The sequence below is a fragment of the Phaenicophaeus curvirostris genome, chromosome 27, assembly GCF_032191515.1.
Source record: "Phaenicophaeus curvirostris isolate KB17595 chromosome 27, BPBGC_Pcur_1.0, whole genome shotgun sequence".
NCBI classification, from domain to species: Eukaryota; Metazoa; Chordata; class Aves; order Cuculiformes; family Cuculidae; genus Phaenicophaeus; species Phaenicophaeus curvirostris.
In genome coordinates this window covers 1936486-2165000 of record NC_091418.1, presented here as the reverse complement: position 1 = coordinate 2165000, position 228515 = coordinate 1936486, and the positions used below count along the sequence as shown (strand labels likewise).

The window sequence follows — 228515 nt, the reverse complement described above, 5'->3', positions numbered from 1 at the left end:
GGGGGGGCAGAGCCTCCCCCCCCAGCGCCGGGAGCGCCGGAACCGGCAGCCAAAGAAGGGAGCGGGGGCGGCACCGGATCCAGCCCTTGTTTGGTGCTTCCCCTCGGCTGCCCCCCCCGCAGCATCCCGGGGAGGGGGGAATGGGGGAATGGGGGAGCGGGGGGGGCAAGAGGAGGGTGGGAGGCAATAGGGGGGTGGGGGGACAAGAAGGGGATGGGGTAATTGAGGGAGCAAGGGGGCAATGGGGGGGCAATGGGGTGATGGGGGTAAGGGAGGGATGGGGGCAACTGGGGGATGGGGGGTAATGGGAGGATGGGGGTAATTGGGGGAGCAAGGGGGTAATAGGGGGATGGGGTAATTGGGGAGCAAGGGGGCAATAGGGGGGCAATAGGGTGATGGGGGTAATGGGAGGATGGGGGGATGGAGGGGCAAGAGGGGGATGGGGGGTAATGGGAGCATGGGGGGTAATAGGGGGATGGGGTAATTAAGGGAGCAAGGGGGCAATAGGGGGATGGGGGGTAATGGGAGGATGGGGGGTAATGGGAGGATGGGGGGCAATAGGGGATGGGGGACAATAGGGGGATGGGAGCAATAAAGGGATGGGGGGCAATAGGGGGTAATGGGATGGGACAATAGGGGAATGAGGAGGTAATAGGGGGATGGGGGGGTAATAGGGAAATGGGGGGCAATAGAGGAATGGGGTAATGGGAGGATGGGGGCAATTGGGGGAGCAAGGGGGGCAATGGGGGGCAATTGGGGGATGGGGGTGAGGAGAGCAAGGCAGGAGGGGGCAGTAGGGGGACAGGGGGCAAAGGAGGGATGGAGGGCAACAAGGGGAGCAAGGGGTGAGGGGGGCAATAGAGGGATGGGGCAATAGAGGGATGGGGCAATAGGGGGGTATAAATAGAGGGGGGTGTCAAAGTAAAGAAGTGTCTTGCAAAGAGGAGGGGATAAGGGTGCTGTGAATGGGGGGGCTCTGCAAAGGATGAGGGGCTTTGCTCAAGGTGGGGGCTCTGCACAGGATAGGGAGGGACACACTCTGCGAAGGATGGGGGCTGCTCTAAGGATAGCGAGGTCCTGGGGTGGACGGATGGACAGACAGACAGATGGACTCAGTGCCAGTGCAATCAATGGGAGGGGGGGGGCTGAAGTGGGTAAGAGCACGCAAACCACCCCCCCTCTCCCACACAGACCCCTGGGGGGGGTGCTCACTCCCCCCCTCCTGCTCCATGCACCCCCCCCCACTTTACATCCCCTCATCCCAACCTCCCACCCTGTGGCCTTGCAGGATGCAATTCCCTGGGGTTTGCAGCCCCAGCCCCTCCCGTGTCCCTCCCCCCCACCCCCCCCCCCCGTGTCCCCCCCCCGCGCAGTGCCCTGTCCCCTCCAGCTGCAGCGCTCCCGGAGCAGGGATTTCATTCCCATTGCCAAGCCGGCCCTGCAGGAATTGGGTAAGTGGAGCTCTTGCAACACAGCATTTTTCCATACATTTCGCTCTATAACTCGGAGGGTTTTAAAGATAGCATCAGTTGGCACACTTAGCACGAAACCACCTAATTACTGACGCCTTGGAAGTGCCAAACTTTTTTTTTAAAAGTGGGGGGGGGGGGGGGAAAGGTGGGGTTAAAAATCACAGGCGACCAACAAGTGCTACCTGCTGGAAAGCCCTGAGCTCCACAGGAGGGGGCAGCTCGCTGCGAGCCTCCCCCCTCCAGCTCGAGGAGGGGATTTGAAGCTCCTGCAGCTCCCGCTGTGCCTCAGTTTCCCCGCCAGCCCCTGGTTGCTGTGATTTTCCCTGCATACCGCCCCCCCCCCAGCTCTGCTTTTTCTTGGATGCAGGAGGGATTGGGGGGGGGGTGTTCCCCCCTCCAGTCTTGCTCTTCAGGGTGGATTCTAGCTGCGAGCATCCTCGGGGGGATGCAGCCCAGGCTGTTCTGGGGAGAATTGCGCAGGGGAGACCCCTGCCTGGGGCCTGGTATGGGGTGCAGGGTACCTGCTGCAAAGAACCAGTGCCCTGTGCCCGATTCCTGGTGCCCGGTGCCCAATGCCCAGTTCCTAGTGCCCTATGCCTGGTGCCCAGTGGCTGTTCCCAGTGCTTTATGCCCTGTTCCTGCTGTCCGGTGCCTGTCCCCAGTTCCCAATGCCTGCCCCCTATGCCCATTTCCCAGTGCATAGTCCATGGTGCCCTGTGCCCGTTCCCGGTGGCCGGTGCCTGGTTTCCAGTACAGGGGTCCAGGTGCTCCGTGCTCAGTGCCCGTTACCTGTTCCCGGTGCCCAGAGCAAGGTTCCCATGCCCAGTCCCAGTGCCCATTCCCTGTTCCCAGAGCAAGGTTCCCATGCCCAGTGCCTAGCACCAGTGCCCATTCACTATCCCCATTGCTGCTGCAAGCTTCCCAGTGACTAGTGCCCAGTGCCCATTCACTGGTGCCCGGTGCCTGCTGCCCATTCCCTGTCCCCATTTTCCGGTGCCCGTTTCCCAGTGCCCATTCCCTGTCCCCCTATCCCGGTGCCCTTATCCCGGTGCCAGTTTCCCAGTGACCGTTTCCTGGTGCCCATTTCCCTGTCCCCATTCCCGGTGCCCAGTGCCCATTTCCCGTTCCCCGGTGCCCCTATCCCTGTCTCCATTTCCTGCCCGTTTCCCATTCCCTGTTTCCCGGTGCCCGTTTCCTCGTGCCCGTTTCCCGTTCCCCGTATCCCGGTGCCGGTTTCCCGGTGCCCCTATCCCTATCCCCGTTTCCCGGTGCTCATTTCCCTGTCCCCCTTTCCCGGTGCCCCTTTCCTAGTGCCCGTTTCCCACTGCCTGTTTCCCGTTCCCCGTATCCCGGTGCCCGGTTTCCCGGTGCCCGTTTCCCAGTGCCCATTCCCGGTCCCCGTTTCCCGGTCCCCGTTTCCCGGTCCCCGTTTCCCGGTCCCCGTTTCCCAGTGCCCGTATCCCGGTGCCCCTATCCCTGTCCCCGTTTCCCGGTGCCCCTATCCCGGTGCCCATTTCCTAGTGCCCGTTTCCCTGTCCCCATATCCCGGTGCCGGTTTCCCAGGGCCCCTATCCCGATGCCCCTACCCGGAGCCCATTCCCTGTCCCCTTTTCCCGTTCCCCCCTATCCCCGTTTCCCGTTCCCCCCTATCCCGTTCCCCATCCCCTCGCTCCCCTCTCGGCGCTCCATTGTGCGGAGCCTCCATTGTGACGCGCGGGCCCCGGCTCGGCTTTGTCTGTCCATATATGGGCAGCTACGTCACGGAGCGCTCCCCTCGCCGCATAAAGGGGCCGCGGAGTCCCCGGCGGAGCAGTCGGGCGGCTGCGAGGGAACCTGCGAGCGTGGAGACTGAGGGAGGGAGCGAGCGAGAGAGCGAGAGGAGGGGTTAAATCCTCCCCCCCACTTCATCATCATCATCATCATCATCACCACCACCATCCAAGCTTTCTACAATCCCCCCCCCACCCCCGCTTCAACAACCCCTCGAGGAAACCCCACCGAGGAGGCACCCCCTGCCTCCCACCTCCTCCTCCTCCTCATCCCGCCCCCGCCCCAACTTTTTTTTTTTTATTTTTTATTTTTTTTATTATTTTTTTTTCCCCCATTTTGCATGATTCCCCCGGCTCGGAGCTGCCGCTCGGATGTTGTTTCCCCGGGAGCTGAGCTCGGAGCCCTCGCGTTGAGCCGCCAGCCTCCTCCTCCTCCTCCTCCAGTGCTATGACAGGCAAACTCCTGGAGAAGCTGCCGGGGACCATGAACACTTTGATGAACCAATTGCCTGACAACCTGTACCCAGAGGAGATCCCCAACTCCTTGAACCTTTTCTCCAGCGGCGGCAGCGACTCGGTGCCTCACTACAACCAGATGGCTGCAGGTAAAGGGGAAAAAGCGGGGGGGGGGGGGGGGGTAGGAAAAATGGGGAGACAGGGAAATGGGGGGGGGCGAGGATGCTGCGGGTAGGGTGATTCGGAAAGAAGGGAAGCGCTGGGGCTGGGGAGCCTCATCCCATCCCACCCACCCCCCCCGCACCCACCCACCCACCCACCGCTTCTTTTTCTCCCCTCGCCGCGATCGCAGCGCCGCTTGCGGAGCCGCCGCAGGTACCGGGGGGGGGGGTGGTGGGGGGTGGTGGAGGGCAAAGGGGGGGCTTTCGAAGGGGCAACCGAGGCGGGGAAGGGCAGCAACCCCTCCCCTCGGGGGTGCGAAGGGACCCCCTGCCCGCCCCCGCGTGCGGGGGAGCCGCGGGCACGCGTGGCATCGCCCCCTCCCCCCCAATTTCCATTCCCGCAGCCCCCGGGACGCGGCGCTGAGTTTCCCGGAGCGCTGGGTTGGGGATTAGGGGAGAGGGGGGTCTGGGCTGCTGGGGGGCACAGGTGAAGCCCTGTGTCCCCGCTCCCTCGAGGAGCCTCGGAGGGCTAAAAGTGCCCCCCCCCCCCCCCAATTCTCCCCTTCCCCCCGTGTCTCTCCTCGCCCGGGGCTCGGCGCAGGGAAGGTGGCGAGTCCCTAACGGAGCCGGTGGCCACAGCGGGCGGCGGTGCCGGGGGCTGGACGGGGAGGAAGCCTTACCTGTACCCGCAGGTACCTCCTTCCTCCGTTCCCAGGCCGGGGGGGGGGGGGGGCGCGGCCGCGGGGTCCCGAGCGCGTCTGCGTTTTTCCCCCCTCCTCATCCTCCCCGCATCCCCGCAGCGAGCAGAGCGGGGAGGGGGGAAAAGCAGCGAGACGGGTGGGATCGGGGAACCCCCCCCAGAGCATCCCCGCTGGCCCCTTCCCCTCCCATCTCACCCTACCCCGCTTCTCTCCCGCTTTCCAGATAATGTTATGGACATTGGCTTAGCGAACGAAAAGGCCGGTCAGGAATTGTCCTCGTACTCGGGGACTTTTCAACCCGCCCCGGGGAACAAGACTGTCACCTACCTTGGGAAATTCGCTTTCGACTCGCCCTCCAACTGGTGCCAGGACAACATCATCAGCTTGATGAGCGCGGGCATCCTGGGGGTGCCGCCGTCCTCGGGGGCGCTCACCGGCACGCAGAGCTCGGCGGGCAGCATGGGGCCCCCGCAGGGCGAGGTGGACCAGATGTACCCCGCGCTGCCGCCCTACTCCTCCTGCAGTGACCTCTACCCGGAGCCCGTCTCCTTCCACGACCCCCAGAGCAACCCCGGCCTCACCTACTCGCCCCAGGATTACCAGGCGGCCAAACCCGCTTTGGACAGCAACCTCTTCCCCATGATCCCAGACTATAACCTCTACCACCACCCCAACGACATGGGCGCCATCACGGAGCACAAACCCTTCCAGAGCTTGGACCCCATCCGCGTCAACCCGCCCCCCATCACCCCGCTGGAGACCATCAAGGCCTTCAAGGACAAGCAGATCCACCCCGGTTTCGGGGGGCTGCCGCAGCCGCCGCTCACCCTCAAGCCCATCCGACCCCGCAAGTACCCCAACCGGCCCAGCAAGACGCCTCTCCACGAGCGACCCCACGCTTGCCCCGCCGAGGGCTGCGACCGCCGCTTCTCGCGCTCCGACGAGCTCACCCGCCACCTCCGCATCCACACGGGCCACAAGCCCTTCCAGTGCCGCATCTGCATGCGGAGCTTCAGCCGCAGCGACCACCTCACCACCCACATCCGCACCCACACCGGCGAGAAGCCCTTCGCCTGCGAGTTCTGCGGCCGCAAGTTCGCCCGCTCCGACGAGCGCAAGCGGCACGCCAAGATCCACCTCAAGCAGAAGGAGAAGAAGGCTGAGAAGGGCTCGGCCGGGCAGCCCCCTGCCGCGCCCCCCAACGCCGCCGTCGCCGCCACCGCCTCGCCCCCCGTCGCCCTCGCCCCGGCCGTCACCACGTGCGCTTGAGGGACCGCGGCGCGGTGACACCCCCTCTCCTCTCCTGCCCTCCGCACCCTTTTGGGGGGGCCCCCAGGGTGGCCTCGCCCCCCGGGTTCTGTGCTGCACGGGTCCAACCCTGCCCGCGCCCGGATTGACCGGGTCCCAGCTGCCCGCGCCCGGATCCCGCCTGCACTTGGATCGACAGCATCCGCACTGCCTGGATCCAGCGCCCGCGCTGACCGGGTCCGGATTACCCACACCCGGCTCACCCGGATTCCAGTCGCTCGCACCCGGCTCACTTGGATCCCAGTTGCCCGCACCCGGATTGCCCGCATCCCAGTTGCCCACACCCGGATTACCCGCACCCGGCTCCCCGGGATCCCAGTTGCCCGCACCCGGATTACCCACGCCGAGCTCACTGGGATGCCAGTTGCCTGCTCCCAGTTAACCCCCAGACGGCTCCCCGGGAGCCCCGTTGCCCACACCCGGATTACCCAGACCTGGCTCGACTGGATCCCTTCTCCGGTGCTCGGATCCCTGCACCTGGATTACCCGCCCTGCCCGGATCCTGGCTGCCTCAATCCGGATTGTCCAGACCTGGATTGCCTGGATCCGGCTTTCCCAGCTCCGGATCCCAGCTGCCCGCATCCCCTGGGACCAGCCTGCTCGCACCCGGCTTGTTCCTTATCCGGGTTGCACGTTCCAGGGATCCCGGCCGATCTGGATCCCAGGAAGCCAGATCCCACCTGGCTGGTTTCCCAGAGCTGGCCTGGGCAGGATCAGGCCCTTCTGGATCCCACCCTCCTGTATCCCGAGGGGTTGGGCTGAGCAGGATGAGACCTTCCTTGATCCCACCTCTCCAATTCCCTGGGGGCTGCGTTGGGTAGGATGGGGCCTTCTGGGTCCCACCTGCCTGGTTCCCTAGGGACTGGGCTGAGCAGGATGGGACCAGCCAGGTTCTCCAGGGGCTTGACTGAGCAGGATGGGACCCTCCTGGATCTCACCAGCCTGGTTCTCCAGAGCTGAGCAGGATGGGACCCTGCTGGATCTCACCAGCCTGGCTCTCTAGGGCTGAGCAGGATGGGACCCTCCTGGATCTCACCAGCCTGGTTCTCCAGAGCTGAGCAGGATAAGACCCTGCTGGATCTCACCAGCCTGGCTCTCCAGGGCTGGGCAGGATGGGACCCTCCTGGATCTCACCAGCCTGGTTCTCCAGAGCTGAGCAGGCTGGGACCCTGCTGGATCTCACCAGCCTGGCTCTCCAGGGCTGGGCAGGCTGGGACCCTCCAGGATCTCACCAGCCTGGTTCTCCAGAGCTGAGCAGGATAAGACCCTCCTGGATCCCACTCCCTGGCTCCCCAGGTCCCTGGCTCTTCCCGGTCCAGCTGGGGATGGATGGATGGAGCCTCCTTGCTCCCCTCTGCCCCGCTGGCTCCGGCTCCATCCCTGGTGCCCCCTCCCCAGCCCTGGTCCCCAGGCAGAGGTAAGCGAGGCTGGGATCCCCGACCCGGCGGGTGGGCGGCTCTGCGGGTCTCCTCAACTTCGGGGAGCGACGTCCGGCACCAGCTTTGGGCTTTGGGTTTCTTTATTTCTTTTCTCTTTTTTTTTTTTATTTTTTCCTCCCCCCCAGCAGAAGGGAAATTCTTTACAGAAATGCAGAACAACAACAACAAAAAAAACACCCAGTATTTTGCTGAATACTTTTTATAATGTGAGATATTTTTATTTTATTTTATTCGGTCACTTTAAAGCAACCAACTACAGAGGAGAAAAAAAAATAATCAATTAGTCCTCTATTTTATTTTATTTTATTTTTTCTTTCTCCTTCTGGTATGTGCATGTCATTGCATGACTGCTCTGATTTTTTTCTTCTTTTGTTTTAATCCGACTGTGCTCAGACATTTAAGCGAAACGAAGCAAAAATCATAATAATGACTTTAAAAAAAATAATCTTTGTTGCCAAAAGGTCGTGCTATCCAGGTTTGATGTCTGCATGTGATTAAAAAAAATAAAATGCAAAAAAAACGCATTAAAAACCTATAAAAAAAAATAAAGAGAAGAGAAAGAATGCAGTTTAATTTATGTGAACTGAAAGGAATAAGACAAAAAAAATACAAAATACAAAACATAAACCACACAAACCTAAGGGAATGATATTTTTTGAAAGACTTTTGTATAAAGTTGAGTACTTAGAGAAAAAAAAAAAAAGGAAAAAAAACCCCATACCAGATGTAATATATTTTGTGGATGTTTTTATTTCTTGGATTTATAGTACCTTATACTAAGGTTCAAAAGAAACAAAAAATGAGGATGCTTGATATTGTGAAAAGGTGATAATTTTCACACACATTTCATTTGCTCATTCGTCACGTCGTTAATGCAAATCTGATCGTTAATGCAAACGGCATTTTTAAGGGAAACCAAGCCGAACTATGGAACCGATGTCTTGTTGTACCATTTGCACTGTGAGCAAATGCTAATGCAGTAAATATATCGTGTTTGCTGACAATCAAACGCCGGAGTAAATATCTTTCTTTTTACCTTAAAAAAAAAAAGACCCATTTGGGGTCAGAAACCCCCTTGAACCGCACGTTGTGGTGAAACGTTGAGGTCGGTGGGCGCTGCGCCTCTTCTTAAGCGACTTGGAAACCTCTTTGTACAATTTTTGACCCTCCTCGTGTCGTGTTTTCTGCGTATTTTGCTAGTTTGGGTCTTAAAAATAGGCAACTCTTCTCAGTTCCCCCTGCTCTTCGCAGGACGCCGCGGCGAGACCAACTGGGTGACCTCGAAGGCGACCACCTCCGTCCTCGCGTCCCCAATTCCCCGCTGCGTCCTTGCATCGCCCTTGACCTCGCGTCTTCTTTTTGGCCGCGTTGACCCCCCCCCCCCCCGTTTTGCCGTCGGCTTTTGCCGGGTTGCGTCTGTCGGAGGAGGATGATGATGGGTGGAAAGAGGATCTTGCGTCGCTTCAGCCGGTAATGCTGCCGCGCCGCCCGAACCACCCCGGGGACAGAGCCGAGAGGGGATTTTTGCTGGAATGGGGAGCTCGGGTTAAAAATAAGACACCGGCTTGAAGAGCCGGCGCTTGTACAGGCACGAGGGATGGTGGGAGAAGGAGTAGGATGAGGCGCTTGGCTGTCTGGAGCTGGTGTAAGGGTGGTGGCTCATAATGGTTAACTCCTTCCCCAGGGATGGGGCTGAAGCCCTGGCTCTTCTGGAGTTGGGATGATGGTCTGAGATGGTTAATTCTATCCCCAAGGATGGGGCTGAAGCCCTGGCTCTCCTGGAGTTGGGATGATGGTCTGAGATGGTTAATTCTATCCCCAAGGATGGGGCTGGAGCCCTGGCTCTCCTGGAGTTGGGATGATGGTCTGAGATGGTTAATTCTATCCCCAAGGATGGGGCTGGAGCCCTGGCTCTCCTGGAGTTGGGATGATGGTCTGAGATGGTTAATTCTATCCCCAAGGATGGGGCTTGGAGCTCTGGCTCTCCTGGAATTGGGATGATGGTCTGAGATGGTTAATTCTATCCCCAAGAATGGGGCTGGAGCTCTGGCTCTCCCAGAGTTGGGATGGTGGTTTGCGATGTTTAATTCTATCCCCACGGATGGGGCTGGAGCCCTGGCTCTCCTGGAGCTGGGTTGATGCTGGAGGTGAAGGTTGGAGGATGCTGATGGTTTGGGGGTGTCTTGGTCTGTGCTGGGCTGGAGCACGAGCATCCCATGAGCCTCCCCTTTCCCAAGGGCCTCTCAGCACTGCTGGTGGTTGGCAGTGGCATCATGGTCTTTCCTGGCGTGCCTGGGGTGTTGAGGAACCAACACTTGTCAAATGTCCCATCTTCCAATTTGCATCCGCAGCCGGTTCCTGGAGAAGCTGCAGCTCCCACCAGGTCAGGGCAGCTCTGCCCATCTACGGAGCTTCACTGAGAGCTCTGGCATGGAGGGGCTTTAATTCCAGAGAGAACGTGGGGGCAGACGGTGATGGAGAAAGTGCCTGGCGATGCCTGGCCCAGCCAGGGACAGCATCTCGTGGTGTTGGGGAATCGGCTCTGGAGCACCCGGGCGTTGTGTTAGTGGGCTCTCGTATCTCCAAGTGGATTCCCCGGTGGTTGAGCCTTCAGTGCCTGTTAAGATGAGGCTGGAGCAGCTGTCGGATTCATTGTGGGGCTTGAGGGGCGGCAGAGACAGCGTCTGGTGTCGAGGTGACCCAGGACTCCCTTTCCTTTGGTCCTTCCCTTCCCTCGGTTCTCCAAGTACCTCGGAGGTCCTGCAGCCATCCGGGGCTGCGTGTCGGTTTTGGAGCCACTGGTCCTTTCAGTGTCCCCTCGTGCAGCTCGGACAGGTCGAGGTGGATGGGTAGGAGCCGGAGCTGCCACGTACGCAGCCGATGATGGCATGGGGAGAGCCATGACAGCCCCCAGCATCTCCTCAGGGTGCTGTGGTGGTGGTTGTGCCCGTCTCCACTGGTGGCGTCTGCTGGAAGACGCTGGAGATGGTGGGCGTGGGCCGGCAAAGGAGCTGCCGCGGCAAGGAGCCACCCAAGGTTGCTCCAATGCTTTGGGCTCCTTCACTGTGGGTGAGGAGGAGGAGGAGAGGAACCCACCGGGCATCAACGGGACACCGTGGCCTTGGTACTGGGCTGAGGACCTGCTCTGCCACCCAGCTGCAGGCATCCCACCACCCCCTGCGCGGAGCAGGAAGGTGAGGAGCACCCTTGGGTGGCAAAACGCATGGAGTGCGTGCAGCACCTTGCACGAAAATGTTGGTTGCTACGGAAACACGGCACTTTCCATCCCTGTTCTGGGCTATCTGTGTTCTGGGGAGGAGGGAAGGGCTTGCCAGTCACGTACCAGCTCAACACAACTTGCTGCCTCTCCCTTCTTGATGGCGCTTCTGGGTTCCTGAGGAAGCCACCAACACCTCGCTCCTCTATGCTGAGGGTCTTCAGGGCTTTGCGAGCCATTGTGGAAATCCAAGAGCTCTCCACAGGATGGGATTTGCTTCTTGAGGAGGAGCACCAAGAGCTGAGATCTTGTCCTTGCAGTTGGGAGCGACGAGGACCTGCATCCAGGAGCTCCTGGTTGCCAGCTGGCAGCTCTCGACGTGACAGATGTTGGTGGGAACCCTCCCTAATTTTCTCAGCTGCTGGTTCAGCCTCTCCTGCTGCCCTGGCAGAAGACATCTCCTCCAGAAGGTGTGGATGGTTTCTGGATTGCCTGACCCTTATCTAATGCTGATGTCACACAGATCTGTCCTCATTGCTGGCCAGGGTGGCCGGTCCAGCCTCCTTTTGGAAGAGGGTTTCAGATGAAGGGCCTAGACCTGCTTCCCTCAGCACATTCCCCGAGGCAGGGCCTCCATGGAAGATGCTCCCCGTGGCCATCAGGATGCCAGGACCTGCTTATCCCACCTCTGCCTCACCATGTCCCCTGCCTCCCAAGATGCCACCATCCTACCCATGGTGGGGATGGTGGCCAGGAGCAGCAGCGTGTTGTAGAATCACAGGATGGTTTGGTTTGGAAGGGACCTCAAAGCCCATCCCACCATGGGCAGGGACACCTCCCACCGGATCAAGCTGCTCAAGGCCCAGTGAGCAAACCCTTCCCAGCATGGCCATCAGCCTCATTCCATCCTTCCTCTTCCTCCCTATCCTGCCTGCGCCCTGGCCAGGGGCGGTGCAGTGAGCTCCTCCCTCCTCCCTCTCCTCTCCGTCTTCTCCACCACCCCACCAGCACCCCAAACCCATCCCTTTCCCCCATGCCACAGCCCCTCTCCATCCCGGAGCTGCCGATCCCAGCTCCCTCTCCCCATCCCGACCCCAACCTGGTGCTGGAGGAGGGGTCTGGTCCCCATTCCCGCTGCCCCCACCTCGTCCCTTTTGGGCTAATCTCCTGTCCTCACCGGTGTCGGTGACACCTTCCCAGTTTAGCATCATCCTCCCTGCCTGTAATTACCGCCCTGTTTACCTCCACCCGCTAATTGATAAAGCCCAGCCCTGGCACGCAGCCCGGGTCCCCTCCCCGTGCGGTGGCACGTGTTGGTACCAGCCTGGTGGCACCGGCACCGAGCCGAGGATGTCACCCTCGAGCTACAATGGGAAGGTCCAGGAGCATCCACGTGTCCAGGGGCAGCCAAGGGTTCAGGGGCTCCCAGGGGTCCAGGGACACCCAAGGGTCAAGGGGTATCTAGGTGTCCAGGGACACCCAACGGTCCAGGGGAATTCAGGGGTTCAGGGTTATCCAGATGTCCAAGAGCACCCAGGGGTCCAGGGGCACCCAGAGCTGAAGGGGGTGTTTGTCATTGTGTGGTCTTGGCTGGTGGTGGATGATGGTGGCTACTGGGGATGAGGGGTTTTGGGTGGCCAAAATGGCTTTGCTGCCCAGCCACTTGGAGCTAAATCTGGGTGATTTCACCCCAAAATTGGGTGCTTCTACCCCAAAGCTTGGTTCTCCGAAGGTGCTGCACATCCCTTCCCTGGGTCTCCATGGCTGGGACAGTGTCCTTCAGGGGTGTCCTGGCCACCCCTCTTGTGTCCTTGCCCGCCTTGGGGGGGTTCTCAGCCCTCCCCCTCCACTCGCCCACCCCAGGGGGTTCCTGGCCACCTCCACCACCCCTCGCCCACCCCAGGAGTGGGTGAAGCCACCCAGCGGTTTGGGGCTCTCACTCCTCCTGTGACATCACGCATGACAGGTTAAGGCTCTCTCTCTCCTCCCATGACATCACGTGATGGCTGGTTCTCCACTGATGTCACACGGCTCCCTCTCCACCCGTGACATCACACGACGGGTTAAGGCTCCCATTCCTCCTGTGAGGTCACACGTGGCTCCTGCTTTTCCTGTGACATCATGGGGCGGGTTAAGGCTCCCATCCCTCTCATGACATCACATGTGGCTCCATCTCCTCCTGTGATGTCACGTGATGGGTTAAGGCTCCTCTTATTCCTCCTGTGATGTCACACGTGGCTCCGTCTCCTCCTGTGACGTCATGCGATGGGTTGAGGCTCCCATCCCTCCCGTGATGTCACACATGGCTCCGTCTCCTCCTGTGACATCATGCGATGGGTTGAGGCTCCCATCCCTCCTGTGATGTCACACATGGCTCCGTCTCCTGTGACGTCATGCGATGGGTTGAGGCTCCCATCCCTCCCGTGACGTCATGTGGTGGCTGGTTCTCCTGTGACATCACGCGGCTCCCTCTCCTCCCATGGTGTCATGTGATGGATCAAGGCTCCCTCTCCTCCCGTGATGTCACGCGTGGCTCCCCTTCCTCCCGTGATGCGATGGGTTAAGGCTCCCGTTCCTCCTATGATGTTGTGTGGCAGGTAAGGGCTCCTGTGCCTCCCTGACATCACACACCATCACCAGGTTGGACAAGACCTCTCAGATCATCGAGTCCAGCCATTCCTATCAGCCACATGTCTCTGAGGCGGCTCCCCCACCTCCCTGGGCAGCCTGTTCCAGAGCCTCATGACCCTTTCGGTGAAAAATTTCTTTCTGATGTGCAGCCTGAACCTCCCCTGGGGGAGCTTGAGGCCATTCCCCTTGTCCCTGTCCCCTGGGAGAAGATCCCAGCTCCCCCCTCCCCAGAGCCCCCCCTCAGGTAGCTGCAGAGAGGAACAAGGTCTCCCCTCAGGGCTCCTCCCCTCACGGGGTCACGTGGCTCCCTAGTTCCCGCCCGTGGCGTCCCGCGGCGGGCCGAGGCTCCGCCCCCTCTCCCGTGACGTCACGCTCCGCCGGGCCGGCAGGGGGCGCTGCGGCGGGGGGCGGGGCGGGAGCGGCCGACGATGAGCTGGTGAGAGCGGCCGGGACGGGGGCGCCGGGGCCGGGGGCACCGAGCCGGGGCCGGGGGACACCGAGCCGGGGCCTGGGCTGGGCACCGAGCTGGGCCCACTGCTAGCTACCGAGCTGGACCCAGTGCTGGCCACTGAGCTGGGCCTGGGCTAGCCACCAAGTAGGCCACCATGCTGGCCCAGCTTGGCCCCAGTGCTAGCCACCGAGCTGGGGCTGGGGTGGACACCAAGCTAGGCCAGTGCTGGCCACCAGGCAGGCCCCCATGATGGCCACTGAGCAAGGCCAGACTGGCCCAGCTTGGCCCCAGTGCCGGCCACCAAGCTGGGCCAGGGCTAGCCACCGAGCTGGGCCTGGGGTGGACACCGAGCTGGGGCGCTGCTAGCCACCGAGCTGGGCCCCGGTGCTAGCCACCAAGCAGGGCCACCATGCTGGCCACTGAGCAAGGCCGGAGCTGGCCCAGCTTGGCCCCGGTGCTAGCCACCAAGCTGGGGCTGGGGTGGCCACCGAGCTTGGCCGCTGCTAGCCACCGAGCTGGGCCTGGGGTGGACACCGAGCTGGGGCGCTGCTAGCCACCGAGCTGGGCCTGGGGTGGACACCGAGCTGGGGCGCTGCTAGCCACCGAGCTGGGCCTGGGGTGGACACCAAGCAGGCCCCCATGATGGCCACTGAGCAAGGCCAGACTGGCCCAGCTTGGCCCCAGTGCTAGCCACCGAGCTGGGACAGGGCTGGCCAGTGAGCTGGGTCGCTGCTAGCCACCAAGCAGGGACAAGGGCTGGGCACCAAGCTGGGCCAGGGCAAGCCACCAAGTGGGCCACCATGCTGGCCGCTGAGCAAGGCCGGAGCTGGCCCAGCTTGGCCGCAGTGCTGGCCACCGGGAGGGCCTCTGTACTGGCCCCTGTGCTGGCCACTGAGCTTGGCCAGTACTGCCCACCAAGCTGGGACTGGGGCGGGCCCCCATGCTGGCCGCTGAGCAGACCCAAGTGCTGGCCACCAAGCAGGGCTTGGTATTAGTCCCAGCTTGGCCCCAGTGGTGGCCACTGAACAGGCCTCGTTGCTGGTCCCAGCTTGGCCCCAGCAGCAGTGTCCCCGGCTGTCACCCCAGGACCCCAGGGGGAGCCCCCTGCCCTCCCATCACCCACGTGCGACCCAAAGGTCCCCTCTAAGCCCACCTGTAAAACCACTTCAATGCTGTTAAAGCAAAGCTTTCTTGTTAAAAAAAAAAAAGGAGTTCCCAGGAATGTTTGATTCGGATCCCATGGCACCTTTGCTGCTTTTCCCCGTCCCGTGTTTGTGTGAGGAGTTAATGTTGCCCGGGGCAGGGGGTTTCTCAGCCTGGATCGGGCACCGTTAGGAAAGGTGAAGGGTGGGATGAGTTACGGTGAAAAAGGGAGCAAAAGGCTTTCCCCTTGCGTGGTGATCTCAGGTTGGGTTCGCCAGCGCAGGCACCTGGTGAAAATAGGAGATTGTTGGGGCTGGGAGTGGGGTTATTTCTGCTCTTTGCGTCCTTCAATGATAAAAAAATATAAGCTTATCCACCAGGTCTGGTTTGGTTCAGCTTTGCTCGCCTCGGAGCAGCCGTGGTTCTAGACAGCGTTGGGTAGCGAGAGTTGGAGCTGCGTTTTGCGTTCGGAAAGCTCCAGCCAGTGGGCAAGACCTGCTCTGCTCTCCTGGTCCAGGAGGAGCCGCAGAACCCAAACTAAGAAATAACAATTCTCTTCGCTTGCTGGATGTGGAATAATTAGAGTGCGGAGTGGCATCGCTTCCCCTCTGTGCTTTCCAGTGTCCTCCAGCCACACTGTCCCTGCAGAACCTCGTAGCTTATGGCATCTGGTGGCTTCTTGACACCGCACGTGGCGTTTATGGAGAGAGTGAGTGTTTTCGCCTTTTGCTGGGAAGGAATAAAAGGTCAGTGCCGGAAGGAGAGGGGGACTCGATGCTCTGCTGGAATCTCAATCTCCTTTTCTTCTCCGGCAGCGTCAGCCCTCGACGTGGCACGGCTCGGACCCCCCGGGGCTGCGGCACCGTGGCAGGGACACAATGGCTCTCAGTTCAGCCTTGCTGGTCCTGCCAACCCTCCCGAGCGATAATTCACGCAGCCGCCCGTCCTGGCTGAATCGCCCTATTGACAGCGGGGCCGGAGGTCAGTGGGGCCGGGCGAGGCGTGACGTCCGCCCCGCTGCCCCAGCCAGGGGTTACGCTCCCACCAGCACCGGTGGCGCGAGGAACCGATTGTACCGGGGTCGTGTCCCGCTCCTCAAACGTCAGAGCGAAGTGTGGTCAGCCCCGGTGCCAGAGCTCTGCCGTCCCCATGGAGGGAACGAGCTGTGTTCCAGCCTGGTGGGGCACGAGGTTGCTTTGACCACCAGCACGTGTTTTTCTAGCTTCCATGCGTGTCTCTCTCCAACAATGGGCACCGTTAGACCCAGAGCAACGAAGCTGGGGAAGGGGCTGGAGAACAAGAGGAGCGGCTGAGAGAGCTGGGGGTGTTTAGTCTGGAGAAGAGGAGGCTGAGGGGAGACCTCATTGCTCTCTGCAACTCCCTGAGAGGAGGTTGTGGAGAGGAGGGAGCTGGGCTCTTCTCCCAAGGGACAGGGGACAGGACGAGAGGGAATGGCCTCAAGCTCCGCCAGGGGAGGGTCAGACTACATATCAGAAAGAATTTTTTCACGGAAGGGTCACTGGGCACTGGCAAAGGCTTCCCAGGGAGGGGGTTGAGTCCCCTTCCCTGGAGGGGTTTAAGGGACGGGTGGACGAGGTGCTGAGGGATATGGGTTAGTGATGGATGGGAATGGTTGGACTCAATGATCCAGTGGGTCTTTTCCAATCTGGTGATGCTATGATTCTATGATTAATTAAACCCCCTTTTGGCAGAGATCAGCTGTCGTGGCCGGTCGAGAGGATGGAGCTCCATCCTCGGCTCTCCTACAGATCACGCTGGGGAAGGAGAACCTGACTCTGCCTCCAGTTCTGCTTCTGTACACTCGTTACCTTAATCTTCTGCGAAGACTTGTAGAGGTTAAATGGCAAGGAGACCCTTTGCACGCGGGATGGTAGATTCCTAGAGTTGTTCGTGGTTAATCCTTTGCCTTCCCTCACTCTTGGAGGGTCAGGGCTCTGCGCCACATCCAGACAGGGAACGCGGCCGTGCCCCCTGCGCCAACATGGGAAAGCTTTGCTCCAGAGAGCAAATCCAGAGGCTGGATTAAAATTCCAAATTCCTGACTCCTGCGCCTTGGCAACTAGGCAGTGCTGTCTTTCTAGGCTAAGCTTTATTTAGAGCAGGAGTAGGCTTGTTTTGGGAAACAGCCTCACAGAGACAAATAAGAGGTTTTCTAAATCGCAGTGGAGCTTGGTGGCTTCCTTTAGGCTTCACCCTCTGGATTGGGGTCTCTTGGATGCGTTCGCATCCCTCTCTTCATCCTGTGGCCATGTTTTTGAGGAGAGAGGGGAAAATACTCCAGCGATTACCTTCACCATCGCTCCTTTTAAAAAAGTAAAGGGAAAGAGTGATGTCTTTGCTGCATCACCACCCTCAGTTGCTGCAAGCGTCTGATTTATGACCGTCTAAAGGATTTTTTAAGGTTCATGGAACGGCATGAACCCAAACACTGTTACAGCTTGTAACCCGACTCCCAAATTCCTCATTTTTGGCTTCCCAGCTCCTGCAGGTGATTTTACAAAACGGGAAGGGGCAGTTAGCAGTGCGACAGCTCAATATCCGAGTGCTGCCTCTCGGCACCGCTGCAACAGCTGGTATTTACTGGGAGAAAAAGATATGTTAAGCAAATGTTGATAGCGAGGGAGCACGATGCACGTGTTTTCTGGTTGCAGTGCAGCGTGTGATGGGTCTGCACGAGGGGCTGCTGCTGCCCGACCGTGAAACCATATGTGTCTTGGCAGGGAGCTCTCCCTAAGTGTGCTCACAGCCCAGAAACCAACCGTATCGCGGACTGCATCCAGAGCCACACGAGCAGCAGGGCAAGGAGGGAGTTTGACCCTCTGCTCCGCTCTGGTGAGACCCACCTGGAGCCCTGGGTCCAGTTCTGGAGTGCTCAGCACAGGGAGGACATGGAGCTGTTGGAGCGAGGCCAGAGGAGGCCATGGAGATGATCCGAGGGCTGGAGAACTTGTGCTATGAGGCCAGGCTGAGAGAGTTGGGGTTGTTCAGCCTGAAGAAGAGAAGGCTGCGGAGAGACCTTAGAGCAGCTTCAGTGCTGAAAGGGGCTCCAGGAAAGCTGGGGAGGGGCTCTTGATCGGGAAGGGCAGGGATAGGATGAGGGGAACGGTTTTGAGCTACAAGAGGAGAGATTGAGGTGAGATCTTAGGCAGAAATGTTTTGCCGTGAGGGTGGGGAGGCCCTGGCCCAGGTTGCCCAGAGCAGGGGTGGCTGCCCCGTCCCTGGAGGGGTTCAAGGCCAGGTTGGATGGGGCTTGGAGCCCCTGATCCAGTGGGAGGTGTCCCTGCCCGTGGCAGGGGTGGGACTGGATGGGTTTTGAGGTCCTTTCCAACCCAATCCATTCCCTGATTCTAAGTGGACAGAGAAGCTAGCATCCGTTTCAAGTTGGGAGTGGAACTGTGTTGCTGTGTGATATTTAACTCTCCAGGTCTTTATTGATGCAATGCAGAGTTAATGTCTTTTCCGAAATGTGTGGTGGTGGAGGTGAAGAGGAGCTGCCTGTCTCAACAAGGAGGGTTGGCCGGATGGACTTATCCCTGCTGGCAAGGGAAGAGGAGCATGCAGGGAGGTGGCAGGCATAGCTGGGCTGCAGCGTAAGAGCAGGGTTGTTGGTTATTCACTTTGTTTCCCGTACGCTGTGGCCACGCTGGGCAGGTGCGGTGCAAACACATCCAAAGGCGCCGGGTTCTTTCCAGTGAATCAATATTGATATTTTCCAGAGCTCAAATCCCAGTCCCCTTGTGGTCAATGCCAACACTTCCCCTTCGCTCTGGGTTTCAACGAAACCAGGATTTGGAGATGAGCACGGGATAAAATTAGATTGGATGAAGCAACCGGATACCAAAGCGGTGAGTGAGGTGCACCCAGCTCCCAAACACCTCCCTGCACGGCCCTGCCACACGCGTGGCACCCGTGCAAGGTGCTTTGCGCATCCAAAAGGGATTATTTGAGTGAAACCGAAACGCTGGCCTGCCCTTCCACAAGTTGGGCAGTGCTGGCAGCTCAGCTCGCTCCAGCATCGTCATCTGGGGAGCTCCTGGCCCGGGTTATCCAAAGAATTCATGGATGCCCCATCCCTGGAGGGGTTCAAGGCCAGATTGGATGGGGCTTGGAGCCCCTGATCCAGTGGGAGGTGTCCCTGCCCCTGGCACGGGGTGGAACTGGATGATCTTTAAGATCCCGTCCCACCTCAAACTATTCCATGATCCCATCCTGCACTTCAGTGGGAGATGGCAGCGCCTGGCGTGGTCCTCGGAGCGCGATTAGCACGTGGTTATTTCTTAATTATTATTTTTTCCACCTTCTTTGTACAGGTAGATAGAAATCAGTGTTAGAGTTGAGCCACAACCGTGTTTCACAACCATGCTTAAAATGGATATTTTTGTAGCATAGTCAGGGCCTAAAACAGCCTTGCAAAACTCTGCTCGCCCACGCGCCTGGCGTGAGTAATTTTCTTTTGATGGGTGAGTAAAATATCATTATTTTTTTTTCATGCTCATCTTGGAATGGGTGGGAGAGCCGATTCTGACATTATTTTTGATTTGCTTAACACTGACACCGTGCTTGGCTCCGTGCAGGATGCAGAGATGGGAGCAGCACCCTGCTCCAAAAAGCTGTATGGGATGTAGGGATGGGAGCAGCGCCCTGCTCCAAAAAGCTCTGTGCAGGCTGCAGAGATCAGAGCAGAGCTCTTTATGGGATGCAGGGATGTGAGCAGCGTCCTGCTCCAAATTGCTCTGTATGGGATGCAGGGATGCGAGCAGCACCCTGCTCCAAAGATCTGTGCAGGATGCTGCTCTGAGTAGCTTGCCATCCATGGGCACGGTCTCTCCAATCCTGGAGCAGGGGAAGTTGCTGACCTAAACCAGCATAAAATGACTGTTTAACCTTTTTTCCTCTCCCCTGCCGCAGGGGCTGACATCCATTTGTGCTTTAATGCCTACAATTCCATAGGGATGGGGCTGAAATGCAGGTGGGAGCACCCGCCTGCTGGACTGGATGCCTTGATTTCCACGGGACCTCATCCCGGCATCGCGCCTCTCCCTGCCTCTCACCACCCTGTGACCTCTCATCTCCAACTGAAGAGAAAACCCAAAGCAGAATTTGGCGCAGATCCTCCCTCGACATAAGCTGTTTGTGATCCGTTTGGATAATTTTTTCCCTTTTTTTTTTTTTTTTTTTGCCTCCGCGCTGTGTTTGGAGCTGTTGCTATGAGTTCCTGCGAGGCGGGGGGGAGCGGGGTGGGACGATGCATGCAGTTTCCATGGACACGATGGAGTACAGCGAGGCATCCGGAGCGATGCTCGAGATGAATCCCTAACCCGCGGCTGCCTTCTTGCCTTTCTCACCTGGACGGGGCTTGGATCCCACCCTCTTGGCTCCGGGACGGCCCCCACAGCTGTGAATTTGCAGGTTTTGGTGATGTTTAGGAAGCCCAGAGTCAGGAGAGTTGTGGTTTGGTGGCTGGGGCTGGTTTTCTCAGGGCTGGTTTCCTCAGGGTTGGTTCTCTCCACATGCACGTGCCCAGCACCGCGCGCTCTGCCAGCCGTCACCGCCGTGGAGCCTGTGCAGGGTGCCTCCAGCGTTCGTTAGGACTCCGGAACGCTAATGAGATAATTAGTCTTGCTTCATCACCTACCGATGGTGGTCGCAGCTGACCTTGAACTTCCAGGGTGCTCTGGCTTTCCTGTATCACATCACGGAAAACGCGCTTAAAGGCACTTCATAACTGATGAGAAAGTGCAAGTTGTTCTCTCCAGGCTCGCATCCTTCCTCGGATGCTCCTGACCTTCCTGTTGATGTTCCAGGAATGCTTTGATGTCTCCCGGAGAGCAGCCAGTCCCGTGAGCAAACAGGACTCCAGGATGCAGTTAGACCTCGAGCTGAGCTCTGTCCCAAAGCCGGAGCTTAGCACAGTTTGCCACAGAGCAGAGGAAACTGTCCTAGGAGGAATTTCTGGGGCCAGTTTTTGGAGAATTAGGTATAAAGGGATGAGTTTGTAGAAGCCCTCGGCACACCATGTGCCAAAATCTGTGGGGCAGACAGGCTGGATGGGCTGGAGACCGTGCGGGAGGCTGGGTGTCATCCCGGCTGCAGGCAGAGAGGGGTTTCTTTCCAGTGAAAGAACTGAGATTTTTGGTGGAAATTCCAAGACTGAAAAGCTCTGGCTGGGATCCAGGCTGTGCTGGCTTGGGTTTCGTTGAGAGAAGGGGGAAAAAAAGCACTGAAACTTTCCACGGGAAGCGGGCCCTGTTCACAAGACATGGGTTTGGTGGTTGTTGGTGATGGTGTTCCCGATAAAAACTGGTCATTGCCACCAGTTCCTACCACACCGAGACCTGCAGGTGCCTGGCAAGCGCTGCCCGCGGCGGAGAAGTTGATTTTTGGGGAGGTGTGGTTGCCAGAGTTGCTTTTCATAGAATCACAGAATGGTTTGGGTTGGAAGGGACTCTAAAGCCCGTGCAGTTCCAACCCACTTGCCATGGGGGGTTCTCGGAATTGTTTAGGTTGGAAAAGACCTTTAATATGGTGATTCTGTGATCATTGAGTCCAATTGCATCTCGCAAAGGAATCGTGGAACGGTTTGAGTTGGAAGGGACCTTTAAGCCCATCCAGTTCTGGCTCGTCTGTCCATCTGTCCGTCCTTCCTTCAACATCCCCAGGGGCAGCAGGTTATCAGCTGTGGGTGAAAATGCTTGGAGCTTATCTGTGAAGGGTTTTCTGGGGTCTGGTTAGAGGTTGTAGAGCAATTAAAGGATCGCATCGGGTGATTATTTATCCTCTGAACGCCAGCGGGGCTCCCCAGCCTCCCCGCTACCTGCTCTGGGGAGCGGATGGAGCCGAGGTGCGATCTCCTGCTTGGTTCGACAGCAAAAGAGCCATCGCCTCCCTAAAGGAGGAATTCTTGAGCTCGATCCAGGCTGACAATTCCTGGTGGGGAGTGGGAGGGGGAGCTCCGTGTTTGAAACTCCCCGCAGACCTCGCTGAGCCGTCTTCTCCCCCTGCCTCCGAGGTTTGTTTGCAACTCTCCTGTGCATCCAGAGGAGGATGAGCCGCTTTGGTGTGCGGGCCCCGCGTTTGCACATGGAAAAGCCAAGTAAATATATGACATTGCTGGGAAAACTTCAGAGCAAATGAGCCACAGCTTCTCCCACCTTCCCCTCCCTGGGGTTCCTGAGCATCCCCAAGTAGAAGCTTTGCAGGATTCTCTCCGCCCACACTTTTTTTCCCTTCTTAAAGCTTTTCCCACCCCCTCCCTGCAGTGCTTCGTCCTCCTCCCTTCCAGCTGAACCCCACCGTGTTCCCAAACTCCGGGTGACCTCGCGGGGTGGGGGGACGTGGATGGCCAGGATGCACCCCCAGCCCCGCGGCGCAGGGGGAGACCGGGCTGGGAACGTTCCGGCTGTGACTCAGCGCGCTCGTGCTCTTCAGGAACAGGATTTCAAGGGATTTCACACCCCAAACACAACCCCAGCTTTCTCTCGCTCAGCAGAAATGAGACATCAAACAAAAAAAGGCACCGATCCTTGGTTTTCTTGCGGTGTGTTTAGACCCGGGCTCAGCTTAAGGTGACGCTGAATCCGTGCTGCGCAGGTAACCCAAAAGATTCTAACTGCGTGTACTGATAAGACGAGGGGGAATGGCTTTAAATTGGAAGAGGGAAGATTTAGATTGGACATCAGGAAGAAATTCTTCACGATAAGGCTGGGGAGGCCCTGGAACAGGGCATCTGCCTCATCCCTGGAGGGGTTCAAGGCCAGGCTGGATGGGGCTTGGAGCCCCTGATCCAGTGGGAGGTGTCCCTGGGTGGAACTGGATGGACTTTGAGGTCCCTTCCAACCCAAACTATTCCATCATTCTATGATTTCTCTCTGACTTTGTTGCATCACACCCATCGTACATTTTCTAAGTGGAAACACTCCACGAAGGTGCAAGCATTCCCAGTGCTGGCAGCAGCTTTCAGGGTGAATCCGTTTGTTTTAAAAGCTCCGATAAGATACCAACCTCTCAGCTCTTTTTCTTCCTTACTGCTTTTATTCCTGTTTATGCATCTTGCTTCTCCCCCCCTGCTCATATTAAAAGGCAAAGGTTCAGAAAGCGGGAAGATTACCCCAAATTGTGAAATAGCACCAACAACAGCAAAATTGGTGAACAGACATTGCTTGCGCGAGGTGATTTTGTAGAGGTTTCACCCAGACAGACATAATTAGCCAACTGGCATCACGATGCTAATAGAGATATTTACTGCTTCAAAGATTGTTCCCAGTGTTGTGAAGCGTTCTGGTGGTTTCCTTTTGTTCTGGAAGAAAGTAACTAGGTTTTTTTTTCCCTGCTTCCCATCTGCAGGGATGGGACAGGAGCCCTGAGCTCCCTTCCCTTCGGCTGCTGCCCGTGCTGCCAGCTCGGTGGCACCGACTGATGCCAATTCATGGCTTTGCCCTGCATGTTCCTGCATCCCTCTTCTATTACTGGAGTCATGGAATGGTTTGGGTTGGAAGGAACCTCCAAGCCCATCCAGTCCCACCCCTGCCATGGGCAGGGACACCTCCCACTGGATCAGGGGCTCCAAGCCCCATCCAACCTGGCCTTGAACCCCTCCAGGGATGGGGCAGCCACCCCTGCTCTGGGCAACCTGGGCCAGGGCCTCCCCACCCTCACAGCCAAACATTTCTGCCTAAGATCTCATCTCAATCTCCCCTCTTCCAGCTGAAAACCATTCTCCCTTATCCTATCCCTGCCCTCCCTGATCAGGAGCCCCTCCCCAGCTTTCCTGGAGCCCCTTTAAGTAATGGAAGCTGCTCTAAGGTCTCTCTGGAACCTTCTCTTCCCCAGCTCTCTCAGCCTGTCCTCATACAGGAGGTTCTCCAGCCCTTGCGCCATCTCCGTGGTCTCCTCTAGACTCGCTCCAACAGCTTCATGCCCTTCCTGTGCTGAGTCTGAATGAATCCTGTGTGGAATCGCCTTTATTTAACCCAGCTTCCCAGTGGACGATGAGATCCCTTTTCCAAAGAACCCACGGGGTTTGGCAGAGAAGGGTGAGGGGCAGACTTTTTGCAGGTAATACTTTAATCACCCTTTTAATTGTGCTTTCCCACTAGCAACCAGCCTAGCTCCAGCTTGAACCCCGTGCTTTGCCCTGTGCTGCTGGAAATCACCCGGCACCCACCGTGGCTTATCGTACAAGCTGGTTTTTTCCTCGCCGGGGTAAAAAACATATCTTTTTCTCCTCCTTCCACCAAGATAGGTTGATGGCATCACTTCCAAAAACATCGAGTGATGGCACCTGGCTGCAGCTGGGACAGCCTGTGCCTCTGCGACTAAGGGCGAGGCCTCAGCTGAGTTTATATTTGACCCATGTAGGAAAACACAAAGAAATAAATCCTTATATTTTTTTCCTTTCTTCCTGTAAGGCACCACACAGCCGGTTATTGACAGGATAATTATACACCAGAGCAGTGTTTGTTTATAAAAGAAGTGTGATTCACGGCTGCCAGGCCTGCCACAGGACTTGGAAAGGGTTAACAACCTCAAATTATATCAAGAACCATAAACAGGAAGTTTTCCAGAAACATTTAAATTTAAACCTGGTGACTCAGGTTGGCTTTGTGCTTCCTGAACTGCTTGGGAGAGGTGTAGGGGTCGCAGCCCCAGTTTTTTACACCAGTGGTTTGCAAACAGAGGTGAAGATGGGCAGAAGGGAGTCTGGGATGAGTGGATAATCCTGGGTTGGCTTTGTCCACGTGGATGGCATGTAAGCACTTTCTCCTTGCATCATGTGGTGTTGCTCCTCACTGGAATCTGGGCAGGCTGGATCCATGGGTTGAGGCTCTGCAGAGGGATCTGGGCAGGCTGGATCCATGGGTCGAGGCTCTGCAGAGGGATCTGGACAGGCTGGATCCATGGGTCGAGGCTCTGCAGAGGGATCTGGGCAGGCTGGATCCATGGGTTGAGGCTCTGCAGAGGGATCTGGGCAGGCTGGATCCATGGGTTGAGGCTCTGCAGAGGGATCTGGGCAGGCTGGATCCATGGGTTGAGGCTCTGCAGAGGGATCTGGGCAGGCTGGATCCATGGGTTGAGGCTCTGCAGAGGGATCTGGGCAGGCTGGATCCATGGGTTGAGGCTCTGCAGAAGGATCTGGGCAGGCTGGATCCATGGGTTGAGGCTCTGCAGAAGGATCTGGGCAGGCTGGATCCATGGGTTGAGGCTCTGCAGAGGGATCTGGACAGGCTGGATCCATGGGTTGAGGCCAGTGGGATGGGGTTCAACAAGCCCCATCCAACCTGGCCTAGAGCACCTCCAGGGACGGAGCAGCCACCACTGCTCTGGGCAACCTGGGCCAGGGCCTCCCCACCCTTATTGTGAAGAATTTCTCTGTAATGTCTAATCTAAGTCTTTCCCCTTCCAATTTAAAGCCATTCTCCTTTGTCATGTAACTTCATGCCCTTGGAAAATGTCCCCCCCCACTTTCCTGGAGCCCCTTTCAGCACTGGAAGCTGCTCTAAGGTCTCCCTGGCGCCTTCTCTTCTCCGACCATGTGTTGTGTAGTTTATTCTGAGTACTCTTCACCTCTGAGCCAGTTTGCGTGGGGAAAATCATTCAGGTAACCCAGATTTTACACGCAACCATATTAAAGGTTTTAAGAATGAAGGCTGTTCCGCTGGCAGGTGAAGCCGCTCCTACAGCTGTTGTAGCAGAGGAATCCTTTGAAGCGGCTCCCGGCTCCAGACACCCGAGTTGTTGCTTTTTTTAATATCCTCTTTCTAAATATTTACAGGGTTTGTTATTTATTTATTTTTATCCTTTTTTTTTTTTCCTTTTCTTTTCCCCTCCCCTTCGGGTTTCTTTTTAAACACCAAGTGTTCTTCAACCGGTTGCTTTGCCAAGGAGCATCCGTTGTGTTTCTTTGCCTTGCTGGGACGGTGGGGAGAGGCACATGGAGATGGAGATGTTGGCCTTGGGGGAGACGCTGGCTTTCAGAGATTGGGACCAAAAGGGGTGCAGGAGCCCCAGGAGAAACCCTGTTCACCCCAAAACCCATCGCCGAGGAGGCGACGCGCGGGGCTGAGCTGTTCGAAGCTCGCTTACACGTTCCCTCTTCTCTCTTTTCCAGGATACCGTTCAAGATCGGGCAGCCCAAGAAACAGATTGTACCCAAGACAGTGAGTAAACCAGTTCCCCCTTTTTAGCTCCAGCCTTTGATCATGTGGCTGATGAGTCAAGCCGGCACTTTGACTCGTCCCATTTTGCGTGTGCGCGCGCGTGGGAGGGAGATGGGAGCGAGCAGAACCTGTTGCCGCGTGTGACCAGCGCTCGGTTCCTCGTGTGAGGAGCGAGGGGGAGCCCCAACCGGGGAGAGTATTTTGGTTTGGGATCTGTTTCATTTTGTTGGAGGGAATGGGGGGAGGATGATGAGGGAAAGAGCTCTTCTGATCTGGCACAGTTTTCCTCGGAGATGGCTGATCGGGCTTCCTTCCTTCCTTCTTTCAGCAATGGCTTGTTTGTTCATCCTTTCTGAGCAGATGGAGGAGGAGGAGTGGTTCAGATCGCTGAATATAACCGTTTCCAAAGAAAGGCTTATAAGCTGAGATGCTTAGTGCTCGGGCGTGAATTAATTTGTGCTGCACAGCATTTGCTTTAAAAGCAAATTAAAAAAGCATTTTGTCTTCTCGTGCGTTTGAGACTCCTACCCCGAGCGCTGGGGCTCGCAGCTGGCAGTGGTATTTTCCCTCCTTAAGCAGATGGGCTTTGCCTTTTGTCCCGTGCAAAAGAAAAAGCTGTGGGACCTCCCAGTCCCTGCAAACTCACCTGCATCCCTGCTCTAAAATAAGGGCTCCAACGGCAAGTGAGGAGGACGCCTCGTCTTTATAACGGTGACCTAATCCCTTGAACAGCCTAACATCTCTGATCCTTCCTCTCTGGGCCACTCACCGCGGCTAATTCCTCAGGATGCGTGGGCACTCGTTTACGGGGCAGTTTCTCCTTGGGACATGACATTTTCCCCCTGGAGGCAAAGGGCTAAATCCGCCACTCCCTTACAGCTTGATTGTCGTGTTTTATTTTAGAGGATTTGGTAGTTGACTGCTGCCGGAGAGCAGCAATTTGCTGTGACGGCTCCAAACTGTCAGTACAGAATTTAAGCCAGGCAGGCGATGAAGATAAAATCCCTCAATGGTTTTTACATCTCTTCAGCCGCCCCTTTTCCGGGGTGACCAGCTGGCAGAAGGTGCTGCTGTCTGCATTCCCCCAGGAGAAGCAGCCCACCAGCCTCAGGTCTTCACACCTATTCATATTCACTTCAGGAGCCTCTGCACTGTCTTGGTCCATGAGATTTTGCCTCTCATTATCTTTGGTGGTGTTTCCAACACCAGTGTTCTTCCAGGCTGTCCCCTGCTCTGCTGGGATGTGTTCCTGCCCATGGCAGGGCGTTGGAACTGGGTGATCTTTAAGGTCCCTTCCAACCCAAACCATTCTATGATTCTATGAAGAAGCAACTGCTCTGCAGCTCTGAGTGCCTTGGCCAGCATTCTTGGATGTCTCCACCCCACCCGTTCTCACATCTGAGTTGACTGTGTTTTCTCTCTTGCCAGCACTTGCTGATTTCCCTCTGCTCCTGCCGCATTCAGTGTTGCAAGAGGTTTGTCTCAAAGACCTCGTCTTCCCTGTGCTGCTGAAATCGGCCATCCCTGAGCTGCAGCAGGAGCTTGAGCTCAGTGCAGATGAACGGTTGCACCTTTGAGAGCTCGAGCTGCTGGTATGTGCTGTTCTGAGGCAGTTGGCAGGCATTGGTTTTATATATATATGTGTGTATTAAATAGAACAGCTCAGAATATCCAGCAGGCAGAGCTTCATTGAGCAGCGCGAGTGCTTCCAGGCCCTTTCCCTTTCCTTTCCTTCCTTCCACCTCTTCCTCAGCTCCCCCAAGAAGAACAATGAGTTTCTGTGTCAATGACTTGGGGTCGGATGTTGGTGTTTGACTGGCTTCTACTTGCCCTGTGTTGATGATGATGTTGATGATGATGATGATGATGCTTTCTAGGCAGCAGCTACGTGAAAAGCCAAAGCCAGGAAGCCTAAAGCTTTGCAGCCTCACAGCGAGTGCAAAGTGCAGCTCTTCAAAGAAGAACAAACGGCAGGAAACCTCTGATCTCCCCTGGGATGAGGCGTTCGGCATCGCAGTGTGGAAGCGATGGGGCCGCTTTGTAGCTGGCGCGAGCCGGAGGGCCCTGGCTTTACCTTCCGCTTGCAGGCTGAGATGCTCCATCTGTGGAGGCTTTGGGGAGCAGCGGTAGCAGCCGAGGGCTGTGATGTTCCAGATGTTGGCCTGGGGAAGCCGGGCAGGAAGTGGGAAGGTGCGGCATCTCCAGGGCTGCAGCCCAAGCCGAGCAGAAGGGAAGTGGTTGCGGGTACAGGATCTCCCACTCGCAGAGATCGGACCACAAAAGAGGAGGGGGGAAGGGAAAAAAGAAAGGCATGATTAGGATCTAACTTCTTTGACGCTCTGTGAGGCTTCGAGTGGAACACGGGAGAGGGAAGGATCACGGGAGAGGGCAGGATCGCTTTGCTGAGAAAGGCTCTGCTCACCAGCAAGCCTTTTTTTTGTTTCCCTTGATGAAACGATGCTGGGGCTGGTGTCAAATCTAGGCTGGCAGTAGTACTGAAAAGCAAATTGCCTGGGCCGCAGAGGGAATTAGTCATGATTCCCTATGCCCACTCGCTTCTGATCCTTTGAAGAAGGGCACGGTGTCAGCTGTGGTTTAGTTCTTCAGGTAGAAGGAAACCCCCGTAGAAAATACCGGCTGGTGAACTGAAGTGATCTCCCGCCCCCCCCGAGACGTGTCTCTGCTTTGTTTCCACCTTAACCTGGGCAAATCCAATTCCAGACAACATAATCTCTCCTCTCCTCTCCCCTGAAAAGAGCAGCTGTCACCGGGCTCACCGAGAGGCCTGGGGTCGGGTGGGAGGATCTGCTGCACGGAGAGGACCCGCTGTCAGTGGAGCCGCAGAGGACACGGGAACACAGCCCAATTAAACTAATGCCCAGCGATAGGAGTTAAACCTGTTAGAATTATATCTCTCTGCAGAATGTTTATTGCTCAAATCCAATGCGACGACGAAGCCTCTTACGGCGGCGATGTTCTTCCCTCCCCCAGGACAGCTTCGCTCCGAGCAGAGGTTACGCTGGAACCAGAGCTGCGCTTGTCTTCCCAGCTCTCTCGCAGCTCTAGCTCGCTGTAGTTCATCTGCGTCCCCCCGAGGTTGTACCCTGCTCTTCACCGGGGCTCAGGTTATCCGAGCCGGCAGGTAGATGGGAAGAAGAGCCAGCCGCGCATCCCCACGGGGCACAGAGCCAGGTTGGCAGCCAGGGGAGTCAGCCGGCTCTTGGGATGAAGCAGCCCCGCGCGCAGCCCCTTGCATCACCCAGTTTTTACCCCTTCCTCCCTGCCTCCCTCTGGCCTGGGCTGACTCAGAAGGCTGCCTTCCTCCTCCTCGCTGCTGACCTTGGGTGAGTCAGCTTGGCAGGGAGCAGAGACCTGAGCCGTGGGCCCGCGCGCTGCCAAGCCTCCTTGCCTTGACTCATCCCAGCAGCTCTGCCTTCCCCGGGGATGCTGGACAAAGGAGCTCCATGAGCAAAAGGATTCCACTGCAGCTGCCGGCCGGCAGCGCCTTTCCACTGGGCTCCAGTGGTGAGCTGGAAATCCCACATAATGGAGTAAATCTCGCCGAAATGGTGGGATGATGCTAGTTAAATCATTTTGCTCCTTTGAACTTCAGTAACCGGCCTCTGCGGTTTGGAGGTGCGACCTTTTCCCTTTTAGCGTGCTGTCTAAGCAGCCTGTCTTGAAGACGTCCTTGCTAGACGAGGATTTGGAGAGCTTGCCGAGTGGTGAAGCCCACAAAGACCCAGTTCCACCTGCGCTCTTCAGCTTTGCTTTGGCTCAGGGTTCCATAGGCAGGCACTGAGGGAATATTCCCCCACATATAGAGCCATAGAATGGGACCCTAGAGATCATCCAGTTCTCCTCTTGCTTGATGAGATGGCAAAAAAGTTCCAGCTTATAGAAGAATTTCTTATTATACGCGTTTATTTCTTTTGGAGAGGAGGAAGCGTGTGCTTTCCTCTTGTTCCCAAGCCCCACAAAGAGGCTGAGACCACTGGAACATGTAGAAATCAGCTAGTCCTCCTCCTCCAGGAAAAGAAATTAACCTCAGGGGAAGAAGAAGGTTCATCATAGTCCCTTATTTCCATCTCTTTGTAGTGTTGGCTTTGGTCTTGCTTTGTTGCCTTGTAACCATGGTGTCGATTATGATATCGCCTTTAAAACAGGAGGGTTGTTCTCGAGGTGGAAGGCCTGGTGTTTGCAAACACAAATAACTGGGTGCAAAAGAAGAGCGTAATATTATTTCAATGCTTTTCTTTTTTCCATAGTTCTTTATGTAGATTTAAATAAAAACCCGGAGACGAGCAATTTTTGCCTTAACTTGCCCAGAAACATTCGATACAGAAACACGTTTTGATTTTGAGTTTTCCAAGAGAGGCAGCGGAGAAGGGGGATTATTTTAATATTACCGCAACTGCCCTTCAGGATATTGTAATTTTCTTGCCTGTACTTCTTGTTCTCGTTCCTTTTAACGTGATAATCCTATCCAGAGCCTTTAGCCGTGAGTGTCGGAGACGTGTGGTTATTGATGATCGCGACTGGGAGCGGGAATTACTGTGGACTCTGCAAAATGTGCTCAGCTTACTCTCAGCTTGTCCTCTTCGCGCTCCTCTGCTCCTCCGGTCGCTGCCACCTCTAAATCTGCACGGTGTGAACACGTGAGAGCGGGATTTGTCCGTCTAGTGGGTGCTCTGGGCTGGTTGTGTTGTATATCTGGGCTCCTGCGATGCAAACGAGAGCAGCGCTGGCTGGGAGGGCTCCATCAGCCTGCAGACTGTGATGACTGGGAGCCAGTTGCTACTGTGGGCGTGAAAAATAAGAGCAATCCTTGGGCAGCTGTCTCTGCATCGATGGCATCGGAGACGTGAGTCAGGCTGGGCAGCTCGAGTGCCGCCTCGTAGATCCACCTCGATCCGATGTAGAAAGCACCCAGGGAAGCTGAGTTGGGGGGTTTAGGGAAGCTTGGGAGTCCTGGAGGGTTCACATCACCCGGTGGGTCGCGGGGTGGGGAATCCTAGAATCGTGAAATGGTTTGGGTTGGAAGGGACCTCAAAGCCCAGCCAGTTCCCCACCCCTGCCATGGGCAGGAACACCTCCCACTGGATCAGGGGCTCCAAGCCCCATCCAACCTGGCCTTGAACCCTGCCCGTGGCAGGGGATGGAACTGGATGGGCTTTGAGTTCCCTTCCAACCCAAACCATTCCATGATTCTACAGTTCTCGGAGGATGGCAGAACAGAGACAAGGAAGAACTTCCCCAACGTGTAGAGGGCCTGGAGAAGGATCCCACCGGCCTCCAAAGGACATACTTTTGAGCCGTGCCCAGCCCTCTGTGGTTTGCAACCAAAACAATTCACACATAAGGCGTATAAATAGAGTGCAATACTCCCTGGTTATTTTAGCAGCCGGAACAGCCATGGGAATCGAGGGTGATTTTTACTACGTGCTGGTTACCTGACCTCCAGGCACCAGCTGCCGTGGATTTCTGCAGAGCTGTGAACCAGGCAGGAGCCGCGAGCTGCCCCCACGCTGCTCCATGCCTGGACCATTTTTAGCAGCACGAAAAGGGAGCCGGAGCTCGCTGGAGGGATTTTTTTTCCTCGGCAGGGAGAAGCCAACCTGCATCCCCCGGATGGTGGGAGCTGATGGTGTGGACAGCTGGCCGTGGGGCTGGGACCCGGCACGCGTGCTGCCTGCCACCAAATCGCGTTGGGAGCATCGTTGCGGAGCGTCTGAATCCCATTTTCAATATCTGAAAGTGCAGAGCGAAAAAGGTATTCAGGAAAAGAAGCTTCAAGAAAACTGGGATTACTGCACTCTGCCTTAAAATAGCCGTTTTGATTGAAAAGCAAATGTCCTGATTAATTGTTCTCGTTTCCCATAACGCTGTTCCTTCCAAGCAGAGTTTGAAATCCTGAGGACAGCCTGAAGATTTGCAACGAACCTTTGGAATCCTTCTAGTCCTGGCTGCTTGCAACCCTTTGCATTTCCTTAATAGCGTGGTAGCTTGACAACACAAATGAACCCAGTTTTGATCCCATGACAACAAAAGCGCATGTATTTGGCTGGTCAATTGAAATCCATTTGCTTGTTTGGTCGACAAGGTGTGGAATGAATGTTTAAGCGGGTGTTAAAACGGTCGGCATGGAAGGAAAATTCCTTAAAATATCTTGTATTGCTGGAGGTTTGCTGCCAGATAGCAAGTAGGAGGAAGCAGTCATTGATGTAGCATCAGGAGAAGGGTGTTTTTCAGCTCCGTGCTGGTTTCTCCTCCCTTTCCAAGGTGCCGCAGTCCACTTGGACCGCGGCTCTGGCTGAAGTGTTTCATCAGAGGGAGGTCTTGCAGGAATAAGGAGCGTATTGAGGAGGCAAATAACAGATTGGAGGGCTCAGTCGTGGCTGGAAGGGTTTGAGGAGACAAAACCCATCCTTGAAGGTGGGTGGGGGTCAGGCAGGCCCACCGCAGGTCTCCACGCAGCTGGAGGAGAAGCAGCTTCTTGGTTTCTGGGCCGATGGTGCCTTTGGAAGAGAAAGTGGGCTCGTCCCCTGCCAGCAGAGAGCTGAGCTGTGGGCGCTAAGTTGCGATCTCTCTGCTTTGAAGGCATTCCCATTGCTTCTGTCAGCTTCCAATTCATGTGCTGGAGCACATCCTTGGAATGAGCTGGCACGGTTGGTGCCGGTGTCTTTTGCTCCAAGAGGAAAAAAAAAACCAAAACCAGGACTTCATTTCCATTTGAAGCGTAACTCCCGTTGTAGCTGCAGCTCCCGCTTCCCCGGGCTCACACCGGCATTTCCTAAGGACACGTCTCCCTGCATGGGTGGTTGCTGCTCCAGTAGAATCATACATGGGTTTGTGTTGGAAGGGACCTCAAAGCTCGTCCAGTTCCACCCAGGGACACCTCCCACTGGATCAGGGGCTCCAAGCCCCATCCAACCTGGCCTTGAACCCCTCCAGGGATGGGGCAGCCACCCCTGCTCTGGGCAACCTGGGTCAGGACCTCATCCCCCTCACAGCAAAGCATTTCTGCCTAAGATCTCTCAATCTCCCCTCTTTCAGCTGAAAACCATTCCCCTTCATCCTATCCCTGCCCTCCCTGATCAAGAATCCCTCCCCAGTCCCTTTGAGCTGATTTCCATCTCTTCTGTCCACAGGTGGAGAGAGACTTTGAAAGGGAATATGGAAAGCTTCAGCAGTGAGTATCAACCACACTGGTAAAACCAGAAGAGCAGCATACTTCTCTCTTGTGCCCTCTTACTGCATCTTCCAAAGAAACTTCATCCAGTTCCGCTCTTCCCAGCCCTGTAATTTCTAATTCTTCAGGGTTTCTCTGGTGGCTGGGGGTTCAAAGGTGTCCTAAGAAATATTTCCAGTGGGATTGAGGTTTGCAGGTTGTGGCAGCTCTAAAGTAAAGAGTGTAAATTGCCAGGAAGCCGTGTGGTCACCACACAGCTCAACGCCTCGCGGACAAATCCTGCTTTTACCCCCTTGACTGTGTCACGTATGCTCATGCTTTATAATTCAGAAGCATTTGGCTTTACCATTCATGGTAAGCGTGAGGATTTGAGAAGATATGTGACTGGGAATAAGGGCTGGAGCACCTCTGCTGTGACGCCAGGCTGAGAGAGTTGGGGTTGTTCAGCCTGGAGAAAAGAAGGCTCCAGGGAGACCTTAGAGCAGCTTCCAGGACTGAAAGGGGCTCCGGGAAAGCTGGGGAGGGACTTTATAGAAGGGCATGGAGTGATAGGATGAGAGGGAAAGGCTTTAAATTGGAGGGGGGAAGATTTAGATGGGGCATAAGGAAGAAATTCTTCCCACTGAGGGTGGGGAGGCCCTGGTCCGGGTTGCCTAGAGAAGTGGTGGCTGCCCCATCCCTGGAGCGGTTCAAGGCCAGGTTGGATGGGGCTTGGAGCCCCTGATCCAGTGGGAGGTGTCCCTGGGTGGGACTGGATGGGCTTGGAGGATCCTTCCAAGCCAAACCATTCTGTGATTTTGTGATTCGATGACTTTGAATAAGTGATCACCAACTTGGAAAGGTTGAAAACCATCAGAAAACAAGCAGAAAAGGTTGGGCAGCGCTGAACTGCACAGAGCCTCGCCTGGATATTTTTAACTCACAACAGAAGCCAGCATATTCAGCCCGTAAATGATTTGTTGCGTGTGTGATACACTTGGGTTTGTTTCCTTCCAAGATTCCGATTTTGCCTTGTTCTTCCATCTTTCAGATTGGAAGATCAGACCAAAAAACTTCAGAAGGATATGAAGAAAAGCACAGATGCAGACTTGGGTATGTGACTGTAGGATACATAGACTGTGAACTTGGCCACAAAGAGATGAAGTGACTTTCTCAAGATCACATGAGTAATCTGTGACAAGCCTGCAAAACAAATCTAGCTCTCAGTCCCACTCAGTTTGCTTAGTTACAAGGCCATCTGCGTGAGGGCTGCCGAGCCGTATCTCAACCAAGGGAACAGAAAGTGTGTTATGGGCTTAGTCCCCGTCTCCTCAGCTGCGGCTTGCTGCGTGTGGCCTTGGACAAGTCACTTTTCTGTTCTTTGCCTCAGTTTCTGCCACCAAAAAATAAGAGTAGCTATTCCACTTCTCGTCTTAAGCAGGCAGGAGGAATCTCCAGCTGAGTCTGTTGTGTCAAGTAATATCTATTCACCTCCTTCAGGCCAGGCTGCCTGAAGCCAAAGGAAGGTGGGACAAGGCTTTAGGGGGTCTGCAGAGCACCGAGTAGACATTGCTGTCTATGTTTAATGTATGAACTGCTGACATAGCAGCTCTTTTTTTGGGAATGACCCAGCTCGTTCCCTTCCTTTGGCTTGACTTCGTGGCAGTGGGCAATGTAGGAAGCAATAAATAAGTCATCTCTGCATGGGGTGACATCTGCCCTTCAGGTGTCCCACCCCAAGGCATGGGAGCCCCAATCCACCCTGGTCCTAGTAGGAAACTGGTGTGACCACAGCATGTGGTGCAGGCTTTAAATGAACCCAGGAGAGAGAATGTAGGGAGGGGCTCTTGGTCAGGGAGGGCAGGGATAGGATGAGGAGGAACGGTTTTCAGCTGAAAGAGGAGAAATGGAGATGAGATCTTCGTGAGAAATGTTCTCCTGTGAGGGTGGGGAGGCCGTGGCCCACGTTTCCCAGAGCTGCCCCATCCCTGGAGGTGTTCAAGGCCAGGTTGGAGCAACCTGATCTAGTGGGAGGTGTTCCTGGGTGGAACTGGCTGGGCTTTGAGGTCCCTTCCAACCCAAACCATTCCATGGTTCTATGAAGATGGAGCCATCTGTCGCAGGGGAGCTGATAGAAGTGGATTCGGTGAGTGCGGGTTCTTGAACCGCGCAGGGCAGCCTGCGGGAACGTGCAGCAAGGAGCTGTTTTAAACCCAGATGGTTTTTCTCAGCATGTGGTTTGGAGTCGTCCCTGTTTGCCGCGGGCCCCCACCGCTCCGCAGCCAAGGCAGATGCAGCAGCGCAAACAGGTGTGGGCTGGCCGGGGCCAACACTCATCCCCGGGGGTGTTGGGTTCACCGAGGGGCAGGGGAGTGGGAAGGAGCCTCACCGGGCGCTTCGCCAGCGGGAGGGCTGACAAATTTGGGGCTTCCCATGACACGGGCTCTCACCTGTGTGTTTGTCTGCGTGCGTGCTCGGATATTGCCAGACGTAAACACGGCTCCTGGCTCTGCTTCTCCCACCCTTCCGCTCCCTGCGTGTGCTCGGACAGGGAGAGCGATGGGAAAGGTGCTGCCAGGGCTCGTATCCAGGGGGAAAACTGCCCTTTCAGGGGACTTTGGTCATTGTTAGGGATCCTTGGGTAAGTTTTTCCTCGTTAAGGATTCCCCTCCCCTCCCTTGCAGTGGGCGTTGTTTATGTGGAGCATTTCAAGTCCCAGAGGAGCTGTGGGAGGACTTTCTTTTTCCGTTCTGCTACATGGCAGAGTCACAAATGAGCCTTGGCCAGATCCACTAAGATCTGATTTCTCATTTAAAGGCATGAAATCAGGAGTGTAAGGGGAGGTTTTGAATGCGGTCTGCTCGAGGGATGGCTGAAGGAGAAGGAGGTAGATCCAATCGACCCTCGAGGACTGCGTTCCTCACCTGGCAGTGCCCGTTCCTGAGCTCTGCTTGCTCAGCCAACATCCAGCCCCCGTATCCAAGGAGGAGGGCAGTGTATCAGCATTGTTGTGTCCTCCTGAGCCTCTTATTTCTTCCACTGTGCCGTGGGGGTTGATTATTCATTGCCTGCAAACACTCCCGAGCAAACTGGACCTGGTGGCTCCAGTCTCCACCTTCTGCCAAGAAAGACTCGGCTTGAAATGAGGCCGATTCCTCCGTCTGATTGAAATGCTCCTGCGAGGCTCGGCCACTGCCCTGGGAACAGGGTATGGGTTATTAGCAGCACTCTAGCCCCCTTCCCCACCCTCTTCCAAAGAAAAGATGATCTTAAGGAGGCAGGATGATGTTCTTTAATTGGAGACAGAAGCTCTCCTTTTGAAATGAGGTGCAAGTGACCTGCTGGATCACCGTGGCTCGGTTTTGCTTTCTGGAGCATGGCTCTACTCTGTTCCTTCGATCGTGGTGCAAACAAGCAGCAACTCTAAAGTCACCTCTTTTAGGTGGAGGCACGTCCCGTGGGCTTTGTGTGCAGAGTGTGGTTCAGCTCCTCCTGAAACCCTCCCCAAGGGGCAGGTGATGGTTCCATCTCCTGCGTTCCATCTGCCACATCCCCTCTCCCACCTCCCACATCCCTGTTGACTTTCACGATGGGGTTCACCACCAGGCACGTGGAGGTGGGACCAGGGGCTGCCTTCCCAAGCTCCTGTCTCCCTACGCACCATTGGGGATGCGACGCGAGCCAGGGTCTGCAGAGCTGCCTTGGGAACCACAAAACCTGCCGTGTTTGCTTTCTCAGAGCCGTACGGCTGAGGGAAGTGCCCGAAAAGCCCTGTTTTTAGCCTGGTGGTCTGACCCCGCAGCTCCCCGCGCTGTAGCACGTGTTCCGTTCTCTCCTTGGGAAGGAAACTCATTTTCCTTCCAGCTGAAGCAGTTCTGCCATTCTTAACTCCGTCCTGTTTTGGCACAAATCCTTCCTCAGATGTGGTCACCCATATGGATTAGATCCCATCTGTTTAAAGGTTTAAATGCCTAAACCCTTCATGTTTGGATAATAGGCGGATACAGTAGCTTTGTTATTCTGTAGTTAGTGTCTCGTTCAACATCGAGTTTCCCAGCTCTTCAGCTTCTGAGCTCTCTGTATAATTGTGCGTAACCTTTAAATCAGAATGGTTAACCCCTTGATTTATGATCTTAAGCCCCATTATTCAGCCGATTTTAACTTTTAATATCTGAGTGAGTGCAGTAGGAGCCTTTCCAAAGCTCATCCGTAGCACGGCTCAAGCATCTGGCTTTCTGATCTTAAACTGGAATAACTTCCAGCAACAGCGCTGACGAAAAAGAACATTTTATTTTAGTACCCAGGATTTTTTTTATTTTTTTTGTCACTTCTTTATTCGCATTTATATTGATGCTTTGCCTTTTTATTCCTCTTCTTTTCCATTCTCTGCCTTGGGCCTGTAGGGATAGGACAAGGGGGAATGGCTTTAAATTGGAGGGGGGAGGATTGAGATTAGGCACCTCTGCTATAAGACAGGCTGGAGTTGTTCAGCCTAGAGAAGAAAAGGCTCTGGGGAGACCTTGGAGCAGCTTCCAGGACTGAAAGAGGCTCCAGGAAAGCTGGGGAGGGGCTCTCGATCAGGGAGGGCAGGGACAGGATGAGGGAGAATGGCTTTAAGTTGGAAGAGGGGAGATTAGATTAGACATTAGGAAGAAATTCTTCGTGATGAGGGTGGGGAGGTCCTAGCCTAGGTTGCTCCAAGAAGTGGAGGTGTTCAAGGCCAGGTTGGATGGGGCTTGGAGCAACCTGATCCAGTGGGAGGTGTCACTGGGTGGAACTGGATGGGTTTTGAGGTACCTTCCAACCCAAACCCATCCATGATTCCTCCTCTTTTCTGCTGGTCCTGCCATAGGAATTTAATTTCACCTTTGAAAACCAAGTGTGTGGATAGGGAGAGAGATGAAAACAAGAAGTGCTGGGCGAGACAGGAACTGAAGCACGTCAGAGTGTGACCTGAGGGTTCTGGATTCCGTGTTTGGAAGAGACTTCACCCTTTGCCTTTTCCCCTGGCTTGCAGGTTGGTCTCCACAGGCCAAAAATTCACATTTCTCGAGGGAAAGTGCTCAGCCAGCTTGTGTCACTGCTGCGTGTGTAGCGCCTATTTTGAGAGGATAAGCGAAACCTCCTCTTCCAGTCCTGTCAGTCTGGTCCTGAAGCACTAAATCCACTTCAAATATATATTTTTGTAAAGCTGTTTGAAAGACTTAATGGACTGTGATTTTGCTCATTGTGGAAGAGCTGTAGTGAGACTGAGAGTGACACTTAATAGTCTGTCGAGAAAAGATGTATGAAAAAAAATCCATCTACATCTCTTGTTTTTTAAGAGAACGGTGCTTTTGTTAGCTTCATATTATTTCTGGCAACATCACAAGCTGTACATCGGAGTTGTTCATGCTTAACTTATATAAAAACAGTTCTCTGGGTGTTTATGTGAATGAATTGAATCACAGAATCAAGGAAGGGACCTCCAAGCCCATCCAGTTCCATCTCTGTTTTCCTTTCCATGTTCCTGTTGTCCGCAGCTATGTCTAAGTCGGCTGTCAAGATCTCCTCGGACCTGCTGTCTAACCCGCTGTGTGAACAGGATCCCAGCTTTCTGGAGATGGTGATGGCCTTCGACACAGCCATGAAGAGGATGGACTCTTTCAACCAGGAGAAGGTGAGTTTGGCTCAAGACAGGGACACCAGGGTGTGCTGAGGTGCTTTTGGTATCATAAAATTATTGAGGTTGGAAAAGAGCTCTAAGCTCATCCAGTCCAGCCATCAGCCCAACCCCACTGTGCCTGCTAAACCACATCACAAAGTGCTATGTCTACACATCTTTTGAACGCCTCCAGGGATGGAGACTCCAGCACTGCTCTGGGCAACTTGATCCAGTGCTTCACCACTCTCTCGGTGAAGAAATTTTTCCCAATATCCAATCTAAACCTCTCCTGGTGCAACTCGAGGCCATTTCCTCTCATCCTATCCCTTCTTATTTGGGAGAAGAGCTCAGCACCCACCTCACCACAACCTCCTCTCTAGGAGCTGCAGAGAGCGATGAGGTCTCCCCTCAGCCTCCTCTTCTCCAGGCTAAAGAGCCCCAGGTCCCTCAGCCGCTCCCACAACCCCTGAGCTCCAGCCCCTTCCCCAGCTCTTGTTCCCTTTCTCTGGACACACTCCAGCCCCTTGATGTCCCCCAAACTCAACCCAGAACTTGAGATGTGGCCTCACCAGCATGAAGTCCAGGGGACGATCCCTTCCCTACTCCTACTGGCCACACCATGGCTGATCCAAGCAAGGTGCTGTTGGCCTTCTTGGCCACCTGGACTACTGCTGGCTCATGTTCAGCTGCTGTTAACCAGCACCTCCAGGTCCTTTTTCACCAGTCAGCTTCTCAGCCCCAAGCTTGTATCTCTTTTTCCCTGTTTGTCATCGTCTCCGAGATGCTTCCTAGATAAGTTTCTCTGTAATCACTCTCCTGACCCTGGTTGCACTGGGGACTGCAGCTCATCCTGAACACACGGGAGAGGGTTGCTGTATTTTGGTTAAAGGATGTTGTGGTTGAGCGCACGAGCCCGCATCATTCCACAGTGGGCGCTGTGCAAACATACATCGTTGTGCAAACAGGCTTTTTCAACGAGACCGACATCTAATCATCCCTTTTGCTTTCAACAGGTGAATCAGATCCAAAAGACAGTCATAGAGCCTTTGAAAAAGTAAGTACCAGCATCGCTGGATGAGCCATATTGGGGGTTTGTCATAACTGTGTGCTTGAGGGATGCGCGTCATCGAAAGAGATGCTGCCTGCGTGGAAATCAGCACTTCCCGAGGAGCCAGTGATCCCTGTGACGGGGCAGCGTCCTCCTTGCTTTACAGCCAGGACACGGAGAGCTGGGGTGGTTTAGCAAAGGGTGAAGACCTCTTGTGTCTTAGCCTACCAGATGTCTTGATCTGCGCTTTAAAGAACACCTGAGGTGAGCGACACTGAATGCATTAAAGCTTCTCTCCCTTTAGATGATGGTTTCCACCAACGCTTTGCTCCGTCCAGCAGAGGTTAAGGTTGGATATTATGGAAAACGTCTTCACTGAGAGAGTGGTGAAGCCTTGGACCAGGCTGCCCAGGGCAGGGGTGGAGTCTCCATCCCTGGAGGGGCTCAAAGAACGCGTAGATGTGGTGCTTCAGGGCATGGTTTAGCAGGCACCGTGGGGTTGGGCTGGATGAGCTGAGAGGTCTTTTCCAACCTTAATGATTCCATGATTCTATAGGGAAAAGTTGATCAAGGACCATTCCTGCAGGCAGCAGGCACGGGCAGTGCCAGCCAGCCCAGGGCGGTGGGTGTTCAGGTGTTTGAGCAAAAGGCTCTTCCTTTTGGAAGTCTTCTAAGTAAATAAAGTAGAAAGTTGCTTTTAGTGAAAGTACTTTCATGTTTATAATTAATATATTCACACAGGCAAGAAAGAGATGTTAGAGAGACATTAGAGGCAGCGCGCAGGTAGGATGCGTGGACAGAAACGCCTCAGCATCCCCTGTCCCGAGGTGGGAACTGATCCAGGACGTCTCATGGAAACCTCTGCAGGAGAAGGTTCAGCCCACACGTGCTCTGCACAGGGAGGTCCATGATGGGGGAGAGGCATTAGGGAGTCCAGCCTCTCTCCAAACCATTCTTGGAAGCAAAACCTCATCCAAGAGCGAGCTCCAGGGCTGTCGGCAGCACGGTTATCGTAGCAGGTTGCCCTATTTCGCTCGCCGGTGCCGCGCGGTGCGTCAGTGCTCCCTCAAACCTCGGCACCGCGGCGATTTTGTCACCTCGGGCTTATCTGGTGCAATTCCCCTCCGTCTACGCAGTTTCCTCCGGCGTTACCGGTGTCACAGCCTGAGCCCCCGTAGCGTTTAAGGAGCTCTGCACTTGCTGTACCAAATGTCTTCTGAACCCCTCAGCTTTGCTGTTTTGTTACCAGAACTGAGCAAGGGAGCGAAAAGAAAACCAAATGACTTTAATCTGACAGTAAGTGTTGCAAATTGCCGAATTGCAATTTCCGTTCAGCTTTGACACAGGCTGTGCGGTTGTGGGGATTTTTTTTTTTAGTAAAGTTGTTGTTTCTGCCCAAAATCTGAAAGTAAAGTCTTATCCATCGCTTAGCGCAGGAGGTTCGACCCTGTCTCTATCCAGGGTGTTTGGTGACTCAACTTTTACCTTGGTCGTCGCTCCACGACCAAAAACTCTTGATTATTTAGGTTAAAAAAGGGGATGAGGGAAGAAAGGAAGGAGGGAAGGAAGGAAGGAAGGAAGGAAGGAAGGAAGGAAGAAAAAAGGGAAGGAAACGGGGGAGAAGGGGAGAAAGGGGGGAAGGAAGGAAGGAAGAAAGCGAGGAAGGGTGAAAGGAAGGAAGGAAGGGAGAAAAAAGGGAAGGATGAGGGGCAGAAAGAAGGGATGGAAGAGAAAGAAAGAAAAAGAAAGGAAGTAAGAAAGAAAGGAAGAATGAATGAACTCCCCAGCTTGTGCTGTGGAATTGTGTTGCTTATTATTTAGATTGTCCTTATGAAAGATACATTAACTTGTTCTTCCAGCATTCTGTTAAAATTGGAAGCAGGGCTTGTGTCTCTGAAAGCTTCGTAGATTGGGTGGGGATTTTTTTTTCTCCTCCCTGACTTGTGTTAGTTGATGAAATGAGGGATAACACCTTTCCCTGCTGATCTTGCCCTGCGCAACTTGAGACCCCACCTCACCACAACCTCCTTCCCGGGAGCTGCAGAGAGCGATGAGGTCTCCCCTCAGCCTCCTCTTCTCCAAACAGCCCCAGATCCCTCAGCTGCTCTGAGAACCCTTGTTCTCCAGCCCCTTCCCCAGCTCCGTTCCCTTCTCCAAACGCCCTCCAGCCCCTCAATGTCCTTCTTGGAGTGAGGGAAAGGTTGGGGAAACAGTGGAGTCTCGCAGGACGTGGAGCAGTTGGATTGTTCCTCCTTGGCCCCAGTGCTGTGGGGAAGTTTCATCTCTCAAGGTGTGATGCTCAGCTCGCTGGTTATCAGCTCCACTCTTGGTTTCACGTCAGGGTGTTTCCTTCAGCAGCCTGGCTGCTTTCCAGGCTTGGCAATTCTCTCCAACTTCCTCTATTTCCATTGGACTCGAATATGGGGGGGTTCCCCCCCTTCCTGCCCTTTGGCACCTGCAAACAGTTGCTGTGTGCTCTTAACCAGCTTATGTTTCATGCTCGGAGAGGCTGCATCTCCACCGCTGAGTGAAAAATGTTCCCTTTCCTCCCCTCTTTCTGCTCTCTCCGCAAACCGAGGTAGGAGCCCGGCCGAGCCGTGCAGCCAGCAACGTTTCTAAGGAGCCCAAGGGTCCATTTTGAGGCTAATGAGATGCAGGAGAGAAATGCAGAGCTTGCACCTCCCCTTGTCCTGCTGGCGGATAAACCCCAGCAAAATTTTAAGGATAAAAGTTTCAGCTTAATGAAAGCTGCCTTGAGGAGCTCTTCTTCTTTCCAGTTAGGTATCGCTTCCCCTCGCTGTCCTCCCCAGCCTCTCCCAAACTTGCTTTGACCTAGAAAAAGGCTTTTTTATTTTTTTTCTCCAACAGCTGCGCTTTATTACATCTTCACTGGTGGTCTTTTCTAGTTTATTAACCAAAGAAACAGATAAGTAGAGCCCAGGCAATTATCGTTAGTGGGAACGGATTGTAATCAGAGGCACATGGGCAGTAAAATCTCCGTTTGGTTGTCCAGGGATTGTAGTTTTCAGACAAATGTTGGAGAAATTGTTAGACCATCTAGAAGAAAAGGTAGTAGATTCAGGGTTTAGAGGGGGTTTTAGATTTAGAGGGAGGTCGAGGCTCTTTTTGTTTAAACTCTTGTGCTTCTGGGGGTGTGGGGTTTCTCCGAGTTTGGCTTTTTGAGCCCCTTGGCTGGGAATCGCTCATTGACCGAAGTTCTAATGGGAATATTGCGTATTTTGGTGTGTGGGTTGGGTGAGGAGCTGGGGGAGGTCGGGAGGGCTCAGCTCTCCTCTCTGGGAGGTGCCTGCAGAAATCACACTGGATTTTATAGAATGCTAGAATCACCAGGTTGGAAAAGACTTATTGGATCGTCGAGTCCAACCATTCCCATCCATCACTAACCCATGTCCCTCAGCACCTCGTCCACCCGTCCCTTAAACCCCTCCAGGGAAGGTGACTCAACCCCCTCCCTGGGCAGCCTCCCTTTCCGTGAAAAATTTCTTCTTAATGTCCAGCCTGACCCTCCCCTGGTGGAGCTTGAGGCCATCTGGGGCAAAGGGGCAGGAAACCACCTGGCTTTTCATTCACTGTTCCAGTTCTTCCCTCTGGTTTGGGTGAGGAGCGAGGGGTGTTGGTTAATCAGGGATGGTTGATGGGCTTTGCGAGGTCACCTCGCTGTTCCGTACCGTGTGGCGGCGTTTAAGGAAGGAAGCAGCTTAAATAAGCCAGGTGGTTCGGAGATTCCTGGGCTTTAATGCCTTTTGCGTTTGGAGCCGATTTTCCTTGCCACAGGGGCTCGAGTTAACAAACTCGGGCTGTCTGAACCTCCCTGAGCTTCAGGATGTCCTGGTGGCCGGGACACGGCACCATCTTCAGCGTAATCCCGCTCCTGGAGCCGAGGAGCTGGTGGTGGGCAGGGAGAAGCTTTGGCAGGGGCAGCACAGCGGGGCTGGGTGGCGTCAGCCAGGGTTGGGAGGTCACAGAGGTGCAATCCAGGAGCCGTTCTCAGCGGGTTGGTGTCTAAATTCCATTAGAGCTGGGTGTCATCTGATTGACAGACTGGGAGAGTTGGGCTTGTTCAGCCTGGAGAAGAGGAGGCTTCAGGGAAAGCTCAGAGCAGCTTCCAGCACTGAAAGGAGCTCCAGGAAAGCTGGGGAGGGGCTTTATAGAAGGGCATGGAGTGATAAGATGATGGGGAATGGCTTGAAACGTGAAGGGAGAAGATTCAGACCGGACATTAGGAAGAAATTTTCCACAATGAGGGTGGGGAGACCCTGGCCCAGGTGTCTCCAAGAAGTGGTGGCTGCCCCATCCCTGGAGGGGTTCAAGGCCAGGTTGGATGGGGCTTGGAGCCCCTGATCCAGTGGGAGGTGTCCCTGGGTGGGACTGGGTGGGCTTTGAGGTCCCTTCCAACCCAACCCATTCTACAATTCAATGATCTGCTGGTGATAGCGCCCCGTGTGTGGCATCCATGGAGCAGGGGGGGGTCTTCTTCTTAACCCTCGAGCTGCGTTTCAGCAGATAACCCGCCTGCGAGCAGCCCCAGAGGTGCTGGCCACCGGAAGCAGGAAAAGCTGCTTTCATGTCCTTAACGAGCCCCTAATGAGGATTTCGTGCACAAAGCTAGCCACATGGCTCCCTGGCCCCCTCCTGTCACGCACGGGACTCGGCCTAATCCCCCAGCTCGCTCCTTTTTTGTACCGGCATCTTCATTTTCTCTTCCTTTGCACTCTGGTCGGAAGGGCTGGTTTTAATTTCCCCCTTCCTGGTGGGTGGACGGGGCCACGACGGACGTGTGGGCACGGGCTGAGGAACGGCAGGCATCCCCCAACATAGCCCAGCTGCTTCGGCACCGCGCTGAGCCTCTCCAAACACCCTCCTCACCCCCTCCAACATCACTTTCTTTTCCATCTCATGCCCCCCAACTCAATTACGACTTTTTCTCTTGTCCGTGGAGCCTGCCTGCTTCATTTTTGCTTTCTTTTGTCTAAGCCGTTGTCCCTAAAATCATTCATAGAATCCTGGAATGATTTGGGTTGGAAGGGACCTCCAAGCCCATCCAGTTCCACCACCTCCCACTGGATCAGGGGCTCCAAGCCCCATCCAACCTGGCCTTGAACACCTGCAGGGACGGGGCAGCCGCCGCTTCTCAGGGCCTCCCCATCCTCATTGTGAACAATTTCTTCCTAATGTCCCATCTAAATCTTCCCCCTTCCAATTTAAAGCCATTCTCCCACATCCTATCACTCCGTGCCCTTCTATAAAGTCCCTCCCCAGCTTTCTTGGAGTCTCTTTCAGCACTGGAAGCTGCTGTAAGGTTTCCTCGTAGCCTTCTCTTCTCCAGGCTGAGCAACCCCGACTCTTTCAGCCTGTCCTCACAGCAGAGGTGCTCCAGCCCTCAGATCATCTCTGTGGCTTCCTCTGAACTTCATTCCAACACTTCCATCTCCTTCTTTTGTTGGGGATTCCAGAACTGGACACAGGACTCTAGGAGGGGTCTCGTGAGAGCAGAGCAGAGAGGGAGAATCCCCTCCCTTGTCCTGCTGGCCACACTTCTTTTAGTGCAGCCCAGGATATGATTGACCTTTTCATCCATGCTTCCTCCTGAGGTTACCTTGCTCCACGTGCGGGAGGAGCGGATGGATGAAACAACAAGAGTTTGACGTTTCCCTGGTCCTGCTAAAATGGGTTTTGTTGTTCAGAGTGGCTGATGCTGTTTGGATGTTGCTCCCCACCCTTGACACTAACGACAATCCCCATCCCTTCTCTGCTGGCAGCCAAAGGTTTCGGAAAAGATATGAGATGCTCGCAGGGCTTGAGAGCCTCAGGGCTGTGTTTGTGGATGGCAGGAGCTTTTGGAGGGTTTGTAGATGGTCTCTCTGCCAGCCTTTCCACGAGGAGCATTTGTAAATAACATGCATGAGATAGTTGTGAAGACACTGGGGTGACACGTGAAATGGAGCAATTTGTTAAGTCATCCGAATCACTTGGCAGTGCTGGGAGCCCGTATCTCCCTTTTTACCCCCCCGGCACTTGGCTGGAGGTCCTATTTCTGTGCCTACATGGAGAAAAACCCGAGCAGGACTTCAACATGGGCAGGAAACCCCTTTCTCTCTGAACTCCACAGGGAATTTCAGAGCTGCTGGGTTAATAGGGAATTCATCCAGAGTAATTCCTTCAGGAGCTGGTGGCAGCTTCACCTCCATCCAGATGACTCCAAGGAAGGAGCATCTTTCTCTGCTTGAGCTGAGCTAATCCTGCGTGAAAATTAAACGAGGTGACTCACGGGGAGAGCTCGGTCGGCACAAGGAGAGCTTAGTCTGCACGGGGAGAGCTTGATCAGCATGCTGGTGGTGGCTGGAGGAGCCAAGGCTGGCCTGGTCCTGCCTGGTGGTGAAAGATGGATGCACCCAGATAACATCAGCTACCACGTGGGGTTTGCAAATGGCTTCAAAATCCCAAAAACCACTTCGCTTCTTGGTTGCAGCTGCTCAGGAGAAACTCAAATGGGTTCAGTTTTGCTGCTCACTGCTGCTGCAGTGGTGGCTGCCCCATCCCTGGAGGGGTTCAAGGCCAGGTTGGATGGGGCTTGGAGCCCCTGATCCAGTGGGAGGTGTCCCTGCCCATGGCAGAGCGTTGAAACTACCTGGGTTTTGAGGTCCCTTCCCACCCAAACCTTTCTGTGATGCTGTGTTAGTGGCAGCTGGTGGTGCTGAGCCGCGCTCCCCTCTCTGAAATGCAGCAAATATTCTCTGTGTTGAAAGTCCTTCTGAGCCAGGAGCCGCTGTGCCTACACAGAAACAGCCTCGTCAGATCCAGCACTGTAGATATTGTTTTAAAGCGCTGCCAGAGCGCAGTGTCCTTCCATTACGGGCTACGAAATTGCACCAAGTTGATATTAGGAACAAAAAAAAAAAATAGGATGAGGAAAATCAAGCCTTTTTCCTTTTTAAAACCAGATTTAACTTCAAAGTAAATGGAAACTGTGTCGCTGATTGTCTTCTCCGTTCTCAGTTGCTGCGTTTCTGAGCTAAAGGCTTCTCTCTTCCCCTGCGGTAGTGAGTTTGTAAGATGTAAGTGGCTGCGTGCTAATTCTCTGGTGTCTCGTGGCTCTTTTAATGTACCAGCACTGGGGAAGTGCTGAGAGTGTGCGAGAGAAAGGGCTCAGGAGCTGGGCCATCAGAAAACCGCTCTTTAAAAGCTGCTGTTGGGTACTGACACACGGCTGAGCAGTTTGGAGGCATCTTCTTAGAGTCATGGAATGCTTTGGGTTGGAAGGGACCGTAAAACCCATCCAGTTCTAACCCCCTTCTAACACCTTCGTAAGTGTTTTCCAAGAGTTAACACGTGGGCAGTGGTGGAGGGGACAGCCAGGGCTCAGATTTTGGTGCACAACCTCCCTGTAGCCCTGGGAAAAGAGGATTTCCCAGCCCCAGGGCTTCTCTTCCAGCATTTCCCAGGCCCAGGGGTGCCTCGTGGATGAGCAGCTCTGTGTGGAGGAGCAGCTCTGCTCACCTCCATCATCCTTAGTGAGTCATAAAGTGCTCCTGGCCCAGTTTTGGCTGCGATGCTGAGAGGTAAGAAGGTTGTGTGCTGTTCCCAAACTGCATCGGGGAGATGAGATAAAGCTGGGAGCTGCTGGGATGGTGGGATCAGAGCATCACAGAATGGTCTGAGTTGGAAAGGACCTCAAAGCCCAGCCAGTCCCACCCCCTGCCATGGGCAGGGACACCTCCCGCTGCATCAGGGGCTCCAAGCCCCATCCAACCTGCCCTTGAACCCCTCCAGGGATGGGGCAGCCACCCCTGCTCTGGGCAACCTGGGCCAGGGCCTCCTCACCCTCTCAGGAGAACTTTTCTCCCTAAGATCTCATCTCAATCTCTCCTCTTTCAGCTCAAAACCCTTCCCCCTCATCCCATCCCTGCGCTCCCAGATCAGGATCCTTCCTTCCCATTGCCAACTCATTAATAATTGAGAGAAACCTCCGTAGAAGTTACCGACGTTGGCAAAGAACTTTTGTACTGGGGCGACCTCTCAACCTGGGTTCCCTTCTCCTCCTCCAGACAGTCCTTACTGCCCATCCCAACCTCCCTACCCTTCTCTCAGCGTATTTTTGGACCTTATGTAGAGGGAAGAGATATTTTAGCAGCAGCCCATCGCCTTGGAGATGGCAAATCTGCGGCCAGGCCGTGTGAGCCACTGAGATATTTAAATATAATGGGGAGCCACGCGAAGGTTACCATAAAAAGCAATGTCAGGGCAGCAGCATCTGATCTGCTCGCGGGCAGCTGGGCAGCCGGGTGACGCTGGGCGAGCTCCCTGATGACTTTTACAGGTTGCTCCTCGTGCCTTGTTGCAAAAAGCTCGATCAGAAGGAGAATATCAATGTGGGAGCCGTGCAGAGACCAGCCCCTGGTTATCCTCAGCCAGCCGGATCGCAAGAACACATCCCCGGGTCGCCGTCTTGATGAGGGATGTTTGAATATAAATGCTTGAACATCAATATTTCCCATTCCCTTCCCTTCTGGCATTTGCCCTTGGCACACTGGGAAGGCTCAGGGACAAAAGGTTCGCCTCTACATCCACATTAACACCCTCCAGAGCAAGCATCGCATCGGAAAATGGGGTTTTAATAGGGCTTGGAGTGGCTACTGCCCATGGTTTTGCTTGAACCCTCTGTATTAACCCAGCATCGAAAGCAAATATCAGTCATAAAGTAGGATTTGTGCTTTTCTTTTCACTAATGTGCCCCCCAACCTGGATCGTAGGGGTGTTTTGTTTCGATTTGAAGAGATCAGAAAGCTGTTTGCTTGTGAAAATCATCGTCAGGCTGTGCAGACACATGTTTTATGAGCAGTTCCTGGCCGTGGTCCTCCCTAAATGACCTTATAACGTGGCGGTTAAATTAATAGTGTGACCCATTTCATACGAGCCCATAGCCCAGCGCCACCAGTATAATTCAATTTACTGACATTTAGGAGGCTCCAGTTTCTGGCTTTCCCTGTTTCTGTCGTGTTCAAAAATACTCCCTCTTGTCTTCGCCGTCAGATGTTTGTGTTTCCTCGATTTGTAACACATTTTAATAATATGAATCTTCCTGTAGCCTGGCTAATTGTTGGCTCCTGCTGCTCCTCGCAGGGGGGTGCAGAGCTCCTCTTCAGCCAGGCTTTGCAACCCTCAAAATTGCCCCAAAAGCTCAGGTTTTTGCAGTGAAGTTTTATTTTCCGCTTGATATTTGTCGCTTCCTGGACTTTAGATTCAACTTCTCCCCTTGCTCTTTGCTTTTCCAAACACGGGATTGGGAAATCCCACATTAGCCAGTTCTATATAGGGAGAAAAGCTGGGTTTTTTCCCTTTTTGTTTGGCTTTGAGGGGTTGACAGCTTTATTTTGTGCAGCCTCTTCCATCCCCCATCCCAGATAAGGCAGCTCTGCCTGTTCTCGACTACGGCAGCTGGAAGAGAAGGGGGAAAACTGTTAGAAATAAAGAACTAATAGGAAAAGCATAAAGGCTGGCAGGAGAGCTCAGAAGCAGGTTTGGGACCTTCAAAGTGCTTCACCCAGCCTTTGCAACATTGGCATGGATTTAATTATTATTATTGTTTAAAAACACACCCTTCAACAAGTGGATTGACCCACAAAACCTTCCAGCTGTGCTGTGCAACCCCGTATCCTGGTTTTGTGAATCTTATCTTGAACTTAATGCTTTCTTCCAGCCTCCTGCAGGATCGCAAGGAAGGCTTTGGAACAGGCTTTGTTTAAAACCTTGGATAATTTTGCTCTGAATCCTCAGGTGCTGCATCCGACCAAGATATCTCACCTCAAACCCTCTTTCCCATCCTTTCTCCAGGTTCAGCAGCGTCTTCCCCAGCCTGAACATGGCCGTGAAGAGACGGGAGCAAACGCTGCAGGACTACAAGCGCCTGCAGTCCAAGGTGGAGAAATATGAGGAGAAGGAGAGGACCGGCCCCGTCCTTGCCAAGCTGCACCAGGTACCGAGATGCCCGTGGATGCAAAACCCGGGATGGCTTGGGAAGAGCTTTCCCCTTGGCTTTTGACATCCATGCCAAGCCCCTGTGAGGTAGAACATTGTGGCAGGATGTCTTCTATCGCTGTAGAATCACCACGTAGGGCCCTTGATAACAAAAATGTGAATTACAGCGCTCAGCAAAGCCGGTTTTCCAAACTAAAGTGGGATAAAAGCCAGGGGAGCTGGGGATGTTTGGAGGAGCAGCCAGCAATGAAGCTGGTGCGCTGGGGATTTAGGATCATAGACTCGTTCAGGCTGGAAAAGACCTCAGAACTCATCCAGTCCAACCCCACCGTGTTAAACCATGTCCTGAAGTGCCATATCTACATGTTTTTTTAACCCCTCTAGAAATAATAGAGAGGGCAGAGGCCTCTTTCCTCTCACTTTGGGGCAGCTCTGCCAGATCACGCTGTGTTATTCATAAAATAATGGTTGGAAGAGACCTTTGAGATCATCGAGTCCAACCATCCCTGTCCACCACTAAACCATCCCTAGGCACCTCATCTACCCAGCTTTTAAACCCCTCCAGGGATGGAGATTCCACCACTGCCCTGGGCCGCCTGGTCCAATGCTTGAGAACCCTTTCGGTGAGAAAATCTTTCCTAATATCCGATGTAAACCCCCCTGGCACAACTCGAGGACTTTTCCTCACGTCCTGACCCTTATTACTTGGGAGAAGAAGGTTTCCCCGTGCCCTGTGTGGCTCGGCGAGCAGCTGGATGGGAAAGGGAAGATCAGAGCATTCCGGGGCTTTCTGTTTGCCACCTGTTACAAGAATTCGCCTTGGATAATTGCAGTAATTGGTTAACGCCGAGCTTTGCCGACTTCCTTTCTCTCTTCCAAATATTAGTGAAATCATGATTTTTTTTTTTTAATTCAATCCTCGCTAGCGTTTCTCCCCGAAGCCGTCGTTCCCGCAGAACAGGGCTTGATCCTTTAAGGAACAAGTTGACTTTGTCAGAGTCAAAAGAACATGTATTTTCTGATGACTTTCCCCACGAAAAATGAAGTTTTGTGTTAAAGAATGGCCCTATCAGCCTTAACAAAAGAGACCTCCGATTTAATAGTAAGCAGCTTACTTAGCTTAGCCTCGCTGACTAAAGCTGTGGCTGGAAAAATGGGAATGCTTTTGTCCTGGTGATTAAGCAGGTTTGAGTTGTTTAATTTTTTTCCCTTAATGAACTTCTGTGTGATCTAATTCCCCCCAAGAAAGATCTTAACCAGTCGCTGAGCGAGTTTAAACGCCTGCAGGAGCCTTAAGCAGTCCTGAACCTGAAATATCCGAGAGATCCTCCGGTTCAGTGGGAAATAGAATCACAGAATCATAGAATCATGGAATGGTTTGAGTTGGAAGGGACCTCAAAGCCCATCCAGTTCCACCCAGGCACACCTCCCACTGGATCAGGGGCTCCACGCCCCATCCAACCTGGCCTTGAACCCCTCCAGGGATGGAGCAGCCACCCCTGCTCTGGGCAACCTGGGCCACTGTCTCTTCATCCTAAGATCTCATCTCAATCTCCCCTTGCAGCTAAAATGCATTCCCTCTTGTCTTGTCCCTGCCCTCCCTGATCCAGAGCCCCTCCCCAGCTTTCCTGGAGCCCCTTGCAGCACTGGAAGCTGCTCTAAGGTCTCCTCAGAGCCTTCTCTTCTCCAGGCTGAACAACCCTAATTCTCAGCCCATCCTCGTGGCAGACGTGCTCCGCCATCTCATCCAGGTATTTTTATTGAGCTGCAAATTCGTGTCTTTCCTTCCGAGCTCTTTGCTCCAAGTCTTCTGCTCTCAAGTGGCCCACAAGAGCTCCACCCCAGGAGTTTAAACACTGATGAATTTGCTCGCAGACCTACTTAAGCCTGAGATGATTTAAGGCTTTGCCAGCCTGGAGCTTTGCCCGTGCCAGCCCAGGGAGTGGGACCGGCGCCGCGGCTGGGCTTGGCTTGCCGGCGTTCTCCCACATCCCCCTCCCGTCGGAATGGCACTGGGATTAAGTGGCAGACTTGAACCTGTCTAATATTTCACAGCCCACCCCCTCCTGCCCTTTTCCACGCCATCTCAGAGACATTTCCCTTTCTCCCCACGCTTCTGTTTAAAGAAGCCAGTTGGACGTGCTGAGCTGAAGGTCACAGGCGAAAATGATGGTGGGGACAGGATCCTCTTGGGAATCGTGGGGTGAGGGGATACAGACGTGGCCAGAGATGTTCTCCAGCCTGGCTAAGCTTTGGCGTTGGTTTTTGTTCCTGTTCTTCTGGAGAGGAGAAGACTGGCTGGCTTGTGATCTCTGCGGCAGTGTCTCTATGTGTCCCATGGCTTTCCAGGGTCAGAGCATGGGTCCCACCAGGCTCCATTAGCTGGTCACTTAGGTCCCACCTGGTTCCATTTGCTGATCACTCAGGTCCCACCTGGTTCCATTTTGCTGATCACTCAGGTCCCACCAGGCCTTATTAGCTGATCACTTGGGTCCCATCAGGCTTTATTAGCTGGTCATTTAGGTCCCACTGGGTTGTGTTTGCTGCTCACTTGGGACCCACCAGGCTCTGTTGGCTGGTCGCATGGGTCCCACAAGGCTCCATTAGATGGTCACTTGGATCTGACCAGGCTCCATTAGCCAGTTTGTGGTTGTCCTCAGGCCAAAGCTGAGCGATCTGCTGCCCTGGGGTGTCCTCTGTGCAGGGTCCTCCAAGGGGAGGTGCTTTCCCAGGTGTCTGACTCTCCATCCTCTCTCTTTTCCCAGGCCCGTGAAGAGCTGAGGCCAGTGAAGGAGGACTTTGAGGCCAAAAACAAGCAGCTGCTGGAGGAAATGCCCAAGTTTTATAGCAGCCGCATCGATTACTTCAAGCCCAGCTTCGAGTCACTGGTCCGGGCACAGGTGAGACGCGGGCCCCTCTCTGCTTGACACTGCCCACCATCGCTGCTGGGCAGAGAATCAGAGAATCATGGCATGGTTCTGCTTGGAAGGGGCCTCAAAGCCCATCCAGTTCCACCCCTGCCACGGGCAGGGACACCTCCCACTGGATCAGGGGCTCCAAGCCCCATCCAGCCTGGCCTTGAACCCTTCCAGGGATGGAGCAGCCACCACTGCTCTGGGCAGCCTGCGCCAGGGCCTCCCCACCCTCACAGCAAAACGTTTCTTCCTAAGATCTCATCTCCATCTCCCCTCTTTCAGCTCAAAACCTTTTCCATCATCGTGTCCCTGCTCTCCCTGATCCAGAGCCCCTCCCCAGCTTTCCCAGGTTGTCTGTATAACAAAGTTCAGGCCCTGGTTATGCATCAGCCACTGGCGTTTGATGGTTTTACCCATCTGGATACATTATCTCTTGGTGCTGATAGTCCTTACAGGGTTGGATCTTGTTTGAGATCATGGCTCAGGGCTCATCTTAAGGCTCAATCTGGCTCTTGGTGACCAAAGCTGGTGTGTGCTGGCAGAGATCAAGGCAGCTGGTGTGTAATCTCCACGCCAAGGCTTTGCAGGAAGAGGTGGCCTAAATAAACCACAGCCTGCTTTGATTTCCATCCTCCAGCTTCCTTTTGTGCCTTGCTGCCACTCCTCCTCTATCTTCCTTCTCCTCTCACCCTTTTTTTTTAGGGCTAGAAAGGAACATTATTGGGGTCTAACCTAGCTTTGAACTGTTGGCATCCCGGCCACACGTTGTGTCCTGGCTCGTGGGATGGTCCAGTGCCAGGAGGTGGCTGAAGCCACGTGCTGCTCCTCCCGTGGGTGTTTTCCTCTGGCATTTCTGGGCAGGGAGCTGCTGCGGTGCCACCGGTGAGGTGGCTGCAAGGAGGGTGCGAAGAGCACGTGTTCCATCTCACCTCCGACTCGGGGAAGGGCCTCTCTGCAGAGCTGCCAGCGCGTTGTCTGCAGGGCTGATTCACCTACCAGATGGTGCCGATGCACCCTGCGCCGCCTCGCTGGGTGCTGGGGATGCTGCGCTCGCTGTTCCCTTAGCAATCAGGCGCGCGGGGCTCCCTGTTCCAGCCACGAAATAACCAGACTCCCTGGAGCCACCGCAAAGTCCCTTCCCCCTGCAAACCCTCTCCAGCCGCTGGCTGGGAGCAGGTCGTTTGGATGAAACCTTGAAACCCAAATGCCTTGTCTGGGCGTTCGGGAGCTGTTGGCAGTTTCCTTAGAGAGCGGCTTTGCCCCTCTGTCCTTGGCCACGATGTCCTCGCTGCGCTCGTGCTGGCTCCGCGCTGCCAGCTGGCTCCTGCCTCGGCTTGGCGGGCGCTCGGGGCGAGCGCGGGGGCATCGGGGTGCTGTCGCCAGGGCTGTTTACGAGTCATTTGCGTTCATCCCCTCCTCTCCCTTGGAAATCCTCTCTTCTCTTTCTTGGCTGCCTGCCCTGCCTCTCTTCAGGTGAGGGATTTGTTAAGAAAGGCGAGGAAAAGCTTGTTTTTAATACCCAAGAGACAGCGTCGTAACAAAGCTGATGCATCTCCCGGAGGCTAAACTAAAGCTGGTCCCAGATGGATGTGTCACATCCCACCCTCCCCACCGACCTAGATGGGAGCTGCAGCCTGTTTCCCAGCCCCGGTCGCATCCTTCCACCCCCAGAGAGGGATGCCCAGGCAGGACAGCATCTCCACTGACTCCCCAACGACTCGTTTGAGCGGAGGCTGAGCTCAGGCCGTGTTCCCCATCTTCAGGAGCTCTTACCTGGGGGCTGCGTGGCGTTTTCCCCATCGCTGGTGGCAGAAAGGAGAAGGAAAAGAAAAAGAACTTCCCCAGAGTAATTTAATGCACCAGTGGGGAGCCAGGAATCGGACCCGGGAGCCCTGAGTCACCTGCGGGGACCTCGGCAGCCGAGGAGCTGTGGTGGTGAGACCAGGAGCATCCCTATCCCAGCATCTCAGGTGGGAGGTGTGTGAATGGGGACGGGCTGTGCTGCCTCCCCCCACCAGCCCCATTCATCCCACCACCCGCTTCCCAGGTTCTCTCCCTCCCTCGGTGCCTCATTGAGCATCTCAGGGGTTTCGCGTTACTCAGTGGAATTTTTTTCGGCCTCTTCTGTGCGTTCCTTGAGGAAGGATGGGGCTTGAGTGCGTGTCCCTCAAGGAAAGGGGCAGACGGGGACGTGGAGCCTGGGGTTGGCTCTGCTGGGTGGGGCTGTGACTCCACGATCGCTTCTCCCCAGATCAAACCCACCATTTAAAGGCAGCCCAAGTGCAAAAACTGTGTCGTTTTTCCCTGGTTTTTGGTCCTGGTGAAAACTGGGAGTTAAAACGGGAGACAAGCGTGTGACAAGTGGCACCGGCCAGCATGACGATGAGCTGAGAACAGACCAGCTGCCTTGCTGGGAACAATCCGTGCCGTGGCGAAGGGAAGGACCCCCTGCTTCTAACCAGCTCCAGAGCAGCAGCTTTATGGCTTTGACCCAACAAGACCCTCCGAGCCCTTCTCGCCGGGTGGCTGGGTTCCCATGGCACAACTTGGCCACGAGCCGTGGTGCCGGGTGGCTCCTGACGGCGTGACATGCCCGGAGCTCGCAGGGGCTCTAACATTCAACACCAAATACTTCTGCCCACCCACATACCCCGGGGCTGAGCCAACGGAGGCAAATATTTCCCTGCCTGGGGACTTTGAAGTGGCCACATAAAAGATGAAAGGGGGAGATTTGGAGCTCCGTCACTGCTGCGAGCGCGTGAACGCTTCTTTACCACCTTGCGCTTTATTTTCCAGCTAGAAAACATGATCCTGCGCTGGGTTTTAATGAAACAGGGAGACAGATGGGGCTTGCGAGGCAGGACGAGCCGTGGGGCGGCTGGGGGAGCCTCGGTGGTCCAGCCCTGGCAGCGCCCCTGGGCTTTTGTTTTGTGGAGGGCTGACACAAACACACCCCGTGCTGCTGCCCGGCTGCGGCACCGTAAACACAATCTATAGAAAATGAGGAGAACACGGTGTCCCAAAACAGAATTAGTTCAAGACAGGTGGACTCGGGGCCGTTGGCTCGCTCTCAAAGGCGAGTTGGAGATGGGATTTGATGGGCTGGGGATGGAGCATATGGTATCCATAGCTGGAAAAGTACTGAGCTGCAGGCGGCCGTGGGGCTGGTGACTGTGGGGCGAGCTGCCTGCGATGCCGCGGGTTCCACGCTGCCCGTGCCCCTCGGGATGGGCTGCATCCCCCTCCTCGGAGAAACAGCAATGGTTTTCACCCATATGCCTGTGGGATCTCGTTGATAAAGCACGGGAGACTCGGCTGGCTGCCTACTAGTTAGGCACTGGGTCCTACTGGGGGAGAACAATATCCCCAAGGAGACCAGCTGGGCCCCGGGGACCTGGTGTCTCCTTCAGGATGGGCTCAGCGGCTGCAGCGCGTGGGTGGTAGGGGGGCAGCGACCAAAATCTTTCCTCTGCTTTGCCCGTTCCATGCGGAGATGCTGGTGTGCCCAGGATTTGGGGAGCAATCCTTGGGGAGCAACAGCTCCATCCCGAAGAGATCGAGGCTTCAACATGCCAGTGCCTTTTCTGTGCCGCAGAGTGAGGGATCCAAGCCCATCTGATGCCAGGGTGGGGATGAGGGACATGGAAGGCTCCTCCAGGGCTCTGGTCCCCGGCTTCGCGGCCCTCCCTCCAGCCGGGGATGCTCCCCTGTGGCATCACCGAGGGATTATGGAGGTGGTGGGTGTGCTCGGCGTCTCCTGCGTGCATGGGCCTGGGGCTGCAGGGAATGCAGGAGTGTGCTTTGGCGAGGGGGTTGCAATGGGACGAGCAGGGGGCTCTTGGCCCGTTCGGCCCCACCGCCACGCAGCGGGCTTCGTTAGTCACTGTGTAAATGAGCAGCGATGCTGAATCACCACCCAGCACCCCCTGAGATAGGGGATGCAGGCGGGTGGCTCCCCAGCAGCTCCCCTCAAAAAAGAAGCATCGTTTTGAGCAGGATTAGGGGAGCCAGTCTCCATGGAGACTTGTGTGTGCGTCTCCATCCCGGAATGGAACTGCTGGGGCTGGTCGCAGGTGCCCAGAGAGCATCACCTGTGCCGCTCCGCAAATCAGGGCCGAGAGCAGCACGTTCCCATCCCTCCCCACCAGATTCCGAGCATCCCTGGGCCAAGCATCATCCTCAGGGACGTGGCTCGGACTCTGCCCCCCTCATGCAGCACCACGGCTCGCTGGCACCCAGCGCCTGTGCCCATGCAGGCATCCTGGTGCCATCTGCCGGCGCTGACCCCCTGGCTCCCACTCTGCGAAGCGCTGCTCGCGTTAATTGGCAGCGCTAATTAGCACGTTATTAAAACCCCCCTCCCCCCTGCTGGAGGCAGGGTAGGGCGCTGCCAGGCACGATGCCCGCCGAGCAGGGACCTGTTGCAGAGCCTGGTGGCACCGGTGCCAGGCTGGGCAGAGCCTGGCTGCGGCACGGGGCTGGTGGCACTGGGGGCCAGCAGCAGCTCTGTGTGTGCATCTCCCCAGATGGGAAGTGAAGAGAGAAGGGCAGCGTGTTATTAAAATGTGTTGAGTTGTAATAATCCAAGGGGGTGGTATTAACACATGGGAGGAAGCTATTTTAGCAACAGAGATGCTAACGCTCGAGGCTGGCCAAGCTCTTGGCTCCCACCGCGATGTGGGGAAGGAGACCCCCCCAGCTCCACTCCTCACCCCCTTCTTTCTCTCCTCCCCATCGCAGGTTGTTTACTACACGGAGATGCACAAGATCTTTGGTGACCTGACAGCACAGATCGACCGGCCCGGCTTGAGCGATGAGCAGCGGGAGCGGGAGAACGAGGCCAAGCTGAGCGAGCTGCGGGCATTGTCCATCGTGGCCGACGACTGAGCGCCGCAGCGGGATGGGGAAGGAGCTGAGGAGCCCCCAAGCCTGGCTGCTCCCCATCTCCTCCTTCCGAGGGATGGACTTGGGGAGGTTTAGCCCTTTGCCCTGAGCTCTGCGTTCCTGCCAGGACAAGGTAGAGGCTGGGGTGGGGATGGGGGGTGCAGCAGGGCTCCCCCCTCAAGCCAGACAGTTCCTTGCAGCCAGGCTTTGCAGGGGAGCAGGGAAGGGAGCCGTCCTGCTTAGCTGGAAACGCTGAAATGCACCAGCACCCTTCAGCACTCCCACCCCAGGCTCCTTGTGCTGGGCCCTTTGTTTTGTGCCTTAGGTAGCCCAGTAGCCCCTACTGGGGGAGGGTAAAAGCATCCAAATTCTACTTTTTGAGGCATCAGGAAGGACAATGAAAGGGCTGTGCTTCCCGCACAGAGCATCAAGTGATGCTGTGCTCTAAGTCCATCCCATTTTAAGCGTCTGGGTACTCACCGAGGTGGTAGTAGGCAAGCTGAGATTCCAGGGCTGAGGAAGGCAGGGACGTGTGAGAGGGAAATGCAGCCCATCGGGGAGAAAAATCCAGGGAAAAGGGGAGGCTGCACAGCCGGATTGGGCCACAGCCATCCTTCAGCACCCAAGGTGCTTCCAATAAAGTTTTTGGCAGTGGTTGGATCTGTGAGCAGGCGGGTGTGCGGTGCCAGCCCGAGCTGCTGCCGCCCTCTGCTGCCACCAGCAGCCACTGCTGCTCGGGGGGGCACGGAGGATGCTCCCCTCGAGAGCTCACACAGCTCCGATGATCCCCTTTCCGGCAGCCACTGCCACCTGGGGGGACACAGGATGCTCCCCTGGGGGCTGGCCTCCCTCCGATCCCCTTTTCTGCAGCCACTGCAGCTCAGGGAACCACAGAGGATGCTCCTCTCGTGGGCTGGCATCACTCTGCTCCCCTTTCCTGCAGCCACTGCAGCTCAGGGAACCACAGAGGATGCTCCCCTTGTGAGCTCGCACAGCTCTGCTCCCCATCCACAGGCACTGTGGGGTTGGAGGTGTCATTTTAAGGAAGGTGTCAGGGAGTTGAAAGGGATTGAAGAACCCCTGGAGCAGCACAGAAAAGAAATGGCACAAGACATACAATTTTACAGTCGAATACCGTGAATTTGGTCACAAGTTGGCACAGTGCAGCATCTGGAGAGGCTGAAGGAGCCCTTCCTGCTGCTCTCCATGTCCTGGAACCAGTTATGGGGCTGGCGTGGTGTGGAACTGGAGCCCACCAGGGGCACGGCCGCAGCCTGGGGTGCAGTGGGCACCCCCTGTTCATGTCCCTCCATCCCAAACAAACCAGCCCGTCTCCCACCTCTGCATCCAGCTCAGAGTATCGCGAGAACCCACGCAAACACAAAGTTCCTGACCTTAGAGGTTTTCCATTAAATGCAAAGAACCTGTCAGAGCAAACCCTGCCCAGCTCTGCAGGGAGATCCAGTTCAGAAACAGCTCACGGGGACCCTGCCACCATCAATGATTCCACGATGTGATGTCCAAGCAGGCAGACTTCGCTCTCTGCTGGTGGAGATCAGTTGGATATCGGTTCTTTATCTAGAAAAAGAGGAGAGGGGTTGACCTGCAGCTCACAAAGACAGCACTCCACATCCCAGCACATCTCACCCTGGCTTACCCAGCTCGCCCTCCAGCATGTGGATTTTGCTCTCCAGGTAGAGCTGGTGGCTCCGCTTTCTCCAGCATCTGTCCCAGGTGGAGCACTGTGACGTTGTGGGAGACCTGGGCAGGGGCAGGAGGCAGCAGAGGGAGGTTTCCTGGGACAAGAACCACATGGTCTGGAGAAGGAGAAGCTCCACCATTCCCCGCAGCATCCCTACGCCTACCAAAGATCTCTTTATCCTAGGATGAGGATTGCACCAGGGACACCAGGTTCCCCCTTAGCTACATACCTAACGTCTGCTCAGCCTCCTTCACTGTTCTGGAAGCCCTTTCTGGCTCTGGGTTCCTGGCCTCTACCAGCTCTTCCTTCAGCAAGACCAGCAGCGCCTTGTAGTGCTTGTAGCCAAAATCCTGCTGCAGCATCTCCTGGAAGAGCTCAGCAACCATCACGACCACCTGCCCATCGCTGTTGTGCTGAGCCTACTTGAAGAACAGCTTCTCGCACCACCTACTGCACTCCAGCAGTGTTGGAGAGCTGCCTGGCCAGGTTGGGATGGACCATGAGGGCTGGATCCACAGGGAATTCAGGCTCTGATGGTAGCTCCATGCCTCCTGTGGCAGACACGTGCTGCTCAAGGGCCTCCATCTGCTAAAAAACCCTGTTGAGACAGGATTGGAAAAAGAAGGTCCTGTCAATGGGAGCAGGACCTCACCTTCTCCAAAACACAGACCTGTCCAAGCACCCAGAGCCATGGAATTATCTTTTGGGACATCTGAGCTGGCACCCAGCATTGCCGTGCTCAGCAAAGCCTCACCATCGTGGGCTTCTCCAGTGATGGAAGCAGCGAGGGTCCTTTCTCCACCTTGGGCTGGCACCTCCTGCACCTCCAGGGAGTCCTGCTCAGATGTCCAGCAGGAAAATCACCACCACCTCCCACCAGTGCCTGAACTGGCCAAACTGGAGCCTGCAGCGCAGCAGGGAATGGGGTTGAGGTCCATCCCAGGAAGCCCAGGAGAAAGCGTGGAGCAGGACTCCCATAAAGCCTTCCCTCTGCCAGCGGGGAGGCTGCAAGGAGTGAAGAGGACAAGACCAGAGCCCTGACAGGACATGGAAAGGCTGGTGAGGCCATTCACAGGGACGCAGAGCAACGTCTTGGCCCCAAAGCATCCCCTGCCCAGCCCTCTCCTGGATCCCGCAGAGTCACAAGCGGAGCCAAACCTCCTCCCCCTGCACCCAGCACTGAGAACTTCATCTCCCCTCAGCTGTTCCTTCCCAACCGCATCACATGCCGGGCCAGGTTTAAGCAAAATAAACTCCGTTGCCATGGTTATGCGGAGCAGAGATGCTATATTTAAGCGCCACGCGAGGAGCTGAGCCCGTGCACCACGCGATTCCACGGGGGATGCGTGGGGAGCCGAACTCTGGCAGACCCTGCATGGCTTTTCGAGTGGGAGAAGATGCTGAGCAGCTCCCATGTGCTGCCTCCTGCGCCACGGCCTGGAGATGCTGCACTGCTTGCAGCTGGATTAAGTCCCACCTGGGCTCTCCAGGTCATTGCTCGATAAGAGCCGGCAATGTGCCTTCGCAGCCCAGAAACCCAACTGTGTCCTGGGCTGCACCCAGAGCAGCGTGGCCAGCAGGGTGAGGGAGGGGATTCTGCCCCTCTGCTCCTCTCTTGGGAGACCTCAGCTGGAGTGTTGTGTCCAGTTCTGGAATCCTCAACATAAGACGGAGATGGAGCTGTTGGAATGGGTCCAGAGGAGGCTACAAGGATGATCGGAGGGCTGGAGCACCTCCCATACGAGGACAGGCTGAGAGAGTTGGGCTTGCTCAGCCTGGAGAAGAGAAAGGCTCTGAGGAGACCTTATAGCAAACTTCCAGCAACAGAAGGGGCTACAAGAAAGCTGAGGAGGGACTATTCATAAAGGCTTGTGGTGATAGGATGAGGGGGAACAGTTATAAACTGGAGAGAGGCAGATTTAGGCTCGATATAAGGAAGAATTTCTTCACCATGAGAGTGGTGAGACAGTGGAATAATGAGAGTGGTGGCTGCCCCATCCCTGGAGGGGTTCAAGGCCAGGTTGGATGGGGCTTGGAGCCCCTGATCCAGTGGGAGGTGTCCCTGCCCATGGCAGGGGTGGGACTGGATGATCTTTAAGGTCCCTTCCAACCCAAACTATTCTGTGATTCTCCTAAATCCACCTTCTGTCCCTTGTGGATCCTGCAAGGCTGCCAGGCTCATCCCAGCAACCTCCCTGCTCCCTCCAGTCCCAGCAGCTCATCCCCCAATCCCTGCTGCTTAGCAAAGCCCGGCTCCTGCTCTGTGCCACCAGCTCCTCCTGCTGTCCCTGTGCTCAAGAGGAATTGCACTCAATGGAATCCTAACCTGATCATTCCCAGCGCTGCAAACTCTGCTCTCAGCCAGAAAGCTGCTCCCTTTGCCAGGGTTGAGTCTCTGCTCCAGCAGGGATGCACGCTGCGCTCTTTCCGCACCGAGCTGGGGAGGAGAATTCCATCCAGCATAGGAAAAGTGGATAATAAGCGGTTTCTCACACCACCCACAAGATCCCAGTTATTGGGGAGAGCTCGCAGAAAGGGAAAATTAACTCTACAATGTGGCATGCTCTCAGCCTTGGTTTCTGAAACACCGTTAAGTGAAGCCCATGTGCACTCATACTTCCGAAAAGCAGCAGGAAGGGGTGGCACCACTCAAAGATGACCAAGCTGGTGGCACTCAACTCCAAAACAGAGCCAGAAGGGATGGTGCTACTCTGAGACGCCCAAGTTGGTGGCACTCGCCTCCAAAAAGTGGTGGGATGCCACCCAGAGATGCCCAAGACTGGACTTTCCTCCTCCTCACCTTGGCACTGAAAGCATATCAGCATCATCTGGAGTGGCTTCAGCATCCTCCTGGGGGTCAGGATGCAGCTGGGGTACCACAGCAAGCAAGGGGGAAGGTGCCCAGCCCAGATGGAGGTGGTGGAAGCTGCAGAGATGCTCTAAGCATCTCCCTGGCGTCACAGAAGGAGCTGGAGGCAGAGAACCACACTGAGAGCATTTGAATTCGCTCTGAGCAGGCTCACCCAGAAGCAAATCCCCACACACGTGGTTGTGGGAGCTGAACTGGCTGCCCCGAGACTTCAAGAAACCAGAGAGATCCTCTCAGACCATAAATATCGCCCCAAACCCATCACTGTGTGGCCAAAGCACCCAGTAGGGAAGGGCCCCGTGTCCCAGAGTCTGGCCCAGGTGAGTGTTTAGCTCTCCAAAAGGCACAGGGGGTGCAGGGCAGCAAGGAGGGGGCTGCCCAGGTGCCAAACACGCATCTTCCCCATCCACCTGAGCTGCTCCTGCCCTTTGCTTTCCACCCCAGGGGAGCAGATGAGGGTGATGGGAAGAGCTCCACGGCTGGAAAGGGGTGAGCAGCATCATAAAACCCGGTGGCATCACCCAGGAGTAGTAGGTTTGCTCCGGAAAACAAACACCTAGAGCATCATCACACTGTGCTGGCATCCAGGTCCCTGGCAGAGACCCCCAGTCCCCTCTCGGAGCCCGGATCCGTCATCAAAGCTGAGCACTCACCTTTCCCAGCAGGAGCAGGGTGGGATGCAGCAAGGCTGGAGCAGGCGCTGAGCTCCGAGGAGGCGCAGGGATGGCGGGTGGGAACGGGATGTGCCGCTGGGGAAGGAAAAACCGAGTCACAGCAGGAGATCGTCGGGAATCGGGAGGAGGGATGGAGGGGAGAAGGGGCTACCTGGTCAGAGAGAGCTCCTCCATCAGCACCTTCATCTGTGGTACCCAGCCCTTCATCACGCAGACCCGACGACACTGTGAGGGGCTCCAGCATCCCCCAAGACCCTCTATGAGCATCCCCTGCCCACCCACCTCAGCAAAGGGCTCTTCTTTTTTGGGGGGGACACAGCTTTGCCCCACTCTGAGGCAGGAGGGCCCCCCCAGAGGGGGCTTGGGGGGGGGCTGCAGCCGCTTGATCCGGGCCATGGGCTGGGAGCCGAGCAGACAAAAGGGTCGGAAAAGCTGTCGGAAGTGATGCAGCCGTGACGTGTCCTCGCGTGACATCACGGCGCAACAAGCACATCACCTCGCAAAGAGCAGCGAAAAGACTTTATTGTGGGAGGGGGTGGGGGGGGAAAAAAGGGGACCGGCCCCAGGTCGGTGTGACATCACGTGGCGGGGTGCGACGCGCAAGGTTCGGCTCCTCCATCCAGGGGCGATGGCCGGAGTGGGACCCCCAGCCCCTACCTGCACCGGCCGCCCCGCAGCGAGCGGCGCGTCAGGCGGGTGAGCAGCACCTTCACCCGCCCCCAGTGCGAGCGCCCGTCCTGCGGGGAGACACGGGCATCAGCCGGGGGGCCCTCGGGATCTGCACCCGCCACCCCCCTGCGTCTCTCATCCCTACCTTGTCCGCTGTCGGGGCACCCACCGCACTCTCGGAGGGGTCCAGCAGGCTGGGAGAACTGGCCGAGTGCCCCCACGTCCTCTGGCACGGCTCGGGGTCCGGCGCTGCACGGGGTGGGAAGAAGATGATGTGGAAGTTTGGCTGCACACGGCCCTGCATCCATCCCTGCATCCCACTCCACATCCCATCCCCATCCATCCCTGGATCCCATCCCCATCTGCCCCTGGATCCCACCCCTGCATCCCATCTCCATCCATCCCTGCATCCCATCACCATCCGCCCCTGGATCCCATCCCCATCCGTCCCTGGATCCCATCCCCATCCGTCCCTGGATCCCATCCCCATCCGTCCCTGGATCCCATCCCCATCCGTCCCTGGATCCCACCCCTGCATCCCATCTCCATCCATCCCTGCATCCCATCACCATCCATCCCTAGATCCCATCCCCATCTGCCCCTGGATCCCACCCCACATCCCATCCCTGCCGTCCTGCCCCATCCCGTCCCCATCACCCTATCCCATCTCCTCCCATCCCATCCTGTCCCATCCCCATCATCCTGTCCCATCCCGTCCCCACCATCCCATCCCATCCCGTCCTGTCCCCCCTCACCTGGAGTTTGGCTGTCGGAGCAGGAGCGCGGTCGGAACCGCTCAGCCCTCCACGTGGCCGTATCCTTCCCCGCTGGCTCCCGGACGGGCTGTGGGTGCAAAGATACATCTTGAGCCCCTGATCCAGAGGGAGGTGTCCCTGCCCATGCCAGGGGGTGGAACTGGATGGGCTTTGAGGCCCCTTCCAACCCAACCCATTCCATAATTCTATGCGAGGTGTGAGCCGGGCCATCTCCATCCTCACCACCACCGCCCCGCAGCCTCGCGGCCCTCACCGTGGTGTCGGGGCGGGTGCGCCGGGCACCCACCGCCTGCTGCCGGAGGAGCCGGTTGTCCTGCTGCAGCCGGGCCAAGCGCTCCAACATCTGGCAGACGTGCTCCAGGTACCGCAGCCCCTGCCCCGGCACGGGCAGCGCCGCCTCCGGCACAGCCTGCGGGCAAGCCGGGGGCTTGAGGGCTACCAGGCCACCGAGCCCCGCTAGCCACAGCCACCCGCTTCTCCGGCACGCACCGATGCGTTGGGATCCTCCACGTTGGGTTCCTCTGGTTCCTGAGGTTCCCGCGGTTCGGCCGTGTTGGCGCTGGGGCGGCTGAGCTGGCGCTGGCACCGCTGCCTCCGGCTCCGCTGCGCCGCCTGCACCAGCTTCTTGCTGGCCGAGCGGCTACGGGGCGGCCGGGAGGGCTCGGGGTCCGGATCCTCTCTTGGGTTGGTCTTCTCCGGTGGGAAACCATCAAGGGAGAAGCTGCTCTCCGAGCTCAACGGGGTGGAAGGCGAGTGCTCGTGGCTCGCCATCTCCACCCCGGAGTCCTCAGACTCTGACTTGAGGAGCCGCCCGCTTGCCGAGGGGCTTCTAGGGGAGCGGGGGATTCGGGGGGGTCCCCAGGAGCTCAGCCCCCCCTGGGGCTGCTGAGGGGGGTCCTGCAGCCGGCGGTAGACGCTGGTGGAAGTGAGCACCACGCAGCTCTCCACTGTCTCCCAGGGACCATCTGAGGGGCGAGAGAGGTCCGATGGGGTCGGAAAGGGCAGGGTCCTTGCTGCCCCACATGCCCAGGCGTGGGGCTGCCCCCCTTCCCAGCCCCCCAAGCTGCCCCATAGCACCTCCAGCCATGCCGGAGGTCTCTCCCTGCTTCCGCAGAGCATTTCAGCCCCTCTGCCTGGGTGCCGCTCTCCAGAGGGGTCCCTGCCCTGTGCCAGGGATGCTCGTCCCATTGTCAATGCTCCCCAGGAACGCAGCTGATCTCCTGGGGAGCTCCTGGGGTCCTCACCCCAGCCTGGCCGGGGCTGCTCATGGTTCACCCCACCCCATCTGACCCCGGACACAGCAGGACTGTGGGGTCCATCCCCTTCACGCTGCAGGACGACTCCAGGGACCACCAGCTCCTCCTCTTGTCCCCAGAGCATTGGGAGCATCACCAGCTGGGGTGTCCCAACCATCACCTGCACCCTCAGATGGGACATGGAGCAGCAGCGAGGTCTTGACCCTCCTTGTACAGGACCTCACCTCCCTTCCCATCCCAATCGTGGCAGAGCAGCTGAAGGGTGAATTTTTAGGACCCTCCTAGCACTCAATGCAAGGCGCAGAGCTGCCCACCGCCCCACAAGCCCCTCTTTGGGGGCTCCCCCCCCAGTTTTCACACTCACAGCAGCTGAACCTCCTTTTCCAGACGGCGCGGGAGCCACCCCACATTGCCGTGAGCCGGAGCCGACTGCCGGGCGCGCGTCCGGGCGCGCGTCCCGGCGCTCCCTTTTAGAGCCACCCCAGCCGGTGACGGGCCCTGTTTCCAGAGGCGCCTCATTACAGGACTGGTTCCCAACTGGTTCCTTGCTGGGATCGGTGATACTGGCTGAGCCGGTGGTTTAGGGCTCCCTCCCACCTCAACCGGGAAGGCGAGAGGGTTTCTTGGGCACCAGGAGGCTCCAGGCAGACAACCGGGTGCCGGATGGATCTCACCACTTGCAGGAAATCCCATTTGGGGCTTGGGATGAACTCATCAGCCCAGGGTCCCCGGTGTTCCCAAATCTGGCTGGAGCCACTCGCCATCACGGGCTGGTGGCCACAGGGCACGAGATCCCAGGGCACTGGGAGGCTCCAGGCGGACAGCCAGGTGCTGGATGGATCCCACCACTTGTGGGAAACCCCACTGAAAGTTTGGGAAGAACTCATCGGCCACAGTTCCCGGTGCTCCCAAATCCCTGTCTGCGTGCCGGAGCCACTCGCGGCACATCCATCACGGGCTGGTGGCTGCACGGCACCGAGAGGCTCCCAGCAAACAACCAGGTCCCACATGGATCCCACCACCCTCTTAAAGCTTGGGGTTAACTCATCAGCCAAGGGTCCCAAACCCATTCCCACGAGCAGGAATGGCTGGAGCCCCTCACCGCGCCTCCTTCACGGGCTGGTGGCCACCGGGAGGTCGCCGCCGGCCAGCGGACGATCCCAGCGGACAATCCAAGCCTTCAGCGCCTGCATGAATCCCAGCAATGCCGTGGGGTGCCCTCTCCGCCCCGGCACCGCCGGCTGCCCCGCTCCCACGCGATTCGTTTCCATGGGCCGTGCCGGATGGAACCCCCCAAGGCCACCTCTTTCCATCCCATCACGGTGCTTGTCCCACCACCGTGGGGGGCTCGGAGCCCCACCGGAATGGGGAACCCCCACCGGAATGGGGGAACCCCTCCAGGAGAGCTCAAACCTCCCCGAGGGCCCCTCAAATCCAACCCTCCGGGTGACTCCCCGGCTTCGCTGTTGGGGTTCTCAGCACAGCCTGGGTTGGGGGGCGCACAGAGAGGGGCCACAGGTTGCTGGGACCCCAAATCCCCACGGGGGGACCCCACGGGCTCAGCCCCGGCACTGGGATAGACCCGGAGCCCCGACACTGGGAAGCAAAGACTGGTTTGAATTCCCAGCGCCCTGGGACTCCCCCACGGGGAGCAGGGAGGGGGCAAAACCGAGGGATTCGGGTCCCCCCCCAGCACAGACACCACAAATTAGGGGGTTCCAGGGACCTCCAGGACCCCCTGGAGCACAAGCAGCGATAATTAGGGGGTGCCAGGACCTCCAGGTCCCGTCTCAAACACAAACACCACAAACTGGGGGGTCCAGGACCCCAAAGTCCCGGTGCCAGCACAGAAACCACAAACTGGGGGTCCAGGACCCCCCAAGTCCCATCTCCAGCACAAACACCACAAACTGGGGGGGGGTCCAGGACCCCCCTCCAGCACAGACACCCCAGTTCAGGGACCCCCCAAGCACCCGCATCACCCCAGACCCCGAACTCACCGCGACGGGGAGGCTGCAGTGTGAACGCTCCACGGTGGCGAAGCATCCCGGGGGCACCGGGACTGGGGGAACTGGGAATGGGGTGGGGGAACTGGGAAGGGGGTGAGCTGGGAACTGGGAACGGGACTGGGGGAACTGGGAAGGGGGTGAGCCGGGAACTGGGAACGGGACTGGGGGAACTGGGAAGGGGGTGAGCCGGGAACTGGGAATGGGACTGGGGGAACTGGGAAGGGGGTGAACTGGGAACTGGGAACGGGACTGGGAGAACTGGGAAGGGGGTGAGCTGGGAACTGGAAACAGGACTGGGGGAACTGGGAAGGGGGTGAAGTGGGAACCGGCACCGGGACTGGGGTGAGCTGGGAACTGGGAATGGGACTAGGGGAACTGGGAAGGGGGTGAACCGACAACCGACACCAGGACTGGGGGAACTGGGAATCTTGGGAGGGAACTGGGAGCGCCGGGAGCAACCGGGGAGCGGGTGAAGCGAGAACCGGGACTGGGGGGACCGGGAATACCGGGAGGTTCGGGAGCAGCGGGAGCTCCGGGAGCGGCGGGCAGGGAGCAAGCGCCTTCCTCCCCTCCTCCTCCTCCTCCTCTTGATGGGCCGGGGCGGGGCCGCCCTGTACCCCCTCCCGTCTTGCCGTCCCCGCCCCGGAGAAGCCTTTATCCCTCTTTTTCTGCCCCAAACCCGCGGGGCCGGAGAGGGATGGGATGGGATGGGATGGGATGGGATGGGATGGGATGGGATGGGATGGGATGGGATGGGATGGGATGGGATGGGATGGGATGGGATGGGATGGGATGGGATGAGAGGAGCCCTGGGAGGGAGAACAAGAGCTGCGGGATGAGGGGAACCAAGGGGCGATGGGAGCACTGGGGTGAGGGGAGAGATGGGATGAGGGGAGCCCTGGGACAATGGGAGCGCTGGGATATGGGGAGGGATGGGATGTGGGGAGCCATGGGATGAGGGGAGTGATGGGTTGAGGAGAGCCCTGGGATTAGGGGAGTGATGGGATGAGGGGAGTGATGGGATGAGGGGGGCCCTGGGATGAGGGGGGCCCTGGGATGAGGGGAGTGATGGGATGAGGGGGGCCCTGGGATGAGGGGGGCCCTGGGATGAGGGGAGCCCTGGGATGAGGGGAGTGATGGGATGAGGGGAGTGATGGGATGAGGAGAGCCCTGGGATTAGGGGAATGATGGGATGAGGGGAGTGATGGGATGAGGGGGGGCCTGGGATTAGGGGAGGGATGGGATGTGGGGAGTGATGGGATGAGGGGAGTGATGGGATGAGGGGGGCCCTGGGATGAGGGGAGTGATGGGATGAGGGGAGCACTGGGATTAGGGGAGGGATGGGATGTGGGGAGTGATGGGACTATGGGAGCGCTGGGATATGGGGAGGGATGGAATATGGGGAGTGATGGGACAATGGGAGCACCGTGAGGGACAACAGCAACCATGGGATGAAGGGAACTATGGGGTAATGGGAGCACTGGGATGTGGGGAGTGGTGGGATGAAGGGAGCCCTGGGACAATGGGAGCCCTTGGAGAATGGGAGCCATGGGATAATGGGAGCACTGGGAGGGACAACAGGAACCCTGGGATGAGGGGGACCATAGGGCAATCGGAGCCCTGGGATAATGGGAGCACTGGGATATGGGCAGCACTGGGAGGGACAACAGGAACCACGGGGCAATGGGAGCAGTGGGATATGGGGAGCAGTGGGATATGGGGAGCACAGGGACAATGGGAGCGCTGAGACAATGGGAGTGCTGGGATAATGGGAGCACTGGGATGTGGGAGCCCTGGGATGTGGGAAGGGATGGGACGTGAGGCTGGTCCTCTGGCAGGCTGGGCCGGGAGCTGCTGATAAGAGCAAATCCCAGATAACAGCAAATCCCATCTCCGTGCAAACAGGCAGGGTGGGCACAGAGCACGATAAGAGCCCACCTGGGCCTCCCCAGGACAAAGGCCCCCGCCGGCAGCTCCCAATAAACCCCGACACCTCCCAGGGGGACCCTGACCTCCAAGGGCTTGGTGGCAGCGAGCCCGAGCCCTGACCCCCTCCCCAGGGCCGGGGGGGGGGATGCTCCCAGCTCCCCATCACTTCTGTGGGTGCAGGCAGGAGGGATGTGGGGTCTGGGGTCCCTCCTGGAAAGCTGGGGGTGAAACCCACTCTCCTCCAGCCCTGGGAGGGTGCAGGTTGCCTGCCCCCCATACAGACCAGACACGGGGCGTGGAGCAAATAATATATTATATTTATATAGAGATCTGGTTTAATCTCTCGGAGAAGCCCTTTGCAAAGTGGACAAAGCGGTGCCAGCCCCCCTCTCCAGTTCCTAAGTGCTCAAGCATCCCTGTGCGCCCCCTTCCCCCCCTTCCTCGCTCCATCCCCTCTCCCCCAAACACCTCAGCCCAGGCTGAGACCGGCCACAGCTCATCACACGCAACAACGCAGCGAAGTGCATCCCCCCTCTCCTGCCACCCACAACCTGGCGATGCCCCCAACCCAACCCTGATCCCACCGAAGCCGTGGGGCATCCTGGGGTTGGGGGGACAAGCGAGGGGGGATGCAGGCGTTGAGCTCCGCGCTGGTGCCTGGGGCTCAGGCGTTGGGGGAGACGGGGGGCGTGGCGGGGCCCCCCGGGCCCCCCTGGTAGCGCAGGCGGGCGTGTTTCTCGCAGTAGAGCTCGTCACCCGCCCAGAAGTGGCCTCGCATCTTCAGGTTGAGGCCGCAGTCGGCGCAGGCGTAGCAGGACGCGTGCCGGTAGCGGCCGTCCCGGATCCGCACCGCCTGCGTCCTGGGGGAGACGCAAGGGGTTGTCCCCCACAGCGGGGCTCCCCATATCCCATTGCTCCCACTACCTCATAGCTCCCCATATCCTACGGCTCCCATTGCCCCATGGCTCCCTATAGCCCATCACTCCCCATATCCCGTGGCTCCCCATATCCCACGGCTCCCATTGACCCATCACTCCCCATATCCGATCACTCCCCATATCCAATCACTCCCCATATCCCATCACTCCCTATATCCCATCGTTCCCCCTACCCCATCTCTCCCCATATCCTGTGGCTCCCTATATCCTGTGGCTCCCTGTATCCCATGGCTCCCTATATCTCATGGCTCCTCATATCCCATCGCTCCATATATCCCACAGCTCCCTATATCCCATGGTTCCCATGGTTCCCATTGCCCCGTGGCTCCCTATATCCCATCGCTCCCATATCCCATGGCTCCCTATAAACCATTGCTCTCCATATCCCATCTCTCCCCATATCCCATGGCTCCCTATATCCCATCTCTCCCTATATTCCATGTCTCCCCATATCCCACTGCTCTCCATATCCCATCTCTCCCCATACCCCATGTCTTCCCATATCCCATTGCTCCCCACATCCCATTGCTCCCCACATCCCATTGCTCCCTATATCCCATCGCTCCCCATATCCCATTGCTCCCTATATCCATGTCTTCCCATATCCCATTGCTCCCCACATCCCATTGCTCCCCACATCCCATTGCTCCCTATATCCCATCGCTCCCCATATACCATTGCTCCCTATATCCATGTCTTCCCATATCCCACTGCTCCCCATATCCCATGGTTCCCCATATCCCATGGCTCCCTATATCCTATGGCTCCCTATATCCCATCTCTCCCTATATCCCATGTCTTCCCATATCCCATTGCTCCCCACATCCCACCGCTCCCCATATCCCGTGGTTCCCCATACCCCCCAGCTCCCTACATCTCGTGTCTCCCACCACCCCACGGCTCCCCACATCTCTCAGCTCCAGACTCCCCACTTTTCCCCTCCAGAGCGATCCCAGGGACGGATCCTGCCGCTCGGGCCCCACTCACGCGATGGTGCTGCCGCACTTCTCGCAGACGTGCAGCTTCTGGACTCCGGCCACGGGCTTGCGGGCGCTGGGCGAGAGCCGGCTGGGAAAAGGGGCTGCAGGACCAGCTGCGGGGAGACGAGCCCATCAGCATCCCCCCAACCCAGACCCCTCCGTCGCCCCCTTTTCCCTCTCACCTCCACCCTCCTCTTCCAGAGCCTCCTGCAGCATGCGGAAGGTGCTGGATTGGCGCGGGGCCGCCCGCAGCTCCCGGTTCTCCTGCAGCATCTTGTAGACTTCGGAATCCTCCTCCAAGCGCCGCATGGCCGGCTCCGAGCCCAGGCTGGGGGACGGGACCCCCAGGAGAGGTGATTTGGGGGGGGTCCCAGCACCCGAATTCTTGGATCCGCTGGGTTGCACCCCGTCACCTGCTCCCTCCACCCTTGGGAGCTGCCCCAGCCTGCCCGGCTCTCCCAACTCTTGCCTTCTCCCAGGTGGGTTAACTCTTTGCACGGGCTCCCTCGGTGAGGGGAGCACCCGGGGAGCACCCTGGGGTGCGGAGCTCCCACGCCAGAGCGGGTGCAGGGGGCTGGGGGCTCCCCAACCTCTGTTCCTCCCATCCTGTGCAGCCATGAGCCCCCTCTGGACCTCTTGTAGGGGTCTGGAGGCTCCCTGACCCCTGTTCCCCCAACCCTGCACCAACCTGAGCCTCTTCTATACCTGTTGTAGGGGTCTGGGGGTTCCCCAAGCTGTTTCTCCTGCCCTGCAGCACCCCTGAGCCCCTCTGACTCTGTTTAGGGGTCTGGGAGCTCCCCAACCTCCGTTCCTCCAACCCTGCACAGCCCTCAGCCCCCCCTGGACCTGTTGCATGGGGTCTGGGGGCTCCCCAACCTCTGTTCCCCCAACCCTGCACCACCCTGAGCCTCTTATGTACCTGTCACAGGGATGCAGGGGGCTCCCCAACCTCTGTTCCCCCAACCCTGCAAAGCTCCAAGCCCTGTCTGGACCTGTTGTAGGGGTCTGGAGGCTCCCCAACCTCTGTACCCCTACCCTGCACCACACCAAGCCCCCTCTGGACCTGTCACAGGGATGCAGGGGGCTCTCCATCCTCTGTTCCCCCCACCCTGCGCAGCCCTGAGCCCCCTCTGGACCTGTCACAGGGATGCAGGGGGCTCTCTATCCTGTTCCCCCCACCCTGTGCAGCCCCAAGCCCCCTCTGGATCTGTTGTAGGGGTCTGGGGGCCCCCCATCCTCTGTTCCCCAACCCTGCACAGCCCCAAGCCCCCTCTAAACCTGTCGTAAGGGTGCAGGGGGCTCCCCATCCTCTGTTCCCCCACCCCACACAGCCCTGAGCCCCGTCCTACCTGTTGCAGGGGCTGGGGGAGGACGAAGAGCGGCGCCGCTCTCTGTAGGATTCACAGGGGTTTGGGGGGACCCCCGGGGAGGGTGGGCGCGGGGGGAGAGGCAGGACCGACCCTGGCGAGCTGTTCTGGCGGCTCAAGCTCCCTCGATTCTGCAAGAAGAGGGAGGTGCCGGGTGTCCTGGGGTCCGGGGGCTGGCACGGGGGGTGCCCCCAACCTCCCCGAAGCCTTGGGGCGAGCGTGGCATCACCCGGGTGGCGCACAGGGAAGGGCACATGGGGACCACCCCTCTCCTCCTGGGCACCCCAGGGACACCCAGACCTGACCGGGGGCTTTTCCCAAGCCCTGGTCCCCAAAGAGGTGGAATCGTGGTCCCCAGGAGGGATGCAGGGATGCTCCGTGGCTCAGCACGGAGGGGCTGATCCCCTCCCTTGCCAGGCTGGGGCCAGTGGGACCCCAAGGGCAGCCCCCCAACCCCAGGAACCCCGCACCCATCCCCTCCCCGGCATCTGCTCCTGCTTAGCAGCCCCGGCGAGGCAGGAAAAGCAAAACCCCAGCTAAGTGGAAGCCGATGTTGGTGGGAGCAGCCGTCACGCAGATGAAAACCCTGTGAGGAGCCCGGAGATGGGGATGGGGACGAGAAACCCCTGCCTGGACCCTGTGGAGAGGGAGAGGGGCAGCTCTGGGGTTCTGTGGCATCAAAAGCAGGCGAGGGTTGAGCTAAAACTAGCCACGGGTGGAGCCAGGGGCCTTGGCTTCGTCCCCACCAGCGCCAACCAGCCCTGGGATGCGAGGAAAAGCAGGGTCCAAGGGCTCCAGCCCCCTCGCCGCCCCTTTGGGCAAGGGATTTGTGGGCACAGCATCCCACCCAGCCCCAGTGAGGGGTGTGTGGGGCAGGGAGGGACCCTCTGGGGCTGAACCCAAAGCAAATAAAGGGCTGGGGAGGAAGGAGCCAAGGGGCGGCTGGGGCCGCGGCCAAAGGCAGCTGGGAAGGGCGGCGTTCAGGGCCACCGCGCTTCCCGATTTGGGCTTGAAAAACAAGAAAAAGAGCAAGAGAGGAGGGAGACGCCAAGCCCGGAGCCAGCAGCTGCCCCGTGGGGCTCAGCAGCCACCCAAAACCGCAGCGGGGAGGGATGGGGCGGCCGCGGGCACCCCGGGACCAGTCTGGGTGGCGGGGGAGGCATCCCAGCTCCTGGCATCGCTTCCCGAGCATCCCGGCACGGCGAGGGCCGGCGGGCACTGCCGGGGGAGCGCCAGGCTGTGGGTCCCTGCCCTGCCAACACCCCAGCCCCCCCGGGGCTCCTGTGAGCGGGGCTGCGCCTCCCCAAACTGGTTTGGCCTCCCCAGGCTGGCGCCGTTGCCAAGAGGTGCTGGGTAGGAGCGAGGGAAACATCCCTCGCCAGGCGCCCGCGGGGACCAGGAGATCCTGCTGGGGTGGCAGGGAGGTGGCCGGTGGCAGCAGCAGCGTGGCAGACGCGGTCCCCGAGGCAGAGCGGGGCTGGGAGATGGCGTGCAATGGGGCTGCAGCGGGCGAGGGGTTGGGGATGCAGAGAATGGGGTTTGGGGGCTGCAAAGGGCGAGGATTTGGGTCTGCAAAGCAAAAAGGTTTGGGGCTGCAAAGGGCGAGGGGTTGGGGATGCAGAGAATGAGGTTTTGGGAATGCAGAGAACAAGGTTTGGGGCTGCAAAGCGCAAGGGTTTAGGGCTTCAAAGGGTGAGCTTTTGGGGCTGCAAAGCAAAAAGATTTGGGGCTGCAAAGCAAAAAGATTTGGGGCTGCCAAGCAAAAAGTTTTGGGGCTGCAAAGCAAAAATATTTGGGGCTGCAAAGCAAGAAGATTTGGGGCTGCAAAGCAAAAAGATTTGGGGCTGCAAAGCAAAGAGATTTGGGGCTGCAAAGCAAGAAGATTTGGGGCTGGAAAGCAAAAAGGTTTGGGGCTGGAAAGCAAAAAGTTTTGGGGCTGGAAAGCAAAAAGGTTTGGGGCTGCAAAGCAAAAAGATTTGGGCTGCAAAGCACAAAGGTTTGGGGCTGCAAAGCAAAAAGGTTTGGGGCTGCAAAGCAAAAAGGTTTGGGGCTGCAAAGCAAAAAGGTTTGGGGCTGCAAAGCAAAGAGGTTTGGGGCTGCAAAGCACAAAGGTTTGGGGCTGCAAAGCAAAAAGGTTTGGGGCTGCAAAGCAAAGAGGTTTGGGGCTGCAAAGCAAAAAGGTTTGGGGCTGCAAAGCACAAAGGTTTGGGGCTGCAAAGCAAAAAGGTTTGGGGCTGCAAAGCAAAAAGGTTTGGGGCTGCAAAGCAAAGAGGTTTGGGGCTGCAAAGCACAAAGGTTTGGGGCTGCAAAGCAAAAAGGTTTGGGGCTGCAAAGCAAAGAGGTTTGGGGCTGCAAAGCAAAAAGGTTTGGGGCTGCAAAGCACAAAGGTTTGGGGCTGCAAAGCAAGAAGATTTGGGGCTGGAAGACACAAAGATTTGAGGCTGCAAAGGGCAAGATTTTGGGGCTGCAAAGCAAAAAGGTTTGGGGCTGCAAAGGGCGAAGGATTGGGTTGCAGAGTGTGAAGGTTTGGGGCTACAAAAAGTGTGAGAGTTCAGGGCTGCGGAGAACAAGGTTCTGGGGCTGCAGAGCATGAGGGTTTGGGGCTGGAAATACAAGGGTTTGAGGCTGCGGAAGGTGAGAGTTTGGGGTTGCAGAGAATGAGGTTTTGGGGCTGCAGAGAACAAGTTTTTAGTCCTGCGAAGGGTGAGGGTGCATGGATGCCCCCAGCACCTCTACCTGTTCCTGCTCAGCACCCCCGGCTCCCTGCTCACCTGGTGGAGGCCGGGACAGGTGAGCTCCTCCTCCAGGGGCTGTGGGCTGGGGGGAGAGGATGTGGCCATCAGGAGGGTCCCTGGACCCCTGTCCCCCCCTCCAGCCCCACATGCAGGGGGTCCAGCCTTACCTCCAGCTGCTGCTGAGGGACGCGGGGTTGGAGCACGAGGCTCTCAGGGCACCCTGGTTTTTATCCTGTGTCCGCAGCGCAGCCTGGGGAAGGGAGGGAGATGGTGAAATCAGCCCTGGGTGGGGGTCTGGGGGCGCGGGGGATGCTCAGGGCTCACCTGGAAGCGTGCGGCGAGCCTCTCCGGTGAGGTGCTCCCATTGGGGTGGTTCGGAGGTGGCACTGGGGACCTGGGGGTGAAGGGAGAGCTGAGGGTCCCGCATCTGCCCCAGGATCATCCCCCTGCAGCCCCCAGGGATGTGGGGGGAGCAGCAGCCCCTGGTCCCCAGCCGAGACCGGTCGGCCAGGTAACGGCTGCCAGGGCTGCCTGGCCTCGTTACTGCCTGACTTTTTAATTACAGAGCCCAGGCAGGCTCCCGCGGCGATGGCACAGCCCCAGGAGTCACTGGAGGGGGAAAACCAACCCACGCACGCGAGGCTGGGGACACCAGCCTGCGTGGGGAAACTGAGGCACAGCGTAGGGCCCTCGCTTCCCAGGGAATGGGGACCCCAGCATCCGAGCTGCCTTCGTCCCACCTCTCCACCTGCAGCTGGAGCTGCCCCAGGCTCTGCTTGATCTTATTCTGCGCCTCCACGTTGAGCATCTCGGCCGCGCTGTCCCCGTTGATGGTGACGATGATGTCCCCTGGCCGGAGGTCGCCCGCGGCCGCCTTCCCGCGCTCCATCACCTGCACGGAGAAGGGGACAAGGGGACAGCCCCGGGGTTATCACAGGTGGTGGGGGCACTGAGCCCCCCGCCAGCTGCCCCTCAGCCCTGTGCGTGCTGGAGGGAGCAGCCCTTAAATGCAGCATCCACACGCGCAGCCCTCGCGCATCGCCAGAGCCGAGGGGTCGGTGACTGGTTGCATCTCCCTTTGCAGCCCCAAACCCTCAACCTCTGCATCCCCAAACCTCGTCCTTTGCAGCCCCAAAACTTTGTGCTTTGCAGCCCCAAACCCTCGCCCTTTGCAGCCCCAAACCCTCAACCCCTGCAGCCCTAAACCTTTGCCCTTTTCAGCCCTAAACCCTCACCTTTTGCAGCCCCAAACCTCACCATTTGCATCCCCAAACCCTCGCCCTTTGCAGCCCCAAAACTTTGTGCTTTGCAGCCCCAACCCCTCCCCGTTTGCAGCCCAGAGCAGCCAGCTCTGCATCCCTGAATCCAGGGTGCTCCCATCCACCAGGACCCCTCAGCTCTACCAAAACAGCACCAGCCCCTCCGTTGGGGTGAGCGCCAGCCAGGAGGGACCAAGGCCATGGCAGCTGAATCTGAGCCCAGCCCAGCCCAGGGGCAGCAGAAGCCCCGTCGCCCGCCGTGGGGCTGTTCCCACGGAGCAGGATCCCTCGAGGACGGCAAACAGGCTCTGCTCCCCGGAGCAGCCCATCGCGGCACCCATCCTGGGGCTCCTACCTTGGAGACGGTGATGGGTTTCCCAAAATCTCTTCCTCCGGTGATGCGGAAGCCCCACGGGGCTGGACCAGCGAGGGTGACCGTCACCGGCATGGCAGCGGGTGGCTCTGGGTGGGCAGGGAGCCGGGGCATCAGGAAACCTCTCCTTGGACCACGAGGCAGACGCTGGGCTCCCTCCGTCCCGCTGCACCCCCAGCCCTGCACCCAAGGGTCCCCAGAGCCCGGCAGCGCCTTCCTTCCGGGGAGGGAACCCACGTCCTCGCGCCGTCGCGTGGCACCGGCAGCCGCCGTCGCTTCCTCTTGCCACCACGGTGCCCCCGGCCAAGGCTGGGGGGTTCCTCCCATGCTGAGCCCCCCCCAAAAAAATGCAGGAGTCCCTGGGCACCCTGGCGGTGCAGCTGGTGGGATGGAGCAGGAGATGCCACCCTGACACCCCCAGGGCCTTGTGCAGCGAGGCCAGCGGCTCGCGGCAACCTGGTGGCTTGGCCAAGCCAGCAGGGGTTGGAGGGGAGGATGTGGCTGGCGAGGGAAGGATGATGCTGCAAGCACCATCCCCCTGAGTCCTTGGCACTTGGAAAGGGTGCAGAGCATTCCCGGGGACGGGACGGTGTCCCCACAGCACCCCAGGGAGCGTGGCAACCTCTGGCTTCAATGGGATCAGTGGGAATGGGCAGCCCCTTCCCCTAAATATTGGGGCTGGCATCCCTGCTCCCTGACCTGCTGGTCTGCACCATCCCATCCCATCCCATCCCATCCCATCCCATCCCATCCCATCCCATCTATCCCATCCCATCCCATCCTATCCCAGCACAGCCCCGGGGTGGCCCCAGGAGCCGAGCACCCCATCCATCCGCAAGGAAAGGCATTTTAAAAATCCCAAGCGCACAAAGAGGGGCTTGAGAGGCTGCCCGGAAGAATTTCCTGGGCTGGGCTTCCCAGCTCCGAAACCCCAAACCCTTTTTCCCATGCTCAGCATCCCTGGGAGGTGACGCTGCAGAAGGGGAACATCGTCTGCAGCCACCCTGGGGAGCCCGAAACCAGCTGAGTAGGAGAACTGGACCCCCAACAGTCCTGCACCCCACCTCCAGCCCCTGCACCCCTTCTCCAGCGCCTGCACCCCATCTCCAGCCCCGGTTCTCTCCATGCTCCACATCCCAGTGCACAGCGATGCTTTTGTGGCCGTGGCAGCTGGCGGTGCCACTTGGCACCCTGTGAGTCGTGACAGGAGGGTGACAGGCGATGCCAGGAGGCACAGGGGACAAGGGGACAACTGCTGTGGGGCAGCCCACACCTCCTCCTCCCCCCTACCCTGGGCATCCCTGGGTACCAGGACCCCCCATTGCTGCATCCCCGAGGGCTGAGCATCCCCGACAGCCGAGGCCAGTGCCCCCCAAAACCCCCCACCCCATCCTCCTGCAGCCCCACCGGCATGTCAGGGTCCCGGGACCCCCGAGAGCTGCATCCTCGAGGGCTGAGCAACCCCCACAACCCGGGACAGCGCTCCCAGACCCGTCCTCTTGCAGCCCCCCATCATTCCTGGGTACCAGAACCCCCCAGAACTGCATCCCGAGGGCTGAGCATCCCCCACAACCTAGGGCAGCGCCCCCAGACCCGTCCTTGCACAGCCCCCCCATTACCCCTGGGTACCAGGACACCCCATTGCTGCATCCCCGAGGGCTGAGCATCCCCGACAGCCGAGGCCAGTGCCCCCCAAAACCACCCACCCCATCCTCCTGCAGCCCCACCGGCACCCCAGGGTCCCGGGATCCCCAGAACCGCATCCCCGAGGGCTGAGCATCCCCAAAAAACCGGGGCAGCGCCCCCACACCCATCCTTGCACAGCCCCGCCATTAACCCTGGGTACCAGGACCCCCCATTGCTGCATCCCCGAGGGCTGAGCATCCCTAACAGGCAAGGTCAGTGCCCCCCAAGGCCCCCCAATCCATCCTCTCGCAGCTCCCCCATCACCCCTGGGGTACCAGAACCCCCAGAACTGCATCTCGAGGTCTGAGCATCCCCGACAGGCGAGGTCAGTGCCCCCCAAAGCCCCCCACCCCATCACCCCTGGGTACCAGGACCCCCCATTGCCGCATCCCGAGGTCTGAGCATCCCCGACAGCCGGTGTCACCCCGACCCCGGAGACCCCCCGGCCCCCCCCGGTCCCGCAGCCCCCCGGGAGCGCTCACCGAGCCGGGCTGCCCCGTGGGGCGGCGGAGCGGAGCGCGGCCCCGGCGGCAGCACCGCCCCCTCGGAAGGGGCCGGCGGAGCCCAGCGGGGCCGGGCCGGGGCCGGGGCGGGCGCTCGGCAGCGCCGTCTGCGGGATCGGCCGCCCCGACGGGGCGCACGGCGGCGGGGGAGGCGCTGGGGGGGGGAGCCCCACGCCCCACCGAGCGGCCCTGCCCCACCGAGCATCTCTGAGCGGCAGCAGCACTGCCCCACGGAGCATCTCAGCCCCACGGAGCATCTCTGCCATGAAGCATCACTGCCCCACGGAGCATCTCAGCCCCACGGAGCATCTCTGACACACAACGTCTCTGCCCCACAGAGCATCTCTGACCTGCAACATCACTGCCCCATGGCACAGCACTGCCCCACAGAGCATCTCTGCCATGCAGCATCAGTGCCCCATAGAGCATCTCTGCCCCATGGAGCATCTCCGACCAGCAGCGTCACTGCCCCACAGAGCATCCCTGCCCCATGGAGCATCCCTGCCCCACAGAGCGTCTGACTAGCAGCCTCACTGCCCCATGGAGAATTTCTGTCCCACGGACCATCTCTGACCTGCAACATCACTGCCTCATGGCACATCACTGCCCCACGGAGCATCTCTGCCATGCATCATCAGTGCCCCACGGAGGATCACTGCCCCATACAGCATCTCTGGCATGAAGTATCAGTGCCCTATGGAGAATCTCTGCCCCATACAGCATCTCTGCCATGCAGCATCAGTGCCCCACAGAGCATCTCTGCCCCGTGGAGCATCTCTGACCAGCAGCGTCACTGCCCCACCAAGCATCCCTGCCCCATGCAGCATCTCTGCCCCATGGAGCATCTCTGCCATGCATCATCAGTGCCCCATGGAGCATCCCTGCCCCACGGAGCGTCTCTGACTAGCAGCCTCACTGCCCCATGGAGAATTTCTGTCCCATGGAGCATCTCTGAGTGGCGGCATCTCTGCCCCACGGAGCATCTCTGCCCCACAGAGCATCTCTGCCGTGAAGCATCACTGCCCCATGGAGAATCTCTGCCCCACGGAGCATCTCTGACCTGCAACATCACTGCCCCATGGCACAGCACTGCCCCACAGAGCATCTCTGCCATGCAGCATCAGTGCCCCATGGAGAATCTCTGCCCCATGGAGCATCTCTGTCCTGCAGCATCTCTGCCCCATACAGCATCTCTAGCATGAAGCATCAGTGCCCCACGGAGCATCTCTGACCCATGCAGCATCTCTGCCCCACAGAACATCTCTGCCCCTCACAGCACGAAAGCTGAGCTTTAATGATGGACACGAAGCGACTCCCGGGGCGCCTGGCGCGGTCCTGGACCAGCATCTCGGGTCTCAGCCGTCACGGTCGGGTCCAGCACCGGGTGGGGAGCCACGGCCAGCGGGGCGCTGGGCGATACAGCCCCACGCGGGGGTCGGGTTAAGGCACTGGGTTCAGGTCCTGTAGTGGCAGCCCCATAGGGGCAGGAGGGAGGTGGTGGCACTTGGTCCCCATGCAGAAAGGATGCAGGGTGGCCAAGGCTGGGCAGCGGGGAGCCCCTGGCCCCACAGCGCCCGCCGGGCTCCTCTTCTCCGTGCTGCGGGTCACACCGGTGCCACGTAATTGCCGGGGAAGGTGCCGAACTTCTGCGTCCGCCTGGAGATGCCTGGGGGGGGAAAGCAAAGGGATGCAGGAGCTGTGTGGCATCCCATCCCTGTCCTTGTCCCCATCCCCACGGCCACGTACCCACGAACCAGCCATCGTCGCACTGCTGCATCACATCCACCCGGTCACCCTCCAGCAGCTCCAGCTCGTCGGCATTTTGGGGCTGGTACTGGTAGAGCGCGCGGTACCTGCGAGACGCAGCGAGCCCCGCTGTCACCCGTCCTGCTTGGGGACCCCGTGCCCCTGTCCTCCCCACCGTCACTGCTCCCAGATGGGGACACCGTGCACTGTTCTCCCCACCACCACGGGCCTGGATGGAGACATCGTCCCATGGTGCTCTCCATCATCACTGGTCCCAGATGGGGACACCGTGCCAAGTTCTCCCCACCACGATGGGTCCTGGATGGAGACATCATCCCATGGTGCTCCCCATTGTCACCAGTCCTGGATGGGGACACGGTGCCACCATTCACCCCATCACCATGGGTCCTGGATGGAGATATCATCCCATGGTGCTCCCCATTGTCACCAGTCCCAGATGGGGACACCATGCACTGTTCTCCCCAACACCATGGGTCCCACAGCAAGTCCCGGTGTCACTCCCAGTCCGACTTACGGGGTCCATTGGATTTCGGAGCTGTTGAAGGATGGGGCGGGCGCGGGGCGGGCGCTGGTGGTGGCCCCCGGGGCTGCGATCTGCAGCGGGGAGAGCACGGGGACAGAGTTATGGGGCAGGGTTTCCATCCCCAGCACTGTGGGGTGCGATGTTGGGATGGGGGAGGTGGTGGTGTGGGGTCACTCACCTGCTCGGGGAGCCAGGGTGGGGACAAGGGCTCCTGGGGATGGGTGGCCACGGGGTGCGAGGGGCGAGGGGCGCCGGCGTGGGGCAGTTTGGGGGAGGAGGTGAAGGAGAGGTGATGGGGCGAGGACGGGCACCCACTGGCCTCGCCGAGCCCCCACTCCGCTGGCCGAGGGGAGCCAGTAGAAACTGGGGGGCCCTGGGGACCAGGAGAACGCTGCAGGGACGGAGACCCGGCCGGGAGCCGGGGGCTGGAGGAGGCTGGCGAGGGTGGGAAGTCCTCGGGGGTGGCTTTCACCCGGGGCTCCTTCAAGACCTGCACGTAGGTGGTGGGGAAGATGCCCTGACGGCTGGTGCCGGAGATGCGCCCCTCGAACCAGTTCTGGTCCACCCGCCGCACCAGGCAGACCCGCTCGCCCTGCACGGGGACGAGAGGATGGGTCAGCATGGAATGGGATGGCTGGAGAACCTCCTGGATGAGGCCATTCTTCACGATGAGAGTGGGGAGGCCCGGGAACAGGCTGCCCAGTGCAGTGGTGGCTGCCCCATCCCTGGAGGGGTTCAAGGCCAGGTTGGATGGGGCTTGGAGCCCCTGATCCAGTGGGAGGGGGTGGAACTGGATGGGCTTTGAGGTCCCTTCCACCCCAAACCGTTCCAGGGTTCTGTGGCACAGTGGTACCTTGCGGAAGGAGAGCTCGACGGGCAGCTCCCCTCGGAAGTTGTAGAGCGCCAGGGCCTCGCCGTACTCCAGCACCTGGATGGTTGGTGCCTTGATGGGTTTGGGCACCTCCGTTGGGGGCAGGATCTGGGGAGGGGACATCCGTGAAAGTCAGCACTGGGGTCTCCAAGCCCGGCCGCTCCCTCCCCATCCCCTGGGCTCACCTCCACGTAGTTGGAAGGGAAGATGCCCACGCGGCCGTGGTGCTCGCCCTCCAGCCAGTTCCTGTCCACCTCCTTATGGATGTAGACGATGTCCCCCTTCTGCAGGGTCAGCTCCCTGCGAGAGCAGCACTCAGGGACACGGCAGGAACCCTCGGGTGACACCAACCCATCCCCAGCGTGGCCACCCCACGTCCCGAGGCTCCTCCGCTCTCCAACCACCACCCCAGGGGCCACAGGGGCGCGGAGGGGACCCCAACGGCTCCGTCACTTACTTGGGTGACTCAGCTTGGAAGTCGAACTTGAGGCGAGCAGCTTTCATCTGGGGAGGGAGAGGAGCAGTTACGGGGGATGCCCCCATCCCAGTGGCTCCCAGTGGCTCCCAGTCCATTATGGGATGGGATCATCCCAGCCTCACCCTCTTCTCCTCCTTCCTGATGGCTTCTGCAGGGTCACCCATGTCGGAGAGGCTGGGGAGGGTCTCTGGCCGGAGGGTGCCTGTGGAGAGCGGGGTGTCACCAGCCGGAGGAGCTGGGCGTGTGGGGCGCCCCACGGCGCAGCTGGGGATGGGGGGCTCACCTCTGCCGGGGGCTGCATGGCTCCGGTCGCTGCCCAGCCCCAGGACACCCCGCTCCATGCCGGGGCTGGTGGGCAGACGGCGAGTACCAGGGGGGCTCTGCAGGTGGCGGGGGGACGGGGGCGTCCTGCGGGGTGACAGCGGCTCAGGGCAGGGCTGAGCCCCACATCCAGCCCCCTGCCAGGCATCCAGGAGCCCTCCCTGCTCCCAGCACTGGGGCCAGGACCCCTGGGACCAGGGCATCAGGGTCCCCGGGACCAGGACATCAGTGTCCCCAGGACCAGGATGCTGGGGTCACCCGGGACCAGGATCTATGGTTGCCCGGGGAGCAGGATGCTGGGTTCCTCAGGATCAGGACATCAGGTCACCCAGGACCATGATGCCCTGGGACACAGATACAGGGATTCCCTGGGACCAGGATGCCTGGTTGCTCTGGGACAAGGACACTGGGGGCCAGGACCAGCATGCTGGGTTCCCCCAGGACACCAAGATTCTCTAGGACCAGGATGCTGGGTTCCTCCTGGACAAGGACACTAGGGACTCCCAGGACCAGGATTCTTGGTTGCCCTGGGACCAGGAGGCTTGGTTCCCCAAGACACAAAGGTCCCCTAAGACCAGGACACTGGGTTCTCCAGGGACCAGGATGCTTGGTTGCCCTGGGACAAGGACAATGAGGTCACCTGGGACAAGAATGCTGGGGTCTCAGGACCAGTTTTTTGGGTTTCCGCAGGACACCAGCATTCTCCAGGACACCAGGGTCCCCCAGGACCAGGATACCGTGTTCCCCAAGGACCAGAACACCAGGGTCCCCCCTCTGTGACCCCCAAAATCTCATTCCAGAGCAGCCAGGCGGGACGGGACCGAAGTTTGCTGGTGGTGCCAGCGGCACATCCCGGCTTTCCCAGAGCAGGGCAGCCTGGCTAATGGATAACCTCGCTCCTGGGGGGGCCTGGAGAGCCCAGACTCCCCGCTTTGCCCGGAGAGCGGGGCAGGGAGCCCCCTTGGTGGGGTCTGGGTAGGTCCTACAGGAATCGGAGCGCTTGTTTGTTTGTTTTCCGCGGAGCCGGGTGGAGACCCTGGGGTGGGGACCCCATCCAGGGGTGATGGGAACCCAACCAGCGCCACCTCCCCTGGGGCTGAGCCAAAGCCCAGGACACAGCGTCCCCACGTGCGTCGGACGAGGGAAAGGGTCACGCGTCCAAGAGTTGGCTTCGTCCCACCCAGGGGCAGCCGGCCAAGCGCTGGGTCCCCACCCGTGGTGGCCAACGGCACCTCGGGGACCCCCACGGGGAGCCAAGACGCAACAGGGATGGTCACCCGAGTGGGGCAGCGGGGTTTGGGGCACGGGGAGCAGTCGGTGGGTACTCACCGAGCTGCTGGAGAGGCCGGAGCAGGGGAGCGAGCGGCGGGAGCAGCCGCCGGGCTCTGCCGGAGAGGAGCGGGAGGGGGTGGGAGAGAAAAATTAATCATCCGAGAGGCTGAGCCTCCGCGGGAAGCGAAGGAGTCCAGAGCCCGCTGCGTCAGGCCAATAACCGCCGGACAGACGGACGGCGCGGCAGGCTGGGTCCTAGTGTCCGGGTGTGAGTCCAGATGTGCGCACACGCAGCCATGTATGTACCCAGCATGCACGCATCCAGATGTGCACACGCAGCCATGTATGTACCCAGCATGCACGCATCCAGATGTGCATGCCCAGCCGTGTATGTACCCAGCATGCACGCATCCAGATGTGCACACCCAGCCATGCATGTACCCAGCATGCACGCATCCAGATGTGCACACCCAGCCATGCATGTACCCAGCATGCACGCATCCAGATGTGCACACCCAGCCATGCATGTACCCAGCATGCACGCATCCAGATGTGCACACCCAGCCATGCACGCATCCAGATGTGCACACGCAGCCATGTATGTACCCAGCATGCACACATCCAGATGTGCATGCCCAGCCGTGTATGTACCCAGCATGCACGCATCCAGATGTGCACACCCAGCCATGCATGTACCCAGCATGCACGCAGCCAGATGTGCACACCCAGCCATGCATGTACCCAGCATGCACGCATCCAGATGTGCACACCCAGCCATGCATGCATCCAGATGTGCAAACCTTCAGCCACGGAGGTAGCCAGTCGGGGCTACATCCAGATGTGCACACATCCAGCTGTGCCCTCATCCAACCTTGTATACCCCTGGTTGTGCCGACATCCATCTGCAGGCACATCCAGATGTGTACATTTAGCCATCCATGTGTGTACCCAGTCACGCACGCATCCAGATGTGCGCACACCCAGCCAGGCACGGACCCAGTCATCCAGATGTGGAGGCACCTAGCCATGCGTGTACCCGGCTACGTGCCTGTCCAGATGTACTCACACCCAGCCCTGAACATGCACAGCTGTGCCTCCCTCCAGCTGTGTGCACACCGAGACGTGCACGCATCCAGCTGTGCACGCACCCCACCACGCACCCCTTCGAGCCTTGCACAGAGACTGTGCGCACAGCTGGATGTGCGCACAGCTGGATGGACCCACTACCAGCCCCAGGGAGGAGCGAGGGGCAGCAGGAGCCCCTCAGGGGTACCTTGCAGGGATGCCGCCGCCTCTCCATGGCCTTCATGTCCTTGTCCAGCTCCTCGCTGAGCTGCTCCAGCTCCTGCTCCAGCAGCTCCTGCGCAGGACGAGGCCGCGGTGGGCGAGGCTGGCGTCGCCATCACCCTTCATCCCAGCAGGATGGACACCAGAACCCTCCTGCTAGCCCTGCACCTCAAGGTTGGTGGGACTCCGAGCCCCCTGATCCAGCGGGAGGTGTCCCTGCCAGGATCTGGATGGGGTTTGAGGTCCCATCCAACCTGAACCACCCTTTGATTCCACAATCTTACCTCGATGGGCTGAGCCCGCGCCGGTGGCACCGCTGCCGGGGGCTGCAAAGGGGAAGGAGCCAGTTAGAAACCCACCAGCATCTCCCCGTGCTGGGATTGGGGGATCCCTACCTGCTGGGATGGCTCCAGCAGCGAGGATTTCCCTGGTTCGTAGTCAAAAATGCTGCCAGGCTCGGCGGTGGCACTGGTGTCACCCCAGCTGGTCCTGTGGGGAGGCAGGAGAAGCTCAGCCCCACACCCTGTGGGTGCCTCATGGTGCAACGGGACCCCTGGCATCGTCTAGACCCCGCGCGGCGCCGCACTCACCAGTCCAGCCCGTTGGGAACGCTGGAGGGCTGGGCTGCCGGTGGCCTTTTCCACGGCTCTTGGGGACACGGAGACGCTGCGGTGGGTGAGGGGCTGAGGTCCCGCGGGGGGCGAGGGTGGGCGTCCCAGTCGGGGTCTGCGGGGATGGAGGAGGCGGTGAGCGGTGCCGAGCCGTGCCGAGCCGTGCCGAGCCGCGGCGGACGGGCTCACCTGGCAGCTTGCGGTGGATCTGGCGGAACATGCTGCGGTACCAGTCGCGGGGACGGTCGACGCTCTGCGGGGACACAGCGAGGGGTGGGTAGAGGGCATGATGGTGGGGAAGACTCATTCCTGCGACCCCCAGAACTCACCGAGCGCGAGGCGATGGGCATCCCCGTCTCATCCACCGGCCCGATGCCGTCGTACTTCACCCAGCGCCTCTCGCGCCGCTTGCTGTCCTTGGTCCACGTGGCTGACCAGCCTGGTGGCCGCGGGCAAGCGGAGGTGGCCCCGGAGCCAGGTGTGGGGCTGGTGGGTGCTGAGATGCTGGGGGCCTTCGCCTCCTTGCCCGGCCACGTCTGGTACCAGTCGTTGGCTGGGGATGACGCGGGTGAGGGTGAGTGATCATAGAATATAGAATAGAATCATAGAATCACCAGGTTGGAAGAGACCCACCGGGTCATCAAGTCCAACCATCCCCATCAATCACTAACCCATGTCCCTCAGCGCCTCGTCCACCCGGCCCTTAAACCCCTCCAGGGAAGGGGACTCAACCCCCTCCCTGGGCAGCCTCTGCCACTGCCCAATGACCCTTTCTGTGAAAAGATTTTTCCTAATGTCCAGCCTGACCCTCCCCTGGCGGAGCTTGAGGCCATTCCCTCTCATCCTGTCCCCTGTCCCTTGGGAGAAGAGCCCAGCTCCCTCCTCTCCACAACCTCGTCTCAGGGAGTTGCAGAGAGCAATGAGGTCTCCCCTCAGCCTCCTCTTCTCCAGGCTAAACCCCCCCAGCTCTCTCAGACGCTCCTCTTGTTCTCCAGCCCCTTCCCCAGCTTCGTTGCTCTTCTCTGGACTCGCTCCAGAGCCTCAACATCCTTCTTGTGGTGAGGGGCCAGGACTGACCCCAGGATTCGAGGAGCGGTCTCCCCAGGGCTGAGTCCAGAGGGAGAAGAACCTCCCTGGCCCTGCTGGCCACGCCGTGTCTGATCCAAGCCAAGATGCCCTTGGCCTTCTTGGCTCCCTGGGCCCCCGCTGGCTCCTGTTCAACCAACACCCCCAGGTCCTTCTCCTCCAGGCAGTTTCCAGCCAGACTTCTCCTAGTCTGGAGCTGCTCAGGGTTGTTGTGCCCCAAGTGCAGGACCTGGCGTTTGGCCTTGTTAACCCTCCTGCCGTTGGTCTCAGCCCATGGATCCAGCCTGTTCAGATGGAGCATCACTTGGCCCTTGGGGACATCCCTGAGGTGCTGGGGGTGGGTACCTGAGCTCCTGGGGGCTGCTTGCCCACGCTCGGCCACGCCGGGGGTCGCTGGGTGGTGGAAGTCGAAATTCAGCGTGTTGGAGCCGCGGTGGCGGATGACGGGCACCTGCACACGAGGGGACGAAGGGATGGAGGTGGAGAAGCTCCCCTAGCCCCCTTAGCCACGCGGCAGCCCCCAGTCCCACTCACCCGTGTCGCCGTGTGCCGAGGGTGGAAGGAGGGGGTGTTCTCTGTGCCCAGAGCCTGGTTGGAGTCGGGGGGCAGGAGCTGGTTTGCCATGGTTGGAAGCAGCTGGGATGTCGCCCCGGGGATGCTCGTGCTCTGTGGGGAAAGCGGCTGAGCTCACGGCAGGTCCTGGACTCTCTGTGTTCAATATTCCCATCCAGCAGCTTCATCTCATCAGGCTTTGGGGATCCGACCCCATTCTCACCATCATCCCCTGTTATTCAGCGGCGCAGGGTGATGGAGCAAGAACCGCTGCGGCACCGTTCCCAGCTCGAAAAACCTCACGGGGACGGAGGACGCAGCAATTCTTGGCCAGAAACAGCCCTGGCACAGCTTCTCCGTGCAGCCCCACCCCACCGCGGCCAGACCCGGACCTCCTGAGCAGGGATGGATCCAGCAAACACCCCGGGGTGGGACAGGGAGACGGTTGATCCGCCTTTCCCATCATCCCAGCATCCCAGCACGATGGGAAGAGGCCGGCGCGGGTGCCCTCCTGCCCGGGCATGCGGCGTCGAGCAGTGCCACGCCGGGAGAGCTGCCAGCGCCGAGGAACACGAAGAGGCACAAGTATTTCCCCACCCTGCAGCGCAAACAGGGAAGGGAGCGGGAACGCCAAGCCCAGAGCCCCAGCGACGACGGGGCCCGTGAGTCACCAGCACCAGGGATGGGGGGCAACTGGGGGGATTGGGACCCCCGGAAGGGCTCCTGACGTGGGGCTGCGTCACTGGGGGAAGGTTCTGGGGATGAGAACAGTTCCGGAGACCTTTGGGGACACCCATGTCCTTGGTCATCCCCCATCATCTTCATCCCCATCGCCTTCATCTCCATTGCCGTCATCCCCCATCGACTTCATCCCCTATCGCCTTCATCCCCATCGCCATCATCCCCATCATCCCCCATCACCTTCATCCCCCATCGCCTTCATCCCCCCGGGGCACGAGCACTTCCCATCACCGAGAACCCACACCAAGCCCAGATCATCACAGATCCCTCCTCAAACAGGGCTGGGGACCCCCGTCTCCTCGTTCCTCTGCAGGAATTCATGGTTATCAGCACCCTGGGGAAGCTGATGCCTTGAAACAACCCCCCCCGGGGCACAGAAAGTGGGGTGCAGGCTCCAACCCCGCCTCAGGCCCCCCCAAAAACTGCTGCACCATCCTCAGCACGGTGCCCTCCTGCAGCCCCGGGGGGCTCAGCCCCATCCTGCCCCCAAAATCCATCCCCAAACCTGGCCCTGGGAGGCAAGGACCCCCTGTCACCCCCTTTTTGGGGGCCCCCGAGCCAGCTCTTACCTCTTCGGTGGGACTGGGGGCTCGGGGAGCCCCGCAGCGAGCGGGACAGAGCGGCGAGTGGCCGGGGAGAAAAATGCACTGCGCAAACTTTGCTGGGAGAAGGAAAAGGGGGGGCTCAGCGCATGGGGGGCGGCTGGCAACGAGACCCCCCCGACAGCATCATTGGCCGAGTCCGAATCCGCCGTCGTCGCCGGCTGCGGGTCCCCGTGTGCCCCCCCGGGATGCGCTCGTCCCCCCCTCCCAGTGCTCCCCAGTCTGGAGCGGGGCCGGCCCATTCAGAGTTTCCAGTGACATTTCCAGGGCTGGGATCCAGGGAGGCGAGCCAAGAGGCTGAACTCATCCCACGCCCCGCGCACGCGTTCCTGGCCCCCCGCTTATGAAATGGGGCGAGCTCGCCGGTGCTGGAGCCCCCGCGGGGGCCGAGAGGGGGTTCAGGAGTGGATGGGGAGGGAAAGAGCCTGGTGAAGGTGGGGAGCGGGGAGCAGGGACTCCCATAGCCCCCTAAAATCCTGCCATGGGGGGGACAGCGAAAGCAAAGCCCTCATTCCAGCAGCTGCCTGCTTCCCATGGGATCCTCCGTCCTCTCTGTCCTCTCTGTCCCCTCATCGCCTCTATCCTCTCCATCATCTCCATCCCATCCATCCCCTCTATTCTCTCCATCCCATTAATCCTCTGTCCCCTCCATTTCCTCTGTCCTGTCCTTTCCATATCCCCATCCTCTCCGTCTCCTCAACCTTCTCCATCCCCTCTGTCCTCTCCATCCTCTCCATCCCATTCATCCTCTCTATCCTGTCCATCTCCTCCATCCTCTCCGTCCTCTCCATCTTCCTCCAGCCCCTCTGCTCTTTCCATCCCCTCCATCTCCTTTGTCCTCTCCATCCCCTCCATCTCCTCCATCCCATTCATCCTCTGTCCCCTCCATCCTCTCCAACCCCTCAGACCTGGGCACTGGGGACCCCCATTTAACCCCTCGGTGTATCCCCAATCACCCACCTCCTCCCCTCCGGCACCACCCGTGTCCCAGTCTCCACCAGCTGCTTCCTTCTTGCCGCTCCCCGAAACTGCTGACGGCCCCGAAACGGAGCAGCCGCGGCCCTTCCTCTGTCCCACGAGCTCCCACGTGAGCTCAGGCCTTTTCCCCTCCATGGAATGTCCCGTGGGAGGCGGGTGGCTTTGCTGCCAACCGCCAGGCATCCCTCGGTCCTCATCAGGCCCCCCTGAGAGCAGCGGGGACCGAGGGATGAAGGGACCGAGGGATGGGGATGGAGGGACAGAGGGATGGGGATGAAGGGGACGAGGGATGGGGATGAAGGGGATGAGGGATGGGGATGGAGGGGATGAGGGATGGGGATGGAGGGGATGATGGCACCAGCCCTGCCGGGGCACAATGCTGCGTGCAGGGGATGGAGGGGACAGGAACCGGGGTGCTCTGTGGGGTGGCAGCCCTGGAGAATGCAGCTCCCACCCTTGGGGATGGAGCATCTCGTCGTGTTCCAGCCAGGGACGAAGCAGGTTGGGGACAAGGGGATGAGGAAACTGGGCTACAAGCACAGAGGAGGCAGTGGGGACAAGGGGAAGGCCACGGGCTCTCAGGGGAAGGATTAAACCCTGCCAGAGGATCCCAGACCCCATCTTTGCTCGCCAAGAGGGTGACGGTCCCCCCTCCAACCCAGTGACGTCTCCAAGTTCCCGGCCGCCCCACATCGCTGCTGCCCATCCCGGGGGTCCCAATCCCCTCATCCAGGACCAGACTCACCTCTGCGGCCCCATGCGCCGCCCTGGGAGCGTGGGCTCCAGCCCTGCCTCCCTCCTTGCGCGCGGCTCCCAGCACCGGCCTCCACTGGCAGATAAATATTTAACGCGCAGCCCAGGACAGAATTAACAAAGGGCGAGTGTTTCCTGTTTGCTCAGCGCAGCGATGCCAGCTGGGAACGCGCGGCCGAGCCCAGCGATGCTCTGGGTCGGGGCGGTCACCCCGGAGCGGAGCCGTGTTTCTTGCCCACGCGGAGAGACGGGGAGCCCAGGGGTGGGGAGCGATGCTGGGGTTGCTGGTTGCTCCCGAGTGTTGGATGGAAACACCCAGGAAAAGGGTGGGAGGGTGGGAGCATCCCTTTCCCGGTCACACCCTGGCTGCTTCCGGAGAATGGATGGCATGCGGTGAGCAAAACTCGACGCTGGCCTGAGCAGAGAAGCCGATGTGGCAACCACAGCTGGGAACCAGGTGGCCCAGGCAGGGAGCAGGCGATGCCCCCGTCTCCTGGCACAGGGTTGGGATCCCCAGGATGGAGCTGGGAGAGCTGGAAAGACCAGGGCTGCTCCTCAAACCCTCAAAGTCCATGGCGAGGAGGGGTGAAAAGAGCCAGGTGGGATACAGGAGGCAACAAATTCCTGTCTCTTCCTCCTGGCACCCAGGGTGGCAGCGGAAGGAGGGTTGTTTGCTCAGCCAGAGGCTGGGAGGATGGAGAGGGAGCCGAGAGCTCTCCAACGAGAGCCAAGGAGCCGATTCGCAAGCACCAACGTGCCGGGAACCATCGGAGCCGCCGACCTGGCACTGCCCTGGCCCTGGCGAGGGGCCCTGGTGAGGCAGCAGCTGGAAAACAGACCCTAAATCCTTTCTGGGGAGCGGCTCTGGATCAGGGAGGGCAGGGATGGGATGAGGGGAATGGTTTGTAGCTGGAAGAGTGGGGACTGAGATGAGATCTTAGGCAGAAATGTTTTCCTCTGAGGGTGGAGAGGCTGCCCCATCCCTGGAGGGGTTCAAGGCCAGGTTGGATGGGGCTTGGAGCCCCTGATCCAGTGGGAGGTGTCCCTGCCCATGGCAGGGGTGGGACTGGATGGGCTTTGAGGTCCCTTCCAGCCCAAACCATTCCAGGATTCTATGATTTACATGTCAGATGCGGATCTGTTGGAGCGAGGCCAGAGGAGGCCACGGAGATGATCCGAGGGCTGGAGAACCTCCCACCTGAGGACGGGCTGAGAGAGTTGGGGTTGTTCAGCCTGGAGAAGGCTCCAGGGAGACCTCAGAGCAGCTTCCAGGACTGAAAGGGCCTCCAGGAAAGCTGGGGAGGGGCTCTGGATCAGGGAGGGCTCCATGTCGTGCCCACCACCCAAGCGCATCCTGAAATAAAATCACAGCAGAGCCGAGTGACTGTGTCAATTTTTAACCTTTTTTTTTCTTTTTCCTTAAAGATGACTCCCAATTTACATTAAGACAGTTCTAACAAATTCATTCCTTTTTTCACGAAAAAAAGAAAAAAAAAAGAAATTATATTAAATAATTTCTGCCAATAAATAACATTTTCACCATTTTTTTCTTTTTCTCCTTTAAACAGAACTAAAAAAAAAAAGAAAAAAAGCAAGGAAGAAAATAAAAAGAAAAAAAGAAGGAGGCAGTCTCCAGGCAACGGGCGTTACGATCCTTCAGCATCGAGAACCCTAAAATCACCCTCACTGCAAGCAGCACGTGTCCCGTGGGGCTTCGGGTCCTCCCTGGCAGAGGCCACTCGGCCTCCGGGCATCCCTGCCAGCGCACCTAGCGAGGTCGGATCCGTAGCCGAGCACCGCGAGCGGCTCCCGGGCTGGCACGGGCAAGCAAGAGGTTCTCCCAACACCGAAAAAATAAGTTGGAACTCAAGCCAGCACCCCGACCCATTGCTGACTCCCCTCCTTGTGACATGCACCTTGCTAGAACATGCAAAAATAAACCCAGGCTGCGAGGCCAGCGGGCGGAGGAGGCGGCTGAGCTTTCCCCGGGGCCAGGCACGCTCGTCGGCTTGTGTTCCCGGAGCTCTGGCAGCCCAGGAGGGAAAAGAAACAGGGGGGAGCTCTGAGATGAGGGGTCTTGAGTCGTGCAGAGCTCCGAGGCGCTGGTTTTGTAGGGAGCAGGGGGGAAAAGGAGGGAAAAAAAGGGAGAAATCTGGGTGTTCCTAGCATTTTTGGGTGGGAATTGGGGCAGGGACCTCTCCCCCGAGGTCTTCATCGCCCTCTTCTCCAAAAGCTGATGGGGAGGGGATGCGGTTTCCCAGCTCAGTGCTGGGGCAGGGGAAAGCTCTGCTTTCCCCGGCCCGAGGACGTGGAGTGGGTTACAGGGAGGGGGACCAGCACCTACGCTGCTACAGCAAGGGAGCCAGCAGTACGGCATCCGTACGAGCCACGACATCCCTAAGTCATGGTATCACGGCATCCGTAACGTGCCGCAGCATCCAAACATGTCATGGTACCCATATATGCTCCCAGGCAGAGCTCCCCGCATCCCGAACAGGCTCCAGCCCCTCCTGGATGCCACAAAGCCGGCTAAGCTCCAGAGAAAAGATGGAGATGGAAGCTCCTCGCAACACCTCGGCCCCTCCATGCTTTGCCAGGGCAAAGCACAAGGGCCACGTGGATTTTGGGAGGAGCCGGCGATGCCGGAGCATGAGAAGGTTGGGGGACAAACCGCCAGCGAAGCTAAACCCCCTCCAAAAGGGATGGACCCTGCCGAACGCCCCCGACAACCCAGGGTTGGGTTGGAGCACGAGCGTCCCCCCAGTTCCAAAGCTCCCGACTCCAACTGGTGCCTGGGTGAGATCCCAGCCTGGGTCAGAACAACACGCCCGAACATGCACGGGCAGCACCTTTGCACGGATTGCGCTCTCAGAGGAAGATAACCACACGTGGGCTCACTGCATATCCGAAAGGATTGCCTTTAAAAAGGAAAAAACAGGAAGAAATACTCACAGACAAAGGCGATTTGGCCCCACACCTCAGGTGGGGTCAGAGAAGCTCGCTCGAAACATCTCGCACTTCTTTGCAAAGCAGCAGGCGCATAAAAAAGGGGATAAAGAAAGGAAAAAGCGGAGGCATGCGACTCAAAAAGTCTCTCGTGAAACCCCAGTGGCTTGCTCACAGATGGAGCCGGCGTGAAAGTCGGTGATGTACGATTAAAGGAGAGTTTGGAAGCTTCCTGCAAAGTTGCTCTTTCCCTCTGGCACGGCAGCTCGGGGCCGGAGCACAAAGGGAAGACAGCAAGATCCAGAGAAAGGGTTGGCAAATATCCCTACTCAGAGGCTCAGCCCGCTCGCCTGCTGCCCCTGCTTGGGGAAAGCACAATAAGTTGGGAAAGAAGTGAAAGCTGGCAAGGGATTTGCCTCCAAAAGCAGCTGCTTTGACTCTGCAGTCGCCGGCTCAAATGCCACACGGGGAAGGGACGCGACCAAACGGGAATCTCACAAAATCCCTTTTCAACACTCGCGTCAAAGTTCAAGTGAAAGAACGAGGCTCTGAGGTTCCCGGTCCTTGCAGGGTCCTCAGGAGATCCCCCAGATCCTGCACAAACACCCTTCCAGAATTCCTGCCAGATCCACTCGATCTCTCGACCTTTCAACCTACAGTAAAACCACCTGCCCTGCCGCCAAGGGAGGGACACGCTTCCCAAACCAGGGGCTTCTTCGCCAACGAGCCACATCCTGACAGAAACGAGCAGCACCATCACCCTAAATCTGATCACAACCCTCCTCCAGCTGCCAGGAGAGGCTGATGTTCCCACGGCTCCTTTGGAACAACCGCTGGCTAATGCAGTAACCGGGTGAGCCCAAGCGGTCAGTGAAAGACCCCTTGAAGAGGCATGCGGGATGGCTGGGAGGCTTTGGAGAGACCTCCGCGCACGTCCACTACTCAAATATGGATCAGCAAGAGCTGATCCGAGAGCCCAGAGCAGTGGAATGTGCCCCAGGCTCTGCAGTATGTGGTGGTGGAAGCAGGGGTCCTTCTGCCCACAGGTTATATATCAGCCTTTTCCTTTAAAATTCAGATTTCCCAAAGCCCTGCTGGTCGCAAGAGACCGGAGATCATTCCTCTGCTCTGAATCAGAGGGATTCCCAGTGGGATTTGTGCTGCAAGGGCAGCCCTGGCTGATAAAATCCAGCATCCGGCTGGCTGCCGGAGCTTTGGGAAGAGCCGCAACAAGGGGCAGCGCTTTCCCTACTTGCCTTCCCGGTTACCTTTTGCACTGGAATAAAAGTAAATTGCTGATGGAAAAGGTGTCTTGATTGGAATAAGACACCGGAATCCTTTAGAGCTTAGCCTGACTATTTGGATGTCACCTTCGAAGAGGGATGGACCCCAGCCAGTCGCACCACGCGAGGTGCCTTCCACGGACGCGCTTGCTAAAGCGGCAGCTGCAGGTAGGCGAGAAGGCGAAGGAAACAACAGCAAACTCTGGGGAAGAAGACAGTGGTGAGAAGAAAAAAAAAAAAAAACCCAAACCAACCCCATTTTCCATGAAAGGACCCGCTTTTGAAAGCACAGGCTAACTCAGAACAGTACCAAAGACAACGACCCAAGTTGCCTGGGACTGGGTTTGTTTTGTTTAATCCCCCCCTCGAGGTTTGCCTCGCGGGGAGGAGAGGTCAGCTGTACAGCACAACACGTCGTATATGCGCTAGCGGTTAAGATTGGTTTCTAAATTAAAAAAAGATGGACTTTTTTTTATATATATATCGAACATAAATAAAAAAATTACAAAATGGTCACCTTTCTTACAGAACGGATGCAAACTGGATTATGAACGTGCCTCCAAGGTGAAGTTGGTTTCTCCCCTGCCCCCACCCCACCCCAATAATAAATAAATAAAATTCATTAAGTTTTGGATCCTTTTAGTGGTGCAGATTGGGCACTCGGGCCGTTACTGGGTTTTCTTCCCTGTGCCGTTCTTGTCCGCAGAGTTTGTTGAGGTTACCAAGTTCACCGGCCCGTCTGAGTGCATTGAATCCTTGCGCGGCGGCATGCGCTCGTTAATGCGATCCAGCCCTCGGGCTTCTTCGAAGCTGCGGATCTTGTGCTGCGGGGAAAATCCACGGATGGCTGCAGAGAGAAGAGCCGAGAAAGCAGAGTTAGTTCGAGCGGCGGATCCCGGGATAGGAGCCCTTTAGCACACGCCAGACAGGAACAGGACAGAGTCAGGGCAACGGAAAGCACGTGTCTGGCTACAGGAACGAGATGGCGAGTTTTGGCATCACCAGCTCACAGAGCAGCTTGGAAGTGAAGTCCTTGCTGCTGGGTCTAGGATCCAGAGCACAGCAACTGGCTCTGCTCCATAATGGTTTTGCTTTTAATATAGGAGCAGGAACTCCTGCAGAGACAGTTAGACTCGACGATCTGGCCCAGGTTGCCCAGAGCAGGGGTGGCTGCCCCATCCCTGGAGGGGTTCAAGCCTGTGTTGGATAGAGCTTGGAGCCCCTGATCCAGTGGGAGGTGCCCCTGCCCATGGCAGGGGTGGAACTGGGTTATCTTTAAGGTCCCCCCCAACCCAAACCATTCCATGATCCTCGTCAGTCCCTTCGAACCCAGAGGGTTCTCTGATTCTCTGAAGTCCAGACAAGTGCTCGCCATCCCCAAACAGGGAAATCTCAGGGAAGTTTCAAAACTGAAAAACACGATACTATAAAAAATAAAAAAGGGCAAAACCAAACCGACACAACGAAGACACCACCGCAAGGCTCTAATGCAAACACAAACCACACACGGCTACACCAGGGAGGGAAGGAGCTAGTCCTTGGGGCACAAACGCTTCTTGCATGACCAGGAGACAGACAGGCAGGCTCGGGAGCGATGAAATCCCACCGAGGGCAGGCGCTTCTCCGTTTGAGGCGAGTACATCATCCTTGTGGTGATGATATGGACCAAATACACGTTTAACTGCTTTGTGTTACAGATGATTTAAGAAAAAAAAGGGGGTTGTGCCAAATCTTTTTAGCAGGACTTGGGTGGTTTATAAAGAAGCTTCTCTTGGTAACCAAAAAGTTCTGGACACAGGTACGGCCCCATTCATCAGGAGTTGGATGGAGCTATTGAGGAGAAAACCTCTCCAGACAGAAACCTCAGGAATCTGACATTCCTTCAAGGGGAAAACTGCTTCTCCACACTGGGACCACCTTGGCCCACCTGAGGGGAAGGCAAAGATTACAGCAAAGGTGTGCAATGTGCTATTTCCTACTTGATTTTGACCAAGTTTAGTGGCAGCCTTGCCTGGATCGAGTTCCCCAGGGGATGAACTCGGCCACGGGGCATCTGAGATTCGACCGCAGGACCACAACACCAAGGTCTTGAGGCACCAAAGCACAAACTGCACTCTTGGAATACAGGCAAGAGCCTCATTGAGGCTAAAGCAGACTTGAACCAGGTCATTGTGTAGTTCGGCTTCCCAGCAGGGGCCCATCCTCCCCCACTTCTGGTGATGCAAGAGTAAAAAGCTTCCGTGAGGCCAATAAAGCTCTTTAGAATTAGCGCACGCACACACAGAGATGATTTTGAGTCTCTCGCCGGATTCTAGCCATACCTTCCCGTGCCTCTACCGCTTCTACTGTGGCTGCAATACAGAAGAACAGTGGCATGCAAAAATGAAGACAGGGAAAAAAAAAAGAGTGACAGTGAGTGATCCGACATCATCGCTGCGAACGCAGAGCCCACAGCCTCCCAGCCCCAGTGGAGTCGACCGTAATCAAAACCAACTGGCAAGAGGGGAAGAAACAAAAGGCGACAGGAGCTCGAGAGGAAAGGCTAAAAAGGGGACTCCCTCAGGTTCTGTACTGACACGGGGGAGTCTCCTTTTTCTCACGTTCATGGGACACATAAATCCAATGGAAAGGAACAGAGAAGCAGAGAGATGGCTTGCGGCTGCATGCACTGGAGGGCTCGGGCATGCAGGCATCCCACAGACAGCGATAGTCTCTGCCTGAGCCTTGGGTCTCCACCTGCACTAAATTTCCAGTCCCTCTGCACCCAGTTCAGTGGTTCTAGGGCACCCTAGACACTTCCAGGAAGTAAATTATGAGGAAATCATCCCAAAGCAAAGGCTCGACCACCAGAGTCACATAAGGCGAGTGACGCCGAGGGATGTGATGACAAACTGGAGCAGAAGGGCAGTTTGGGGGAAGGCAGGCAGCAGCAGATATTTCCAGCCTTCCAGTACTGAAAGGGGCTCCAGGAAAGCTGAGGAGGGCAGAGATACAACAAGGCAAAATGGTTTTGAGCTGAAAGAGGGGAGATTGAGATGAGGTCTTAGGCAGAAATGTTCTCCTGTGAGGGTGGGGAGGCCCTGGCCCAGGTTGCCCAGAGCAGGGGTGGCTGCCCCATCCCTGGAGGGGTTCAAGGCCAGGTTGTATGGGGCTTGGAGCCCCTGATCCAGTGGGAGGTGTCCCTGCCCATGGCAGGGGTGGCACTGGATGGCTTTGAGGTCCCTCCCAACCCAAACCATTTCAGATTCTATACCAGGCTGCTCCGATCCCAGTGCCTTGAATTATAACTAGAAAAAAGGCTGATGCTTCAAAATCCAGTTTGGCTTCAGCTCCACCTCCGGAAAGTGTTTCCAAGCAACAAGGCACGATAAAGCTGAGCAACATCCCTTCCCTAAACCCCTGCAGCAGCTGTCCAAGTTTCAGTAGTCCCTGCCTCAACATCTGGGAGGAGGCACTTCCCCCAAACAGATTCCCTGCCTTTAGCCTCAAAATGCCACAGCTTTTTTGCCTTGGACCCAAAACAAAGACTACGTGGGTCCCTGAGAGGCCACAGAGAAAGAATGGAGTTGTGGTTGAACATTTTTGCTCCAGATACGGTGACTTGGCTCAGCCGTGCTGTGAAAGAAGGCTCAGGGAGGGAAGGAGCAGCTCTGCCTCTCCTCTTTCGGGGTGCAGCTCCCTCTCCTCTCCACCGAGCTGCAAAAGGAGCACCCGTACATTCACTGGGAGGCTGTGGCGGCGCAAAGGGATGCGAGGAATGGGAAGGGTCGAGAGAAGGATGCGTGATGGGAAAAGGAAGCGTGAAAGGGGCGCAGAAAGTGGGGTGCTGCTGCAGGGAGCACGGGGTGCCAGGAACAGCGAGGGCAGGAAGCCTGCAGCCACGGGAGGAGGCGACAGGCAGGGTCGGGTAAGGCAGCAGCAAAGGTCCAGCTTGTCTGGGGAGATGCACAGCTCAGCTTCTTTACTGGGGGGCCCTGGGAGGACCCCCCGAGAGGGGAAGGTGCAGGAGATGGTGGCAGCACAACCCCACGCTGTCAGCTACAGGGGCAAAGCTGCGGCACTGTGAGTGAGCTGGCTGCTCGAGCAGAGCTGCAACAGCCACCTTCCCACTCAGGCTCTGTTCCCATGCCTGCAGCAGAACTGGGGCAACAGAAACCATCACGGTGCTATAAAAAAAGGGGGAAAAAAAGCCCTTCACGCTCCTGTGCAGGCAGAGAAACCCAGGAATTTGGGAGCGACAAGGAGTAAGGTTTTTAAGCTGAAAGAGGGGAGATTGAGATGAAATCTTAGGAAGAAATTGTTTAATGTGAGGGTGGGGAAGCTCTGGACAAGGTTGCCCAGAGCAGTGGTGGCTGCCCCATCCCTGTAGGGGTTCAAGGCCAGGTTGGATGGGGCTTGGAGTAACCAAATCCAGTGGGAGGTGTCCCTGCCCATGGCAGCGGTGGAGCTGGATGGGCTTTGGGGTTCCTTCCAATTCAAACCATACCATGATTCTATGATTGTTTTCTCCCCATCCCTAGGAGTGGGCAGGAATATTTAGAAGTTTCTCACTTGCAAACTATTTAATCAGGACAAGGCAATCCCCAAACAAGCCCTCTTGTGAGCCGGCAGGAAATCACCCACCGCTGATTGGAAGGGGAAGGCAGCTGCTCCAATGCCAGCATTCAAAGGCTGGCGGCAGGAAAGGATTAAAACACTAGATTACAGGATTCCCTGTGGGGACACATGTTACTACGATAACTCATTCCTTGACCATCAGCCAATCTCCCTGCCCTGCGAGTTTAAAGCAGGCAGATCGCTAGCTCAGTCCTGCTCTCGGCACACCAATACGGCTGAGCATTTGGCTGCTGAGGGAGGGAGCAAAGGATTTGCCAGCAAGCATGAAACAGAAACCTCCAAAACCAGATCAAAACTAGGGCAGCGAGAGAAATCTTAATGTGAAACATACAGGCTTGGAAAAAACTGGAAGGCCACAAAGGCCTGGAGGGTCACGAAGATATTATAAGGGCTGGAGCACCTCCCATGTGAGGATAGACTGAGTTGGGGTTGTTCAGCCTGGAGAAGAGAAGGATCCAGGGAGACCTTAGAGCAGCTTCCAGGGCTGAAAGGGGCTCCAGGAAAGCTGGGGAGGGTCTCTGGATCAGGGAGGGCAGGGACAGGATGAGTGGGAACAGTTTGAAGCTGAAAGGGGGAAGACTGAGATGAGATCTTGGGCAAAAACGTTTTGCAGTGAGGGTGGAGAGGCCTTGGCCCAGGTTGCCCAGAGTAGGGGTGGCTGCCCCATCCCTGGAGGGGTTCAAGGCCAGGTTGGATGGCGCTTGGAGCCCCTGATGCAGCGGGAGGTGTCCCTGCCCATGGCAGGGGTGGGACTGGATGGGCTCTGGGGTCCCTTCCAACCCAAATCATTCCAGGATTCTATGAATCTCCTTCCTTCAACTTAATCAAAACTTCCTCAGTCAGGTACTCATGGTTTCGTAGGGTCAATATCAGAGGGTTTTCGTTTAACAGAGAACAAACAAGCAGGCGCGTTTACACTTGTACAGATGCTATCACACAACAGCAGCAGAACAGCAAAGCAGAGGATGCTTATCGTGCAGAATTAGAAGAGAAACAGATTATAAAAATCATCGCAGAAACACAATAAAGCAATAGGCATGCTTTAGGCATGGTGCTGTTTGTTGTCTTTTTTTCCCTTGCACTCCCCTCCTCGAGGGTATGTGGGGACATCTTGGAAGGCTCAGCACATCCCCACCTACATTTCTGCTTTTGCCTATTTCTGAATCCTTCTTCCTCGTGGGCCTGAACCACCTCTCAGGTCCCCTAGCACCCTGCAAAACGCCTACAGGAGCCGAGTGAAGGGTTTGCGGGGCAGGAATAGAACTGCAGAGGGGATGCAGCGTTGTGGAAAGGAGGATTTTCATACTCACCGGTCTGCAGGGTCTGCCTCCCCCCTGAGAGCACGCCGAGGGGCAGCGTACCTGTCGGAGTCAGGCCTTTCAGAGTCAGCACGCTCTCGCTCTCCTCTCTGCAAAGAGGGAACAAAACCGGTTACTGAGAGATTAATACAACGCTCAGGTCCACCTGACACCTCCCACTGCATCAGGTTGCTCCAAGCTCCATCCAACCTGGCTTTGAACACCTGTAGGGATGGGGCAGCCAGCCCTGCTCTGGGCCAGGGCCTCCCCACCCTCACAGGACACATTTCTTCCTACAATCTCATCTCAATCTCCCCTCTTTCAGCACCTCAGCTTACTTGGCCCTGACCCACCAGAGCTACAGCACAGCAAATGCGTCCTGAAAGGGCTGAATGCAGAAGGCGTCCCTGCCCATGGCAGGGGAGTTGGAACTGGATGGTAACTTTAAGGTCCCTTCCAACCCAAACCGTTCCACGATACCATGATTGTAAATATCTTTTCTGCTAGCTTAAGATGAAGGTTTACGAGTGAGTCAGACCACCAGGTGCACAGAAATCACCACCTCAGGCCTTTGCCATCCGCTCCAAAGTCTGGTAAGACTTCTCCCTCGTCCCTTCATTACCCAGACCCCAAATCCCATGTTTCTTCCTTACCGAAGAACTGAGAAGACACGTGCCATCTTCCCAATGGCTCTAATCTTATTCCTGATGATCTCTTTACGGACTGTTGTCCCACCTTAGGGAGAGAAAAAAGACAAAGAGCAGCATGTTTAAGGTTTCTCTCTTTCCGGGCGCAGGTAATGTCAATATGAAGCACCTGCCTGACTCCAGGAAAAGAAATCATGGATTACAGGTTCACAGCTACACTCTCGAGAGAACAGTGCTGAGAGGATGGTGGTCAGGATGGCAGTGAGAAGGGCAACACCAACGAGAACGACACACGCATTTAAAGGTCTAAAGAGAGTAGAACCACCAAAGGAAACAGATCGGAAAGGTCTTGTTCGAAGCTCACCGGGTTTGATCACACTACACAGGATGTAACACAAATGACTCAGCCATGTAGACACAGTTTTGCAAGGCAGAACACTGACGAATCTGACTGCTGATGAACACTGCAGAACACCGGGCTGTGCTCGCCGCGGGGAGGAGTGTCACGCAAGCATCAGCTTTGGCATCCAAGGCGCACAGTGAAGGGCTGGCCGGAGCCTTGCAACTCTGCTTTGACCCCACACAAACACAAAGTGAGATATGTGAACACCCCCTTCCGCTATACAGACCCAACGGGAGAGAAAAGCATGGAGGGTAACTGAAAACAAACAAAAAATCAAAGTAAAAGAGGTAACAAATACATCTCCTCTCAGCTGAGATTCCTCACATGGCCCAACTACACATTAGGACAGTACAAGCCAAACCAGAGGTCTAACATGCACCGATGGCTCAGCCATGCACTAAGTGGCTGCATTCAGAAGTCAGATAGAAACGTGACCCCGTTTCTCAAGTTCCTGGAGGAACGCAGAAGGGTTAAAAAACACACGGCGCTTATGTTAAAACTGAAAGAGGATGAAAAGACTGCCCAACTAGTCAGCTATTCAAATCCACTCCGAGGAATCTGGTGGCACAGGCAGTGAAAATTAAGCTTGTAGCAAATTCTAGCTGGGTACCTTTCTGATAGCTTGAAATGTAGTGATCTTCAGGGAGAGGAGACACCAAGAAACAAGGAGATGAAGACAGAGATAGAAGAAACAAATTTAATTTTCATGGGAGGGGAGAAAGAAAATAAAACGAAAACGAAATGCAATGGGAGAAGCGGATTAAAGTCTCGACCTGTTGATCGAAGCAGCAGCACCTTGTTGTAGCACAACGGTGTTCTGCTTCCCTGTGGCAACGCCCGTCCTCTGCCCTACACAGATGGGTACAGGCAGCTCCCTCGCATCCCCTCCCCGTGCATGCTCGCGGCCCCGCTTCTCGCTGCACGCCCCGCATCTGCGCCTCAGCTTCCTCTGGGTCACCGCGCAATCCCCACATGGGAACTACACATCAGCTCAGCCACTGCTTAGTCCCTAAAAACGAGGGCCAGAAAATGCATTCGGCTTTTTTTTTGGGGGGGGGGGCAAACAGAAGAAGCCACTTTACAGAGTTCACTGTAACAGATGAGAAGATTGGGTGGGTATTTAATGGCTTTAAATTGGAGGGGGGAAGATTTAGATTAGACATTAGGAAGTAATTCACTATGAGGGTGGGGAGGCCCAGGTTGCCCAGAGCAGTGGTGGCTGCCCCATCCCTGGAGGGGTTCAAGGCCAGGTTGGATGGGGCTTGGAGCCCCTGATCCAGCGGGAGGTGTCCCTGCTCATGGCAGGGGGTTGGAACTGGACGTATTTTCCAACCCAAACCATTCCAGGATTCTAGAATTCTATCTTGATACAGAAAATTTTGAACTGGAGGAAAAAAAAAGCGCTGCTTGGGAAGCAGCCTCTGTCAGAAGCAGGAAGCTGAGTGGCTGGCAAGAAGAGTCTGTCACAGTGAATGTAATTTAATTTCTCTGTGACTGAACAGCAAAGGGAAATAAAAATGTTTCCAACCTAGAACTGCTGGCCAAAAAGGAACCAGAGACCCTGGCTGGGCATCCAGCTATAAATCAAGTGCTGATCGCTCTAGCATCACACACCTTCCCCGCCCGCCCCACCCTCCCTCTGTTACCAGGTCAGTCGCAACGGCGGTTTTTTACCTTCCAATGTCTCATCACCATCTGAAATCAACTCATCATCAGAGCATATGTTGAGGATGTTAACGAGCATTTCGGTGACTGCAAGAAGCACAGAGAGGGAGATTAGACAGGCCTGGTGCATGTGCTTGCCAGGCAGAGGTATTTGGAGGACGAGTTGGACATGCAAATGGTTTCAAGGTCGTTTCGAGTTCGGAAGTTGAAGCCCAAAGACACTTTTAGCCGCATACTGCTGGTTCCTCGCAGCAGTACCCGGAGCAGACGACATCCTTCACACCTTCTGCCAAGGAGGTGGATGCGGTCCAAGCACATCACAGATGAAACAGATGAGGGAGCTGGGTGCCAACGTTCCTGCAGAACAGGCTGGGCTCGACGAGGGTCCCACCGCCCCTCCCCGACCCACACAACAGGCTGGCTCCTGAACGGCAAATCCACGGGGGATTCAACCTTTGGTTCCTCAAAGTCAAAAATCTTTTGGCATCTGAGACCTTTAAGACACACTTCAAACATGCAGCACCAGGGCGGAATTTAAACTCACTCGCCAGGAGAGGTAAACACCCTTTTGCTAAGGAACGGAGGCAAAGTCTTGGCCATATTTTAAGCTGCCTCGCCTCCTCCAGAATGAAATAAGCCTTTAAACTGAAGAGAATGCTTCCCTTTTCGTGGGCTACAAGCCAACAGGAGATTTTAATTTCCCTTTTGCAAGAGAAGTGTCTCCTACTTCTGAGCTGGGGCTACACCACCCAAGATCGGCTCCATCAGCAACGCAGAAACAGCAAGAAGGGATCGTTCTGTTGAGAAAAGCTTTCTAAACCAGGTATCCACACCTTTTTTCACACGAGCTTTACCCAGGAATGCGCAGATTTGCTTGAACCTGAACTACTTTCTAGTGCTGTCTGATAATTAATGAGTCACCACACTCTCCCAACATATTTAATAGCCTGTGGGAGAGGTTTCAGGGTACAGTGACCAGTCACCAGGCAACTCCTAAGTGAAATCCAAATCTCTCTTACCCTTTTCCCCTACAAAAGGCAAGGACCATGTGAAGACATCCATGAAGTTTGGAAGCCAGTAGGGATGAGGGGAACAGTTGAACTGCCTGATGTTCATGACATTGTTTTCATATTTCAGTACAGCAGCTGGAAGAGAAAAGGAAATTGGAATTAGATGATCTTTAAGGTCCCTTTCATCTCAAACCATTCTATGATTATACTCCTACAGTTTTGGGGGCACAGCAAAGTGAAAAGCTTCCCTACACCAGCAGCTTCTCTTTTATGGCAGCGTTCATCAGCAGCACTTCGTTGTCACGTGGCTGGACGTGAAAGTGTTATTTCAGCATTTATAACTTGACAGCTAATTGCCACAGTAACACATTAAGTCTTCAGGGCAGAGAACTCAGCCATTTCCAGCTCTGTCAGTTTAACACATAAGGCTCTTCTTCATTTCACGTGTAAGAATGCAGCTAGAGGAGAGGGCAGAGTGGGCAAGGCAAGGGGAGAAAGGCTGGAGAGGGATCTTGTGAGCATGAGAACAGCCCTGACACCCAAGTGGCAGCAGAGCCCTGGCCTTGCCAGCCTTACCCTTGTTGTTATAGACATCTAGGTAATTTGGTGCAGAGAAGATTGTGATTAACGATGGAAAGCCTGTTGTCTGGCTCTTCCTGTACATTCGGTACCTGAAAAACAGGTCAAGTGTTAAACAGACCAGACAGGAAGGCAGAGGGAGCCTGCTCGGCTACCAGGCTGCAGCACTTACCCAGCGTCCTGGGCTTCGTGAGCTCGGATTACGGATAACAAACTATTGTTCTGCAAAAATTCACAAACTGCAGGATAACTGGAAAACAAAAAGCAAGTACACGTGAGCACGTAGCAAAAGAGAACAGAGAGCATCCTACGGTCTTGGTTTTAGGAACCAGTCACTTGCAGGAGCCATTCGGTTTGTATCCAGTATCCACTGAGTTTGTGTCCAGCCTCCCCAAACAAGGCCAGTATAGATGACATCATTAAAAAATTAATTGCAAAGCACTCTGTTAAACAGGCCCCTGGTGCCAAATTCTCCCTATCAGCCAGGGTACGAGTGGTCTGTCAGAACAAATGCTTCTCTTTTAGACAGGAAAAGATTATTTCCTCGAGCTCTCCGTACCGCCCAATGCCTAAAAACTGCTCAAAAGGCACCCTGCCAGCTGAAAGAAGCATCTCTGCTGTCCGACACTACAATTTGATAGAGCAACAGCATCCCAAGAGAGCTCAATATTACAGGAGAAGAGAAAACAAACAAGATTCTGTGCATCAGAGCCAACTGAAGGCTCTTTCAGAACCAGGTACACTGTGAAGGCCCACAGAGCGATCCCAAAATCAAGTTATCGCCTCACACACCTCAGTGTAAGAGGAGACAAGAAGCTCCAGTTCCCAAGAGCCCTCCAAAATGCCACTTACCTGTAGAAATAGGAGCAGCCTCGAACGGTGTTGTGGGCAAAATGCTCCAGCGTTTTCTCGTTGCCGTAATCCTCTGATGGATCAGACCAGAGCAGGTCACACATCGGACCGAAGGCTGGAGGCTCTTTAAACCTGTCTAACTGAAAAACACAGGCAAAATCAGGGCCTATGTAGACAAAATCATGTGGAAACATGTGCCTACGGTGTGGACATGGAGCACAGGAGCCTCGAGTTGGAGCTCCATGCAGGAATCAAGCAGGCTATTAACCATGCTATGAACTGGAAGGACCACAGAGATTACTTACTTTCCTAATATCATCTAGACACGTGATTTCTGGAGACAGTCCTCCATGAACACACAGGAATTGCTGGTTTAAGAGAGCAGCAAGAGGAAGACAGTCAAATGTATCCATACACGCATCGTACACTCGCTCCGAATACTTGATTCGACCTGGAAAGATGCGGGGCAGGAGGAGGGAGAAGAGAAAGAAGAATTTAATTCCTTAACACAACAAAGACTGCTTGAGCTGAAAGCAGAGCTTTGGCTTTTTAATCTTTTCAGGGGGAGTCATTCACGCATCCAAACCTACATGATATAAGCTGCATTAAGCAAAGCTTTGATCAACCGAAGTGCTGATAAATAAGTTCAAGGAGACTGGTTCCTGAAGTGATATGGAAACCCTACGTGTACGGCCCATCGAATCGACCTTTGCACCCACCTATTAGTGAAAACGCTGACTTCAAAAGCGCTTGTTGGACATAAAGATAAAAAGGCTTCACAGTAACCCGGACATGGACAAGAATATTAATCTGCCTTCAAGCTATTTTCTAACAGACCTGCACTAAGATTAATATGGAAAAGAGGCTTGGCACTGTAATAGCGAGCTAATAAAGCTGTCCCATCAGCCTCCTGTGTTCACACCGCACCTCTAGACTCGGTGCCTCAGATTATACACTGGGAACTGCAGCAGCCGTTTAATTTGGCACAGCAATACCAGAGTCATTTAAGATAAGAACTGCCTTTTTCGGCTGGAGACAAGCTCTTTGAGTCAGAATTTGACCAAGGTGCCTACAATTAAATGAGTCTTCACAGAAGGTCTTTCAAGTGATCACAGCCTCTGCTGGACTCTTCATCTTAGAGACGAGGTGGATGCTTCAATGCATTAAACGGAGACACCGTGGCCTTTCCGAAAGCGGCTTAGCTTTCACACCAAGCGTCCGAGTATGTTCAGGAATATCTCTCAATGCTTCCCGTGAGGACAGAGAGCAGGAGCAGCAATCATGGCATGTCAAGCGCGTGTCGTCATGCACCTGCAGCCCCTTTGCAGGGCAGCGCTATGTTAACATAGCCAGATCTTCCAGAAAGCACTGCTCTGCTATAAAACAGGTCATGCTTGGCTTTGTCAAGCAAAAGAGTGCATGAATGGAAAATTTACCTTTATTTCAGAGATACCAACAAGTTTTTTCAGCTGCACGCTATGATATAGGAAGCAGTAAGGCTGTACCTTCTGTTTTCCAAATGGGAAAAACACCCCATCACCTCTGGCTCTCCAGTTCAAATTGAGCCTAGCTCAACAGGAGCTCACCCACCACCATCTGATGACTACAGCATCCAGCAGAGAGCTGGCGGGTGTTTTCCAACTCATTTCTGAGTAAACAGATGTTGTTATCTCGGTACCCCGCAGCCTCACCCTGTCTGGCAGCATCCAGAGCTGAAGGGCTAAAGATTGGACTAGTGCCTTGCCCATAAGCATTCCTTGAGCAACTATTCCCAAGCAGAGAGCCACACATTGCTGGTGTTTACCTCCTTTTATTGCTCGGAGGAATGACCATCATCCTTGGGGAAGAGGGGTCATTCCCCAACCTTTCATCATCGTTGGTTTAAAAAATATGTAAATGCCGCACTAAACTATCTTTAACTTAACTAAAACGACCTTAAAGGTAATGATTCTCCCCAGCACAAACACTGAGGAGCAAATCCTTTATTTGCCTCCAATTCTAATCACTGATCCCAGCTGCACAATATGGAGCTGAAAGTCGTTTGGCAGTAATTATACGTTGCTGGGCCTGAAAGTCAGGCAAGGGGGGAGCGCGTGCAACCAGCTCATCAACCAGAGAGCGAAGATGTGTTTGCGTTTCTTCCATCCTCACTCGTTCTTTGTAACCAGAAGGACTCAGCACTTTACAGGACTTATATATTTGGGGTTTTTTTTTTAAGCAGGAGAAGAGACAAAAGCAAAACACACAGGAAAAAAAAAAAGACAACAGCTTTTTACAGCTCTAGAGTTAACAGTACCACTCACAAGGCACAAAAATGAAGACCCACTCCCGCTCTCCACACATTAATATGTGTAAATCCTTACCCTGTGATACTTACATTCCTGCTTAAAGGTGAAATATTCTGTGAGGTGCCTGCACTCGTGGTTCCCTCGGAGGAGGAACAACGTTTTGGGATGATTTATCTTTAAACTCCATAAATACAGCACACACTGCAGGAAAGGGAAGGAGGAGATGGTGTGTAATAAAACCCTTTTATAGGGCACTAATCATCCGTAGACTTCACTAAGTGTTTCTGGGAAGACACCCAACAGAGCTGAATTCAGAGTGGAACCCTGATAGAAACCCAGCTCCATAATCGGCAGCAGATCTTATCTTGGCCAGCATCGCCAGCGGGGGAAACCAACACGGAGCATTTCTCTATATTAGGCCTGAGTTGGAGAAGTGACAAATGAGATCGCGTTCAACTGAAACCGGCTCTGGGCTGGGTGGGGGCAGTTTCTTTTTTTTCCCTTTCCAGTAAGAAACCAAAAGTGAAAAGCACCGATTTCAGAGCAGCAGAGTGAAACAGGCTGCACGGCGAAATGTTATCCCCAACATAAGAAGGATAATTGTTGGAACAGGTCCAGAAGAGGCCACGGAGATGATCCAAGGGCTGGAGCACCTCCCATGCAATGGCAGGCTGACAGACTTGGGGCTGTTCAGCCTGGAGAAGAGAAGGCTCCAGGAAGACCTTAGAGCAGCTTCCAGTAGCAAAAGGGGCTCCAGGAAAGCTGGGGAGGGGCTTAGAGGAACGATTTTCATCTGAAAGAGGGGAGGTTGAGATGACATCTTAGGGAGACATGTTTTGCTGTGAGGGTGAGGAGGCCCTGGCCCAGGCTGCCCAGAGCAGGGGTGGCTGCCCCATCCCTGGAGGGGTTCAAGGCCAGGTTGGATGGACCTTGAGCCCCCTGATCCAGTGGGAGGTGTATGGGCTTTGAGGTCCCTTCCAACCCAAACCATTCCATGATCTATGAAATATAACACAAAGACACCCATTCGGCGCTGTTATGCTCGTAGTGATCCTCTGCGCTGGCTCCAAACCGTCTGTGACACTGCTATAGAAACTGGTTTCTGCACACACAGGTGGGAATCTCTTCAAACACATCGGCAGTAGGTGGAGAGAAGAGGCACACATCAATAGGAACACGGGAATCAAATCTTCTGGATTCTGCTTTACCAGTGACATTTGGAGCAGCCCCCGCGTGCACTAATCAAAGCCCACCCTGATTCGTGAGAGATCAATTCTCTGCGGGGTAATGGAGTGCTCCACGGCTTCCCCTCTGCAGATCCAGGGGGAAAGAGGAGGGAGGAATGTCAAAAGCAGCATAAAATAAAAACTTCCTACTCTGAACTACAAAAAACAACAGCCCCAAGGCTCTCAAGCCTTTGCCCAGGTCCTGGGTCAGAGAGTCTGAACACAACAGAGACCTGGTGAGGCTTAGCTATGATTTTTCAGACCTTCTTCCTCAAAAACCTCCTCTTGCCACCACCTCTGTTCTCCAAGGCAGACTCATCATCCCTCCCCCTGGAATTCTTCCACAGTATCCCAAGCATGGAGAGACAAGCGCACTGATCCCCAACTCCAGCACTCATGTAAAATCCCTGCATCGGATCAGTTGCAGGGTGAGAAGCACTTCACCTCCCAGACCTGTAAAATTCATGCAGGGTACAACAAATCCTAAAGGTTTCTTGGTTAATACCCCCGAAAATTCCAACTCTGATCTCAGAAAGAGTTTTCTGTGCTATAATATTATCTCTTTTCTAGGTAAACCCACCACAAACCCAATTCACACAAGCCAAAGCATTTAAATAAGCAGTCAGATGTCCATTCTTCCCCTTCCTCCCCAGGACTTACGGGGCTCGTCGTGCCAGCACCACCAGAAACCCCAACAGCTGCAATCCCACCTTTCCAGCAACCGTCCCCGCTACCCCGGAAGCTGCTTGTCGTCACACCTTGGCTCACCGTCAGCACTGAGGAACACACGGAGCGCGAGGCTGGAAGCGAGCCAGAACATTGCTAAAGCACAAGCTGTACCCTCCCCTAAACCCTCTGCAGAATCCTTCAAAGAAACGCTCGCCTGAGCCGCGTTCATTGCAGTCTGGGAGAGTTCCTCCCCAAAATTTAACTGAGAAAGATTCCCGTACCCTCCCTCTTCAAAGAGAAACAGCTTAGTCTGTTCTTCCAGGCCAGTTTCACCACCATTCATGCCCTCGTTTCCCCAGATGCCTCTATGACGTTGCCTCCAAGTGGAATAAACGCTCCTTTCCCACCCGGCTCTGTCTCTGCAGAACCAGCAGGCTGCAATCCCTTGGGATTTACAGCATCGCTAACAGCTCTCCCATCCTGCCCTGACGCTCCCAGGTCATTAGCGAGCCTGCAGCAGCCACGGGGACCCATCGATTGCGTCGCCCTTTAAGGCCACCAGCTCGCAGCGTTACCCAATGCTTGGTTGGTGGCATCCCAAAGAGCTGCAAAATCCTTAACACGGCACCCGGTGTTTGGCTGAGCTCTGTAAGGTGACAACGTTACTGTGATTGCCACAGGGGCGTAAGCACGGCAAGATAACACAATTAAATGCCTCAGCACTAAACTCCTGGGTCGCAGTGAGGTGTACAACAGCCCAGGTGATTTATTGCTCCTTTCTCCTGACCCTGGCACTGGCATTGATGCTTTCAGGGGGACGGCAGGGAAGCAGTGACTCAGTATTTGCTTCCCACTGCCTGGTATGATCCTGTTGCCTGCAAGATACAATCGGTTCTCCCTCTTGTTCCCCTGACTGACAGCTACATTAAAACTCGAGTTCAAAAGCCAGAATTTAGTCATTAACCCCAGCGCTGCTGCTTAACTCTGCCAGTGGGTGAGGACCCAATTCAAAATTGTCACACTGGGACACTGCTTTTTCACCAAAATCATACACAACGTGATTTTCATTCCATGTAAAACCTAACCAGAGTGTAAACTCCAGCATGAGAGATCTTATTTGTTCACTTAGTTCAACACTTCAGCTTAACATTGTCATAGAATCATGGAATGGTTTGAGTTGGAAGGAACCCCGAAGCCCATCCAGTCCCACCCCTGCCATGGGCAGGGACACCTCCCACTGCATCAGGGGCTCCAAGCCGCATCCAACCTGGCCTTGAACCCCTCCAGGGATGGGGCAGCCACCCCTGCTCTGGGCAACCTGGGCCAGGGCCTCCCCACCCTCATTGTCAAGAATTTCTCCCTAAGATTGCATCTCAATCTCCCCTCTTGCGGCTCAAAACTGTTCTCCACACCCTATCTCTTTACCCCCTGATCAAGAGCCCCTCTCCAGTTTTCCTGGAGTCCCTTTCAGCATTGCAAGCTGCTCTAAAGTCTCCTTGCAGCCTTCTCTTCTCCAGGCTGAACAACTCCACCTCTCTCAGCCCGTCCTCGTATGGGAGGTGCTCCAGCTCTCAGATCATCTTTGCGGCCTCCTCTGGACTCAGTCCAACAGCTCCATGTCCTTAAACGCTTCTTTGCAATTCCCCACAAGCTGTCGGACTGTGTGATCGCTGCACAATTTCTCAATCTGTGCTGCCAGAAAGGTGCAGTGAGGGGATTATTTTTACTTGACGTGTCTTCTCCTCCCTCTGCTGGCCTCCCCAGCCTTCCTGCAGCCCCTTTAAGTACTGGAAAGCTGCTAGAAGATCTCCCTGGTTCGTTTAGTCTAACATTGTCCAATAGTTTAGTTTAGTACTAGCACCCCCAAGGTTCAACTTTCATTTGTCACCTCTATACTGAAGTAGCCTCTGTCCACGTAGTCTCCCAGGAAGAGGTAGCGGGTGTTATTGGGTGACCCTCCAACTTCAAACAACTTCATCAGGTCAAAAAACTGCCCATGAATGTCACCGCACACTAGTGGAGGAAGAAGAGCACAAAAGAGGGTCAGAATTACATGCTAAGAAAAGAAAGGTCACAACAGTAACAAGGAGCATCGCACGGCTGCGTTCTGACCCAAGCCACCTCTGCTGTACATCCATCTCCTACAAAGCTGTACTTGATCTACACTGGCTAAATCCTCTCCTCTGTGAGTTCAGGCAATTTAAAAACCTTGTGGATGGAAAGGACACAGCAGAAAACCTGCTCGTGTTTCCTAAATGGCTCTTAATCACGATTCCAGCTGCAGAAAGCTCGCTGACCTGTGATCGGAGCCTCTACTTCAATCATTGTCTTCTCATGCCTAAGGATGGCGGCCCCATCGTTGATGATCTTCAGCGCTGCATCCTCTTCCAGGCGCCCTTCCTTTACCAAGTGGCTCTTCAAGACGTCAAGCCTAGGCTTCCCATCCTCAAACACCTCCTTCAGAGTGAGCCGCTGCGTGGGAGGGAACGGGACAGCTGGAAAAGGAAGTGAAGAAGTTAGCGACACGTCTCTTTTTGGAAGGGGGGAGAAAAGAATTAAAGCCTTTGCAGCAGAAGGCTTTCGTTCCAAGCCTCAAGACGAGCAGACACTCAGGAACACACTTTCACTGAAATTATGTTCTCAAATCCCATAGAAGAAAAGCAATGCTGCCAGAGCAACCATATACGCCACTCAGCCTGTTTAAAACGCCAGACTAAATGCCACGTTCCCAGAAAACACAGGCACCAAAGCTGAGTCCTTATTCGGGGGGGAGGGAGGAAGTTGCGATAAACCAAGACTGCACGCAAATATCAGCAAAAGCAAGAGAAAACCACGCTGGTTCCCAGGAACTGGTGACTGCGGTAGGATGACCAACATAGACAATTCTCGCTTATAAGGAAATCACACAGACCCTACGGCCGAAGCTGTCTTTACAGCTTTCTTGGAGCCCCTTGCAGCACTGGAAGCTGCTCTAAGGTCTCCCTAGAGCCTCCTCTTCTCCAGGCAGAACAACCCCAACTCTCTCAGCCTGGCCTCGTACAGGACGTGCTGCAGCCCTCAGACCATGTCCATGGTCCCTTCTGGACTCGCTCCAACAGCTCCATGTCCCCCCCGTGCTCAGGACTCCAGAACTGGACACAGGGCTCCAGGTGGGTCTTACCAGAGCAGAGCAGAGGGGCAGAATCCTCTCCCTCCCTGCTGGTCCCACGGCTCCAGATGCAGCCCAAGACACAGCTGGCTTCCTGGGCTGCAAGCACACATCGCTAGCTCAGCAGAGCTGATGTCCTTACCCATCACCAGGTGAGGGCAACCTGATCCAGTGGGAGATGTCCCTGCCTGTAGCAGGGGCGTTGGAACTGGATAGGCTTTGAGATTCCTTCCAACATAAACCACTCCATAATTCTATGATTCCATACACCAAACTGTGGTGGATTTAACAGGGGAAAGGATAGCGCTGGTCAAACAATGCAGTGCCTAACAGTAATGGAACTGATCTCTTTTAAATGCAAATAAAGCAGCTATTTAGCTTGGAAACCCAGGAGGCAGGGAGAAAAAGCAGCGAGGCAGCACAAGAGATTCCTTTGCAGCTGAACATCAATTTTCAAACAACTTGGAATGTAGGACAGAGGCAAGCAGGAGCGGATCTAATGAGAGAGGAGCCGGTGCTCCTCTTTCATCAGTTGCTTTGCAAGTTCTGCTCCGCTGGGTACTCGCTAAGTGTCCCGCATGCCTTGAACGGTCCAGGGCACACGCGGCGCCCTCCCCACGGAGCTGCCAATTAAAGAGGTTTAAGCAAGACCCCTGCTTATTCCAGCACAGGCTGGGCAACATTTTTTTTTGCTGCATATATAGCTCATCCCTACCTCCCAAAGGGAAAAAAAAAACCCTGACCCCTCTCATTACTGATGAAAATCTTGGCATTTTGCAGCATTTTATGTATTTTATCCCTCCCAGACTCTGGATCTGTGTTAGGATGGCAGTGTTTGCGCTGCAGAAGGAGGCAGAGAGAAGCTGCAGGGCTGACACAAATTGGTTCAGCTGGAACAAGGTAAAAGGAGCTGGGTGGAAATGTGGGCACGGGACTCAGGGTGAGGGATGTTTAGGACTCGCTGCCATTAAGTGCCTGGAAAAGGATTTGTAAGCACTTCCACAAACTGGGCAGTTGTCCTAGCATCTGCCATCTGACTCCAAAGGGAGCGAGAGCCCGCTTGAAGGTCAAATTATTTATAAGGAAGAGAACGGAGAAACAGAACCATTCAGCTCCATATTCCCCATGGTTCCAGGACCTCAAACAGGGTCACCGACTCCAGAGCCACCCTAACAAAGTAAAGGGAGAGCAATTTGGATAGAAAGCTTAGTGGAGATGGCACGTGACCACAAGAGCAGCACTGCCCCTCACCGTTCTAAAGAGATCCATGAGAAGCTCCTGGCATGGTCGGCTCTGCCTTTTCTTGGTAGCCCCAGCAAGCAGAGTTACGCAAGATAAAATATGAGGCTATGCCGATGTGAGCAGCCAAGAAGTTTTATGTAAGCTGGCTTTGCACAGCTCCACTCCCACAAGGAGCTGGGCACGATGAGGAACCAGCTTCTCCTTTGCCGTGCCTGTCTGGCAGCCAAGCTGCAGGGAGGAAAACCTGCTCCAGAGATACTGAAGAGACCAGCACCATCCTGGAGATGCACACACACACGAAGACCTCACACTAGGCAAAGGAAAGCTCCACACCACCAGTTTTCTCCCTCTGCTTCTTGATGACCCACTCCAAAAAACTCCTCCTAGCTCCCCAAGATGGTTGTGGAGCATCGCTTGTGCTGTTGAGGAGCTCAAACATCTTCCACACTCCAGAAGCATGGACCAAGGCCCAGCGATGCTGCTTCCCCCATGCAGCAAGGAATGAGGATGAGTCCTTAAGTAATTAGCGTTGTCAAAGCAAGTAATCCTGTTAGGCAGCAGAACTCATGTAAGGGCTTTGGTCAACTCCGTGCAAGCCCTTATCTGAGCATAAATATCCACTTTTATTAAAGATCTGAATTTCATCCTCATTAACACTCAGTTCTGTCAGAGTGACCAACTCACAGAGGGGAAAGGGGGCTCCTCCTGCTGCCAGCACTGGCACGGCTGTCAGAGCAAACAGAGATACAAAATCCCGAACCCCCAGGACACTGAGAAGGGTGGAAGAGTCTTGAACACCTCCTGCTCCTGTAAAACGGGGAAATAACTCACAAGAAAACCACCATGGCTAATGGCATTGCACAAAGATGCAGCATGCTATGTTGACCCTCTTTCCCTGCACAGCCCACAGACAGCAATTAATGAAAAGGATGGATAAAACATTGCCTACAGGTGAGCAGCAAGGGTTGTGATCTTCGCACCATCCTCCCTTACAGCCAGTCTAGTTTAAATGGTGCGATATTTAGGTGTGGGACTTGGACTTCACTAAAATTCAGAGGACAGGGATCTCTGCTAGAGGATGGAGCAAGACTCCATCTTGGAGTAGACTGGATATTAGGAAAAAATCCTTTCCTGAAATAGTGGTGAAGCAGTGGACCAGGCTACCCAGGGCAGTGGTGGAGTCTCCATCCCTGGAGGAGTTCTAAGAACATGTAGACGTGGCACTTTGGGAAATGATTTAGTGTGCACGGTGGGGTTGGGCAGATGGTTGGACTGAATGAACTCAGAGGTCTTCTCCAACCTTAACGATTCCATGGTTCTATCTGCTGCAAAATTAACACAGGTTTTATTTGCAAGTGGGTACGCGCAGCACTCCAAGAGGACATGGATAGCCAAGGACAGGAGAATCTAAGAAAACGCTGCTTCTCCTCCATCAACTCTACAAAACCAAAGCGCTCACAGCCCATTCACTCACCCCTCAGTGCAACAAGATCACATTCCTCCAGGATTTATGTACACGCTTGGCTTGTTCCCCTCTCTGGGAATGCCTGATGCAGAGGAACAGTCACATTCTAGATTCATACTTAAGCCATGTGCCTTTTAAGCTTCCCATGACTCTTCCAGCAAGGACTGGGTTGGACCACATAATCTATCACACATCTACGTTAGAGGGTGGTTGAATGGAAGCAAAGGCCCATTGTTCCTTCCTCCTCTCAGGACTGGAGGCAGAAGCAGCAGACGAGCCGGGATGACCCCTCCACACCTCCCAAAAGAGCCAGCACCATGGAAGAGAAAACAAAGCGATGCTCAAATTATTGTTTATATATCTGAGAGTCCCTCAGATGTCTGCACAAAGCAACAGAGAGATTCATGACTGAAAAAGGAACAAGTGCTGGTTGCCTCAAGTGGCAGCTACAGCCAAAACTCAGTTTGTTCCCTGAGTGTTTGGGCTTCTAAAGGAAAGGAGGTGTTCACTCACGCTGGGGCTTCCAGCCCAGAATCCTGCCAGCATTAAGTGCGCTCCGTAATGAGAAAGTTTGGGTTGTTCAGCCTGGAGAAGAGAAGGTTCCAGGGAGACCTTAGAGCAGCTTCCAGCACAGAAACGAGCTCCAGGAAAGCTGGGGAGGGGCTCTTGATCAGGGAAAGCAGGGACAGGACGAGGGGAAACGGTTTTGAGCTGCAAGAGGGGAGATTGAGATCAGATCTTAGGCAGAAATGTTTTGCTGTGAGGGTGGGGAGGCCCTGGCGCAGGTTGCCCAGAGCAGGGGTGGCTGTCCCATCCCTGGAGGGGTTCAAGGCCAGGTTGGATGGGGCTCGGAGCCCCTGGTCCAGTGTCCCTGGCCTTGGAAAGTCTGCAGGAGGACTCAGCCCTGCATACAGCATCGAGCATCAACCAGACCCATCAAAGACCCCATTTTAACAACGGGCACACAAGGCTTTGGCTATCTTTATCATCCATTTTGCTCCTTCTAATACAGAGGAGCATTAAATAAAGTTCATAACCCTGTTTCATCCAAAACTGGTCAAAGCTGCAGCCTGCTCTCAGCATGCAATCGGTTCAGAGAGCTCGCTCCACTCCTTACCCTGAGCCGGATGCCTTTGTGCAGGACACCCAGAATATCTCCTCACAATACCCCTAAAAATACCTGCATTGCACACTGAATTCTATCAAGCCGAGTGATTTCTTCGAAGGGGCGAGAAGCACGCTCAGCATGAAACCAGAGTCGAGTGAAACCAAGAAAGAATAATCACATGAACCATTTCCATCAGCAAATCTGGGTTTACGTCACCAAGAACCTTTCAGTCATTCAAGGAGTAACACCCAAATTTTGAGGCCACATCAGCTCTCGGTTACAAGAATCTGGCACACATTTTCTACACAGAAGCCAGGTGCATTTAACCCAGAAAAAAAGCAAGTGACAGCCCCATGCATCAAAACACAAATAACAGCAGAATACATGCCAAATGAGCACAACCCAGGCCACGCTTAGAGCTGCCACAGAAACACTAAATGCAAGGCCAAGAGGCTAGAAAACCATAAAAGCCACCTAAATCCAAGACTACCCGTGCATTTCAGATGCTGTACAGCCTGTAAAACCTTACGGCTACCTGGACTGTGCTCAGGGACTCCCAAAACTTTAGTTGGGATGGAAGGTAATTACAGAATCACGGAATCATTCGAGTTGGAAAAGACCTCTAAGCTCACCCAGTCCTTCTTGTAGTGAGGGGCCCAAACTGAACCCAGGATTCAAGGTGTGACCTCACCAGCGCCAAGTCCAGGGGACAGTTTATCTTTAAAGGGTTCTTCTGCCGCCAAAATACCCAGCATGGGCAGCAAACGGTATTATAGGACCGGGAAAAACAGAGATACTTTCGCCAAAGTAAACTGAGGCTCCTCAAGGAGGGTTTGCCGACAGAGCCGTGGCCAAGGCTGGCAAGCCCAGAGGTGGCTCTGATGGCCCCTTGCCAGGCTGCTGCCCTGCAAGGTGGAGCTGGCACGCTGCTCCATCTCCTCACGGAGCTGGCTGAGATTTAACCCAGGAGTATTTAATTAGAACAGAGGTGACTTAAGTCTGCCACCGCACATCTGCTGCCCAGCGCTCAGCCCACAAAGCTTTCCCAGCGTCAATCGGCTCTTCGACACCGGGGCTCCCGTCCCAGCGCTGAAGCTGAACCTTGGTCACAGTCAAGACCCAGATCCGTCCTGCGGTGTTGGCTGTGCTTTTGCCAAAGCACTCTGAAGCTCAGAAACTGCCTCAAAACCACACTCGGCGGGTGCTAGATCACTTCAGGAGTGATGCAGACATTAAAATCCTACCTGCAAGGTCCACCAAGTTTCCAGTGCCTGTGTTGCTGGTCTCTTAATGAGCAGCACTGATGCGGATTTGCCTAGGATTGTCATTGAGACAATCTGTCCAGAGCAGAGTCCTCTGCCGGGGACACAAGCTCCTTTGTGCCAACATCTTTGTCAAGGAGAGCACATAAACCCTCAGTACCAGCCAGGAAAAAGTCTCTTTGGAGACCCTCACGCTCTACAGACTTTCCAGGAAAGGATTCCTAGAAAATAACACTCAACCTCCCATCTGAGGCCAGGCTGAGAGAGTTGGGGCTCTTCAGCCTGGAGAAGAGAAAGCTCCAGGGAGACCTTAGAGCAGCTTCCAGTGCTGAAAGGGGCTCCGGGAAAGGTGGGGAGGGGCTCTTGATCAGGGACTGCGGGATAGGGCAAGGGGGAAGGGTTTGAAATTGAAAGAGGGGAGATTCAGATGAGATTTTAGGAAGAAGTGTCTCTCTGGTGATCCAGTGGGAATGTGAAGCCATAAGGTGCGAGATGGGAATTGAAGCTGAGACCCCATATCACACGCGAATTGGTTTTACTCCCACAGAGGTGATTGCAAGCTCTGAAATACTCATTTCTTGATGACATGACCACCTTTTGCTGGGTGCAATGAAACAGTCTCGTCTCCCAGGGCCCGAGGCTGGGTTCTGTGTGCTTCCACCACCGTGCCTGCGCTCCAGCAGATGCGTTTCTGGGTGGCATTTCCTTTAGGTTTCCCCATGCAGAGCAGCCGTTTGATGCCTACAACATCATCCTGAGCGACATCTTGAAAGCACACAATGTGCCAAATCGTCTCTCCTTCAAGTAGGTTTAAAACTGGAGCCAGCAGCCCCCCTCTGCCGCTGTCAGGGTAGGGTTTACTTTGCCAGCAGGTGGGGGATTTGCCTTTGACACAAAGACCCCGCTGTTCCTGCATTAATGATCTATTAGTGGACACGCTGGCAGCCTGCGAACCTTGTGAAACAGGTGGTGAATTTCCCTGCCTGCTGACATCCAGGAATCCCCTCCCGTCTCCCGTGGTGAGCTCCCTGTTTCTAAGCAGCTGCTGCTGTTTGCTGAAGACCTTGGCCTCTTCCTTTTCACTAAAGCTCAGCAGTGAGACCCAAGAGACTGACCCACCAATGGACCCGACAGGAGGAGGGCGCCAGGTTTGCTGTGGGTCAGGGTGCTGCCATTCCACGTAAAACCTGACCAGAGTGTAAACTCCAGCGTGAGAGATCTGTACTTGCCCGCTCAGTTCAACACTGTCGGTTACTTGAGTTTAACGCTGTCAGAGAATTACAGAATGGTTTGGGTTGGAAGAGACCTCAAAGCCCATCCAGTTCCACCCCACACCTCCCACTGGATCAGGGGCTCCGGTAATTGTTGAAACCACAAAACCAGCCCTTTGTGCTGCTGTTCCAGGTCTTCCTTCAGGAAAACTTTGCCATATACATTTGAGACATCACCTCTGGGGCAACGCTCCCACTGCTGCTTCAGAAGCTGCTTCACCACATTATCTATCCCTCAGGAATTGATAAAAGGGAACGTTTCCTAGAACAGGCTTGGGAACTGAAGACTCTTACTGGGATCACTGCTGACAACACTTCCCTGTTTGCCTGAAATTCACTATAAACCACTTGTCTTATGACAGGGATGCTCTTTGCATGCTCTCACCGTGTCCAGCTTGGAGCAGGGAAAGTGCTCTAAATCCTGTCTCCCAGCCACCACCACTGCAAAGATATTCACTAAAGGGACAGGAAGCACTCGGAAGTCAGGAGATTGATGTCAGCTACCGGAGCGAGAAACCCCACAAGCCCTCTGATGACGGCATACACAGGCTCCCAGCTGGACGAGCTCGCATTACTCAACACACTCGCATCCACCTCTGCTCCTAAACAGAGATACAGGGAGATCCTATTAAGGCTTCATAGCTGGAGATGCTGCAGCTAGAGATAGCAGTAGTGTTTTCCCTCAGAGGTCAGAGAACAGCCCAGAGAGCACAACACTCCTCCTCCCCATCAGCAAAATCTTAGAATCAGGGAATGGTTTGGGTCAGAAAGGACCTCAAAGCCCATCCACTTCCACCCCCTGCCATGGGCAGGGACACCTCCCCCTGGATCAGGTTCCTCCAAGCCTCATCCAACCTGGCCTTGATCGCCTCCAGGGATGGGGCAGCCACCACTGCTCTGGGCAACCTGGGCCAGGGCCTTCCCAACCTCACAGCAAAACATTTTTTTCCCAAGACTTCATCTCAATCTCCCCTCTTTCAGCTCAAAACCATTCCCCCATCCTATCCCTAGCCTCTCTGATAAAGGGCACACTCAGTCTTCATTCACCACCCTCTGTTGTCCGTACCATCCTAATCAGAGATGCCCTGTGTGTGTGGAGCTGCTCTCCATCCCTCCCATTGCCCCTACACCAAGCTCCCTGCCCTGAAGGGTTTTCACAGTACACTTGACCCAGCTCTCAAGTGTCATTGGCATACGCCTCTTCAGCACCATCAGCCTCTCCACGAGCCATTCAGAGCCAAGTCTTGCATTATAGGATAATGCTGATGCCTTTACGTAGCCTGTTCCCTCGCTCCTGCTGCTTAATGATGTCTAATTCCATTACCGTCCAAGACATTAACGCTCTGTACATCTAGTAAACACACTCACCATCCCAACACGATCTGCGGACAAGCGCATGGGATTGAACACCTGGAAAATGAGCCAAGCTGGGAAGGATCCCGGCCAAATATAGGTCTCCAAGGAGTATCTTTAGATTAGCAGGCGGCTCTGCCCCCACCAAGACCCCAGGATTTACCTAAATAGCTCCCTTCATCACAAGCAGCCCAGCGTTTGTGGCTATTTTAAGACAGCACCCTGCCCTACTTCCGAAGGAACAGCCTGCCTTCTCCTGCCCATGCAGCCAAGCGAGCACCAAAAACCTCACTGCGAGAGGAGATGGATTCCTCTCAACCTCACCTGCTTTTATTTAATGAAAAACACTATTTCAGCACTGTACCTCGCTAATACAGGGCTCACTTACAGAACAGGCCCTCCAAGCAGCCAGAACAGCCTTGGACAGCGGGGAATGGGATTAACATTTCACAGGCCGATATTCAGAGAGCCAGAAAATGGAAAAACAGAGAATTGGGGTTGTTCAGCCTCGAGAAGAAAAGACTCCAGGGAGACCTTAGAGCAGCTTCCAGCACTGAACTGGGCTCCAGGAAAGCTGGGGAGGGGCTCTTGATGAGGGAGGGTAGGGATAGGATGAGGAGGAAGGGTTTTAAGCTGAATGAGGGGAGATTGAGATAAGGTCTTAGGAAGAAATGTTTTGCTGTTGAGGCCGTGGACCAGGTTTCCCAGAGCAGTGGTGGCTGCCCCATCCCAGGAGGGGTTCAAGGCCAGGTTGGATGGGGCTTGGAGCCCCTGATCCAGTGGGAAGTGTCCCTGGGTGGAAGTGGATGGGCTTCGAGGTCCCTTCCAACCCAAATCATTCCCTGTTTCTGTGACTCCAGGCAGGGATGACCTTCCCTCCCCTCTGTCCCACCTCCAGCGCCGATCCCAAGCACCTGGTGTTATTCTCGGAGGAAATAAATCAAATAGCCCAATCTGCTTTCCCTAGTGCCTTATCACAGCTTCTAGTATCCAAGGCCAACATTGGGGTTTAGGTTTTGCCACCAGCAGTGGCATTTCTGTTAATTAGTGTGGCAGCAGAGCACCTCTGTGATTTAATTGTTCTAGTTCTATATAATCATTATAGCTACAGGCTGTGCACGTGTGGCTCTGGGAAGTTTCACACACAAAAAAAAGGGCACCTCGAGCTCTTTTTGGAGCAGATGAGGGCTACACAAAGCACATTAGAGATGAAGATGTCTGCAGAAGTGCTGCGTTCGATTTCTGATTCATTTTTGGATGAAGTGCCACATGATGCGGCCAAATCAGCACCAATTCCACCAACAGCCCATCTCAGCACAGCCAGAACCCTGCCCCTTCTCTTAGCACAGCCCATTTACAAACCACAAAACATCTTTACTGCAAGAAAAGAGCCCCTAAACCCCAGGGTCCTGCAGCTCCTACGGGGGTTCACGCTCTAAGGGCTCTCTACACCAAGACCTCCTTGAGCTCTGGCCAGAAGAGTTGCTATACCATGACACAACTTGCTTTTTAGAGATCCCACCACCGCATCTTGACTCCAAAGGCATTTGCACTTCTCCTCTGGCGCGTCGAGGTCTGGAAGCTTGCACCTTGGCCTTTATCTCCATTCTTAGCCAGTTTCACAGCTCTTTTCCCCTCCTAAAGTATTTATTAACTACAAAATTAAACCAACCAAAGCCTTAGAGAAGGGAACCACCCAACAAACAGCAGCAACAGTGATGGTACTACCTATTTCTCCTTTTCAGTAGCCACAATTTGCCTCGTATTTAAGATTTCCCTAAGCCTCCCTTTGCTTTGCATGCACTTACAAAGCCGCTTTGACTTCTCTATCAACATGCTCCGCTAAAAACATGCCCTACAGCTCCCAGCCTACAGCAGCTGGAGAAAGTCCAACGCTGAATCATCCAGCTGCACCCCTAGTGCTTAGGGATACGATTTAGTAGTGGACAGGTACGGTTGGACTTGATCTCAAAGGTCTTTTCCAAGCTAGGGATTCTACGATTCTATTTCAGGAGTAGGAGTTTATATTAAAAGCAAGGCAGGAAGAAAGCTTGGGGTCTGTCGTTAACTGAAAGCATCTCCAGCCAGGAGGATGAATTCGCACCCTGTCTGTGCCCTTCCCCTCGGCAGCAGCACAGGGAAACTCTCTCCAAACACTCTGAAAACAGCATCTATTGCTGCAACATTGGTTTTGGGCTTCCCAGAGCCCAAAGTTACCGGAAGCCTCGCTGAATAAATCCCATGGGACAGGACTCCATGCCTTTAGTAGCATCTCCTCCACGCTACAAAAGGAAGAGAAGCAGCTCAAAGGGTGTTTCCTGTTGGAGGGTGACTTCCCCCGTGCCAAACGCGCACGTGGTAGGAGATATTGCTGGGGTAAGTGTGCTCAGATCAACCCACCACTCCTCTGCTCACCAAAACCTCAGCTAGAGCTGAAACGGATGATCCATAACACATCTGGGAGGTTCACACCACCAACCAGGTAGCTGAAGTGTAAGAGAGCATCACATCAGGGGTCCTGCAGCCCACACACACACACACTCCAACCATCTTCCAGCCAGGAAAAAACAAACTAGACACACAGAAAGGTGTGTGGAGAAGCCAAAGGTGGCTGGAGGGGTTCAAGGCCAGGTTGGATGGGGCTTGGAGCCCCTGATCCAGTGGGAGGTGTCCCTGCCCATGGAAGAGGGTGGAACTGGATGGGTTTGAGGTGCCTTCCAACCCAAACCATTCCAGGATTCAACGAAAGTGCCCGCCAAACCTGTCTTCCATTGCTGTGGATCCATCCATTAACTCCAGCCTTAGGGCTAACTTGGATAATCAGACCTAGGCAACCACTTGGATCACCAGTTTGCTTCTAGAACCGGGCTACTAAAAGCAATTCCTGATGCACCCCAATAATCAACATGAAATTTCCCAAGTTAAAGCACAAAACTGAGGCAAACGGTAAAACTCCATTTCCCTTGACTAAATATAATTACAGTTAGCAAGTCTGCAGGGCTCTAGAGGTGTAAATATATAGGTTAACCATAGTTAAAACTCCACATCCTACTTAATTGTAGGCATTTCCAATTGAAGAAAATTAGCTTTTATCTCCAGGTTTAAATTATTAATAACCACGAACAATGTCACCACCTTTAAACAATAATCACCGCCACAGAAGCAGCTATTCCTCCCCAGATTTCTAGAGGCATTCGAATCAGCGTCCCAAGCGTACCTGAGGGAAATCAAATGCTCTCCTTGACAGGTTCCTGCAGCTCTCAGAGCCCGGAGCAGGCTTCAGCCCACACCACAAGCCTCCACCTCACCTGGCTACGGACTAATTAGCAAAGTTAGTAGGGGTCAAATGGATGCAGTAGGGTCATCAAGCTCCCCCGTGCAGCGTGGGTATCATCAGGATTGCTGATAGGGTTTTCCCGGGCTCTGGAAGCGCGAGCAGCAGGGACGGCATGTGGGTAGGGACGACTCAGCTGAATCATAATGGCTGCATTGACATTACCTTCCCCGAACAAGGCCAACCTAAACCACATGCAGCTGCCTGGGATTTAGTAGGAGATTTACGCACCGGCCACCCTGGAGCTGCTCACAGACCTACAAACCACACGTGCGGCTCTGCAGAAGACCCCAAACCCAAATCTTCCAGCCTTATTTCAAGCCACATGCTGAAAACAACCCCACACACAGCGCTAGCGAAGCTGGAGGGGCCTCCAAACCCAAGCCGTTGCTCTCCCTTCGTTTGCAGGAATGGTTATTAACACGTTTTTATACATTATTAACACGGTTATTAAGATCTCAACATGTGATCAAGCTAAAAGGAGGAGAAGGCAGAGATGGCAGTGTTCATCTCTCCGGAGGCCGCACGGTGTGTTATAACCATTCCTGGGAAAGCCCTTGTTTCCATCAGCCCCGATTCCAACCGTCCCAGCAAGGAGGCTTTAATTAACCGGATGATTGTGTAACTCGGCCGGTTCGGTGCCTGTCAGCTACAGCGGTGGGTGCCGAGCAGGAGTCGAAGCGAGCGAAGGCGCGCGGTGGATGATAATGGCACCGGATCAATTAGAGCAGCGAAATGTACAGCACACGCGAGCCTCCTCCTAATCCCGGAGTTTCTCCGCTAACGTATCGCTCTCCTCGTTTAACCGCTTCGTTCAAAAATAGGACCTGCTATAACGGGTGACGGGGGAGAGGAAGCGACAGAGCCAGCAGGGCTTTGGGGACGCAAAGATGGAGAGGAGCAGGCAGGGAGGGGCAGGGATGAAGGCAGGGTGGGCTCTGACCCCCTTAATCCTCACTGAGGGGGGAAGGAAGCAAAGCAAAACCAGGTCAGCCCCCCCCATTTCTATTTTGGGCACCCCAAGTTGTGGGGAGGGGATGCAGGGGGAGAGAAGGGGCTGGGGGATGCAAAGATGGAGAGGACAGACATGGAGGGACTGGGATAAGGGCAGGGTGGGCTCCCACCCCCCTAATCCTTGTGGGGGGTGAGGGAAGAATCAAAGCCAAGCCAGTTCAGCCCCCCCCATTTCCCCTGTGAGCACCTCAGGTTGTGGGGTGAGGATTGGGGGGGGCGGGGGGGGTGCAAACGGGCTGGCACCTCATCCCTCCCAGTTCTTCCCAGGACACGGAATCCCCTGGAGCTCAGCAGGGATGCTGCCCCCCCGCTAGCAATCCCACAGCAGTTGGGGGGTCTCCATCATCACCCCTCGACACCAACACCCACATGCTGCACCCCCAAATCTTTGCATGGCACCACAGAAAGTTGGGGGGGAGGGATTGCTCACCCTCTTTACACCAGGGGTGCTCCCCCAACCAAACACGTCCCCCACAGAGCAAAGGGGGTGCCCCTATCTGCCCCCCCACCAAGGGGAGGGTTAGGGTTACCTCAACAGCACCCCCTCACCCAGGGTTCCCTTAACCTAGGAATTCCCCCCCCAAAAATCACCCCCTTGTCACTCAGGGGAGCCCCCCCCTCTCTAAGGGGTTCCTACCCCACCAGGGTCTCGCTCGTCTCATCCAGGGGTGCCCCCTTTATCAAGGGATTCCCCCATCTAATACCAGACCCCCTCACCCAGGGGTGCCCCCCACAAACACAGATCCTCTCTTCAATATCAGCTCCTCCCAAAAATGCCCCCCACTCAGGGGTTCCCTCCTCCAGAGTTACCTCCCCTTATTGAGGGGTTCGCCCCCTTCAATATCAGCTCCCCCCTGCCCCAAGACACCCCCCCTCTCCTCAAGGTTTCCCCCCTCATCCAGGGGCTCCCCTCATTCTCAGAGCTGCCCCCTCCTTTCCCAGCAGTCCCCCCACTAGTGGCACCCCCCACCCCAGAAGGGCTCCCCTCCCCATCCAGGGGGTCCCCCCTCCAATATCAGCCCCCACCCCACATGGCACCCCCCCTTCAACCAATGCTTCCCCCTCCTCCAGTACCGACCACCCCCCCTCTTCCTCAAGACTCTCTTCCCTCATCCCCCCCACCCCCAGCACCCCCTCCTCCTCCTAAGGGACTGCCCCCCAAGCGATCCCCCCTTCCTCAGAACAGCCCCCTCCTCCAAACCCCCCCCAGTGCTCCCCGTTTCCTGCACCAGCCCCCACTACAGTGACGCCACCACTCCTTAGAACGTCCCCCCCTCATTACCAGCCCCTCATCACCACCAGTGTCACCACCCCCTCTTCCTCAAGACAACACCCCCACCCCTGAACCCCCTTCACCATCAGTGGCTGCCCCCCTCTTCCTCACAGGTTGTCCCCCAACTCCTCCTCTTCCTCAGGGGTTGCCCCCCCTCCATACTCCCCCTCCTCCTCCTTGGGGTTGCCCCCCCCTACTCCTCCTCCTTAGGGGTTGCCCCCCCCTCCTCCTCCTCCTCAGGGGTTGCCCCCCCGCCCCCCCACTCCTCCTCCTCTTCCTCAGAGGTTACCCCCCCCACTACTCCTCCTCCTCAGGGGTTGTCCCCCACCTCACTCCTCCTCGTCCTCAGGGGTTGCCCCCCCCAACTCCCCCTCCTCAGGGGTTGCCCCCCCTCCCTCCCTGCTCCCCCTCCTCTTCCTCAGGGGTTGCCCCCCTCCATTCCCCCTCCTCAGGGGTTGCCCCCCCTCCCCTACTCCTCCTCCTCAGGGGCTGCTCCCCTCCCTCCCTGCTCCCCCTCCTCTTCCTCAGGGGCTGGCCCCCCTCCCTACTCCTCATCCTCCTCAGGGGGTGCCCCCCACCTCACTCCCCCTCTTCCTCATCCTCACCCTCTTCCTCCTCCTCAGGGGTTGCCCCCCTCCCTGCTCCTCCTCCTCCTCAGGGGTTGCCCCCCCCACCTCCTCCTCCTTAGGGGGTGCCCCCCCCCTCACTCCTCCTCCTCCTCAGGGGTTGCTCCCCCCTCAACCCCCCTCCTCAGGGCCTCCCCCGCTCACCCTTGACGATGCGCTCCGTGGTGGGCAGCTTCCCGTGGCCTCGCCCGGACATGGTGGCGGTTCGGCCGGCTGCCCCCTCACTCCCCGCCCCACCCCCTCCTCCTCCCCGCGCCGCAGAGGAGGGGGCGCGCGGGGCGGGCCCCTGCGGCTGCGGGAGGCGCTGCTGCGAGCCCCGGCGAGCGGCGGAGCGACGTCCGTCTGTCTATCCGTCCGTCTGTGTGCGTGTGTGTCCGTCCCTTCCACACCCCGCACCGAGCAAGCGCCGCCTCCCTCTCTCCTCCCCCCCCCCCCACCCCCTCAAAGCCGCCGTCGCGCCTCTCCCGCACGGCGCACGCGCCGCCTCCGCGCGCACTGCGCATGCGCGGAGACACCCCTCCCTTCCCGCCCCCCTCTCTCCCTCCCGCGCAATGCGCATGCGCGGAGCCCTCCCCGTCCCGCCCTCCCGCGCGTTGCGCATGCGCGCGCCCCCACAGGCCGCGGGGCTGCGCATGCGCCGCGCGCACGCCACCAAGCCGCACGCACCGCCCCTCCGCGCACCGCGCATGCGCACCGCACCCCACCGCCTGCCCGCCTGCTTTTTTTTCCCCCTACTGCGCATGCGCCGAGTCTCCCTCCGTCCGCGCAGGTTCCGCCCCTCGCGCATGCGCATTCCCCGCCCCTCTCCCCCCCCCCCAGCCCCCCCGTCATGGCGGCGCTCCCGGCCGCCATCTTGGAAACGGGGGAGGTCGGGGGGGGGGGGGGGGGACCAAGATGGCGGGGGCTGTGAGCACGTGGGAGGGGAAGCTCCGCCCTCCATCAGCTCTTCGTGAGGGAGAGCAGGGCGGAGGGTTGGAAACTGAGAGCGGGGAGGTTGAGATGAGAGATTCAGGGAATCGTAGAATAGTTTGGGCTGGAAGGGACCTCAAAGTCCATCCAGTCCCACCATGGGACGCCTCCCACTGGATCAGGGGCTCCAAGCCCCATCCAACCTGCCCTTGGACACCTAGGTTTTCAGCTGGAAGAGGGGAGATTGAGATGAGATCTTAGGGAGAAATGTTTTGCTGTGAGGGTGGGGAGGCCCTGGCCCAGGTTGCCCAGAGCAGTGGTGGCTGCCCCATCCCTGAAGGGGTTCAAGGCCAGGTTGGATGGGGCTTGGAGCCCCTGATCCAGTGGGAGGTGTCCCTGCCCATGGCAGGGGTGGGACTGGATAGATTTTGAGGTCCCTTCCAGCCCAAACCACTTTGTTATTCTACATTTAATACTCCCAGTGCAAAGAGGAGAAAAGGTCTGAGCTTGTCAGCACATGCCAGGCTGCCTTTCAAGGCAAGGAACTGATGGGCACAGGCTTTCATAGAATCATAGAATCACCAGGTTGGAAGAGACCCACCGGATCATCGAGTCCAACCATTCCCATCAATCACTAACCCATGTCCCTCAGCACCTCGTCCACCCGTCCCTTAAACCCCTCCAAGGAAGGGGACTCAACCCCCTCCCTGGGCAGCCTCGGACAGGGACCAATGACCCTTTCCGCGAAAAGATTTTTCCTAATGTCCAGCCTGACCCTCCCCTGGCGGAGCTTGAGGCCATTCCCTCTCGTCCTGTCCCCTGTCCCTGGGAGAAGAGCCCAGCTCCCTCCTCTCCACAACCTCCTTTCAGGGAGCTGGAGAGAGCAATGAGGTCTCCCCTCAGCCTCCTCTTCTCCAGGCTAAACACCCCCAGCTCTCTCAGCTGCTCCTCGTAAGACTTGTTCTCCAAAACACGAGGCTTTTACAGCAAAAATCAATCTGCCTGAAGCTGGGAACACAGCCCGAGAGCCCATTCTGGAAGCCCTGAGGAGGAGAGAGCAAGGCAGACGGCTGCTGCGCCCTTTCTTCATTAAGAATAGCTGCCCCTTCTAAAAACCCCCACAGAATTTCAAGATTTGTTTTCTTTAGCTGCCACGGGGTTTCTAAAAATTCCGTTTGCCACGTGGAGCTGGCAGCTTGAGGCTGAAGGGATATAAAAAGGCAAGAAAAGTGAAGTAGAAAAGCAAAGCATGGCTTATTCTTTCCTTCCCCCGGTGCAGGGTGGGGAAGCAAAGACAGAAATAACGCTGCTCCCTCGTGTGAGCCGGAGAGGAATACACCATCCCACAAACGCTCCGAAACCTCAGCCTCCTTCCAGCCAAACGTCAATGCTTGGAAATGCATTTAAAAAAATAAATAAAAAAAATAAAAACCATGGAATTAAAAGGGGTTTTTTTGGATTCTTGGAGCACTGAGCCATGCGGGGAAGGTGGGGGGGGGGTTGTCAGTGCCATCTTCCGTTAGCTGCGCCGCACTGCACAGCGCTGGAAATCAGGGCTGGAAAAGCAGGATTGCATCACCCAGCGCTTCCAGCCTGGCTCAAACCCTTCCCCTTGGAGAAATCCTGAAGCAGGGGACCTCCCACCCCTTCCCACCCCGAGCAGCCCCAGCCCCGGGGAGGATTCTGCTCCTGGACCCCCTCCCGTCATTACAGAATATATTTTATTTATGGACTTTTACAAATAACTTTACACTTCACGTGACATAAGTTATGTTCTTTGTTTCGACGCGTATCTCTAACAACACCTGAGTTATTGAAATACTGAGATGGAACTTGAGCTTCAAACCAGACACGGGAAAGGAAACACCGATGAAAAATCCATCACAAGCTCAATGTGGGGCACTTTCCTTCCTCATCTCTTCCACAACAGCGGGTGCCAGCCGGAGGGAGAGATGCTACCAGAGGGTCCCTCTCTGCAAGGAGCCTTGTTCCGCTGAGGGGTTATTCTCCCCCCTCACCCCAAATCTCTGATGTCACATATCTCAAAGTTGACTCAGTTGGCGAGAAACAGGGTTAAACTTGAAATGAGAAGACAACAAACTCATCCGCACCGTGTTCTGAGGAGCCTGGACTGGCTCTGAAAATGCCAAACATCAGTCCTTTCCGTGCTTCCAGCTCTCGAGGACGCAGGGGACCTCCCGGTACGGTCCTCAGGGGACAGACTCCAAGATTCCCCCTGCTTCACCTCCAACACGAAGGCTTTTTTGAGCCGCTCCTGCCAGCCACGAGTCGCTCTGGCAGTGCTCTGGCTGCCCTCTGCCCCATGGAAAGCCGCCAGCGATACGGTTGTTTGCCAAATAACCTCCTTGCGAGGGCACATTTGCCACCTGGAGGACTCAGTTTTTCCACATCGGGTCGGTGAGCTGCAGCTCTCAAGCAGGGAAACGGAGTTTCCAATGCCGCTTTCCTCCCGACTACTAGAAAACAGCAGCAACCTCTGCGGTGCCCGAGCCAGGACAGACCACGCTGCTTCGAGGCAGCTCTGTCCCACGAGATAAAGCGGAGCCCACCTCTCCTTGAAGCAAGCGGCTGCGTGGCACTCGTGGGTCGCTCCCTGGAAGGCTCTGCCTGTCCCTCCACATGTTGATTTTTAACCTTCTGGATGCGGGACAAAAGCCAACAGCCTCGTGGGTGCCAAGGGGACAAAGTCGATGCCTGGCCTGGCCAAAGCCACCAAGGGCAGAGGTGCCGATCCATGAGGATCTCGGCAGTGCCACATCTCAACAGGCAAGAGACCTAGGGACTTGGGGACAACTGTTAGGAGCCTAAGAGGAACATCATCCACCTGGTACCTAAGGCAAAGTAGGAGCTACGGTGAGGTACAGACAGTGATCAAACTAGGGTATGATGCTACCGGGTGGTGCTGAGCCTGCCTCAGGCTTTGCCAAGGGTTGAGCTCCCTCGTCTCTCCTGGGATGGGCAGGAAAAATACCTTTCCACCAGGGGTGGAAGGTGTGGGGAGCCTCAGCTCCAGACCCGGTGCTGAGCAGCACCGAGCCGAGGTATCGGGATGGCCATCATCCCAACCTCACAGCCACTTCCAGGGAGCGAAGGAAGACACTTAGGGACAAGCCACCCCCCAGCACTTCCACCAGAAACCATTCACACCACTCCCTCATCCCCATCTAGCGCCGTACCCACTAGGGTAAGCAGCCTGAATCAGCTCCCGCTCACCAGTGTGGCCACAAACCCACGGGTGCAGGATCAGGTTTAGGGGGAGAAGGAGGTGTGAGGGAACCTCTAACAGCACGGGTGGGGTGGGCAACATTATCAATATGATAATAAGTCAATTCACCTAGTGAATCTGGGGAAAGCCAGCCCAGAGGCAGAGCTGCGAAGTGCCTGGAACACCCTTCTCTGACTATTCCCTAAGGCTGGAAACACACAACCTCAAGAGGTTCACAGTCTATTTTGTTAAAAACTCCCTCCCATCCCACCCCGACCCTCAGCAACTCAGCAGCATCAGTGTTTAAGAATCTGTGTCCGTTCCCAGGTGTCGGCGTGAGCTTGGTCCCAGCGGCCGGGAAGGGACTCGCCGTCCCAGCTCTCCCTTCGCGCCGTTTCCACCAGCATCACCACGCGGCTGCCCTCACAGAAGGAGAAGGGGTTGTCTCCACTCCCTCTCTCCACACAGCAGCAGGGATCTAAGGAAGGAAAGGGCATCCTGCTCGCCTTCTCCCAGCCCATGTGTCAGTTCAACCCGCACGAGGTGCGGTTCGGTGTCCTCTGCTCCGATCCCTGACACCCAGAATGTGCTTTAAAGAAATCCTCTTCGCCCTGCTCTTCCCAGGGCGTCGTCTGGACCGAGAGAGAGAACAGGAGCAAAACCAGACGTGGCTCCAGAGACAGCGAGGATGATGCTCAAACCATGAGCTGTGCTCCTCCAGCCTCCTCTTCCTCCCAGCCCTCCACGCTAGGAGGTGCGGAACTCTCCGAGACGGGTCTGTCCCAGTCTGTTCCCATCACACAACCCCCTCACAAAGGGGTCAGGAGAGCAGCAAATCCCATCACGCTGCTCTGAGCACAAGGAAGGGAGCAACACGGCTAGAGGAGCTCCTGCCTCCCAACTCCATCCTTCCCAGGAGGTGCGAGGAGAGAAGGGATATGACACTGGAAAGAGATCCTCCGGTCAGTTCAGTCCAACAGCAAAGGGGATGAAGCTCCCCTCAGCCTTAAACCCAAATAGAATGAAGTCTGGAATAGCTTTAAAAGCAACGCCTCTTCTGTAGTGTGATGGCAGTGCCTGCACAGGAACCATCGTATGCTTGCAGCAGGAAAAGGAAAGAAAAAAACAAAGAAATACCCCTTCCCCCCCAAAAAAAAGAGAATAGAAAAATTGGGCTGTGTGTCGGGCCGGTCCTACCCGATCTGGATCTGGCCGGAGTACATGGTGAGCAGCACCATGATGGTGAAGCCCGTCAGCAGCCCCGCGTTCTGGATGGCGAAGGTGATGAGTGCGCTGCCGTTCTGCTCGTCCTCCCGGCTCACCTCATTCATTTCGGGGAACTGCGGGAGAAGAGAGAGCGACGTTGGGTTCACCCTTCATGTCGGAGCTAAAGCTGGCTCCACTCCTCCCTCCAGCTCAGCCTCTCCGATTTACTCCATTCCCTGGCCGTTCACCACACGTGTTTCTCCCAGTACTGCTCACACGGGGAGGCAGAAAGCCCTCTGCTTGTCCTTATTCCTACAGAAACCAAGGCCATCCTGGAGCTGGTGGAGCCGTGGGGAAAAGGCGAGGAAAAGGGTGGCACCTGCAGGGAGGGGTGGTCAGGAGAGGTGACCCCAACCTGACCGGGGGATTCCATCCTGTACACGTCACAACTGGGATAAAACTGAGGGATCGCAAGGGTCGAGCTCTCAGAAAAGAGACGTCCAGTGAGGACATCATCTCTCTTTTTGCCCTGATGCTGGATCCGTGCATTCCTGAATCCAGCCCAGGACCTTTCCCTGTGCCTGCTCGGCAGACGCAGTCATCGATGGGGGACAATTCCATACATTTAGATATATCCAATTATTTTCTTATTAATAGTATTTTCATTATTATTATTATTGTCTCATTACAGCTGTTTTAGTTTCCAACCCACAAGTCTTTTTCTCTCATTTCCCTTTCCCTGGGTGGGAGGGAAGGCAACTAGGACACGACCGCTTGCTCTGCTGGGGCTAAACCGTGATAAAGAGGAGCGTCTCCATCCTTCTCCAGTGCTTCCCACCACCCCAGATGATGTTCACCCTCCCAGGTCACCCCACCATCAGCCCAGGAGGCAAAGGAAAGCAGAGCCGGACGCCGGGGGACAGAGCAACCCTCCCTGTGTGCTCTCCGTGCCTGCTGTGCCCTGAGGCTGAGGGCAAGCCAGAGCTTTTCCTAGGCAAAAAAATAAAAAAAACACCTTGGCAAGGTCCCCACCAGGCTTCTCATTTACCATGTCAGCCAGCGCGATGTAAAGGAACATCCCTCCGGCCAGAGCGAAGATCCAGTTGGCAGAGAAGTGGCTACCGGCCACGATTCCGAAAGCCAAACCCACGTAGCAGCAGCAGGCGGAGATGAAGTTGAAGAAGAGCGCCTGGCGGATGGTCATCCCGGCGTTCAGCAGGATGACAAAGTCCCCTGTGGGAGAAAAGGACGAGGAGGAGGATGAGGAGGGAGCAAAAGCATCGGGACGGCACTAAGGAGCTCATTTCAGCGCCTGCTTTGGCGTGAGGTCGAGCACGGGCTTCCCACGGCCACAGGCGCCAAGTGGCGACCGCGCATACATCGGACATTCCAACCCAAACCACTGCCCACCTCCCTCTTCCCAAACCAAGGAGGCGTTGGGTTTTTTTCCTCTTCAGATGTCTCCATCTAAATTTAAACCTCAGACATCATATTACCTTGTTATTTTTAGAGCTGCGATTACTCAGTGTTGTTTACAGCCTTCCCTCCCCATCATTACTGTTTATTGCACCCCACGTCTGCTTTCCTCTCTCCAAATCACAGGCAGGATCATGAATGCAGCAGGCTTTGGGGTGGACACGAGAGCCCTCACGGCGCCTTTCCCCAAGGTCTCACATACCCAGCTCGTGCGGGAATTCCTCGCACAGGATGGCCACGGAGGTGCTGATCCCTTGGAAGACAGAGACGGTGAAGGAGGCGCCGATGGCCAGCCCATCGATGAAGTTGTGGAGGCCGTCGCTGAGGGTGATCATCCACGCCAGCGTGCCGATGTCGGAGTACCGCACCTCCTTCAGCCAGTAACACGCGCTCTGGGAAGCCTGCAGGTCCTGCCACGACATCGTAGAATGGTTTGGGTTGGAAGGGACCTTCAAGATCATCCAGTCCCACCCCTGCCATGGGCAGGGACACCTCCCACTGGATCAGGGGCTCCAAGCCCCATCCAACCTGGCCTCGAACACCTCCAGGGCTGGGGCAGCCACAGCTTCCTTGGGCAACCTGGGCCAGGGCCTCATTACTCTCATGCTGAAGAAATTTCTCCTTATGTCCAGTCTAAATCTGTCCCTCTCCAGTTTATCCCCATTGCCCCTCATCCTATTACTCCAGGTCTTTGTAAACAGCCCCTCCCCAGCTTTCTTGAAGCCCCTTCAGGTGCTGGAAGTTTGCTATAAGCTCTCCTCAGAGCCTTCTCTTCTCCAGGCTGAGCCAGCCCAACTCTCTCAGCCTGTCCTCGTACGGGAGGTTCTCCAGCCCTCAGATCATCCTTGTAGCCTCCTCTGGACCCGTTCCAACAGCTCCATCTCGTACTTCTGTTGAGGATTCCAGAACTGGACACAACCCTCCAGCTGAAATCTCCCAAGAGAGGAGCAGAGGGGACAATCCCCTCCCTCCCTGCTGTTCACGCTGCTCTGGGTGCAGCCCAGGACACGGGTGGTTTCTGGGTTGTGAGCTCACGTTGCCGGCTCATACCGAGCTTCTCCTCAACCAGCACCCCAAGTCCTCCTCCTCAGGGCTGCTCCCATCACATCATCCCCCATCTTGTATTTAAACCAGGGATTGCCCCATCCCAGGCGTAGAACCTTGCCCTTGGCCTTGTTGAACCTCATGAGGTTCTCCCATCCCCACTTCTCCAGCCTGTCCAGGTCCCTCTGGATGACATCCCATCCTTCCACCAGACAGCAGAACCCACCCCTCCACACATTAAACCCACACCAGGCTGAACCAGAGCCATTTGCTTCCCACCACCCACGGAGGATTTTGTCAGGGAGGAGCAATGGGCTTCAAAACTGCTCTTTTTCACTACAAGTTGGTTTTTTCCCTGTGAGGAGAGGCACTAACCTGGACAGAGAGGGATCCCACCACAACCTTCTCATCCCCAGAAGGGTTCTTGCATTCCATCTCGCTGGTTATGTGGGGGATCATGTGGTCCAAGTCCCCGTTCTGTAGCTTCTCGATGACTCCCTCCTCCTGGTCCTTCTTGGACGGCAGAGCCTCGGGGCCGTAATGGCTGTGCCCGTGGTGATGCTGTGGGACAGGGGGGATTCATGGGTGTCAGCCACCCCTCCTAGTCCTGGTATTTCCCACCGGAGCAGCTCCTGCTCAGCCTCACCTGATCCTTCTGCTTCAGGAGCATCTTCAGGACCTTCTCCGTGAAGAAGAAGAGGTAGAAGCCCCCGAACACCACAGCGGACTTGGAAACGTAATAATCTTCTTGAGGGTTGAATCCAAAGGCCTGCGGAGATGGACAGGGCTGAGGAAGGGGCTCTGGCAGCACCTTTGTCTGCCTTTTACCTCTGGGACAACTCTGCTGTTTCCTGATTTCTCTCTAAAGAGTGAGAAAATCATGCAGCTTTAACCTCCCTCGCTCCCCCAAGGATTGGATCCACCAGCCTGCACCAGGATGCTAAAAGCAGGTTTAGGAAGCCTCTGCTGCCTTGGTACAAAAGCAACCTGCTCGCAGGGCTAGAAAGGGCAATAAAAGAGTTTTTCTCTGCTTGAAGCAGCTCCCTGGAGTGATTCCCTTCCCAACAGGGGCAAAACTCCAGCTCCATCCGTGATCCCAAGGGGCTTCCAGCCTCCATACCTCGCTCTGGGCTCCCCTCCGATGCCGCCTTCCCCTTCTCCAGCCCCCGAGAGAGAGAGAGAGAAAAAGGAGCGACCTGCCGGTCCTCACCCTACCTCGGGAATGAGCTGGAAGAGGGCGTTGGAGTAGAGAGTTCCAATCGCCAGAGCTATGAAGTAGAGGAGCAGCCGCTTGTAAAAGGTCTTCTTCATGAAGGGCACCACGCTGGCTCCCACCAGCGAGCAGAGGGAGATGACGGTCACGCAGAGGAAACCGTAACCCCAGACTGCGGCGTGAGTGCACAAACCCACCCCGGGGAGGGACCAGACGAGAGGGGAGGTTGTTGGAAAGGAAAGGAGATCAACGCGGGGCGAGGGGAGGCAGGGGAAGGGATCCACGGCGAAAGGAAAGAGAAAGGAGGGAGGGAGAGAGAAGAGGACATTCATTAGTGATTGCTTGTTCATCCGGCATTGGTTCAAGGAGGGCAAACCTGGTGCTGAGTGGCTCTGGAAGTGGCTTTTGGGGAAGGATTGGAGGGAAATCCCACTGGGGAGCTTGCAGCTGGGAATCATACAATCATAGAATCACCAGGTTGGAAGAGACCCACCGGATCATCGAGTCCAATTATTCCTATCAAACACTAACCCATGTCCCTCAGCACCTCGTCCACCCGTCCCTTAAACCCCTCCAGGGAAGGGGACTCGACCCCCTCCCTGGGCAGCCTCTGCCAGTGCCCGATGACCCTTTCCGTGAAAATTTTTTTCCTAATGTTCAGCCTGAACCTCCCCTGGCGGAACTCGAGGCCACCACTGCTCTGGGCAACCTGTTCCATGGTCTCACCACTTCCATGGTGAAGAAATTCCTCCTTATATCTAGCCTAAATCTGCCCCTCTCCAGTTTATCCCCGTTGCCCCTTGTCCTGTCACCACAAGCCTTTATGAACAGTCCTTCCCCAGCTTTCCTGTAGCCCCTTCAGGTGCTGGGAGGTCGCTATAAGGTCTCCTCAGAGCCTTTTCTCCAGGATGAACCCCAACTCTCAGCCTGGCCTCGTACGGGAGGTGCTCCAGCCCTCTGATCATCCATGTACCCTCCTCTAGACCTGTTCCAACAGCTCCACCTCCTTAAACTAGACACGATACTCCAGATAAGGTCTCCCAAGGGAATCGGGCAGCCCTTCCAGTGCCACAGAGCTCCCAGGAGCCCTCGAGCATCCCGTACACTCCATCCTCGCCCTGCAGCCTGGGGAGACGCCGCTGGTCCCCGCGAGCCTGGGATGCTCCGAGGGATGGCGAGGGTGGAGCGGACGTAAGACATTTCAATTCCTGGCAGCTCAGAAAACAGAGGCGCCTGGTTTTTATATTCGGCAAATAAAAAAATCACAGTCCTGGAGTTGAAAAGGAACCTTGAAAAGAACATCGCGAAGTTTTCACCACCTGAGAGCAAAGCTGGGGGAAGCAAAACCCAGCAAAGGGCGCTCCGCTCCGAGCACCTTAAATACAATTTTAAGGCTGGATGAGCAGGAGCTCGGATCCAATTCATCTCCGGTGGAGCCCAGGAATCAGGCGTGTTTTGAAGGTGCCCAACCGGAGAGCACGTGAGTGTATTTGTTCAACTCCGGAACCGTGCAATTACAAAACAATTAATTAGCAATGTATCTGTCGGTCCCATCAGAGCACCAGGAAACCTCACGTAAGCCTTAACCCTTGTATGAACATGGGTTTTTTTAACTCAGGAGGGAAAAAAAGGCAATTAAAACAGTCCTATAAGGAAGCTGGTCCTGTTCTCTGTGGTTTTACACCCATATTTCCTCTGTCTTGCAGGTCTTTCCATCCAGCTCAAGCCACGAAGGCTGCTGCATCCCCGTGGCCTCAGGATGGGGCAGCTCTGCATAACAGCATCGAGAAAGTCCCTCGTGGAGCAAACACAGCCCGTGGGCAGGAGCAAACGGCTTCTCCCAGCATCTCCCTGGACCTCAGCCTTGCAAGGAGCAGCAGGGCTGGCAGCCAACGCTTCCCTGCACGCTCCAGAGGGTTCCTGGTGCTCGGAGAAGCGAGAAAAAGCCCTGCGGAGCCCCTGAGAAAAGCCTTCAGCTTCGGGTGACGGAGGGATCGGTTCGATTTGCAGGGTGGAGGCAGAGAGGGAGCCCTGGAGAGCTGCCCTCGGAGATGGGAGGAGAGGCAGGGACTTCCTACCGCACCTCTGGGATGAGCTGGAAGAGCGCGTTAGAGAGCAGCGTGCCGATGGAGAGCGCGATGAAAAACGTGAGGACCCGGCTGAAAAAGGCCTTGGCGGTACACGGTACGATGAGGACTCCGAGCAGGGAGGCCACGTTAATCATCGAAACACTGAGAAAACCAAAGCCCCACACTGCGGAACGAGAAGAAACGAGGGCCAGACATTATCGAGGCTCTCGGCGTGGGGAGTCGAGGACAACCCCGGCACCCCAACTCCGGGCAGGTGGAAAAGGCTCTGGGTCTGTGGCCCCTCGCGGCACCAAAGTGACTCTCCTGTGCTCTGGATGCTTCAACTGTGACACAAACCACCTTTTTTTTTTGTAGGGGGCGTGGAAATGAAGCCACCAGGTTATTCAGAAGAGGTTTTTCCCAAGCCAGCCTCATGGCATGGGAGAACCATAGAATGATGGAATGGTTTGAGTTGGAAGGGACCTCAAAGCCCATCCAGTCCCACTCCTGCCACGGGCAGGGACACCTCCCACTGGATCAGGGGCTCCAAGCCCCATCCAGCCTGGCCTTGAACCCCTCCAGGGATGGGGCAGCCACCTGGGCCAGGGCCTTCCATCCTCATCGTGAAGAATTTCTTCCTGACATCCAATCTCAATCTTCCCCCTCACAATTTAAAGCCATTTCCTTCATCCTGTCCCTGCCCTCCCTGATCCAGAGCCCCTCCCCAGCTTTCCTGGAGCCCCTTTCAGCAGCTCTAAGCTCTCCCTGCAGCCTTCTCTTCTCCAGGCTGAACAACCCCAACTCTCTCAGTCTGGTCTCCAGCCCTCAGATCATCTCCGTGGCCTCCTCCGGACTCGCTCCAACCGCTCCATGTCCTTCTTACGTTGGGGATTCCAGAACTGGACACCGGGACTGCGCTCAGGGAAGCAGATCCAAGACCTTGCTCATCATCAGGACCCATATATGCTTGGGAGCTCCTCTAGCATCCACTGGTGGCTGGAGGTCAGCGGATCCCGAAGCCACAGAGACTCACAGCCAAGCCAGAGAGCTGTAGGCACAGCTCCCACCTGCTGCAGGTGCAATCGGGGGCAAATCCATGCCTGCAGCACCAACCACGCTGAGGAAAACCCCTCAAGACTCCTGACTGCTCTGGACAAGCCACCTCCTCTTGTCTCTCCCTGAGCCAGGCATGGGAACCGGCTGCTCCACAGCTCCTGGGGTGTCTCACGTCCCCGAGCTCCCTCCCCAGGGCTGGGCAGAGCTCATGCTCCGCTTACCTTCGGCCGAGCTGGGTCTGCTCTCCTCCGTCTGCTCATTTTCCTCGTTTTCCAGGTTCTCGGAGGCGCACGCCCTGGATTCCAGCTGCTGCAGGATGGTGGGGCAGAACTCCTTGAACTCGCCGCGCCCCACGGAGGAGCCCTCGCTCAGGTTGTGGATGGCGAAAAGCTCGGCGGAGCTGAAGCACTGGGGAAAGAAGAAGATGGGGACGTATACCTTGAGACTCCAGCAGCTCTCCAAGGAGGAGTTGGGATCCATCCGGAGAGCCCCTGCCTTACCCGGGAGAGGTTCAGGCGCTGCTGCGGTGCCTGGGAGAGGTTGGCGTGTCCCACTCCCACATCCAAGCGGTTCAGCAGCGCCTTGAGCTGCTTCAGGCTCAGCGTGTCGCTCTCCCCGTACCGCTGGAGGAGATCCTGCAGGAAGGAGGCTGCCGACAGCGCTGGCCCCGTGCCCTCCGCACCCGCCTGGACCCGCGGGCAGGGGAGAAGGCAGAGCAGGAGGAGCAGGCAGCCGCGCCGCGAGCCCGCGCTGGGGATCATGCTGCCTCAGGGATGCTGGAAGAGAAGCCGTTGCCGTTAGCTTGAGCATCCCCACAGCTCCAACTATTGCTCTCCCACCCCTAGCTCCAGCAGGTTGCTTCCCAAGGCAGCTCTGAGCCATCCCAAGGTGGATCTCAACATCTTTTTCACCAGCAACACAAGACCGGCTGCTTCTCCATCACCCTGAGCCACCATCGGCACCATCTCCTCAAGCCGAGGAGAGCTGGGACACGTCCTCTCCAGCTCCACAACCCCTCGGGATCCCTGGGGAAGAGCAGGTAGGGCTGTGCCAGGACCTCACACACGCCTCCTCCTCCTTCCCAGCTTTGCTCAGCACCGTTAATACAAACAGCGGCTGCAAAATTCAGCTCTTGGAGCGAAATTCCAATTTTCCCTGGGGTGAAGAAGTCACAGACGGGTCCCTAACGTCCCCCTTGTGCCACCAAAGCCAGAGGACACGCACCTCTCCGGGACCTCTGCCCACCCACCCCGGCGGCCGCGGGAGCCCAGGGGCCAGAGGTGGAATTATCGTCAGGTTATATTTTAACTACGATAATTACAACGAACCGGGTCCTTCTCCCAGCCAGAACCGTCGATGCCTTTATAGTATTTGCCTAGAATCAATCCTTGCCCTCTCCGCTCCTTTCATAAAAGCCGGGAATCAATAAAAACAGGGCGGCAGAGACCGGGAAGAGCTGGAATTCAGCCGCCGGCGCGCGCTGGGTGCAAAGAAAGGGGCTCCGAGCGATGGTGGGAGCCAAGCACGACCCACACGTCCACCTTGGGCAGCCCCCGAGGGGCTGGAACCCATCCCAGGCTGCATTCCTGGAAAACCCTCCCCCTGGTCGGCAAATTCGGGATTTGCAAGGACAAGCAGAAAATAATTTGCTATCCATCACCTCTGTACACCCAGGAGCTGCCCCGGGATGGTTCTACAGGGCTCCATCCAGCCCAGCTCTCCCAGTTTGCACCCCAAAATGGTTCTACAGGGCTCCAACCAGCCCAGTTCTCCCAGTTTGCACCCCGGGATGGTTCCACAGGCTCCATCCAGCCCAGCTCTGTCCTGGCACTGGAGCTGCTGCCCTGGCCGCGCTGTGCTGCCGCCGGCACCCGCCACGCTTGCTGCTCTCAGCCTCCTCTAAAACAACTCTTAAGACATTTTTGAAGCCTGGCCAGGCAATTGTTCCGAAAATAACCTTGAGCCGGGTTTGGGACTCACAGGGCATGGAGCAGAGCTCGAGCTGGGTTTGGGAAGCACCGGTTATGGAATAGACCTTGATCCAGGTTTGGGAAGCACGGGGCACAGAGGAGATTCTGAGCTGGGTTTGGGGAGCCAAGCCTGCAGGACCCCTCTCCCCCTTCCAGGACCCCTTCCAGCTCCGAGGCGCTGGCATTCCCGCAGGTTTTACGAGCTTACCACCACTTTGGGAGCTTTGTTCTCCAGGAGAGCCCAGGCCTTGGAGGTTTTTGACTCCTCCTGCCAGGGCTTAGCTTGGATGCTTTGACTTAACCCCTTCTCCTCCCGTAACGGAGCTCCAGCGGCGATGGGAATGGTACCCAGGGACCTCTGCCTCCTCAGCATCCCCCGGCACGAGCCAGACGCCTTCCTCCACCTCCCTGCTCCCCAAATCCACCCTTCCAGATGGATCCTCCGCGCCAGGAGCAGCCCAGGTGGCCACGTAGGCCATGGAGGTGGCCACGTAGGAGGTGGGGGTGGCCCGTGACTCCCACAAGGTACACAGGCGCTGGCACGCAGCCCACGGTGCCAAAGGGCTCTCCCGGCGGCTCCGCATCCCAGGACGGTGGCACTGGCTGCCGTTCCCTCTCTGTTCCATCCCTAACCCCGCGTTGATGATCGCCGGCTCGTGCCAAGGCTCCGAGCTCCCTCCGGAGCCAAAATCACCCCTGGGGTTTCTCCCAAAGCCGCGAGCTGAGCTGGGAGCGCCCAGGATGGAAAAACAGACCTCAACTTTTACCCAGCTGCCAAACAAAAGGCAGGAAGCTGTTTGCTGGCGGAGCCGGGCAGCGGTTGGAATTGCAGTTGGAATTGCAGTTGGAATTGCGCGGATCCTTGTCATTTTAGGGCAGGAACGGGAGAAAAAGCTGCTTTTTGAGGAAAAAAAGGGCCCCAAGAGGAACACCCAGGAGTCTCCGAGCCCTTGGAACACCGCGGGAAGGTGCCGAATGCATCCAACCCCCCTTCCCGAAGGGGCTACAGACCCCAGGGACACAAAGCGGTGTCTCCGTTGCCGCTGTCGGTGCAGTGGGACCCCCCCAACCCCCCCAGATCCTCCTCGGTTACCTCCAAGGGCGTCCTCCGGCCGCGGGAGCCGCGGTGCCGCGCACGCCACAGCTCCTGACCTACTTTGTGGCTCGCGGGCGCGCTGGGACGGGGCAGAGGGAACAAGCGTTTGTCACGGGGAGGGGACGGGTACCCACGGGATGCGAGCGGGAGCGATGCCCGGCGCTGACGAGGATGCCAGGGAAAGCTCCTCTTGCTTTCCCATCTCCCTCGGGTTCGATTCCCGCATCCCCCCTTCTCTCCGACCGGGAAAGGTGACGCTGGGAATGAGAAACGTTGGCCACAGTGACGTCGGCCCCGTGCCAGACGCTTCCCAAAATCCCAAGCCGGGAACGCCGGGTGTCGCAAACACCGAGGGGGCAGCGGGGGCCCCAGAAACCTTCCTGACCTTCAGCTCCACGTGGCTGGAGGCAAGGGGAGGCCCTGCCTGCGGGCGAGGAGGGCTTCCATGGCCAGCCTGGCACGCTCCCGCTCCTCCAGGACCCAATCCTGCTTCTCCTGTCACGCTCCTGCTCCTCCAGCAATCCTCCTGCTGCTCCTGGTCCCAATCTTGCTCCTCCAGGTCCCAATCCTGCTTCTCCAGTGATCCTCCCGCTGCTCCTGGTCCCAATCCTGCTCCTCCAGCGATCCTGCTGCTCCTCCAGGTCCCATTCCTGCTCCTCCAGGTCCCAATCCTGCTCCTCCAGCAATCCTCATGCTGCTTCTGATCCCAATCCTGCCCCTCCTGGTCCTAATCTCACTTCTCCTGCCATGTTCCCACTCCTCCAGGACCCAATCCTGCTTCTCCTGCCACGCTCCTGCTCCTCCTGGTCCCATTCCTGCTCCTCCAGCAATCCTCCTGCTGCTCCTGGTCCCAATCTTGCTCCTCCAGGTCCCAATCCTGCTTCTCCAGTGATCCTCCCGCTGCTCCTGGTCCCAATCTTGCTCCTCCTGGTCCCAGTCCTGCTCCTCCAGGTCCCAATCCTGCTCCTCCAGCGATCCTGCTGCTCCTCCAGGTCCCATTCCTCCTCCTCCTCCTGGTCCCAGTCCTGCTTCTCCTACCATGTTCCCACTGCTCCTGGTCCCAATCCTGCTCCTCCTGGTCCCAATCCTGCTCCTCCTGGTCCCAATCCTGCTCCTCCTACCATATTCCCACTGCTCCTGGTCCCAATCCTGCTCCTCCTGGTCCCAATCCTGCTCCTCCAGCAACCCTCATGCTGCTCCTGGTCCCAATCCTGCTCCTCCTGGTCCCAATCCTGCTCCTCCAGCAATCCTCATGCTGCTCCTGCTCCCAATCCTGCTCCTCCTGGTCCTAATCTCGCTTCTCCTGCCATGTTCCCACTCCTCCTGGTCCCAGTTCCGCTCCTCCTGGTCCCTCTCCTGCCCCTCCTGGTCCCAATCCAACCCCAGCCCCATCCCACAGCCCCTCTGGCCATGGCCTGGCCCCACAGCTTGCCCTGGGGAGGGGAGCAGACCCCATCACTGGGTTTTCTGCCCTGTAACCGGGTCCTTCTCCCCATAGTTGGGTCCTTTGCCCCTATAACTGCATCCTATGCCCCAGAGCCGGGTCCTCCACCCCAGAGCCGGGTCCCTTGCCCTATAAGCAGCTCTCCTTCTCCCCACAGCCCCATAGCTGCATCCTTCACCCCATCACCGCCTCTTCCTCCCCACAGCCGCCTCCTCCACCCCACACCTGGCCCCTTTTACACCCCCCCCAACACCTCCTGCACCCCCAGCCCCCCGGGGGCTGCCCCTAACCCTTACAACCAGCCTTTAGACGCAAGCCTGGACCCCAGACCCCTCTCCCAGCCCCGCAGCCGCTCCCTGCACCCTCCCCATCCCCATCCCTCCCCATCCTCATCCCTTCCCATCGCTCCTCCCCGCACCAGCTCGGTCCTCGCCGCCTGCCCGGTGGGGCCCGGGTCCTGGAGAGGGTCCCCTGCCCCATCCCACTTTATTCCATCCCACCCCACCTCATTCCATCCCATCCCACCCCATCCTACCTCCCGCTCCGCTCCCGCCGCCTCCCGCTCTCCCCGGCCAGGGCGCACGCTCCGCCGGCGGCACGGGGAGCGCTCCCATTGGCTGCTGCTGGGATAGGCCACGCCCCCTTTTCCACATGGCCACGCCCCCTCCATTGAGCTGCATTGCACCCCGAGGCCACGCCCCCTCCATAGAGCTGCATTACATCCCGAGGCCACGCCCCCTCCATAGAGCTGCATTACATCCCGAGGCCACGCCCCCTCCATAGAGCTGCATTACATCCCGAGGCCACGCCCCCTCCATTGAGCTGCATTACATCCCGAGGCCACGCCCCCTCCATAGAGCTGCATTACATCCCGAGGCCACGCCCCCTCGCTAAACGCGCGCTCTCTTGAGGCCACGCCCCCTCCATAGAACTGCACTGGCCTGAGGCCACGCCCCCTCTCAAACCACGCCCCCCGCCTCCAGGCCCCGCCCCCTCTCAAGCCCCTCCTGGGAGGACGAGGTTCCCCACGAAGCCCCCCACAGGCGTCACTTAGGTTTATGGGGCGCCCCATAGAGCCCCCCCAAGCCCTCAGATTCCACCCCCCGACCCCCAGAAGCCCCTCCCGGGGGCACAGGGTCCTCTTCACCCCCACCCCAGGCATCGCTTCGGGGCGTGGGGACCCCTCCTGGGGGGACGGGACACCCCACGGACCTCCCTGGGTATCGCTTAGGGGTAGAGGGCACCCTATGTGCTCACAGAGGACCCCCAGACCCCCATGAAGCACCTTAAGGGGTGATGGAGCTCCCCCAGCCTCCTCCCAAGGGGATGGAGCACCCCTCAGAGCCCCCCAAGAGCTCACAGGGGACCCCCAGACCCCCATGAAGCACCTTAAGGGGTGATGGAGCTCCCCCAGCCTCCTCCCAGGGGGATGGAGCAGCCCTCAGAGCCCGCCAAGAGCCCCACGGGGCCCTGGAAAAGCTACCAAAGTCCATCTTTTAGCAAAGAACATGCTAAAAGCTGCTCTCGGAGCTGAGCGATGGTGAATAATTAACGCAGGGGACTGAGGGTCGGGCTGTGCCTCTGCTCGGTGTCCCCGTCATCCCCATGGAAGGAGGGGATGAGGAACGGGATGGGCTGGGAGGTCCCTTCCAACCCATTCCCTGATTCCACAGCCCCGTGAGCACCCAGGCCAAAGCCCCAAGGAGCCAGCAACAGTTTTATTGAATTGAACAGAAAACTACTGGTGCAGCAGAGAAAAATTAAATCTTTTCAACCCGTTTGGGCATAAATAAGAGGAGAGGAGAGGCCGGGAGAGGCTCTGGTTACATCCCCATCCCAGAATCCAGCCGCATCCCCATCCCAGCAGCTCGTGGGGTGGGACAGGGTGAAATCCAGGTGATTTTGAGGATGTTCTTGCAGCACAGGTTCGGCCCCCAAGGTCTCAACGAGCTCTTGACCAGGGCAAAGAAACAACTGAAAACTCAGACCACGTAGTTCCTGCTCTACCAGCCCACCAGAACAATGAAAAACCAACAAAGGCTTCTCCTTCGTAAACCAGTGAGTTTTTAAGGACAAGCAGCTGAAGCAGAGCTGCATTTCTTAAACAAAAGCTCAGAAAAGCAAAGTGGAATCTTAAACCAGCAGCCGGCGTGACGGCGAAGCAAGAAACCAGGGGAAAAATACCCCCAAATGTCCAAAATTATTGGGATTTGCACCCAGCGCCTGCACAGGGCAGGGCAGGGATGAGCTGCACAGCACCTCTGGGGCTCATTTACTCAAATCCCTGGGCTGGGAGGATGGGAACCAGCGGGGAGAGGCTCGCAGGGGAGTTTTGCTCTGAGCTCATTCCCATAGAGATGAATCCCAAGAGCCGCCGGGGCTCCTGGTGCGAGCATCCTTGTGAAACAAGAAAAATGAACCCAAGAAACCAAGTGATGAAATACATCTTAAATAACCCCCATAGCTGAGGAAAGAAAAGTCCCTCTTGGAGGAGCCTTAACACTTAGCTGGAGGGGGCAAATCCCAAATCCAGCGCTTTCTTCCCCTCTTCCCAGCGCTCCAGCTATAGGAAGAAGAGCCTGTCGCAGAGCTGGAAGCTGGGCTCGTGCTGCAGGATCTGTCCCGAGAGGAACGCCAGCTTGTGAGCGTATTTGCAGGGCGCGGGGACGCGGATGGTGCCGGGCCAGTTCCAGTAGAGGTGACACAGCTTGAACGTCAGCCTGGGGACAGCGAGAGGAGCGGGGTCAGTGCTTCCCGGCATCCCAGGCCTCGCGGGGGATGGATTTTCACACCCTACGTGCTCCCAAGTGGAGTTTTCATCCTGATTGCAGGAGTTAAAGCTCAGGTTCTGCCTGGGCATTGATAGCGGTTAATTGTACTAATTATCCGGGCGCTGTGTTTGAACCCGTTGCACCCCTCCTTCAAGGCCACCGCTGGGTGACACACATCATCTTTGCTGGCACTGAAAATCAGCTTTCGCCCCGCAAGGAGGCAGGACGGATGGATGCCAGCCCCCTTCTCTCCCTCATCCGCTGCCCAGTGCTCCCAGTTAGAATCACCAGGTTGGAAAAGACCCACCGGATCATCCGAGTCCAACCATTCCCATCAAACACTAAACCATGTCCCTCAGCGCCTCAACCCAGTTAACCCAGTATGGAGCGCAGGCTCAGCCCAGCGCCTGCACGGGAACCTCCCTGCTGGCTCCAAGGGGCTCTTTGGCCACAAAAAAAAAAACCCAAAACAAGAGATTTTGGAGGTCAGACACGAGTCCCCGCGCTGCTGGAGGTGAAGGGGGTATGAAAAGCATTCCCTGAGCTCTGCGGGATATGGAGGGGCTGAGTAAAGGCTCTGCAGGACACCGAGGGGCTGTGGAAAGCATTCCCTGAGCTCTGCAGGACATCAAGGGGCCAAGTAAAGGCTCTGCAGGACATGGAGAGGCTGTAGAAACCATTCCCTGAGCTCTGTGGGATATGTAGTGGCTGTGGAAAGCATTCCTTGAGCCCCCCAGGTCACGGAGGGGCTGTGGAAAGGCTCTGCAGGACATGGAGGGGCTGTGGAAACCATTCCCTGAGGTCTGTAGGACACGTAGGGGCTGGGGAAACCATTCCCTGAGGTCTGTAGGACACATAGGGGCTGTGGAAAGGCTCTGCAGGACACGTAGGGGCTGTGGAAACCATTCCCTGAGCTCTGTAGGACACGTAGGGGCTGGGGAAAGCATTCCCCAAGCCCTATAGGTCACAGAGTGGCTGGGGAAAGGCTCTGCAGGACACCGAGGGGCTGTGGAAAGCATTCCCCCAGGCTCAATGGGACACATCGGGGTTGTGACCAAGCCCCCTCTTACCTCTGCAGGTGCTCGCAGCTGAGGTTGGCCGTGTTGAGCACGCAGACGTAGTGCGTGGGGATGCCGCAGCCCTGGCGAGAGTGATGGGCCAGCAGAAAGAAATCCTGCCTGCGGGGGAAGAGAAGGACAAGGGGGTTTTGTTTGGAGGAGAATGCTTTGTTTTCCACCCCACGCAGCTCTCAAAAGCAGCCCGGGTTTGTCCCTGCTCACCACTCCGAGCTGGTGATGGTGTGGTCCATGACGGTTCCTGCCGGAGGGGACACGAATTGCTCTGTCGTGAGGTTGTAGAAGTTGGTGCTGATTTGCTTCTGCACCACCACCACCACCATGCCCGGCTGGTAGTTCTCGAAGGTGTCAAAGCATTTCTGCATCTGCGGGACCTCGTACTTGAGCACGGTGTTGAGCTGGCTGTCTGACACCCCATCCCGGTACACCACGATCTTCTTGGGCAAGAAGTGGTTCATCTGGGGAAGCAGAAATCGGGAGAGCACCCTGGTTTTAACCCCAACCAAGCACAAGATTGGCTCAGAGTCGGAGATGATGACGTTCCCTAGAACAGGCTGGGCGCTAGATGCCCACCAGGTCCCCAGGGAGGACAATTTGGGGATCTTGGAGCCTGTGAATTCGATCCATCACCCTCAGGCGTTGCAGAAAACCCCTCTCTACGCTCAATACATTTCAAACCAAGTTTAAGAAGGGCTGGCAGGGGAGGGAGAAGCTGCATTTGCATAAATCCTGTCCCTGTGCAAGCGCTCGGTGATCACCAAGCTTCCCATTTTCATAGAATCGTGGAATGGTTTGAGTTGGAAGGGACCTCAAAGCCCATCCAGTTCCACCCACTACCACGGGCAGGGACACTCCCCGCTGGATCCGGTTTCAGGGCTGTTTCTCCAGCATCCACAGAGGGATGGGAAAATCCCTCCTGCTGCTGATGGATCCTGGCTCCCACCCCATCACAGGGTGCTTTTCCCATGCTGGGGATGTGGGACAAGAGGACAGAGCTCAGCAGTTCGATGCTGATAGGAACGGAGGCGCGAACGTGGCTCTTCCCTCAGGTTCGCACGTTCCAGAGATAAGGACGAGCCTCAGCGGATGCGGCACCACATCCAGTCCAAAGGCTGGAGAGAGGATGTTTGCTCGCTCCGGCCAACAGGTTCGAGGTGTTTTGAGGAGCTTTTAAACCACGCGACGGCTTTTTAGACAGCTTGGGGTTCAGCCTGACCTCATAAAAGTGCTGGAGGGCATCGCTCAGGCAGAGCCGCAGGCTGTCCGCGATCTCCTGGTGGGGCATTTGGAAGACAGCCCTGGAATACCACTTGGTGAGGGCGCTGGGGACGGAAAGAGAGGATGAGCATCAAGCACCCACCCTCCTCACCAGGCAAAGTCCACCGAGTCATTGTATAACCAAAACCAACCCCGGCTCGGTGCTGGCAGCGCCTTTCCCAGCGATACGGCACCAAGTTTGCCGATACGGCAGCCAGCAACGCCCAACATAAACACGCCGGCGGAGACCTTGCTGAGCGCAGCAGTCAGGGAAGGCAACAGCGAGGCCGGTTGGACTTAATGACCCTTAGAGGTCTTTTCCAGCCTTAATGATTCTATGATGCTGGTGCAGGACCACCCCACACCCCAGGGTGGAACAGAAATAAAGCCTTTCCCTCCCGGGGCACCACATACGGATTCATGCTGGCCACAAAGCCGATGACGGAGCGCATCCCTCTGCTGCGGCTGTGGTAGATGTCCATGCCGACAACCATCAGCTGTTTCTGGAGGGAAAAAAAAAGACATGAGGGGAGTCAGGGATAAGTCAGACACCTCCAGGTTGCTCTGCCTGGAGCCCACCAGCTACAAAGAACATCACATGCACAGATTCATAGAATCACAGAATGGTTTGGGTTGGAAGGGAACTCAAAGCCCATCCAGTTCCATCCCCTGCCATGGGCAGGGACACCTCCCACTGGATCAGGGGCTCCAAGCCCCATCCAACCTGGCCTTGAACCCCTCCAGGGATGGGGCAGCCACCCCTGCTCTGGGCAACCTGGGCCAGGGCCTCCCCACCCTCACAGCAAAACATTTCTGCCTAAGATCTCATCTCAATCTCCCCTCTTTCAGCTGAAAACCATTCTTCTCATTCTCTCCCTACCCTTCCTGATATAAAGCCCCTCCCCAGCTTTCCTGGAGCCCCTTTCAGCACTGGAAGCTGCTCCAAGGTCTCCCTGAACAACCCCAACTCTCTCAGCCTGGCCTCATAGCAGAGGTCCTCCAGCCCTCCATACCATCTCTGTGGCCTCCTCTGGCCTCGCTCCAACAGCTCCATGTCCCTCCTGTGCTGAGGACTCCAGAACTGGACCCAGGGCTCCAGGTGGGTCTCACAGAGCAGAGGGGCAGAATCTCCTCCCTCCCTGCTGGCCCCACGGCTCTGGATGCAGCCCAGGACACAGTTGGATTTCTAGGCTGTGGGTGGACACCGCTGGCTCCCGTTGAGCTTCTCACTCTAAAACACCACAAGTCCTTCTCCTCGGGACTGATCCTAATCCATTGAGACACTGACCCCAAATCTCCAGAGGGTTCATCCGCATCCCCAGGGGGAAAACAATAGTTCACATCCCTGCCAACTCCTTGCCTGCCTGACTTGGAAGACCACAAGGTCTCTTGGCTGCCTTACCAGAGGGATGTCAATGCCCCAGAGCTCGCCCCCCAGCTTGCAGTTTATCTGCAGCAGGAGTTTCTGGACCACGCTCCTCATCTTGCCCGCGTGGACGGTGAGGGATTGCACATGGATTACCTGTGAGGTGGGAAAAAAAAACACAGGGAAAAGCGAGGCTGGAGATGCTCACAGCTTCTCCACGCTGGTGGTCCCCTTCCACGGAGCCCAGGCTCCAGGGAGACCTTAGAGAAGCTTCCAGTGCTGAAAGGGGCTCCGGGAAAGCTGGGGAGGGGCTCTTGATCAGGAGTGCAGGGATAGGATGAGGGGGAACAGCTTTAAACTGGAAGAGGAAAGGTTTAGATTAGACATCAGGAAGAAACCTACCTGCGAGGGCACCGCGAACTGCACGCAGCACAGCTTCTTGATGACCGCATACAAGTCCTCGCGGTTGCTGGAGATCAAGCAGAGGAGCAGCTGCACTTTGTCCTGTCAGGAAGCAGAGGAGGGGGATGCATGAGCATGGGCTGCTCGGTGATCCGAGAAGACGTAGCAGCTCTCCCCGACCGAGTCTCTCTCCTCACCTCGCTCCCTAAAACGCTCCGGATGGTCTTGCTGTAGGTCTCGATGCGGTCATCCTTCAGCTCCACCAGGGCGGGCCGGCTGACGCGCATCCCGATGGGGCCACAGACGCTCTCCATAGTGTTCACCAAATCCTTCACCACGCCCTGCAGGCGCTTGGGGTAAACCAGCAGCCAGCAGTTCATGGAGATCTGGGAGGGAAGCAAGGACTGCGCTTGCCTTGGGGCTGCGACTGCCCAGCCACGCAGCAGAAGGGCAAAAAGGAAGATGGGAAGAGAAAGAAAAAAGAAAAATGGGAGAGAACGTGGCCAAAGAAGAACCTAAAGGGCACACAACATTCAATTCCTGCAGTCTGGAGTCCTTCAGCCGCTCCAAATGAGGAGGGGAAGCAGCCCCTTTGGCCACATACCTCTAAGCTCCTTCGGAAAACCAGGCTAAAGCATAAAGCCAATATAAATAAGGGAAGGGTTTCAGATCAAATGAGCTCAGACAGCAGCGGGATGGAGGGGACGCCAGCACTAAGAAAACCCATCCCAGTTTTCAGACAAGGAGATGTTGTTGCGAGGGCCAAGCTGGGGCCTCACCGCCGAGATGGAGGCTTCTCGTGTGACCTCTTTGTTCCAGCTCAGGTCCTCGTCAGGGATGAAGGAGCTGTGCCGCAGGTTGATCCTCTCCATGGGCAGGACTCGGCCCTGGGTCTAAAGGGAGCAGAAAATCAGCTCCAGTGTCACCACGGTGCAGCCGCTGCCTCGGTTCCCAGCACGGAGAGATCGAAGCGTGGCCCCCACAGCCCTTACCTTGTGGATATCGGTGTCCAGCACGAGCCCCCAGCGCATCAGCTCCGCCGAAGCCTCCGGGTTCTCGTTAATCCTCCGCAGGAGGTTGGTGAGACGCGCGTAGTGCTGCTTGGGGCTCAGCAGCATCTCCCGCACCACGTCCTGCAGGAAGGAGGCGGAACGTGGAACCTCCAGGTGGGATGGGGAGCTCAGCTCCCCAAACGCGGCTCAGGGGGAGCAGGATACCATCGCGTCCTGACCTTCGCCATTCGACCGTCCCTCTTCATATCTGGGATGCCCGTCATGAAGGTGAGTTCCGGCACGAGCAGCACCATGTCCAGCCAGGGCTGCGGGGAGGACAGGCACAGTCAGATCCCAGAGGTCTGCAAGCCCTCATTCTCAGTTGGAACAACCTTTGAGATCGAGTCCAACCATACCACTCCACTACTAAACCAACCCTGCACATCTCAGCCACCCATCTTTTAAACACCTCCAGGGATCAGGTCCCAAATCACCTCCCTGAGCAGCCTCTGCCAGTGAGCAGGCAAGACAGAGGCAAGAAAAGACCACGGATCTCCATCTGCCCTCCCCTGGGTCTCCCTGCCTGGCTCACCTTTCCCTCCGGCACCTGTTTAGCCTTGGGCCTGTGGATGAGCAGCGGTTGGTCCAGCTCCCTGATGGTGATCCCGTAGGTTTTGCTGGATAAACACCACGGAGACGACATCAGGAGAGACGTTCCTGCTCCTGCTCACCCACCTCCGGTCAGAGCCAGGCATCAAGCCCTTCCCCACGGCCAAAGCCTCATCCCAAGGGATGCTCTCTCTACCTGTAGTAGTCCACGAAGGTGATCTCCTCGCCCCTGGCCAGGGTGAAACTGTCCCTGGGGGTCTTGGTCCAGTCGATATCATCGATGCGGTAGGTACGGTTGTTGTAACGGGTGATGACCACGTTGCCCACCAATTGCTTGGCGCACTCGTCCTGAAAGCTGCTGATGCTTTGCTTGTAGATGCTGTGCCTGCGGCAGGGAAAAAAGGAGGAGAAGAGGCTCACGGCAACGTTCCCTGCCTGTGCTATCCCAAAAATCATAGGAATGGGTTGGATTGAAAGGGAACTCAAAGCCCAACCAGTCCCACCCCCTGCCATGGGCAGGGACACCTCCCGCTGGATCAGGGGCTCCAAGCCCCATCCAACCTGACCTTGAACCCCTCCAGGGATGAGGCAGCCACCACCGGGTCAGGGCCTCCCCACCCTCATTGCAGAGAATTTCTTCCTAACGTCTAATCTAAACCTTTCCCCTCCAATTTAAAGCTGCTCCCCCTCATCCTATCCCTGCCCTTACTGATCCAGAGCCCCTCCCCAGCTTTCCTGGAGCCCCTTTCAGCGCTGGAAGCTGCTCTAAGGTCTCCCTGGATCCTTCTCTTCTCCAGGCTGAACAACCCCAACTCTCTCAGCCTGGCCTCATAGCAGAGGTTCTCTAGCCCTCGGATCATCTCTGTGTTCTCCTCTGGACCTGTTTCAACAGTTCCATATCCTTCTTTTGTTGGGGATTCCAGAACTGGACACAGGACTCCAGTTGGACTCTCACAAGAGCTAAGTGGAGGAGGAGAATCCCCTCTCTCACCCCGCTGGCCACCATCAAATGCCTTTTGCCAAACAGCACTGGTGGTCGTGGGCCCGGCCATCACAGCTGGTGCTGGAACTGCTGGAAGAAAAACCCCATTCCTAAATTCCCACAGAGCTCGTCTGGGATTTTTCCCTTCTCTTACATAAAACTCAGGACGGAATCGCTGCGGATGACTTTGTGGACAGAGTCGACCAAGAGGAAGAGGCCGGCATCCTTCTTCCGTATGCTGACAGAGTATCCTGGCCAAATCTGCAGCCTGGCAGGAGAAGAAAAGATGCCCAACGGCGCCTGGGTTAAAACTGGAGCTGCCAGAGGAGCTGGGCAGCCGTCCTGCTCGCCAAGGAGAGCTCAAAACACAGAGGATTTATTTCCCAGCTGGCTGCCAACTTCCAGGCAATGAACCCTGGAAACAAGCGCCCTGAGGTCAGGATAACCAGAGCTGGCTGAGGGAGCTGACCTGGCACAGACTTCCGAATTCCCAGCCTTGTGCTCCTGCCAGGGAGACAGAGAGGGTCCCATCCTGTGTTTGGGAAGCAGCAGGAGAGAATCGTGTCCAGCACCCACCTGTAATGCTGTAAGACCTTGGCCTCGGCAGGCTCGAAGAAGTTTCTCCCAACAAGCTTCATATCCAAGATTTTCATCGCCCTGGGGATGGAGAAGGGGATGGAGAAGGGGATGGAGAAGGGGATGGAGAAGGGGATGGAGAAGGGGATGGAGAAGGGGATGGAGAAGGGAGGCTCCCCAGAACTCCGAGAAGGTCTCTTGCATCCCTCACCTCCGGAAAACCATGTTGTAAAAGGGGATGCAGAGATCTGAGCTGGGATGGAGGACCTTGGTCATCTGGATGGTGATGGTGACCTCCTCCCCAGTGCTCCTCAACTGAGCCTTCAGACTGACCGGCTGCGAGGCGAGACCGTGCGTTAGAGCGGGAAGGACCTTCTCCCACATAGCCTGGAGACCCAGGGGGGCATCCCCGCACCCCCACATTGACTGGAATAACCACTGCGGATCACATCGCTCCTCACCTGAGGGAGCTGGATGGGCAAGAAGAGGATGGAGCCATCGAACGCTGTCACGTCCCCTGTCACTGCCCGGTGCTCCTTCAGCATGGCGAAACGCGTGCTCCTGCACTCCACCTCGGGGCTGCCGGAGAGAGGGATGCATCACCCAGCACCGCTGGCAACAACTCAGGCTTTTAACCTGCCTCTCCCCACCACGAAACCCCACTTAGGGCCCCCAAAACCCCACAAAAGGGGAAAAGCTGGAGCTCCTCTGCTTGGCAGCTCTGCCTGTAGGCGCCGAGGCCGTGCTGGCCGCTCCATCTAGCGGCTAAAGGGCTGGAAGGAGACACTGGGAAGGCTCTGCCCAGGGGCGACTGCCCTTCGAGGGGCTGTGGGCGCTCCCAGCCCCTCCCCCGGCTCTGCCGATACCTGAAGGTGACATGGTACTGGTAGACGGCTTCGTTCTGGCACTGGATTTTAACAGAATTCAGCCCCAAGGGTAAGGTGGTTCCCTTCGGCACCGGCTTCGTCCCCGGGTCCCTAGGAGAGACGGAGCGGAGGCAGAGCGAGCAGCTGTGACCCCAGCTGGCGCTTGGACCCCAAAACTGGGGTGGGATGGGGCAGGAGGAGGGGTAGGAGAGGAGAGGATGGGGTGGGAGGGCAGAGACAGGATGGGAATGGGAAAGACGGGACCGAGAGCTGGGGCAGAGATGGAGAAAAGATGAGATAGAAGTGGGGAGGGGCAAAACCGGGATGGACGGAGCTGGAAATGGCTTCACTTACGGTCTGCCAGCAGCCATGGGCATCCTCGGGGCAGGCGCAGGTGGTAGTGGGGTGGGTGAAGGTCCCAGCGGGTGTTGGGTGGGTGCAGGGGTGTTGCAGGGCTTCCCACGGGCCAGCACAGTAGCATCTCTCCCAGGAGGAGCTGGCAGCACGTCCCCTCGGCCTCTGGAACACAGCACCCTGTATCCCCGGGGCAGGCAGGGGTAAAACAAGCGTTCCAGCCACTGAGCTCGTCCCCATCACCCCCCGTGTAGCTCCTTCCCCACTCTGGCAGCCAGGTCCTGCCACTCGTGCCCAACAGATGCTCAGAACATCGAGGTTTGGTGTCTGCAGCCCACCAGGGCAGGCGATTAAACCATCGGAAGGGCTCGGGGTCAAGGCAGGCGGGGAGGACTCACCGCCCACGGCAGGGGAATGTCTCCATCGCCCCCTCATTGTCCTGCACCACCGCGCCCGGCCGTGTCAGAGCCTTCGCTGGGTTAGTTGAGCTGCGGCCTGTGGGAAGGAGAGGGGACAGTGAGCTGTGGTGGGACCCGGAGGGATCTAGGGAAGCCTTCAGTGGAGCTAAGAAGGCCTAGAGAGGGGACTGGTGGTGTCTGGGAGAGTCTGAGGGGGGCTGGAGGGTTCTGGGGGACCCTAACAAGGGTCTGGGGGAATCTAGGGGGGGCTTGGCAGGGCCTCAGAGGGCCTGGAAGAGGGACTGGTGCGTTCTGCTGGGTCTAGGAGGGGCCGGGGGGAGCTTGGGTGGGTCTGGGAAAGCCTGGAGTATCCTAGGGGGTGCCTGGTGACAACTTTCAGGGTTCTGGGAGGTCCTGGTGAGGGACCTGGAAGAGCCTGGGTGGGCGTGGGGAAGGCTGGGAAAGCCTTTGGAGGGTGCTAGGCAAGCTTGGAGGGCGTCTGGCAGGGTGTGTTGAAGGCCCTGGTGGGGATCCTGTGGGTCACGGGGTCTGGACGAGCTTGGGGGTGTCTGGCAGGGCACGTGGTGGGTCCTGGGTGGCCCTGAGGAGAGCTGGGGGGCTTGGGGGGGCTCTGGGTGAGCCTGGGGGGTCCTGCAGGGCATGAGGAAGGTCCTGAGGGGAGACTGGACGATCCTGGGAGTCCCTGGGGAGGGTCAGGGAAAGCCTAGGAGGGCCCTGAGGGGGCCTGGGGAAGGCGGGGCTGTGTTCTGAGGGGCTGGGCCAGGCCTGAGGGGCTGGACCAGGCCTGAGGCCCCCCCCCCCGACTCACCCAGGGCCCACTCGGCGACCTCCAGCGCGGGGCAGGGCCGCTCGCCCAGGCCTAGGCCGCTGAGCAGGGCGGGCAGCGGCGGCGGTGAGCGGGGCCGAGGGCCGGGGGGCCGAGGGCCGGGGGGCCGCGGGACGCGGGGCAGGCGGGCCGAGGGGGCGGCGGGGCCGCGGGGCAGGCGAGGCCCGAGCGGGCGCGGCCGCGGCTCCATGACACCCGCCCCGTCGAAGTTCCCACCGAGCACGCCGGCCGCGCAGAAGTACGCATGCGCGGGCCCGCCCCCCCGCGTCAGGCGACCAATCAGAGCGGCGAGCAGGCCCTAGGGCCCGCCCACCGCGGGAAGGCGGCCAATCAGAAGGGAGACGGCTCTGGCCACGCCCACCGCGGGGCGAGGCTGCGGGCACGCCCCCTGGGAGGATATGTCAATCATGTGGGGGTGGGGATGTGGCCACGCCCACCGCGGGGATGGACCAATCAACAGAGGGGGCGTGCTTGGCCACGCCCACAGTGGACGCGTCATTCAGAGGGTGGGTGCGCGGCCCAGGAGGGGCTTCAGCACCGCGGACAGCGACGGGGGGGGCGGGGGGTAGAGGGGGCTGGGGAGGAGAGTGGGATGGGATGGGATGGGATGGGATGGGATGGGATGGGATGGGATGGGATGGGATGGGATGGGATGGGATGGGGAAGGAGAATGGGATGGGGAAGGAGAAGGGGGATGAGGTGAGATCGGATAGGAGAGAGGGATGGGATTGCGGAAGAGAGTGGGATGAGATGTGGCAGGAGAAGGGGATGAAAGGAGATGGGATGAGATGGGATGGGAGGGGATGGGGCAGGAGAGAGGGATAGGATGGGATGCGATGCGACTGGGGAGGAGAGTGGGATGGGATGGGATGGGATGGGATGGGATGGGATGGGATGGGATGGGATGGGATGGGATAGGATGGGATGGGTCAGGAGAGGGGGCGTGAGATGAGATGGGCCAGGAAAGGGGGGATGAGGTGAGACAGGGCAGAAGAGAGGGATAGGATGGGATGCAATGGGATGAGGGAGGAGAATGGGATGGGATGGGATGGGGAAGGAGAGGGGGGATGAGGTGAGATGGGATAGGAGAGAGGGATGGGATTGCGGAAGAGAGTGGGATGGGATGTGGCAGGAGAAGGGAATGAGAGGAGATGGGATGAGATGGGATGGGAGGGGATGGGGCAGGAAGTAAAGGATAGGATGGGATGAGATGGGGAAGGAGAGGAGGATGGGATGGCATGGGGCACGAGAGAGGGGAAGGATGGGATGAGATGGGATGGGGCAGGAGAGGGGGGATGAGATGGAGAGGGGTTAAGATGGGATGTGGGGTAAGATGGGATAGGGTGGCAGGGGGGCAATGGAATGGGGTGGTGGGATAGGATGGAGGGAGGGTAAGGTGAGAGATCTAAGATGGGATGGGGGAGTTAGATGGGATGGAGGGGGGTTTAAGGAATGAGCTAGTGTGGTAGGGGGAGAAAGGAACGGGGAAGATGGGATAGGATGGAGGGGGGTTAAGGTGGGATGAGGCAAGGGGTGAGATGGGATGAGGGGTAAGATGAGGTGGGATGGATGGGGGTTAAGATGGAATGGGGCAGGGAGTGAGATAATGAGGTGGGAGGTGATTAAGATGGGATGGAGCGGGAAGGGTGAGATGGAATGGGACAGGGTGTAAGGAGGGGATGAGACGAGGCGGGAGGGGATGGAAAGGGGCTGAGGGAGAAGATAATATGTCAGAGAGGCAACACAGAAAGGAAATGCAGCCCCAGCCCCACTCAACCCAGGTCCTTGGTGCTTCCTGGCCCTCTGGGGTGGACCTGGGTCCGCGATGGCACAGTGCCGGGTGATGCTGTTCCTTCTCCCTCCCGAAACATGCAGCCCCCTGCCACCAGGATGGACCAGGGACCCCAGGGCCGGCGCTGGTCCCCGTGGGCTCCCCCCCAGCACCACACCGGGCCCCTGTGGCTCTCTCGAGGGAGCGGCGGGTGAGTAATCGGCCGAGGACGCAGCCCCGTGTGCCACACCGGGGCCAGGCTGGAGGCAACCGGTCGGGCAGGCAGCACCGGGTGGAGAAGAGCCAGCAGGAGAGGGAGCAGCCCCACGCAGAGGGGAAAAGAGGGTTTTTATTCCACGTTTCTCCCTCCAGGCGTGTGTCTGGCTCTTCCCAGCGTGTGCGCGCCTGCTGGAGAGGCAGGGTGGACACCACGGTGCAGCACCCCCAGAAATCCCGGAGAAGGAGGAAGCCACGGCCCCCGGGGGACAAAACCGGAGCTCCCGGTCCTGGTGCTGCTCCACAGCAGGGCTGGGAAGGAGGTAGGAGCTGGCTTTGCACCCACGCCTGCAGAAGACGCCTCTCCACGTCCCAAAGGCGAGGCTGGAGGGGCTGAGGGCAGAGCCAGGGCATCCCCGAGCTGTGTGGGGTGCGGATGTGGGGCTGGAACCCTCCTGGCTCTCCTCCGACTACCGGTGCCGGTGCTCCAGCAGAGCCTCAAAGTCCGGGGAACAAACCAGCTTGTGCTTGACGTGTCCCAGGACGATCATCTCGCCTGTCCGGTTGTCCCCGATGCCGACGGACACAAGCTCCTGTTCCAGATGGAAGAAACATCCGTGAGCAGCCTTCCCCCCACAGGAAAGCTTTTAACCGTGGTGGGAGAAGCACCAGGGGTCCCAGAGGAGATGCACCCCCATCTACCCACACCCCAGGACCAAGAGGAGGATCCTTCCCACCATGAATTTTGATAGGAATGGTTGGACTCGATGATCCGGTGGGTCTCTTCCAGCCTGGTTATTCTATGATTCTATGAAATGGGCTTCCAGCCCCATCACCTAAAGGCCAGCATCACCCTGCTCCTCCCTGAAGGTCCCAAGCACCCCCAAGGTGTTATTTTGGGGTGCAGCCCCCCCCCCAATCAGTTCTGCAGCCCCTATACCTGTAGGAAGGAGCAGGGAGTCCCCATGGTCATGTCCAGGGTCACCTTGCCCAGCACCAGCTGCACCTTTCCCGACTTTCGGATCAGCAGTTTCCCCACCTGCCCCTCAGGCAGGTCAGCCAGGGTGCAGATATTCTCCGCTTGCTTCGCCTCCTGCCAAGGGGACGTCGTGGAAGAGGTGTGACATCAGCCTGCTGGCCCCCATCCCATCCCACCGGCCTCTTCCCGGAGCACCTACCTGGCTCTTCTCCTGCTTCACCACCACCATTTGTCCTTCCTCGTTCTGCAGCTCCATCTTGATGGGTTTGGTGTCCTGGGTGGGCGGCTGGCCGGGCAGCGTGTCCGGCAGCTGCAGGAAGAGCAGCTCCTCCTCGGTCGATAAGCTCAGCCGCTGCAGCAGCTCGGCCACCGAGACGTCCCGGGGAAAACCAGGGGGTCCCTTGGTTTGGGGTGGCTTGGGGAGAGGGTCCTCATCACACGGCTCTTCTTTCACTGGAGGCAGAGAATCACAGAATCAGTAAGGTTGGAAAAGCCCTCTAAGCTCATCCAGGCCAACCACCAGCCCAACCCTACTGTGCCCACTAAACCATGTCCCAAAATGTCACATCTACACGTTCTTTGAACCCCTGCAGGGATGGAGACTCCACCACTGCCCTGGGCAGCCTAGTTCAGGCCTTCACCTCTCTGAGAGTACAGAAATTTCTAATATCCAGTCTAAATCTCCTCTGGTGCAACTTGAGGCTGCTTCCTCTCATCCCATCACTTGTTCCTTGGGAGAAGAGCCCAGCACCCACCTCACCTCCTTTCCAGGAGCTGCAGAGCACAATGAGGTCTCCCCTCAGCCTCCTCTTCTCCAGATTAAACAGCCCCAGGTATCTCTCACAGCCCCTGAGCTTCAGACCCTTCCCTGCCTCCATTCCCTTCTTGAGGCGCTGAGGGACACGTTTTAGTGATTAATGGGAATGGTTGGACTCGGTGATCCAGTGGGTCCTTTCCAACCTGGTGATTCTATGATTCTCTGGACATGCTCCAGCCCCTCAAGGTCCTTCTTGTACTGAGGAAGGACCCCAAACTGAACACCAGCTCTTCTGAACTGGGCCAAAACTGAGCAGCCTTCTCTTCTCCCGCCTGGAGAAGCGGAGGTTGAGGACAGTGCAGCCCCCCTAGAGTCCCCGTCCTCTGGGATCCCCTCCATGCCAGGGCACCTTTCACCGCTGGTGGGTCCACCTCCATCTTCTCCTCCTTGGGGCCAGGCAGCCAGGGCTGGGCGTCCTCCTCCTGCTCCGTCACCTCCTCCTTGAAGAGCCAGCCCGAGTGGGCCAGCGGCAGCTGCACCGGCTTGTTACGGATGTCGTTTTTCAGCCCCGGATCGTCGAGGAACTGCGGGGACGGGAGAGAGGACACTCAGCACCAGTCTTGGTGACACCAAAACCACCCCTCTCGGTCCTACTCACGTCGTCCTTCTGCAGCATCCGTAGGATCTGCTTCGTCTCCTCATCCGTCTCCCTCTTCTCCTTCTTGATGTTGATGATGTGGGAAGGACCAAAATCTGACATGTCCACTGTCTTGTCCCAGGAACCTGCTGGGAGAGGGAAACCGGCACCAGGATGAGCCCCGAGCCGGGCTGGAGAGCCCCGAGAGCCCTCCAGGAACGGCGGGCAGCTCCCATTACCTTTCTTCTTCATCATTTCCGCAGGGCCCTGCTCGAAGATGGAGTGGGACTGGATAACCTCAGGCCGGCCCCGGCCTCGGCCGTGCCCATCGCGCTGCCGCTCCCGCTCCCGCTCCTTCTTCTCCTTCTTGACCGACGCATCCTCCCTGGGCCTGCGGAGCAGGGACGTCGCCTGTCACCCCCAGCCCTGTCCCCTGTCCCCCCTCCAGCAGCAGCTTCCCCTCTCAGAGCCTGTTTTGCCCTCCGAGACCCTGCGGCGCAGGTACCCGCCGGCCAAACCGCCCCCAGACGCTACGGAAACGCTTACGAGGCCACTTACTCTTCCTTGATCTTCCTGCTAATTATGTTGGGGGTGAAGGTTTTCTGCAAACGAGAGCAGAGGGACAAGTCACTGCACGAGCAAGAGATAAGGAGCACAAACCAAACCGGCTGCGGGGCTGGAGGAGGCAGCAGGGGACACTCGGGGCTACCCTTCCTTGTCCCTTATCCCTCCATCCTCCCCTTGTCGGACGCAGGGTCACCCCGAAAAGGTGGGTTTTGGGGAGGGTCCTCACCTTCTTGACGCCGCCCAGGGTGAGGTCTCGGGAGCGGATGGAGGGCAGGCGCCCGGGGCTGACAGCGGGGGCCACCGGCCGCCTCCCCAGCAGCCCCCGCGCCCCGGGGAGCCCCGGCCGCAGGCTGCCCGGAGAGCCCGCGTCCCCCGAGCCCCCCTCCGCCATCCTGGGGGTGGCCCTGGGGGGAGAAAAGGGATGGGGCACCCCCAAACTGGGCCCATTCGCACCCCCCCGCAAACTCAAACGGGACCCAACCACCACACCCCAAACAGGATCCACTCGCACCCCCCCTGCACCCCAATACAGGGCCCACTCGCAGCCCTCCTGCTCCTCAAAGCCGGATCAAATTCCCCCACTCCCTGCACCCCCAAACAGGATCCACTCACCCCCCTAAACAGGGTCCACTCACACTCCCCCTGCACCCCAATACAGGCCCCACTTGCAGCCTTCCTGCACCCCCAAACAGGACCTAATTCCCTCCCTTCCTGCACCCCCAAATGGGACCCAATTCCCTCCCTTCCTGCACCCCCAAACAGGACCCAATTCCCCCCCTTCCTGCATCCCTAAATGGGACCAAATTGAACCCCTCCCTGCACCCCAAAACAGGACCTCATTCCACCTCTCCTGCACCCCCAAATAGGATCCCCTCACCCCCCTAAACAGGGTCCATTCACACCCCCCCTGCACCCCCAAACAAGACCCAATTCCCCCCCTTCCTGCACCCCTAAATGGGACCCACTTGAACCCATCCCTGCACCCCAAAACAAGACCTAATTCTCCCTCTCCCCGCACCCCCAAACAGGATCCACTCGTAGCCCCCCCGTACCCCCAAACAAGACCCAATTCCCCCCCTGTACCCCCAAACAAGACCCAATTCCCCCCTACACCCCCAAACAAGACCCAATTCCCCCCTACCTGCACCCCTAAACAAGACCCAGTTCCCCCCCTTCCCTGTACCCCCAAACAAGGCCCAGTTCACCCCCAAACAGGACCCACTTGTGGCCTCCCTCGTACCCCCAAACAAGACCAAACTCCACCCTCCCCCGCACCCCCAAACAGGGCCCAGTTCCCCCTCTCCCCGCACCCCCAAACAGGCCCCTCTGCCCCCCCCCCGCGCCCCCAAACAGCCTCTCTACCCCTCGCCCCCCCCCCCACGCCTCCCCTCACCCTGCCCGGGCAGCCACGGGCTCGCAGCCTCACTGCGCATGCGTGCCGTGCGACCGTGCCCTCGCGTCGCGACGCCGGCGCCGCCATCTTTGTTGTGGGCTGGCAATACGCTCCGAAGAGCCGCCATCTTTGTGCTGGGCACTTCCCGCCCCCGTAGGGAAGGCGGCGGCGCCATCTTTGTGACGGGCAGTGCCCGGTCCTTGGGACTGAATGGGGGTGGGGGAGACACACTGGGAAGGGGAGGAAGATTGGGGATGGAGGAGGTTATACCCCCTTTTATTTCACCCCCCGACTGCCTGGGCTTCATCCACCTCCTCTAATGCCTCCTGCATGCCTAGGGGAGTCCCAACCATGCTGCAGCCCCCCACCCACTCAAGCTTTGGGTGCAAACGAGGGGTTTTTGGGGGTGCTCGCCCTCCACCTCAAAAAAAACCCCTCTTGCCTACCCCTAGAAAAGCTGTCCTGCATCATCAGGAGCAAAACAGCAAGCCCACACCCCCGGGGTTTGCACCTACATCTCCCATGTGGGGTCCTATGTGGGTACCAGCGTCCCCATACACCCAGTGCATCCCAGTTTGGGGGCTGGGGGGGGGTACCCCCCCCCCAGCCCCCAAACTGGGATGCACTGGCAGAAGGTGCCCACAAGCTGCACCCACTGCCTCCTGACGCCGTGCACAACCCACCACCCGATTGGAAGCTTCTTTCTCCCCCCCCTTCCCCTTTCCAAGCTGCCTAGATATCTATTTTTCCTTCTTTTTTTTTTTTTTTTTTTTTTTTTTTTTGTCTCTTCCCTCCTCTGGAGGGTGTTTGCTATTTCCGAGCTGGCTGGGAGGATCCCAGTCGCAGCAGCATCGCCGTCACCCGCATCCTCTGCTCTATCCAGCTCCCTCCAGCCCCACTGGGGCTACCTGCCTTGCTTTGCCTTATCTCGCCTGGTCCTGCCACCCCACCAGCATCCCAGTGCATCCCAGCAGCCTTCCAGCACGGCCAGGTAAGGGCCTCACTGGTATCGTCTTCTATTTTCTTATAATTAAGGGTTGGGTGAGCGGCGTTGGTTTAGCCCTTGGCTCAAGGTTGCTTTGCATGGGGACATGAGGACATGGGGACGTGGGGACATGGGACATTCACCCTCCATCTGCAGCTCTCAGCTGGGCAGATCCAGCTGCAAAACATCCTGGTTGCAGGGGAAGAACCTTCACCGGCATCACCATCCAGCCACCAAGGTCCCAGTGCAAGACCTCCCTCTCCCAAACTGGGAACGGGGAGTGCCGTCCAGCTGCAAAACTCAACCCCAACGCCTCAACCAGGCACGGGAACGGGGCTCCATCCCCAAATCGATGACCTTCTGCTCAGCCTGGGGGTGGCAACGAGGTGGCACCCAGTTTGGGGGCTCCGGGAAGGGTCGTGAGGGAGCCCCCCTGGCTCTTGCGCAGCCGAAGAGGGGGATGCGTGGGAGCGGGGATGCGCCCGCGGGTGCCGAGCGGTGGTTGTGATGAGCTCGCATGTGGGCGTGCGCCCCTGCCCACGGGCGCGTTGGCAGCCTCCGTGGTGCCGACACGCGCCCACCCGGGCGCTGCTGCTCCCCAAAAGGGGCTGCAAAGCTTGGGGGTCTTGGGGGGGGGGGCAGCCCCATTTCCAGCCTCCTTGGTGCATCCCCTGCATCCTGGTGCTACCAATGGCATCCGCTGCTCCCCCAAATTGCAGCTTCCTAGGGTGCAGGGTGGGGGGCACCCCCTTTTCCAGCCTCCTCGATGCATCCCGAGCTCCTGTGACACCTTGCGCCCACACATCCACCACCTTGGGGTGCGAAGCGTCCACCCTAAAAAGCAGCTTCCTAGGGTGCAGGATGGGGGGCACCCCAATTTCCAGCCTCCTCGATGCATCCCTAACTCCAGTAGAACCAACGGCACCCGCTGCATCCGCACATCCACCACTTTGGGGTGCAAAGCTGCCACCCCACAGAGCAGCTTCCTAGGGTGCAGGATGGGGGGTGCAGGGGCAGGGCGAGGGGCACCCCGATTTCCAGCCTCCTTGGTGCATCCCTAACTCCCATGTCACTGACAGCATCTTCTGCACCTGCGCATCCACCACCTTGGGGTGCAAAGCCCCCACCCCAAAGAACAGCTTCACAGGGTGCAGGGTGGGGGGCACCCCGATTTCCAGCCTCCTTGGTGCATCCCTAGCTCCTGTGACACCGATGACACCCCTTGCGCCCACGCATCCACCACCTCGGGGTGCAAAGCGCCCACCCCAAATCGCAGCTTCCCCAGACGCAGCAGCGGCGCAGCCGCAGCCGTGGGGAAACTGAGGCACGGAGCAGCCGTGGGCCAGGGCAAAGGCGGTTCCAGCTTGGCCGGTGCCAGCTGCCTGCGTGCAACCCTCCCCTCTCCCAGCACTCCCTCCGCTCCTCTTGTTTTTCTTTCCCCACCCGGTGTTGAGCAAACCCCGAAACACCCCGCTGGCTGCGAGCCGGAGCCCCGCGGCATCTCGGGGGAGCGGCCAGGGCCCCCGCTTTCCCGAACGGGCTTGTTCCTGGCTTCCCGCTGCCTGCGTTGCCTATTCCTGGCTGCTTTTCCACCCCGGTGCCATCTGCTGTGCCGCGGGGGCTCCGGCGCGGGCGAGCGCCCGCCTGGCAGCTGCCACCGTGGGCAGCGGGCACCTTGGCCACCTCGACACCCCGAAACCACCCCCCGCTCTGCCTGCAGGAGCTCAGCCCCTCCGGCCATGGAGCTGCTTTCGACCCCCAAAAACATCGAGATCAACAACATCACCTGCGATTCTTTCCGCATCTCCTGGGCCATGGAGAAGGGGGACCTGGAAAGGGTCACCCACTACTTCATCGACCTCAACAAGAAGGAGAACAAGAACTCCAACAAGTTCAAGCACCGGGTGAGTCAGGGGGGGACGCGGGACCACCCGCTGGAGAGAGGAAAGGGGTTTTGGGGAGAAGAAAACAAGATTATACCCCACTCCCACGCTGATTTGGGGTCAAATCCCATCCTGGGACGTGGCTGGTGGAGGGAACCGGGATGGGGACCGGGGTGGGACCGATGCCCCATGGGAGAGCGGAGCCGCAAGCCCCTCGCTCTCCCCCTCCCCCTGGATGCGAGTCACTAATTCACGCCGTTTTTAGCAGCGCGGTTGCCAGGGTGACGCTACTTAATGTTTAACATTATTTTTTTTTCTCTCCTCCCCAATAATAAGGGGGGGTGGGAGGGGGGTGGGTGGGATTTTTTTGGGTTTTTTTTTTTTCCCCTCTCCGTCTCCCGACTTCAGCATCCGCCGTTGCCACAGAAACGGCTCTGCACTGCGGTGCTGCTCGGTGGCCTCTTGACACCGCGCGATGCCACCCGAGAGCCCCCTGTGCCCCCATCCCGGCGGTGCCAGGGATGGAAAAAAGGCGAGATGGAACAACTTTTGGGGTGTCCGGTGCTGCGCCAACCCCAGCGGAGGCACCGGTGTGGTTCCTTCAGAGTGTGGTACCCACCAGCATCCCCTCGGCAACGGGTAGGGATGCGGGATGGGGGGATGCCGCCCTGCCTGACGGTCCCTCCTGGCCTCTCGGCGCAGGATGTCCCCACCAAGCTGGTGGCCAAGGCGGTGCCGCTGCCCATGACGGTGCGAGGCCACTGGTTCCTGAGCCCCCGCACCGAGTACAGCGTGGCGGTGCAGACGGCCGTGAAGCAAAGCGACGGCGAGTACCTGGTGTCCGGCTGGAGCGAGACGGTGGAGTTCTGCACCGGGGGTGAGCGCGATGCCGTTGGTTGGTTGAGTTTCGACGCTCGCCAGGGTTGGAAGACGGGGGCGATGCTGGGAGCTTGCACAAGCCCGGCCGGTTGGAGCGGCAGCTGCTGAGTGGGAGGCAGGAGGTGTGGGGAACAGGAGCAGGGATGGGCTGCTGAGGGGTTGGGGGGGGGGGTGTGATGGAGACACCCTGATGGCCTCGTCCCCATCCCCAGACTACGCCAAGGAGCACCTGGCCCAGCTGCAGGAGAAAGCCGAGCTGATCGCCGGCCGCATGCTCCGCTTCTCCGTCTTCTACCGCAACCAGCACAAGGAGTATTTCCAGCACGTCAGGTACCCCAGTCCCCGCTCACCCCTGGGGGCTCCTTGCTGGGGTTGCAGCCCCTAACCCTGTCTCTGTGCGTGTGTCTTCCCCACCTCCTCCTCCTCGCCCCGTTCCCCGCGCGCAGGATGCACTGCGGGAACGTGATGAAGCCGTCGCTGAAGGACAACAGCGGCAGCCACGGCTCGCCCACCAGCGGGATGCTGCACGGCATCTTCTTCAGCTGCAACACCGAATTCAACACCGGGCAGCCCCCGCAGGACTCGCCCTACGGCCGCTACCGCTTCCAGATCCCGGCTCAACGGCTCTTCAACCCCAACACCAACCTCTACTTCGCGGACTTCTACTGCATGTACACCGCCTACCACTACGTGGTCCTGGTCCTGGCCCCCAAGGGTTCCTCGGGGGATCTCTTCTGCCGGGAGCGCCTACCCCAACTGGACATTTCCTCCAACAAGTTCCTGACGTGCTGCGTGGAGGACGGCGAGCTGGTGTACCGCCACGCCCAGGACAGCATCCTGGAGGTCATATACACCGAGCCGGTGGACCTCAGCCTCGGCGTGCTGGGGGAGATCAGCGGGCACCAGCTGATGAGCCTCTCCACCGCCAACGCCAAAAAGGACCCCAGCTGCAAGACGTGCAACATCAGCGTGGGGCGCTAAGGGCGGGCGGCGGGCAGGGCCGGCGAGGGGCACGGGCACCTGCCCCGGGGGCTTCTCCCACGGACGCTGCTGGGATGGGTGCGGGGGACCCGGCCGGTGTAAATAGCGGCGCTGCCTGTGCCCCTGCCTGCTCGGGGAAGGAGCCGGCGCGATGCTCGCCCTGCATGGAGGCTGAGCCCACGCTGCCCTGCGCCCCCAAGGACGAAGCCGTCGTCTCCTGGACTGGCCGACCAGCATCATCCTCGCTGGCATGAGCCCCGCGCTCTGCCCTCTGCCGCACAGCCGCTGCGGGACCCCCTTGCCCTCCGGCATTCCCTGCATCCCCCCACCCCGGTTCCTCCCGCTGGCATCTCAACTCCTGGGGTCCCCCGGCTCTACCGGAGAGGCTAGAAGCATCCCTGGTTCAGAACTGCTCCTGGGGAGGGGAGGGATGCTCAGGCAGGGACCCCCCCCGACTCCCACAGGCGCCGCTTCGGGGCTGCAGTCGTGGTGCCCGCAGTGCCCGTGTCGTGCCGCGCTGTGCCGTGTTCGCTCTCCGCTCTAGCCGTCGCTCTGCCACCCCAACCCCTGGCCCCGCGGCCCGAGGAGGCAGCCGGAGGAGCCGGGGGTGGGGGAAAACAACGGACTCGAACCCTTTTCTCCCCTCACCCCCCTCGGCCGCCCCCAGCATGAGCCGCTGGCAGCATGGCGCTTGCGTGCGGCCCCCGTCTCTGTGTACCCGATGCACGCTGTAACGGTCCAAGAGATCCCCGTCCCCGAGCATCCCTGTGCTGTGCTGGCGGTGTTATCAATAAACTCTGTGCGGTCGCCACCGGTCGTGTCACGCGCCTCTGTCCCACCCCGGGAAGCAGCTCCACGCGCCCTGGGTTGGCTCAGGAACGGGGAGGACACGATTGGGTTTTGGGAACCACGCTGGGATGAAAAGCCCTAGTGCCCATCAACGAGGCTGCAAATCCTCCTAGATGTAAAACTCTGGTGCCCATCACCAAAGCTGGATGAAAAGCCCTGGTACCCATTAATGAGGCTGCAAACTCTTCTAGGTGATTAAGCCCTGGTGTCCACCACCAAGGCTGCAAATCCTTCTAGATGAAAGGCTCCAGCACCCATCAATGAGGCTGCAAAACCCTCTAGATGAAAAGCTTTGGTGTCCATCACCAAGGCTACAAACACTTCTAGATGAAAAGCTCTGGTGTCCATCACCAAGGCTGGATGAAAAGCCCTGGCACCCATCAATGAGGCTGCAAACCTTTCTAGGTGATAAGCCCTGGTGTCCATCAACGAGGCTGCAAATCCTTCTAGATGAGAGGCCATGGTGTCCATCACCAAACTGCAAACCCTTCTAGATGAAAAGCCCCACTGGCCATCACCGATGCTGCAAACCCTTCTGCACAAAAAGCCCTGATGCCCATCACCATCCCGTCTGGGCAAAGCCCCCCCCCAGGATCGCACCCCCAGCCTCCCCCCTGCAATCCAGGACCACTCCCACCCCTCCATCAGGGACACCAGCAGCAACCCAGGGATGAAGGAGGGGATGCAAAGCCGCGTCTCCCAGCACGTGGTGCCGAGGCACGAGGGAGCGCGGGGGCTCGTGCCGCAGCCCACCAGCCATCTGCTGCTGCTTGCGGCGGGGGTGGGCGGCGTGGGGACGCGGTGGCAGGAGCACACGGTACCCATCTGCCCCGCACCCACATGTCCTTGTCCTACCTGCGGGGCTGCCCGAAGCCGAGCCCTGGGGAGCAGGCAGAGCCCAGCACCCACCACCCAGCAGGGGGGAAGATCACAACCAGCCAATTCATAGAATCACAGAATCACCAGGTTGGAAAAGACCCACCGGATCATCGAGTCCAACCATTCCTATCAAACACTAACCCATGTCCCTCAGCACCTCGTCCACCCGACCTTTAAACCCCTCCAGGGAAGGGGACCCAACCCCCTCCCTGGGCAGCCTCGGACACTGCCCAATGACCCTTTCCATGAAAAATTTTTTCCTACTGTTCAGCCTGATCCAAGCCAAGATGCCCTTGCCCTTCTTGGCCCCCTGGGCCCCTGCTGGCTCCTGTTCAACCAACACCCCCAGGTCCTTCTCCTCCAGGCAGTTTCCAGCCAGACTTCTCCTAGTCTGGAGCTGCTCAGGGTTGTTGCGCCCCAAGTGCAGGACCCGGCCTTTGGCCTTGTTAAACCTCATCCCGTTGGTCTCAGCCCATGGATCCAGCTTGTTCAGATCCCTTTGGAGCCTCCCAACCTCCAGCAGATCCAGCTTCCACCCAGCTCAGTGTCATCCCCAAACTTGCTCAGGGTGCACTCGATGCCTTCATCCAGGTCATTGATAAAGACATTGCACAGGGCTGGACCCAGCACTGAGCCCTGGGGACACCACTTGGAACCGGATTGCTCCGCTCCCCAAGCTCCCCAAGGACTGGGATCTGCTGTAGGATGCTCTCCCACTGGTCCAGCCCTCAGTTTGTGGCGCTGTTTTCCCTAGGGGATGCTGGGTTGGAAGCAAAGAGGCCCCCCCTCCAAGTACAAGGGTATTTATTTTATGGGTACAAGAGGGAGACAGCACCTTCTGTGTGTTGGGCTCTTCCCGGTTACTGGTTTGTACATTCAGAGCGGTGGCCGGCTCGGCCGGGGCGAGGAGGGGAGCAGGTCCCGCTCAGCCCCCCAAGCACCTAGTGGGGAGCAGCTGCTGGCGGAGGGGACCCCCCCTCTGCCCTTGTGCCCGGGGGTGCCCAAGCCCCGTGTGAGCGTGTCTGAGTGCTGAGGTTGGCTGCGTGCTCCTCCGTGCAGTCTGTGCGGGGGGCAAGGCTCCCCCTTTTCCTTCCTCCCTGCCCTTCTCCTCCTCCTCCTCCTCCCCTGCCCGCGGTGGGGCCGGGACCCCTGGCCCTCATTTCCTCGTGTGCAGCGTGTCCTGGAACTTGGTGCTGGTGTAGCGAAGGTGGAAACCCTTCTTGTTGATGGTGTCATCCGAGTGGAAGCGGATCATCACGGAATCTCCGGCTGAGTAGACCTCCTCCGGGGGCTGCCGGGAGGAGGGAGAGGGGGGTTGCTCAAGACCACGAGCATCATCCCTGGGATGCATCGCACCCTACTGTGCAATGATTTCAAGGCCAGGTTGGATGGGGCTTGGAGCCCCTGATCCAGTGGGAGGTGTCCCTGCCCATGGCAACGGGTGGAACCGGATGATCTTTAAGGTCCCTTCCAACCTAAACCATTCTATGATTCACCCACACAGCCCTTTCCACCCCACAACCCATCCCCCCTCACTCCCCGCATCCCCAGCTCACCCCGGACCCACAGAAGCGGCCGAGGCGTGGGGCTGTCCCGTCGTAGCCATCGAAGAGCTCCATGTAGTCGTAGCCGCAGTCGGCCTCCTCCTCGATCTCAAAGGTCTGGAAGATGAGCTCCACGCCGTAGCCCTCCTCGGCCATGATCACCCACTCGCAGTCCGAGCCCCCCGGGTAGTTGTTATCCCCAAATTGCGCGTGTGAATACAAGTCCTTGGTCTTCACCTCGGCACGGACCTGGCCCCCACACACTGGAGGAGAAGCCAAAAGTGGGAAGGGGGGTTTAGGAAGGTCCATGGTCTCCCCTCTGCCCCATAACCAGGTTTCCCCACCCCACACCGGTACCTGTGGTGTGGGTGGCCTCGAAGCCCTTCTTCTGGACAGAGTTATCGGAGACGAACTTGAGGAACATCTTGTTAGCGGAGGAGACGACGGGCTCGGGTTCTTTGGCTCCGCAGAAGCGGCCGAGCACGGGGGCTTTGGCATCTTTGCCGTCGTAGATCTCCAGGTGGTCGTAGGCGCATTCCTGCTGCGCCTCCACATCCAGCTCCGAGAACGTCTGCGGGGGCGACGGCCGAGCCGCCGGCGCTCCGTGAGGCTCGGTGGAGGGGACCCTCCATGCTGCCCACCCCCTGGTCCCCTCCCCATCCCTACCAGCTTGACGCGGTGTCCCGGTGTGGTGCTGATGGCCCAGGTGCACTCCTTCTTGCTGGGGTATTTATCAGGCCAGTTGGGGCTGGTGATGGTCCCCGAGATGGATGTCACCTTGTGGTCACAGCCGGCTGCAGGGACAATGGGGAGGTCATGGATATGGACCTCAAGTTGCACCAGGGGAAGTTTAGATTGGATATTAAGAAAGATTTCTCCACCGAATGCGGGTGATGCTAAGCTGGGTGGAAGTGTGGATCTGCTGGAGGGTCGGGAGGCTCCAAAGGGATCTGAACAGGCTGGACCGCTGGACTGAGACCAATGGCAGGAGGTTTAACAAGGCCAAGTGCCGGGTCCTGCACTCGGGGCACAACAACCCTGAGCAGCTCCAGACTAGGAGAAGTCTGGCTGGAAACTGCCTGGAGGAGAAGGAACTGGGGGTGTTGGTTGAACAGGAGCCAGCAGGGGCCCAGGGGGCCAAGAGCATCTTGGCTTGGATCAGACACGGCGTGGCCAGCAGGGCCAGGGAGGTTCTTCTCCCTCTGGCCTCGGCCCTGGGGAGACCGCTCCTCGAATCCTGGGGTCAGTTCTGAGCCATCCCCACAAGAAGGATGTTGAGGCTCTGGAGCGAGTGCAGAGAAGAGAACGGAGCTGGATAAGGGGCTGGAGAACAAGAGGAGCGGCTGAGAGAGCTGGGGGTGTTTAGCCTGGAGAAGAGGAGGCTGAGGGGAGACCTCATTGCTCTCTCCAACTCCCTGAAAGGAGGTTGTGGAGAGGAGGGAGCTGGGCTCTTCTCCCAAGGGACAGGGGACAGGACGAGAGGGAATGGCCTCAAGCTCCACCAGGGGAGGGTCAGGCTGGACATTAGGAAAAAATTCTTCACAGAAAGGGTCACTGGGCCCTGGCAGAGGCTGCCTAGGGAGGGGGTTGAGTCCCCTTCCCTGGAGGGGTTTAAGGGACGGGTGGACGAGGTGCTGAGGGACATGGGTTAGTGATTGATGGGAACGGTTGGACTCGATGATCCGATGGGTCTCTTCCAACCTGGTGATTCTATGAAAGGGCGGTGAAGCCTTGGACTGGGCTGCTTAGGGCAGCGGTGCAGTCTCCATCCCTGGAGGAGCTCGAAGAATGTGTATATGTGGCACTTTGTGACGTGGTTTAGCAGGCACGGTGGGGTTGCTGGTTGGACTGGATGAGCTTAGAGCTCTTTTCCAACCTGAATGATTCTCCGGGGAGGGTCCTGCTGGGGATGGGGGATCAGGGGCACGGACTCACCTTCCTTGCAGTCGTGCTTGTTGTCGTGCAGCACGAAGCCGCTGCGGCACTGGCACTCGTAGCTGCCGAAGGAGTTGAGGCACTCGTGCTGGCAGCCCCCATTGTTCTTGGAGCACTCGTCCTTGTCTGCCGAGAGAGCAGAGGGACCGGGGTTGAGCGGGGTGGGAAAACCCAGCAGCCGGCATCGCGGCGTGGTGTCCCGGCGTGAAACAGCCTCGCTTGGTGCGTGCCCGTCCCCAGCCCCACGCCGCTGGGAGCCAAGCAAGCACCTAACACCAGCAGCAAGCAGATCCCCAGCCCTTCCCCGAGCCAGGGAAGGGGATAGGTTCTCCTCTCCCTTCCCCAAGTGAGGGGATGGGATGGGTCCTCCTCTCCCTTCCCCAAGCCAAGGGATGGGATGGGTCCTTCTCTCCTTTCCCTGAGCCAGGGGATGGGATGGATTCTCCTCTCCCTTCCCGAAGCGAGGGGATGGGATGGGTCATCCTCTCCCTTCCCCAAGCCAAGAGATTGGATGGATTTTCCTCTCCCTTCCCCAAGCAAGGGGATGGGATGCGACAGGTTCTCCTCTCCCTTCCCTAAGCCAGGGGATGGGATGGATTCTCCTCTCCCTGGCCTCACCCATGGGTACAAGAACCATTACCTGCTTATGGCACGGACGGGGAAGGCAGAAAAACACACAGTGACAACCAAAAGATGCACAAGAAAGACCAGGACACGGGAGTCCCTCTTTACTCATCGATAGGGAAATGTCACAGACACAGTAAAACTCGGGAGGGGGGGAAAAAAAATACCAAGGTCAGCTGGTCCATGACAAAAACCCACAGAGGTGGGGCAGGGAGGGGGCTTAAACCAAAAAAATAAGGAAAAAAATATTAAAAATAAGGCCAAAAACCAGTTCTGTCAAGCAAGGAGCTGCCAGGGCCGGTGGCACAGCTCGGCTCGGCGTGCTCCCGCGCGGCGCCCTGGCCGCGGCGTTCCTGAGAGAGATGGAGAGGACGGCGACGCTCAGGATGGGACCCGCGGCCGCTTCTGCAGGCGAAACTTCAGGCCGGGCGGGCGAGATTTGGGGGGTTGCAGCTGTTGCTTCTTCTCTGCAAAGAGAGAGGGAGAAGAGAACAAAACCCAAAAAAACAAAAAAAAGAAAAGAAAAGGAGGGGAGCGATGGGGAAGCGGTTGGGGTTGGGGGCATGCAGAGCGGCAGCCGGGGAAGCAGGGAGCGGAGGGGACCCCCGCGAGCCCCTCGTGCAGCCAGGGCTTAGAGGCTCTGCGGGGAGGAAGAGGAGAAGGAGACGGCGTGGGCTGGCTCTGAGAAGATAAAGACGGGCTTTGAGTGGGTTCCTGGGCGTCGGGGAATGGTGCTGGAGGGGTTCGGACTTGCCCAGACCGAGGCATCCCCCCGAGGTTGGCCGTACTTACCTCCCCGCGCCCCCCACCTGCCCACGGTCCCTATCGCCGGCTTCTCCCGGCTCGTCATCCGCCCACAACCCCTGCTTTGGGGCTGAGGGGCCATGCCCAGCGCCCTTCCTTGCTCCCCTTCTCCATGGGGGACGGTTTGGGGAGCGGGGGGTGGTGGGGGAAGCCAGCAGCAAGCAGGCACCCGCATCCCAAGCCTCCCTGTGGGAGCGATGCTGGAGAAGAGCATCCCTCCTGGAGCCACCAGCAGCAGCGAGGGGAGTCCTGCCCCAGCCCCCCCAGCCCCTCGGGGCCACCCCAAGCCCCTCGCCTGGAGGCTGTAACCTGACATCTCCTAGGTCTGGGAGAGGAAGCGAGGCGGAAAGGCTCGTTTGGGGATGGGAAGGGGCTTCGGATGGGCCGGGCGGGCTCAGAGCAGCTCCAGCACCGGGGGACGGAGGGAGCCTGGGCGGGCGAGACAAGAGCGGAGAGAGTTGGCAGAGGCAAAGAAGCCCACCGGGCCGGTGTCTTTAGCCATCCTGGATTCTAAACCAGCTTGCTCGCTGCTACCCGGCGTTGCCGTGCGCTCGCCGCCGCCGTCCCAGCGTGCACCCCAACACCTCGGGGACGCTCACCGCCCCGCAGCCCCTGCCTGCGCCCAGCACCCTGCGACGGACGCGCCGGGGACTCAGCCAAGAGCTGAGGGCACGTACCTGGCTGCGGACACCGCGGAGGATTCCTGGGCGAGAGCATCCTTCTGCGTGAGCCAACGGAGCCGCCTGTCGCCTCCATCGCCCCGGCCCACGAGGAGGAGGAGGAGGTTGAGGAGGAGGAAGGGGCCACATCTTCACCAGGGGGACAGTGGGTGCCCAGGTGGCACCGAGGGATGAGGAGCGGCGTCTGGCTGCGTCCAGAGCAGCGGGGAAGGAGCGCAGAGACCCTCAGCGGCTAAAAATGAGCCGCACGTGCGAGATGCTTCGCCCAGGGACCAGCAGCGACCCCAGCGAGGTGACCAGAGGAGGGACCTTGGTGTGGCTGAGTCCTCCAGAGTGGTCCAAGACCTGAGCAGGGAGAGGCAGAGGAGAGGGTTAGGTGGTCTGGGATAGGGGCAGCCTCCCTGGGAGCTGCTGTGCATCCCAGGGGGAGGATGAGAAGGGTAAAAGGAAGAGGGAAGGGAGACTCACCCGGCTGCCCCACGGTCCCGCTGCTGCTCGGCCGCTGGGCTTTCCTGAGGTCTCGCTTTGCTCCTGCTGTCTGAGCCCCGCTGGACCACCTTACTTGCCTTGGTTTTAATTAAAAACATAAAGCAAAGATCCTCCAAGCCCGGCCCGCGGGTCTCTGTTGCTCTGGGCTGCCACGGGGAACCCCAAGAGCTCGTAGGGATGCTGGCTGCTCTCTGCAGCTCAGCGGCTACGCTGCCCCTCAAAAACAGCCTTGATGGGGCCAAAAAGCAGTGGAAGTGCAAGGCATCGGCGATCGAGTCCAGCCCAGCCTGTCCTGGAGGTCTCTGATGTCCAGGGCATCACGCTGAGGAGGACCCTCTCTTCTACGAGGGTCCTGCAGCATCTCCAGCCCAGGGACCAGCCCTGGGTGACACTCGGCTGCAGCCGGTCGTGTGTTTTGCTCCAAATCCCCATCCCTAGACCCAACTGCAGGTGAAACCCAACTGGAGCAGCCCAGGAGAATCATAGAATCGCTTGGTTGGAAAAGAGATCAAGTCCAAACATACCTGTCCACCACTAAACCTAAGCAGGAGAGGAGAGAGGACCACGGGGATAAGCAGGTAATGGTTTTTGGGAGGAGGGAGCACCACAGGGACCTGAGATGTGGTGGGATACGGAGCGCCCTTCCCGGGAAGCGGAGAAGCCCGTGGCCGTGCAGCGTAGTGGGGTGGAGCGGGGCAGCAGAGGGGGCATCGCCGCCCTCCCTGCCTCCCAAGGGGCGCAGCACCCAGCCCATGATGGGGTAGAGGAGACCTTCTCCACCCTGGCAGGTGCAGAGCCTCCTAGGCTAAGCACATCCCCATTCCCAGAACTTTTTCTCCCCTGCCTTTGTGGATGCAGCTGGAGCAGCACCCGCTGGCCACGTGGGGAGCGCCCAGGAGCGCCCCAGCATCCGAGGTAGGAGCCAATCGCCCCCCAAAATGGGAGGAAAGCCTCAAAAGGCAGCAAAATGTGCTGCCAGCTGAGCTGGTGGAGGCTGAGGGGTTCAGATCTTGTTGGGTAGAGACACTTTATGCCAGGCTGGGACCGGGGGCTGCACCCCTGGGTGAGGGCAGGCGGTAGCGATGCTTTTGGGGTGCGGGGAGGGTCGGCTTGGCAAGGGAAGGCAGGGGATGCCCATGCTGGGACCGGGCAGCTCTACCTGAGAAGAAATGGGCTTTGAAGCCCTTTTTGGAGACGGTGTTGTCCGACTTGAACTCGATCCTCATGTTGTTGTACTGGGAGGTGATGACGTCCGGCTTCTCGGCGCCGCAGAACTTGCCGTGCAGCTTGGAGTCGGCGGTCAGCCCGCTGCGCACCTCCACGAAGTCGTATTTGCAGACCTGCGGGGCGCAAGGGGCGGGGGACACGGGGCTGGGGGCACGGCTGTGCCACCCCACGAGCCCCCGGGGGCGGCGGGGGCCGCGGGCGATGGAGAGGGGCCGCTCCTCGGCTGACTCACGTCATTGCCCTCAGTCTCGAAGAAGTCGAACTGCAGCGAGATGCGGTACTGGGTGGGGGCCACCAGCTGCCAGATGCAGTTCTTGTTGGGGGGATACTCCTTGGGCCACCCCGGGCTGGTGATGGAGCCGTTGAGCTTGGTGAGGAAACCTCCGCAGGCGGCTGCAGGGTGGGAAGCACCCGGTGCCCGTCACGTTCTTGGCATTCCCGGGATTAGGGATGCCGGACAAGGTGGAATCGAGGGGGAGGACTCACCCTCGCAGCGGCGCTTGTCGGACGCCAGCTCGTAGCCAGGGTCGCAGGCGCATTTGTAGCTGCCCAGTGTGTTGACGCAGCGCTGCTCGCAGCCACCGTTGTTGGGACGCGAGCACTCGTCCACCTCTGCGCAGGAATCATCACAGAATCACCAGGTTGGAAGAGACCCATCGGATCATCGAGTCCAACCATTCCCATCAATCACTAACCCATGTCCCTCAGCGCCTCGTCCACCCGTCCCTTAAACCCCTCCAGGGAAGGGGACTCAACCCCCTCCCTGGGCAGCCTCTGCCAGTGCCCAATCACCCTTTCTGTGAAGAATATTTTCCTAATGTCCAGCCTGACCCTCCCCTGGTGGAGCTTGAGGCCATTCCCTCTCATCCTGTCCCCTGTCCCTTGGGAGAGGAGCCCAGCTCCCTCCTCTCCACAACCTCCTCTCAGCGAGTTGGAGAGAGCAATGAGGTCTCCCCTCAGCCTCCTCTTCTCCAGGCTAAACACCCCCAGCTCTCTCAGCCGCTCCTCTTGTTCTCCAGCCCCTTATCCAGCTTCATTGCTCTTCTCTGGACTCGCTCCAGAGCCTCAACATCCTCCTTGTGGTGAGAAGCAGTGGGGCTCCTGGACCCTCCCCACCTCTTACCTTTGAAGAAGTTGACGGCGAAGCCCGCTTTGTTGATGGAGCCGTCGGAGACGAATTTCATCCAGAGCTTGTTGGAGGTGCTCTTGATGTCGTCGGGTTTGTCGTAGCCGCAGTAGCGCCCGATGAGGCTGCTCGACTCGCTGCTGCCATCCCGGATCTCCAGGTAGTCGTAGGCGCAGCTATCGTGTCGCTCAATCTAGGGGTTGGGGTTAGCAGGACATCATCTTGGTCTCAGCATCTCCAAACCCTCCCTGCTCCTCTCCTTACAGCCACACACCCATCAGCCAAGGGAGCCAGCCTGCTGCGTGGGGAAACTGAGGCACGGAGGCGGTGCAGAGGGATGCAACTGAAAACGGCAGCAACTCCATGCTGGGAAATTTCCCCTCCCCATCCCAGGGAAGCTGGGGGGATGCTCACCCACCTCGAAGGACTGGAAGGTCAAGCCCACATGGAAGCCCTCGGAGACCGTGATCTTCCAGACGCACACCTTGCTGGGCCGGTAGTCGTCGGGGTAGTTGGGGGACTGGATGTGCCCATTGTCCTTCTTCACGTCCCCCCCGCAGATGGCTGGAAGGGAGGAGAGGCCGTCTGAGGCCCCCCTGGCCCCGCTGCCTGCCCCGCGCCCCTTCCCAGCCCCCCGCTACCTTCGTAGACGGCGAAGAAGCCTTTGCCCACCCAGTTGCTGCTGCTGCGAAACTCAACCCAGAGGCGGCTGTCGGTGGAGATGATGGGTTCGGGCAGCTTGTTCCCGCAGAACCTGCCTGGGGATGAAGGTGTGTGCTGGGCTGCTGGCCGGGCACCTCCTCTTCGTCACCACCACGTCCCCATCCCTCCCCGCAGCCCCCTGTCAGCAGCCCAAAGGGGAAGGGGTTGCTTCTCCCCTCACTCCCCTCTGGATTTTGGGGCTGTTCCACGCCAACTGGTTATTTCGGAGCGCGGGGTCAACTGGGGTTTGGGGAACATCAAGTTCACAGGGAATTGTTCAGTTTGGAAAAGAGCTCGAAGCTCATCCAACCATCAGCCCAACCCCACAGTGCCTGTTAGACCACGTCCCCAAGAGCCCCATCTACGCGTTCTTTAAGCCCCTCCAGGGATGGAGACTCCACCACCGCCCCGGGATGCCTGGTCCAACTCTCTCAGTGAGGAAACGCTCCCTAATATCCAACCTAAACCTCCCCTGGTGCAACTTGAGGCTGTTTCCTCTCATCCTAACGATGGGACTGAGACACCAGCACCTCCCCGAGCGGAGACGTGTTGGCCAGCTGAGTCAGTTGCACTGGTTTTACTGGGAGCCCCATCACCAAGAACCCCTCCAGGGTCAGCTCCCCCCTCCCAGGGCTTCCGAACATCCCAGGTAGAGGGGAGCCCCTCGCTGTCTCCGTCCCCAGCGCTGGGGCAGGAGGAGAGGGCAGCGGGGCAGGCGGTGCCGGCCAGGCTAAGAGCTCCTGGTTGGTTACCTCGCAGCGTGGCCTTTCTCCAGAACCCGTCTCTCACCTCCACGTAGTCGTACCAGCACAGCCGGCTTCGGTAGAGGTCCAGGGTGGTGAAATTCAGGATGATCTAAGGTCAGAGGGAAAAGGAGGTGGGGAAACGGCGTAGGGTGAGCTCCTGCGAGGTCTGGAGCGCAGTGCTCAACCATGCCGGGTGCCAACAATGCTCCAGATGGCACCTGGACCTGCTTGGAGATGCCCAGGAGCATCCCAAAGCGCAGCGGGGCACCGCGTGGGGGGATGCTGGGGTTGAGGGCATCGCAAAAAATGGGTAGGAGATGAGGGAAAGGAGGGAAAGGAGGGCTGGGGGGAGGTGGGGGGTCTTCAGGGCCACGCTGGCGGCTGGTACCTTCTCTCCGGGGGTGACGGAGATCCTCCAGACGCAGTGCATGTGGGCAGAGTATCCGTTGGGGAACTCAGGAGAGGAAAAGTTGCCTTGGCTGTCCTGGAGCGTCTCCCCACAGGCTGCGAAGGAGGAAAAGTGGCGGTCAGAGCACCGGGAAGCACCTGGCACCGCGGGAACGGGCAGCACCAAGATCACACCAGTGCCCCCAGTCCCCTTTTATCACCTGAATTCCCAGCTCTGATAGGAAAAAACCCAAACCACATCATCGCTTTGCTGCGGCCACCCCAAAAAGAACCAAACCACGCTGGAGCACGTGGCGATGCTCCCAGCTCCCCATCACCAATGCTGTGGCCCCCAACCTGGCTACCAAACCCCAGGGTCAGTAGCCATCCTGTGCTCCCCTCCCCAATCAGGTTTAAGAGAACCTGAGCTGGCTCCAACCCAGCCTCACCATCTGGAAGCCACATGATGCCGCGGTCACGGCGCACGGCGCTTCGCTTTCCCCCTCCCTTCCCCACCTCCCACTTGGGGCTGCGAGATGAAAGGTGAAACGTTAAAAAAAAAAGGAGACTTAAAACCTGGGCTCGCTGCCTTTTTTCCCCTCCTTGCTTTACAGTGGAAACAAAGCGAAGGGAAAACCAGGCTGCAGAGGGGCTTTTGGTGGGGGCTTCTCTCCCCCCGACTCCAAATTAATCACTTCTCCGGCTTGCGCTCGCAGCTCTGCAGCCCCCAAACGTGACACCGGCGGCTGCCGGGGCCCCTCGCAAAGGCGTCCCCTTTCCAGGCTGCTAATTAGTCGCTGGAATTAAGCAGGAGCACGTGAGAGCCAAACTTCTTGCAGATGTTGCTGGTCTGGTCCAAGAGCACGTGCCTCAGCCAGGGGGCTCGTGCCAGCCTCCCCCGTGCCGGGAGCAACGGCACCGCTCACGGTCCTCAGCACCAGTCATGGTCCTGACACGCGTGCCGGTTTGCGCCGAGCGTTCCTCACTCTGAACCAGCCCCAGGGAGAAGTGTGGTGGGACCACAGCGTCTCATCCTGCTGGTGGAGTCCTCATCCAAAACCCTCTTGGTGCTGGGGTGGGTTGGAGGATGCTCTTGGAGGATGCTCTCCATGGAGGATTTGATTGCGGAGGATGCTCTGCTCTTGCAGGACGTCCTAGAAGGACGCTCGGCTCTTAGAGGACACCCTCGGAGGATGCTCGGCTCTTAGAGGCTTTGATCGTGGAGGATGCTTGGCTCTTGGAGGACGCTCTCGGAGGATGCTCTCCATGGAGGCTTTGATCGTGGAGGATGCTCAGCTCTTGGAGGACACCCCCAGAGGATTCTCGGCTCTTGGAGGATGCTCCGCTCTTGGAAGACACCCTTGGAGGATGCTCTCCATGGAGGATTTGATCATGGAGGATGGTCGGCTCTTGGAGGACGCCCTCGGACGATGCTCCGCTCTTGGAGGACGCCCTCGGACGATGCTCCGCTCTTGGAGGCTTTGATTGTGGAGGATGCTCTGCTCTTGGAGGACACTCTCGGAGGACGCTCCGCTCTTGGAGGATGCCCTTGGAGGACGCTCTCCATGGAGTCTTTGATCGTGGAGGGTGCTCTGCTCTTGGAGGATGCCCTCAGAGGATGCCCTGCTCTTGGAGGACGCTTGGCTCTTGGAGGAGACGGCAGCTGAGAGGGCAGCTGAGAGCCCCCTGGCTCACTGAGGACTCGCATTTCTCTACTGTTCACAAATGCCCCAGAAAAGCACCATGGATGGAGAAAGGCAACTCATGTGCTCTTTGCATGGGGTTTGGTGGCAAAGAGGACCCCAAAAAGTGTTTTTCCACTGGAAACAGGGGGTCCAGCCATGGTGATGCTTCCTCCAACAGGGCTCGGAGGGAAAGCAGAGCCGTTTCCCAGGATTTACAGCCTAATGCGTGCCCACCCCAGCCTGGTGGCCACTCCAAACCCCACCAAATGAGGGACCACCCCAGTGCAGAGCCAGCGTGGCGGCACTCACCGGGGCAGCGGTAGAGCTTGCGGGCCTGGGCGATGTCCCCTTTGCTCAGCCGTGTCCTCTGGCCGATGGCGGGACGGACGCCGTTGACGTCGTACTTGGGCAGGATGGTGTCGAGGAAGATGCCCCTGGGGCAAGAGCAGCGAGAGGCTGAGGAGCAGCCGCAGAGCACGGGGAAGGAGGCTGAAACCAGCCCCGCTAATTAGAGCCTGCGGGACCGTGAGTCAGCAGGGACGTGTCCCCAGAGGAGGTGGCCACAGGGATGTGTCCCCAGCGGAGATGGCCACGGGGACAGCGTTGTCCCTGCCCCACCGGTGGGGCTTCATCCTGCCCAGCGCGGTGGGAAGGCATCAACCCGGGGCAGGGCTGATGAGGTGCCACTGTCCCCAAGAGCTGGGGACCTTTGGTCGCTGTCTCCACCACTGAGGAGCCCATGTCACTATCCCCAAGGGGCTGGGGACCTTGCGCCACTGTCCCCAGGGGCTGAGAACCTTGTGCCACTGCCCCCCAAGGGGACTGGGGACCCCATGTCACTGTCCTCAAGGGAACTGGGGACCTTGTGCCACTGTCCTTCAAGGGGACTGAGGACCTTTTGTCACTGCCCCCAAGGCCTGAGGACCTTGTGTCACTGTCCCCAAGAGGCTGGGGACCCTTAGCCACTGCCACCCAAGGGGACTGGGGACCTTTTGTCACTGTCTCCACCACTGAGGACCCTGTGCCACTGTACCCAAGGGGCTGAGGACCCCATGTTACTGTCCCCAAGGGGCTGGGAATCTCGTGTCACTGTCCCCAAGGGGCTGGGGACCCTGTGCCACTGTCCCCAAGGGGGACTGGAGACCTTTTGTCACTGTCCCCAAGGGGCTGGGGACCCCATGCCACTGGCCCCCAAGGGGCTGGGGACCTTTAGTCACCGTCCCAAGAGCTGAGGACCCCATGTCCCTGTCCCCCAAGGGGACTGGAGACCTTTGGTCACTGTCCCCACCACTGAGGGCCCCATTCCACTCTCCCCAAGGGGCTGGGGGCCCTGTGCCACTGTCCCCACCACTGAGGACCTCATGCCACTGCCCTGCAAGGGGCTGGAGACCCCATGTTACTGTCCCCCATGGGGACTGAGCATCCCGTGCCACTGTCCCTACCACTGAGGACCCTGTGCCACTGTGCCCAGGGCTGCAGGAAGGACGGGGATATGCAAAGAAGCCCCTCGGCCACGTACCTGGAGAAGGTGTTCCTGGCGTAGTGCATGATGCTGTCGAAATCGTACGTCTCGCCCAGCGATTCCACCTCCTCCGGCTCCATCTTCAAGAAGTTGTACTCCTGCCCTGCGGAGGCCGGGGGCGGGGGACGGAGATGCCATCAGGGGGTGCCCCAGCGCCCCAAGACCCGGGAGGAAGAGGAGAAGGAGGAGAAGGAAGGACGGTTCCCACCTGGCTGGATGTTCTCCCGGATGATGGAGACGTGGTCGTCCCGGTCGGGGCGTGTGTGCTCGTGCCAAAAGCCGATGACGTGGCCCAGCTCGTGCACCACGATGCCGAATTTGTCACAGTTTTTGCCGATGGAGATGGCCTGGGGGCCTCCTCCTCGGCGCCCCACGTAGGAACAGCACCTGGGAGGGGACACGGGGGGCAACGGGTGAGCCCTGGGAGGTTGCCCGTGGAACAAGAACTTCCCCAGGTAAAGACACGAGCATCAGCCCCACACGTCCTGCTTGATGGGGAGCAGCAAGGAAGCACAAAAAGGAAGGACATCAGCACAGGGAGGAGATGGAGCTGTTGGAGTGAGTCCAGAGGAGGCCACGGAGATGATCTGAGGGCTGGAGAACCTCCTGTACAGGCTGAGAGAGCTGGGGTTGTTCAGCCTGGAGAAGAAAAGACTCTGTGGAGACCTCAGAGCAGCTTCCAGGACTGAAAGGGGCTCCAGGAGAGCTGGGGAGGGACTTTATATCAAGGAGGGCAGGGACTGGATGAGAGGAATGGATTTCAGCTGGAAGAGGGGAGATTGAGATGAGATCTTAGGATCTGCTGTGAGGGCAGGGAGGCCCTGGCCCAGGTTGCCCAGAGCAGGGGTGGCTGCCCCATCCCTGGAGGGGTTCAAGGCCAGGTTGGATGGGGCTTGGAGCCCCTGATCCAGTGGGAGGTGTCCCTGGGTAGGTCTGGTCTACTCCAAGGTAGGCTTGGAGGTCCCTTCCAACCCAAACCATTCCAGGATTGTATGATCTGGGAAGCATCCCTGCTGCCTTGGTGGGCTGGAAGCCTCAGTCACCCTGCCCACGTGGGGAGCCTGAGCTGTTCCTCCAGCCTCAGCTCTGCCTGGAAACCAGGAGAGCTCATGTCCTGCCCCGTCTGCAGGTCCCGTGGGTGCCATCCTGCCCCCTGGACCAGACCCCAGCTCCGGGGTTGCACCGGTGCAGGGATGCTGAGCCCGTTCCAGGGGAAAGCCTCCTCCCAACCACCATCTGCTTGGCCGGGGCCGTGTCCTGACGTGTGAAGACACCGAGCTCTTCCAAACCCCTGTTTCCTTTGGCCTCAGCCCCGCTCGCAAGCCCGGGCTGGTGCCGTGCCACCCCTCTCAGCCCCCAGCCCACGGTGGCTCGTGCCACGGCTCGGTGGCTCCCAGACCTCCTGCGCCCCCACCACCTGCAGGACCAGACCCCAGGGAAGCGTTCCCTTTGCTTCCAACCCCTCCGCACAGCCGCTTCGCACCGCGCCGATGCCAAAAGGCGCGTTTGGGTGCCAAGACACGTCAGCCGAGCGCCTGAACGAGCTGCCGCGCTTCCCCTCTTGCGGCACGAGAGCCGAGGGGCTGGGTGGCCGTGACACCAGCCCGGGACCCCCGGCACGTACCCGCAGGGGCGGTAGGTGAAGACGATGTAGCTGTCCTCGTCGTTGCGCTCCAGGAAGGTGACGCACGTGTGTTTCTCCCAGTGCCGCATCGCCTGCCGGAAGATGGCTCGCTGGGTGCCTGCGGGAGGGGGCGGCGGGGACCATCAGCCTGGCGCGGGGAAACTGAGGCACGGCAGGGACACAGAGTTCCCCGCAGCCCCCGCACTCACCGCTGAAGTTGCCGCTGATGACGTAGGGGATGACCCCGTCCGGCCACACTCTCTCCGGACGCGACGTGGCCGCGCGGCGGCTCCGCGCTCGTTGCCGGCCCCGGTTGTGTGGTTGGTGGCCCGGCCGCACGCTGGCACCGGTGGCGTTGCTGCCTGCGGGGAGCGGAGGGGTGAGAGCAGAGAGCACGCGGGGAAGAGAAGAGGGGAGCAACGAAGCTGCTGAGGGGCTGGAGAAGAAGAGGAGCAGCTGAGAGAGCTGGGGGGGTTTAGCCTGGAGAAGAGGAGGCTGAGGGGAGACCTCATTGCTCTCTGCAACTCCCTGAGAGGAGGTTGTGGAGAGGAGGGAGCTGGGCTCTTCTCCCAAGTGACAGGGGATGGGATGAGAGGGAATGGCCTCAAGCTCCACCAGGGGAGGGTCAGACTGGGTATCAGAAAGAAATTTTTCACAGAAAGGGTCACTGGGCACTGGCAGAGGCTGCCCAGGGAGGGGGTTGAGTCCCCTTCCCTGGAGGGGTTTAAGGGACGGGTGGACGAGGCGCTGAGGGACATGGGTTAGTATTTGAGAGAAATAGTTGGACTCGATGATCCGGTGGGTCTCTTCCAACCTGGTGATTCTATGATTCTATGATGCAGGAGGCTGGGAGGGCTGCGGAGGTACCTGAGGAGTTGGTGGGCAAGCGTGTGATGGTGCGGCGAGCCAGGTCCACCACCCGGTCCACCTGGAAGAGCTTCAAGTCCTCCTCGTCCAGGGCGATGTCTCCCAGGAAGGCAGCTGGAGGGGTGAGGAGGAGGCGTGAGCCCCCCACCACTCTGCTAGGGGACCCCAAAGCCCATTGGAGCTTCTTCCAGGCCTGGAATGGCCATGAAGAGGAAGGCAAGCCCTTCCTCCTCCTCCTCCTCCCCCTTTCCTGAAACTGGGGGACAGGAGGGAAAGCGAGCGTGGTGCCGGCCAGAACCCCCCAGCTCCCCATCCTGCTGCTGTGTCGGCTCTGCTGGCAGCTGGAGCCAGCCCCGCGCTCACATCTGGTTCCCATCAAGCCCGATCCGTCACTTTTTTAGGCTTTGTGTTATTATTTGCGTTGCAAAACTGCTTTCTTTTTCGCTTTGCAAAACCCAGCGCTGGGCTCGGGACTCCCTTCCTGCCCTGCTCCTGTCCCTGAGCCTAACGTGAGCTCCCACAGCCTTGGGATGCTCTCACATGAGCTCCCACAACCCTGGGATGCTCCAATGTGAGCTCCCACAACCCTGGGATGCTCTCACATGAGCTCCCACAGCTCTGAGATGCTCACACATGAGATCTCACAGCCTTGGGATGCTCCAACATGAACTCCCACAAGCCTGGGATGCTCCAACATGAGCTCCCACAGCTCTGAGATGCTTCCACATGAGATCTCACATCCCTGGGATGCTCCAGTGTGAGCTCACACAGCCCTAGGATGCTCCAAAAGCCCTGGGATGCTCCAACATGAACTCCCACAACCCTGGGATGCTCCAACGTGAGCTCCCACAGCCCTGGGATGCTCCAACGTGAGCTCACACAGCCCTGGGATGCTCCATTATAAGCTCCCACAGCCCTGGGATGCTCCAACATGAGCTCCTACAGCCCTGGGATGCTCCAAGAACCTCCGAGGCATCTGCTGCCACCAAGCAAAGCCATATGGCCCCGGGAAGCTCCCGCTGCGCCCAGCGACCAGAGGAAAGGAGCCAGCCGAGGGGCGTCCGTCTGTCTGTCCATCTGCTGGGGCCAGGAGCCCCTCCAGCATCGCTCTGGGGGGTGCGGAGATGCTCAGGTACTGTGGGGCTGGAGGACACAACCCCGCACAGCTCTTCCTCTTCCTCCTTGGCCTTGAGTCAACGCTGCAGGACGCGGCTCCCGGCACTTGGCTGGTGCTGAGCCCCGGGGACCCGGCTTTTGCGGAAACGCCGTGGTCTGGGCGCGAGGGCTGGCTGAGGTCACGCCGTGTGGCTGTGCCGGCGCCGCCACAGAGGCTCGGATGCGGCCGGCGTGGGGTGGAGCTGGGCATCTCGCTGGGTTTCTCGCTGGGTTTGTGGGCACCTGGGGTGAAGGGGTGGCCCTGGGCACCCCCTGCCCTCTCCAGCCCCCCGGGAAGGGCTGGGAAGCAGTGGGGAACAGGGTGGCTGGACCAGCTTGGGGGCTGATGGAAAGCAGCGCCGAGTTCACGCTCCAAGCAATTAGCAAGCGGCTCCCCAAAGAGCCACTAATTACGAAAGCGAGGCAGGACAATGAGGATAACCCTGACAAGTCCAAACCAAGCGGCTTGGGGCGAGAGGACCAGCTTAGTCATCCCAGCTCGAGCAGACCCCCTGCCTTCGCGTGGCACCGAGCCCAAACGCCGCTCTGGTGGCAGCATGGAGCGCTTTGGGGCAAAAAAGCCACGTTTTTGGGTTCGTCCCCAGCACCGTCTGGCCTGTGGGTTCATCCCAGCAGAAGAAGCCCCGGGGTGGAGAGCAGAACCTGTGGCAAAGCCAAGGGAAGAGCAAACAAGCCGGGGCCGGCACCTCCCCTGGCACCGACCTGCCGCTGGCATGGCCAGGCTGCAATTTGAGGGCAGAGCAGAGCTAGGAACCGGCCTCGGGCTCCCCACACCCTCCCCGGGGCGGCGAGAGACGTGTCCGAACGGGCAGCGCGGGGGAGGACCAGGGCCCAGGAGAAGGACGAGCATCCCGTGCCAAGAGCTGCATGGAAAGACAAGGGAAAGTAAGCTCGCGTACAGCCCAGCAAGCGCCGGCGGAGCCAAGTGATATAGAAACCATATGTGAGGGATTTGGGATACGTGAGAGAGCCGGGCAGGCGAGCGCGGGGACGTGGGGCTGCTTTCCCAGGCGGTGCGAGGCAGCTCAAAACCGAGCTCCCCCTCCAAATTCCCCAGCTGGAAGGGGAAGGCAGCTTGGTGCTCCCCCAGGGGACACGGGGATGTCCCGGCAGCCATCCCTGTAAGCTCACACCGCGGACAACCCCAAAGCATCGGGTCGAGAACCACCCACGTAGGTCGTGTCCTGCTCCTGCTCGCTCCTCGTGCACCGTGGCAGCACGTGGAGGTGGGTTTGGGGGGGGGTTCTCTGCTCGCCAACCCCCCAGACTCAGATAATCCCCCCAGGGGGATTTGTTGGAGACGCTGATGCCACTTGTCCCTCCCCAGTTTGTGCCGCAGCAGCTTAAGGAGCGAGCATCCTCCCTCCGAGCGAGCATCCTCTCACTACAAGCAAAGAGGATCCCTGCACCTCTTGGTACCCGTGCCCTGCACCCTCACCCATCGGACCGCGGTGCCACTTGGGTGCCCCAGCGCACCCAGACCATGGGGCTCGGCTCCCTGGAGGGGCCCCAGTGCCCCTGAACCATCCCCAAACTGGGAGGCTGTGGGCTGCGCTGCCCTCTGCTCGCTCAGTCCTGGCTGGGGAGGCGCCGGGGGCAAGGTCCGAGCTGCAGCGGTGCCAGCGGCGAGGACGTGGTGCCAATGGGAAGGATTCGGTGCCAGCAGGGTGGACACAAAGCCATGGGGGAGGATGCGGTGCCAGAGGACACCAGCTTCAAGAGCAAACACTGGCTACGAGGGCACAACGGCCCCATCCTCATCCCCGTGGGCCCCAGAGGAATGGGAACGGGAATGGGAGAAGGGGAGCATCCAGGCTCCAGCCGTGCACATCCCTTCCACCACCCAGAAAACAACCAGCTGCTTGGGACCTGCCGGCGAGGCTCCCACCGCGCTCTTCCTCACCCCGAAGCCAGGAGATAACTCAGCCCTCCGCTGTTGTTTGACTTTTTGTGCTCTGTGTTTTCTTTCGGGTTCTTGGAACCGTGACGTAAGCCCCGGCGCTGAAGCTTTAGACAAACAAGGTTTTTCATTCGGATCAGGACCCCATCCCGACGCTCGCAGGGCTCGGGGGGTCACCCTGCGGGTCCCTCTGTCCCCCTTTCCACGGCACTTGAGGGATGCAGGAGCTGCTCAGCATCCTTTATCCCCCCACCCCGGGTAAGAGACGGGTACCCGAGGGCCTGAGCTCTCTGGCATCGCTGGGATGAGCCTGACCTCGGTCTCCACCAAGGTTGGGAACCGTGTGGAAGGAATAAAAAAGATAACCCAGGGCGCGGACGCGATGTTCTGGTGAGCAGGCAAAAGCAAACAGAGCGACGGGGGAGCCTTGGCAGGGGAGGGCGGCAGATAAACAGGACGGGATCATATTCCAGGTCAGTCTGGGGCAAACGAGACTTCACAGGCGGTGACGGACGGGACGAGCCCTTGTCCCTGCGCGGCTCCCGCTGCCCCTCAAAGTGGCACCGGGCAGGACGAGCTCCTGTGGCTCATGGCACCATCTCCTACCCAAAAGCAAAGTTTCAGCCTTCTCTCGCTGGCTTTAGCAGCTCCAGCCTGGCCACCGCGAGTCCTCGTGTGATGTGGAGCCACGAGCGTCGCTCCCGGAGCAAGAAAGGATCAGAGCGGAGGGTTCGGAGCCCGCGAGAAGGCAGGGAGCAAGCTGCTCTGCCCTGGCCAGGGCTGGCGATATCGCTGGGATAGGATGGAGAGCGGTTTCATAGGTGCATCCCAGCTTCAGCTGAGCTGCTGGGATGTAAAGCTCCACAGTCACCGGGGCAGCATCCCAGTGGCTCGGCAGAGCCGTTAAATATGTGAGGAATGCTCCTCGCGCCGCCCCCCTCGCCCCCGCACGCCAGTCCAGCTGCGCCCGCTGCAAGGTCTGCTCCCAACAAAACACACCGGGGCCACGGCCAGAGGAGCACCAACCTCCCTCGGACGGGGCTGGGGGGTCCCCTCTGGCCGCCGGGGTCTGTCCTGCAGGCGTGGGCGCGAGGGTGGAGGGATGGGAGCATCCCAAGGGCTGGTAGGGCGTGGGGAGCAGAACCACTGCCACCTCCTGCCCAGGTCCCCACCAAGACCCAGGTCTCCACCAAGACCCAGGTCCCCACCAAGTTCCAGGTCCCCACCAAGACCCAGGTCCCCACCAAGTTCCAGGTCCCCACCAAGACCCAGGTCCCCACCAAGACCCAGGTCCCCACCAAGTTCCAGGTCCCCACCAAGACCCAGGTCTCCACCAAGACCCAGGTCCCCACCAAGTTCCAGGTCTCCACCAAGACCCAGGTCCCCACCAAGTTCCAGGTCCCCACCAAGACCCAGGTCTCCACCAAGACCCAGGTCCCCACCAAGACCCAGGTCCCCACCAAGACCCAGGTCTCTCCCATTCCCAGGAGCCCCGCAGAGACGCCAAGGACAGGCCAGAGATGAGCAGCGGAGGCGACAGAGGCCTCTCCTCTCCCCCAGCAGCGGTGCAGCCCCTCTCCCGGTGCCCCTCGCCGGCAGCCAGCCTGTAAACGCTGGGAGAGGAATATTTGCTTTCGCAGAGCACCTTCCGATGAGCGCAACAGGCACAAAGCAGGAATTCAAGCCTCGGAGGCCAAGCTGGGAGCCAGGCCAGAGCACGGTCTCTGTGCAACCGGTGGGGAAACTGAGGCACGGGGAGATGGAGCCAGTCAGCACCGAGGGGCAACCCTGCAAAGAGCCAGTCCTGGCACACAGCAGCTTCGCTATCGGTCACAGACCCCGCAGGCAGCCGGGACCCCCTGCCTGCTGCTTCCTTGCAGGCGCATCCTTTTCGCAAGCCTCTGCGAGCCCTGGGGCTGCATCAGCCCTGAGCACCCTCCTGCCACGGCCAGGGCAGGCAGCGATGCTAAAGGATCATCCACCCAAGGTGGCTGAGCCCTATCCCCAATTCCTCTCCTTTCCCTGCAGGCAGCACCCACCTCCACGACTGCTTCCCTGAGCATCCGCGGCTCAAGAAATTCCAATTCCCTTCCCCAGCCTTGGGCATCGGGGGGTGGATTCCGAGCCTTGTGCCCACCCTGTGCCAGGCAATGCCGTGGTGGAGCGGAAAATAAGCACCATACAGCCTGGCCTCTAATAAACAGCTTCCAACTAATAAGTGTCCAGGAGCGGGAGGGATGGTTTGATCACTCCAGGGGAGGATTTTCCTTCTGCTCCTCTTCCGTGACAGCAAACGGAGGAGAAAGCCTCCTCCGGGGCTCGGCGTGGAGGATGCCAAACCCAAGGCACGTCAGAGCGCGTGGGGAGCGCTGCGGAGTGGGTCCTCCCTGCAGGTTTGCTGGGAAAAAAACACAACCCAAGCCAGAGGCATCGGTCACCGGTGAAAGGGAGAGCTGCTGGAAAGGAAAATATTTGCAAAGGGCTCTGCCAAGGGGACCAGGGGGGCTGTTGCCGCGTTCCCCTGCGAGGAGGGGAGCCCAACGGGGACGAGGCAGGGATCGGAGCCCATTGGGGATCGGAGAGCATATCAGGGATGGGAATGCGCCCCGATACATGTGGGGGTGACCCAGGCTGTCCTGGCTGTGCCGCTGGATGCCGGCGGCGGCCCCGTGCCTGTCCCCGGCTCTGCCAAGGGGCACCAAGCTCGCAGCCCTCTGCTCCAGCGCTCTGCCTGCAAATGCTTTCCACCCCCCTCGTGCTTTTATTGCTCAATCCTCTCCCATCCAGCCCTCCCCAGGCACCGATTAACTCCTTCCAAAGTCTGCCCGGCCACGCTGCTCGAACCCTCGGAGGGGTTTGGCACCAGGGATCCCCCGGTTAGATGAGAGAGCGGTGACCAACAGCCCTTGGCAGGACATCCGCTCTCCGTGGGATGCAGCACCGCTTTCTCCGAAGCTGGAGACATCCAGCAAGCCTCAACAAAGCTGCGGGAACCCAGAGGGGCACGTTCTAACCCAAAAAACATCCCGCGTGGCACAGTCAAGAGGAAAAACTAGGGCTAAACCACCCCGGATGAGCCATCCTCCCTCCTTTCCCTGCATCCCACCCGGCTGCTTTGTTCTCCCCGGGTCCGACCGTGACTCCCTGAGGTTGCCCCATCCCATGTGTTTCCCACAAAGCCCCAGAAAACGGCGTCTCCCCCCCTTGCCGCCACCCCAGCGGCGTGAATCAGCAGCCGGAGGGTTTCCCAGGAGCCGAGAGGGGAGGGCGGCGACGGTGAGCGAGACCCCCGTCCGGCCTCGCCGTGGCACCCCGCGCCCCCGCCGCGGCACGCTGTCGCGCCAAACGGGTGATTACACAAAGATAAAGCAGATCCCGGGATCAGGCGGAGATTTCCAAGGTCTCTGCGCCGTCCCGAGCCCCGAGCCGCAGGCCTCCCGCCGGCCACGGCTCTGCGGGTGGATTTTTCTACCCTGCATGAATAAGCGACGTATAACGGCTGGAAAATATTTGTTGGGCAGCTTGACAAGGGTGACTGCAACCAGTAGCCTCCGCTGGCTACGCCTGGAAAGTGGAATCTAGGTGAAACTCAGGCCGCCGGGGCTAGAGAGCTCCAGGCACAGCTGGAGAGCTCGTACGCTCGAGGAAAGGGGGGTTCGGGGCCCCCCAGCCCCATCCCTGCGTGCGATGCACCCCGCGCCTGCGTCTCTGTCATCGTCACCTGCATCCCTGCCATCCCCACATGGGCTGGAGATGCTGAGCCCCCCAAGGAAGGAGTTGGGGAGCTGAATCCCCCCACCCTGAGGTGACTCCTGCCGTGTCCCCCTCCTCGTGAGTGGGGACAGACGCTTGCAGCCCCCCCAGTTTAGCCAGGCACCCCCAAAACGTGCCCGCAGGGAGGGATGCGGGGCGCGAGGGGCACTGCATCCATCCCTGGGCGCTGGGGGCATCCGAAGGGTCCCACCTCCCGCGATTAAATTCCTCCGAATCCTCCCCCCAGTCCCGGATCGCCCGGGATGAGCCAACGTTGGGCCAGACGTGTTTGTTTAGCGCTCGCTCTGCAAACACCGCGAGCCCCGCTCCGGCGGGCACGGTGCCGGCTGCTTTTCCCGGCTGGAGACGCCACCAAAATCCAACCGAGTCACCGAGACCGGGACATCCCGCTGACCGGGCGAAGGGAAACCGAGGCCACTACGGATTCCTCCCTCCCTGCCTTGCCCAAGGGGTCGGATCTCCCCGTTTTGGCATCCTCGGAGGAGCCGCGGCGGCACGGGTGGCCACGCGGATGGCACGAGTGGCTCTTCCCGATGGGAATGCCCCATTGGCACCGGCGTGGCTGGGTGGCATCACCGGGGCAGCTGGCACGCCGCGTGTGCTGCCCGGGGAAGGCGGCCTCAGGATACCTCTGGCATGAGTTATGTGGAGGAACCCAAATTCCTCTCCCCGGAGCCTCCCTGGGAGCCGCGGTGGCGAGGCCTCGGCGCTCAGCTGTTTCCGGCGCTGCCCAAAGCCTTTCAGGGGGAAAAAATACCCCAAAAATCAAACCGACCCCTTCTCCGGGTCAGGGAGGGGATGCTACAAGAGGGATTTGACCCCCACGCAGCCCCCAACTGCTGGATCCCACCAGCTTGGTCCTGCCGAGCCCGAGCGAGGGTGAATTCTCGGTTCGATATTCCCGTTCGGAGTTTGCGGCGTGAGTTCCCGGCTCACTCCCGGGATGCGTGGCAGAGGCTGATCCCCACCCCCAAACCCCCTCCAGGCCCCTGGGGAGAAGCTGCTGTAATTGCATTACTCACATAAGGATCTCGTAAAGGCAAAAAGAAAGGGGGGAGCAGCCGCCTCGCCGGCCCCGCGAACCCCACGGGGGTCTCGGGGTGCACGGAAGCCGGCGAGGAGGGGGCTCGAAAGCACTGGTAAAGCCAACCCTAATGAATCGGGCTCGTTAGCGAGCAAAGATGGGATTCTGCAGCTCAGCTGGATGAAGCGGGAGCGAAGCGGAGGCTCCAGCCGCCTCTGCCCGGACAGTTTTGCAAGCCCAGCTGTTTCAGCCCGGGAGGGCAGGAAGGGAAGGATTTTTGGCTAGAAAAACTCCTCGTGTAGACAAAGTTCTATCAAGAGACGCCTTCCAGCGCAGACGATGCCATTAAAGAGAAACGTGATCCACCAGACCCAAACCCTCCCGTGCCTCAGTTTCCCCACTCGCCAATCCTTCCGTCCCCTTTATCTCCCTCTGTGAGACACGGACGGTTCCCCCACGGTGCCCACCCTGCTCCAAGCCCTCCCCAAAGCCAACGGCGCTGGGTCCAGCGTTGGAATGGGATGGGGCGCTGGGGATGGCTTTGGGATAGGAGGGGGTGGGATGGGTCCAGTTTTGGGGTGGGATGGGATGGGGTGAGCTGGGTGCAGCTTTGGGGTGGGACGGGTCCAGTTTGGGGTGCACTAGGTCCAGTTTGGGATGAGCTGGGTCCAGTTTGGGGTGAGACAGGTCCAGTATTGGAGTGGGATGGGATCTGCTGGGTCCAGTTAGTGGAATGAGGTGCTGGGTCCAGCTTTGGGGTGCACTGGGTCCAGTCTGGGGTGGGATGGGGTGAGCTGGGTCCAGTTTGGGGCACACTAGGTCCAGTCTGGGCTGGGATGGGGTGAGCTGGGTCCAGTTTGAGGTGCACTAGGTCCAGTTTGGGGCGCACTAGGTCCAGTTTGGGGTGGGATGGGGTGAGCTGGGTCCAGTTTGGGGTGAGCTGGGTCCAGTCTGGGGTGGGATGGGGTGAGCTGGGTCCAGTTTGAGGTGCACTAGGTCCAGTTTGGGGCGCACTAGGTCCAGTTTGGGGTGAGGTGGGTCCAGTCTGGAGTGGGATGGGGTGAGCTGGGTCCAGTTTGGAGTGAGCTGGGTCCAGTTTGGAGTGAGCTGGGTCCAGTCTGGGGTGGGATGGGGTGAGCTGGGTCCAGTTTGAGGTGCACTAGGTCCAGTTTGGGGCGCACTAGGTCCAGTTTGGGGTGAGCTGGGTCCAGTTTGGGGTGGGATGGGGTGAGCTGGGTCCAGTTTGAGGTGCACTAGGTCCAGTTTGAGGCGCACTAGGTCCAGTTTGGGGTGAGCTGGGTCCAGTCTGGAGTGGGATGGGGTGAGCTGGGTCCAGTTTGGAGTGAGCTGGGTCCAGTCCGGGGTGGGCTGGGGGTCTGGGTTGGGGGCTCCCCACCCCCTTTGACAGCTGCCCGTACTGCCAAGCCTGAGCGGGGAGGCAGGGGGGGGTCGCAGCCAGCCGGGTGCCCCCCTCCCCACCTTAAGCAGCCCCAGATCCCTTCGGAGCGGGGCTGGCATCCCCCCCCCCCCCCCCCCTTTCTCTCCCCATCCCAGCAGCCGGGAGCCCCCGCAAAGTTTCCCACCGCGAAGCCACGAAGCTGGGGAGCCTGGTGGGGCGAACCCCCTTTCCTCCACGCCCCAAACCACCCTCCCCCTCTCCCTTTTCCCCCCTCCCCCTCCCCTTTGTCTGCCCCGCATCCCCCCGCGCGCATCCCCCGCGCTCCCACCGGCTTTGCAGGGATCCTTGTACTCCAGGGGCTCCTCATCCTCCTCCTCCTCTTCCAGCACGTAGGAATAGTCCGGGAAGTGCATGGCCCGGGCCAGGAGCCCGCAGAGGAGCAGCCCGAGCCCGCAGCCCCTCAGTCCGGCCATAGCTCCGGCCGCACGGCACAGGCGGCTTATTTATTTTTTTTTTTTATTTTTTTTTCCCTCCCTCTCTTCTCTGTTTCCTTCCCTTCTTCGCTTTTTTTTTTTCTTTTCCTTTTCCCCTCCTCTCTCGCTGTTTTTGGTTTGTGTTTTGGCTTTTTTTCTTTTTTTTTTTTTTTTTTTTTTTTTTATAGGGAAATGGGAGCTGGCGGGGGCGGGTTCAAGCGCGGAGCTCGGCCCCTGCGGCCCCGGGCGCAGCGCTGGGAGCGGGGCCAGCGCCGGGGGGGGCTGGGGGGCGGCGGGGATGCGGCTCTGATGGGGACCCTGCCCCCCCAAACCCCCGGGCTCACAGCCCCGAACCCGCCCGGGCAGCCTCAGCACCCGGGGGTGCCCCCCCACTCCCATCCCGGACCCCCCAGTATTGATCCTGCCCCGCTCAGACCCATCCTGCTCCCCCCAGTCCCATCCCGACCCCCCAGTATCGATCCTGCTCCCCCCAGTCCCATCCCGAACCCCCCAGTATCGATCCTGCTCCCCCCAGTCCCATCCCGAACCCCCCAGTATCAATCCTGCCCCCCCCCAGTCCCGTCCTGCACCCCCAAATCCAGTTTTGCACCCCCTCCGGGCCCTCTCACCCCCCAATCCTGCACCAGGAGTGGGGCGAGCCCCCCAAGGAGGGCAACTGAGCCCCCCAGGAGCTGGGTGAGCACCCCTGGAGCGGGATGAGACCCTCAAGAAGTGCAACTGAGCCCCCCAGGAGCTGGGCGAGCACCCCAGGTGCAGAATGAGCCCCCCAAGGAGAGAAAATGAGCCCCCCAGGAGCAGTATGAGACCCCAGGGAGGGCAACTGAGCCCCCCAGGAGCTGGGTGAGCACCCCTGGAGCAGGATGAGACCCTCAAGAAGTGCAACTGAGCCCCCCAGGAGCTGGGCGAGCACCCCAGGTGCAGAATGAGCCCCCCAAGGAGAGAAAATGAGCCCCCCAGGAGCAGTATGAGACCCCAGGGAGGGCAACTGAGCCCCCCAGGAGCTGGGTGAGCACCCCTGGAGCAGGATGAGACCCTCAAGAAGTGCAACTGAGCCCCCCAGGAGCTGGGCGAGCACCCCTGGAGCAGGATGAGACCCTCAAGAAGTGCAAATGAGCTCCCCAGGAGCTGGGCGAGCACCCCAGGTGCAGAATGAGCCCCCCAAGAAGAGCAACTGAGCCCCCCAGGAGCTGGGTGAGCACCCCAAGAGCAGGATGAGACCCTCAAGAAGTGCAACTGAGCCCCCCAGGAGCTGGGCGAGCACCCCTGGAGCAGGATGAGACCCTCAAGAAGTGCAAATGAGCCCCCCAGGAGCTGGGCGAGCACCCCAGGAGCAGAATGAGCCCCCCAAGAAGGGCAACTGAGCCCCCCAGGAGCTGGGCGAGCACCCTAAGAGCAGGATGAGACCCTCAAGAAGTGCAACTGAGCCCCCAGGTGCAGGATGAGCCCCTCAGGGAGGACAACTGAGCCCCCCAGGAGCTGAGCAAGCACCCCTGGAGCAGGATGAGACCCTCAAGGAGAGAAAATGAGCCCCCCAGGAGCAGGATGAGACCCCAGGGAGGGCAACTGAGCCCCCCAGGAGCTGGTTAAGACCCCCAAGGAGGGCAACTGAGCCCCCCAGGAGCTGGATGAGCCCTCCAGGAGCTGGGCAAGCACCCCAGGAGCAGAACGAGCCCCTAAGGAGAGCAAACAAGGAGCTGGTCAGACACCCTGGGGAGGGTGGTCGAGCCCCCCAGGGCGACTGGCTACCGAGGCACAGGAGAGGCCACCGGTAGCCACGTCTGGGCCACGTGGCCGCGTGTGCACGCGTGTGCTCACACGTGTGCACGCGTGTGCGCCCAGGGCTGTGAGTGACATCTGCCGTCAGAGCTCTGCCACTTCAGCGCACGGAGAAGGTCCCCGAGGGCCACCACGATCCACGCCTGGGCAGGTGGGGACCGCCATGGGGTGGTGATCACAGAATCCTAGAATCACCACGTTGGAAAAGACCCATCGGATCATCATCCAACCATTCCCATCCATCACTAACCCATGTCCCTCAGCGCATCGTCCACCCGTCCCTTAAACCCCTCCAGGGAAGGGGACTCAACCCCCTCCCTGGGCAGCCTCTGCCACTGCCCAACGACCCTTTCCATGAAAAAAATTTTTCCTAATGCTCAGCCTGTGATGGGCTCCAAAGGATCAGAGAGTCGTGGAATTGGAGAACTGTGGAATCTTTAAGGTCGGAAAAGACCTCTAAGCTCATCCAGTCCAACCCCGTGTCCCCAAGTGCCACCTCGACACGTTCTCTGAGCCCCTCCAGGGATGGAGACCCCACCGCTGCCCTGGGCAACCAGGTCCAAGGCTTCACCACTCTTTCCCACGCCTTCCCACCGAGCTCCCAGAGCCACCTCCACGTCCTCTTGGTGGTGGGAACAGGCGCTGTGGCATGGCAAGCGCTGGCTCCCCTTGCCCAGTGCGAGGATTTTGGTGTCTTGGTGCTCTCCTTGGGATGAGCTGGGATGGAACAGCCAGAGGTGGCCGTGCCCAAAGCCCTGGTGGTACCAACCCCTGCGCCTGGGCTCGGTTCACCCCCCTGAGATGGGGTACGCGGAGAGGATGGTGCTGGGATTCCTCGGGAGGCTGCAGGGTGAGAGGGATGGCGAGGTCTTGGGTGGCTGGAGCATCCCCATGTCCCGTCCCAGGAGGCTTCAACCCCTCCAGAGCTCCTTGCCTGCATCTCTCACACCTCTGCTCCCGCTTCTGCTCCGCAGCGGAGAGCAGCCAGCGTCCCAGCACCCCAGGGTGTCCCCAGGATCTTCCCTGCTCCAGCTCTGGGACCAACAGCTCTGGGTGCTCTGCCAGCGAGTGAGCTGCACCCGCATCCCCCTGTGACACGAGCTGGGGGGCTGCACCTCCTCTTCCCAAGGAGGATGTTCTTTGCCCCCAAGACATTCTGGAGGGGTTTGCTCTGATTTCCCCTCCCAGGACCCCCAAAATCCCCACTGGGATGCCCATGGCACCCACCGGCAAGAGCCAGAGGGCTGTGGCCGTCCCCGGAGCGTGAACCCTGGATGAGGACCCCCACCTCTCAGTGATGTGGTGCCACTAGTGGGACACCGGGTCCTGCGAGCGCTGCTGGTCTGGGGGCTGCGGCAGCACCTCTTGGGGCTAGAGAGCCATGGGGTGGCCCCAAAACCCCTCTGAGGGTTTGGTGATGCTGTGACCATCCTGGGCAGGTGCCGGTGGAGCTGGTGTGGGCGAGAGCAACGTGGTGCAAGGTGAGGAGGATGTGAGGAGAGAGCCAGGTAGGCAAGGGGGGGCATCTCTTGGAGTTGGGTGCCCCCAGAAGAGGCAGGGGGCTCGGCTGAGGGTTTGGTGATGCTGTGACCCTGATGGAGCTGGCATGGGTGACACCAACGTGATGCAGCATGTGAGAAGAGACCTAGGTAGGTGAGGATGGGATCCCTCCAAGGACTGGGGGCTCTTGAGGTGCCTCCAGCCCAGGCAGGGGGCACGGCTGAGGGTTTGGTGATGCTGTGACCATCCTGAAGCTGGTGTGGCAAAAAGCAACATGCTGCAGGGAGAGGAGCACATGAGGAAAGGCCTGGGTAGGTGAGGGTGGGCATCCCTCTGGGGTCTGGGGGGCTCTGGGGTGCCCCAAAACCAGAGAGGAGGCACAGCTGCAGCTTTAGTGATGCTGTGACCATCCCAAGCAGGTCCCAGCGAAGCCAGTGTGGGTGAGAGCAACGCCACGCGGGGTGAGGAGAGACCGAGCGACTTTTGTGGGGGGAGATTTGTGAGCAGAGAGCAGGCAGGGTTGGCAGCTCCTGCACCGTCTGGGTTCTGGGGTGGGTTTCCAAGCTGACACCCCCTCCTCTGGGTCCCCTCCCTCCTCACCAAGGCTGCAGCACCCAGAGATGCTGCAGCCCGCGCTCTGCAAACCTCGCCTGCCCCCACCCGCGCAGGCTGGAGAAACGAGGACGCTTGAATTATTGCACAAGGACAGCGGGGTCCTGCCAAGTTTCTGACAGCTCATCTTCAGCTGCTCCAGCACCGAGGGGGGAGGCTGAGCCGGTGGCGGGGGAGCTGAGCCCTTGCAAAACTCGACACCCCCGCTGGCAGCTGCTGCTCCGGGAGAGAGATGCTGGTACCCAGGGCTGGCTGGTCAGCCTGGGAGCTTCCCCAATAAATTCCTCACCACGGTTTGTGTTTGCACCCCGGAGCTGCAGGATGCCCTGGATGCATGCCCTGCATCCCAGCCAGCCGCAGCTGCGCTCTCCCTGCGGGGAGCAGCTTCCCTGGATGCTGGGAGTGGGAAACGGGAGCTGGATCCAGGCGCGGGGGTGGCGGGGTGCACGTGGCCCCCACCCCACCTCAGCTCCGATGCTGGGGGGAGGCAGCTGCACTGCTGGCAGGTTCCCATCCCGGGGGGCTGTGGCCGGGCTGCTTCGTGCTCCCCCCGCTGCCCTGGGTGCTTGACCTGAGGCCCAGCATCCCAGCATCCCATTACCACCAAGATCCCAGTGCTTGATCCCAATAACACCAGCATCCCAGTCCTAACAGCCCCCGATCCCAATAACACCAGCATCCCAATCCTAATAACCCCTAATCCCAATAATACCAGCATCCCGGTCCTAATAAGCCCTGATCCCAATAACACCAGCATCCCAGTTCTAATAAGCCCTGATCCCAATAACACCAGCATCCTGGTCCTAATAACACCCAAACCCAATAACACCTGATCCCAATAACACCAGCATCCCAGTCCTAATAACCCCTAACCTCAATAATACCAGCATCCCAGTCCTAATAAGCCCTGATCCCAATAACACCAGCATCCCAGTCCTAACACCCCCTGATCCCAATAACACCAGTACCCTGGTCCTAGTGACCACCTGATCCTAATAACCCCTGACCCTGATCACACCAGCATCCTGGTCCTATCGACACCCGATCCCAATAACACCAGCATCCCGGTCCTGGCAGCCCCTGATCCTGATAATATCAGCATCTGGGCTCTAATAACGCCCAATCCTGATAACACCAGCATCCCTGTCCCACTAATCCCAGTCCCTGGGCTGCAGCCCGAGGCCGTGGCCGCCTTCGACACGGGCTGTCACCAGGAATAGCTCCAAGACCTGATTCTTCCCTTATCCATTATTCAATTCTGCAGGGTGAGAGAGGACAGATAGATTTTTCAGGGCAGCCTGGCAGGGTTGGCAGGAGAAGGAGGCAGCTCAGGTTGGTCCCGTGCCGAGCGATGCTCAGGGGGCGCCTCCCGTGAGCCCCCAGGCTGTGGCTGGAGCAGAAATCCCCCTGAATGCTGCTCGAAGCCCTTAAACACATTTTTAAGGCGAAGAAGCTGCTGGGAGCCAGGCAAGCGGGGAGCGAAGAACTGGAACGGTGAATTTTCTTTAAATGTCATGTTTTTTTAAGCTCGTTTTTGCACTCGGGTTTGGCGAAGCTGAGAAGCCTTAAGTGACAAACCAGCTGTCGCCCAAGCAGGCACCCACCCACCAGCCCCCCCAGCACCGCGAAGCAGAGCCCCCCACGTCTCTTGAACTCCAACCCCCTGACTTTATAACCTCCTTCTCAGCCCCAGAGTGTTGCGTTTGTGTCCCGGCATCTCCTGAAATTGGGGTGGGATGAGGGGCTGCTCGCAGAGGTGGCTGCGGAGGCATCGATGATGCTGAAATGGTGTGTCCGTAGGGGATGCTGCAAGGGAAACCTGACACTGTGAGGGTGCTGCTGGCTGGGTTGGGGTCCCCCAGCCCTCCCCGCTAGCCCCCTGCTCACCCTTTTCTGCGGGACCTGTCGCTCTCACCCCACAATGCTAAGCCCAGTAGACAGGGATGACGCTGCAGAGGATGCTCGTCGTGGTACCCAGGAGGGAGCGATCGGCCAGTGGCAGAGCGAGCCTCTGCTCAGCCTGCAGAGGGGACAGAAGGACAAAGGAGGCAGCAGCGGCGCAGGGCTGCACCCCAATCCTTCACTGGGGGGGTTACATGAAGCACCGTGTAGCCATGGGGAGGTTTAGGCTGAACATTAGGAAAATATTTTTCACAGAAAGGGTCATTGGGCACTGGGAGAGGCTGCCCAGGGAGGGGGTTGAGTTCCCTTCCCTGGAGGGGTTTAAGGGACGGGTGGACGAGGTGCTGAGGGACATGGGTTAGTGATTGATGGGAATGGTTGGACTCGATGACCCGGTGGGTCTCTTCCAACGTGGTGATTCTATGATTCTATGTGCCCCCCATGCCCCAGCTGGTGCCAAACCAGGCAGCTGGCACTTACCTGCCAGCGCTGGAAGGTCTCGGCGATCGTGTCCAGCCCTGGGATGTTGTCCTTGTCCACGCGGGTGATGTAGCAGGCACGGTGCAGCTGGGATCTGTAGCTCACCAGCAGCTGTTTGCAGAGAAACCCACATCAGCTCCATCCCACCACCCCTTCCCCATCCCCTTGGGCCGCGCCGGGCTCCCTGCTCACATTCTTGTAATCGTAGATGACCATGGCCGGGTTTCCATCCGCATTATCCAGGTAGAAAGTGGCTGCATCCTCCTCCCAGGCTGGCGCTCTCCATAACCCATCCGCTGACATCCACAGGACCTGGGGGAGCGCGGTGGGGGGAGCTCAGTGCCTGCCGCAGCCCCTCCCGGAGGATGCTGAGGGTCCCCACTTACGTTGTCGGCGCTGCCCGCGCGCAGCCACATCAGCAGGGCGCCCATGATGACCACCACCAGCAGGATGACCACCACCACCACGATGAGGAGGCACTTGAGGCTGCCGCACTTGAGGATCTTGCGGGGCAGGGAGCAGAGCAGGCGAGGCAGGCAGCAGATGGACCTCTTGATGCAGCCGCCGCAGCCGCCGCCGCAGCAGCCGGGGCACTTGAGGCACTTGGGGCACTTGGGGCACCTGCAGCACGGGGGCAGGCAGCAGCACCGCGCGCACTTGGCACAGCAGGTCAGGCAGCAGCCAGGGCCGCAGCAGCCCTTCTCCGAGTCCTGCGTGGGAAAGGGGTGAGGGGGAAGCAGGTGGGAGCTGGAGCTGGGAGCTGGAGGTGGGACCTGGGAGATGGAGGTGGGAGCTGGGGGGATGCAGGTGGGAGCTGGAGGTGGGACCTGGGAGATGGAGATGGGAGCTGGGGGGATGCAGGTGGGAGCTGGAGCTGCGAGATGGAGATGGAGGTGGGAGCTGGGAGGATGCAGGTGGGAGCTGGAAGCTGGAGCAGGGACCTGGGAGATGGAGATGGGAGCTTGGGGGATGCAGGTGGGAGCTGGAAGCTGCAGGTGGGAGCTGGAAGCTGGAGGTGGGACCTGGGAGATGGAGATGGGAGCTTGGGGGATGCAGGTGGGAGCTGGAGCTGCGAGATGGAGCTGAAGGTGGGAGCTGGGGGGATGCAGGTGGGAGCTGGAGGTGGGACCTGGGAGCTGGGGAGATGGATATGGGAGCTGGGGAGATGGAGATGGGAGCTGGGAGCTGGGGAGATGGAGCTGGGAGCTGGGGAGATGGAGATGGGAACTTGGGGGATGCAGGTGGGAGCTGGAGCTGCGAGATGGAGCTGGAGGTGGGAGCTGGGAGCTGGGGGGATGCAGGTGGGAGCTGGAGCTGCGAGATGGAGCTGGAGGTGGGAGCTGGGAGCTGGGGGGATGCAGGTGGGAGCTGGAGCTGGGAGCTGGAGGTGGGACCTGGGAGATGGAGATGGGAGTTGGGGGGATGCAGGTGGGAGCTGGAGCTGAGGGGATGGAGCTGGGAGCTGGGGGATGGAGCTGGGGGGATGGAGCTGGGAGTTGGGGGATGGAGCTGGGGGGATAGAGCTGGGAGCTGGGGGGTGGCTTTGCACCAGGGAGCAGCTCCCATCCCACCTCCCTGAGTTCTGGGAATGCAGCAGCCCACAGGCTTTTCTCCACCACGTGTGCCTTACTGGGATAAACTGGGCAAAGCCTTGTGCTGAGCATCCCTGCTGGGCACAGGGACACCCTCGGCGCGATCCCCACCCCACGGCGCGTTGCAGGGACTCACCGCCGGCTCTTCAACCACCACTTGCTTCATGCTGCTCTCCATGGGTGCCTCCTCCTCCTTCTCCACCTCCTCCCTGCCGGGGCAGAAGGCTTTATACTGGGATGCTGGGGTGGGGGATGAGGTGGCCCTTGTGAGTGAGGTTGTGGCCCTGGTGTGCAATCGGGCTCTGGAGTGCAAACCATTTGTGTTTGCTGACCCCCTCCCTCGGGGCTGGGTTCCCCTGGGAACGCGCTGGTCAAGAGGCTCTGAGGACACTTGTCCCCAGGCACGGGGACCCTCCCTGCTGCCCCAGAGCGAGGTGCCCTGGCCAAAGCAAACCCTCCTGCGGGGAGTATCCGGCAATCGCCACGGCCAAGGTGAGACCTGGCTTGGTGCCCATGGCCCTCCACCCTCCTCAAGCACCTGGAGCCGCTCGAGGTGGGCAAAGCGCAAACAGGACATCAAAGCTTTCCTGCAAACCACAAGGCTGGGGTGGGAATGGGGTCAGCATGGGATGGGAACAAGTTCTTGGACAGCGGCCGGGCTGGCTGCTCTGCAACCTTGGTTCTGAGGATGCTCGGTCACCAGAAGGGCTTGCATTGCCCACGCTGGAGCTTTGCGGCTGGCAGCAGAGCCCGGGGTGTGGATTTGCTCAGGTTGAGGGGGTCCCAGCTCTGGAGGGTCACCCTAAGTGATGCAATCAGCTGGGCCTTGCCTGGACGCGAGTCCCTCCTGCAGGCTGGGACCTCTCCGGCCACCCCTTGGCCCCCCAAGAACCCCCATGCATGGAATCAGGTGTGGGGGGGAGGGTGTGCACCCCATTTTGCATCCTGCCTTGGGGCTCTCAAGCAGCTCCTGGGTGTTTGCCCTCTGACAGGGTGTGTGGGAGAGGCTGCAGGTGCCCTTATCGCCTTCCTCAGCACCCGCCTTGCCCCCATAACATGGAATCAGAGCATTTTGGGACCCCCGTGCCAGCACATGGCAATGTGTGCAGATTTCCTCCCATCTCCAGTAAAGGAATTGCGAGCCCTCATCGCTGGATGTGAGGACAGCCCTGAGTTAGAACCTATTAAAGGTTAAACCACGCTGCCCAGCACCCGTGTGCTCCTAGAGGGGCTGGATTGGGTCCTGCTGGGGACTCTGTTCTCCCTCTAGCCCCTTTGATTCCCTTTTTCCCAGCACTGTGCTCCTGGGGCCTTTGGATTGGGTCCTCCTGGGGTCTCAGTTCTCCCTCCAGCCCAAATAATTCCCTTCTCCCCAGCACTGTGCTCCTGGGGCCTCTGGATTGGGTCCTCCTGGGGTTTCTGTTCTCCCTCTAGCTCCAATAATTCCCTTTTTCCCAGTGCTGTGCTCCTGGTGGGGCTGGATTGGGTCCTTCTGGGGTCTCAGTTCTCCCTCCAGCCCCAATAATTCCCCTTTCCCCAGTGCTGTGCTCCTAGGGGCTCTGGATTTGGTCCTCCTGGGGTCTCAGTTCTTCCTCCAGTCCCAATAATTCCCTTTTCCCCAGTGCTGTGATCCTGGGGACTCTGGATCGGGTCCTGCTGGGGTATCTGTTCTCCCTCCCAGCCCCAGTGATCCCTGTTCTCAGGTGCAGAACTTGGAGGTGTCCCCCAAGGATGCTCCCAGATGCTTTGGAGCAGAGAAGCTGGAGCTTGCAGGGCCAATGGGTGGAAGCAAGATGGACCGGGTGTCTGTGGATGCCCTGCTCAGCCCCTTGGCTCCCTCTGGGGATGCGGCACAGTCGCAGAATCACAGAATTACAGAATGGTTTGGGTTGGAAGGGACCTCAAAATCCAGCCAGTTCCACCCAGGGACACCTCCCACTGGATCAGGGGCTCCAAGCCCCATCCAACCTGGCCTTGAACCCCTCTGGGGATGGGCTGGAGGAGCAGAGGCTGTGGTGCCACCTCCTCTGTGCCATCTGGGAGGACACGGTGGGGTGAAATCTGGCCCCACAGCCTGGGAGCACAGAGCACAATGTGGGGACATGTGAGTGCCACCCCAGGGCTCCTCGCCAAGAGCCACCAAGGCAAGGGATGCACCCACCACGCTCAGGACATCCCGGGACACCGTGCCACCTTGTCTCAATATCCCAGGAAGGTTTGGAAGGATGAGAGCAGCACTCGGAGGCAAGGGCACAGGCTTTACTTTGCAGACAGAAGCAAATCCAAAAGCAAATCCCGCTCCTTTATTGCAAGAACTGTGGGAAAGCCACGGTGCCGAGTGGAATGAGCATCCCCGTGCTGGGGCGGCTGTTCCTGGGTTGCACGCCAGATGAGCTTGAGGAGAGATGCCTGAGCATCCCGCCTGGAAGGTAATGCAGGGATTACGGGGACGGTGACATCCCCATCCCGCTGTCCTGACCCCGGGGCTCTCTAAGCCCAGTACACGGGGACGGCGCTGCAGAGGATGTTTACGGTGGTGCCCAGCATGGAGCGGTCAGCCAGGGGCACGGCGTGGTCCCCACTCTCCTTCATCTCATCCTGCAGGAGAGAGGACACGGAGGGGATGCCAACCTCGCCACCGCAAGCCCAGCATCCCCGCTCTCGGGTCCGGCTGCCTGGGATGCAGGGACGGACTCAACCCCATCCCAGAAGCATTGCCCCCGCTCACCTGCCGCTGCTGGAAGGTCTTGGTGACGGCATCCAGCCCTGGGACGCTGTCCTTCTCCACGCGGGTGACGTAGCAGGCGCGGTGCTGCCAGGTCCTGTAGCCGACCAGCAACTGTTTGCAGACAGAGCTGGGTCACCTCGTCCCTGTCCCTGCCACCCACCCTGCGGTGTCCCCAGGCTGCCCGCACACCTTCTCGTAGTCGTACACCACCATGGCAGAGGCGTTGAGCCCGTCCCGCACGGCGAACGTCCCGATCCTTTCCTTCTTGCTCATGGAGAGGTGCTGAGGGGTCCCCTTGCCATCCAGGCCATGGATGGTCATTCGCAAGACCTGTTGGGTGGAGGTGGATCAGGGACCTTTCTGGGGTCTAAACCTCATCCTCGTGTAGCTCCAGCAGCCGGTGCCGAAGCCAATCCTGTCCCGTGGCTTCCTCCCCTCACCGTTTCGGCGTGCATCTCGGTGATGTGCAGCCCCAGCAGGAGGAAGGCAGCGATGACCACCATGAAGATGACCAGCACCGCCACCGCGACCAGGAGGCTCTTGAGCTGGTCGGAGGCGCAGGGCTGGCTCGGGGAGGCCGTGTACCTCTGGGGACACAGGGAGGCACCCGGCTGAGCCGCTGGCGTGGGGCTGGGGAAAGGAGCCGGCGCTCAGCCCCACGCCGGATCCCTGGGTGAAGCCATGGGTGCTCCTTACCGGAGGGGCCTCTTCCATCAGCGCCTCTTTGGAGCTGTCGTCCATCTCGCCCTCCCTCGCCGTGTGGCTCCTGTCCCTTTGCCAGCTGGAGCTGGGGGCATTTATAAGGTCCTGGGTGGGTGGGAGGAGGCTGAGGCCCCTCCGAGGTGCCACTTGTGCTTTGTTTGCTGAGCCTGGAGAGGAGCCGGGGCGCGGGTAGGAACCTCCAAGGGCCTTTTCCCAGCATTTGGCTGGTTACGGGGTGGGGGCAAGGCAAATATAGGGCTGGCAGAGCGTGTCCACCCTCCACACCCAACCCAAGGCTCTGGGCACCCTTAGCATGCGCCCCTGGTGCCTGCAGCGCGGTGCATGTGCAGCTGCAGCCCCCCCCGCCCCAGCGCGGGGAATTTGCTGGCTGGGCTCATTGTTGGCCGGGATCTCCGTGCCTGGAACAGGATGGACGGACGCCCAGTGCCTCCCGCCACCTGGCAGGGAGCTGGCGAGGGCGCTCGGGTGGGAGAGCTGCGGCGGCATCACCTCTGCGGGTACCATCCTGTCCCCCATCCTGCGAGCTCCCACCACATCCCGCGTGCATCCCCGTGTTCGCACGCTGCATGCGAGCGAGGACACGCACGCACACGGATGCTCGCGCTGTCACTCAGCCCCATCCCTCCCTCCCTCCCTCCCGCAGCAGCAGCAGAGCATGATGCGCTGCAGAGCAGCGGGCTGCGTGCCGGCATCCTCCGCCACCACCGTCGCTTCCCCTCCGCACTGAAATCTCCAGAGAAGGGAAAGAGGAAAAACGCTTCGTCGCAGCTCCCAGGCGCAGCAGGAGGAGAAGGATCAGCTCTGCGGGAGAGAGCAGGGCTAGGCCGAGGAGATGCAGCGCGGCAGGAGGATGCTGAGGGGCCAGCTCTCCGCTCTCCTCCTCTTCCTCGCCTTGGCCTGGCTCTGGCTGCCAGCCGGGGGTCGGCGTCCCCCGCGGCCACCCCCTTGTCCCCCCACCTGCTCCTGCACCCGCGACACGGCTTTCTGCGTGGACTCCAAGGCTGTGCCTAAGAATCTCCCTCCGGAGGTCATCTCGCTGTGAGTCCCCCGTGCTGGGATGGGGATGGGGAGCAGGTGGGGTCCCCGGGGTGCCGCGCTGGCAGGGGCTCCAGGCTGCCTTGGGGTGGCAGGGACGGCCTCTTCGTGCTGCCTTGGTGGCAAACGCGTGGTTGTGTGGGGTACGGGGGGCTCTGGGTGGGGGGACAAGGGGGCTGGGGACACGCCAGGACTGGTCCCCGCATCCTGCTGTGGTGGCAGGGATGGAGCTGGGCTGCAGCTCTTCCCCACCGCGCTCCCCGTCTGCTGTGACCTTGGGGAGCAGAGCCCCAAGGGGACGCGGCTGGAGGGTTCCTGGGGACACGGCGCTACTCTAGGACCTTGCACAGGTGTGAGCAGTGGATGTGTGTGTGTAAATGCGTGTGTGCACGCGTCTTTGTATGATGCCGACTCACGCCGGGTGTTGCTGCAGGCTGTGGGGCGGGTGCCAGCCCAGGATCCGTGCTGGGAATGCTCTTCCATGGGTGACCCTGCACCCAGCAGCCATCCCTGGTGAGCAGGGGTACACGCCGGGTGGGAGCAGGGACAGAGCCCCCTCCCCACAAGAAGGATGTTGAGGCTCTGGAGCGAGTCCAGAGAAGAGCAACGAAGCTGGTGAAGGGGCTGGAGAACAAGAGGAGCGGCTGAGAGAGCTGGGGGTGTTTAGCCTGGAGAAGAGGAGGCTGAGGGGAGACCTCATTGCTCTCTCCAACTCCCTGAGAGGAGGTTGTGGAGAGGAGGGAGCTGGGCTCTTCTCCCAAGGGACAGGGGACAGGATGAGAGGGAATGGCCTCAAGCTCCGCCAGGGGAGGTTCAGGCTGGACATTAGGAAAAAATTTTTCACGGAAAGGGTCATTGGTCCCTGGCAGAGGCTGCCCAGGGAGGGGGTTGGGTCCCCTTCCCTGGAGGGGTTTAAGGCACGGGTGGATGAGGCGCTGAGGGACATGGGTTAGTGATTGATGGGGATGGTTGGACTCGATCCGGTGGGTCTCTTCCAACCTGGTGATTCTATGATTCTATGAGGCTTCATCTCCCCCACAGGACGATGGTGAATGCAGCCTTCACGGAGATCCGAGAGGCAGCCTTTGCCCACATCCCCTCGCTGCAGTTCCTGTACGTCCCCCACACCGGTGGCCGCGGATCCCAGTGCCACGCCTGTGCCCGACCCTTGCGTTGATGTCTCCTCCCTCTCTTTGCAGCCTGCTGAACTCCAACAAGTTCACGCTGATCGGGGACAACGCCTTCACTGGCCTCTCCCACCTCCAGTACCTGTGCGTGGGGTGGGGACGTGGGGATGGGGTCACGGGGGTGGGGATATGGGGATGGGGATATGAGGATGGGGACATGGGGATGGGGATATGGGGATGGGGACATGGGGATGGGGATATGGGGATGGGGACATGGGGATGGGGACATGAGGATGGGGATATGGGGATGGGGACATGGGGATGGGATATGGGGATGGGGATATGGGGATGGGGACATGGGGGTGGGGACGTGGGGGTGGGGGCTGGGGATGGAGACACAGGGATGGGGGTACAGGGATGAGGACACATGAATGGGGACACAGGGCTACATGGATGGGGACACAGGGATGGGGACAGTCCTGGGGAGGGCTCCGGAAGGGCAGGGGTCCCCATAGGGACTGATGCCCTTGAGGTGGCTCTGCCACCACCTCCTCCCATCCCAGGTTCATCGAGAACAACGACATCCAGGCTCTCTCGAAGGGCACCTTCCGTGGGCTCAAGTCCCTGACCCACCTGTGAGTACCTGGCGTCCTGCGTTCCCTGGGGACACAGGGATGGCTCTTGTCCCTCCACTGTGACCAGGGCTGTGTCACCTCCGTGGCCACTCTTTTCCCCCAGGTCCTTGGCCAACAACAACCTCCAGACACTTCCCCGGGACCTCTTCAAGCCACTGGACATCCTAAGCGACCTGTAAGGCTGCTGTGGCTCCAGGGACCCCGAGAACATGGGGCTGGGGAGGGGGTGACATCCCTGTGCTCGGGGTGCTCTGCTCGCTCCAGGCTGGGTGCTGGGGGTGACTCGGTGCCACCCTCGGCAGGGACCTGCGGGGCAACACATTGGCCTGCGACTGCAAGATCAAGTGGCTGGTGGAGTGGCTGGAGAGCACCAACACCACGGTCCCCGCCGTCTTCTGCAGCAGCCCCGGGCAGTTCGAGGGCCAGCGGATCCGCGACCTGGCGCTCAGCGACTTCCAGTGCATCACCACGGGTAAGAGGGGTCGTGGCTGCCCCTCGCCCCGCTCCCGGGCTCCCTGCCCCTCACTTCCACCTCTCCCCACAGACTTCGTGGTGCACCAGGTGCTGCCCTTCCAGTCGGTGTCAGCCGAGCCCTTCACCTATGCCAGCGACCTCTACATCGCCTTGGCGCAGCCCGGATCCAGCAGCTGCGCCGTCCTCAAGTGGGACTATGTGGAGCGCAAGCTACGCGACTTTGACCACATCCCCGGTAAGGTTGGGGTCCTCTCGCTGGGTTGGCACCTCCAGTTGGGGTGATGGAGCCGTTGATGACGTGCTCCTGCCCCGCAGCTCACTCGGCCGTGCACTGCAAGCCCATCGTGGCTCAGGACCAGCTCTACGTGGTGGTGGCTCAGCTCTTCGGCGGCTCCTACATCTACCGCTGGGACACGGCCGTGGACAAGTTCATCAAGATCCAAGACATCGACGACCAGAAGACCCGCAAGCCCAACGACATTGAGGCCTTCCAGATCGAAGGCGACTGGTACTTCGTCATCGCCGACAGCTCCAAGGCGGGTTCCACCAGCCTCTACCGCCTCAACCAGAACGGCTTCTACTCCCACCAAGCTCTCCACGCCTGGCACCGCGACACCGACGTGGAGTACGTGGAGAACGACGGCAAACCCCGGCTGATCATCTCCAGCAGCTCCCAGGCGCCCGTCATCTACCAGTGGAGCCGGGCGCAGAAGCAATTCACGCTGCAGGGGGAGGTGGGGGAGATGCTGGACGTGCAGATGGTGAAGCACTTCAAGGTGAAGCGGGACCAGTTCCTCTGCCTCAGCCGCTACATCGGCGACTCCAAAGTGGTGCGCTGGGAAGGGCAGCGCTTCATCGAGCTGCAGACGCTGCCGTCCCGCGGCTCCATGGTGATGCAGCCCTTCTCGGTGGAGCAGCGGCAGTACCTGGCGCTGGGCAGTGACTTCTCCTTCACCCACGTCTACCTGTGGGAAGAGGAGAAGCAGAAGTTCTCCAAGTTCCAGGAGCTGTCGGTACAGGCGCCGCGGGCTTTCCGCTACGTGCCGGCTGCCGACGTGCAGCTCCTCCTGGCTCCCAGCTTCAAGGCCAACACGCTGGTCTACCGGCACGTGGTGGTGGACCTCAGCCTCTAGCAAGGAGGCAAATCCCGGGCTGCTCGCGCGGCCCCGAGGTGGCTTTTGCCTCCCCCAAGAGCCGCCTGCTCCCACCCCGGGGACACGCATGCGCCTGGCAGCCCCTTCCTCCTGCCTGCAGCTGGTTTGGCCCTGTGGTCACCGCCTGGGGACAACGCCCTGGGTTCACCTGCCCTTCAAAGCACCCAGACCCTGGTCCTGCTGCCAGGAGAAGCCACGGGCCTCAGTTTCCCCCCTGGAAGACCCAGTTTCCCCCCTGACACTCCCAGTTTCCCCACGTGCAGCACCCACAGGATGCAGGCAGGAGGGGGGATGCAGGCAGGAGCTAGTGGCTCGTGGCAAGGAGGTCTGGGGACACGGCAGTGGGGTGGCAGACAGGGATGTGCATGGGCAGAGCCAGGGTGGATGGGATGTTCAGGGCGAGTGGGATGCTCCTAGGTGGACGTGGATGGGATATTTGAGGTGGATGGGATGCTTGAGGCCAGTGGGATGCTCCAAGGTGGACATAGATGAGATATTTGGGGCAGATGGGATGCTTGAGGCCAACGGGATTCTCCTAGGTGGACATGGATGGGATACTCGAGGTGGATGGGATGCTCGAGGCCAATGGGTTGCTCCTAGGTGGACATGGATGGGATACTCGAGGTGGATGGGATGCTTGAGGCCAATGGGTTGCTCCTAGGTGGACATGGATGGGATACTCGAGGTGGATGGGATGCTCGAGGCCAATGGGTTGCTCCTAGGTGGACATGGATGGGATACTCGAGGTGGATGGGATGCTTGAGGCCAATGGGTTGCTCCTAGGTGGACGTGGATGGGATATTTGAGGTGGATGAGATGCTTGAGGCCAATGGGATGCTCCTAGGTGGACGTGGATGGGATATATGAGGTGGATGAGATGCTTGAGGCTAATGGGATGCTCCTAGGTGGATGTGGATGGGATATTCGAGGCAGATAGGATGCTTGAGGCCAGTGGGATGCTCCTAGGTGGATGCAGATGGGATGCCAGGAGTGGGTGGGATGCTCCGAGATGGATATGGATGGGATGCCCCCAGGCAGATGGGATCCTCCAAAGCGGACGGGATGCCCTGAAGAGGACGGGATGCTCCAGGCTAGCAGGATGCCACCGAGATGGTCCCACCACCCGCAGAAGCAGGACTGGCCACCTCCCATCCCAGTTTGTGCCCATCCAGCAGCTCCCGCTGCCCCTGCGCCCCCGCTGCTGGGCAGGACGCTGCGTGCAGCCGCCCCCGGGGTGTAGCGCCTGCGGAACGCACCCCACAATAAACACACTGTGACCCCCAGCCCTGCCTGTGTCCCCCACGATCTCTGCGCAGGAGTCCCTGCCCCCCAGCTGCTCCAGCACCTGCTCCACCACCCAACTGGTTTTCCAGGGGAGCATTTCCCTGTCCGCCAGGGACATAAATATGCATGGAAAAAACCACCAATTAAGCTCACAAATCAAGGCAACAAGCACCCCGGGGCACAACCAGCTTTTGGGAGCTGGGTTTGACCTTGGTTGCTGCAGGGCCTGAACCTGCTGCCTTCCCTGGTGCAGCCCCCGCAACGGGATCCAGCCCTGCCCTGCAGCCCAGGGCATTAAACGCTTCTGTGCCTCAGTTTCCCCATCCCACCAGCTGAGTGGGAAGCACAGGAGGGCGTTAAATGCTTCCGTGCCTCAGTTTCCCCATCCCACCAGCTGAGTGGGAAGCACGGGGAGCAGCGTAGGGGGCTGCTGGCACCTTGACAGCGGCCGTGACTGGGGTTGTGGTGCTGGGATGCCCTGGGATGGAAAGGGGAAGGCGGTAGCAGGTCCCTCGGGGAGGACTTTGAGCCCTGCTCTGGCTCGGGGAGGAGGAAGCAGCTCCTATTTTCTCTTGAGCATCTTGCAGGGATCCCCACCCTGGCCCTGGTTCAACCAACACACCCAAAGCAGGCACTGAAGGTTAAGCGCACACGTAAACCCAGGTGAGGTGCGCCAGGGAGGGGATTTTGCAGGGGTTGAGGCTTAACCCCGCTGAATCAACACCTCGGGCTGGTGCCAGCACCTCTGACTCCCTCGGCATCACCCAGCAGCGCTCCCACCTCCACCCAGAGCCCCAGCGCACCCAACCCTGCCCTCTCCCACCCCTGGAATTGCAGGGACACCTCCCACTGGATCGGGGGCTCCAAGCCCCATCCAACCTGGCCTTGAACCCCTCCAGGGATGGAGCAGCCACCACTGCTCTGGGCAGCCTGGGTCAGGACCTCACAGGAAAGCATTTCTTCCTAAGATCTCATCTCTCTCTCTCATCCTTCAGCTCAAAACCGTTCCTCCTTGTCCTCTCCCTGCCCTCCTTGATCCAGAGCCCCTCCCCAGCTTTCCTGGAGCCCCTTTTAGCTACTCTAAGCTCTCCTTGGAGCCTTCTCTTCTCCAGGCTGAACAACCCCAACTCTCTCAGCCCATCCTCATGCAGGAGGCATTTATCATGTGCTAAAACATCTCCTATGGATGTATGGGAGGTGCTCCAGCACCCCAGGGCAAGATGATGGGATCATCTCTGTGGCCTCCTCTGGCCTCGCACCAACAGCTCCATGTCATCAATGTGCTGAGGACTCCAGAACTGGACCCAGGGCTCCAGGTGGGTCTCACAGAGTGGAGCAGAGGGGCAGGACCTTCTCCATCCCTGCTGGTCCCATCGCTTTGGATGCGGCCCAGGGAGGGGGTTGAGTCACCTTCCCTGGAGGTGTTTAAGGGACGGGTGGATGAGGTACTCAGGGTCATGGGTTAGTGATTGATGGGAATGGTTGGACTCGATGACCTGTTGGGTCTTTTCCAACCTGGTGATTCTATGATTCTATGATTCTATGATTCTGTGATTCTATGATTCTGTGATTTCTGGGCTGCAATCACACATTGCCAGCTCCTGCCGAGCTTCTCCTCCACCAGCACCCCAAATCTTTCCCTTTGAGGTGCTTTAAAACAAAAAAAAGAACGCCAACCCACCTATTTTTGGGGGCAGCACCCATGACGCACCGGACCCCACCCCTGGACTTTGGGACCCGGCCCTTTTAAGGGCTGGCGTTGCCCTTTTAAGAGGCGGCGTTGCCCCTTTAAGAGCCGCCGCTCCCCATTGAGGGCCGTTGTTGCCGTTTTAAGAGCGGTGGGGCCCACCGGGGCGTTGGGCGCTTGCGCGGAGGCCGCAACATTCAAGTTGCCTTCGCGCCGCTGGGGAGGAGGGGGGTGGGGATAGAGGTTTTTTTGGGGGGGTTGAGGGGTTTTAAGGAGTTTGAAGGGGTTTGTCCGGCTGCGGCTGCAACCATGGTGTCCTGGGTGCTCAGCAGATTGATTGTGTGAGTGGGGGTCCCGGGGGGTGGGGCTAACTGGTGTTGGGGGGCCCTAACTGGTGTGGGGAGGGGCCTAACTGGTGTGTGTGGGGCCTAACTGGTGTGGGGGGGGCCTAACTGGTGGGGGGGAGGGGGGCCTAACTGGTGGGGGGGGCCTAACTGGTGGGGGGGAGGGGGCCTAGCTGGTGTAGGAGGGGCCTAGCTGGTGTGGGGAGGGGGCCTAACTGGTGTGGGGAGGGGGGCCTAACTGGTGGGGGGGAGGGGGCTAACTGGTGGGGGGGAGGGGGCCTAGCTGGTGTAGGAGGGGCCTAGCTGGTGTGGGGAGGGGGGCCTAACTGGTGGGGGGGAGGGGGGCCTAACTGGTGTGGGGAGGGGGCTAACTGGTGGGGGGGAGGGGGGCTGACTGGTGGGGGGAGGGGATTTAACTGGTGGAGCGGGGGTCTGATTGGTGTGTGGGGAGGGGGTCTGACTGGTGGGGGGGGTCTGACTGGTGTGTGTGTGGGGATGGGTCTGACTGGTGTGTGGGGAGGGGGCTAACTGGTGTGTGGGGAGAGGTGGAGGGGGGGATCTGACTGGTGGAGGGGGGGATCTGACTGGTGGGGATTGGGGATTTAGGATGGAGAGGGGGATGTAAGGTGGAGGGAGGGTACCTAATGGGGGGGGGGCACCCAGTGGGAGGGTGGGGGTGAAAGGGGGGTACCTAGGGGAGGAGGAGGGGGATGCAGGATGGAGAGGGGGGGTATCTAATAGGGAGGGGTGCAAGGTGGAGGGGTTGGGGGGGCGCCTAGTGGAAGTGGGGGGGGGTACAGGGAAGTTAGAGGATGGAGTGGGGGGTATTTAGTGGAGGGAGGAGGATGCAGGGTGGAAGGGGGGCGTTCCTGGTGGAAGCAGGGGGGTTGGTTCAAGGTGGGGGGGATGCAGGATGGAAGGTGGGTATCTAATGGGGGGGATGCAGGGGGTTACCCGATGGAGATGGGGGGTGATGGGGGGGATGCAGGGTGAAGGGGGGGATGGAAGGTGGGATATCTAGTGGGGGGGGGATGAAGGGTGAGGAGGTTCCTGGGGGGATGCAGGGTGCGGGTATCCCGTGGAGGGGAGCGTTGCCTGGTTTTGGAAGCGGGGGTGCTGCAGGGGTGCCTCTTGCTCCCTTGGTTTCTGCGCTGTGGCTAGCTGAGCTGGGTACCCAGTAGCCCAGCACGTGAGGGACACCCTGCAGCTGCGAGACGGGGGGGGGCACCCGCATCCCCCTCCCCGCTGGGATGGGCTGACCCGGAGATGTGGGGCGCTGGATTTTGGGGTGGCACCTGGCACCCCAATCCTTCCCTCAGCGGGTGCTGAGCCTCCCCCGGCTGGGCTGGGCCTCCTGCCGCCTCGACAGGTCTGGCCGGTCCCCACGGAGGTGGGCGAGGGTGTGGGAGCGACACCGGGATGCTGCCGCTCTATTTATTTTTATTTTGCTGAAGCTGGGATGGTGCTGGAGGGGCTGAAGGTGAAGCTGCGGCGCTGGGGGAGGCAGCTCTGCTGGTCGCTGCTGCTGCTGCTCTGCGGCGGCTGGCCCGCCTGCCTCACCCCCCCTCTCCGCTACAGGCTGCTTTTTGGGATGCTCTACCCTGCCTACGCTTCCTACAAGGCTGTGAAGTCCAAAAACATCCGGGAATACGTGAGTCCGGTGGCTGGGCAGCTCCTCCTTCGCCCCATGGGGGCTGGGGGCTCCTTCTTTGCTCCTCCAGCCCCAGGCTGATACGTTCTCCCGCTCCGCTCAGGTCCGCTGGATGATGTACTGGATCATCTTTGCGCTCTTCATGGCCACCGAGACCTTCACGGACCTTCTCATCTCCTGGTGAGGCCGCTGTGTGGGTCAGCGGGTCTGCTGGGGTCCCCGTGCGCTGGGAGGTGGAAGGACGGCTGCATCTCTGGCTCCATGTGTGAGGAGACGGGCATCGGCTGCTCCTCTGTGGGTCTCCAGGCCTGGGGGTACGGAGAGAGGCACCATCCATCCCACAAAGGACCAGGAGGTGCCCTTGGACCCGCTGGTGTCTGCTTGTCCCCATCCCCAGCACAGGGAGGACATGGAGCTGTTGGAGCGAGTGCAGAGGAGGCCACGGAGATGATCCAAGGGGTTGGAGAACCTCCTGTATGAGGACAGGCTGAGAGAGTTGGGGTTGTTCAGCCTGGAGAAGGCTCCAGGGAGACCTTAGAGCAGCTTCCAGCACAGAAAGGGGCTCCAGGAAAGCTGGAGAGGGGCTCCTGATCAGGGAGAACAGGGAGAGGGGGAGCAGTTTGAAGCTGCAAGAGGGGAAATTGAGAAGAGATCTTAGGGAGAAATATTTTGCTGTGAGGGTGGGGAGGCCCTGGCCCAGGTTGCCCAGAGCAGGGGTGGCTGCCCCATCCCTGGAGGGGTTCAAGGCCAGGCTGGATGGGGCTTGGAGCCCCTGATCCAGTGGGAGGTGTGGAACTGGATGGGCTTTGATGTCCTTTCCAACCCAAACCATTCTGTGAGTCTATCACCTTCTCCCCATCTCCATCAGGCTTCCCTTCTACTACGAGATCAAGACGGCCTTTGTCATCTGGCTGCTCTCCCCCTACACCCGCGGTGCCAGCCTGCTCTACCGCAAGTTTGTGCACCCCACGCTGTCCCGCAGGGAGAAGGTGAGGGCTACCTGCCTTTGGGGGTGACCCCACACCCTCCGGGGGTGCTGCTGAGGGGGCTGAGCAGCATCCTGAGCTGGTGATGCTACCAGGGTTGTCTTGGCAGGAGATCGACTCCTACATCATCCGGGCCAGGGAGCGCAGCTACGAGACGATGATTCGCTTTGGCAAGAGGGGACTCAACATTGCAGCCACCGCCGCGGTCCAGGCGGCCACCAAGGTACCAGGAACCAGCTGGGCTGCTCCACTCCCCTATAGGATCCTGCGTGGGGTGGCATCAGTGGGGTGGGTGTTGGAGGGGGGTCTCTGGGTGCAGAGCCCTGGCTTGTGGGTGCCTGGCCCTGCGTTTGGGTGCTTTGGGAAGCGAGTCCCAAAGCCCTTTTTTCAGGATGAGGATGGGGAGGCCCAGGTTGCCCAGAGCAGTGGTGGCTGCTCCATCCCTGGAGGGGTTCAAGGCCAGGTTGGATGGAGCTTGGAGCAACCTGATCCAGTGGGAGGTGTCCCAGCCCATGGCAGGGAGGTGGAACTGGCTTTGAGGTCCCTTCCACCCCAAACCATTCCATGATTTGTTCTCTGATTCCATCCTTTGTGTCCCCCAGAGCCAGGGCGTGCTGGTCGGGCGGCTCCGCAGCTTCAGCATGCAGGACCTGCGCTCCATCCCCGACGATGCCCCCGTGCTCTACCAGGACCCGCTGTACCTGGAGGAGCAGGAAAACTGCCAGCAGCTGCGGGGTGAGCTTTAGGGGGGTGTCTTGGTTGTGGGGGGGCTCCAATCCAACCCCCGGGGGTGGCACGCCAGGAGCTGTCACGTGTCCCCCTGTCCCCAGCCTACGGCATGCCCTCGGCCGGGGGGCAGTACGGGAGCGAGACGGAGGATGAGGAGCTCTGGTCGGATTCGCAGCTCTCGCCTGAGCCTTTGCCGCGCGCCCGGGGCTCCAAATTCCTCGCTCGAAGCCAGAGCCTGCCCAGGGTGAGGAAGAAGACATCAGCCAAAGAGGTACCATGGGGTGGGGTGGGATGGGACGGGATGGGATGAGGGGGACCTGACCCATCCCTCCCCTTGCCTAGGGCTCTTCCCGACTCTTGCGCAGCCGGATCAGGAAGAAAGTGGTGGCTCCGTCGGAGCAGGAGAGCTGATGGCCCCGGGAAAACCCTTTGCCAAGAGTCTTAACACGAGTTTGCTGCTGCAGCAGCAGGAGAGAGCAACGGTTTGAGCCCCCACTTCCTTACACTGTAAATGCCTCCTCTGACCTCTGCACCTCTGGCTGCCTCGGGAAGGGGGTGTAGCTGCTCCCCACGCTGCTGCTGCCTCTGCCCCCTCCTGGACCCCATCGCCGTGGGTCTTTAGGGGTGCTAGAATCACTACAGGCTTTGCAGGGGAGCCCCATCCTCGGCTCGGCATCCCTGTGGGCCCTCCCTCTCTCCTGCTGCCACGGTGCCTTATTCCTGACACCCCCTGGGACCTGGCGAGGGGCTGTGCCTCGTCCCAGCTCTCCTCTGAAGCCAAAGATGCAGCCTCTGACCAGACACCCCCCACCTCACACGTTCAGACTGACACCCCCACACCTGAAACCAGGGTGCTGGTGCCTGAGAGTGCCCTGGCTGGCACCGCGCGGCTTTTAATGTTCCCCCCTCCCAGACAGAGCGTTTTATATGTGGTAAAATAAACGTTATTTCAGACTTTCGGAAGCAGGAGTCATCCGCTTTGCTTAAAATCTGTCCCCTTCCCCGGGAGCTGGGGTGCAGGGATGCTGGGGTGCAGGGATGCAGGTCCAGGTGTGCTGGGGTCCAGGGACGCAGGTCCAGGGATGCAGGTCCAAGGATGTTGGGGTGCTGGGGTGCAGTGATGCAGGTCTAGGGGTGCTGGGGTGCAGGGATGCCTCGCAGCCCCTTCGTGCAGTAGCCGTGTGCCCCACAGCGTGGCAGCAGCAGCCGCTGGCACACCCGTGTCCCCGGCGCTCAGCCAGTGCTGCAGACAGATGTCCCTGTCCTGGCCACCAGCCCTGGCTTGTCCCGCCAGTCATGGGCACCTGCCCTCTCCCTGCAGGGGCTCCCCAATCTCTCCCAAGGCTCTCGGCTCCCTTTGCCCCTTCCCCTGGGGACTTTGTCCTCTTCCCAGGGTGGCACGAGGTGACGATGCTGCTCGCGTTGCCTCTCCTGCCCCCAGGAGCCCTCCTGTCCCCCGATGCCCTGCTCTCTGGCATCAATCCTCTCTTTCCCAATCCTTCCTGCCTTCACCCCTCAGGCCACCTTTATTTTTAGCCCCCTGGCTGCTTTTATGCTTCTGAGGGTCTTCCCAGGGCAGCGAGAACGCCTGCAGCCTCCTCGGGGCAGCAGCCGCCCCGCTGCGGAGCTGGGCAGGGGTTGTTGGAGCAGCTTAGGTGGAGGTGGCTGGATTAGCCGTGTAAAACTGTCTCAGAGACGATTACTTAAAGCGGTGGAGAAGGAAGGCTGGGTGGGGACAGCGCTAGGGCCAAGGGGCTGCCCCGTAATCGCTTTAAAGCCGCTTAGGGAAAGCGGTTCCTCCAAGGATACGTCCCGGGGAGGCGGCTGGGGGTGCCTGGTGGGGATGCTGAGCTGAGCGCTGGGGTCGGAATCATACAATCAATGTCTGGAGTTGGAAGGGATGATCGAGGGTTGCTCCTTTCATAGAGTCGTGGAGTGGTTTGGGGTGGAAGGGCCCTCAAAGTCCATCCAGTTCCACCCAGGGACACCTCCCACTGGGTCAGGGGCTCCAAGCCCCATCCAACCTGCCCTTGAACATCTCCAGGGATGGGGCAGCCACCCCTGCTCTGAGCAGCCTGGGCCAGGGGTTTTTTTCCTAATGTCTAATCTCAATCTTCCCTCTTCAATTTAAAGCTGTTCTCCCTCATCCCATCACTCCAGGCCTTTTAAAATGTCCCTTCCCAGCTTTCCTGCAGCCCCTTTCAGGACTGGAAGCTGCTCTAAGGACACCCTGGAGCCTTCTCTTCTCCAGGCTGAACAACCCCAGCTCTCTCAGCCTGGCCTCATACAGGAGGTTCTCCAGCCCTTGGATAATCTCCGTGGCCTCCTCTGGCCTCGCTCCAACAGCTCCATGTCCTCCCTGTGCTCAGTACTCCAGAACTGGACCCAGGGCTCCAGGTGGGTCTCACAGAGCGGAGCAGAGGGGCAGGATCCCCTCCCTCCCTGCTGGTCCCTCTGCTCTGGATGCAGCCCCGGACACGGGTGGCTTCTGAGCTGTGAGCGCACGTTCCCAGCTCATGTTGAGTTTCTCATCAATGAGCATCTCAAGTCCTTCACTGCAGCAGCATCAGACCCTGAGCATCATCTGCCCCGCGGATGGGAGCTCAGTGGGGACCCAGCGTGGGGAAACTGAGGCACGAGAGCTAAGAGAGCTGGAAAGGCAACCAGGCGCCTGTTTTGGCCCAAGCCCCGTGTGTTCCCCGGGGGAGAGAAACTCAAGGAGGGGACGAAAGCTGCAGCCCCTTGCAATGCCAGCGCTGATCCCAGCTGTGTCAGCTCGCGAGCCTGTGCCAGGCTGCAGTCAGCAAAGCTGTAATCTCCCTCGCCTGGCAGCGCCCCAGCCCAGCAATTACGTGGCTGACCTCAGTTTCCCCGGCCGGGGCGATGCTCCCTTCCCCGGGGGACTGAACCCCGGCTGGCACCGCTGTGGGGTCACCCCCCTGCACCCCACGGTGAGCTCTGTCCCTACCGGAGCGGGGGGAATTGTCCCCCTGGGGTGGCAGGAGGTCACGTAAGCCGGGTGGCTCGCGGCCCCGTAAGCAGCTTCCCCACGGGGGAGGCATTAGTGGGAGCGAGGGTCAGGTCACTGCCCTCGGCCAGCAGCTCCTGCCAACTGCCCCCAGCCCCGTGCGCCCCTCTGGGGGCTCCCCTGCACCCCGAGAGCTGCCAGGGACAGGGGTGATGCAGGGGTGTCCCCTTCTCCCTTTCTTTCCCCACCTTCTCCCCCTATTTTCTTTCTTCCCCCCCTTTCTCCCCCTACTTTCTCTCTCTTTTCCCCCTTCTCCTCCTCTTTTCTCTCTTCTCCCTCTTCTTCCCCTCTTTTTTCTCTCTTTCTTCCTACTTCTCCCCCTCTTCTTTTTTTACTTCCCCCCTTCTCCCCTTCTTTCCTCTCTCTTCCCCCTTCTCTCCTTCTTTTCCTCCTTATTCCCCCTATTTTCTCTTTCCCCTCCTTCTCCCCCTCTTTTCTCTCTTTTTTCCCCCCTTCTCCCCCTCCGTTTTCCTTCCTTCTTCCCCCGGGCTGGCTACCAGCTGAGCCCCCTGGGCTAGTGGCACCGAGTGACCCAGCCCCCCCATCTCATTCCTTTCCCCTTTCCCAGCTCATTTTACCCCAAAACCAGGGGGCTGCTGCCTTTCTGGATACAGGGGGGCGTGCTGGTGCCCCCCTGCACCCACCCCTTGGCATCCTCAGGTGTCGCCTCCTGCTGCTGCTGGGGCTGGCTACCAGCTAACCCCCCTGGGCTAGTGGCTCTGAGTGACCCAGCCCCCCCATCCCTCTCCTTGTCCCTTTCCCAGCTCATTTCACCCCAAAACCAGGGGGCTGCTGCCCTATCGGATTAAAAGTTGCCCCCTGGGGCTGCCTTCGCCCTCCCCAAGGTGCCTGTTTGGGGGTCCCTGGTGGTGCAGCCCCCTCCCTCCCTCTGGCTGCTCCATGGGAGGGGGGGGGTCTGGGTGTCCCCCCCCCCAATTCCTTTGGGGTCCCCCCCATTCCCGGCCCCCTCCAGCCACGCAGAGTCAGCTGCTGCAGGCAGGAGCCATGTGAGGCCGCGCACACATGGCTCCCCGCGCGGCACAGCGCAGTATTTTTAGCAGACGGTATCAAAAGCATAATTATGTCTGTTGTTTAAATGCAGCCTCTTTTTTTTTTTTTCTTTTCTTTATTTTTTTTTTCTCTCTCTCTCTCTGGCAGCCCCAGGGTTTGGGGCGCGGGGGGGGGGAAGATTTCAGCTGCCTCCCCGCTGCAGAGGGTAACGCTGCGGAGCTGCAGGCTGGGCAGGGGCTGAGAGCCCCCCTGGCACTGCCAGGCAGGTAAGAACTTGCTCCTCTAAGCTGGGGGGACACGCACAGCACCTATTTTGTGTGTGTGTGTCCCCCCCAATAATTTCTATCGTGTCCTCAAACACACACCTACCCCCAGGATGCCACTGCTGGTGAGGAAGAGGATGGAGAAGGGGAGGGTGGTGGATGGCGAAGGGGCATTCGAGGTGATGGGGGTGTGGGAGGACACGGCTGGAGGAACGTTGTCGTGTGTCCCCCCCCTTCCCAGCTCCCCGCCAGCTGCCTGTCCCCCCCCCCGCCCCCAGGGACCTGTCTGTCCCCAGCCAGCCCTGGTCACAGCCTGGCACTGGTGACGATTGCGGCTCCGTGTCCCCCGTCCTCGCTGTGGCACCTGGGGGGGATGCGGGGGCTTTTACCCATCAGGAGGGGCTTTTTCAAGGGCGTGGAGAGATGGGATGAGGGGCGACGGCTTCATATTGGAGGGGGGAAGATTAGATTGGACATTAGGAGGATTTTCTTCATGGTGAGGGTGGGGGTGACCTGGTTGCCCAGAGCAGAGGGGGCTGCCCCATCCCTGGAGGGGTTCAAGGCCAGGTTGGATGGAGCTTGGAGCCCCTGATCCAGTGGGAAGTGTCCCTGGATGGGCTTGGAGGTCCCTTCCAACCCAACCCATTCCATGATTTTGGGGGACCATGCTCAGGGGACCTCACAACACCGCCAAGCATTGAGGGGAAACTGAGGCACGAGGAACCGAGCAGGGGACTGGCAGCGGTGGTGACACTTTCCCCCGTGCCACCTCGTCACCACGGCTGGTACAAGGGGACGAGCTGCTCGCTCTTCCTCTTGCAGGTGGCACCGAGCTGCCCGTGTCCCTGGCTGCCGTCCTAAGCCCTTGGCCCCGCGGGCGAGCTTTTAATTGCATCAAGGTATTTGAAGCTGGCGCTGGGTAAACAGGAGTCCTTGAGGGGGTGGCACGGGACAGCCCCCGCGCTGGGGCTCGCGGGGACATCTCGTTCTGCCCGTCCTCCCACGGGATGGGAAGCAGGGATGCAGGGAAGGATGCATCCAGCGCTGGGTCCTGCATCCCCCTGAGCATCGGGGCTGGCCCGTGGGCGCGAGGGACGCTGGTGAAGGTGGGTTGGCTACGGGCGGCTGTGACATCCCCTGGTCCTCTCCAATGGGGACAAATTCCCTCTATCTCCTTGTCCCCTTCCAGATTTCGCGTTGAGGCGAGCAGCCTCTGAGGGGAAGGAGGTGACCCGTGGTGTGCAGCATCCTAGAGCTGCCCAGGGAAGGGGTTGATCCGTGTGGTGCAGCATCCGATGGGAAGGGGTGACCCATGCTGTGCAGCATCTTAGAGCTGCTCAAGAAAGAGGTTGATCCATGCTCCTCAGCATCTGATGGGAAGGGGTGATCCATGCTATGCAGCATCTGATGGGAAGGGGTGACCCATGCTCCTCAGCATCCTAGACCTTCCCAAGAAAGGGATTGATCCATGCTGTGCAGCACCCAAGAGCTGCCCAGGGAAGGGGTTGATCCATGCTCTGCAGCATCCTAGAGCTGCCCAGGGAAGGGGTTGATCCATGTGGAGCACCATCTGATGGGAAGGGGTGACCCAGGCTGTGCAGGATCTTAGAGCTGCCCAAGAAAGACGTTAATTCATGCTGCTCAGCATCCTAGACCTTCCCAAGAAAGGGGTTGATCCATGCTCTGCAGCATCTGATGGGAAGGGGTGACCCATGCTGCTCAGCATCCTAGACCTTCCCAAGAAAGGGGTTGATCCATGCTCTGCAGCATCCTAGAGCTGCCCAGGGAAGGGGTTGATCCATGTGGAGCAGCATCCGATGGGAAGGGGTGACCCACACCCAAGAGCTGCCCAAGAAAGAGGTTGATCCATGCTGTGCAGGATCCTAGAGCTGCCCAAGAATGAGGTTGATCCATGCTGTGCAGGATCCTAGAGCTGCCCAAGAAAGAGGTTGATCCATGCTGTGCAGCATCTGATGGGAACGGGTAACCCATGCCATGCAGCATCCTAGAGCTGCTCAAGAAAGGAGTTGATCCATGTGGTGCAGCATCCGATGGGAAGGGGTGACCCAGGCTGCTCAGCATCCTAGACCTTCCCAAGAAAGGGGTTGATCCATGCTCTGCAGCATCCTAGAGCTGCCCAGGGAATGGGGTGACCCACCTGCCCTCCCCTCGGCGAGGGGACGGGGATGACAAGGGGTGTCGGGGCGCAGCCGCCAGCCCGCGGCCACCGCCTGGCCTCACCCCAGCAGCGAAACAAGCGGGATTAGTGATGCTTACTCACCTCCCCAGGGGAAAAGCAGGAGATTAGGGCCAAGCGCAGCGTCCGACCCTGCGGTGACGGTGACGGGGCCGTAGCGGCGGGGTGGCTGCCCAGGCCAGGGCGTGCGGGCAGCCAGGGCTGGAGGGGAGCGCAGGCTGCCAGAGCAGTTGGGCTGTGGCCCTAATTCCCAGAAAGCTGCTCGTGTGGGAGTGAGTGTCCTCCCGTGCCCTCCGCTCCGCCGCAGCCTCCAGACTCCTGAAGGTTTGACGTGGGTTTTTTTTTTTTTTTTTTCCCTTCCTCCCTTTTTTTTTTCTCTCTCTTTTTAAGCACCGGGTGCAGATTAGAGAGAAAAGCTCTCGCGGCCATCGCGCCCGGTGCTGGGCAAAGGGGGAACGGGGCTGTTTGCCTTCCTCTGCCTGCACCTTCGTCTTCCTCACCTGCGCTGCGCTGGAGGCAGGTAGGTGTGTGCTGGGCTGGGAGGAGGAGGAGGAAGGGCTTGGGCTCTGTGGATGCAGAAGGAGCTGGAGTGGGCTCCAGGCAAGCCAATGAGGGGCATCTTGAGGCATTTTGCAGAAGGAAAAGGTTGGATTTGAGGCTGCTTTCCCAGCTGGAGGTGGTTTGTGGGTCTGGGGGCTGCGGACCCCTTCACTGAGGTGCTTGAAATCAAAAAAGGCAGGGAAGGAGGTGTAGGCACCCACATAGGGCTGGAAGGCATCAGCGCAGAGAGGGGCTGGTGGCGACCAGGGAGCCTTTTGCAGCGAGACCCCAGTGCCGGAGCATCCCGGGAGATGCTGCCCCACATCCCTGCATCCCGTATGCCATCCCCGATGCCCAGCGGGATGCAGGTCCCAGGGTCCCTCAACCCCGTGTCGTTGCGTCTCTCCCCATCCTCAAGCAGAGCAGGGATGCCAAGGTTTCTAATTCGGGCTCTTCCAGCCTCCCGCGGTGTCTTTCCGGCCAGAGTTTGGCTTGTGGGTGTTCGCAGACCCTCAGATCGAAGGGAAAACGTGGGGAGATGGGAGCTGTGGGGCTGGCGGTGCCAACCCACGAAGGCAGGGACCGTCCCGGGGGGTTCTCTCTCAGCAAAGCCTGAGTTGGCACAACTCAGAGCCACCTTGGACCCCCCTGTATTGCCCTGGAGACCCTCGTTGTGTTGTGCTGGGAGAGGGGGGACCCTGGTTGGAGCCGCTGTGCTGCCCGAGGCACAGAGCCCACTCGTCGCTGTGGGGCAGGAGGGTGGCCAAGCCCCAGAAGAGCTTGCCAGCCGCGTGGCTGCCCCACGAGGGCTGCACTAGTCCTGAGGGGGCTGCCTTGAGGGCTTCAGCCTCCTCGGCACAGGAGGAGAAGCTGCGCCATGGCCAGGAATTGAGGGCAGCCGGGAAGGGTGCAGCGCCCAGAGATGCTGCCCCAGTGCAAGGTGGGAAATTCCCTCCTGGCCCTCCGGCATCTCTCCCTGCTCTTTGCCCTGCCCGTAGCCTTCTCTTTGAGGGTGATGTGTCCATCCTCTCCTTGCCTGATCCCTTCTTCATTGCTCCCTTGGCATCTCTGTGATGGCCCCGAGCATCCGCTGGCCCATCTGGTTGTGCCAGGAGGATGCTGCAGACTCTTCCCGGAGTCCCTCCCAGCTTCCAGCTCCCCCAGCCCTGCTGGAGCCGTCGTCATCAGCAGGAGGGAACGGGAAGAGCGTTTCTCTTTCAGCACCTTCTCATCTCATCGCAGGGAGACGCGGGCTCGCCTACGCCCCGAGCCCTGTCTGGGTCCCCTCCCTGTTCCCTGGCACCCAGCGGGTGCAGCGAGGCGCTCCCGTCCTCGCCGAGTGGGGCCAGAGTGGATCCCGCTATGGTTTCACCCACTCTGGAGGTGGGTTTGGGTTGGTGGGGCGCGAAGGGACCCTCGTAGCACCCAGCACCCGCCTTGGCCATGCCCCAGCCCGCAAGGGTTAACCACGGCTCCTCGCTGCCAGACCACACGGCAGCTGCTGAGCTGTAACGAAGCCCGTGGTCTGATGTTAATCACGCTGCTCGGCTCACGAGGGCCGTGCCCTGCCCTCACCCCATCGCCCCCAGCCCCCTGGGTGCCACGCCGAGCTGGGGGAGGCTCTGTGGTTTATGTAAGACACACGAGCTGTGCACAGGACGGCCCTGGGACGCATGCACGTTGCATAAACCATCGCCCCAGTCCCTCTCCGGGAGCCCAGAAATGGGGTGGCCACCTGGGGGACCTGCCTGACCCACTGCCCTGTGTGCCCCCGGCTGCAGCATCGCTCCCGCGAGCGGGTGGTGGGAGCCTGGGGGGGTTTAGGGTCGGGGTATCACGGGGATGATGTCAGAGCATCCTCGTGCTCCCTGGGCGCTCCTTGCTTCCCTTGGATCACATCCTGCCCTTCCCACCTGGTATTGTGGGCTCTGCAGGCTGGAGAGGAGGCAGAGGAACTCTGCCTTCATCCCAGAAAACCAGGGATGGGATGGCAGCAGAGGGACTGTTGCAAAGCAGCAACGTGGATTGAAGCCAGATCCCTAGAGTTTGGAGGGGTTGTGAGCCTAGAAGTGGGTGCCCCCGGCTGGAGCATCACCCCTGGAAGCAGGGAGAGGGGGTTTTGGGGGTCAGGGTGTCTTGTTGTGGGGCGTTACGGGTGCTGGGGTGTGCGTGCTGCTGGGGGGACACTGGTGGAACGATGAGCCTTGGCTCTGACCTGGTGGGTTGCAGGGCAGGGGTTGAAGTGGCTCGCACGAGGTGGCAGCGTTGGATGCTGTCACAGCATCTTCTTGCTCCCTGTGAACCCTTGCGCTCCTTGGCTCTCACCCTTCTCGCTTGGTGTTGTGGGCTCCGCAGGCTGGAGAGGAGGCAGAGGAGCTCTGCCTTCATCCCAGGAAATTGCGGATGGGATGGCAGCAAGGGGACCTTGGACTATTGCAAAGTGACAGCGTGGATCGAGGCCAAATCCTTCCAGTTTGGGTTAAACTGGTTTGCTTGTGAGCCCCCCGAGCCTCGTGCTCCGTGCCAGGAGCGCCACCGCCGGCTCCCCTGGCACCCAGACCGGGGCGCTTGGCCCATCCCGGTGTTTCTCCCATTCCAGTTCTGCCTGGAGCGGGGCGGCCGGCGCCTTTCATCGGCGACGGGGCGGTTCGCCCGCGTTGCTGAACAAAGGGCGCTTTCTTCGCGCGGGGCAGAGCACACCTGCCCGCCTTGGCACCGCCGCCGCTGGCCCTGGGGCTGGGTGGCACAGCCGGCACCGTGCCGCTTCCTGGGCGTCAGCAACCCCGGGAGCTCTCACATCCACCCACCCAGTGGCTGCGGGAGCTGGCGGAGGGCAAGCAGAGCCACCGCGGCCACCTCGTCCTGCCAGCGCTCGCCCCAAGATGCTCGAGGCTGCTTAGAGCCAGGGGAAGGTCCTGCTCGCCGACGCTCCCTTGGGTTCCCCGCTCCCCGATCCCCCAGCGCGCCGGGGTCACCGCTTGTAGGACGATAGGCAGGAGGAATACGGAGCCCCCCAAGCCAATGGATCAAAAACTCCAGCTCCAGCATCCAGAGAAGAACGTCCCCAGGGCTGCCCAGGCGACTTTCTGCCTCCTCCAGATCCCGGAGCCGGATCCTTTCAGCCTGTGGGTTTAGGTGCTTCCACTTACCCGGCTTTGCCTCTCGGAGACGGCGCTGCTGCTGGTGGAGACGCCTCCTCGTCCTCGGGGTCCCTCATGGACCCTCCAGGTAGCTGCCTGGGCTGTGGGACAGCGGGGATGCTCGCTGAGGTGTGGGATGCCAGGGATGCTCCCCGAGATGCAGGACCAGGGGTTCTTGTCCTCTGGATGGGATGAAAGGCAGGGGATGATGCTGCCACGATGATGCTGGGGAGGTGCTGGGATGGTGGGGCAGCTCTGGGGCACCAAAAGGGAGCGGTGCTGGAGCATCTCGCTGGATGGGAGAGCCCAGCAGGGTCTCCTGCCCTGGAGGGTTGGGTGCTCGGGGTGTCCCTTCACCCCAGGCACAGGGCAGGGTGCTCCAGGGTGATTCCCGATCCTCTACCAGCTGAGCAACAGGGACTTTGACCTCGCTGGGATGAGGACAGGTGGCTCTGGGGACACATTCCTCCTGGTCCCC

General features: G+C 58.5%; 16 protein-coding genes across 44 annotated transcripts; 5 read left to right on the top strand and 11 right to left on the bottom strand.

Moving 5' to 3' along the window:
• The first annotated feature begins 3280 nt into the window (after window positions 1–3280).
• EGR3 (early growth response 3) lies at window positions 3281–8315 on the top strand. 3 transcript variants are annotated; one of them, XR_011339175.1, is made up of 3 exons: window positions 3281–3846; window positions 4783–7008; window positions 7164–8315. XR_011339175.1 is itself a non-coding variant. In XM_069877517.1 (2 exons), exons 1-2 carry the CDS (start codon window positions 3690–3692, stop codon window positions 5826–5828), a joined length of 1203 nt encoding a protein of 400 aa, XP_069733618.1. In that variant the 5' UTR covers window positions 3281–3689; the 3' UTR covers window positions 5829–8315. The 3 variants fall into 3 exon arrangements, 2 of the variants coding, with proteins under 2 accessions (XP_069733618.1, XP_069733619.1); XM_069877517.1 differs by having other exon boundaries at window positions 4783–8315; XM_069877518.1 differs by lacking the exon at window positions 3281–3846 and adding an exon at window positions 4460–4550 and having other exon boundaries at window positions 4783–8315.
• Window positions 8316–8717: 402 nt separating this feature from the next.
• BIN3 (bridging integrator 3) lies at window positions 8718–58243 on the top strand. 5 transcript variants are annotated; one of them, XM_069877638.1, is made up of 9 exons: window positions 8718–8776; window positions 25877–25925; window positions 33077–33117; window positions 34148–34209; window positions 38619–38755; window positions 39754–39794; window positions 49641–49782; window positions 52550–52684; window positions 57440–58243. In XM_069877638.1, the coding sequence occupies exons 1-9, from the start codon at window positions 8736–8738 to the stop codon at window positions 57584–57586; spliced, it is 795 nt and encodes a 264-aa protein (XP_069733739.1). In that variant the 5' UTR covers window positions 8718–8735; the 3' UTR covers window positions 57587–58243. The 5 variants fall into 5 exon arrangements, with proteins under 5 accessions (XP_069733739.1, XP_069733740.1, XP_069733741.1 ...); XM_069877639.1 differs by lacking the exon at window positions 8718–8776 and adding an exon at window positions 13555–13590; XM_069877637.1 differs by lacking the exon at window positions 8718–8776 and adding an exon at window positions 25284–25366.
• Window positions 58244–58798: 555 nt separating this feature from the next.
• CCAR2 (cell cycle and apoptosis regulator 2) lies at window positions 58799–63237 on the bottom strand. Of its 2 annotated transcripts, XM_069877661.1 has the most exons (4): window positions 62980–63237; window positions 62808–62903; window positions 59241–59344; window positions 59040–59161 (listed from the first exon to the last, which is right to left on the bottom strand). In XM_069877661.1, the coding sequence occupies exons 1-4, from the start codon at window positions 63070–63072 to the stop codon at window positions 59158–59160; spliced, it is 297 nt and encodes a 98-aa protein (XP_069733762.1). In that variant the 5' UTR covers window positions 63073–63237; the 3' UTR covers window positions 59040–59157. The 2 variants fall into 2 exon arrangements, with proteins under 2 accessions (XP_069733761.1, XP_069733762.1); XM_069877660.1 differs by lacking the exons at window positions 62808–62903; window positions 62980–63237 and adding an exon at window positions 59515–59848 and having other exon boundaries at window positions 58799–59161.
• Window positions 63238–63346: 109 nt separating this feature from the next.
• C27H8orf58 (chromosome 27 C8orf58 homolog) lies at window positions 63347–67612 on the bottom strand. 2 transcript variants are annotated; one of them, XM_069877631.1, is made up of 6 exons: window positions 65894–65975; window positions 64763–65238; window positions 64527–64682; window positions 64253–64340; window positions 63643–63746; window positions 63347–63565 (listed from the first exon to the last, which is right to left on the bottom strand). In XM_069877631.1, the coding sequence occupies exons 1-6, from the start codon at window positions 65937–65939 to the stop codon at window positions 63482–63484; spliced, it is 954 nt and encodes a 317-aa protein (XP_069733732.1). In that variant the 5' UTR covers window positions 65940–65975; the 3' UTR covers window positions 63347–63481. The 2 variants fall into 2 exon arrangements, with proteins under 2 accessions (XP_069733732.1, XP_069733731.1); XM_069877630.1 differs by lacking the exon at window positions 65894–65975 and adding an exon at window positions 67530–67612 and having other exon boundaries at window positions 63349–63565.
• Window positions 67613–69957: 2345 nt separating this feature from the next.
• PDLIM2 (PDZ and LIM domain 2) lies at window positions 69958–79395 on the bottom strand. 2 transcript variants are annotated; one of them, XM_069877473.1, is made up of 10 exons: window positions 79288–79395; window positions 77102–77208; window positions 76228–76379; window positions 75812–75881; window positions 75655–75737; window positions 75524–75569; window positions 72735–72883; window positions 71568–71713; window positions 71393–71498; window positions 69958–70327 (listed from the first exon to the last, which is right to left on the bottom strand). In XM_069877473.1, the coding sequence occupies exons 2-10, from the start codon at window positions 77192–77194 to the stop codon at window positions 70132–70134; spliced, it is 1041 nt and encodes a 346-aa protein (XP_069733574.1). In that variant the 5' UTR covers window positions 77195–77208; window positions 79288–79395; the 3' UTR covers window positions 69958–70131. The 2 variants fall into 2 exon arrangements, with proteins under 2 accessions (XP_069733574.1, XP_069733573.1); XM_069877472.1 differs by lacking the exon at window positions 79288–79395 and having other exon boundaries at window positions 77102–77330.
• A 1190-nt stretch (window positions 79396–80585) lies between these two features.
• Window positions 80586–91321, bottom strand: SORBS3 (sorbin and SH3 domain containing 3). Of its 6 annotated transcripts, none has more exons than XM_069877540.1 (21): window positions 91143–91321; window positions 89387–89478; window positions 88059–88190; window positions 87870–87975; window positions 86768–86991; window positions 86628–86691; window positions 86418–86553; window positions 86223–86316; window positions 86112–86153; window positions 85814–85900; window positions 85341–85442; window positions 84598–84653; window positions 83231–83355; window positions 83070–83149; window positions 82927–82973; window positions 82655–82769; window positions 82452–82577; window positions 81777–82190; window positions 81590–81669; window positions 81055–81161; window positions 80586–80974 (listed from the first exon to the last, which is right to left on the bottom strand). In XM_069877540.1, the coding sequence occupies exons 3-21, from the start codon at window positions 88146–88148 to the stop codon at window positions 80913–80915; spliced, it is 2157 nt and encodes a 718-aa protein (XP_069733641.1). In that variant the 5' UTR covers window positions 88149–88190; window positions 89387–89478; window positions 91143–91321; the 3' UTR covers window positions 80586–80912. The 6 variants fall into 6 exon arrangements, with proteins under 6 accessions (XP_069733641.1, XP_069733645.1, XP_069733642.1 ...); XM_069877544.1 differs by having other exon boundaries at window positions 89387–89473; window positions 91143–91238; XM_069877541.1 differs by lacking the exon at window positions 91143–91321 and adding an exon at window positions 90380–90427.
• Window positions 91322–92531: 1210 nt separating this feature from the next.
• Window positions 92532–128047, bottom strand: PPP3CC (protein phosphatase 3 catalytic subunit gamma). 4 transcript variants are annotated; one of them, XM_069877599.1, is made up of 15 exons: window positions 127874–128047; window positions 112931–113128; window positions 112522–112646; window positions 108828–108939; window positions 106756–106901; window positions 106451–106590; window positions 105771–105848; window positions 105596–105690; window positions 105029–105154; window positions 104019–104096; window positions 102955–102981; window positions 101948–102029; window positions 101307–101404; window positions 97701–97730; window positions 92532–96226 (listed from the first exon to the last, which is right to left on the bottom strand). In XM_069877599.1, the coding sequence occupies exons 1-15, from the start codon at window positions 127923–127925 to the stop codon at window positions 96048–96050; spliced, it is 1566 nt and encodes a 521-aa protein (XP_069733700.1). In that variant the 5' UTR covers window positions 127926–128047; the 3' UTR covers window positions 92532–96047. The 4 variants fall into 4 exon arrangements, with proteins under 4 accessions (XP_069733700.1, XP_069733702.1, XP_069733701.1 ...); XM_069877601.1 differs by lacking the exon at window positions 97701–97730; XM_069877600.1 differs by lacking the exon at window positions 102955–102981.
• Window positions 128048–130342: 2295 nt separating this feature from the next.
• SLC39A14 (solute carrier family 39 member 14) lies at window positions 130343–165660 on the bottom strand. 7 transcript variants are annotated; one of them, XM_069877609.1, is made up of 9 exons: window positions 165650–165660; window positions 140429–140706; window positions 140150–140336; window positions 136806–136975; window positions 136237–136359; window positions 135966–136151; window positions 134749–134956; window positions 134119–134303; window positions 130343–133204 (listed from the first exon to the last, which is right to left on the bottom strand). In XM_069877609.1, exons 2-9 carry the CDS (start codon window positions 140687–140689, stop codon window positions 133058–133060), a joined length of 1467 nt encoding a protein of 488 aa, XP_069733710.1. In that variant the 5' UTR covers window positions 140690–140706; window positions 165650–165660; the 3' UTR covers window positions 130343–133057. The 7 variants fall into 7 exon arrangements, with proteins under 7 accessions (XP_069733710.1, XP_069733708.1, XP_069733709.1 ...); XM_069877607.1 differs by lacking the exon at window positions 165650–165660 and adding an exon at window positions 144974–145000 and having other exon boundaries at window positions 140429–140704; XM_069877608.1 differs by lacking the exon at window positions 165650–165660 and adding an exon at window positions 142992–143012 and having other exon boundaries at window positions 140429–140704.
• On the bottom strand, window positions 146176–157124 carry PIWIL2 (piwi like RNA-mediated gene silencing 2). The gene is made up of 21 exons (XM_069877400.1): window positions 156917–157124; window positions 156088–156184; window positions 155690–155869; window positions 155336–155479; window positions 154931–155048; window positions 154681–154805; window positions 154470–154550; window positions 154048–154161; window positions 153108–153296; window positions 152895–152979; window positions 152542–152628; window positions 152303–152443; window positions 152090–152203; window positions 151508–151696; window positions 151311–151412; window positions 150945–151064; window positions 149957–150045; window positions 149502–149607; window positions 148490–148743; window positions 148280–148387; window positions 146176–147158 (listed from the first exon to the last, which is right to left on the bottom strand). The coding sequence occupies exons 1-21, from the start codon at window positions 157122–157124 to the stop codon at window positions 147002–147004; spliced, it is 2808 nt and encodes a 935-aa protein (XP_069733501.1). The 3' UTR covers window positions 146176–147001.
• POLR3D (RNA polymerase III subunit D) lies at window positions 159035–163277 on the bottom strand. 2 transcript variants are annotated; one of them, XM_069877358.1, is made up of 9 exons: window positions 163255–163277; window positions 162088–162265; window positions 161853–161896; window positions 161534–161685; window positions 161316–161443; window positions 161067–161241; window positions 160100–160353; window positions 159862–160014; window positions 159035–159514 (listed from the first exon to the last, which is right to left on the bottom strand). In XM_069877358.1, exons 2-9 carry the CDS (start codon window positions 162250–162252, stop codon window positions 159392–159394), a joined length of 1194 nt encoding a protein of 397 aa, XP_069733459.1. In that variant the 5' UTR covers window positions 162253–162265; window positions 163255–163277; the 3' UTR covers window positions 159035–159391. The 2 variants fall into 2 exon arrangements, with proteins under 2 accessions (XP_069733459.1, XP_069733460.1); XM_069877359.1 differs by having other exon boundaries at window positions 161316–161440.
• Window positions 164139–168357, top strand: PHYHIP (phytanoyl-CoA 2-hydroxylase interacting protein). Of its 2 annotated transcripts, XM_069877621.1 has the most exons (5): window positions 164139–164245; window positions 165960–166143; window positions 166825–166999; window positions 167214–167331; window positions 167448–168357. In XM_069877621.1, exons 2-5 carry the CDS (start codon window positions 165979–165981, stop codon window positions 167980–167982), a joined length of 993 nt encoding a protein of 330 aa, XP_069733722.1. In that variant the 5' UTR covers window positions 164139–164245; window positions 165960–165978; the 3' UTR covers window positions 167983–168357. The 2 variants fall into 2 exon arrangements, with proteins under 2 accessions (XP_069733722.1, XP_069733721.1); XM_069877620.1 differs by lacking the exon at window positions 164139–164245 and having other exon boundaries at window positions 165689–166143.
• Window positions 168358–170508: 2151 nt separating this feature from the next.
• Window positions 170509–195468, bottom strand: BMP1 (bone morphogenetic protein 1). Of its 3 annotated transcripts, none has more exons than XM_069877564.1 (20): window positions 195274–195468; window positions 185673–185786; window positions 185015–185167; window positions 184806–184923; window positions 183390–183568; window positions 183179–183284; window positions 181969–182093; window positions 179976–180091; window positions 179594–179696; window positions 178781–178897; window positions 178558–178703; window positions 178137–178332; window positions 177500–177625; window positions 177246–177406; window positions 176946–177126; window positions 173190–173315; window positions 171921–172048; window positions 171612–171825; window positions 171267–171517; window positions 170509–171001 (listed from the first exon to the last, which is right to left on the bottom strand). In XM_069877564.1, the coding sequence occupies exons 1-20, from the start codon at window positions 195416–195418 to the stop codon at window positions 170867–170869; spliced, it is 2940 nt and encodes a 979-aa protein (XP_069733665.1). In that variant the 5' UTR covers window positions 195419–195468; the 3' UTR covers window positions 170509–170866. The 3 variants fall into 3 exon arrangements, with proteins under 3 accessions (XP_069733665.1, XP_069733666.1, XP_069733667.1); XM_069877565.1 differs by having other exon boundaries at window positions 171278–171517; XM_069877566.1 differs by lacking the exons at window positions 170509–171001; window positions 171267–171517; window positions 171612–171825; window positions 171921–172048; window positions 173190–173315 and adding an exon at window positions 173884–174280 and having other exon boundaries at window positions 195274–195467.
• A 5757-nt stretch (window positions 195469–201225) lies between these two features.
• Window positions 201226–203514, bottom strand: LOC138731617 (surfactant protein C-like). The gene is made up of 5 exons (XM_069877668.1): window positions 203438–203514; window positions 202096–202419; window positions 201902–202021; window positions 201710–201820; window positions 201226–201347 (listed from the first exon to the last, which is right to left on the bottom strand). The coding sequence occupies exons 1-5, from the start codon at window positions 203477–203479 to the stop codon at window positions 201252–201254; spliced, it is 693 nt and encodes a 230-aa protein (XP_069733769.1). The 5' UTR covers window positions 203480–203514; the 3' UTR covers window positions 201226–201251.
• A 2033-nt stretch (window positions 203515–205547) lies between these two features.
• SFTPC (surfactant protein C) lies at window positions 205548–206771 on the bottom strand. Its single transcript, XM_069877654.1, has 5 exons — window positions 206726–206771; window positions 206470–206616; window positions 206219–206359; window positions 206030–206140; window positions 205548–205899 (listed from the first exon to the last, which is right to left on the bottom strand). The coding sequence occupies exons 1-5, from the start codon at window positions 206768–206770 to the stop codon at window positions 205792–205794; spliced, it is 552 nt and encodes a 183-aa protein (XP_069733755.1). The 5' UTR covers window position 206771; the 3' UTR covers window positions 205548–205791.
• A 631-nt stretch (window positions 206772–207402) lies between these two features.
• LGI3 (leucine rich repeat LGI family member 3) lies at window positions 207403–211156 on the top strand. Its single transcript, XM_069877595.1, has 8 exons — window positions 207403–207790; window positions 208829–208900; window positions 208987–209058; window positions 209478–209549; window positions 209653–209724; window positions 209852–210021; window positions 210094–210258; window positions 210339–211156. Exons 1-8 carry the CDS (start codon window positions 207585–207587, stop codon window positions 211154–211156), a joined length of 1647 nt encoding a protein of 548 aa, XP_069733696.1. The 5' UTR covers window positions 207403–207584.
• A 3280-nt stretch (window positions 211157–214436) lies between these two features.
• Window positions 214437–218814, top strand: REEP4 (receptor accessory protein 4). Of its 2 annotated transcripts, none has more exons than XM_069877643.1 (8): window positions 214437–214489; window positions 216071–216143; window positions 216247–216323; window positions 217012–217132; window positions 217239–217352; window positions 217732–217864; window positions 217960–218102; window positions 218201–218814. In XM_069877643.1, the coding sequence occupies exons 1-8, from the start codon at window positions 214458–214460 to the stop codon at window positions 218267–218269; spliced, it is 762 nt and encodes a 253-aa protein (XP_069733744.1). In that variant the 5' UTR covers window positions 214437–214457; the 3' UTR covers window positions 218270–218814. The 2 variants fall into 2 exon arrangements, with proteins under 2 accessions (XP_069733744.1, XP_069733743.1); XM_069877642.1 differs by having other exon boundaries at window positions 217960–218129.
• Window positions 218815–228515: the final 9701 nt, after the last annotated feature.

Coding starts and splice junctions, on each gene's coding strand:
- EGR3 (XM_069877517.1), top strand. CDS start 3,690: ATGACAGGCAAACTCCTGGAGAAGCTGCCGGGGACCATGAACACTTTG. Junction 3,847..4,782: donor CTACAACCAGATGGCTGCAG/GTAAAGGGGAAA, acceptor CCCGCTTTCCAG/ATAATGTTATGGACATTGGC.
- BIN3 (XM_069877637.1), top strand. CDS start 25,299: ATGTGTTGTGTAGTTTATTCTGAGTACTCTTCACCTCTGAGCCAGTTT. Junction 25,367..25,876: donor GCGTGGGGAAAATCATTCAG/GTAACCCAGATT, acceptor TCTCTTTTCCAG/GATACCGTTCAAGATCGGGC. Junction 33,118..34,147: donor GAATATGGAAAGCTTCAGCA/GTGAGTATCAAC, acceptor TCCATCTTTCAG/ATTGGAAGATCAGACCAAAA.
- CCAR2 (XM_069877660.1), bottom strand. CDS start 59,671: ATGGTTGCTGAGCTCTTCCAGGAGATGCTGCAGCAGGATTTTGGCTAC. Junction 59,345..59,514: donor GGAGGCTGAGCAGACGTTAG/GTATGTAGCTAA, acceptor GCCCCTGCCCAG/GTCTCCCACAACGTCACAGT. Junction 59,162..59,240: donor CATGCTGGAGGGCGAGCTGG/GTAAGCCAGGGT, acceptor CTCTTTTTCTAG/ATAAAGAACCGATATCCAAC.
- C27H8orf58 (XM_069877630.1), bottom strand. CDS start 67,575: ATGCTTCGCCACCGTGGAGCGTTCACACTGCAGCCTCCCCGTCGCG. Junction 64,341..64,526: donor GCACCCGCCCCGACACCACG/GTGAGGGCCGCG, acceptor TTGCACCCACAG/CCCGTCCGGGAGCCAGCGGG. Junction 63,566..63,642: donor GTGCCCCGACAGCGGACAAG/GTAGGGATGAGA, acceptor GTCTCCCCGCAG/GACGGGCGCTCGCACTGGGG.
- PDLIM2 (XM_069877472.1), bottom strand. CDS start 77,233: ATGCCCCGGCTCCCTGCCCACCCAGAGCCACCCGCTGCCATGCCGGTG. Junction 76,380..77,101: donor AACCCATCACCGTCTCCAAG/GTAGGAGCCCCA, acceptor TTCTCCGTGCAG/GTGATGGAGCGCGGGAAGGC. Junction 75,738..75,811: donor GGCTCGCCGCACGCTTCCAG/GTGAGCCCTGAG, acceptor TCCCTTCCCCAG/GCTGCGCTGCGGACACAGGA.
- SORBS3 (XM_069877539.1), bottom strand. Junction 87,976..88,058: donor CTCGGCACACGGCGACACGG/GTGAGTGGGACT, acceptor CCTCGTGTGCAG/GTGCCCGTCATCCGCCACCG. Junction 83,356..84,597: donor CCGGCCTCTCCAGCAGCTCG/GTGAGTACCCAC, acceptor GTCACCCCGCAG/GACGCCCCCGTCCCCCCGCC.
- PPP3CC (XM_069877599.1), bottom strand. CDS start 127,925: ATGTCCGGGCGAGGCCACGGGAAGCTGCCCACCACGGAGCGCATCGTC. Junction 102,982..104,018: donor TGGTGATGAGACATTGGAAG/GTAAAAAACCGC, acceptor CTCTCCCTGAAG/ATCACTACATTTCAAGCTAT. Junction 102,030..102,954: donor CATTTCAAGCTATCAGAAAG/GTACCCAGCTAG, acceptor TCTCTCCCTAAG/GTGGGACAACAGTCCGTAAA.
- SLC39A14 (XM_069877609.1), bottom strand. CDS start 140,689: ATGATCCCCAGCGCGGGCTCGCGGCGCGGCTGCCTGCTCCTCCTGCTC. Junction 136,152..136,236: donor TCCTGAAGCAGAAGGATCAG/GTGAGGCTGAGC, acceptor CCTGTCCCACAG/CATCACCACGGGCACAGCCA. Junction 134,957..135,965: donor TGGGATCCCTCTCTGTCCAG/GTTAGTGCCTCT, acceptor ATGTCGTGGCAG/GACCTGCAGGCTTCCCAGAG.
- PIWIL2 (XM_069877400.1), bottom strand. CDS start 157,124: ATGGAGCCGCGGCCGCGCCCGCTCGGGCCTCGCCTGCCCCGCGGCCCC. Junction 151,413..151,507: donor GGAGCGTTTTAGGGAGCGAG/GTGAGGAGAGAG, acceptor GCTTCCTGACAG/GACAAAGTGCAGCTGCTCCT. Junction 148,744..149,501: donor CCCTCCAGCACTTTTATGAG/GTCAGGCTGAAC, acceptor CTGCTTCCCCAG/ATGAACCACTTCTTGCCCAA.
- POLR3D (XM_069877358.1), bottom strand. CDS start 162,252: ATGGCGGAGGGGGGCTCGGGGGACGCGGGCTCTCCGGGCAGCCTGCGG. Junction 161,897..162,087: donor CCCTGGGCGGCGTCAAGAAG/GTGAGGACCCTC, acceptor TCTCGTTTGCAG/AAAACCTTCACCCCCAACAT. Junction 161,242..161,315: donor GGATGCTGCAGAAGGACGAC/GTGAGTAGGACC, acceptor CCGTCCCCGCAG/TTCCTCGACGATCCGGGGCT.
- PHYHIP (XM_069877621.1), top strand. CDS start 165,979: ATGGAGCTGCTTTCGACCCCCAAAAACATCGAGATCAACAACATCACC. Junction 166,144..166,824: donor CCAACAAGTTCAAGCACCGG/GTGAGTCAGGGG, acceptor CTCTCGGCGCAG/GATGTCCCCACCAAGCTGGT. Junction 167,332..167,447: donor GAGTATTTCCAGCACGTCAG/GTACCCCAGTCC, acceptor CCCCGCGCGCAG/GATGCACTGCGGGAACGTGA.
- BMP1 (XM_069877564.1), bottom strand. CDS start 195,418: ATGGCCGGACTGAGGGGCTGCGGGCTCGGGCTGCTCCTCTGCGGGCTC. Junction 173,316..176,945: donor CAAAGCCCATTTCTTCTCAG/GTAGAGCTGCCC, acceptor CTCTCTCGGCAG/ACAAGGACGAGTGCTCCAAG. Junction 172,049..173,189: donor CAAGCACGACTGCAAGGAAG/GTGAGTCCGTGC, acceptor TTGTCCCTGCAG/CCGGCTGTGACCACAAGGTG.
- LOC138731617 (XM_069877668.1), bottom strand. CDS start 203,479: ATGGAGAGCAGCATGAAGCAAGTGGTGGTTGAAGAGCCGGCG. Junction 202,022..202,095: donor GCGCGGGCAGCGCCGACAAC/GTAAGTGGGGAC, acceptor GCGCTCCCCCAG/GTCCTGTGGATGTCAGCGGA. Junction 201,821..201,901: donor TCATCTACGATTACAAGAAT/GTGAGCAGGGAG, acceptor CTCTGCAAACAG/CTGCTGGTGAGCTACAGATC.
- SFTPC (XM_069877654.1), bottom strand. CDS start 206,770: ATGGACGACAGCTCCAAAGAGGCGCTGATGGAAGAGGCCCCTCCG. Junction 206,360..206,469: donor CCGAGATGCACGCCGAAACG/GTGAGGGGAGGA, acceptor TCCACCCAACAG/GTCTTGCGAATGACCATCCA. Junction 206,141..206,218: donor TGGTGTACGACTACGAGAAG/GTGTGCGGGCAG, acceptor GTCTGCAAACAG/TTGCTGGTCGGCTACAGGAC.
- LGI3 (XM_069877595.1), top strand. CDS start 207,585: ATGCAGCGCGGCAGGAGGATGCTGAGGGGCCAGCTCTCCGCTCTCCTC. Junction 209,059..209,477: donor CTCTCCCACCTCCAGTACCT/GTGCGTGGGGTG, acceptor CTCCCATCCCAG/GTTCATCGAGAACAACGACA. Junction 210,259..210,338: donor CGACTTTGACCACATCCCCG/GTAAGGTTGGGG, acceptor CCTGCCCCGCAG/CTCACTCGGCCGTGCACTGC.
- REEP4 (XM_069877642.1), top strand. CDS start 214,458: ATGGTGTCCTGGGTGCTCAGCAGATTGATTGT. Junction 216,324..217,011: donor ACGGACCTTCTCATCTCCTG/GTGAGGCCGCTG, acceptor CATCTCCATCAG/GCTTCCCTTCTACTACGAGA. Junction 217,133..217,238: donor CGCTGTCCCGCAGGGAGAAG/GTGAGGGCTACC, acceptor TTGTCTTGGCAG/GAGATCGACTCCTACATCAT.